The following is a 288,358-nucleotide window of genomic DNA, read 5'->3' on the forward strand; positions in this document are numbered from 1 at the left end:
TTTTTCACTGGCTACTTTGCTTCTCTCTCCAGTGTCCTATTTTTCTGGTAATAGCCCTGAAACGGAGGCAATGGAGGTTATTTACTAAAGGAAAATCCACTTTGCACTGCAAGTGCACTTGGAAGTAAAGTCGCTGTAGATCTGGGGGGGACATGCAAGGAAAGTAAAAAAACAGCACATGATTGGATGATAAAATCAGCAGAGCTTCCACTCATTTCATGTCTACCCCTTAGATTTTAGAGTGACTGCACTTTAAAGTGCACTGGCAGTGCAAAGTGGATTTGCCTTTTGTAAATAACCTCCAATGTCTCCTTTAGCACCTGGCTTGTCTTTGAGATCTTTCTTAGCCTCATTCTTTGAATACGGTTTTTCTGAATGCCGTTGAGGCTCTCCCAAGATCCCAGGAACTGCTGACTTCTCAGTGGGCTTCTTCTTCCACTTAATAAGAGCGCCAGCTTTAGATTTGAATCCTTGTTTTGCAGTCTTCGTTTCAGGCTTCTCCTTTTTTTTTTTGAGGATCTCAGGGGCTACTGACTTATCCTCAGGCTTCTCCGGTAGTGGTTTTCTGTAGTTGTCTGAAACATCCAGATGGCTTACACACCTATTTTTTGGAGTTCTCACTTATTTTGGATTTCAAAGTTTTTTGTTAGCATTTTTATACAAATATTACTGCATTATATCAATTTCAATGAAGAATGTGCACACGGTGAAAAAAACAAACTTTAAAAAGATACAGATACTTTAAAGAGGAAGTAAACCCTGATGGGTTTACTTCCTCTTTCATTCCCTGCAAAGGCAAAGCATAATGGACTACTATGCATCGCATAGTAGACCATTATGTGTCACTTACCTGACACAGGAGCCAGCGATGTCACCGCTGTCCCCTGTAGTCCGGCGCATCCATCTTTTCGATGGGGTCTCGCAGCTCCGCCGCTGTCATTCGGCGGAGCCACGATGACGTCACTCCCGCGCATGCGCACAGGAGCCGACACGCGCAGCAGCTCCGTTGTTAGAAATGCCGCGCTCAGTGCGCCTGCGCGTCGCTGTCTACGGCGCATGCGCCGTAGACAGCGGTGCCTGTCTTCGGGCAAGTATCTCCTAAACCGTATAGGTTTAGGAGATATTTCTTGGACCTACAGGTAAGCCTTAATCTAGGCTTACCTGTAGGTCAAAGTGGTTTGTAAGGGTTTACAACCACTTTAAGCACTTGGGGCATTTTCACACCCACAGAGTTCATACATTATAGCTGAAAGGCCACACTGTATAACAAAATTATAATGGATTTTGGATATCGTCACCATTTTTCAAAATCTCTAAATTAAGAGAACTTTTATGACAGGGTGCCCACAGGAAATTGTGTTTGCAATGCAGGCAGGGAAAACCCAGCCTGACACATTCATCCTTTTTGGCAGACTGCTTTGATTTGCTGATTAAAATGGAATTCCAATCTTCTCAAGAAAGATGTATACATTTGTCTTTTTTCAGGCTGGTTCGGATATGTTATCCATCTTTCCTGTTTCAACCTGCACGGCTGCAGGGGAGAGGAGGGAACGCCTACAATGGATGGGTCATTGAAGCCTATGGGTGACATCACTGCTCCAGGCTTTAGTAGCCATTGTTGGAACGCTCTCTCTCCTCTCCCCTGCAGTCACTGCTGCACAGGAGTGATCACGTGACTGTACTGGAGTGGCCTAAAAATAGGTAGGTATATACATCTTTCTTACTCAGGTTAGTTAGCATGGATGTTAGGAGGGGGCAGTTTTAAGACTAGTTAGGTGTAAGCTGGAATGCAACTTTAAGAGCCCTGTCAAATTTACTAGAAGAGGAGTTATTCCCCTATGATGTCTTTAAAGCCCCATACACACTATCAGTTTTTCGGCTGAGTTTTTCCTTCAGATATACCAAAACCATATAATATAAGGTCAAACCTAATGAGTTTCAATTTTTATGCAATTAGGCAGGCCCTTGCACTACATGGTTTTGGTAAAAAATCAGCAGAAAATCTGCTAGTGTGTATGGGGCACAAGAGAAACATTGCATTGCTGACCTCCTGAGCATACAAGCTGCCCGGGTGTCTCCTTCTTTCTTAGTTACTGAAGTAGACAAGCATGAAGTAGCAATTAAACTGTAGTCTCTGGATTAGGATGACAAGCAGGCAATGAGAAGGAGGGTCAGATATACAATAGATAAGTTGTTTAATTTCACTGCAATGTCGCCTTTTCAGCATTTGACTTTAATCACTCGCTGACCATCCCATAGATTTACTGTTACAGGGTGGCCTTGCTGCGCAGCAGTGTGTGTGTGTGTGTGTGTGTGTGTGTGTGTGTGTGTGTGTGTGTGTGTGTGTGTGTGTGTGTGTGTGTGTGTGTGTGTGTGTGTGTGTGTGTGTGTGTGTGTGTGTGTGTGTGTGTGTGTGTGTGTGTGTGTGTTATACAGTATCTCACAAAAGTGAGTACACCCCTCACATTTTTGTAAGTATTTTATTATATTTTTTCATGTGACAACACTGAAAAAAAAAATGACACTTTGCTATAATGTAAAGTAGTGAGTGCACAGCTTGTATAACAGTTTAAATTTGCTGTCCCCTCAAAATAACTCAACACACAGCCATTGATGTCTAAACCTGTTAGGATTATTCTTCTCCTGTGATTAGTCAAACTCCAGATGTATTGAAAAGCAGACAATTTATTTCATATGTGTCACACAAAAGGATGGTGCTTACAAGCCGAAAGATGCAGTAAGAATCACACAGAGATGTACATCCTCCCGCCTAATATCTACAATAATATAGCTATAACACTTCTACTGGCTGAGGAAACACAAATAGCGTGCCTGGTACAAAATGGTACTTTATTTGGCTAATTAGTGTTTCCTGTACAGTATTATTCTACCATATATGGTTACCGTAAGCCTAATCATCCTACAACCTACTATGGAGTTAGTTAAAGCAAACGATACAGCGAGTTAGTACTGCAACATGCTCAGAAGTCATCTTAAAAATCAGTCTCAGGGTTATTGTTTTTCTAATAGCCACACAATAAACATTTTAAAACTTTTCTAATAAAACCGCTGGCAACAAAAGTGAGTACACCCCTAAGTGAAAATGTCCAAATTGGGCCCAATTAGCCATTTTCTCTCCCCGGTGTCATGTGACTCGTTAGTGTTACAAGGTCTCAGGTGTGAATGGGGAGCAGGTGTGTTAAATTTGGTATTTTCGATCTCACTCTCTCATACGGGTCACTGGAAGTTCAACATGGCACCTCATGGCAAATAACTCTCTGATGATCTGAAAAAAAGAATTGTTGCTCTACATAAATGGCCTAGGCTATAAGAAGGTTGCCAAGACCCTGAAACTGAGCTGCACCATGGTGACCAAGACCATACAGCTGTTTAACAGGACAGATTCCACTCAGAACAGGCCTCGTCATGGTCGACCAAAGAAGTTGAGTGCACATGCTCAGCGTCATATCCAGAGGGTGTCTTTGGGAAATAGACATATGAGTACTGCCAGCATTGCTGCAGAGGTTGAAAGGGTGGGGGGGGGGGGGGGTGTCAGCCTGTCAGTGCTCATACTATACGCTGCACACTGCATCAAATTGGTCTGCATGGCTGTCGTCCCAGAAGGAGGCCTCTTCTAAAGATGATGCACAAGAAAGCCCGCAAACAGTTTGCTGAAGACAAACAGAATAAGAACATGGATTACTGAAACCATGTCCCGTGGTCTGATGAGACCAAGATAAACTTATTTGGTTCAGATGATGAAGCGTGTGTGGTGGTAACCAGGTGAGGAGTACAAAGATAGGTGTGTCTTGTCAACAGTAAAGCATGATGGTGGGAGTGTCATGGTCTGGGGCTGCATTAGTGCTGCCGGCACTGGAGAGCTACAGTTCACTGAGGGAACCACGAATGCGAACCTGTACTGTGACATACTGAAGCAGAGCATGATCCCCCCTCCCTTCAGAGACTGGGCCGCAGGGAAGTATTCCAACATGATAACGACCCCAAGCACACCTCCAAGACAACCACTGCCTTGCTAAAGAAGCTGAGAGTAAAGGTGATGGACTGGCCAAGCATGTCTCCAGACCTAACCCCTATTGAGCATCCTCAAATGGAAGGTGGAGGAGCGCAAGGTCTCTAACATCCATCAGCTCTGTGATGTCATCGAGGAGGAGTGGAAGAGGACTCCAGTGGCAACCTGTGAAGCTCTGGTGAACTCCATGCCCAATATGGTTAAGGCAGTGCTGGAAAATAATGGTGGCCACACAAAATATTGACACTTTGGGCCCAATTTGGTCATTTTCACTTAGGGGTGTACTCACTTTTGTTGTCAGATGTTTAGACATTAATGGCTGTGTGTTGAGTTATTTTGAGGGGACAGCAAATTTACACTGTTATACAAGCTGTACACTCACTACTTTACATTGTAGCAAAGTGTCATTTCTTCAGTGTTGTCACATGAAAAGATAGAATAAAATGTTTACAAAAATGTGAGGGGTGTACTCATTTTTGTGAGATACTGTATGTATGTATGTATGTGTGTGTGTGTGTGTGTTCTTGCACTTCCAGGTATTGGACTTGAGTGCCTGCTGCCAGTGGCTCCCTCCCGCTGTAATTTTACACAGTGGGAGCTGATCAGCGGGTCCCGTGGATCCAATATCCGCTGGCACCTGCTAATTGTTTGGTACAGTGACAGAATGCCAGTCTGCCTATGCAAACAAGGCAGATTGTCATTCACTCAGTACAGAAGACATGGATCCTGTGTTTCTTTAAAAAAAAAAAAAAAAAAAAAAAAATCAATGCCGTCCACTAGTAAAAGCACCTCCCCCACTAAACTGAAACACTGGCTAAGCACACAGTTAACCCTTTGACTGCCCCTGTTAACCCGTTCCCTATCAGTGTCATTTGTAGAGTGACAGTGCAGTGATAGTGCATATATTTAGCACTGATCACTGTATTCCTCAAAAAAGTGTCAAAAGTGTCTGATTTGTCTGCTGCAATTTTGCAGTCCCACTAGAAGTCGCTCATCAGCGCCATTTCAAAGAATAACCCATAGTTTATAGATGCTATAACTTTTGAGCAAAGCAATCAATATACGCATATTGGGATTTTTATTTTTACCAAAAATATGTAGAAGAATACATATTGGCCTAAATTGATAAAGAAATTAGATTTTTTTATTATTTTTATTGGAAGTGTTTTATAGCAGAAAGCTAAAAATATTGTTTTTTTTTTTTTTTTTTTAAATTGTTGGCCTTTCTTTGTTTATAGCGCAACAAAAAGGTGAACAAATATCACCAAAAAAAGCTCTATTTATGGGAAAAAAAAAAGGACATAAATTGTATTTGGGTACAGTGTTGCATGACCATGCAATTGTCAGTTAACCACCCCCATCCTTCGAAGGATTTGCCCTCTTAATGACCAAGCCATTTTTTGCGATACGGCACCACGTTGCTTTAACTGACAATTGTGCAGTCATGTGATGTTGTACACAAACAAGATTTATGTCCTTTTTTTGCCACAAATAGAGCTTTCTTTTGGTGGTACAAGATCACCTCTTTTTGATTTTGATTTTTTGCACTATAAACAAAAAAGAGAGCGTACATTTTTGAAAAAGAAAAAATGTACTTTTTGCTATAATAAACATCCCAAAAAAAAAAAAAAAAACACATTTCTTCATCACTTTAGGCCAACATGTATTCTTCTACATATTTTTGGTAAAAATTGCAATAAGCGTATATTGATTGGTTTGCACAGAAGTTATAGCGTGTACAAAATAGGGGATATACTTATGGCATTTTTATTATTAATTTTCTTTTTTTTTTTACTAGTAATGGTGGTGATCAGCGATTTTTAGCGTGACTGCGACATTGCGGCGGACAGATCGGACACTTTTTTGGGACCAATGACATTTGTACAGTGATCAGTGCTATAAATTGCCACTGGCAGGGAAAGGGTTAACACTAGGGGCAATTAAGGGGTTAAGTGTTCCCTAGGGAGGTGTTTCTAACTGTGGGGGGAGTGTACTGACTGGGAGCAGAGAGATCGCTGTTCCTGATTACAAGGAACAGCAGATCTCTCTCTACTTCACTAACAGAATGGGGATCTGTCTATTTACATTGACAGATCACTGTTCTGTCTCTCTGAGGAGCGATCGCGGGTTGCCGGGGCACATTGCTGCTACGCCCAGCGGCTCCGGCATCACACTGCAATGTCCCCCTATCGCTCTTAAAGCGCCCAATGTAAAACTACGGCAGTTTGCGCAGCCGTGCCAACCTGCCGCAGTATAACTGCAGTGGCTAGTCGGCAAGTGGTTAACGCCATATTGCAAAAACACAAAACCTGGCCAGGAAGGGGTGCACATCTCCCGGAGCTGAAGTGGCCAAGTTGACAAGCAGGCAACGAGAAGGAGGGTCAGATATAGTAATATAGTAATAGTAATTAATATAGTAATAGTAATTAATTTGTAAAAAATTTATAAAGTTTGTTAAATTTCACTGCAATGTCGCCTTTTAAGCATTTGCCTATAATAAATGTATTATTAGAGGACTGGAGTTAGGGACTTTAAATGAAGGTATGACCTGGTAAGTCCCACCCCTTTTTTTCGTTCTCCTCTCCCGCCTATAATAAATGTATATATCTTATATATAGTACTTGCATAGGGCAATCACAGGTCTAAAAATCCTATGATCATATTGTTTTTAATACTGCTGTTTCAGTAAGTCAATACTTCAGACAAATACATATGGCCATTCACACAGATAAACAATTCTGACCAAAATCAGTGAGAGAATGCAACCAAAATGCAGAAAAATACAAAACACAAACATATACAAGTCAATAGTCAGTGGAGGAACACTATAAACAGGTTGGGTGTGAGGAAGAGGACCAGACACCATCCTGTCCCTCCTTTTCCTGGTCAGGGAAGATTTCAGATGAAAGTCTTACGCTGCGTACACACGATCAGAATTTCGGCCAGCAAAAGACCGATTAGAGCTTTTCATCGTAAAAAGCGACCGTGTGTATGCTCCATCTGAATTTAGCTGCCAGCAAAAATTTGAGAGCATGTTCTCAATTTTTCCGATTGTGTGTATGCAATTCCGAGGCACAAAAACTCACGCATGCTCAGATTCAACTATGAGATGGAAGCTATTGGCTACTGCCTATTGAACTCCTTTTGTCTAGTCCCGTCGTACGTGTTGTTGACCGCGTTCTTGACGGTCGGAATTTAGTGTGATCGTGTGTATGCAAGACAGCTTGAGTGAAATCTCGTTGGAATTCCGTCGGGAAAACCATCAGAGCTTTTCCCGACCAAAATTCAGATCGTGTGTACACGGCATTACATGGGGGGGCAAATATCAATCCCAGTGTAGGGCTCACAGCACAGCGTTGCCTAGCAACAAGGAACTTGTTAACCTTGTAAACAACGTGCTGAACTGTTATAAACAAGTCATATAACCGTCATCAAATGTGAGCCATCATCTCCATATAAAGAGTCCCAAAATAAACACATGAAATGCATCCTCTTGTGTTACTCCACCAAATGTGTTTTAATTTGCACTCATCGCAGTTTTGGTATTTTTAACAAGGAACTATGGCTATGGGCATAGCAGAACGGTGAGCAAAACATGGCAGTACAGATGACCTTCTACTAATTTACATCAAAACCAATGTCAGCCAATGACCAGCCCGTCATGCGATTGGAGAATGGCGCTAGTAGGAACATAGGCTACAGCATTGTACAAGAATGGCTCAGAGCCTCGTACAGCGTAAAGGGCCACCATATTGCCTGCAACACTTTCCCGTGAAAGATCTGGGAGAGCTCTATCCAAGTGGGCTTTGTATGCAAGAAACAACCACTGGAAATATATATATATAAAAAATAATCTATCTATATATAAATCCTCCATAGTCTGTAGCAATGGTTTCCATGATTTAATATGTATATATATATATATTATATATATATAAAATTAAGGATATTTGGGTATAATGATCCTACCTGTGTGGAGCTCCTATCACAGTTTTGGGTGGTTGTTGTCTCCCATGTCGGCTCTGTAGGTATCCGGGGCTTTTTCTGCCCTAGAAGATCTTTGACTTCTTCCCAGAAAGTCATTGTTGTAATTTCCTGCTTATCTCCTCCTCTATTCTCCTTCTTTCTTTTCTTCTGTCCTCCTCCTCTCCTCACAGAAGAATGACATTCCAAATATCGGAGGCGGAGCTTGGACCGCCATCACGTTACTTTAAGCCTGTGGAACGCAAGGCGTTCCAGATCTATAGCTGTGGTATTTGTACTGACCCCGATTTAGGCAGCGCCATTTTACCTTCGCTTTCTTTACATCTTTCTTACCAAATCCACTCTGTGGAGCTTTGGGGGTAGGCAGCAGCCACACCTATTTTACCAAAGTGTGGAAAATAACTTATTTCAGCTTAGTGCCAGTTCACACCAGACGCAGTTCCGTTCAGTTCAGTGTGCTTTTTGTCTGCACAAAATGCACGCACAGTGTTTTTCATGTATTCCAATGGCTCTAGTTTACTTTTTTTTTTTATGTCACGCAGTGTTTCTGCAGCAGTTTTCCAAACGCAGGTGTTTTTTTTTAATACACTTTTTAAAATTTTAAAGCAAGAAAATCCAGTACATAACCCAATTTTTTTGTAAATTATAAAATATGTCGCATTGAGTAAATAGATACCAAACATCACACTTTAAAATTGTGTTCGCCCGCACAACGGCAACAAATCATGTAAATTTTACTATCCATAATGCTTTAAAGTGGATGTAAACCTGATTCATGAAATTTGGGCACATATATCTGCAGTGTTCTGTGGCTTTCTCCTGCCCTTCACAAGTTCTGAAACAGGAGATAAAACCAGCCTGAATTTTGTGTCAGGGCAGGTGCTATAAATAGATTAGCAGAAAGCTGCTCTACTCACAGGACAGCTCTGAAAGTCTCTGCTTATCTTGCGGGGGGGGGGGGTTGTGCCTTTCCTCCAATTTAATCCAAGATTTCTCTCAGAATGAGGAAGTGAAAATTCTAACACAATCTGCACTTTGTAAACAGTATATAAAGCTGAAGACAGCAGATATACGAGTAAACCGTATGTAGGGAGATTTGTTTCATCTCTGTATCATCTAAGGCTGTTCACTTCACTGGGTATATGTGAGTGAGGGTTTACATCAATTTTAAAAGCCTTTGCACATAGCACGCAATTTTTGAATTTTGAATTATTAATTTATATTACTTTAACACTGTTGTTTTAGAAAAAATAAAAAAAATTATTTTATATATATATATAGATATATCTATATATATATATCTATATATCTATATATATTCTTGATCATTTTTTATTGCTGTCACAAGGAATGTAAACATCCCTTGTGACAGCAATAGGCATACGACAGGCAGGGGGTACATTATATTTAAAATGGCCAGTGCCACGGCTACTGCCCGCTGACGATTTTTTTTCCTTCTTGTGGACTTGGAGGTTTATGTGGAAGTCAGCTGTGGTTTCCCCCCCCCCTGACTTCCACATAAACGTCGTCAGCACACTCAAGCTCCCGCTATGTGGAGAACTGAGAGCAACGCAGCCAGCCAGGAGACTACAACTTCCAGATCTTGGAGGCAGGCAGAGGACAGGAGCAGGGGGGCATGCAAGGACCTGATGAGCTGAGCTGTGGGCTAAGGTGAGACCCTGACACCCCAGCTGACCCCCACATCCCATCTATCTCCCCCCCCCCCCCCATACACCCTGCCCCAGTGCCCACCAAGTAACCTCACTATATCCTTCAATACTGTGGGTCCTGCTGGGAGTTGGCCATGGCCTATGGGTACTACAGGCCAGCAGAACCAACAGTGGTGGGCACTGGTGCGTTGGTATTGATGTGCACTGGTGAGGCTGCATTGATGGGCACTGGTGTAGAGGCATTGATGGGCACTGGTAAGGCTGCATTGATGGGCACTGATGAGGCTGCATTAGGTATTGTTCAACCTCCTTTGTTGCTATTAACATTAAACTTTCTTACCAAATTATATCATTTTTGTCTTGCTTCATAACATCAATATCCATTATAAAACCAGGAGGGCATGAATGGAGAGCTGATTCGGTGGTTCAATGGGCCACTTGTCTGGACCTGCCCCCCAATCCTAAGTCTGCCAGCCCTCCCCTGGTGACAGGTATTCTTATGGAGGGATCAGGGATCTATAATACCCCAAATCCCTCCTTTGCACTTGAAAGCATTCAGAATGCCAAGCTCAGATTTTTTTTAAAACTGGTGCCTTTAAGACTCCAGTAATCCGGAAGTGATGTCATGACTTTGCTTCCAGGTTACTACATCCAAGACCCGATCTAAACCGATTCCAGCTTTCTTCGAGTCTCCGGCCAGCCAGCGGACGTTCCGGCTGGTCGCTCGGGTCTCCCAGTGAGATGGGTGTGTGGCAGAAGCCAGCGGGAGACGTCGCCTCCCAGTGCTTGTAATAACAATTGAGCCGCTGCTTAGCCGCATCGGTTGTTATTACAAGAGAGCCGACCATAGCCTCCAAAAACGGTACCGGGGTGAAGCATGATGCTGCAGGCATCATCCTGGTACAACCCTTTGAAGTCAAATGACATACCAGGTATCAAATGGTTAAAATGCACATTGGGGTTGATTTACTAAAACGGGAGAGTGCAAAATCTGGTGCAGGTGTGCATAGAAACCAATCAGCTTCTAACTTCAGCATGTTCAATAAGGCTCGGTTCACACATGGGCGACACGACTTCAGGACGACTTTGTGAGGCAACTTGGAGACGACTTGAACACGACTTTTAGACACGACCTGGGGCGACTTTCAAGACGCCCCAGGCCAGGCGACTTTTGCCGTGGCCAATCAGAGAATGAGCTCTGAAGGGGGAACTCCACGCCAAATTTATGAAAAAAAATTGGCGTGGGTTCCCCCTCCGAGAGCATACCAGGCCCTCAGGTCTGGTATGAATTCCAAGGGGAACCCCCTACGCCGAAAAAACGGCGTGGGGGTCCCCCCCAGATCCTTATCCGAGCACGCTACCCGGCCGGCCAGGAAAGGGGGTGGGGACGAGCGGGCGCCCCCCCCCCTCCTGAGCCGTACCAGGCCGCGTGCCCTCAACATAGGGGGGTGCCTTGGAGGAGGGGGGGGCGTGCGGCCCCTCCACCCCAAAGCACCTTGTCCCCATGTTGGTGAGGACAAGGGCCTCTTCCCGACAACCCTGGCCGTTGGTTGTCGGGGTCTGCGGGCGGGGGGCTTATCGGAATCCGGGAGCTCCCTTTAAAAGGGGGGCCCCCGGATACCGCCCCCCCCACCCTATGTGAATGAGTATGGGGTACAATGTACCCCTACCCATTCACCTGTAAAATAAAGTACCAAAAAAAAAACACAACACACAAGAAAAAATAGTTTATTGCACAGCTCCGGGGGTCTTCTCGCCGGACTCCTCCGCTATCTTCTTCTAGCTCTTTTGCTAGCGGAGGAGCCCGGCTTTCTTCCTCGCCGTCGGGCCTCTTCCCCACAACCCTGGCCATTGGTTGTCGGGGGTCTGCGGGGGGCTTATCGGAATCCGGGAGCCCCCGGATAACCAGCCCCCCACCCTATGTGAATGAGTATGGGGTACAATGTACCCCTACCCATTCACCTGTAAAATAAAGTACAAAAAAAAAAAACACAACACACAAGATAAAATAGTTTATTGCACGTCTTCGGGGGTCTTCTCGCCGGACTCCTCCGCTATCTTCTTCTAGCTCTTTTGCTAGAGGAGGAGCCCGGCTTTCTTCCTCGCCGTCGCCCTCTTCTTCCGACTTCGGGGGTCTTGTCCCCCTCTTCGCTTCTTCTGCCGGGCCACCGCGCCTTCTTATAGCTCTTTTACAGGCGGTGGCCCGGTCTTCTGTCGCCGTCCGTTCTTCTTCTTCTTCTCCTGGAGATGTTGACTCGACGTTCTCTCCGGCCGCAATGCCAGGGACGCGCTGCGACTTATATAGGGACAAGGGGCGGGGTCATCGGTTGATGTCACATGAGTTGATGTCACATGGCGACAGTCCCAGCATCCTTCGTGACTGTGACATCGTAAGGGGCGGGGTCACCATGTGACATCAACCCATGTGACCTCAACCGATGACCCCGCCCCTTGTCCCTATACAAGTCGCCGCGCAGCGCGTCCCTGGCATTGCGGCCGGAGAGAACGTCGAGTCAACATAGGGTGGGGGGCCGGTATCCGGGGGGCCCCCCCTTTTAAAGGGGGCTCCCGGATTCCGATAAGCCCCCCGCCCGCAGACCCCGACAACCAACGGCCAGGGTTGTCGGGAAGAGGCCCTTGTCCTCATCAACATGGGGACAAGGTGCTTTGTGGTGGGGGGGGGGGCCGCACGCCCCCCTCCCCCCACGTTGGTACGGCTCAGGAGGGGGGGGGCCGCCTGCTCGTCCCCACCCCCTTTCCTGGCCGGCCGTGTAGCGTGCTTGGATAAGGGTCTGGTGTGGATCTGGGGGGGACCCCCACGATGTTTTTTCGGTGTAGGGGGGTTCCCCTTGGAATCCATACCAGACCTAAGGGCCTGGTATGCTCTCGGAGGGGGAACCCACGCCAATTTATTTTCAGAAATTTGGCGTGGAGTTCCCCCTTCAGAGCTAATAATTCTGTCAAAGTCGCCTCCGTATAGACAGAGATCCGACCTCCATTGAAATCAATGGGTACAAGTCGCCTAAAAGTCGGATTGAAGTAGTACAGGAACTTCTTTTGAAGTCGGAGCGACTTCAGTAGCGTGCATTAAGACGGCTCTCATTCACTTACATTGATTTTTAAATGTTGTCCGACCTGAGGCGACTAGGGGCGACCTGAGGTCGGATCTGAGTCGCCCCTGTGTGAACCGAGCCTTAAGCTAAAACCCTGGAAGCTGATTTCTATGCACAGCTGCACCAGATTTTGCATTCTCCCGTTTTAGTAAATCAACTCCATTGAGTTGCATTTTTTTATGTTGTACAATATTTGCACAACTGTTGATTAAAACTATATTATCAAGAAAAAAAAAAAAAAACACCAACATGAATTTTAGTGCACACCAACACAATATAATACCCATATACACTACTGTATATATATATATATATATATATATATATATAATCATTTTTTTCTACAAAGCAGGATGTAAGCTGTTGCAGAACTACAAGTCCCATGATGCTTTGCAAGGCTGATGGTTACAAGCATGACTCCAAAAGGCATAGGCATGATGGGACTTGTAGTTCTGCAACCGCTGGAGGGCCACAAGTTGAGCACCCATGCTTTAGGGCTTACGCACACAGATGCATTTGTATGTACAGTGTAAAAACGGGGTGTCAGAGCCTGCTGCTAGGCTGGAATATACAGCAGCTATATGCACATCTGAGCAGTACTTACGTATGTATGTATGTTTGCACCGAATGCGCATGCAAATACTGCTCGGATGCGTGTACAGCGATTGCATATTTCAGCCATTAATTGATTTTGATAGGCTGCTATGACTCCTGGGTGCCAAAGTATGTCCATATTTTACACGGTATGGCATATAAAAATAATACGTATGTTCGGTTTAAGATGCTTTATTGTTTTAATAACAGTAAAATCAAATCAGCGACATAGCCCTCTTCTGAAAAAGCAGCATTGAGTTGGTTCTATAATTAATAAAATACATTCAGTTGGAAAGTGTGAAGAAAAGTCACCATTGGCTGATCTGAGGTCATAGAGAGATGAAGCAATGACATGATATAATATGATGATGTAATCACAGTGACATCTAGTGGCTGAATTGCATTACACCAAGACACAGTGTTGCGAATATTTTATAGGACAGAATTCAGCAACCTTTTTAACACGAAATCCCTGTAATAGATCCCTAATAATGTAAAACAATGGGTCTCTGTGGCCCAATGCATAAAAGGTAAAATCTAATTTTACTACCCTCTGAGAAAATGTTTTTAAGTGTGCCGTTATGTGTACATGGCCTGCATTTACATCTATGGAAGTTCAAGAGTAGTGCAAACAAAGGTAGGGAGGTGTAAAGGGCAGTAAAGCCATAGCAATCTCATATTTTTTGTAATACCCACCTAAGAAATCATATCCATTCTACCGCTCTGGTAAAATACTGGGAGAATCCAATCTGCAGAAACCAGTCCCGACTCCCTCTGTTAGTGGGTCATGTGATTAAAGCCTAGGCATTAGTCATGTGGTCTCATCCAAAAGGTCTTTGAGCCTGATGCTCAGGCAGAGTTAGCCAATCCAGCAGCTCCACCTAAACAGCCCTTCCCCCATCTGGCAGAGGCCATAAGACCCACCACCAAAGAGAGCCAATGGGGTTGATAGTGAAATACTTGTCTGCACTATTTCTTAAAGAAAATCTAAACACCTGAACTCTCATTGACATAGATCACAGCTCTTTACCAACACCATTGTTCTTTGTAGTTCTTTATGCAAAAGACCCGTTCAAAAAAAATCTATCATAAGAGAAGAATGGCAGCTACCAATGGAACCACTGATTCAAAACTACTATATAAATAGTAAGTTCTTACTTCACTCTTAATTAGCTTGCTTGTTATGGGGTCAGTCCCTAAGAAAGTACTGAAGCCTGGGGCCAGGATAACAGCCAGGATATTACAATTTCAGGAGTTATTCATTAGTTGCTATTTGTCTAAGAATGATTTCTTGAGTTTAAGAAAAATGGTTAAAGGCATTCTGTGAAAAAACAGCCTGTGTAGTTTAATAACGTGCACATTTTAGCACCTTGGGGGCGTGCCTCATTCCTTAGCCACTCCCTCCTGCCATTACCCTCTGACATTATACTGCCATCTACTGGCTCAGTGAAGCAGCTCATCTAACACAAGCTGGTCAACGTCAATTACAGCAAGACAGTGGACTTCACCGATAGGGGATCAGCCAATCACAGAGCTCAGTCTGCATTCAGTACAGTTCCATTGCACTCAGGACTCTACATGAACAAGGAGTTGTACAGCACACTTCATCTGGACTGTATATAGAAAACCATGCAATACTTTAAAAGGATTATAATTACAAAACAAGCCCAGTAAGAGGAATATAAACCTTTTCTTTTTCCGTGAGTGTTACTTTTTTGTGATTTAATCTATATTATTAGATGTATTTCAAACTGAAATTATTATATTTTAACACATTGAAGATTTAGTAATTAAACACTTTAAAATACTTTAAAAAGATGGAATGTTTACTAACTGTGATAAGCAGTAAGAGTTGATGCAACTTTGACATAATTAACATCCCCTTTTCTTCTGTGTATTGTGCTGATTGCCATTTTGATCACACATCATATTATCAGTGATAGTCGTGGTGAACAGATAGAAATACCAGACTGAAGATCACTACATAGGTTACAATCTGATTGTACAATCTACATCTACCAATTATGTAGTGTAAGCGCCTGTCTGATTGGATACAGATTGATTTGGGTTAATTGTGGTATAGCCTCATATTACATAGCTTTGGTAAATCTAAAGTTGACTGGCATGTATGATGATCTTCACACACACTGGGACAATTATACAGTATTCAAATGCAAGTTAACATAATACCTAAAGCCCATCTCCAGGAAAAATCTTTTTTTTTCCCCATGTGGTGGGGCTGTGCCTGCATTGCATGGGTCAACTACTATTTTTTTTTTCTAGGGGTAAGCACAAAAAGTTTATACTCACCTGAGCTGCCGATCCTCCGGAAAACCAAGCTCCCCCGCAGTCCAGTGGTGGACTGTTCCTGTGTATGGAGCGTGCTGATGTCAGGGACAGTCCATTTTCAAGACCGCCGGAGCATGGGGGTGTTAGACCAGTCTCATTCGGGGAGGACCAGTAGATAAGGTAAGTATATCTCTGCTGTCACCCCCCTTAGAATAAAACAAGTAGTTAACCAATGCAGGGTGGGCACAGCCCCACTGCATGGGGAAAAAAAATGGTCAGGAGTTCAGCTTTAACAGAGCAGGACAAATGGCACTTCAGTGGCTGCGTTTGACCTGCTTTGCGTTGCATTCTTTGGGAATGTCCTAATGAGGTGCATTTGTCTTCTTTTTGTCAAGTGGTGAGTTTCCCATTTGAAAGAAGCTGCATGTCTTCCAGTGGAAAACAAGAATGCCTGTCGACGGATCTCTAAAAATCCTGTTTCACCTGAATAGCTCTCTGAGACTAGTGGAATATTAAGTGATTCCTCAAAAAGGAACTAAATAATATGCACAAAAAAAAAAAAAATAATAATAATTTTATATATATATATATATATATATATATATTTTTTTTTTTTCTTCATTTGTTTGATCAGACTTATTTCAGAGCAGTGAGTTGCAATGCAGTGCACCAAATCACAACCTGCCGCAGTTAAGATAACTGAAATGTAATTTTGTAAAATTACAATAAAGGAGATAAAAAAAAAAAAAAAAAGACAAGAACAAAAAGAACAGTGTATTGCGTCATTTATGATGCCTCAGTACCACTCCTTTCACAGTACACACCAGTAAGCGCATGCAATGGGACCACTGGTGTGAATGAGCCCTTAATCTTCTGTTGCACCTTAGGAAGCTTGTTTATGAGTTTCCACAGGGAATATAAAAACTGCATTTCACAGGGTGCAATCCAGAAAGGTCACGTCCAGAATGACCTAAAAAGCACCCCCCAAAAAATCCTTTAATTTTCTGATATGACCTCTATTTGTACCAAAGATCACATCTAGCATTAACATTTGTTTCATATCTGCTATTCAAGCTTTCATTATAAGGTAATAATTAAAAACAAACAAAGAGGTTGATTTACTAAAACTGGAGAGTGCAAAATCTGGTGCAGCTCTGCATAGAAACCAATCAGCTTCCAGGTTTTATTGTCAAAGCTTAACTGAACAAGCTGAAGTTAGAAGCCGATTGGCTACCATGCACAGCTGCACCAGATTTTGCACTTTCCAGTTTTAGTAAATCAACCCTAAAGCCTATTGTAAAACGGACGACACTGGTTTACGTGAAGACAAATGGCTGAAGTTGATGTATGTGATTTTCCTGATAAATTGCATTGATTCGGCATTGTTTCATACAAAGATGATTGCATTTGGTTTGCATTGTGCTTCCAGTTACAGTCAGAGCTGATGCATTGTAGGATGCAGAGGTGTGTTTAGCAGCACAAAGCACCTAAGTACAGGCATATACTCACATTAAAGGCTACGCTCAGCCCAAACTGATATCTCAGGAGGACAATGAGAAGTTGAATCACACAATGGCTTTTTATATCTTTAAAAGCTCATTGACATTAGCGTTGCTCTTTGAAGAGTGATCCACAACTTTATCTCAGTAGCACACTACCCACAGAGGAAAAGCTTGCATTTTTAAATATGCCAACTTTAAAAGTACCGTTATAGACACCAATTTTGTGTTAAAATCAAAACATATTTATTAGTCCATGTTGGATTCATACACTTTTAATCATTTTAAAAATAAATGTAACCTGCTTTAGCTATATACAAGAACATTATTCTACTTTCTATTCTGTGAAGGTATTGTATTGTAAATGTTGGAATGTGCATTGTTTATTGCACTGTTAAAAGTTGTTGAAACTTTATTCCGATTTAAAAAACAATAAATGTTTTGATTTTGATGCAAAATTGGTGTCTCTTATGGTACCTTTAATCACCTCGATACCAGACACTTTCACCCCCTTCTTGCCCAGGCCAATTTTCAGCGCCGTCACACATTGAATGACAATTACTCAGTCAAGCAACACTGTATCCAAATGACATTTTTATATTTTTTTATAGAGAGATAAAGCTTTCTGGTATTCATAATCACTACTGGGTTTTTCTTTAGGTCTACAAACTATGGCATGTACTGTATTTTTGAAAATTGATCAGTCATTCACTAATGGCCTATATCAATTCTTGAGGCCCAAAAATGTATAATTAGCATTTTTTGGAAAGTTTTCATTTTTTGTCCCAATTTTTGGGAAAATAGAGAAATTAGATAAATTGTGGGTTTTCTTCACAATTTTATTTTATTTTTTTACATGCTGTCATCAAAGCAGTACAGCGTCATATGCCTAGTGTGGTGTTGATCAGGGACACTGACCAGTGACAATTTGGGAAAAAAAAAATTTTTTCCCTACATACTGTTAAACGCATTTATAAAAAAAAAAAAAAAGAAAAATTACTACAGAATATACAAAAATAGATGAAAAATAAGCTCCCGTGTCCTGTGCAATTGGCCTATTACTAAGCCACCATCATATTAGAACTGCACCAAAGAGATAATACTAATCAAATCATTAAATTTAGTAAAAAAAAATATATAATTTTTTTTTTATAAATTCTATGTGGTCATTCCTTACTGGTACTAGTTACTAGTTACTACTAAGTCCAAATTCTTTCAGGTTCTTTATAGTATATTGTCTTAATGGATGTGGTACCACAAAAAAGAGCCATATAATCTTTCTGGTTGATACTGTGACACTGTACTACTTTGGGGAGGTGATTATGATTTTTTAACACTATGATTGTGTACTACAGTGATGATCTGGTCAATGTTATAAGCAACAATTCTTATGAACAGCATCCATTCATGTCGTGTATTATTGTGATAGCTGTGATTTGCCACAGCTATCACATGGTAAAGGTCTGCTGTGATTGGCCCTGTACCATGTGATCACTGTGACCAAACACATCGATCCCAGTAGTATATACAATAGCTATGAATGAAAGCCCATGTTGTCAATTGGAGTGATTGCTGTAACTGCGCACCGTGGCCAGGTCCACGATCTGTGCTCCACGGGACAAAGTGCGTCACACATATTGCGCCACTGTGTGCCCCCTTGGGCGCACACAAAGTATGCGAATGGGAGGACCTCATATAACACCCTCCCGCTACCGGGGTAACCTTGTCCTACTTGGCAGGTTGGCTGGGTGAAAGTTGGTTAAAGTCTGCATATTGATTTTTTTTCTGTTCTGGTTTGGATTTTATTACAGAAGGGCAGCATCTAATGTAAGTATGGACCTCTGCTGCAGAAAACAAAAAAATAGACTTTAAAAGCGGGAGTCCGCCGTTTTTTTTAATTTTTTTTTTTTAAAGCCAGCAGCTACAAATACTGCAGCTGCTGAATTTTAAAATAATGACACTTACCCGCCCAGCGTGCCCGCGATGTCGGCACCCGAAGCAGATCTCTCGATCATCTCTCGGGTGCTGCCGCCGCCATCTTGGGTATGGGAATCAGGAAGTGGAGCCTTTCGGCTTCATTTCCCGGTTCCCTACTGCGCATGCGTGAGTCGCGCTGCGCAATAAGGATGGTCCCTGCTGTCCCTGGGATTCCGTGTGTTTCCCAGCAGGCAGCGGGGGACCTTCAGAAAGGGGAGTAGATTCTGCGGAAAGGGGCGTACCTTCTGCAGAATCTACGCCGGAAGTGGGTGCAGATACCTGTACTGTACAGGTATCTGTACCCCCCCTCCTCCCTGAAAGGTGCCAATTGTGGCACCGGAGGGGGGGGGGGTTCCAATGAGCGGAAGGTCCACTTTAGGGTGGACCTCCGCTTTAATAATTCTATTCTCCCAGTTACAGGCTGACAGACATTGGTTTTAACATGGTGTTTAGACAACAATCCTATGTCAGGTGATCACTGTCAAAAGACAATGATCCTAATGATCCACAGCCCATGCTGCCTTACAAACCTCTGCATGATATTTGTAAGCCACGATAATAAGAACAATAAACCAGACTCTGCCTGTACGCTTGCAGCACCTAGATATACAAGTATTGCTCGCTACGGAAGTGTAAACCTTGTGCCAGTAATGTGCATTGTTAGTAAATAACTGAAGACAACAGTGTGTTCTCGACCACCTCCTCCCAGACTACAACTGGGCATTGACCATCAGCTGGATTATCTCCTGAAAGCTCTGGAACACCGTCCGCAGGAGCTTTTCAGCGTCTGTCTCCGGGCTGGACTTCCAGGCAGTGCAGGCGGCTACAAACCTGAAAGCGACAAAGACATAACTTAAAATACTGGGCTTTATGCCTCAAGGTCCCCAAAAATTCAACAGGTCCAGTATTTCCACCAACCGATAAAATTGTCCCTTTTTAGTTTCTCATAGTGCACTATAAAGATGAAAGAAGACCCTTGCATACAGGGAATATGGACTAAGGCTTTTTTGCACAAGGTGCACAGTATATAAAAATTGTGAAAGTCACAACTCGGCTGATAGGTTAATTTAATATTTTACTTGTACCCAATACCCCCTTTCACACTGAGGCTCTTTTACGCAAAAAAAAAAAAAAGCAACTGAAAATCTCACAAAAACCTATTTCCATTAAAATCAATGAATGCTTTTACACTGGGGCAGTGAGCTGGCAGTGCTTTGAAAAAACTCCTCTCCACTGAAATTAATAAAAAGTTCTTCAAAAGTGCCTGAAAAGCTCTTTAAAAACGCGCTCAGTGTTTTACTGGCAGTTTAGAAGAGCCTCAGTGTGAAAGGGGCCTAAATGAAAGACGTTCGCACGTCAGAAAAAGAAAACAAAAAACTGAGTAACTAAATTAGTCATTGACTGCATGTAAAATGTTTCCCTATTCTGTGCTTTGGTTTCAAATTGTAATTTCACTTTTGTTGAGAAGAAAAAAAATAAAAATAAATAAACAATCTTCTCTCGTGATCTATGAACTATGTTGAGATTTTAAACTTTGTTGCAGCTTTCTACTTTTTACTGCTCTGAAGAAATGACTTTGTCCTTTTCAGACCAATTCTGAATGGGAGACTCTGGTTCATTATTAAAGCAGAGGATCACACAAAAATGGAACCTCCGCTTTTCGGAACCCCCCCCCCACCAGCTCTGGTCACATTTGGCACCTTTCGGTGGGGCCCTGTGCAGATACCTGTATAATACAGGTATCTGCACCCACTTCTGGGCATAGACTCCCATTGGAGTCACGCCACTTCACGTACCCACCTCCGCTGTGTTCTGGGAAACACACAGGTCCCAGAGCACAGTGGGAACCAGTTAGGATGAGCAGCACAACTCGCGCATTCGCAGTAGGAAACCGGGAAGTGAAGCCGCAACGCTTCACTTCCTGATTCCCTCACCGAGGATGGCGACGGCAGCTGCCGAGAGCCCGAGCGATTGATCAGCTTTGGCTGCCGACATCGCGGGCACCCTGGACAGGTGAGTGTCCATTTATTAAAAGTCAGCAGCTGCAGTATTTGTAGCTGCTGGCTTTTCATATCATACTTTCGAGCCTGGACCATCTCTGTGATGTCAGTTGACAGAGGACTTTAGCCCGCTGTAGACTGAATCTGGGTCACAGGGGTGCAGAACGAAATGCACTCCTGTGAACCAATAGGGGAAGTGGGCAAAAAAAAAAAAGCTTTCCCATACTTTAAATTACAAAATAGGTTAAGTAACAATTGTATAAATTATACTATTTTTTTATTTGCTATGTTTTTTTTCCCCACAAATGTGGAGTTATCCATTAACCATGCCAACCATTTACGAAAATAGCAGAGCTGCTAAATATTAGCCAAACTGGGTCAATCAGATGTCATTTGAAGATAATTAGACAATTTCCAATATGACTGAAGATGTCTATTTATGTGACACTTGCATGCCATTTCAGCATGTGCCAAGAGCAGGGATAGCGTGTAATAACCCCTAAAAGCCAATCAGATTTCACTAGTTAGATCAGTAAAAATAAATTCTGATTGGCTGGTATGGTTAACCGCATGTTGGACATTGCTCTAAGTGTTATAAATTAGGTTCAACAATGGAGGAGTAATGTATGTCAAGGCCAAATGTAAACCTACCTGTCATCCCGTATTCTATAGAAAAAGCCGTATCCATCATGTATCATGGGGACTACACCTCCATGGACATTGGTGTAGCCCACAAGGCTGGTGGAAAGGACAAAATTTCCACCTCCACCACTGCAAGAGAGGAAAAAAAAAAAAAAGATGATGTGGTGGATGACAAAACAATGGCATACAAGTACAGATCATTTAAGTTTCCTATGTTGCTATTAAGGACTCTAGCCCCTCTTGCTCTTTGCCCTCAGAAGTGCCTACACATTATATGGCAAGTTTTATGGACATCTGGCCACATCTACCTATATGGCCAAAAGTATGTGGACACCCCTCTAAATGAGTTCAGGTGTTTCCAGTGAATAATATTGTACTGCAGCATACAGAGACATTTTAGACAACTGCACCCTTCCAACCTTGCGGTAGGAAATGTATTTGTAACTTTATTTGTGAAATTCCTTTTTTCTGTTATGCCAGTGGTGTCGACACTGCAGCCCTTTGCTTGCCTTTATCTGGCCCTTGGGGTACTATTCCTCCTACTGATACCAACAATGGGGGCATAATTCTTGCCAATGACACCAATAATGGAGCACTATTCCACTGATACCAATGATGGGTGCCCTTCCACACACCGACATCAATGATGGGGTACTAATCTGTCCACTAACACCAATGTTGAAGCACTATTCCTCCCACTAATGCCAATAATGGGGGCAATATTCCTCCCACTGATACTAACAATGGGGCACTTTCCCTCCTACTGACACCAATAATGGGGCACTTTCCCTCCTACTGACATCAACGATGGGGCACTAATCTTTCCACTAATATCAATGATGGGGCACTATTCCTCCCACTGACACCAATAACGGGGCACTATTCCTCCCACTGACACCAACAATGGGGCACTATTCCTCCCACTGACACCAATGATGGGGCACTATTTTTCCCACTTAAAAGTGTGGCATTGTTTACTCCTACTGACACCAACACATTTTCTACTCCCACGGGCCGCAGTCTGCGCCCCCCCCCCCCTAAAGTCTGAAGGACACTAAACTGGACCTTTGTGTACAATATTTGGAGACCTCTGCTCTATACCCATCAATTTTGCACTTCAGGCTCTCCAGCATGTAAGCCAATACAGTGGCCATACAAAAGAATTAAGGCCCATGTATACAGGACGCTGAGGCAAAGTCCTCTGAATGAATTTTTTGGACACCTTGAAACCGGTGCTTAAACCGCATGTTTAGCGACGTTTGCATGCCATATTTAACCGCGTTTGCTTCTACAAGTGTTTATGAAGATTACCTCATTTAGGACCCTCCTCCAGCTCAAAAAACATTGTTAGTTAACTATTTCGGCCATTTTGACCAGAGTGAGTAGCAGCAGAAGAGAGCAGTTTTCTACTTGTATTTGCCTCTATTTCTGTGTTTTTTTTGCAATGGATCCAATAATGAGCATATGTGAGGAAATGCTCCTGACATTGCTCTTGAGGCTAGAGCGATGTAGAAAATTGCTTCAGAGCTCCAGAGTCCGTCACTATTGGACCCATCCTTTGATTGCACAGCGAATGTCGGCAGGATATTTTGTAAACATGTACGTACGGCTGCGTACCTACCCCAACAAAGTTTTTAAATTTCACACTAATATGCATGGACACCAACATGAGGAAGAGTGTGTCACCAGAGGAACGTCAATGCTAGTGGTGTCAAAAAAGGGGAAGAGCAACGGGGGCGGGACTTTAAGTAAGTAAGGTCCCAAGGGATGCAAATAGGTGACCTTACCAGGTCACATTTCACTTAAAGTCCCTTAATCCTTCGCTTATACAATGCTAGTGGTGTGTTGGATTGGATGAAGGGCTCATTAGGATATATAAATGGTCTATGAATCATTGCAAGCAATTACAATTTAAAAAATAAAATAAAATAGGGCACCTTTAAAAACACTTATAAACTAAAACGTGTCTGAACGCGGGTACCCGCATTTAGCGCCTGAAACGTGGAAATCTTCTGAACCCATTTTTTTTGCTTCCAAAGAAACGCTGTTAAACGCAACTACAAAAAAACGGCAATAAACGAGACATGGTCACATAGGATAACATTGAATGGGTTCAGGGGCAGTTGAAAAAAGTGTCCAACTGCCTCTGAACGCATGTTTAACAGTGGCCCCTGTACATGGGGCCCAACAGTAAATTTTATTAATTTCAGTAGAAATTTTTTTGCTTGCTCTTATTACATGCACAGATTGGGGAACCTCAATGGGAGTGACATTTCCACCCTCACTCATCAAACCTTTATATGGGTTTATGGGAAGGGTTAAGATCCAAAAAATTTGTAGTTGCATTACTCCAATGGAAAGTAAAGGAGAGACTTAGGTTATTATCAATAATCTATAATATGAAATACTTCAGATCTTACTCTGGTCTGCTCCCGATCATGAGAAGGTCATCTATGAAGCAACTGTACTATAATGTGAAACCTGCAAATGGTTGCCATTTGCAGGTTTCACATTATAGTACAGTTAGTACAATGGTTGCCATCTGCAAAGATTATGGTACAGTTGCTTCATAGATGACCTTCTCATGATCCAGAGCAGACCAGAGGAAGATCTGAAGTATTTCAGATCTTCTTTACTCTCCATTGGAGTAATACAACTACTAATTTTTTGGATCTTACATTATCTGGTGATATTAATTCTGGGACTGTTTAACACCTTAACAATTTTCCTAAGGGGTTCAATTAAGTATTCTGATCTCACATTGTCAGAAACCTTCTGGCAACTTTGGGAGTCACCAGTTGCCTTCCAGGCTGTGCTGGATAAAAGCAGCCCTTTGCTTGCTTTTATCCAGCCCCTGTGGCACTATTTTATTCACGGACACCAATGAAGGGCACAATTCCTCCCAATGACACCAACGATGGGGCACAATTCCTCCCAATGACAGCAATGCAGGCTAGGACAAGGAGGTGGGCAGTAGTAGGGAAGAGGCGTCCCCCTTCACTGCATACTCTAGATCAGGGGTCTCCTAACTTCATAAACAAAAGGCCAGTTTAGACTTTAAGGGCGGTCAGACTGAAATTGTGCCCCATGGTTGGTGTCATTGATAGAAATTGTGCCCCATCGTTGGTGTCATTGATAGGAATTGTGCCCCATCGTTGGTGTCATTGATAGGAATTGTGCCCCATCGTTGGTGTCATTGATAGGAATTGTGCCCCATCGTTGGTGTCATTGATAGGAATTGTGCCCCAGGGGTTGGATAAAAGCAAGCAAAGGGCTGCTTCTGGCGCATGGGCCGCAGTTTGGAGACCACTGCTCTAGATCAGTGGCTGGCAACCAACATGCCATGGCTTCGTGCCTGTTCTGACAGATACTGCTGTCACACTGTACTTCAACATATCCACCCTCTCCATCTACCCAGTTGACACAAAAAACACACCACGCATGCATAACTACCTTGTAGCTGCTGGAATGCAAGCGATTGGCCACAAATGTGCAGTACACACTCCAAACCAACCACAGGCAGTCAAAGGGGGCAGAGGATGGGTGCGGAGCAGTACACCCATTCTACATCATGCATAAGCAGTGGTGGAAGGATATGTAGTTCTACATCCTTGCCCTGGGTGCTGGACAAACTTCTCCCAGTACTGCTTCCAAGCCACACTATTACAGCCTTTCCTACAGGGGAGTTTGTTTGTCTCCAGAAGCTACTGGAATTACCGCCTGCCTAAAAGCTAAAGGGAAAGATGAGCTCTGCCAAAGTCCAGAGAAGACATAATTGAATCTAATGGTAGTTCCAATAAAAATCAACAGTTAAATACATTTTTGTTCCAACCTATTCAAAAGAGTATAGTGAAATATTTGGTATCATCAAGAAAAATCTCGCTATACTATAGGCAGACCCACAAATAGATTAAATTACTTAACAAGGATGTAGATTTTTTTTTAGTCCTAAAGCACCCATATTTATTTGGAAATCTATGTAAAAGCGGAACGTGGTTGTCAACTAAAGGTTCCAACAGTTGTGGTTTGTCTACCTATAGGTATTGTAAGTGCCACAGGAAAACTAAAGAGGTTTATGCATTTCAAGAAATGGGTTTATTAATCTATTAAATAATTGTGATCTATGTGAATTTTTTGCTCACAATGCAATGTATAATATGTGGGACATACTATGCGACATTTCACTAGGATAGGCAAGCATTACTGTGGAAGTCAAAATACATCCATGGTATTAATTCCTTATATTTATTTTTACACTTTCTCTTTACATTTTTTTTTTTTGATAATTTTTATTCCTATTACAAGGAATGTAAACATCTTTTGTAATAGGAATAGGTCATGACAGGTCTGCTTTATGGAGAGATGTGGGGTCTATAAGACCTCACATCTCTCCTCTAGGCTGGAAAGACCGAGATAGAGTAAACGATCTTGGCCTTTCCAGCTGAGTCCCTGGCAATGTTTACTTCCGCCGGGTAGACGCGACGTCATAACGTTGCGCCCGGGCCTCCACGGTCATAGAGATGACTGGGGACCATCTGGTCACCGAAAATCTCTATGCTCAACTTCTGGCACCGGCGGATTCCTTCTCCGGCTCGCCAATCGTACGGGTGAGCCAGTAGAAGCACCGGAGGATGGCGGGGACGTCTCCTCCCACCACCTGTAAGAATGATCAAGCAGCTGAACTGCCACTATGATTGTTCTTATGGTGCAGGGAATCTGAAAAAGATGGTATCTGAATAATACCTGCAGCTGCAGGCATCATTCAGATATCTCCACTCAAATTTCCATTACATCATATGACATCCTTGGGGGTGAAGTGGTTAATTGATTAAATCAAAATTTAAAAATGTAAATAAAATGAAGGTAATATTTTTTAAATGTAATTAGTATCCTTTGTGGGGAGAATAAAATTCTGCCAATTTGTACTGGTGCTTTGGCTTTTAAATTGATTATATATTTTTTTATTATTGATTAGTTTTTTTTGTATGAATAATCAAGATTGCTCCTATGCATTATAGGTGGGGTTTTTAAATATGCTTCTGTTTCTCTAAACTTCTTTCATACTATATGGCTCAGTACATTGGTTCACACACAGTTAGTCAGGCTGAAAAAAGACACAAGTCCACCAAGACTAGACCCAGGTTATGTGGGCTTTTCATACTCACATTTAATCATTGTTGAATGTAACATTCCAATTGCTAGCTCTGTCTATTAGACTGAATAATAAAAAAAAAAACCTCCATAAAAGAAAAACAAACAGTGAACTTGATAAAATTCTTAAATTTAACAAAGAAAAAAATGTAATGTGTATGTTTCTCACAACCCAGCTATGGCTAAGGCTCTGTGAGACAGAAACACAGAGTTGCTGTGATTTGATTGATGTTTAATTTAATAATGATGAAAAGTTTTGGGGGATTTGTGCTGGATACTTTTCTGCTACAATGGCAGGCTAGTGCTAAAGGTAATGCTGAAGTCTGTCAGAAAAACACAGGATTCGGGTATAACCAAAATGATTTGGAAGCTGCTGCAGATATAGCAATAATCTCCAAGCGCATTCACTTTATACCTGATGGCAGTTTATTTGTTTGCTACTTTTCTAACAGATAGGCTTTAAATCATACTAAAGGCAGAGTAGTCACCTTTTTGTAAAGGCTGGATCGGTGTAGAGCTCTGGCACTGCAATCCCTTGTTCTTTTGCAATGAGGAGGAGACCCAGCAGGTGGCGATCAAATCCTGTTAAAACAACAAAGGTTTCGTTTCTAACGGTGAAGCTGCAGGACCTCACAGAAGTGGGTGCAAGGGCCTTGATCCAGCAGGGGGCATCAAACATATGGGATCAAAGACCTCCAACCAGCAGGAGGCATCACCCAACTAGGTGCAAGGACCTCCAACCAGCTGGGGGGGCCACAGGTTAGTGCAAGGACTCCCAGTCAGCTGTGGGCATCATACAAGTGGGTGCAAATACCTTCAACCAGCAGAAAGCATCACACAAGTGGGGGCAACTACCCCCAGCCAGAAGAGGGCATTATGCAAGTTGGTGCAAAGAAATCTAACAATCAAAGAGCATCACACAATTGGGGCAAGCACCTCCAACCAGTCCTGGACATCACACACGTGGGTGGAAGTACCCCCCAACCAGTACAGCACATCACAGAAGTAGGTGCAAGGACTCCCAACCAGCAGAGGGCATTATGCCAGGTGGGTGCAAGGATATCTAATCATCAGAGGGCATCACACAAGTGAGTGCAATGACCTTCAACCAGCAGAGGACACCATATGAGTGAGTGCAAGGATCCTAAGCTAGCAAAAGGCATAACATAAGTGGGTGCAAGGACATCTAACTACCAGAGCGCATCACTCAAGTGGGTGCAAGTAACTCCAACCAGTTGAGGACAGCACATAAGTGGGTGCAAGGACACCCATCCAGTCAGAGGACATTACACAAATGGGCACAAGGACCTAAAACCAGCAGAGGGCATCATACAAGTTGGTGCAATTACTTCTAACCCGTAAGGCAACACAAAGCACCAAGGGGTGAAAAGGATCTCCAACCAGCAGAGGGCATTGCATAAGTGGGTGCAAGGGCCTCCAAATAGCAGAGGACATAACACATCTAGGTGTACAGGGGTTAAAAAAAAAAAAAAAAAAAAAAAAGAGACGAGACTGAAGTGTCTCTACACAGTACAGTGTAACAAGCATCATAGGGAAAAGAAGAAAAAAAATAATGTATTTATCAGATTAGTACATACCTGCATATAACACAGACACACGATTTTACCCCCATTTTATGGGGCACAGTGTTTGTTATATGCCAATAAATACGGTGTATGTATGTATGTGTATGTGTAATATATATATATATATATATATATATATATATATATATATATATATATATATATTACACACACATGGTGATGTTACAGGAAATGTAGATGTATAGCCCTCTGGTTGGAGATAAGTGGTGGTACAAGTTTTGAAGGAAATTTAGAAGATAACCATCTGTCTAAGCCTTCAAGTACAAACCTTTCCCCTGCTGGAATTCCTTCATCATTTTGTTATGTTTCGCAAAAGCGCTGAGCATCAACCTTTGCCGCTCGGCGAGCTGTAAAGACATAAATGTAAAGACTACAGCTAAACACAATCACAAATAAAATAAAGTGTAATTGTAAACAGTATTAAATCAGTAGCAAACACTCTCTTGTATAAAAAAAGAAGGGAAAAAAAAAAAAAAAAGAAGTCCCACTGCAGGTTGCTGACATAATGCGCTATACAGGAGCTCTGTATTTACAGTTGTCCCTTTACCCTTCTTGGGACCCTCTGGCTGGGATCGCTCCACCACACCATCAGGCTTATTGTTTTTAACTTTTATCTGTAGGCTTGTAACTGCTGACCGCTCTATGACCATGTGAGTATTCGAAGTACCGTGTAAGTTCACCGTACAGATTTTCTGTAAACGTAAACTTACACTTTAAGCGTATTTTTCTTGGAAAACCTGTTTTTAATAAACGGCCTCAACAATATTGTGAAAAAATCTGCACCAGGCACCATTTTATCCTCCATGGCCTCTGGTTTCAAAAATATATAATGTTTGGGGGGGGGTTCTAAGCAATTTTATAGCAACAAAAATGCTGATTTTAACATGTGTGAAAAAGTAAAACAATTGTGCTGGATAGCAATGGGTTAATCAAAGCTGGTCAGTTGGTTTTCATCAACAGGCACCCTTTACCTGTATAGGCAGTTTATAGGAAAAGGTAAACCAACCATTTAAAGCGGGGTTCCACCCTAAAGTGGAACTTCCACTGATCGGAACCCTCCCCCCCTCCGGTGTCACAATTGGCACCTTTCAGGGGGGGAGGGGGTGCAGATACCTGTCAAAGACAGGTATTTACACCCACTTCCAGGCATAGATTCCCATGGGAGTCTATGCCTCTTCCTGTCCCTGCGCGCTGTCTGCTGGGACACACACAGTCCCAGAGACAGCACGGACAATTCCTATTACGCTGCGCGACTCGCGCATGCGCAGTAGGGAACCAGGAAGTGAAGCCGCAGCGCTTCACTTCCCGATTCCCTCACCTAGAATGATGACGGCAGCAGCTGAGAGCCGAGCGATCGATCGGCCTCGGATGCCGGCATCGCTGGACCCCGGGACAGGCGAGTGTCCATTTATTAAAAGTCAGCAGCTGCAGTATTTGTAGCTGCTGGCTTTTAATATTTTTTTTCCACAGTGCAATCCCGCTTTAACAATACATTGATATTATCAAATATGTTCTGGCTGAGCAAGGCTGACAGTTATCTGTATGCAGCTCGACTTACAGTAGAAGAAGGGTCCAGCATGGAGCGGCACCAGGTCACGGCCTCCACAGTGCAGGGTCTCATAGTCTCAGTGCGCCCATGGTAGAACATTCTAGTAGTGGCAGTTTCATAACAACATCCGGGACTAAGAATAAGAAAGCAGCAGTGTTAATTTTGTCTACTAAATGAATACTATTTTAGTCAACTAAAATACAAACAACTGATATGACTAAAATACGACTAAAACTAAAATGACATTTTAGTCATAAGACTATATGACTAAAACTAAATTAAAACTTGATGTCAAAATGAACACTGCACTACCACATAAGAAAAGGTGGAGGGCATCTACTAAGCTGCTGAAAGAAAAAAATAAAAATAAGAAAAAAGCTCATCTTATTTTTTTCTTAATATTTAATTTTGGTAATATATTCTGCTAATATGTGCAATGGCATTACAGCGAACAGTTTTTTTTGCTTGTCAAAAAAGCAATATTTATGTTTATTTATTGGTTTTATTTATAAAGTGGTTACCGTATTTATCGGGGTAAAACACGCACCGGCGTATAACACGCGCCCCAAGTTTAGGAGGGCATTTTAAGGAAAAAAGTTTTAGGAGGGAAGTTTAAGGGGGGAAAAAAAAAAAAAAACTTACATTTAATTCCCGTCAATGCAGCCTTATCAGTGTGCATCTGCAGCCTTGTCCATCATTGCAGAATGATCAGTGTCATTTGCAGCTTGGCCAGCGCCGTTTGCAGCCTTGCCCATGTTTAACCACTTGCCGCCCGCCCTATAGGCAATTGACGGCGGCAAAGTGGTTTCATAATCCTGACCGGACGTCATATGACGTGATCAGGATTATGAGCCGCTGCGCGCCCCCGGGGGCGCGCATCGCGGCGATCGTTGTTGCGGGGTGTCAGTCTGACACCCAGGCAACTACGATCTCGGTAAAGTCTCCGACGGAGACTCTTTACCATGTGATCAGCCGTGTCCAATCACGGCTGATCACAGTGTAAATGGGAAGAGCCGGTGATCGGCTTTCCCTCACTCGCGTCTGTCAGACGCGAGTAGAGGAGAGCCGATCGGCTGCTCCTCTGACAGGGGGGGGTCTGTGCTGATCAATTATCAGCACAGCCCCCCCCCCCCCCGAGGATGCCCACACTGGACCACCAGGGACGCCACCAGACCACCAGGGAAAAGGTAATAAAGGTCATAATCCTCCCTAGACCACCAGGGATGCCAGTCAGCACAATGGGTGCCAATCAGTGCCCACAATGGGCATCACTGATTGGCATCCATTACTATAGTATAACACCGATGCCGCCTATGAGTGCCCACCTGTGCCGCCTATGAGTGCCCACCTGTGCCGCCTATGAGTGCCCACCTGTGCCGCCTATCCGTGCCCACCTGTGCCGCCTATCCGTGCCCACCTGTGCCGCCTATCCGTGCCCACCTGTGCCGCCTATCCGTGCCCACCTGTGCCGCCTATCCATGCCCATCCGTGCCGCCCATCCGTGCCCATCCGTGCCGCCCATCCGTGCCGCCCATCCGTGCCGCCCATCCGTGCCGCCCATCCGTGCCGCCCATCCATGCCGCCCATCCGTGCCGCCCATCCGTGCCAATTTGTGCCACCTATCAGTGTCCGTCCTTGTCGCCCATCCGTGTCGCCCATCAGTGCCGCCTATCAGTGCCACTTCATTGGTGCCCATCAGTGCCGCCTTATCAGTGCCCATCAGTGTAGCCCCATCAGTGAAGGAGAAAACGTACTTATTTACAAAGTTTTGAAACTGAAACAAAAAAAAAACATTTTTTTTTTCAAAATTTTCGGTATTTTTTTATTTGTAGCGCAAAAAATAAAAACCGTAGAGGTGATCAAATACCACCAAAAGAAAGCTCTATTTGTGGGAAAAAAATGATAAAAATTTCATTTGGGTACAGTGTAGCATGACCGCGCAATTGTCATTCAAAGTGCGACAGCGCTGAAAGCTCAAAATTGGTCTGGGCAGGAAGGTGTTTAAGTGCCCTGTATTGAAGTGGTTACATTTCCCACTGCCGAGACAGACCGAGCGAGTGCCGCCGAACAAGACAGAGCCGATTGCTCGGCTCCGCTCGTAGTCCCGCCTCCCTGCCGTTTCTCTAGCGAGCGCTGTCGAAAAAGACCGAGCTGTCTGTACTGTGTATTCGGCTGGGCTCCGCTCGCAGTCCCGCGGGACTGCAAGCCGAGCCGAGTACACAGTACAGTCGGCTCGGTCTTTTTCGGCAGCGCTTGCTAGAGAAACAGCAGGGAGGCGGGACTACGAGCGGAGCCGAGCAATCGGCTCCGTCTTGTTCGGCGGTGCTCGGTATTTTTCGGCGGCGCTCAGTATTTTAGACTCACAGACAGTGGGGATCGGCGTATAACACGCACCCACGACTTTCCCCCGATTTTAAGGGGGAAAAAGTGCGTGTTATACGCCGATAAATACAGTATATTTCACAACGGCTAAATCTGTGTCTGTAGTACATGTTCAAACCCTTCATACCATAAATAAATAGCATGTTATTAGATTTTTACTCCAGGAGTGTATAATGAGTTTGGCAATTCTAAAGCAATGCTAATAAAATGGCCTTTTAGTCAAAAGACTAAAACTAAATCGAAATTTGATGTCAACACTGGAAAACAGAATAAATGAAAACCAACTGGACTCTGGTTTATCAATATCTTTTATGTTTTTGTATTCTAAGCGGTGGGGGGGTGGCGGGGGAGGTTGGGGGCAAAAATTGTGCTAGTTTCCATGTGCCTGTTTAACCACTTCCTGCCCTTAAAGTGGTGTTGCCACCAAAAAATAAAATCTAGTTTAAAATTCTTAAAAAAAAAAAAAAAATTTTTTATTTTACTCACCTCTAAATACCTGTTGCTAGGGGGTCCCTCGGAGTCTGCCTTCTACCTTGCCCGGGCTGGTGACATCACTTCCCCTCGCGCCGCACAGTCATCTGGGACCTGTCACGGTGCCCTGTGCAGCTCGCGCATGCGCCGCGGGTTCCCAGCTGTGAAGCCACAGCCGGGTGCCCACAGTAACAATGATGGCACTGCGAGCGGAGAACGAGGGGGGGCTTCGTTGCCCCGCATCGCTAGACCCTGGGACAGGTAAGTGTCCGATTATTAAAAGTCAGCAGCTGCAGTATTTGTACCCCACTTTAAGACGTAACCGTATCTCCTTGGGTTTCAGTGGTTATACCAGTGTCATGGCTGCAGGTGGAGCTGTGCATGTTTGTTTGTTTTTGTTTTTTTGCTGGCGATTATCTATGATGTAAAAGTGATCCGAGTGGCTATACAGCTGCTGGATCACTTTTACATATGGTGGAAGGTGTTTACCTACCTATTACCCCCCCCCCCCCACCACCGCCTTGCTGGGCTCTGCTCTTCCACTGGAAGCCTGGGACTAAAACCAACAGCACCAGCTTACTATAGAGATGAGGGAGAAACTTATTTTATTTTATTATGGTCTATGAAACCGGAAGCAACAAGGATTTTTGTTACTTCAGGTTTTGGTTTGCAAGCCGGTACCAGCATGTACAGCATCTGATCAAACTGATCTCAGTTTCATCAGATGCTTTTGAGGGCAGAGGAGATACCTCCTGGGGTCCAATAGACTCCAGATGTCTCAGTAAAAAGAGTACCAGTCACTGCCCATGCTATCACAAGGGATGTTGTTCATCCCTTGCAATAGCAATAAATTTGATTAAAAAAAATAAATAAAATGCAGGAAGACAGATCTGTGTGTTTTCCCAGGCAGCCCATCCCCCATACAGTTAGTAAACACACAGGAGGGAACATTTTGCCCCTAATGTTAACCCCTTCCCTAATGGTGTTACTTATACAATGTCAGTGCATATTTTTAGCACAGATCACTGTAATAATGTCACTGATTTTCCAAAAAAGGTTAAAAAATGTCAGTTAGGTGTCCGATCTGTCCGCCACCATTACTGGTAAAAAAAAAAAAATAACATAAATCTATCCCCTATTTTGTAGAAGTGATAACTTTTGGGCAAACCAATCAATTTACGCTTATTGGGGTTTTTTATTTACCAAAAATAAGTAGTAGAATACAGATTTTTCATGTTTTTTAATTGGATGTGTTTTATAGCAGAAAATAAAATAATTTTTTATTTTATTTTTTTTTAATAGCGCAAAAAACGAAAACCACAGATGTGATCAAATACCACCAAAAGAAAGCTCTGCGTGTGGGGAAAAAAAAGGACATACATTTTATTTGGGTACAACGTACAATTGACACAATTGTCAGTTAAATTGGTGCAGTGGCGTATCGCAAAATGGCCTGGTCAGGAAGTGGGTAAATCCTTCCGAGCTGAAGTGGTTAAACTGTTAAAGTTTTGTTTTGTTTTTCTTTCGGGATAAAGGTTTTACATAAAGAAACTATGACCATTGTAACTCTCTGTCAGTAGTAAATTGTTTGTCTTCCCAGCCCTCTAACTGCTACATCTGCAGGACAGCTTGTTCTGTTGAAAATCAGACTTACTGGCAAGATCACTAGGAGAAAATAAAAGAAAGACAGCCTAAAAAAGAAAACTAACGCAGCCATTACATTTAAGAATTATAAGTTGCAATATAATAAAAAGTTTGCTTTTGGGTTTAATACCGTTTTAACCCCTTCATGCCAACGTAATCCAAATATGCTGCCTTCAGCTTGAAGGGGTTATTCCAGGGTGATGCCTGCAGCTACCTGCAGCATCGGAGACCTGAACAATGCCGTAATCGGCTTTGGTCGGATCTAGTAACCCAGAAGCGATGTCATGACATCACCTCCTGTTTATTGGAGTCTAAAGGCAGCAAATTAAAAAAAAATTACAGTATTCAAAACTGACAAACTTGGCGTTTTGAATGCTCTTAAATGCAGAGGAGGGATTTGGGGTCTTATATACCCCAGATCTCTCCATAAAGAGTACCTGTCACTGTCTATTATTGTCACAAGGAAGGTTCAGAAAATGTTATATTTTTTTTAAAAGGGACAGTGTAAAAATATATATTTTTTTTAAATCTGAAAAAATTAAATAAATTCAAAGCGTCCCATCCCTCCGTGTTTGCGCACAGAAGTGAACGCATATGTAAGTCGCGCCCACAAATGTAAACGGTGTTCAAACCACACGTGAGGTATCGCCGCGATCGTTACAGCAAGAGCAATAATTCTAGATCTCTGTAACTCCAAACAGGTAACCTATAGAAATATTTTAGCCTATGGAGATTTTTAGGTACTGTAGTTTGTCACCATTCCACGAGTGTGAGCAATTTTAACATGATGGGTATCTATTTACTCGGTGTAACATCATCTTTGACATCATACAAAAAATTGTGCTAACTTTGTTTTTTTTTTCAATTTGTAAAAGTGTGTGTGTATTAGGTGGGTGTGTGTGTGTGTGTGTGTGTGTGGGAGCTCTAAGTAACTTTCTAGCAAAAAATATTGATTTTTACTTGTAAGCAACAAGTGTCAAAAAAATGCTTAGGCGTGAAGGGGTTAATTGCCCCCTATGTGTTTAGAAGCAGTTGTTCATACCGGCCGTGAAGTTTATAGAAAGCTAGTTGTAGAGCCAGCTGCACAAAGGTGTCAGGGTGGAGCTTCTTCTTCTTCACTAGTGACTTCCCAAAGGAAGTAAAGGCATAGTTGGCAATCTGGAGATCTGAGACCTGAGGAGAGAAGAGACATTGTTAGGACTGGTGAATGTACTGTGTAATGTACTAATAATGGACGACGTAATAATATACAATCCAGGATGCGGATCAGCACCAATCCACTTCCTTTTAATCAGTAATCTGGGAACACCTTTTGCTCTCTAGTGTATAATACAAGAGAGGAATTCATAAACACGGCCCCCCCCTACAGGAACTCTGATGGCTCTCATATACAGTGGCAAAGTAGTCTTGCAGTTCTCGGTTCGAATCCCAACCAAGACACTACCTGCTGGGAGTTTGTATGTTCTCCCTGTGCCTGCGTGGGTCTCCTCCGGGTACTCCGGTTTCCTCCCACACTCCAAAAAGACATACTACTAGGTTTATTGGCTCTTGGCCCTAGTATGTGTATGCATGCAATTGAGAAAAGGACCTTAGACTGCAAGCTCCTTGAGGGCACGGCATAAATTCTCAGTGCTATATAAATACTAGTAGTAATAATAATAAACAATAATAGTAATTATCTTATTGCATCCACCAATCAGATGCAACCCTGCCTTGAAAAATTCATCTGATTGGCTTCTGGAAGCCAAAATTATAGCAGTTTTGATAGGTTAGGAGATTAGTATTTAGATATTTAGTTTATTCGTGTCTGTGACTCCATTGTGAAGATTTTCTCACACTCTCTGTCCCTGTGACACCAATAAGAGGGCACAGGTGTCACCAGGACAGCAATAGCAAAATTTCTACTAGTTCCTGTTGGATAGACTTTCCTTCATGTGTTATAAAGGTAATGAGGGAAAACCTCCCCAACAGAGGCTCAGACAGCAAAATACATTTGGAGGAGGATACAATCCTTCCCCAGTCTGTCCAAATTTAAAGTGGTTGAAACTTTCAGCCATGAAATATGAACAAAGCACATCCCTCTATAGCAGGGTTTTTCAGCCAGGGTGCACTCTAAGAGTCCTGTGCTAAGAGGGGGGATTTGAGGGAACTGTGCTGGGAGAGGGGATGGAGGATATTCACAATATTCACTTTTTTTGAAGTATCGGTAACAAATGTACTCGATATTACCTATATTGCTTCAAGGGGTTTTACTGGGGTGATAACTGCAACTGTCTTTCTACTACACTTCTGGAGGTGTACACAGAATACAATACAGTGCAGCCGTAGTACAGTTGCTAATAAAGTGCAAGCGGTGTACACAGTATCTAATACATTGTGTACAGTTTTCTAATACACTCCAGGCGGTGTACACAGTACCTAATACAGTGTAGTGTTGCAAAAAAATACATCATCATGTCCAGAAGGCCACAAAGGAAAGGCAGGCCACTAAAAGAGGGCAAGCAGCCTCTGTGTTTACAGTCAACAGTGCTGGTCATGGGCATTGTGCATCCTCTTCAGGTGGCCGTGGGGCACGCTTGTCCTTTTTTTCTGCTGCTGGCCGTGTTATTGAGCCAGAACATGCAGAAGAGTTGGTGGAGTGGATAACAAAGCTGTCTTCATCCTCATCCCGTCACCCAGGCTCATAGTAGTTTGCCTTCCAATGCAGCTGCCAAAGCGGCCTATTCCACCGGCTCCTTGTCCACAGTAACTCCTTCCGTAGCCCCACTATCATGCATGGAGGAGTTCCCAGAATTATTCAACCACAGTGTCGGGTACATGCTGCTGGAGGATGCGCAGCGATTTGAAGGCTCCAATGTTGGTTCCCAGGTTGAAGAAAGGAGTAACACGAGGAGAGAGATAGAGAGAGATAGAGAGAGATAGAGAGAGATAGAGAGAGAGAGAGAGAGAGAGAGATAGAGAGAGATAGAGAGAGAGAGAGATAGAGATAGAGAGAGAGAGATAGAGAGAGAGAGAGATAGAGATAGAGAGAGAGAGAGATAGAGAGAGAGAGAGAGAGAGAGAGAGAGAGAGATATAGAGAGAGAGATATAGAGAGAGAGATATAGAGAGAGAGATAGAGAGAGAGAGAGATAGAGAGAGAGATAGAGAGAGATAGAGATAGAGAGAGAGATAGAGAGAGAGAGATAGAGAGAGAACAAGAAACTGGCAGTCATGGTCCCCCCAGCTGCAGCATACTGCCACGTTTGCTCCAGTGATGAGGAGGGAGGGGATGATGAAGTCACTGACTGTACTTGGGTGCCTGAGAGGAGGAGGAGGAGGTGGCACAACTCCAACGAGGCAGAATGTCCTCTAGGGGCAGCCACCCTATTGCAGCACACCACAGAGCTCCACAGGTGCAGGGTGCTGCTTATTCCACGCTAACTTTTAAAAGTTCCTTGGTGTGGGCATTTTTGACACGTGTGCAGCAGATCGCACCATTGCTGTTTGGAACCTATGTCTGAAGCGAATCAAGTGTGGCCAGAACAGCAGCCGCTTGGGCACCACATGCTTGACCAGACATATAACAACCTGCCATGCAGTCTGTTGGCAACATCAAAGAAAAAGGCAGACTCATCTTGGATTTCCAACCCTACTATATCTCCAGTCCTCTTAAAAACCTGCACTGAGAGGATTGAAGGTATAGCAATAGATGTCCCAAATACTGGGAGCCAATCTGCTAGCAGTACACCACCATCTGATTTTAGCAGACAACTTTCCCTACCCCAGTTGCTAAACCGTAAAAAGAAATTCGGTCCCAGCCATCCACATGCTCAGCGTCTATATGTTAGCTTGGCCAAATTGCTAGCACTGCAACTGCTGCCTTTTCAACTGGTAGACTCTGCCCCCTATCATGAATTTATGGAATGTGCTGTACCAGTGGCAGGTTCCAAAACGCCATTTCTTTTCACGGAAGACCATTCTGGCTCTCTATCGGCATGTGGAAGGCAATGTTTTGGCCTCGTTGGATGGGGCATTCAGCAGTAAAGTCCATGTTACCACTGACTCATGGTCCAGCAGGCATGGGCAGGGGCGTTACCTTTCCTTCACGGCACACTGGGTAACTCTGCTGGCAGCTGGGAATGATGCAGGACAGGGTTCAGTGTTGTTGGAGCTTGTTCCACCACCATGCCTCCAAAATGCTCTTTCCTCCACCCCCTCCTCTACAGATTTGTCCGCTGAACCAGCGGTGCTCTGTAAGCGTTCAAGGGGCTAAGCAAGCAGTCAGGCTAAAAGATGCCATGTGGTGTTTGAATTGGTCTGCCTAGGGGACAGGAGAGATACAGGGGCAGAGATTCTGTCAGCTCTGCAGGGGCAAGCTCAGAGCTGGTTCATGCCATGCAAGCTTTAGCCAGGAATGATTGTATGCGACAATTGCACCAACCTTCTCTCTGCCCTCCGACAGGGACACTTGACCCATGTTCCATGTTTGACACACTGCCTGAACTTGGTGGTGCAGTGGTTCTTGAGCAGGTATCCAGGCTTACAGGATTTCCTGAGGCAGGCCAAAAAAGTCTGTGGTAATTTCCGCCAGTCATGCAATGCCAGTGCTCGGCTGGCAGACATTCAAAGGGAATGCCCACCAGGTGCAACTCAACGTTGGCAATGCTGCACACGCAACAGAGGGCCATCAATGAGTACCTTTGCAAGTATGGCACCAGAACAGGGTCAGGGGAGCTTGGCTTATTTTTGCCATGCCAGTGGCTACTGATCAAGGATGCATGTCCTGTCACCATTTGAGGAGCTCACAAGGATGGTGAGCAATGACAATGCATGCATCAGTGACACTGTCCCTCTAGTCTTCCTATGGAGCACATGCTTTGTGGAATCATGGACAGGGCACTTGAGGCAGAACAGCGGGAGGAAGAGGAGGACTTCCTTACCTCTCAAGACCCCCTTTATGCAGATGGCATTCCTGCGGGCTCGCCAAACACCCAGGAAGAAGAGGAGGATTGTGTCAGCATGGATGTAGAAGATAACACAACACTTCAAGGGATGGTTTTTAGTCCCCAGAAACCCAAGGAGTTGTACGCGGCTGGGAGGAGGTAGTCACGGATCATGTGATCCTTAGTGACCCAGAGGACTCAGAATCAAATGCCTCTGCAAACTTACGCTGCACAGCCTCCCTGATTCTGCAAGACCTGCGAAAGGACCCTAGGATTCATGGTATCATTACTGGATGTATAGTGGCTGTATAGTAAAAGAGCCAACAGTCACCAGAGCTCACCCCAGGCCATCTAAGAAGTTCCTGAAGCCATGCAAGCTGCCATGAAGGGTGGCACAAATTTGTGGAGGTCGCTGCCTGGTGCAGTTGATACAGGGATGAACGGCCCCCTGGTGGTCCAGTGTGGATGCCCATGATTTTCAAGCTATTAATTATTGAAAATCCCCTGGTGGTAAAGGAGAGAATGGAGGCTATTCATTTTACCTGATGTGCTGTTTTGTCAAAGAGTGGAGGTGAGAGTTTTGAGAGCCCATATCTTTCCATACTACATTGTGTATTTCCTTACCTCCAGTTTCTCTGATGAGAAGTTATTTGAACACTTCTGGTGCCACTGAAAACATCTAGAGACTCATTATATGGACTTATTTATGGTGCCTGCTTTTTAATCATTTATTATTTATTCAGTTTTTATAGCACATTGCACTTTTTGGATTTATTATTTATATATAAACATTTATATGTTTCATTATTGATTTTATCATTATTGATTTTATCATTACTGGCTGGCAACCCTTCTTGATCCATGTTACAAGGGTAAGGTTGCACAACTCATCCTGCCTTTGCAGAGGATGAAACATCTTCAGGAGGCCTCGAAGAAAGGTTTGTGCAACGCATTTCAAAGGTGGAAGGTTACAATTTCTGGTGCTGGACAATGTGTTGCTGAGGCTTTGTTCAGTCAGAGGAAGACCGGTGGAGAAGTTGGCCGGCTGACCGATGCCTTAAAACTATTTTTCAGTCCTCAGCGCCAAGGTCCGATCGCTTCAAGCAACCATCACCAGTGTCTGCATTACATGGTGCAGGAATATCTAGGGGCAAGAGCAGACTTGGAGACCTTTCCAACAGAGCATCCACTGGGTTACAGGGTCTTGAGGATGGACCACTGGCCAGAACTTTCTCAATATGCAATTGAGCTACTGGCCTGTCCTGCATCAAGCGTGCTTTCTGAACGCACACACAGTGCTGCTGGAGGGTTTGTAACAGATCAAAGAGTGCGCCTGTCCACAGGCTCGCATTCAGAAAAAATTTATCAGTCTTGGATTAGCAGCCATCAAGCACCTGATGCTGATGTAACTGATTGAATTTGCTATGGATGTGGGATCCCTTGAAGGCTGCCTATCCTATTCCTTCTCAATCTTGATGACGTTAGCTTCTAACAAGATTTCTGGTTTGGGGCACCACTACCACCACTCAAGGCCCAAATTTTCTGCCCCTGTTTAACAGGGCATGTAATTACAATTTTTGATCTAATATTTCACAGAAGGGCCCGTTCCTGCACCCACCACGAGTAACTGAGGGCTTACAGTGTTCTGGTACCACCAACACCTAAGGCCCAATTTTCTGCAGAGTACATAGGGCAGGCCATATAGTATATATACTGCTGTTCATAATATATAGTGCCTGGAGGACCCCCATGCCATGGGGGTGACATATACGGATTTTTTTTTTTTTTTTTTTTGATCAGGGTCATTTGAGTAGTTTCTGTTGCCATTATGATTTTAAAAGAGTAAACACAGTTGATTCATAATAAATGGCTTCAGCCAAACACTAACCATGAGTGAAAGAAAAGTTTTTGTGTTATTATTCATTCTCTGAAAAATGGCCAAAAAAAATAAAAAATAAAAAAAAAGTTCTGCCAGGATATGTAAACTTATGAGCACAACTGTACATGGTACTAACTAATGTGATATACAAGGTACTAAATAAAACCTACCTGAGTGTGATACTGTGCTTTGGCAAGAGCGATGTCATTTAGGATTTTCTGATCCACGGTGAAAACCAGCTCTGCGGGGTGCGCCAATTCCCGGACTGACATAGGACCCTGCCAGGAGGAAGTATGTGATAATACATATATTAAAGTGGAACTTCACTCTCTCACTCAACTAAAACTATTTGTAATCCTTATGTTGCTAGCATTAGTAAAAAGATAGGAAGGTCTATTATAGTTACTTGTGTTAAACTTTTTTTTAAATTTCAACGTTACTTTCTGGTTTCTGGCCTAGGCCAAAATTACATCATACATCCCAGGAATCTTCATAGGCATTTTTTTTTCCTTTCATCTGGAGGAGGGGATGAGCGGCTTTCTCAGCTAAGCACACCCTCCTGCCTGCATGTCAGAGGCCTAAGGGCAGACAGAGTCCAGGAAGTAAATGCTATATGAATTATCTACCCTTACTGAAGGTGGCCGTAGCTAGAAATACAAGGGGGATGTTTTTCAAAGTGATTTCTCAGCAAAAAGCAAGATGATATGGATGGACGGGTGAGTTTGCTTTGACTATAAAAAATTAATTACATTGCATTTCAATCTGTGGTGCCCAGATACAGTTACGTTTTGCTTCGATATACCCAGATCAAATAGCCACACTTTTTATGATTTGTCCTGACTCATGTGATGTGACCTACATGCTCAGTGCATTTAAAGTGGAACTCGAGAAAAAACCTTTACAACGCAAAGGAGACTCACTGCAAGGGTAAACGTGTATTTTCTCTGGAGTTCTGCTTTAATCTCCATCCTGGTATTAACCTTGTGCAGCCGACTGCTCACCTAGCCAAATTCCCAGAGCTGCTAATTGCAGCCTCATGCAGGAGTAGGAAAAATAAGCTGAGGAGCACATTATCTATATTATTGTTTGGAAACAGTATAAAAAGTCCATTGTAAAATTCTAAATAAAACTGGATACTAGGCAAAGACAAACACAGACAGTTAATACTTACACATAAACTGTTTTACCAGCCAATTCTGATGTGGCGAGCCTGTAGAACATAGGTTGTCATGTGCTGAGAAGAGCTGCTCTTTGCAGAACATTTTTTGTGTGTGTGTGTGGGTGTGTGTGGGTAAAGCTCCACTCAAAGTGTTACTAAACCCAGGACCCTGCATTCACTATATCTGCTCTCCCACAGTACACAGAAAATGGAAATGCAATTATTTAGTAACTATAAAACTGGTAAATACCTTTTCTCATCAGCAGTATATAGCAGTCTTGTGATTCAATATACAGTATATAGCAGTGATGGCGAACCTTGGCACCCCAGATGTTTTGGAACTACATTTCCCATGATGCTCCACTACACTGCAGAGTGCCAGAGCATCATGGCAAATGTAGTTCCAAAACATCTGGGGTGCCAAGGTTCGCCATCACTGGTATATAGCAATCTTGTGATCGTTAAAGCTTGTAGGAGTTTTCATTCTCCCCTGGCTGTCCTATGAGGCTGCAAGATCCCCGATTGGCCCTGTGCTGATCACATGCACTCTCCCAAGAAAACAAAAATGCTCTAGCAATACATAACAAACTGGGCATGTGCAGTTTGCCCCCCAAGGCTTTGTTCTATCAGGAGATGGATTGGGGTCAGTGGAAGAAGGGGGGGGGTGAGAGAAGACAGGATCAAACAGCCTTTTTACACAATACAAAGGATTAATCCTTTAGGTTCCACAGTGAGTATAACGAGCATGCTTTATTGCATTTACAAACTGATTTTACCGGGTTTAGCAACACTTTAAGGCCTCGTGTACACAAGCGTCCGTTTAGCCCTTTTGAACAACTTTTCTCCTGGCAGCACTAAAAAAGCACATTTAGGTGCGTCAAGCATTTGATCGTAAATGGGTTCCATTAGGCAGAATATTAACTGAAATATATTAATGTTCAAATGCTAGACTCTTCAGCTCTTCTCCAGAAAGTGCCTTTGGCGAGAGTTTTTTTTTCTCAGCCTTTTAAAATCACCTATAAAACAGTTATGTGTGCATGGACACTGGCTTACATAGAGGTGCTTTTATAGGCAGGAAAAAATGGCAAATGTCTGTAAGAAAGGTGTCTAAGTGCAGTGTATATGAGTACTTAAAGTGGCAGAGAGATCATTTTACTAGTCTGCTGATCCTTCTTTCACTGTCCAGTCGCAGGTTGGGGAGAGACAAGACCTGTAAATGGCAAAGTGGTTCTAAATGCAAAGGGTTTTTTTTTTACCTTTACCATTTTATGCAAGAAGGTAAAGAACCTTCAGTATGCAGCTTCCCCCTCATACTCACCTGAGCCTGATCCATCGATGTCCAAGGGGGCAAAATCTCTCCCTCCTCACTGGCTGAAACAGCAGCAGAAACCATTGGCTCCCGCTGCTGCCAATCGCAGCTAGTGAGGAGGAAGCAGGGACAGGACCAAGCCACGCTGTGTATGCCTCATAGGCACACACAGGCAGCTCAGGTGTGGGCACACACCAGTGCTACTAAAGCAAGCCGCTTGCTTTGAGGGCACTCAGCAGGAGGGAAGGGCTAGAAGCGCTGGCGAAGGGACCCGAGAGAAGGAGGATCAGGGCTGCTCTGTGCAAAACCACTACACAGGGCAGGTTCTGACATGTCTGCTTTTTTTTTTGTTTAAAGCTGAATCTTTATCAACCCTTAAAAGCGATATAAAATGTACATAAAAAAAAAAAATACATACATGTTATCCTTACTTGGTTTTACACAGAGCAGCCCCGGTCCTCCACCTGCGCTCCTAGCTTATCCCTTCTTCTGAGTGCCCCCATAGCCGCTTGTTATGGGAGGCACTTGGTCCCAAGCCCCGCTTTTTGTGTCTATAAGACACCACCCCCCCCAACTGGTTGTGATTGATGGCAGCAGGAGCCAGTGGCCTCTGCTGCTGTCTCTGAGCCAATGAGGAGGCAGACAGCTGAGAGAACAGCTGCTTTCATACACATTGCTGGTTTGAGATTGGGTTGGGGTACGTATTAGGGGGCTGCGAGGGGAGCTGTGTAGCGAGTTTTTTTTTTTAACTTCATGCATAAAGATAAAAAAGAAAGACTTTCAGCCTCTAGAAACACTTTAACTGCCCTTTCAGGGCTTTGCTATGTGTCAGAGCTGGGTAAATCTCAGAACTGAATAGGCAGAAATACAAATACAAATAGTGCCCATATATGTATTTAGCTTATAGCTTGGATTTCAGCTTTTCATATACCTTCCAACGACCCTCAGTGGCCTTTAAGTTTTGATCGATGTAGTCACACATAGCCACCAGCACCATAGCATCGTAGGGAGCATGCTAGAATACAGAGAGAGACAAACCATAAGATCGCAACACAGCCACAATCACATCTCATTCTGAATAAACCTGATTTTCCATTGCTGAAGACTGTTATACAAGGCCGCAAAAATCTCAAACAGTCAATGCTGCCAAAATCGTCATTCATTCAGCAACATTTTTACAGCTTATACAAATCTGGTTATCCTGGGTCTGGATTCTCTAACGCTGGCCAAACCACTGAAGGCTGAACGAAAAAAATCGTGATTAATGATCAAATTTGTGTTTGATTTATATTAGTCACATAAGCACCATTTACACAGATTACAGCAACCTTTTTCTGCCCTTAGGGGAGAAGAGGTCCCTGTCCCCAAGGGTGATGGGGTCCCTGTCCCCAGGGGTGAAGGGGAGTCCATTCCCCAGGGGGAGATGGGGGTCCCAGTCCCCAGAGGAGAAGAGGTCCCTGGGGTCCTCTGTCCCCTACACCCCCCTCCACTGTAGCATCCTCTGTCCCCTGCACCACCCCCCACCCCAGGGTCCATCTTCTGTCCCCTGCACACCCCACTGTAGGGTCTTCCGTCACCTGCACCACCCCCGCAAACACAAGTAGAACTCTCCTACCTTAAACAGGTGTACAGCAAGCAGAGCAGCAGAGATCAATATCACAGGGCTGGGTGGAGGCGGGAACTGCTGAAGTTCACTTTTCACATCAACAGGCTGGTGATTGGTTGCTAGGATCGCCAGCAGTTCCTGTCCTCATCCAGCCCTGTAATAATGGATGCTTGCCGCTGTCAAATGAAGAGGACAGAGGCGAAAATGTCTGCGAGTCAGGTGTGGCCCGCCAACCCCTGGATTACATGATATTTATTATAGATGATAATTTACCACCACCTTCTGTTTAAAGTTAAGTACTGCAAAGCGCCATTAAGGGCACTTTAAAGGCGGCTTTCACACCGAACCACCCCGGGTGTCAGCGGTAAAGCGGCGCTATTTTTAGCGCCGTTTTACCGTCGTTTAACTGCGCTATTTGGCTGTTATCGGGCAGTTTTAACCCCCCGCCAGTGGCCGAAAAGGGGTTAAATCCGCCTGCAAAATGCCGATGACATCATTGGCGCAGTACAAAGTAAATATCTCCTGAACGGTGCACGTTTAGGAGATATTTACTGTACCTATAGGTAAGGCTCATTATAGGCTTACATATAGGTACAACTTGAAAATGGAGGTTTACAACCTCTTTAAGGGGACAACTGGGTTATTTATGATTAGAAAATATGTTTGCGGAGAGTGAATTTTTATTATTGAGTATTTTTTCCATTTTTAAGGTTCATATTGGTAAGATACATTTTAGTAATCCAAGTTATTGAGTAGCACATTTTAAACTGCACTATTTTTATTTTGGGTCCCAATAGCACAGGACATAATAATAATTTGAACAAAAAAACAGTTTCCTCGATCCATGCTAACAGCAGTTGGTTCAGAGCTTAGTAAATGAGCACAACTTCTGCTGACTTTCATCATCCAATCATGTGCAAGCAATAATGCTTTCCCCCCCAACGAGTGATTGGGTATTTTTTTGCAAAGTGAAGCTTTACCTCATTTACTAAGCTCTACAACAACTGCACTTGCAGAGGGCACAGTTTATTTGCCTTTAGTGCCAATACCTCTCACCTCAATGTAATAGCAAGGAGTGAGCCTGACTTGCAATTGCCAATGGTGTTACACTGGAGGAAGAGGATGAGTTATCCCATAACCAGAAGTACTGGACATCATTGACCACTCCCGATTGCTGATCAGACAGGTGGGGGAGAAGAGGGAAGAGGTATATAAAAAAGAGAACCTATTGCTTTATAGACTATACTTACATCACAGTTGGAGCCGAACACTCCATTGCGCCACATGATGAAGTTGTAAGATTTGTCCCCCCAGCGCACAGTTGGGTCTCCAGCCAGAGCTTTATATGTGATCTATATTATAGGGAATAAAGCACACTGTCAGCAGGGACAATGCTTACACCTCTCTTCTAAACATTATAAAACACTGAACAGAAGCTGCTCCTAATTAAAGCAGAACGTCACCCAAAAGGGGAAGTACTGCTCGTTTGCATCCTCCATCCCCCCCACCCCCCGAAACAATCTGTGCTTTTTTGGGGGAGTAGGGAGAAGCGGGTACCCGATTTTGACAGGTACCCGATTCCCACTTTCGGTCAGATCCACTACGATGATCTGAGCTGGAAGTTCGGCTCCCCACCCTTCCTCCGCAGCCTTCTAGGACACATCACAAGTCCCAGAACAATGCAGGACCATTCACAAAGCTCAGCACCACTCACACATGGGCAGTATAACCAGCTGTGAAGCCGCAAGGCTTACTTAAAATGCAGACGCCTGCACCCGATGCTGCTTGAGGATGCGGCTCAGGAGAGGACATTGCTGGATCCCTGGACAGGCAAGTGTCCTTATATAGTATTTGTAGTTACTGACTTAATTTTTTAGGGGGAGCCTGGAGCTCCTCTTTAAAGAGGTTGTCCAGTCAGAAACAAACTCTAGCAGTTGACTTAATAATAGGACACTCATCTGCCCCAGGATCCAGCGATGTCCTCACCGAGCTTTGGTGCCTAGTGCCGACATTCTAACTGGGCTCACTGTGCATGCATGACCGGCGCTGCGCTATTTAATAGGTTTGGCAGCTTTCAGGGACCTGTAACATGTCCCAGATCGCCGCGGGGGGGGGGGGGGGAAGCAAACGTCCGCCCAGATCGTCACGGGGATCTGAACAGAAGTGGGGGAGCGGGTACCTGTCAAAACCAGGTACTGGCTCCTCCCCTCCAAAAAATGATGTCACAAATGTTAACGTGGATATAAACCTTATGTTCAACAACTACAGATACATGCACCATGTTTTAGCTCTTTCTTTAACCACTTCCCGACCAGCGCACGACGATGTACGTCGACAGAATGGCACGGGCAGGCATATTGGCGTACAGGTACGTCCAATATTCGATGCTGCCCTGCCATCGGGAGCGCGCCGCCGGCGGCGCGCTCCCACGCTGGTCGGGACCCCCGTGAGTCCGGTCGCGGGACCCGCGGACTCGATCGCCGCGGGCATCCCCGCGATCGTCTCACGGAGCGGCCGAATGGAGGAAATGCTGTATAAACAACATTTCTCCATTCTGCCTAGCAACTAGTGACGCTGATCTCTGCTCCAGGTGATTGGAGCAGAGATCAGTGTACACTAAATGAAAGCCCAACCCCCCCACAGTTAGTAACACACCCCTAGGAACACTTAACCCCTACACTGCCACCCTCTGGTTAACCCTTTCACTGCCAGTGTCATTTACACAGGAATCACTGCATTTATATAGCAGTGATTACTGTATAAATGACAATGGTCCCAAAAATGTGTCAAAAATGTCCGATGGGTCCCCCACAATGTCGCAGTCACAATAAAAATCGCAGATCGCCGCCATTACTAGTAAAAAAAAAAAAATAAGAAGAAAATTATTAATAAAAATGCTATAAAACTATCCCTATTTTGTAAACTCTATAACTTTTGCGCAAACCAATCAATAATCGCTTATTGCGATTTTTTTTACCAAAAATATGTAGAAGAATACGTATCGGCCTAAACTGAGGGAAAAAAAAGGTTTTTTTATATATTTTTGGGGATATTTATTATAACAAAAAGTAAAAAATAATGCGTTTTTTTCAAAAAATTGTCGCTCTATTTTTGTTTATAGCGCAAAAAATAAAAATCGCAGAGGTGATCAAATACCACCAAAAGAAAGCTCTATTTGTGGGAAAAAAAGGACGTCAATTTTGTTTGGGAGCCACGTCGCACGACCGCGCAATTGTCAGTTAAAGCGACGCAGTGCCGAATCGCAAAAAGTAGTCTGGTCTTTGACCAGCAAAATGGTCCGGTCTGCAAGTGGTTAAACATCAAAAGCACATTAGTTTTACCTGCATTTTTTCATCCCTGTGGCTGTCACAGCCCTCTGAAAAACGCCAGTCCATGCATGTGTGTACAGGACGGAGCTCAGGGGGCGGAGTCCTCACATTACAGGACTCCCCTCCCATTTGTACACTCCCCCTTTTCCTCTGGCAATCACACTAGCTCAGCTTGAATGCCGAGCTGAAAACTGGATATATAGAAGCGTTTTGCATTTACATGCACTTTAAGCGTTTAGGGTTAAGTTCCGCTTTAACAAAAGTGATCAGTTTCCTGTTCTGCTGTGACAGACACAGCACAGAGAACAGGAGAGCAGGAGCTGCATGATCCAATCTCTCTGCATGCCCCCACCCCCACCCCCCCAATCCCTTTCAGCTAAGAGCAGGGGGGAGGAAGGTTGTGAACCCTTCAGGATCTGCTTGAGCAATTTAATCACTGCTCACATCCATACGCCATCTCCGAGCTGCTGGGGATCTGTGGCAGTGGTCTATATGGAAAACGGCCAGATTCCCACTGGCAATCGGGTGCAGATCTGCTCTAGTTTGTTTATCACTCTGACACGGAAACTGGCGTGGGTGGTGCAGATAGAGCTGAAACAGTTTAGTTAATGTGACAGTTTTCTGTGCTACTAGAATGGTGCAGGAAGCTTAGTTAATGCTCCGGCTGGCATTCACAATCAAGCCCTCAGCACAAAATTGATCTGCAATGACAACTGAAAGGCTGAACACCTGATCTTAGAAAAAATGCTGAATGATCCTTATGCCGCGTACACACGACCGGACTTTCCAGCAGAAAAGGTCTGATGGTCTTCCGACTGACTTTCGGCAGAATTCCGACGGACTTCCGAATGAAAAGACAAAAGGCAGTTCATTTTGAACGTGATGACGTAAGACGGGACTAAAAAAGGAGGTTCAATAGTCAGTAGCCAATAGCTTCCCTTGCATCGTATTTGGTCCGTCGGACCAGCATACAGACAAACGGTTTTCCCAATAGGAATCGAGTCCGTCGGACAGATTTTAAACACGTTCTATTTCTAGGTCCATCTGAGGTTTCTTTATGAAAAACGATCGGATTAGCCCACACACGATTGGATTATCTGATGGACTGATTCCATCAGAACTAGTCTGCCGGAAAGTCCGGTCGTATCTACGCGGCATAAGGCTGATCGAAGAACACATCAATCTAAGCCATTTCCTGGCTGGATGACATTCACTGGATTTCAGTTCTTTTAATCGTGATGGCTTAGCATCATATGCAAATGCAGTCTGCCTATGAATGCCCACACCTCCAGACTGAAATCCATCCATCATTTGCATAACTCCTCCCATGAGCCAGCCTACTGCTTGTATCAGGGCTGAGGGCTCTTGAGTGAGACAGGGTGCTGTGATGGTTTGCTGAAACTTATTGCTCCTCCCACCAGCCACAATCTGCCTGAATTATATGTAAAAGGAAAATATGCAGTCTAAACTCCAGCTTTAAAGACTCTACAGCTGCTTAGAGACAGACCTGAAGTCCCCAAGTCCAAACACCCCTGCCACCAGGGCAGAAAAATAGACAGTAAGATTTGTACTAAAAGCAAAAAATAAAATAAAAAAAATATTGACAGGGTACACAACATACTATGTTATAACGTTATATCCCTTGTGTGGATTTGTCTGTTTTTAGTTTTAGCTAAACTTAGGCTAATGGAGCTTTATGAAATAAATTTATCATTGAGGAGTAAGATAACAGGGTTGTAACACTTACTTTATCAAAAGGTAACAAGAATGCAGGTGTGTACCATAACTGAACAAAGTCCACGGGATATCTTACATGGCTTTAATCAACCAAATATAGCTTAAATAAGACATTTAAGGTGAACCTTAATCTTAAAAAATGAATACTTGCCGAGAACACCTAAAGATGGTAAAAGGAGAAGTGTGGGGTATTCAGAAAAATAAACATTCCTACTCACCTCTATGGCTGCAGCATTGGTCCAATGCTGCAGCTGTTCCCCGCCGCCTCTATGCCCCAGAACTGAGCGATCACATGGCTACTGATTGTTCAGTTCTTGAGTCCCCTCTGAACATGACTGTCAGTTACTGTTTTATGCTCTGCCCCTCCAGTGCTCACTGGAAGCCGAGCAGGAGAAGGGGGTGGGAGACGCTGGGCTCAGGCTCTCTGCAGCAGGTCGACAGGCTGAGCCAGCTGGTGGTCAGGAATCTGTGTAGAGCCTGACATTAGGATCCCTCCGGAGTCTGAAGTGGCTTTGCGGTGACGGCAGACAGCAGACTTCAGTCCCCTGTCAGCTTATTCTGAGTCGCATGAGTGCAAAATTAAAGTCCACATGAAAAGTATGAACAAACAAGCTTTGGCCATATTTCTTTTAATTGTACTCAAGCGGTACCCCAAAAATTGTACCCGTTGTCTTGAATTCCTCCTGAAAAATAGCAGTGCATTTTCTGTGTCTAGGTACCCATGTGTCTTTGTACCTCATAACAGAGTGAAATCATCTAAGGCACTAAGGGATTTATTTACTAAAGGCAAATGCACTGCGCACTACGAGTGCACTTGGAAGTTCAGTAGCTGTAGATCTGAGGGGGACATGCAAGGGAAATAAAAAACAGCGTGTTTGCTTACACATGATTGGATGATAGAAATCAGCAGAGCTTTCTCGCTTATCAGATCTTCCTCTCAGATCTAGAACAACTGCACTTGTAGTGTTCAGTGGATTTGCCTTTCTTAAATAAACCCCTATGCCTCTGTCTGGAAGTCTTATTAGATCTAGACTGTCTTTTCTGTACTGCTGCTCACTGTTCTCCTTGCTGGAGTGGAAGCTGCACCTGAGGGCCTGCAATGCAAGAGTCTCCCTGCTACAGCATCATTTATTCTGAAGATCCGCGCTTCCTCCACCTCTTCTGCTGCTTCTTCACCAGTCATTGGGTGCAAAAGAGTGCAGAACAAGGCAAGATAAGTTAGTAATGGGGTGAAGATCATCTGTTAGTGGCAGGAGGTAGACACAGCCAACAGAGACCCCAGAAGTGAACAGCAGCAGTTACAGGGGGTTCTTAAACCGTATAAAAACTGTATTAACTTGAGTTGAGGAAAAGGAGACCATACTTTCTTACCTGGCTGTAATCTTCAGGTGTTCCATGTGGGCTGTCTTCATCAAGAGACACAACAAACAGGCTGCTCTGGATTCGCTCAAGATGAGAAAGATTCTTTGGGTCTAGACTAATGAGATGCTCACGAGACTAGAAGGAAATCACAGCAATGGAGACATAGTGAAACGCCAATGCGTAGTAAAGAAACATGTGAGAAATGCTTTATATATTTACCAACCAGAGCCCAGCGGGTCCTCTCTTCTGTAGTCAAAGCGGAAAGCCCAATCCCGTCACGCTGACTTTGACATATGTTCTGAACATAAGAGAGCTGCCTAAAAAAAGAACATGTGTGGGGCACAATGAAAGAAATTAGAGTCGATTTTGTTCATATCAACCAATTAATACAGATTTAAACATGTTTCACTGAAAATAGACATGTGTTATTACTCTGAATGGGTAATCTCTATGGCTGTGCGTTACACTCTCTAACAAGTAAGTTCCAATTCAACTTAAGTTGACCTCAATGCATGGTTTAACTGGGCAACTCTATGGCAAATGCGGTTTAAAGGGGTTGTAAACCCTTGAGGTTTTTCATATTAATGCATTCTATTAGTGCGGCGGATAAAGTGGCTCCTACTTTAGTGTCAATATCAATTTGGGTGCTGTGAGATCCTGCAATTTTTATATCACTTAACTGAATAAATGTAAGTGTATTTCTTTAAAAAGACAAGTACAGCCACAGCTCGTTTGGCTGTACTTCTCCATTGGATCACAGCAGTGCTCACAGGGGGTGGAGCAGAGAGCTGTTGGCTGACAGTCAGCAGATCTCTGTTTACGGAATTGTAAGAACCAAGCGATCTGCGGTGTTCGATCGATCAGTTCTCAGTGTTAGAGGCGGAGGGGACAGATGCAGCATCCACCTAGGCAAGTATAAATATATAATAACCCCAAACCCCATACTTCTAAGCTTGGCTGGTACTTTTTGTATGCAAACTAACAACCAACGATACTGCACTATTGGACATTGTTTCCTATATTCTGCATCATCCTAGCTGGGGAGGTTCTACCATCAGAGTAAGTGAGCAGAGGACCTACCATCTGGTGTACAGAATTGGTTTCCTTTATGCTGTGTTGGCCCATCTAAGGGCCTTATCCTAAGGCGAGTGTGCCTTTCACCTGGTGATATCACACGACTGGCCAGTCACAGAGCCAGAGTCCATGGCCCCGGTAGGAAGAGGGGTGAAGATGGACGTTGCCACCAGTGGGGGACATCGCGGGCTTCATTTGCAGGTAAGTGCAATGTAATGGTCTAGTATGCAATGCATACTAACCCATTATGCTTTTACTTTTCAGTGGGATAAAGAGGAAGTAAAATACATCAGAGGAAGGAACAGGAAGTAAAACCCATGCAGTGCTCTTTAAGAAAGGACTGCATTCTTTCCTAAATGCACATCATATAACTGGTTACTAATATTTATAGGTAAAGTTGATCCAGGGAATATCCGATTGCCTCTTGGGGGTTCGATCAAAAGGGGTTGTATGGCTCAGAACAGTGGAAAACAAAGTCTTACTTTGGAAGTTGCAGTCAGGGTGTCCAAGGTGAGGCGTCCTCCCATACACCAATAGACAAAAGAAGCAGCAGGTAACTCCATAAACGTCAAGCGTATTTATTGTAAAGCCTTCACGGTGAGTACAGTCAACAGCAGACGTGTTTCGCCGATAAGCCTTGTTCACAGCAACCTCGGGAAGGAATTTTTTCCCCCACTGGAGCAAACTAGATCATGCTTTATTTGGGGTTTGTGCCTTCTTCTGGATCAACTGTGGGTATTGGATGGTGTAGATGGAGGTTTTCTATGAGAGTGTGTTGGTTTTCTTTTTTTTTCTGTGTTGGTTGAACTGAATGGACTTTTTTGTCAACCAGATTAACTATGTAACTAAACTAATTCTGCAGCACTGGGAATATGTAGAAAACTATCATAATGGGACTGATAACATTCAGCAGCTAATGCTTATACTTAAAAATCAAGTTCCACGTCCATTATGAATTTAAATAGTTAAATTAGGCCAAGCTGGCCAAAGCAAACAATTTCTATTAGATATTGATGCCCCAGCTGTGAGCACTGCAATAGCTACATACCTGTATAGTAAGCGGTGCCGTGTTCCGCAGCAGCATGAGCACCTTCCTGTCTGCTGCTAGGACTAAATTGAGTCAGACTGAAGGCTTCTCAGACATTCAGGAGAAGCTTTGTAATATTATCAATGTACATAAGGCTTCCCTTATTAGCCCAGGTGGAGAGGCAGGTTGGTGATGTCATGATTCTCACAGTCAGTGTCGATTGGGGGGGGGGGGCCCTCCTGCAGCGCTATTGTGTTTAGCGGGCAGGAAGTTTGGGGAGCCTTCCCCACAAGCAGAATACAATGATCACTGCTGACATCTATAGCTGCCAGCAGTAGTGGGGTGGAAAAAAAAACATGACAAGCTGGTTGTACTGAAGCTGATCAATGGATTGACTTCAGGACAACCAACCTGCCCATAGATGGATCAAAAGTTCCGATTCCTGTTGAACCAGCTGAATTTGGATCCATCTATGGCTTTACTTTTTGCCTTGTGAGACACCATCGGACTTTTGTCCATATAATGCATATCCTCCAACTAAACTGTCCACCAGACTGCAGTTGGGAATTGGACAACGTTGGGAGCATGTCTGGAAAAAGCAGGCAAACAACAATAAAAATACCGTAAAATCTCTGGTGGGGAGAGGATCTGGCCATCAATAACAGCTTCGAAGGTGAAGATTCGCCCCCGACACATGACCACCAGGTGGGTGGGGCAACTGCCTTCTCTCTCTGGAATAAAGCACACATTCCAACATTTATATATATTAGTAATGGAAGGACAACAGTCAGGTGTATCAAAAGACTGGCTTCTCATAGCTAGCTGGCTTCTCAGGGACTTTAGAGCAGGGGTTGACAAATTTGCTTGGAATCTAGGAGCCAGCTAAAAAAGTTAGGAGCCAGGTCCGTGACGGCGATCCGGACCTGTCCCTGGCCTGACATGGAGACGAGTGAGGGGAAGGTAGCCCCCAGCCCCCCACTTGTCTCCAAGTCATTGCCCATAGCTCTTAGAGGGACATTTTATTTGTTTTATTTTTTTCAAATGACGATTTTTTTTTTTAAATTGCATTTTAGTGTAAATATGAGATGTGAGGTCTCTCTGGCCCCAGATCTCATATATAAGAGGACCTGTCATGCTTTTTTCTTTTACAAGGAATTTTTACATTCCTTGTAATAGGAATAAAAGTGACACACATTTTTTTTTTAAAAGAACAGTGAAAAAAATAAAAATAAAAGTTAAAATAAGAAAAAAAAATTTTTTTTTAAATGTGCCCTGTCCCGCCAAGCTTGCGTGCAGAATCGAACGCATATATGAAAGCGATGTTCAAACCACACATGTGAGGTATCGCTGCGATCGGTAGAGTAAGAGCAATAATTCTAGCTCTAGACCTTCTCTGTAACTCAAAAAGTGCAACCTGTAGAATTTTTTAAACGTCGCCTATGGAGATTTTAAAGGGTAAAAGTTTGTCGCCATTCTATGAGCGGGCGCAATTTTGAAGCATGACATGTTGGGTATCGATTTACTCGGCGTAACATTATCTTTCACAATATAAAAAGAAATTGGGCTAACTTTACGGTTGTCTTATTTTTTTTAAATTAAATAAATTATTTTCCCCCCCCCAAAAAAGTGCACTTGTAAGTCCGCTGTGCAAATATGGTGTGACAGACAGTATTGCAACAACCACCATTTTACTCTCTAGGGTGTTAGAATAAAAAATAATAATAATAATAATAATATATATATATATATATATATATATATATATATATATATATATATATAGTTATGGGGTTCTAAGTAAATGGAAGGAGATAGCTCCATTAGCATTGCTGGTTGTAATTCCAACGGCCACCACAAGAGGGTGCCAGATTCCAGCAGGAACCATAGGATCACAGAAGGCCTCAAAGGCGGGGGCTCAATTACCGGCCGCCGGCGGCGAGGCCCGACGCAATCACGCCGGGGGGGTCCACGGAGACAGGATACCCCCAGCTGTGCTGCCCCAGGCGCCAGGTCGCTAATTCAAGTCGCTAATTCAAGCTCCTGGCCGTTTACCTTAATGCATAGAATGCACAAAAGGTAAACACTTTTAGGCTTTAGAACTACTTTAGGGCCCATTCACAGCGCAGTGACTGGAGTTTTTACACACTGGAAGAATGCTAGTCTTACAGCAGGGAAACAGCAATTGTTTTCCATGTGCCCCATTCTCACTGCAATGCAGCCAGGAGGTGCGGTGCAGTGAGCTGCGATAAAATGCGATGCAGACATGCTGCAATATAATGGATTTGTAGTTGCTGACATTACTTTTTACAGTGGACCTCCTCTTTAACTTGGCATTGACACCCACAGAAGACAGCAAGCACATTACGATTTACAATGCAGTTCAGGAAACATGCAGGGATTCGTGCGCTTCCCACAACCACGTGTGTGTGAATCTAGGCTTAGGGTAAACCAAGGTTGTAGCTGCAGCAGTACATAGGCCATCTAGTTTCTTATCAGGGTCTTAGGAATGTGAGTACATGGCAAATGAGTTAGGCTGGCCATACAGTATACCATTTTCCTTTAGATTTACCAAAACCATATAGAAACATAAAAAAAAAATGACGGCAGAATAAAGAAAGAGTGGTCCATCAGAGTATATATCTGTGTTTGTCCCAGGCATGTCTGAGGTCTTGATTTTGGTTTCTTATTGAAATAACTGCCCTCCTGAACCTTATTCACCCCCTAGATGTATTTAAAGGTTTCAATCATGTTTCCCCTTTCCTCCATACTGTACATATTAAGTTCCTGAAGTCTCTCCTGATATCTTGCATCCCTTTAGATCCCTGGACTCGTTCTATCTTATCAATATCTTTCTCCAAGTAAGGTCTCCAGAACTGGACACAGTATTCTAAATTAGGTCTCGCTAAATATCTATATAGAGGGATCAGAACCTCTTTCCTCCTGATGGTGATCCCTTTAGTGATTAATCCTAGAATTCTATTTGCTTTTTCCATTGCCTGGTCACTTTGCTGATTTTGCAATCATTCAAATTAAGTACCCCCAAATATTTTCCTTCTGTAATGCTGGCTAACACTGTACTAGGGATAGACCGGTATAATTTTTTCAGGGTCGATACCGATTAATCGCCCGCTTTTCAGCCACTAATAGGTGCCGATATTCTATACATTTAAACTTTTGAAAAATCAACACAATTTCTACACAAACCTGGTATGGCTAGCTCCCTGCTGTGGGTGGCTGGTTGGCATGGAGTGGTGCACCCTGCTGTGGGTGGTTGGCCTGGCTGCCTGCTGTAGGTGGCTGGGTGGCACGGACAGTGCACCATGCTGTGGATGGCTGGCCTGGCTCCCTGCTGTGGCTGGCTGATGTGTCCTCTCTGGTCCTTTTCCACACACAGTTTGCAGAGGCAAAGGGGGGACGGAGGCCTTTGTTCTATCCGAGTAGAAGAAGCCAGGACTCTGAAGGTTTGCAGGCCCAGTTCACAGAGGCATGCAGCGCAACATATGTAATGACGTTGTGTGCCGCACGCTGGGCCTGCAAACCTTCTGAGCCCTTGCTTCTTCTCCCTGGGCCAGGCCCCCTTCCTATGAAGAAGATGTTAGTGTGCTCTGGGGTACGGGCCCCAAAAAGATGGTCACCACGGCGCAGCCGCAAGTATTTTGTCCCTTGAGAATTTCAGCAGGCGGCGCCGACGGGCCCCCTTCCTCGGATGGGCCCTTGGACCACGCAATGACAGGGGGAAGTCTGACCAATATTGGTAAAGTTTCTGACCGATACCAATAATTATTAATATCGGCCCTATTAATACCGGTCGACCTTACACCGTACCCTCAATGTTGTACTTTCTCAAGGGATTCTTTTTTGCTAAGTGCATAATTTTACATTTAGAAACATTGATAAAAAAAAAAAAAAAAAAAAAAAAAAAAAAGAAGGAAACATTGAACTGAAGTCTCCACTGCTTTGACCAATCTTCCAACAACGCCAAATCATGTTCCATGTTACAGACACTCCAGGGATATCAATCCTATTACACACCTTTGTATCATATGTGTATAATATACAGGACACAGAGCCGGTTATTATAATAACTTCTTGGGTTATATGCTACCTATAGGTGAATGGACACTGGTAGATCAATTAAATGGGAAGTCCTCCCCTATATAACCCCCCTACACAGGAAGTACTTCAAGTATTACTAAACCCAGTCATATGAAAATAGTTCATCCGCCCCACCACAGTGCCCACAGCTTATAAATCATCTTTTTACATTAAAATATTGCCACGATATACCTTTTTGGATGATCTGTATACCACGGTTACATGATAAACTGCAGAGTTTCTCCAGTGCTGAGAGTTCAGGAAGGAGGAGATTTACACTTCAGCCTGTATACACGCCCACGTTTGATGTCAATATAATGTGACCTGGCTAGCTCTGAGAACAAGGAACTGTTCTCCCCAGCATAAAGGAGACAACTGAGAATGTGCAGGTCGGCTACTCTGCCTGTGTTAGCTGGCCTTCCCCAGATAGACAGTGCAGGAGGGGAGGATCTGTGCATTCGGGATAAAATGCAGAGGATTAACCCTTTAAGTTACACGCTGAGTATAACAACCATGCTATGCTGCATATACAGACAGATTTTACTTTTGTGAATTTAGTAACACTTTCAATTTGGGAGCAAACAATAAATTCCCAAAAGAGGAGAGGGACCTCTGTGTCAAAGAAAAGGATTTTACAGGTAAGCTGTAGAAAAAATATCCAATTTTCTTTATCGTACACCACAAGACACAGAGCCGGTTATTATAATAATAACCACTTGGGACATTCCAAAGCAATAACCTTAAGGGGAGGGAGACACCATCGCAGAAACTGCCACTAGTGAAGGACCTACTCTGCTGTTTGTAATACACTGAGGCCAAAAGGCAGTACCCTCAATGTTTTTGACTTCCACCTGGTAAAATCCCTGTAGATGTATAAACCAAAGACCAAATAGTGGTCTTGCACACCTGGGCCACTGACACCTGATGGCCCAAGATACTCCCACACACCTTTGTAGAGAACCCCACCACAGAAAAAAAAAAAAAGGGTATTTTGCCCTTTAAACTATAGGCAATGATAAACTGGCAGATCCACTGCTAAATATTCTACCTGGATGCCACGTGCCCTTTCTGGGCTCTTCTGACAGCACAAACTAGGATTCCTGACCTATGCCGACAACTCAAGCAGATCCTGATCGCCTGAACTACCTCTACAGTATGTAGCGATCTTTCTCCTGCCGACTGTGGATTAGGAGAAAAATAAAAGGCAAGACACTGTCCAAATTCAAGTGGAAACTAGAAACCACTCTCGGCAATAAAAATGGATGGCGAGGCAACATCACCTTATCATGATGCGAGACCAAGAACGACTCCTAGCATGAAAGAGCCACGAACTCTGACACTCCACTTAATGAAGTGATAGCAACCAAAGAAGCCATCTTTTGAGATAAAAGACTAACAATCTCCCAATTGGTTGAAAAAGTGGCCTCCGCAAGGACAGTCAAGATCAAATTCTAGTCCCAAGGACACAAGAGTGGCATGACAGGTGGGACTGTCTACGTTACACACTGTATGAAGTATAAATCAAGGAGCGAGAAACAACAGCCTCTGGGGAAAAAAAATGGATAGGGATGAACTCTGACCCTTAATGGTACTTAAGGCCAATCTCCTTTCCCCTACTGACTGGAGAAAGAAATAGAAAATCTCCCACTCACATATTTCTGCAGGTGCCGCTTCCTGGAATTGAAGTTCCCGAAGCTGGCCTCCAGGAGCTCAACAGTGCTGAAATACAGGACTCAAGACCATTAGGTCACGCTGGACTGGAAGTGTCCAAGGAGTAACCCCCAACAAGACTCGCTATGTCAGTGTACCAAGCCCTCCTGGGTTAATTCGGCTAACACTATTATCAGTGTTACCACCTCCCGGATTCTTCGAAAAAGATGTGTCAGAAGTCAAAACAGAGGTAAATTGTCAAATAAGGGAAAACAGGTCCCTAGAGGTGTTACCAGTGCATCTACCCCTATTGCCAGTGGAATTCTCGTCCCCGACACAACCTGTCCCAACTTGTTGTAGAACTTGTAATCTAGTAGATTCATCTGCAGAGTTCCTCCTGCCACTATTCAATATCTGGAATATGCACTGATTATAGAGACAGCATTTGTGCTGTCCCAGACAGAATGTGGTTCACCTTCCCGAGCTGCACGACTCCTGGTGCTGCCCTGGTGGTTGCTATATAAGCCCCTGCAGAAGCATTTCTGGATTGAACCTACAACTGGTTTGTCCCATAATCCAGAGCAAGGCGTACTGGCCAAAAGTTCCAAGATATTTATGAGCGGTATTCTCTCCTGTGGAGACCAAATCCACAGAAGTGTAGCCACCTTGAAACCAACTGGACAGACTGGCATCAGTGATTATTATCTTCCAAACCGCAAGAATTTTACCTTTTCCAGATTCCGAACCATCACCCACCAATTTTAGCTCTGCATTACCCCAGAAACAGAGCCCTCTTGCAATCCAATACCTGGATCTTCAAGTTCCAGACAGAGAATGATCCTCTACAAAAGACCTGGAGTAGGACTGTACATAGGGAAAATGCTTTGACCTAGATACAACTTCTTCCTGCAGAAGTGGATTGAAGGAAACCCTGGAATCGACTGCTTCCTGAGCAAAGACTATTGAGGTATAGGTATATTGACTCCCCCTGTGTCTTCAGCAAGTCCAGCACCAAGGCTAGGAGCTTTGTGAACCCTCAGGACCTGTGGCCAGCCCAAAGTGCAGAAAAAAAAGATGACTTTCCACTGCAATTACAGAAATCTTTGATGAGCCTGGAAACAAACTAGCACATGCAGATATGCATTTACTGATTATGGACACTGAAAGCTACCTCTTGCCGAGAGATCATCACTAAACATACCAAGCCTATCTGAAACAGAAGGATGCCCAGAGGATTGAGATCTCAAGATAGACCTCATCTTCCCATTTGGATTTGGAACCGCTACCATTTAATTATTTTACAATAATGAGCCAAAAACTTCTGCTCCAAGAGCCAATGCAAGGCAGTAGGATGGCGAGTCTGTGGCAGACCCAGAGAGTCCCAAGAGCAGGGTTCGGACTTACCATTGGGCTTGACTGGGCTCAAGCCCATGGGGCCCCCGCCAAGATACATAGCCGAGTGTACTCGGCTCGATTCTGCTCACGCCCAGTCCCGCCCTATGATGGACATAACACAGGAACTGGGCGTGTTTGAGCCGAGTACACTCGGCTACTCCCGGCTCCGTTCGGGACTGCGAAAGGACCCGAGAGCCGCCGAGATACACAGGACTCTATCTCTGTGGCGCCATTTTTAAACTTCTAGACTGCAATGACAAGGCTGCAAATGACACTGGGGCAAGGCTGCAAATGACGAGGCTACATTGACAAGGCTGCAAATGAGACTGACAAGGCTGCAATGACACTGGACAAGGCTGCAGATGGACACTGATAAGGCTGCATTGATAGGCATTTAAATGTACGTTTTTTTTCCCTTAAACTTCCCTCCTAAACTTGGGTTGCGTGTTATACGTCGATAAATACGGAAATGTATAGAAGGTAGGGGCCGAAAGTGACTCAAGCTCAGGGGCCCCCACCACCCTAAGTCCTGCCCTGCCCAAGAGGTATACTTAAAGGGGCTGTATAGTCATTTTTATGACTTACCTTTACCTGTGCGGTTTAGGAGATATTCCCCTCGCAATGCACCGCCGACTGCAGCGGAGCATGTGCACAGGGGATTCTCGGCTGAAAGTGCAGCAGACGCCGGACCCTGCCGGAAAGAAATCTCCCGCGCGCATGTACGGGAGTGACGATATCGCAGCTCCGGCCACTCACATCGCGATACTCGGAAGAAACGCAGAGGGAACATGTCAGCTCCCTCGGCGTGGATCGAGCCAGATGTCGGGGCCTTGTTCTAAGGTATTTCATAATGAGCTAGTACGCGGTGCATACTAGCTCATTATGCCTTTTCCTTTGCAAGTCAGGAGAAAAAAAAAAACTTCAGCAGGTATACAACCGCTTTAACCTACCAGGTTTCTCCTGGCCAAAGATGGTGTGACCACCTCAAAGACTGCCATAAAATCTTCTAGGTTGAAGAACTCTCAAAACAGCAGTCTCAGATGTCTCCCTCACTTAGGAGAAAAAAATAAAACTTACAACCCCTGTATTCCTGGGCAGTTTCCTATCCAAGTACTAACTAGGCTTGATCCGAGATCAGGCACCACTGTGGCTCAGATACCCCTGATGCATTGGTCCAACAGAAGACATGAACACTGCCAGATTACTGGACCTGAGGGCAGTGTACCTGCCTCCCCCGGCTGTCAAAAACAAACACGCAGTTCCCCAAGGATGCAGGCCTACAACAACATTGGTCTACTGCTATACAACACCATAGGTATGCAAGTATGCAGGTAGCAAGGTATGCCGTTATGTAGGTACCAGGTATATAAACATTCTTGCTGTTCAGGCATTTATGTACAGTAGTTTAATGCAAATAAGCACACACACTAATATATATATATATATACATATATATACATATACACACACACACACACACACACACACACATATATACACACAGTTTAATACAAAAAAAAAAAAAAAATGGAATTACGTACGGTAATGTCCTTTTCCAGGAGTCTTTCAGGACAGCCACCTTAGAGAGACACTGGCTCCTCCCCTCTTAGGAAACACCGCCTTCATTTTCATGATTTAAGCCTCCTCCTCCCTTCGTTCCTCAGTTCTTCCAGAGTACCTCCGGCCAACTGGGGAGACACAAGAACACGTCAAACAAACAAACTTTTAAGTCTTACCTGACGGCCTCATGTAATGAGTTCCCGATGATCTGCAAAAAACTTGGGTGGGAACCGGTGCTGTCCTGAAAGACTCCTGGAAAAGGACATTACCGTACGTAATTCAATTTTTCCCCAATCGTCTTTCAGGACAGCCACCTTAGAGAGGATAAGCGAGTATATTACCTTAGGGTGGGACCACTGCCTGCAGTACTTTACGGCCAAAGGCTTGGTCTTTGGCTGACAGAAGATCCAGTCTATAATGTTTCATAAACGTAGAAACACTGGACCACGTTGTAGCAGTACAGATCTGTTCAGGAGATGCCCCAGCCCACTCTGCCTGAGAAGTTGCCACTGCCCCGGCTGAGTGTGCTCTAACCCCAACTGGGGGATCTAACCCCCCTGTCACGTAAGCCTGTCCAATGGCTAACCTTAACCATCTAGCTATCGTACGTTTAGAGGCTTTGGAACCCTTCCTAGCCCCAGAAAACAACACAAAAAGTGAATCAGATTTCCTGAACTGACTTTGTGCAATCCAAATAATGAAGAACACATCTTTTAACATCTAATCTGTGAAACATGTGTTCCTGTTCTCTTACTGGATTCGAACAGAAAGTAGGTAGCCCAGTCTCCTGTATTCCTATGGAAACTAGAGGCTACCTTAGGTACAAAAAGGGGCCGGATCTATCTTAAAAACCAAATGATCCGGAAAAACCCTGAAAAAAAGGTGCCCTAATAGAAAGGGCTTCGAGTTCACTTACTCTCCTTGCTGTAGTGATTGCCACCAAAAATACCGTTTTGAGAGTGATCAATTTTAACGAGCAAGGTTCTAACGGCTCAAAAGGTTCCCCTGTGAGAACCTGTAAAACTGAAGCAAGATCCCGACTGGGAAGGGGGCGACCAAAGGCTTGGTCTTCGCCTACTTAAGGTTCTGAAGAACCTTACTATCCCAAGGTCTGACATTAGATGTCTATCCAGAAATACGCTTGAAACGGATACCTGACTCTCCAATGTTTCGGGGCTAACCTTTTATCTGCCCCTGGCTGCAGGGCCTCTAGAACGACCCCCGAACTGTGCTCATTGAAGGAGTTCTCTGAGCACCACCTATTGAACCGCCTCTATACCTTCAGGAAAATGGTCTGAGCTTCCATTTACCTGCAATTCAAAAGAGTGGCTACTAAACAGTCTGAGACCCGTTTGCCGTTCGGTAATTCCTCAGTAGCCAAGCTGCAAGGTTCCACCTGGGGACAGCAGATTGGACTCTGGGAAAGGAGACACTCCTAGACCGGGAAAAAACCCAGGGGAGTTCCACCGACAGGCCCTTCAGAATGGAGAACCACGGCCTCCTGGGCCAATGAGGTGCGATTAGAAAGAGATGGTAATCTCCACCTGAAACTTCCTTAACACTGCAGGAATCAGGACGGGAATCAGGACGGGAATCAGGACGGGAAGGGGGGAAGCATAGCACCTAGAGAGACCCTAAGTCTGTGCTTAGTACGTCTGCCCCCGACATCCCATCTCCCCTGCTCATAGAACAGGAGATGGCTTCTTTCGCGTTTTCCCTTGGGGCAAAAGAAGTCTATCGAAGGAATCCCCCTCCACCGGGTGATCATTTCGAAACCATCCTGTTTGAGAACCTGGTTGCTCTCTCCCCGCGTTCTCCTGCTGAGAAATCTAATACCTGAATTTGCTCTCCTTTCCACCGGATCACTGGAAGGGACAGGAATTTAACATTTGGCCCATCTGAGGGTGGCTTTCGCTAAGGCCCCTAAGGCTCTGCTCCAGAAGCCCCCCGTCTTATTGACGTAAGCCACTGCCAAGGGATTGCCTCCCTGACTCCTACCTAAAGTCCCCAGAGTACTCTCTGAGGGGTCCTGAGAACCGGATCTACTGCCTTGAATATTGGCCAAATCCACTCTAGGCTTTGCGACAGACATGCTCCCCTTTCCACCGAGGGACTTAAAAATACGGGCTGTGTAGTATTATCGCAATGCTCTAGGTCGGCTATTCACTGCTACCCTGCCAGCACAGGACAGTCAGCTGTGACCTTTGCCATTCAGTGATCAGTCGTGAGCCACCGTGCTAAAGCTAGCAACGGACACCCTCGTGATTTGGCACAGGGTGGACTAGAACTCAGACATATGCAATCCAACCGAAGCCTGCGCCTTTGGGAGCCGGCGCGCATTGTCACACGCCACCGCTCCTGGCTTCTTTACCTGAGTTATAACCGAAACCAAGAGTCCTAAGACCCCGTACTGTGGTCACAAACCTTCAAGATGAAATAGTTTGCAGAGGACGGTAACATAACCCCGTCCACTGAACAGCTAGGAGCGTGGATGTCAGTAAGCTCAACCTGACCTTCCTCACTGAGTTCTGACGGTTGCCCTGGAGAAACAGTGCTTTGTCTACCTTCTGGATTTTCTCCAAGGAGGGAAGACCTTTTGTTCTGTTGAGCCCAGCACCTACCCCAGGAAGGTGTCCCCTTGGGAAGGAATTTAAGTTGAGTTTCCCTAGGTTCAGAGGCCAACCCAAGCTCACTAATAGGTCCTTTGTAAGCTGTGGATCCCCGTTCAACTGCGCCAGAGAAGGGACAAACAGGAGAAGATCGTCAAGATACACGATCACAGAGACTACCCTGAGACGCAGGAAGGACAGAACCTCTACCATCGCTTTGGTGAAGATACGAGGGAGAAGGGGATAGCCCAAAGGGGAGTGCTTTGAACTGAAGGTGTAGCACCCCTACAGAGGTTATCACTGCCAGCCTGAGGAAACGCTGGTGGCTCTCTGCGATGGAAATATGCAGGTATGCATCCTTACTATCGATGCCCTGAAACAGTTTTGGTGGAAGAGGTGCCCTCGCCCCGTGACTAAAACCAACCAAAAACTTCTGTAGGTGACCAAGACACCCAGACAATTCAAGTTCAGGATGAGCCTAAACTTTTCCGAAGGCTTGCGAACCACAAATGAGAGAATAGAAGCCTTGCCTGTTTAACCTGCTGGGACCTTTGTTACCACTTCCTATTCCTCAAACTCCTGAAGAGGAAGAAGGGCACATTTTGTCAGCTCAGTGACAAGGAGTCTCAAAAAGGGGAAAAGCTCTGAAAACTCCACACGGTAACCTCTTTTGATGATCACCAACACAAACTGATTGGAGGTGATCATCTCCCACTGGGGGAGGAAGGACCCTTTTTAACTGCTCCCCTTATTTTTTTCTTAAGGGGAAAGGCCTCTTTCTTATAAGCCATGCGATAGCACTGCTTCAAGACCTGGCCCAAACAGCAGGTCTCCTCTAAAGAAGAATTCCACAGAGCTTTGATCTGGACGCCCTGTCCCTCTGCCATGTCTACAGCCTTAAGGCCCTCCAGGCTGAGTTGGTCAGAGCCAAGGACCTTGCGTACAATCGAATGGATTGAGCCGAAGCATCCGCAGAGTATGCCAACTCCTTAAGCAGCGCGGGAAAAGGAGGATAGAAAAGGACTCCTCTGCCGTCATTGCTTCATCTGGATAAGCCAATACTTTGTACTACGAGCCACCACTGTGGCTGCTATGGCAGGCTTAGAGATTTCCTTATGGTAAAACCCAGGCATCTTCAAACCATAGGGTCTGAAAGTACTCCCATGTCCCCAAGGACAGGTCAGTATGCCTGGACGTCTGAGAAAAGGCCGCATCTAACCTGGGGGATTTAATTCCAGATGAGAGCCTCCTCTTCCGCCCAAGGAAACCTTTGCTTTAATGCACCAGAGAAGAAAAGGTTTTCTTTCGGGATCCTGCCATCCTTGATGGCATTGATCAAGACGTCATGGCCCGGGAACACCCGCTCCCCCTAGGCCCTAGTACATCTGATCGTGGGGTGACAGTGCCTCCTAAGTGATTTGAACAGCTCTCAAGAGCCTTTCCACCATATCCAGGGGAAGTTTATACCGTGAGGTTCTTTTGGGTTCCCCATCCAAGTCCTCACCCTCAGTCTCCCCTTGGGAGTCTGAGACGGCCCTGTCAACTTCTTCCTCAACTTCCCTCTGGAACCCTCTGGATTCTCCCTAACCTGTGGGAAGAACAACCATTGGGTTAGGTGGAACACTCTGCTGTGCTAGTGAAAAGAGTGCTCTGGAGCTGAGGGCATTGGAACCTTCACAGAAGCCGCCAGATCTGCACCCTGTTCTGCTGCCTGCTCTCTAATGGCACCCAAACAGAGCTACGGACTGAGCTATCCAGGCCTTTAATACACTCCTAACAAAGTGCCTTAAACCAGGAATTCCCCAAAAGAGGCTCTACATGAAGGACACTTCCTCCAAGAACCAAGGGGGGACCTGCTTAAATCTTTCTGAGATACCGAAGTAAAAGAGAGAGAGCAGCATAAACTTTAAAAAGAAAAGAAAAGAAACACCAGCACTACTTAAGAGGACCACCGGGAGTGCCCCCTCCTAGGATCAATCTCCACCTGGATCCCAGACGCACTGCCCTTCCCCCCGACCACCTAGGGGGAAAACACACCAGTGGAGCTACTGGTTATAAGGTAAGGGAACCCCTCTCCAGGGCTATTACCTTTGGGTGGCTGGTGCCGTTAATTCCAGGAGCACTTGAAGCCACTGCTTCGGACATTCTCCTGTTGAGGAAGAGTGGTACGAACGTGCCTCCGACAGCTACCTGTGCAACTGCAGAAAGAGAGGCTGCACCAGCCGAACGCTAGGTTCCCCTCCACGTGCCGCGTCCGGAACCGGAAGACGCGGATCCAACGAAGAGGTCCGCCCCCACCGGAATTGACGTCGCCCGCCAACCGGTCCGGCCTCTGGCTCCCAGCCGACTGGATACACAGGGGGGCCTTGGACGTCCTCGTTGCAGCGCCCCACTGGGCGAAACGCAGGGATGAACCTCCCCAAAAACTTCCTGCTTTCCCCAAGCGAAGATTGGAGTGCGTATAGAGAAAAAGGTCAGTCAAAAGTTCAGCTTCCCCAGCCGACCGGACTGCCTGTTCCGTTAAAACACCCGCGGGTGAACGAACGGACGACCCTGTAAAACTTCCTGCTTTCCCCAAGCGAAGTTTAGGGTGTATAGACAGTACGAACGCTTCAGCTCCCCGCTGATCCGACTGTCAAGGGCCGACCGATAGACGGTCGGGTAACCGAGTGGGGCCGGGGCTCCGCTCGGATAGCTTCAGTCTCACCAACCGAATTCAGCTAAGGTCCCTTAGCGATGTCTCCCCACCGGAGGAAACACCATAACTGAGGAACGAAGGGAGGAGGAGGCTTAAATCATGAAAATGAAGGCGGTGTTTCCTAAGAGGGGAGGAGCCAGTGTCTCTCTAAGGTGGCTGTCCTGAAAGACGATTGGGAAAAAAAAAAAAAAAAACACAAATGAATGCAATTTAAGTTATGTAAACATGCGTTTATAGAATATGCATGTATGAAAACGTGAGCTTATGCAAACGTGTTTATGCTAGTAAGCAAGCATGCGTTTATTCAACATGTGCTTATGCAAGTAAGCAAACATGCGTTTATGAAAACATGTGTTATGTCCAATCATGTGTAGTCAATGCATCATGCAACCATGTATATATGTAAATATGCATCTATGCAACATGCGTCTACGCGACCACGTATCTATGGAAACATTCAACATGCGACATGTGTCTATGCAAACATGCGACATGTGCTTTATACAAAAACGTGAAAACATGTCTTATGCAAACAAGCAACGTGTCTATGAAAAAAATGCATCTATGCGACATATCAATGCACACATGTACACAAACATGCGTTTCATGCAACACGCGCTTGACGCAAACATGCCTGTCCTGCAACATGCGCTTGGCGCAAACTTGCCTCCCCTGCAACATGTGTTTGACGCAAACATCGTTTTAAGTCAGTTTGCAAGCATGCGCCTGCTGAACTGCACCAGGCCCCATACTAGTTTGCAGGATTAGCCAAGCACATATGCATCCAATGCAGCCTCTATGCTTCTTCAGAACAGTGCACACTAAGCTGGAGTCAATCCTTAAAGTGTATCGACAGATAGTTGTACAAGCCCCCAGGATTAAGCAGTAAGTATACAAGAATACCTTTTTGCAGAATATAATGACTTATCTGGTCACATAGCTCTTATGTGGCCACAGCCAAAGTTATGCTTCAGAGGCCTTGCTGATCCTTCAGCCCACATGGTTCACCAGAAAATGGCTGCCCAATGCACCTGAGAATTACACACGGCATGGCCAACAGCACATGGCCCCCAGTGGCCACCAGGAGAAAAAACAGACAGTCAGATCTTTTTTTTTTTTTTGCAACATGCAGACTTACCATTCCTGCCGCAGGAAGCCTAGGAGTCTAACAGGAGTCCAGCCTTCACCCTTCACCCATCACGGCGGGCTGTGTCATAAAAAGAACTGGGTCCCCCCTAATCTTCTGTCACCCTAATCTGGGGTCCACTCCCCTGGACCTGTTAAGCACCCTGCAGGAAAACCCCTTGGTCAGAACAAACACTGCACAGGGTTCTATTACGCAGGGTCCAGCACCATAAGGCGGCATTACAGGCAAACCTTGAGGAACCCCCTCTCCTTCCAATGAGGCTCGGGTACTATCCATTTTGGCTGACAGCTCTTTCAAATGGATCCAAATAAAGTCCACAATTCTAAATAGAACCGTCCAAGTATGCTCCCAGAGCACATGCATCACATCAGTGACCACCACCTTACAGACACTGGCAAAAAACTGAAGTACTTCCTGTGTAGGAGGGTTATATAGGGAAGGACTTCCTGTTTGATGGAGCTGATTGATCTACCAGTGTCCATTTACCTATAGGTGGCGTATAAATTGTGAAAAAAACAATCAGCGCTAAAATAAATGACAGGGTAAATGTGTGAAATCGCCAATATATGTGACTGCACAGCTACTGAACACTTACAGTGATACACCACACCAAATACACTATTGTTTTCTAAATAGTACAGCTGTGCGTCTCATTAAACAACGTGCATACAAAATTTATCGTAAACATTTCATGATCAAAAAAATAAATAAAAAATCTACTGATGAAGGCCAATGAGATGCCGAGACGCGTTTAGAGGGGAGGAGCCGAATGTGCGAAGCTTCGTCAGTGTAGATTTGCGGTAAATGAAGTGATGATTTGAGACATGCCGTTTTAAAGTTTTTATCTTGTAAGTGGATTTGTTATGGGGGCTTTTAATAAACATGCAAAACAGAGTAAACTATGGCACCTAGTGATTGAGCGTGATTGAGCACTTATGAGAAAGTGAAGGAAGGTTCATCTGACGGCAATACAAGCGCTGATTACCCACACAGAGGAGCAGTCTAGAGACTGTAGGGTTACCATTGGAGAATGAAAGTTGATCCATTGTGGTGGACACGAGGAGTGATTGGTCTATACTTTTACATTCATCTTTGAGGTGAGAAGGCACTTTAGCTGGTGGAGGTGTGCACTGGATATTGGTCCTTTTGAGGTCGAACACACACACAGCGGTGATTGTTTTGGAAGCATTGACACAAATGAACTGTTTTTTTAAATTTTTTTGACATTTTCATTTTTTTATTTAAAATTTATTTATTTTTGATCATAAAATGTTTAATATAAATTTTGTATGCACAATGTTTAATGAGACACAGCGCTGCACTATTTAGAAAACAATATTGTATAACCCAAGTATTATTATAATAACCAGCTCTGTGTCCTGTGATGTACAATAAAGAAATGTATATTTATTTGTATCATGTATATAATATGAGGTTAAACCTTAACACGTTTAATATGCATGCACTCAGGCCCTTGCACTACATATTTGAAAGGAAATTTAATAAGAAAAAAATTGTTCAATGTACGGCCAGCTTTTTTTTAATATAATGCAAAGGTAATTGGCTACGGCAAAAAAAATCAAATACGTGTGTGTGTGTGTGTGTGTGTGTGTGTGTGTGTGTGTGTGTGTGTGTGTGTGTGTGTGTAAATAGCGCTTAAAATTTCTCTAACACGTTAAATTGTTTTAAGGTGAAAATTTTGCGCCAAAAAATAAAAAATGATTTATACAAACAGTGTGCAAAAAGTCTTTCAAATTCAACTTCAATTGTATTTTGTTCTTCACTATAACATATGCGTCAAATGAAGATCCATAAAACCTTAATCACCCATTAAAGTGAAAACTCACCAGAATGAATGGCAGCTTAAAACTACAGGCAGCAAAAACGGGTCAGTAATAAGCAGGGTTTCCCTTTAAATATGCTGCAGCCTCTGTCCAGCTTCTCCAAAACTTGGGCTCCACCAAAGGTGCATCAGATTGCTGTATAGACAAAGCTCACATACCAGAGCAACAAAAGGGGGTCTATAGTGTAGTATGTAAATCAATAGTGAATACACTAATTACACACACTGCTCACCAAAGATAAACAAGGAAAAAGATAAACGAGGGTATTACCACAACAAACACATATATCCATGAGATCTTCCACCGTGATGAAGATATCCACCCGAAAATATGTTCCACCGAACAGACAGAATACAAACTCACCAGAGATAGTGCCGCCCAGTAATAAGCAGCATATCCCACCAGTTGAAAATATGTGATTGATGCCCCATTTAAGGCAACTCCGGCTTCTTCACCTTCCCCACCAGGGCCAATTGGTGTCAGATAGCTGTGAAAAATAAAGCTCACACAACACAGCAATACACAGGGACTAAAGTGTAGTATAGTTAAAGTTATTAGCTAAATAATTGCTAAACAGGCAGTGCAAGCAAAAGTAAACCCCTCAGCACTTACATCAGCAACCACCACTCATGTACCAATATGGCAGCGTGACCTCATGCACAAAGCTCCAGCCAACGCGTTTCACCCAAGCATGCACCCTCAGGGTTCTAAACAGGGGTTAAAATAGTACTTACCAGTCTTAAAGTAGTTGGCAATCGAGTCTCTTGTGACACCTGGGATCTTACAAGTGTTGAAGAGATTTTTAAATTGGTGCATATCCAGTGGTCTATTACCAGCCTTGTGCACCCCCAGCCTCTCCCTAGAAGAGACACAGACCTGTACATTAGTGTAAAATAACCCACTGTAAAAAAAACTGCATTCTGTAGAGTTTAGTGATGGTGACTGTAATGCACCTTAAAGAGGCGTTTCAGCCATTTCTGTGTTTATTAAAAAAAGTCAGCAGCTATAAAAAGTGTAGCTGCTGACTTTTTAAAAACACACACTCACTGAAGGGATATTTAGCTTAACCACTGACTCACCTGTCTCACGATCCAGCGATGCGGTCGCATGAAGCCTCGGCTCTCTCTGACACCGGCTGGGCACCCGGCTGTGACAGCGAGTGGCTTCACAGTCGGGTTAGCAACGGAACGTGCCCAAGTCGCGATGTGCCCCATCAATGGGCGGGCAATCTTCTGGGACCTGTGACGTGTCCCAGAAGATTGCAGGAAGGGGGAGGGGGAGAGGGGGGGGGGGGAGAGAGAGAGAGAGAGAGAGAGAGAGAGAGAGAGAGAGAGAGAGAGAGAGAGAGAGAGAGAGAGAGAGAGAGAGAGAGAGAGAGAGAGAGAGAGAGAGAGAGAGAGAGAGAGAGAGAGAGAGAGAGAGAGAGAGAGAGAGAGAGAGAGAGAGAGAGAGAGAGAGAGAGAGAGAGAGAGAGAGAGAGAGAGAGAGAGAGAGAGAGAGAGAGAGAGAGAGAGAGAGAGAGAGAGAGAGAGAGAGAGAGAGAGAGAGAGAGAGAGAGAGAGAGAGAGAGAAATTCCGCTCAAGCCGCCTAGGCACCTGTCAAAACTAGGTATCAAAAGAATGACATGCTAAATGTGGCATGTCCGGGGGTAAGGTGTACTTAAAACTTAACTTCCACTTTGGGTGGATGTAAATCCGATTCATGAAATTTGAGCTGGGCACATATATCTGCAGCGTTTTCTTATCTCTCTTCAAAGCCCCAAGTCCCATTGCTTTCTCCTACTCTGTTCTTCTGTTATCAGCATGATAACTTCTGACAAGTTCTCAGACAACTGTGATAAAACCAGCCTGAATTTTGTGTCAGGGTGGGTGCTATAAATAGATTAGTAGAGAGCTGGTCTATTCACAGCACAGCAAGTCTCTGCCTATGTGGAGGGGGAGGGGGGGTGCCTTTCCTCCAATCGGCAGTCTCACAGTGTATGGCAAGAATCTACACCCACAGTTGAATCAGGAAAAGTAAATTCTAACAGGACGAACACCTTCTAAAACAGCCTTTCTCAACCTTTTCAACACAGAGGAACCCTTGAAATAGTTCTCCAGTTTCAAGGAACCCCTGAAAAAAATGACAAATCTACAAACTCATGATACATTAGTGTGATGGTCAGCGAGAAGAATGGTCCTTACACTTGGTCATTGGGAAGAATTATCTCCTTACAGATAACTAAAAATATCAATGGTGTCAGTGGGAACTTATCTGAGAGGCAGAAATTGCCCAATGCTGAAGGAATCCCTAGCAACCTCTGGAGGAACCCTAGGGTTCCACGAAACCCTGGTTGAGAATCACCATTCTAAACAGTATATAAAACTGAAGACAGCAGATTTACAAGTAAAACTTATGTAGGAAGATTTGTTTCATCTCTGTTTATCATCGGAGGCTTTTTACTTCACTGAGTATAGGAGAGGGTTTACATCCAATTTAAAGTAGAACTATAGGAAAAACTTTTTTTTTCATTTTGGATAGAGCACGGGAGGGTTATAACCCGTCAGACTTTTTTTTCCCCCCCATCACCTGTGTCCCATTGCGGATATTTACCTTTTCTTCCTGTCCCATAGCCAAACAGGAAGTGAGAAAATTCCTGCAAAATAAGGGAATACCTTGGGGGGCCCCCCATGGTCACCGCAACTGGTGTACCCATTGAAAGATTTCCCCTCTATTACTTTTCTGGGGACAACCCAAAATCTCCTTAACAGGGTCACAGACAGGGGTTCTAATCCATCTTCATTTTATTCAAAGCTAAAAAAAAAGTTTTGCCTTTAAATTATATTTTAAGGAGCCAGTACTTGTAATTTTATCCAACAAATTTCAAAGACCAAATTGTTTATTAAAGGACAGAGCTACACAACCTGCAGCCCCCTTCATTTAAAAAAAAAAAAAAAAAAAAAAAAAAAAAAAAAGAAGACTATAAGACCCAGAAGCCCCTAACTTAGGTATTTCTAAATAAAGGGCCAGTTTATGGTCCTTCGGAGTTTAGGGGGCCGGACTGTTGCCAATGGGAGTAAACAATCCCCCATCATTGGTATTAGGTGACGGAATAGTGCTGCATTGTCGGGGGTCAGTGGCAGGAATTCTTCCCAATTGTCGGGGGTCAGTGGCAGGAATTCTTCCCCATTGTCGGGGGTCAGTGGCAGGAATTCTTCCCCATTGTCGGGGGTCAGTGGAAGGAATTCTTCCCCATTGTCGGGGGTCAGTGGCAGGAATTCTTCCCCATTGTCGGGGGTCAGTGGCAGGAATTCTTCCCCATTGTCGGGGGTCAGTGGCAGGAATTCTTCCCCATTGTCGGGGGTCAGTGGCAGAAATTATTACCCATTTTCGGTGTTAGTGAAAAGAACAGTGCCCCATTATTGGTGTCAGTTGGAGGACAAGTGCCTCTTATTAGTGGGAGGAATAGTGCCCCAAGGATTGGATACAGGCAAGCAAATGACACAGTGAGAAACACTGCCCTAGGTCACCCAAGATGTAGCCCTGCACTCTCGGGCCAAAGGTTTGTGGACACCTGAGTATAATGTCTCTCATTAAAACAATGTGGGATAGATAATGCACTAGGCTGTTGCATCCCCTTGTATGCTTTTTTTTTTTTTTTTTTTTTTAAGTTTGCTTCAAAACAAGTTTTGCATCCCCATACATGTCTAAGAGAATGCGAAACCTGCTTAAAGCAGGTTAACTGCAGGTCAGAAGGAGGTCAACTGCAGGTGGTAAAATAAACAAGTGAATTCTGTATCATCACAGAAGCGTCTTAATTGGAATTCAAACTAACGAAATTCAATAAAAGGCCACAGTTTGTGGAAACAGGCCCTTAGGCTGATCTGAATTGGTTCTACAGTGCATCCGGAAAGTATCCACAGCGCTTTACTTTTTACACATTTTGTAATGTTACAGCCTTGTCCCAAAATGGATTAAATTCATTATTTTTCTCAAAATTCTACAAACAATACCCCATAATGACAACAAGAAATAAGTTTGTTTGAAATCTTTGCAAATTTATTAAAAATAAAAAACGAAAAAAATAAAAAATCCCATGTACATAAGTATTCACAGCCTTTGCCATGACACTCAAAATTGAGCGGAGATGCCTCCTGTTTCTACTGATCATCCTTGAGATGTTTCTACAACTGCATTGGAGATCACTTGTGATAAATTCAGTTGATTGGACATGATTTGGAAAGGCACACACTTGTCTATATAAAGGTCCCACAGTTAGTTCATGTCAGAGCACAAACCATGCCATAAAGTCCAAGATATTGTCTGTAGACCTCCGTGACAGGATTGAATGGAGGCACAGATCTGGGGAAGGGCACAAAAACATTTCTGCAGCATTGAAGGTCCCAATGAGCACAGTGGCCTCCATCATCCGTAAATGGAAGAAGTTTGGAACCACCAGGACTCTTCCTAGAAAGAGCTGCCCGGCCAAACTGAGCGATCGGGGGAGAAGGGTCTTAGTCAGGGAGGTGACCAAGAACCCGATGGTCACTCTGACAGAGCTCCAGCATTTCTCTGTAGAGAGAGGAGAACCTTCCAGAAGAAAAACCATCTCTGCAGCACTCCATCAATCAGGCCTGTATGGTAGAGTGACCAGACGGAAGCACCTTAAGAACTCTCAGACCATGAGAAACAAAAAATTCTCTGGTCCGAAACAAAGATTGAACTCTTTGGCCTGAATGGCAAGTGTCATGTCTGGAGGAAACCAGGCACCGCTCATCACCTTGCTAATACCATCCTTACAGTGAAGCATGGTGGTGGCAGCATCATGCTGTGGGGATGTTTTTCAGTGTTGGGACCTGGGAGACTCATCAGGATTGAGGGAAAAATGAATGCAGCAATGTACAGAGACATCCTTGATAAAAACCTGCTCGAGAGTGCTCTGGATTGCCTACTGAGGCAAAGGTTCATCTTCCAACAGGACAAGGACCCTAAGTACACAGCCAAGATAACACAGGAGTGGTTATGTGACAACTCAGTGAATGTCCTTGAGTGGCCCAGCCAGAGTCCAGACTTGAACCCGATTGAACATCTCTGGAGAGATATGAAAATGGCTGTGCACCAATACTCCCCATCCAACCTGATGGAGCTTCACAGGTCCAGAAAAGGAGAATGGGAGAAAATTCCCAACAATAGGTGTGCCAAGCTTGCAGCATCATACTCAAAAAGACTTGAGGCTGTAATTGGTGCCAAAGATGCTTCAACAAAGTATTGAGCAAAGGCTGTAAATACTTCTGTACATGGGATTTTTTTTGTCTTTAATTTTTTATAAATTTGCAAAGATTTCAAACAAATTTCTTTCACATTGTCATTATGGGGTATTGTTTGAGGAAAATAATGAATTGAATCCATTTTGGAATAAGGCTGTAACATAACAAAATGTGGAAAAAGTGAAGTGTTGTGAAAACTTTCCGGATACACTGTATGCGATATATAAAAATAAATAAATCTTGGCACGATTAGAATGCCCACCTTCTAATGAGTTCCCAGTATTTAAGAGTGTACCACGTAGCTAAGCAGCCTCTCTCCAGTTGGGTGCCAGGCTTGGCAGGCCAGTAATGTTCTAGGTAAGGACCAGGACCCCCAAAGTTGACATTGAGTTGGGAAGGCATTCGAACATCGAGGTATGCAGCATTCAACCACCATTCTTCCAACTGTAAGAGAAGGCAAAGATGTCTGCTAATTTACATGTCAATTCTCATAAAAAATATGGATTAAAACACAAAAAAAACACAACCCAATCAGGTAACATGTAAGCACTGTCCCAACATAGGCAGCCCAGAGCAGGATGACATGATAAAAGTGGCTAACAGTTTGTGGACGCCTGACAATCATGCCTATATGAATTTGTTGGGCACCCCATTCCAAAACCATGGGCATTAATATGCATTTGTTCCAAGTGGTAAACATGGCCCTGTCCTCACTTTGTTGGACTTGAGGATGTGCTTTACCAGCTTTTTGCTGCCCTGTCACCATTTTTTTTTGAGATGTGTTGCTGCCATCAATTTCAAAATTACTTTTTTTCTTAAAATGGTACCTTTTCTCACTTTAACCACTTGCCGACCAGCGCACGACGATGTATGTCGACAGAATGGCACGGGCAGGCAAATGGGCGTACATGTACGTCCCTTTAAATTTGCCGCCCTGCCATCGGGAGCGCGCCGCCGGCGGCGCGCTCCCGCGCTGGTCGGGGCCCCGGTGAGTCCGGACGCGGGACCCGCGGACTCGATCGCCGCGGGCATCCCCGCGATCGTCTCACGGAGCGGCCGAATGGAGAAGTGCCGTTGTAAACAACATTTCTCCATTCTGCCTAGCAACTAGTGACGCTGATCTCTGCTCCATGTGATTGGAGCAGAGATCAGTGTTCTCTAAATGAAAGCCCAACCCCCCCACAGTAACACGCCCCTAGGAACACTTAACCCCTACACTGCCACCCACTGGTTAACCCCTTCACTGCCAGTGTCATTTACACAGGAATCACTGCATTTATATAGCAGCGATTACTGTATAAATGACAATGATCCCAAAAATGTGTCAAAAATGTCCTATGGGTCCCCCACAATGTCGCAGAAAAAAAATAAAATAAATAAAAATAAATAAATCGCTGATCGCCGCCATTACTAGTAAAAAAAAAAAAAAAAAAAAAAAATTATTAATAAAAATGCTATAAAAAACTATCCCTATTTTGTAAATGCTGTAACTTTTGCGCAAACCAATCAATAATCGCTTATTGCGATTTTTTTTACAAAAAATATGTAGAAGAATACGTATCGGCCTAAACTGAGGGAAAAAAAAAAGTTTTTTTTATATATTTTTGGGGGATATTTATTTTAACAAAAAGTAAAAAATAATGTGTTTTTTTCAAAATTGTCGCTCTATTTTTGTTTATAGCACAAAAAATAAAAACCGCAGGGGTGATCAAATACCACCAAAAGAAAGCTCTATTTGTGGGGAAAAAAAAGGACGTCAATTTTGTTTGGGAGCCACGTTGCACGACCGCGCAATTGTCAGTTAAAGCGACGCAGTGCCGAATTGCAAAAAGTGGTCTGGTCTTTGACCAGCAAATTGGTCCGGTCTGAAAGTGGTTAAACAGGTGATATGTTTTCCATTTTCTTTTTTGAATAAAATATGAGCTTATGAGTTTTAACAATCATTGCATTCTGCTGATTTTACACAGCGTCCCAACTTTTTGGGAATGAGGTTGTAGATTGATGTTTTTTGACGTTTTTACAGCAGCTGTTTGTGGCTGTAGATGTTTTTTTCTACAGTCATTAAACTCTCCATCATGTTATCCTATGTGTTCATGCACACATTCAGCAGTTTTGGGCAGTGGCGTTTGGTTTTAGTTTTTTTTTAGTTCAATTTTGGCCTCATCTGACCAGAGCACCTTCTTCCACATGTTTGCCGAGTCCCCCACATGGCTTTTCACAAACGGGACTTCTTATGGCTTTCTTCTTTCCATTATTCCATAAAGACCAGATTTGTGGAATGCACAACTAATAGTTGTCCTGTGGACAGATTCTCCCACCTGAGCTGTAGATCTCTGCAGCTCCTCCAGAGTTACCATGGGCCTCTTGGCTGCTTCTCTGATTAATGCTCTCCTTGCCCGGCCTCTCAGTTAAGATGAATGGCCATGTCTTCTTGGTAGGTTTGCAGTTGTGTCATATGCTTTCCATTTTCAGATGATGGATTGAACGCTTGAGATTTTTTTTTTTATAACCCAACCCTGCTTTAACTAGTTGCTGACCGCCGGCCGTCAAATGACGGCCAGGTGGCGCAGCTATTGTGGCGGGAGGTCGTCATATGACGGCCTCCCGTTTAAACAGGGATGCGCGCGATCGTGCGCGCGCATCCCTGTTTCTTCGGTGGCGGCGTGTCACGGAGACACCGCTCGCCACCGAAGGGGGTGAACAGCCATTCGTTATGGCTGTTTACCATGTGATCGGCCGTGATGAAGTCACGGCCGATCACAGATGGTCACACCCCGTACGTGCACGGCGCATGCGCGCGATCGCGAGCTGCGCGTGCACGTCGGTGGCGGCGTGTTCCCCGGGAACACTGCTCGTCACCGACACTGGTAAACAGCCATTGGCTGGCTGTTTACCCACGTGATCGGCTGTGATCCTTTCACAGCCGATCACTAAAATGTAAACAAACCGCGGTAACGGGATGTTACCGGGTTCTCCTCCTCACACACCGATCGTGTGTGAGGAGGAGATTGCGGTAACATCTCGTTACCGCATACAGTGTACACCAAACATACTGATTGCCCCCCCCCCCAATAAAGAGGACCTGTCACCACCCCTCATAGTACCTGTCAATCACAGTCCATCAGAGTACCTGTCACAGTCCATCAGAATATTTGAGTACCTGTCCCGGCCCATCAGAGTACCCGAGTACCTGTCCCGGCCCATCAGAGTACCCGAGTACCTGTCCCGGCCCATCAGAGTACCCGAGTACCTGTCCCGGCCCATCAGAGTACCCGAGTACCTGTCCCGGCCCATCAGAGTACCCGAGTACCTGTCCCGGCCCATCAGAGTACCCGAGTACCTGTCCCGGCCCATCAGAGTACCCGAGTACCTGTCCCGGCCCATCAGAGTACCCGAGTACCTGTCCCGGCCCATCAGAGTACCCGAGTACCTGTCCCGGCCCATCAGAGTACCCGAGTACCTGTCCCGGCCCATCAGAGTACCCGAGTACCTGTCCCGGCCCATCAGAGTACCCGAGTACCTGTCCCGGCCCATCAGAGTACCCGAGTACCTGTCCCGGCCCATCAGAGTACCCGAGTACCTGTCCCGGCCCATCAGAGTACCCGAGTACCTGTCCCGGCCCATCAGAGTACCCGAGTACCTGTCCCGGCCCATCAGAGTACCCGAGTACCTGTCCCGGCCCATCAGAGTACCCGAGTACCTGTCCCGGCCCATCAGAGTACCCGAGTACCTGTCCCGGCCCATCAGAGTACCCGAGTACCTGTCCCGGCCCATCAGAGTACCCGAGTACCTGTCCCGGCCCATCAGAGTACCCGAGTACCTGTCCCGGCCCATCAGAGTACCCGAGTACCTGTCCCGGCCCATCAGAGTACCCGAGTACCTGTCCCGGCCCATCAGAGTACCCGAGTACCTGTCCCGGCCCATCAGAGTACCCGAGTACCTGTCACAGTCCATTAGAGTACCGAGTACCTGTCACGGTCCATTAGAGTACCGAGTACCTGTCACAGTCCATTAGAGTACCGAGTACCTGTCACAGCCCATCTGAGTACCCGAGTACCTGTTCCAGTCCATCTGTGTACCAGAGTACCTGTCACCGCCCTTCAGAGTACCCAAATACCAGTCACCAAACCATCAGAGTACCTGCCACCAGGCCATCAGAGTACCTGAGTACCTGTCACCAGGCCATCAGAGTACCTGAGTACCTGTCACCAGGCCATCAGAGTACCCGAGTACCTGTCACCAGGCCATCAGAGTACTCGAGTACCTGTCACCAGGCCATCAGAGTACCCGAGTACCTGTCACCAGGCCATCAGAGTACCCGAGTACCTGTTCCAGTCCATCTGAGTACCCGAGTACCTGTCACAGTCCATCTGAGTACCCGAGTACCTATTTGCAGCCCATGTCTCATAGAATATACGTTGGGGTGTTTACTTTCCAAAATGGGGTCATTTTGTGGGTAATTTCACTGTCCTGGTGGTCCAGGACCTTCAAAAGTGTGATGGGTAGGAATGAAATGAGATGTGTCATTTATGCTCCTAGAACGCCTGAACGTACTACTTCAATGTTCGGCCTCTCTATGTGGTCAGGCTGTGTAAAAGTCCTACACATGTGGTATCGCCATACTCGGGAGGAGTAGCAGAATGTATTTTGGGGTGTAATTTTTGCTATATACATGCTATGTGTTAGAAATATCTTATAAATTGACAATTTTGTGTAAAAAAAAAAAATGCGTTTTAATTTTTTTCCACATATTCCAAAAACTTCTGGAAAAAAATGAACCGTTCAAAAGACTCATTATGCCTCACAGATTATACGTTGGGGTGTTTGCTTTCCAAAATGGGGTAATTTTATGGGAAATTCCATTGTGCTGGTACTCCAGGGCCTTCAAAAGTGTAATAGGTGGTTGAGAAATGAGATGCGTCATTTTTGCTCATAGAACGTCTGAAGGTACTACATCAATGTTAGTGCTCTGTATGTGGCCAGGCTGTGTAAAAGTCTCACACACGTGGTATCGCTGTACTCGGGAAGAGTAGCAGAATGTATTTTGGGGTGTAATTTTGGCTATATACATGCTATGTGTTAGAAATATCTTATAAATTGACAATTTTGTGTAAAAAAAAATGCGTTTTAATTTTTTTCCACATATTCCAAAAACTTCTGGAAAAAAATTAACCATTCAAAAGACTCATTATGCCTCACAGATTATACGTTGGGGTGTTAGCTTTCCAAAATGGGGTAATTTTATGGGAAATTCCATTGTCCTGGTACTCCAGGGCCTTCAAAAGTGTAATAGGTGGTTGAGAAATGAGATGCGTCATTTTTGCTCGTAGAACGTCTGAAGGTACTACATCAATGTTGGTGCTCTGTATGTGGCCAGGCTGTGTAAAAGTCTCACACATGTGGTATCGCCGTACTCGGGAAGAGTAGCAGAATGTATTTTGGGGTGTAATTTGTTGTATACATATGCTGTGTGTGAGAAATAACCTGATAATATGACAATTTAGTAAAAAAAAAAAAAAAAAAAAAAAAATCTTCATTTTGCAAAGAATTGTGGGAAAAAATGACAACTTAAAAAAACTCACCATGCTACTTACTTAATACCTTGGGATGTCTACTTTGTAAAAAGGGGTCATTTGGGGGGTATTTGTACTTTCCTGACTAGTTAGAGTCTCAAGAAATTAGGTACACCTGATGTACTGAAGGCCTGATCAGAAGTGATGAATTTTCAGTGATTGGCACCATAGATTGTAGACTCTATAACTTTCACAAAGACCAAATAATATATACTAATGTGGGTTATTTTTACCAAAGATATGTAGCAGTATAAATTTTGGCCAAAATTTATGAAGAAAAATTACTAATTAGCAAAAATTTATGACAGAAACGAAGAAAAAGGCATTTTTTTCACAAAATTTACGTTTTATTTTATTTATAGCACAAAAAATAAAAAACCCACTAGTGATTAAATACCACTAAAAGAAAGCTCTATTTGTGTGGAAAAAAGGACGCAAGTTTCATATGGATACTGTGTTGGATGACTGAGTAATTGTCATTCAAAGTGTGAGAGCGCTGAAAGCTGAAAATTGGTCTGGTCAGGAAGGGGGTGTAACTGCACTGTACTGAGGTGGTTAAACTTCTCCACAACTTTATCCCTGACCTGTCTGGTGTGTTCCTTTGCCTTCATGATGCGTTTTGCTCACCAAGTTTCTCCAACGAACCTCTGAGGGCTTCACAGAACAGCTGTATTTATACTGAGATTAAATTACACACAGGTAGACTCTATTTACTAATTGGGTGACTTCTAAGGGGCAATTGGTTCCACTAGATTTTAGTTAGGGGTATAAAAAAAAAACATGTATTAAGTGGATATCATTTGTATTAAAGAGAGCCTTTTAAATCATCAGTATATGTAAACAGGTAATTATATCATATAATCAGAATGAGGAAAGGAATGCCGATAACTGGCTTGTGTTTACTTTGTGATCAGCTGTCACTGGACACAGCTGATCATGTGGTAAAGGGCCATTGTGATTGGCCTTATCGGTGATCAGTTGTGTTCTAAAGACGCAGCGTTCAAAGAGCGTGCCCCAGGAGGAGCACGGGCAGCGCAATCACCGGGGGACATCCATGGACGCCCTCCCGACAATGTAAGCCCATGCTGTAGCTGTCTTTCGGCTATAGCACGGACAGGAAGGGGTTAAATAGCCTTTTTTGGTTTGTGGTGTTCAGATGCAGTGTAGTTCCGCTTTAATCCTCGTTCTTCAGGCTATCTTTTCTTTATTTTCACCTGGTGATCCTGCTAGTACCATACTTTCTGTCCCTTAGTATCTACGCTTTTTTCTCTTGTATCTAGGAGGGCAGCCATGGTTGTTACACAGGCTGGACTTCACACGTCTGCCTTTGTTCATCTCCATTACATGGTGAATTGATAGGACTAGTAGCCGACGCAATAAATTTCGCTTTTTCTTTCGTTTTTTAATTAGGTGATGAGGGCACTGCATTTTGGCAAGACCGACAAGTATTTTCTGTACTGGCTGAGAATGCTCTTAGCATGAAAAGTAAAAATGAATGCAGCCACCACATCTAGGGACTGGCAATATATTACAATTTTGTTTTGGTGTTTAGCTGTTTTGTAATTCAGGGACAGGAGTCACTTTAAGAACAAGCTTACCTTGAGCAAATAAGAGCTCAGTGGTTATAAACTCTTGAACCGATGCCTAAATAAATCTGATTAGAATTTATATAAATAGGCAGCACAGCCAGTCTTATGTTTTGTACATTAGATCTCAGGTTCCTGCCTTTCCATTTTAAGTAAATCTGTCTGTAAACCGGTTTATTACTTATAACCCCGTGTAAGCTGACACTGATCCTGGGACAGGAGCTCTTATGTTACTCATCTACATCTACACTGTATACCTCCATTTACTAAAGCCGAGACTTACAACTAACCTGCCTATAGAACATGAGACAATTCTTAGCCCGTTTCAAATCCTAAAGCTAAAAAAATATATACTGCAACTCTGTAATCATTACTACATCATAACATGAATTTTTAAATACAAGCAATGTGTGTACCTAAATTTGACGTGCTGTGCCTCTTGCAGTCCCTATACAGCAGGGCTGTAAAGTGAGAGAAAGAAGCAGTACAAGCAGTCAATTGATCAATGCGCTGACAAAGAAGCATGCTGACAGGAGGGGAAAGAAATGTGACATAAAAATGAGCTCATCACCATTCTGCTTCTCCTTTCACTGTCCATTCACAGGCTGGGGGCAGGTCAAGGACAATCTGTGCTCAGACGAAGTCGTTTCAAAGCTAAAAACTCCCTATGTGATAGAATAATAGAAATGGCATTTCCTTTTTAAAAAGGAGACATTTGTGATTAATTAGACCCCTCGTTTTACCTATGGACCCCACTGAAGCTGATCAAGCACAGAACATGCTTGGTTAGTTTATTTGCCCGTCACAGCGGCCAACAAATGACAGCTCTGAACCCAGAAGTGACCATACACATTGCTTCCAGGTTCATTCACCATAAGAGAGATACAGGTGTCCACTCTACCTGCTGACCCCTGCCATACTGGTCCTGAGCCCGCAGGAGGGACACCAGAGCCCAGGATATACGGTGAGGTCAGACGATGGAAGGGATTGTGCGACTTCACAGCTGTTCAAATCACTTTCACCTAAAAGCCGACATTCAGCTTGACTGTTTAACCACTTAAGGACTGGGCCTCGTTTTGGAATTTAGGTGTTTATATGTTTAAAACATTTTTGTTTGCTGGAAAATTACTTAGAACCCCTAAACATTATATATTGTTTTTTTCGAACACCATAGAGAATAAAATGGCGGTTATTGCAATACTTTTTTTCACACCGTATTTGCGCAGCAGTCTTACAAGCACTCTTTATTTGAAAAAAAAAAAAAAAAAAAAAGATCACTTTTTGGAATAATAAAAAAAAAAAAAAAAAAAAAAAACACAACAGTAAAGTTAGTCCAATATTTTTTTTTATATTGTGAATGATAATGTTACGCCGAGTAAATTGATACCCAACAAGTCAAGCTTCAAAATTGCACCTGCTCGTGGAATGGCGTCAAACTTTTACCCTCAAAAATCTCCATAGGCGACATTTTAAAAGTTCTACAGGTTGCATGTTTTACGCTACAGAGGAGGTCTATGGATAGAATTATTGCTCTCACTCTACGGATCGCGGCGATACCTCACATATGTGGTTTGAGCACCGTTTTCATATGCGGGCGCTACTCACGTATGCGTTTGCTCCTGCACGCGAGCTCATCGGGACAGATCGCTTTAAAAAAAAAAAAAGTTTTTTTTCTTATTTATTTTACTTAATTTTATTAATTTTTTCACCGTTTAAAAAAAAAAAAAAAAAAATTCTGCATCACTTTTTTATTCCTATTACAAGGAATGTAAACATTCCTTAAAAAAGCATGACAGGTCCTCTTAAATATGAGATCTGGGGTCAAAAAGTCCACAGAACTCATATTTGGACTAAAAGTGCAATAAAAAATAAATAGACATTTGAAAAAATTACTTTGAAAAAATGTGCCTTTAAGAGCTATGGGCGGAAGTGACTTTTTGACGTTGCTTCCGTCTGCTATGGTATGGAGACGGGTGGGGGGCCATCTTAGCCTTACTTGTCTCCATACCCAGGCACCGAGAGGACCCGATCGCCTCCGCTGCAGAGATCACCATTATTGTAAACAGGACCGGCTCCTGAAAAGATGGAGGACTCGGTTGTGGCAGAAGCTGCTGCTGTTACCGAGATATCCCTCTTCAAAATGCCAACGTATAGCCAGTCGGCAAGTGATTAAAACAAATGGCTTTCAGGCCGCTGCTACTAGCCACTGTTTCTAAACGGCATTGCTAGATAAGTGCTTAATGTAAAACCCATTCAGTTTAACTGCTTAAAGACCGCCTACCGCAGATATACTGCGGCAGTGCAGCTCTACTGCTCCGGGTCCGGCGAACCCACAATCGCTCCCCAGAGAGGCAGAACAGTGATCTGCCTATGGACAGGGAAGAAGATAGAGATCGGTGTTCCTGCAAAGCCAGTCAGTCCATTTCCCACACAGGTAGCAAGCACCCCCTAGGGACACACTTAATCCTTTGATCACCCCTAATGTTAACCCCTTCCCTGCCAGTGTCATTAGTATAGTGACAGTGCATGTTTTTAGCACTGATCACTCTAATAATGTCACCGATTCCCAATAAAGTGTCAGTTTGGTGTCCGATTTGTCCGCCGCAATCCCGCTAAAAATCACTGATCGCCAACATTACTAGTAAAAAGATAAATAAATAAAAATGCCATAAATCTATCCCATAGTTTGTAGACACTATAACTTTTGTGCAAACCAATTTAGCCTTATTGGTAATTTTTTTTTTTTTTACCAAAAATATGAAGCAGAATACATATTGGCCTAAACTGATGAATAAACTTGATTTTTGACATTTTTTTAATGGATAGGTTTTATAGCAGAAAGTAAAAAAAATAAAAAATAAAAAGTAAATTTTTTTCCCCAAAATTTACGTTTCTTTTGTGTATAGCGCAAAAAATAAAAAAACCGCAGAGGTGATCAAATACCATCAAGAAAGCTCTACTTGTGGGGGAACAAGAATATAAATTATTATTTGGGTACAGCGTCACAACACGACCGTGCAATTGTCATTTAAAGTAAAGCAGTGCAGTATCACAAAAAAAACGACCTGGTCATTAAGGGGGTAAAACCCTCCGGGGCTGAAGTGGTTAAAATAGAAATGAAAGGAAAAACATTTTTGTATAGAGATAAAATATATATATATATATATATATATATATATATATATATATATATATATATATATATATATATATATATATATATATATATATATATATATATATATTTTTTTTTTTTTTTTTTTTTTTTTTTTTTTTTTCCGCTGAATAAGATCTGGGGGAGGAGAAGCAGAACACTGGTCTTCACAGTGAATGGCTGTGCAAGGGGAACGTGTCAGCAGAAGTCGAATCATTGGAGGAGCACAGACTGAGTTTTAGCACAGCTAGAGAATTGACCTTACTGTGCTCTCATGCCCAGTGTGGTCAGCGTTTAAAAGGAAAGCAGAGGGACTTTCAGGAACAACAGGGATTTAACACAAAGGAAGCAATACAGAGAGATGAGGATATTTATTCATTCATTCATTCAAGTACATGGTACAGAAGGCACATAATAATAAAAATAATAATATTTACAGGATTTATATAAAGCCAACAGTTTACACAGCGCTTTAAAACTTGAGGGTAGACAGTACAACTACAATACACTTTAAAGAGGAAGTAAACCCTGATGAGTTTACTTCCTCTTTTTTTCCCTGCAAAGGTAAAGCATAATGGACTACTATGCATCGCATAGTAGCCCATTATGTGTCACTTACCTGACACAGGAGCCAGCGAAGTCGCCGCTGTCCCCTGTAGTCCGCCGCATCCATCTTGCTTGTGGCGTCTCGCAGCTCCGCCGAATGACAGCGGCGAAGCCGCGATGACGTCACTCCCGCGCATGCGCACGGGAGTGGCGTCTCGCAGCTCCGCCGCTGTCATTCGGCAAAGCCGCGATGACGTCACTCCCGCGCATGCGCACAGGAGTCGACAAATGCGGCAGCTCCATTCTTGGAACTGCCGCGTTTAGTGCTCCTGCGCGCCGCTGTCTACGGCGCATGCGCCGTAGACAGCGGTGCCCGTTTTCGGGCAAATATCTCCTAAACCATATAGGTTTAGGAGATATTTCTTGGACCTACAGGTAAGCCTTAATCTAGGCTTACCTGTAGGTCAAAGTGGTTTGTAAGGGTTTACTTCCTCTTTAACACAGTAGGAATCCGAGAGCTTACAATCTAAGACACCAGGAATATGAAATGTTGGGGTATCATACAAAGTAACATGTACTCATTGATATTACAACAAAAGTACTCACCCAGTTCTTTCTTGTTTTAGCCCTTTCTAATAGTTTCTGGTGGAGTTCTTGGCCAATTCCTTTTTCAAAATTTTTTACAATTTGACAAGTTTTCTCATATTCTTGTTCATTTAAAAAAGGTTTAACTGCATGGAGAAAGAAGGGACAATATTAATGATACAAGAGCCAACCACCTTAAGCAGATTTTATAAAAATACTGTAGCTTAACCACTTGCAGACCTCCCGCCATATACTGCGGACAGACGGCCTGCACAGGCAAAGCAACATACTGGTAGATCAATGCCCCGTTTCTGTGTTTAGGCCCCCCCAACACCAGCTGTGATTGTACACAGCAGGAGCCTGTCAGCAAGTCCCAGCCATTGATTCACAGATGGGACCTGCTGATCGCTGTGTCCAGCCCAAAGCTCTGTGTTGACAATCAACACAGGGATCAATCTCTTTGCGTCTTATCCCTGCAAGAAAGGGATAAGAAACAAAAGAGATTGGTTAGTAAAATCAGCACCTAGTACACACATTACACATAGTTAGGCACAGATTTAACCCCTTGATCGCCCTGGATATTAACCCCTTCCCAGCCAGTGTCATTAGTACAGTGACAGTGTATAGTATTAGCACCAATCACTGTATCAGTGCCATTGGTGATGTCAGTGGCAGTTAGTCGGTTCCCACTCAGTGTCAAGTTGCCCGCTGCACTACTGCAGTTCCATTTTTAAACTCAGTTGTCACTGCTATTAGTAGTATACATTTTTTTTTTTAAATTCCAGTATATATTCCATAACTTGTAGATTGCTATAAACTTTCACGTAAACCAATCAATATACACTTATTGGGATTTTCCTTACCAAAAGACATGTACCAGAACACATTTTGACCAAAATATATGAAGAATTTTGTGGATAATTAAGGCCAGCATGGTTTTCTCTGCAACTATTAGGCTGCTTTCACACTAAAAACAGTTTTTAGCTGCACTAAGCGGTGCTTTTTGGCCGCTAGTGGGGCGCTTCTAACTCCCAAGAAGGGGTTAAAAGTGCCAGTGTTGCGGTGCTTTGGTAACGCTTTTCAGCCGCTGCCCATTCATTCTAATGGGCAGGGGGGGGCACTGTATATACCGCTCTAAAGATGCTGCTTGAAGGACTTCCCCGTCCCGCAAGTGCGCGGCCCCAGTGGGAATGCACTAGGACTTTCACACTGAGGAGGCATGAGAGGCAGTTTTTAGGCTCTATTTTTAGCACTAAAATGCCTGAAAACTGCCTCAGTGTGAAAGTAGCCTTAGGGATAATGTACACGTTTCTGAGATCAGAACACTGTTGCCAAACACAGTGTATTCTGGTAACTGTCTGCTCTTAAAGTACTGTATATTAAGTTTTCATTTTATTTAATAATACTTTATATTATTCTCTGAATTTACATGCAGATCAAGCTCCTGCAGCATATACGGGAGGAAGGAGCCTAAAAAAGTTACAGGTTTGACCATTCTTCCAGAAGCGCATTTGTGAGGTCAGGCACTGATGTGGACAGGAAGGCCTGGCTCACAGTCTCCACTCTAAGTCATCCCAAAGAGGTTCTATGGGGTTGAGGTCAGGACTCTGTGCAGGCCAGTCAAGTTCCTCCTCCCCAAACTCGCTCCTCCATGTCTTTATGGACCTTGCTTTGTGCACTGGTGCGCAGTCATGTTGGAGCAGGAAGGGGCTATCCCCAAACTGTTCCTACAAAGTTTGGGAGCATGAAATTGTCCAAAATGTCTTGGTATGCTGACGCCTTACAAGTGCCCTTCACTGGAACCAAGATGCCAAGCCCAACTCCTGAAAAACAACCCAACATCATAAACCCCCCTCCACCAAATAATTTGGACTAGTGCGCAAAGCACGGCCCATAAAGTGTGGAGACTGTGAGCCAGGGCTTCTCGTCCAACATCAGTGCCTGACTTCACACATGTACTTCTGGAAGAATGGTCAAACATTCCCATAGACCCTCCTAAACCTTGTGGACAGCCTTCCCAGAAGAGTTGAAGCTGTTATATATGCAAAGGGTGGGCCAACTCAATATTGAACTCTACGGACTAAGACTGGAATATCATTAAAGTTCACTTGTGTAAAGGCAGACGTCCCAAAACTTTTGGTAATATCACGTACACACCGTATCTATATTGTTCCAAACTGGAACCAATATAACTATGCAAAAATTTGCCAATCTGGAATTGATCCCTAAATTATTTCTACTATTGTCCATTGAAGCTGGTGCTTTTGACTCCTACAAAAAAACACCTGACTGGATTTATTAGCTCCTGATTTATAAAATGGTCTATTGCTGCTATATAGTATATTAAGATATAGTATATTCTCTGGGACATACCCAGAAACAAAGAGTGCTTACCTGATTCACAGTACTTGGACAAGGACTCTTCGAGTGAAGGGACAGGGAGGGGAGGTAGAGACTCCTGGTATTGGAAGGTCCTCTCCTCCACGGACTCAAACACATGATTCTCCATCATTAGGCAGAGCCAAACATCTATAGACATAATGAGAAACAGACAATTGTAAATCCCGTCCAGTACTGAACATTTATTATGGGATGGGACTCCAGGGCTGAGATCAGTTGAATGGCGCTCCCTTGCTCCTCCACCATTATTATTAGTGAGCTCACATGTTATTATAAAGGTTTATCACAAAGAATAACCAAAAGAAAAATGAACAACCGAGTTCAACGACTCAGTGCCACAATCCTGCTCTTGTACTGTGTGGTCTGCATGGGGTACTATCCACCTCCATCAGTGTTGATCCTAGAACTGGCTATGCCCGCAAGCTGCGTTGGACCCCAGCCCAACCACGATTCTTTATTGCAGCATTCACATGTTGTCTGACAGATAGTACCTTCCGAGTGGTGGCATTCACTGCAATGTCCTTTGGGAAATAGTAACAATCACTGTACTTGGTGGAGGAGGAACTTCCATTAAAGTCCATTGTGATGCCATCACTCAACTTCGGCCAGAAGAGTCATAGCTGTATTTACCACTTGTGGGGCCAATCACAAGGAATATAAAAACATGGAAGCTCATATTTGCCACGTTTCCAACCCTACATGAATGAAGCATGTGAGCCAGCCCTCAGTGTGTCCACAACTTCTACATGTCCTGGACTTCATTTTGGAAGAGCCATTAAGTGGATGTAGACGTTATGAGCAGGCTCAGGTCACACTAGCCGACTCCAAAGTTGCACGGTTTTCCGTAAGACTTTGATAAGACTTTTATACTCCAAGGCATTGGAGCCATGTCCATGTCAGATCAAAGTAGTGCAGGAACCTTTTCTCAAGTTGCAGAAGCGTCAGTTGGAACGGCTCTGATGGAGATACTTGGCATTTCACATGTCCTGCAACGCTGGATCTCACAAGTCAGATCCCAAGTCACAGGCATTTCAACCGAGCCTTAGACCCCTTTCACACCACACCGCCCATAGCGTAAAAAACGCCGCTATTTTCAGCAGTGTTTTACCGCCGGATTTGGGGTGCATTTCGGCCACTAGCGGGGCACTTTTACCCCCCGCTAGCGGCCGAGAAAGGGTTAAAACCACTGGCAATAGGCCGCAATGGCGGCATTTTGCCAGCGGTATTACAGCGCTGCCCCATTGATTTCAATGGGGAGTAGCGGTGGAGGAGCGGTAAACACACCAGTCCTTCACCGCTCCAAAGAAGCTGCTGGCAGGACTTTTTCCTGACGTCCTGCCAGCGCACCGCTGTAGTGTGAAAGCTCTCGGGCTTTCACACTACACACAATGGTGCAGCTTCTTTAGGGCGGATTGCAGGCGCTATTTCTAACGCTATAGCGCCTGCAAAACGCCCTGGTGTGAAAGGGGTCTTAAAGTGAAACTACCATTGTAAAAAACTGCTCTTAATTTCATAAGACATGCTGTATCTCTTCTGCAATAGGGCATACTTAAAGCAGAGTTCCACCCAAAAGTGGTGGGGTGTCGGAGGAGCAGGTACCCAATTTTGACAGGTTCTTGCTCCCACTTCCGTTCCGGTCACCTTAGGCGATCGGAAGTGGAAGTTCTCCCCCCTCCTGAAGTCTTCTGGAACACATGACAGGTCCTAGAAGACTTCAGGAACCGTCATAGAGCACAGTGCAGCTTGTGCATGTGCAGTGGGCACTAGCCTGTGAAAGCTTGTGGCTTTGGTAGAGATGCCGAGGGAGGACACAGGGAGAATGTGGCTGGGGTGAGTGGGCCGCTGGAAGGTGGGCTTCTCAACCATGTGATCACTGTGATTTGCAGCCACAGTATTTAAAAAGAGGTTGAGAACCCGATTTAAAAAAACAAAACAAAAAAAAAAAAAAACTGTAAGACAAAGGCATAATGAGCTAGTGTGCATCACATAATAGCTCATTATGAAATACTTACCTTAGAACGAAGCCCTGCAGCGGCACCCGCACACCACCGACACCTTCTGGGTTTGTGATAATGTCATCGGTCACGACACAGGGCCCTTAAGAAACGTCACGGGCAGCTGTTCCATTAGAGCGCATGCGCCGAGGACGATGTCAGCGTATATAGTAAATATCCCCTAAACGGTGCAAGTTTATGAGACATTTACAGTACCTACAGGTAAGTCATCTTATAGGCTTACCTATAGGTACAATTAAAAAGGAAGAATTTACTTCCTCATTAAATGATTGGGAGGTCACCCCACCAGGGACTGGGAGCAGTCAGTGCCAGCTAGGTCATTGTGCTGGAAGCGCACCAGTGAGCATGCTCTCAGGCAAGAAAAGCGTAACCAACTGATCCTTAAAAGGCGACCTATCAGCCGAAACGCGTGTTGGGGCGGAGACTTTAGTGCTGACATGAAATCACTGCATTATATCGGTCAGCTTCAGCTTTCAAATGAGAGTTACATTGGTTTTGCATTGATCTATTGGTCGGTTTGTTTGGCGTGCTATGCGATTTTCATTAAGCAATAAATACTACACTATTACCATCTTTGCTAGTTCCAGCTGGTTCTTCTTTATACTGGGATGGGCACTGATAGGCGGCACTGACAGGTGGCATTGATGGGAACTGACAGGTGGCATTGTTGACACTAATGGATGGCACTGAAGGGCAGCACTGATTGGGGAGGTACTGACAGGTATTAATGGTGGGCACTGATTGGCACTGTGATGGGCTTTGATTGGCACTGGCAGACTTTATTATTGGGGCACTGTTTGGCAGTTGATTGGCACATCTGGTGGGGCTGTGCTGATAATTATCAGCAAACCCCCCCCCCCCCCCCTGACAGGGAGAGCCGTCGATCGAAGTCAAAGCAAATTCATACCGCATCTAAATCGCAAACCTGTTCATGTGAACTGATTGCGGAGTTAAGTTAATGACACCCCACAATCAGTTTGCAAAACGCAGTGCAATTTTAAGAATCAGACCACATGCAATCCGATTCTGGTGTGGGGGGAAGAGAAGGGGAGGGTCCTGCTTTAGTTTGGTACGAATGCGATGCAAATTCAGCCATACACTTTGCATGGCTGAATGTGCATCACACAGACAGCAATGCGGTGCGAATCACATGGAATGTCTGGCATCAAACCAGTGTGAACCGGCCCTAAGGCTGGCCATACATTATACAATTTCCTTTACATTTACCAAAAACCATATAATATGAGGTCAAAACGAAACACTTTCAATTTGTATGCAATCAGACAGGCCCTTGTACCACAAAGTTGAAGGGAAATCTAAAATAAATTGAATAAGAAAATGATATAATGTATGACCAGCTTTACAAATTGAAGTCAAACTCCAGATCACACTTTATCATCAGTTACAGCAATCAATTTTTTCCTTTTGGGATAAAGGTTTGGCATGAATAAATAAAAGCTGATCATTGCAAGCACCCCCGGTCAGCGTCATGTGGTTTATCTCATCCATGTAAACTGATACATTCTGCTGCAGAGCTTGTGTGTTTGAAAAACACCAGACTCGCTGACTGGATTACCATATAAAAATAGAAGAAAGCCTAAAAAAGAAAACAAATGCAGCCATCGCATCTAAGAATTGGGAAGCTACAATATAATAAATGTTTACTTGTTGGTTTAATAAAGGGCTTTTATGAAGAATGTGGGTTGTTTGGAGAGAGCGGAGACAGACCCAGGCTGCTGCACTGTGGACATTGCCTTGTGACCTAGATAGAACTCCTAATGAAACATTTACAGATTTCCCAGTTCTCTGGATCTAAGATTACCGTCAGCTGAACCCTGACACAGATAGTGGGAGCAATGTTTATACTAGAATTAGCACATCATAGAGGCTACAAAACAAAGTGAATGAAGACAGTTCTAGAAGTGATGAGAAGGTGTCCATCACATACGCATCCAACAATTGTCTGCAATAACTGGCCATGGACGGGTGAAGGTTGGGGATGCACAGATACCGAGTATTTTCACGGGTACTTGGACTCGTGAAAATGCTCCTGATACCCAAAAACGATACCTTGCGGTGCAATTTGTGTCCATACAAAATATATGGGTGCAAATCGCACTGCAAACAATTGCATGCAATTTGATAAAATCGCATGCAATTTTTTGCAGTGCGATTTGCACCCATATATTTTGTATGGACACAAATTTGTGACTCCTGTCGCAATCGCGTGCAGTTTACCGCACTGCTCCTGTGTTGGACCCAGGCTTGTCATAGTGATTTTGGACACAAAGGAGCGGTGCGGAAAACGTCCAGCAGCATGACGGGTTTCACCACTTCGGATCCGACTGTGGACATCTGCAGCTTGGGCTCCTCCTGCCTCTCCCAAGGCTTTGTTCGCCCCAGCCGGCTCTCTCTCCCCAGCCTCCAGACTCAAACCTTTAACTGCTACATCTGCAGGACAGCTTTTTCTGTTGAAAAATAACAGACTAACTGGCCAGATCACCAGATGATAATAAAGGGAAAAAGGCACAAAAGAAAATGAATGCAGCCATCACAGCTAAGGATTGGACAGCTGCAATAAAATACATGTTTATTTTTGGGTTTAATATCACTCTAAGCTGGAAAATGCCCAGACCCGCTGATCCCTGCCCGGACTCTGCCTGTGCCCGCACCCGCTGATCCCTGCCCGGACTCTGCCCGGACCCGCTGATCCCTGCCCGGACCCGCTGATCCCTGCCCCGGACATTGACCGCACCCGCTGATCAGGGTTGCCAACCTCCCACAGCATTTTTTTACTGACAAAACATGGAAGATTTACTAACAGAGCACATTTTTTACTGGCAACCTGAGAAATGACAGAACTCCTATTGAAAACTAACACAGGAAATATTTGAAGAGTATAAACATGACATGGAAACACTGACAATCCCTACAAAGTCATTTGCTTGATTTACACTTAAAAAAGACAACACAACATGAAATGATCGGCCCCTCATATTTACTGGCAGTTGCAAAATAAAATCACATATTTTTACAAACTGTCAGTAAATTTACTAGCGGTTGGCATCCATGTCCCCCCCTTCTGGGATGCACTGTACAGAGCACACTGCCGGACTCACCTGCAGCCGCCTCTGTGGGATGTCGGTGAGTACAGCACAGAGTATACAGCGGTCACCTTTGCCCTACATTCTCTTCTCACACAACTACAGCGGGCCGGAAGGACAAACTTCCTGCAAAACAAAGCCGCGTGTGGGTAAGACAACCCGTACCGCTGCGCCCCGCCTTGTGGACGGATCCCGGGACGGCCGTAGACCAGCTGTTCCGCCCACCTGACTTCGTCAAACCAGGAAGTGTCCGTGGGCGGCCATTTTTGATGTGGGCAAGCTGCCATTAGAGAATCAGTGCGGGAGGCTGGCCTGTCAGAAGAAATGAGACGGGTCTGAGGACGGGAAGAGGTGGGTGCTGTCATTGTCCCTCTGCCATTTGTCTGGTGAGATCCCACTTCCCCCTCTGCAGACATCACGTGATCACACTGTCCTGTCCATGTGTCCTCCTGTACTCTGTCTGATGGGCTCTGCGCTATGCCTGTCACCTTTCCTGCCAAGGTGTCATCTTTGTACATGTATAGTGATTATTAGTGATCACTTATTGGGCAGAATTCTGCATACTCTGAATGGTAAGAAGCTGTAAATTTTTTTGCACAGGAGTTCCAAGAATGCAACGTTTTAAGGCGTCAAAAACAAACATTTTAATATATTGCAGCTTACCAATTCTTAGATGTTGTGGCTGCATTGGTTTTATTTTTCTGTTTTCTTTCTTCTATTTTCTTCTGGGGATCCAGGAATGAAGTCTGTTGTTTTTCAAAGATATGTGGCTGCTATACCATGTACTTGTGTGAGAAAGTATCCTGTTCTCTTTGTATTGCTTCCTTTGTGTGGGAAATCCCTGGTATTCCTGCCAGTCCCTCTACTTTCCTATTAAAAACTGACCACACTAAGCAGCAGAGCACATCATGGTCAGCTCTCTAGCTGTGCTGGGAACTCAGCCTGCTCTCCTCCAATGATCAGACTTGTCCTGCTACGCCCCCCACTGCATAGCCATTCACTGGGAATCTCAGTGTACTGCTTCCCCCCCCCTGCTCTTATGTAGCTGAGAACTGAGGGAATGTGATATAAAAAAGTTTATTTTTTTATATTCATTTAATAGATTTTATTCCCAAAAAAATGAGTTTGAAAGAAAGCACAAATACAGTAGGACATAAAATATTGCAATGGCCACCATTTTATTCTCTAGGGTCTCTGCTAAAAATATATATATATATAATATGATGTTTGGGGGTCGTCACAAATTTTTCTTGTGTCGGCTTTAACCCAGCAAGAAAGCGGTGAGGATTTATCAGTGCTGGATTCACTGTTCATGGCAAGACTGGACACAAATGACTTGTGATCCTTTACTGTACCAGGTAGAAGGCTTAATTGATTTATTTTTTCAGGTTACAACCACTTGACTTCTGGAAGATTTATCATTTATCACATTCCCCCACCCCTTCGCGATCAGGCAGTTTTTTTGCGATACGGAACTGCTTATTTTAACTGACAGTTGTGCGGTCATGCAACGCTGTACACAAATACAATTGATGTCCTTTTTCCCCCACAAACAGAGCTTTCTTTTGGTGGTATTTGATCACCTCTGCAATTTCTATTTTTTGTGCTATAAACAAAAAAAAAAAGACCCACAATTTTGGAAAAAAAAACAAAAAACAATATTTCTTACTTTCTGCTATAAAACACATCCAAAAAAAAATGTGAAAAAATAATTTCTTCATCAGATTAGGCCAATATGTATTCTGCTACATTGTAAAAAAAAAAAAATAAGCATATATATTGATTGGTTTGCACAAAAGTTACAGTGTCTACAAACATTGGGATAGATTTATGAATTTTAATTTTTTTTTTTTTACTAGTAATGGCGGCGATCAGCAACTTATAGCGGGACTGGGATGGACAAACATTGGGTTAGATTTATTAATTTTTAATTTTTTTTTTTTACTAGTAATGGCGGCGATCAGCGAATTATAGCGGGACTGGGATGGACAAATTGGACACTAAGTGACACTTTTTGGGGACCAGTGACACTAATACAGTGATCAGTGCTACAAATATGCACTGTCACTGTACTAATGACACTGGATGGGAAGGGGCCAGGGGCGATCAAAGGGTTAACCGTGTGAATAACCAGTTTTACTACAGTATGCAAGGTGCTTTTACTAGTCCACAAAAAGTGTCAGAATGTCCACCATAATATCGCAATCCCGCTATAAGTCGCTGATCGCTGCCATTACTAGTAAAATAAGTAAATAAAAATGTCCCATCGTTTTTAGACACTACAACTTTTGCACAAACCGATCAATATACGGTTATTGGGATTTCTTTTTTTTTTTTGGCCTAACATATGTAGCAGAATACATATTGGCCTAAATATAGCAATTACATTTTTTTATTGGGTATGTTTTATACCAGAAAGTGAACAATGTTGTTTTTTTTTTGTTTTCAAAATTGTCTGTTTTTTTTGTTTATAGCAAAAACAATAAAAACCGCAGAGGTGATCAAATACCACCAAAAGAAAGCTCTATTTGTGTTCAAGTCGCATGCGATTCTTTGCAGTGTGATTTAAGGCCAATAATTTTGTTTGGGTTCAGATCGCACCACAAAGCATCGGTGTTCGCCAATTAGAATCTAGTATCGGTCTATCCTTGGTTATAAACTTCCCTTACTCTATCCAAAATGAAAAAAAAAAAAAACGTTTGCCTTTAGTTCTACTTTAAGACCAACTCTGAGCTGGCATACAAAGGCACTGCAGAGCCGGCTGTACCTGTGCTGGGACGCGGTTATGTATGTGACACTTCCCACCCTGAGCTGTATCCCTGGTCCCATTCAACTGCTAGCCCTTGTACACACGGTCGGACATTCCGACAACAAAATCCATTGGATTTTTTCAGACTGATTTTGTCCACAACTGGTGTTGCATACACACGGTCGGACAAAGTTGTCGGAAAATCCGATAGTTCGGAACGTGATGACGTTTGTTCGTTATGACGGGACTACGTTCAGGCTAGTAGCCAATAACTTTGGTCTCGTAATTTGATCTGAGCATGCGTGGCACTTTGTCCGATCGGAATTCTCTACAAACGATCGGACAAAGTCCGATCAGATCATGTTGTCGGGAAATTTTATATCCAGCTCTCAAACTTTGTTGGTCGGACATTCCGACGGAAAAAGTCTGATGGAGCCAACACACGGTCGGATTATCTGACAACATGGTCCAATCGGAAATTTTCCGTTGGAATTTCCGACCGTGTGTACAAGGGCTAAGAGATTCTCCAGCTAAAAACTACATGTAAATGGGGTTACAGGTGCTTTCCTGAACACAAAGCATTCTCTGATTGGATGAGGTGGAGATCATGATCTCATTGCCCTTTCTTTCCACATCATCCAATCAGAGAACCCTTTGTGTTCTTTACGAAAAACATTCTCTGAATGGTGCATGTGCCGAGGGGTTAACTTCCTGGAATTTATTAAATTTATCTTTATAGCGGAGTTCCACCCAAAAATGGAACTTCCACAGGTACCCAACTCCTACTTTCTCTCCTGCCACTGATCTACACCCCCCCCCCCCCCCCTGCAATCTTCTGGGACATGTCACAGGTGGCAGAAGATTGCCCGGCCATTCAGAACGTGGCTAGCGCATGCGCGGTAGGCGCCCGGCTGCCGGGCACCCGCACTTGCAATGCCGGTGTTCTGGCAAAAACTGTCCCCCCATCGGATAGTGTCCGCCCCGTACTGCGCAGGCACAGCGCTTACGCAGTACAGAGGACAAGGAGACACCGAAAGTCTCTGAAGATGAACGGCGCATGCACACTGAGTCCAGGTTCAAGCCCCACCATACAAGTGGACATACGGTAGCACTTAGTGACAGGGCCCCTCGCGGGCTCGCTTCGCTGGCTGCGCTTCAGGCACGGCCACGCTTCGCTCACCAATTTTTTATTCTAACTCTATGTCCACTTGGATGGTGGGGCTTGAACCTGGACTCAGTGCGCAGGTGCCATTCATCTTCGGAGACTTTCATCTTCTCCTTGTCTTCCGTACTGCGCAAGCACAGTACAGGGCGGACACTATCCGACGGGGGACAGTATTCGACACAACACCAGCGCTCCGCAGAGTGGAGGGGGAGAGAAGCGAGGCTTCGGACGAGTTGAGTGTCTGTTTATTAAAAGTCAGCAGCTACACTTTTTGTAGCTGCTGATTTTTAAATGCGTGGAACTCCGCTTTAAAGTATAACTAAAAGCAAAAATGTATTTTCAGTTTTGGACAGAACTTAGATGGATTAGAACCCCTGTCAATTTTTATTGCTGCCTGTGTCCCCATTAGGGAGATTCACCCTCTCTATTTGTCCTGTTTTCTATTATCATTGAAAGTAAAAGTAAAAGAAAATCTCATATTTTCCCCATAATAGAGGGGAAATCTTCCAATGGGGACACAGTTCTGGTGACCTGGGGGTCCCCAAGGAATTCTCTTAATTTGCAGGGATTTCCTCTCCCTTCCTGTTTGGATATGGGACAGGAAGTGAAGGTAAATCGCCACAATGGGACACAGAGAAAAAAAACATGACCGGGGTTATAACCCTCCCTTACTCTATCCAAACTGAAAAAAAAAAAGTTTTGCCTATAGTTCTGTTTTAAAGGCAGACCTTCATACTAGGGATGTAAACCCTCAATGCATTCTATGCATTAAGGTGAAAAACCTTATGTCATTCAGCAGCCCCCCCAGCCCTAATTATATTTACCTGAGCCCTGTGTTTCCCAAAAGTGGAAGGAGCACACCAGCTCCAGACGGTGTCTCTTCGCCTCATTGGATAGATTGATAACGGTGCAGCCATTGGCCCCACTGCTGTCAATGATATCCAATGACGTGGGCGCCGGGGGGTGGTGCCAAGTCCTGCTGTCTGTGTCTACGGACGCAGCAGCACGACACGGGAGCGCACCCGCATGGGTGTCCCAAAGGAGAGTGCTTCTCCGAAGGGACACTCGAGAAGAGGAGGAGCCTGGAGCGCTGCAGAGGGTCCCCAGAAGAGGAGGATCGGGGCCAGTCTGTGCATAACTAACTGCACAGTACAGGTAGGACATGTTTGTTTTGTTTGTTTTTTAAAAAACCCTGAAACTTTTAATCATGGTCACATTCCACAATCCCACCCCTCAAACCCCCAGATAGCAAGGATAACTTGCCTCAAATTTGTGGCAGTGTTGAATTGTAAGTCTGTTAACTTGCTGCACATGTTCCCTGGCCAGTTGTACACTTGCAGAGCACTTGAAGCGCAAGTTCTAGTTGACACTTTTCCAATTTGTAGCAAATTTGCATGGCAAGTGCAAGAGCAAAGTTGCAGTGGTGAGTCTACAGCAAGAGTTCTGCAAGTCTACAGCATGAAAATTCAGCCACAGTGACCCCTGTGGTGGGAGGACTATTGCACAACATAAGTGAACCAGAACTTGCAGCAGACTTGCAGAATGTTTGCAATGAAAGTTGATCTGGGCTTGCTGCAATTGTGCAACAAACTTGTGAAGCCTGGCAAGTCTAGAAATAGCTTAGCAAGTCATTTTCAAACTTGCAGCACAATTGCTTGCTATCTGGGCCAACATGCCCCACACTTACCTGTCTTGTGGGGTCCGTCTTCCTACAGCGTCCTTTTTTTCTTTTTTTTGCAGCGCAGCGTGCGTGGCTCAGGGCAAGGCTGTGCTGGGACACATCATGTATGTTTGCCACACAGAGCGCTGAGGTAATACTGATCATTAAATGTCAACAGATACAATGTTTACTCATCCGTCCAACTAAATCAACGTTCAGCTTCCGTCTGCTGCTTGTCCTCCGGCAGTCTGAGTATGCACGCGCCGCGTGACACCAGGACTGAGGACTTTACAGGCTGCTGGAAGGTAGGGGTGCCGCAATAATGGTCTGAAAAGTAGAACTTAAAGTATAACCAAAGATTAAATCTTTTTTTTTTTTTTTGTTTTGGATAGAGAGGAGAGGGATTGGAGCCCCTGTCAGGTTGTTATTGCTGTCAGTGCCCCCGTTAGGGACATTCACCTTTATTTACCTCTATTTGTCCTGTTTACTGTTATCTCCAAGAGTAAAAGTGAAAAAAAAAGGTTCTGGGGTTACTTTCTATCACTTCCTGTTTTGGCTATGGGACAGGGAGTAAGGGGAAATCTCCCCAGCAGGACACAGACGGGGTTTATTATTATTATTATTCACGATTTATATAGCGCCAACAGTTTACGCAGCGCTTTACAATGTATAGGGGGGACAACACAATTACAGTACAATACAAAAGTTACAGGAGGGCCCTGCTCGTAGAGCTTACATTATAAAGGGAGGGGGTGGTGGTACAAAAGGTAATAGCTGCAGAGAATGATTTGATGGGGGTTTATAAACCTCCCTTGAGGCTTGGTCACACCTGAATCGCACAGGAACATAGAACTCATGGATTCTTGTGCGATTTAGGCTCCGTTTCCACTAGTGCGACTTGTCATGCAACTTTGGACATATAAAGTCGCATGACAAGTTACAGCCCATTCTTGCAGCAACTTTGAAAAGGTTCCTGCACTACTTTGATGCAACTTTTGATGCAACTGATCTAGAGAGTGTAAAGTTGGATCAAAGCTGCATTTAAAATCGCACTCTAAATTGCGCGACTTTGGGGAAATAGTGAAACGTGGCCTTAGCAAAGTGCGATTTTTCAGCCCATTCATTTGAATGGGCGGAAATCACGCAGAATTGCACCAAAAGTAGTGCATGCATTACTTTTAAATGCACGCTGCAACCTGATTGCATCATACCCCAGTACCCTGCGATCTGGCAAACTGGCAAACATTCTGCGTTTGGGGTGTCATTAGGAATACCTTGACACCCGCAGCAGATCGCATCCCCCAATGCATTTTGAACATGGTTTGGGAAATGCGCATGGAATGAGGGTTTCCTACACCGCATTTTGGTCTGAAGGGCCTTACTCTATTCAAATTGGAAAAAAGTGTTGCCTTCCACCCAAAAGGGGAAGCTTCGCTTGTTTGCTTCCTCCCCCTCTGCTGCCTCATTTTGCCACCTATGGGGGGGGGGGGAACGGGTACCTGTTTTTGGCCTCGCCGCAGTGAGGTCCCCCAGAAGTTCCGCCCCGCTTCCTTGTCTCGTGGCCGGGCCATTTTACAAAGCACAGCGTGCTTTGCACATGTGCAGTAGGGAACCGGCTGTGAAGCCTCTAGGCTTCACTGCTGGTTTCCCCTACAAGGAATGGCGGCAGCAGTATCAGATAGCTGACATGGTCATGTGACTCCCGGCCGGTCTCCTACTCAGATCCCTGGGCTGCTGCAGGGGGGGGGGGGGCTGAGGTCTCCCTCTGACAGCCTGGGGAGGTCACATGGCTGCTCAGCCCCTTCCGCTGTAGTCCGGGGACCAGAGTAGGAGACCGGCCGGGAGTCATGTGACCGGCCTGAATATAGCTGTAAAAAGGTATTTACAAGCTTTGTTTTAGAAAAACATTTGCCCTGTGTGTTATGCCTTGTTATAATAGAGGGGCTGGCAGTGACAATTGGTAAACTTTTATTTTTTAATAATAGCGGCAGAAGGGGGGACAGAGACACAAACATGGGAGCTGACAGTCAGGGAGGGAGGTGGTGAGAGGGGGACAGAGCAGGGCTGCGATGAAGGAGGCACGCAAGCTGACCACAGTAGTCAGGGCTCAGCAGCCATGATTATCGTGGTCAGCTCACGGAGAGGGACACAGGAAATGGCAGGATCAGTCAGTTTAGAGAGGGGCAGATTATACGACACAAGCAAGGGAACAGCTCTTTTTTTTTTTTTTTTTTTTTTTTAGGGTTACAAACACTTTAATCCATGGGTCTTCAAACTATGGCCCTCCAGTTGTTCAGGAACTACAATTCCCATCATGCCTAGTCATGTCTGTGAATGTCAGAGTTTTACAATGCCTCATGGGATGGGTAGTTTTACAACAGCTGGAGGGCCGTAGTTTGAGGATCCCTGCTAATCTCATAAAAAACATTTCCACTGCATTTGTGAAGAAGGCTTCAGGGCGCTCAAAAAAGTCCAGCAAGTGCCAGGACCGTCTCCTACAGTTGATTCAGCTGTGGTATCGGGGCACCACCAGTGCAGAACTTGCTCAGGAATGGCAGCAGGCAGGTGGGAGGGCATCTGATTGCACAGTGAGGGAAAGACTTTTGGAGGATGGCCTGGTGTCAAGAGAAGTGGCAAAGAAGCCACTTCTCTCCAGGATAACATCAGGGACAAACTGATATTCTGCAAAGGTCCAGGGATTGGACTGCTGGGGACTGGGGTAAAGTCATTTTCTCTGATGAATCCCCTTTCCGATTGTTTTCTGAACATCCAGAAAAAACCTTGTTCGGAGAAGAAAAGGTGAGCGCTACAATCAGTCCTGTGTCATGCCAACAATAAAGCATCCTGAGACCATTCATGTGTGGGGTTGCTTCTCAGCCAATGGAGTGGGCTCACTCACAATTTTGCCTAAGAACACAGCCATGGTTGGGAGCAACTTCTCCCAACCATCCAAGAACAGTTTGGTGAGGATCAATGCCCTTTCCAGCATGATGGAGCACCTTGCCATAAGGCAAAAGTGATCACTAGGTGGCTTGGGGAGCAAAACATCAACATTTTAGGTCCATGGCCATGAAACTCCTCAGACCTTAATCCCATTGAGAACTTGTGGTCAATCTTCAAGAGGCGGGTGAACAAAAAAAACCCCACAAATCCTGATAAACTCAAAGCATTGATTATGGAAGAATAGGCTGCCATCAGTCAGGATGCCAGCATGCCAGGGCGAATTGCAGAGGTCTTGAAACAGAAGGGTCAACACAGCAGATATTGACTCCCATTAGACCTGCTCAGCACAGAGGAACAAACAGGGATTTTCTTCAGAATAACAAAAGGTAGGAATCTGCAACAAAGTTTGTTATAATCCTTGCAATGTACATAAATCACCCAGAGGGGAATGTTTTTTTTCTCAACAAAAGTGGAGTTACGCTTTAACCACTTGAGACCCGCGCTATAGCCGAATGACGGCTACAGCGCGGACCTCCTTTGCCGGGACGACGTCTATTGACGTCGTCCCGTGCACGAGCGGCCTGCGCGCCCCCTGAGGGGCGCGCGCGGCGCGCTCTGTGATCGGCGAGTCTATGAGACTCGCCTGATCACCGATCCGAGCAAGGGTCGATCCCGACCCCTTATCACGTGATCAGCTGTCAGCCAATGACAGCTGATCATGTGATCCAACGGAGCCGGTAATCGGCTATTATTCCTCCTCGTGCTGACAGCGCGAGGAGAAAAAAAAAGAGCCGATCACCAGCGGTCGTGATCGGGACATCTTTTTCGATCACGGCCAGCCTTGCCAGTGCCCACCTGCCCCCTGCCAGTGCCACTTAATTAAAAAATAAGTGCCCCCCATCAGTGCCACCCAGCAGTGCCCACAGTGCCACCCAGCAGTGCCCACAATCTGCCTCAACAAAGGTGCTGCACCCCAGTGCCACATATCCGTGCCCATCAGTGTCATCTACCAGTGCCGCCCATCAGTGCCCAGCAGTGCCACCTATCAGAGCCACCTATCAGTCCCATCTATCAGTGGTACCTATCAGTGCCCCTTAGTGCCACCCATCCGTGCCATCTTATCTGTGCCCATCGGTGCCGCCTTATCTGTGCCCATCGGTGCCGCCTTATCTGTGCCTATTAGTGCCGCCTTAACTATGCCTATCAGTGCCCACCAGTGCAGCCTATCAGTGCCCACCAGTGCAGCCTATCAGTGCCGCCTCATCAGCGCACTTCAATGAAGGAGATAAATGACCTGTTTGCAAAATTTTATAACAAACTATTAAACATGATTTTTTTTTTTTTTGCATCTTTTTTTGTTTGTTTAGCAAAAAATAAAACTCCTAGCTGTAATTAAATACCACCAAAAGAAAGCTCTATATGTGGGAAAAAAATTATAAAAATGTCATTTGGATACAGTGTTGTATGACCGCGCAATTGTCATTCAAAGTGCATCAGCGCTGAAAGCTGAAAATTGGTCTGGGCAGGAGGGGGGTTTAAGTGCCCAGTAAGCAAGTGGTTAAATAAGGACAAAAAATATAGTTATGCTTTTATATTGCCATGTCATATGTGTAATATTTTCTTCTCTTTATTTTTTAAAGAATGGACAAGCTTGTAAACTGCTTCCACAGACGGCCAGACGCCATCACCAGATTAATATGTTTCCCCTGGGCTGGAGGAGGCTCGTTGTTTAATGCTCAGTGGGGTCGGCTGTTTGATGACTCTGTGGAAGGTTTGTATAGTTCTCAATTTATTAAATGAAATATTTTGCTGTGCTTAAAGTGGTTGTAAACTCATTTTTTTAACTTTTACCTACAGGAAAGCCTATAATAAGGCTTACCTGTAGGTAAAAAAAATATCTCCTAAACCTGTACGGTTTAGGAGATATTCCCCTCGGTACGCGCCGCTGTCTGCAGCGGCGCATGCGCACAAGGGGATTCTCGGCCTGAAAATCCGGCAGTGGCCGACCGGCCGGAATGAAATCTCCCGCGCGCATGCGCGGGAGTGACGATATCGCGGCTCCGGCCACTCACAGCTCCGGAGCCGCAATACCCGGAAGAAACGCAGAGGGAGCATGCCAGCTCCCTCGGCGTGGATCGGGCCAGATGTCAGGGCCTCGTTCTAAGGTAAGTATACTAGCTCATTATGCCTTTTGCTTTGCAGGTGTTAAAAAAAAAAAATAGCGGGTTTACTACCGCTTTAAACATGGATCTCAATGGGCTATCTATCAGGAAAGATTTCATGATAAATTGAAGCCTTGGAGCCGTTTGTCGTTTCTGTAAAAGGTAATGTGGGGTGACTTTATATATACAGTATCTCACAAAAGTAAGTACACCCGTCAAATTTTTGTAAATATTTTATTTTATCTTTTCATATGACAACACTGAAGAAATGACACTTTGCTACAATGTAAAGTAGTGAGTCTACAGCTTGTATAACAGTGTAAATTTGCTGTCCCCTCAAAATAACTCAACACACAGCCATTAATGTCTAAACCGCTGGCAAAAAAAGTGAGTACACCCCTAAGTGAAAATGCCCAAATTGGGACAACTTAGCCATTTTCCCTACCCGGTGTCATGTACCTCGTTAGTGTTACAAGGTCTCAGGTGTGAATGGGGAGCAGGTGTGTTAAATTTGGTATTATCACTCTCACTCTCTCATACTGGTCACTGGAAGTTCAACATGGCCCCTCATGGCAAAGAACTCTCTGAGGATCTGAAAAAAAGAAATGTTGCTCTACATAAAGATGGCCTAGGCTATAAGAAGATTGCCAAGACCCTGAAACGGAGCTGCAGCATGGTGGCCAAGACCATACAGCGGTTTAACAGGACAGGTTCCACTCAGAACAGGCCTCACCATGGTCGACCAAAGAAGTTGAGTGCACGTGCTCAGTGTCATATCCAGAGGTTGACTTTGGGAAATAGACGTATAAGTGCTGCCAGCATTGCTGCAGAGGTTGAAGGGGTGGGGGGGTCAGTCTGTCAGTGCTCAGACCATACGCCGCACACTGCATCAAATTGGTCTACATGACCGTTGTCCCTGAAGGAAGCCTCTTCTAAAGATTATGAACAAGAAAGCATCCAAACAGTTTGCTGAAGACAAGCAGACTAAGGACATGGATTACTAGAACCATGTCCTGTGGTCTGATGAGACCAAGATAAACTTATTTGGTTCAGATGATGTCAAGCATGTGTGGTGGCAACCAGGGTAGACAAAGACAAGTATGTCTTGCCTACAGTCAAGCATGGTGGTGGGAGTGTCATGGTCTGGGGCTGCATGAGTGCTGCCAGCACTGGGGAGCTACAGTTCATTGACGGAACCATCAATGCCAACATGTACTGTGACATACTGAAGCACAGCATGATCCCCTCCCTTCGGATACTGGGCTGCAGGGCAGTATTCCAACATGATAACGACCCCAAACACACCTCCAGGACGACCACTACCTTGCTAAAGAAGCTGAGGGTAAAGGTGATGGACTGGCCAAGCATGTCTCCAGACCTAAACCCTATTGAGCATCTGTGGGGCATCCTCAAACAGAAGGTGGAGGAGTGCAAGGTCTCCAACATCCACCAGCTCTGTGATGTCGTCATGGAGGCATGGAAGAGAACTCCAGTGGCAACCTGTGAAGCTCTGGTGAACTCCATGCCCAAGAGGGTTAAGGTAGTGCTGGAAAATAATGGTGGCCACACAAAATATTGACACTTTAGGGTGTAATCACTTTTGTTGCCAGCGGTTTAGACATTAATGGCTGTGTGTTGAGTTATTTTGAGGGAACAGATAATTTACACTGTTATACAAGCTGCACACTCACTACTTTACATTGTAGCAAAGTGTCATTTCTTCAGTGTTGTCACATGAAAAGATATAATTAAATATTTACAAAAATGTGAGGGGTGTACTCACTTTTGTGAGATACTGTATATATTTTTAATTTATTATGATCCAGAATAAAAGTTCGAAAATGGAAAATGTTTTCATATTTTAGGGAAATTCCTGCCCTCCCTGGCTTTTGTTTAACTGACTTTACCTTAACCACTTCAGCCCCGGACCATTTTGCTGGCCAAAGACCAGACCACTTTTTGCGATTCGGCACTGCGTCGCTTTAACTGACAATTGCGCGGTCATGCAACGTGGCTCCAGAACAAAATTGACGTCCTTTATTTCCCAGAAATAGAGATTTCTTTTGGTGGTATTTGATCACCTCTGCGGTTTTTATTTTTTGCGCTATAAACAAAAATAGAGCGACAATTTTGAAAAAAACGCATTATTTTTAAATTTTTGTTATAATAAATATCCCCCAAAAATATATAAAAAAACATTTTTTTCCCCCAGTTTAGGCCGATACGTATTCTTCTACATATTTTTGGTAAAAAAAATCGCAATAAGAGATTATTGATTGGTTTGCGCAAAAGTTATAGCGTTTACAAAATAGGGGATAGTTTTATGACATTTTTATTAATAATTTTTTTTTACTAGTAATGGTGGCGATCAGCGATTTTTATTGTGACTGCGACATTTTGGCGGACACATCGGACATTTTTGACACATTTTTGGGACCATTGTCATTTATACAGCAATCACTGCTATACAAATGCAGTGATTCCTGTGTAAATGACACTGGTAGTGAAGGGGTTAACCAGTGGGTGGCAGTGTAGGAGTTAAGTGTTCCTAGGGGTGTGTTACACTAACTGTGGGGGGCTGGGCTTTCTTTTAGTGAACACTGATCTCTGCTCCAATCGCATAGAGCAGAGAACAGCGTCACTTGTTGCTAGGCAGAACTGGGAGATGCTGTTTACAACAGCATCTCCCAGTTCAGCCGCCCCATGAGGCGATCGCAGGTATGCCCATGGCAATCGAGTCCGCGGGACCCGGGACCGGACTCACCGGGGTCCCGACCGGCATGCGAGCGCACCGGTGGTGTCGCGCTCGTGATGGCAGGGCGGCATTTAAAATTGGACGTACCTGTACGCCAATATCCCTGCCCAGGGCCGCTGATAGGGCAGTACAATCAGCCCTGATGTACTGGGCCCGCCCAGATCAGCTACACAGTGGGGCCCGGGCATCATAAACAATTTGTTACTTCGTTTAAAAAAAATCATTTTCTAAACTCTTCCCTGCTTCCACTTGCTTACAGAGTGGGTAAATTGTTTTCCTGGGCCTCATCTGGTCAATGCAGGGGCTCAGGAGGGGAGCACAACAGTGGGACTATTTCTTTATTTTCGGGGCGCATATACATCATGCCGCCCCACTATTTTATTAGTCCCGGCTGGCGGAGTGATATTGTCATTCTCCGTTCGGCTCCCGGCTGCAATCCTCCCCAGATGTGAAGAAGCTGAATGGCTGACAGGGAAGAGCAGGAGGAGATCGTGGCTGCACTGGACACAGTGAGTGGGAAATAGAGGAAAGAATACTCACTGTGTCCTATTATATATCTCACAGCAGGGTACAATCATCACACAGGCAGCACAGCAGGGTCTCTGTCATGGCTCTGTGTTACATTGCTTTTGGGTGCTGACTTTGTTATGGTTGTACTGTTACAGTCTGTTATATGCAATACAGCCATAAGTTAACTAAGTCAGCACTCAACAGCCATGTGACATAAAGTCATGATACATTCATGATAACTTCATGATAGAGCCCCTGCTTACTGTGATGCCTGTGTGATAATTGTAACCTGATGATAATAAGAAACATGCTACTTTAAAAACTAATTTGGAGGAGCAGTAAACATGCAGCGGAGCTGCATGTTTACTGCCCCCCAAACCAATCCCCTTTAATTGCTTCCCATCGTCGCTGGACTGGAAGGTTGATGATATCTCGATATCATCAATGATATGCTCAATCCTCACGATATGCTCTTGAACAAGCATATGATCAAACTGATCTTAGCTTGAGCAGATGCTTTGGAGGGCAGAGGACAGATATGGGGTCTAAAAGACCTCATATCTCCCTATAAAGAGGACCTGTTATGGCCCTTGCTATCGCAAGGAATGTTGTCCACCCCCTGTGAAAGCAAAAATGACAATAAAAAATGTAAAGATACAGTGTAAGATTTTTTTTATTTGTAATTAATAAAATAAAATTGAAAAGAAATGTAAACTGCCCCCTGCTCCTTCATGCTTACTAATTGCAAACATGTTTTGGCTTCACACGCATATGTAAACGGCAACAAACCTGCATTTCACTTCAAGTCGGGGTCAGGGGTGGGGGCAAGGGCGTGGTTGAAGGGGGCCCTGTCAGGTAGGCTGTACGGGGCCCCATGATTTCTAACAGCGGCCCTGTCCCTGCCCATGCCTTTCTGCCGACGTACATCAGCGCGCGCCGGTCGGGAAGTGGTTAAACAAACTGCCTAGTCATGTTACAGGTTTTGCATGTCAAGATACTCACAGAGCAGTTTTGGCATTACCACTATGCAAAGTGATATGCAACATGAGAAAAGACTAATGGCATGCAAAACAGATGTATATGGCCCCCTAGCAACCAGATTTCATTCTTTCTCAGTAAAAAGATGATAGAACATTGAAATTAATTATGGTTGCTAGGTGTTGTGGTTTTCATATTGATTGTTGCCAATAAACACAATATTTTAAACTGCAGTCAAAGCGGAACTGCACTGCATCTGAGCAACACTAATCAAAAACGCTATTTAGATCATTTTTAACCACTTCAATACAGGGCACTTTCGCCCCCTTCCTTCCCAGCCCAATTTTCAGCTTTCAGCGCTCTAGCGCTTTCAGTGACAATTGCGCGGTCATGCTACACTTTACCCAAATGAAATTTTTATAATTTTGTTCGCACAAATAGAGCTTTATTTTGGTGGTATTTATTCACGACTCCGTTTTTTATTTTTTGCGATATAAGCGCAAAAAAGAGGAAATTTGGGAAAAAAAACTATATTTTCTTTTTTTCTATTTTAAAAGAAATCCAATAAAATCTAATTTTGCCATAAATTTAAGCCAAAATGTATTCTGCTACATGTTTTTGGTAAAAAAAATTCTGTTAAGTGTATAATAATTGGTTTGTGTGATCACGGACATATGTACGCAAATGATCATGTACAGATGTGTGCAGGTGATCACGTACATATGTGTGCAGATAATCATTGGGACATGTGATTTTAGTGAGACATATGTGGGGGACATGTTTTTATTATTAGGGACATGTGTTTTTATTATTTGGGGACATGTATGTTTTGGGGACATGTGTGGGGACATTGTGTTTATACTGTGTGGTGTGTTTACTGTGTGGTGATTTGTGTGTACACTAGACTGGTGATCAGTGAGTAAAAAGCTGTAAAAAACAGCTCATACTCACTGATCATCAGCCGGCTGCAGCGATCTGCTCTCCTCTCCTCAGCGATGACTTCTGTGTGATTGGACACGGCCGTCATGTGATCAGGAGGGCCAATCACAGAGCCCCCCTGCCGATCTGAGATGCGCCGTGTCCGGGTGACACGGGCGTATCGGGATCGCGCCGCTGCGCGGGCACGCGCGCGCGCGATCCCGCTCCTTCTGATGGACGTTCCTGAACGTCCTATCAGGAGTAGACGGCTCCCACCTGGCCGTATATGTGCATTGGCCGGGTGGGAAGTGGTTAATATTCAAAGCAAACTCCCCCATCTATCCAGGTCTCCATGCTTTATTTTGCTGAGATTTCTCTTTGAAAACCACTCCTAGCATTTCTGCCAGCAGCCATCTTGAGTAGGGACATATGATTCATGTAGCATTTACTTCCTGGAATCCATCTGCCTTTAGCTCAGGCAGGCGGGTGTGCTTAGCTGAGAAAACCCCTCCTACCCTCCAGAAGACTTCTGGGATGTATGACATAATTTGCCTAGGCATGAAAATCAGGAAGTAACTGGAGAAATGTTTTAAAAAAAAAGTTTAATACAAGTAAATATAATATACTTTCCTATCTATTTACTAATGCTAGCAGCGAAAGGATTAAAATATTCAATGTTAACTGAGAGAGTGAAGTTCCATTTTAATAGGTTTTGTTGGGTCAGTCCTCCAGAAAGTTATTTATTGGTGGAGCCATGGTGCTTGGAGTCTGAAGCTGGCTTTTTGTATGTCTTGGATGCTCCAACAATGAGATCTTCCTGCTCTGATTTTCTGTTCCTGTCCACCTGGGAGTTTGGTGTCTTCCAGTTCACCTCTGTGCGTTCCTGCTCCTCCTCTTATGTTCACCATAACATCAAATAAATAAAAGATCCAACAGGGTGAGCGGGAGCCCCTCATGATGGCCACAGCCGGTGTGCAGAAGATCTCAGCATAGACATCTCACCAACACGGTCCTTTAGATATATATATATATATATATATATATATAAAAAAAAGTCTGATGTTTTAAATAGGCACTGTCTCCCTGAAAAGGTAAAGCATAATGGGCTACTATGCAGCGCATAGTAGCCCATTATGTGTCACTTACCTGACACAGGAGCCAGCGATGTCACCACTGTCCCCTGTAGCATGAAGCGTCCATCTTCCGGGTATCACTGCTCCGGCGCTGTGAGTGGCCGGCGATGTGAGTGGCCGGAGCAGCGATGACGTCAATCCCGCACATGTACACAGGAGCCGCCACTAACGGCATATCGCCGGTATCTCTACGGCACATGAGCCATACACAGCGGTGCCTGTCTTTTTGCAAATATCTCCTAAACCATGTAGGTTCAGGAGCTATTTCATGGACCTACAGGTAAGCCTTAATCTAGGCTTACCTGTAGGTCAAAGTGGTCTGTAAGGGTTTAGAACCAATTTAAGAGATCTTGCTTTCAACAGCAATCTTCCTATAACATTATATGTGCATTCAAAATATTTTAGGAGTAGTATGTACCTGTAAAACCCTCCCTTAGGTAGACATCCAAAGCCCTGCTGCTGGTTGCCACCATTTTGTATGTGATGTCGCAAACTCAGAGCTGTCACTGAAATGACGCTCTAGTATTCCCCTTCACTTGTCCTTGGCAGGTAGGGAGGTGAGGGGTAGGGGAGCTGGTCCAGGACAGGCAGTAGATACTCCAGGAGGAGAAGAGGACTTGTATGGTATGTAGCAGGAGGACAGATGCTATGCTGGGGAATTGACTCTTCCTGAATACTTGTTTTTTTTGTTGTACTTTTACCTACAATGTTGACAGGGTTTCTTTAACTCTCCATGCTCCAGCTAAAGCAGCGGTCTTCAAACTTTGTAAACAAAGGGCCACCTTATTGTCCTTGAGACTTTAGGGGGGCCGGACTGTGGCCAGCGGGAGTAAATAATGTCCTGGTGTCACTGGAAGTAAACAATGTCCCCTCTTTGGTATTGGGGGGAGAAATAGTGCCCCATTGTTGGTGTCATTGGGAGGTTTGATGGAACCGTCCAGCATCCAGCTTGGGTACTTCCATCAAGATATAGCTTCCTCCAGTCTGGAACCAGGAATTCGGTATTACAGGGGCATATTGTACCCAAGATACTAGGTGGCACTAGCTCAGGTACAAATTGGAAATCTATTGAAAACTCACACAGAATTTAAATAACCCACAACTTTAGGTAGGGCTGATCACATTACCCTAACAATACAAACTGTAAACAAGAATATAATTAACATAGTTGAGGACCAGCCAACATACACATATTGCTAATCCACCTCTAGCAACTAATAGCTGACAGTGATTTAATTAGCATGAGCTATATAACTAGTCACTCAAACAAACCTAGGTGCCCAGACCATTCTTTGATTATTCAAGAATCCCTCCTCCTCTCAGACTTTCTTTCACCAGTCTATAACAGTCTATGAGACAAACTCATACAACGTTCCAACAGTCTGCAAAGGTGGAATTAATTTATCTTCAACGATTCCTTGAGGGATATTGTTGATAAATATTTCTGTCCCAAGTGAAGAAGACTCTCCAACACAGTCTGCAGGAGGGCAACCATATTCCCTCTGCCCATTAGCCAGTACAAAATTAATATTGGCCCATACCCTTCAGAAGGGAAGTGTTATTGTCCTTATTCAGCGAAGTAATCCAAGCCTTGCTCTCAGAGTCTATTAAGTGGTTGTCCATCATTAGAGAATTATCTGCTCTCTCCATGGGCCATAATCAGTAGGTAGGAGATTTGCCCCTAGTCCTCTCCAAAAGCCCCTGTCCTGGTTGGGTCTATCACAGGAGGAATAGTGCCCCATCATTGGTGTCAGTGGGTGGAATAGTTCCCCACCACTGGTGTCAGTGGGAGGAATCGTGGTCCAATGTTGTGTCATTGGGAGTTAAAGTTGCCCATCAGTGGTGTCAGTGGGAGAAATAGTGCTTCAATATTGGTGTTAGTGGGAGGAATAGTGCCCCATCCTTTATGCCAGAGGGAGAAATAGTGTCCCATCCTTGGTGTCAGTGGGAGGAATAGTGCCCCATCATTGGTGCCAGTGGGAGGAACAGTGCCCCATCCTTGGTGCCAGTGGGAGGAACAGTGCCCCATCATTGGTGTCAGTGGGAGGAATAGTGCCCTGTTGTCGGTATCAATGACGGGAACTATGCCCCACTGTTTCTGACAGTGGGGGAATAATGCCCCAAGGCAGTGGGGTCTCTATGGGGTGGCTATTAGGACTATACCCCTGAGCCTGGGGCCCCTAGGCCCCACGAGTCCCTCTCTGTCCCGGTCTGGAATGCAGGGGACAGGGGCAGACTGATCCATGGTAGCCGCCTCCATTTGAGTTTACTCTTGGGCACTGGTTGCTAGAGCCGCCAAATGTGTAGCAACCAGTGACATCACGGCCACAACTTCCTTCCTGCCCAGCATTCAAAGCGGAGGAGGCCTAAAGTGTTATGGTCCTGGGACTCCTGGATTGAAGCATCCCGCCACTGGTCCAGTGGTGGCGTGGGGTGCAGAGCAGCGGCATCGAACAAGGAGGGGAGGGCCTGGGCATCTGAGAAGAGCCCAAGAGGGAGTGACAGAGAAGAAGGCAAGGCCTCACCACCATCCACGAGCAGCATCCCCGGCGCCTCCCAGAGCCTGCCCTCCTTCTCCAACTTCCTCGCCCAGCTTGTTGTGACTGGAACACACAAAGAAAACGGGCTGACCGAGGATCGGCGGGAGGTAGGTGGATGACACACTCCTACCCACACAGACAGGGGTTGGGACAGTAGGGACTGCAGGCAGGGCTAGGGGGTCTCTCTTCCACCCCCCCTTTCTCTCACCCTCCCTCAACCCCCTCTCAGCCACCCCCTCTCTATCTCACACTAATGTAAGGGGGAGGCTCTCTGTGGACCCTGATTTAAGAGAGGCTTCTTGGGGACTTTAATGTAAGGGGGAGGCTCTCTGGGGACCCTGATGTATGGGGAGGCTCTCTGGGGACCCTGATGTAAGGAAGGGGCTCTCTGGAGACCCTGATGTAAGGAAGGGGCTCTCTGGAGACCCTGATGTAAGGAAGGGGCTCTCTGGGGACCCTGATGTAAGGAAGGGGCTTTCTGAGGACCCTGATGTAAGGGGGAGGCTCTCTAGGGACCCTGATGTAAAGGGGAGGCTCTCTGGGGACCCTGATGTATGGGGAGGCTCTCTGGGGTCCCTGATGTATGGGGAGGCTGTCTGGGGACCCTGATGTATGGGGAGGCTTTCTGGGGACCCTGATGTAAGGGAGAGGCTCTCTGGGGATCCTGTTGTAAGGGGGATCCACACTCAGATATGTAATAATATATGTATATATATATATTCACACACATGTATATTATATACATGAATGAATGAATGAATGAAATACTTGTATAGCGCACAATGCGAACTGAATCGCCTCTAGGCGCTGTGTATGTGTATGCCCGCCCAAGCGTATGACTCTACTTCGCTGCTATGGACTCTAGCCCCAGATCTTTTGTAGACCTAGCAACGCCCCTGCCCCAAGGGCCAGATAAAACTCCTCCACTGATCTAGAAGAACCCACACATACCTTTTAAATAACTTCCAGATCAGCAACAGATCCCTAAAACCTGGGTGCTATAAATTGAAAATATCAACTTCAGCTTGTGACTTTGAGGTTGGGCATGTCCTTGTCTGCCTCCTGCGTCTCACTATTGACCAGTAGTGCTTACCATTGCAGAGATGGACTGTCCTATAATGTGGGACCAAGGAGCTGATCTCAACTTCACCAACTGAAGATGTAATTCTAATAGCGGAGTTGTCAGAGATTTGGGTTTTTCTTGGAGCTGTGGAAACCACCAAAAAGCATTTATATCCTTCTGAATATTGCATTATTATCAATACAAGTATACTTTATAGAAGGTTGTGAATGTAATAGTTAAAAAACAGTCCACATTAAATATTTGGATAGGGGACAAAGGATTTTATCTCCTTGGTGAGGTCATTGTCCTACTGACTTTATATTAAGATCCAAACCTGACAAGTGTCCACAGAAACTATTTGTGGGGGCTGAAAGGCTGGCAACACATTTCACAGTGCCTGCTGGTAGAAGAACAGGACGGCTCGAGCTCCAAGTCCCAACATTAGCATAGGGAACAATGGCAGAGCGTGGATCCAGCATTCTCAGATCCGCATTGAAGTTCTGGTCACATCGCATATTTCTCCAGTAGAGAAGAAGGCCTCTGTTTCCCAATGAAAGGCATCCACAATATATCCTGCTGCTTGTCACAATGCCTGCCTCTGTTGTGTTGCCATTTGCAGCTAATGGCAACAGGTTAAGGTATCCTGTGTATTCACAACGGGGCCTAGTATGGGTCAGAAGACTTGAGGCCAGCACTGACTCTATTCAGTGCTGGTAAGTAAGAGCTTTCCACATCTCTAGAGGCTGTTCACTCCTCCGATTGATCAAATCAGACAGTTCTACATACGAGAATTTAAAGCTGAACTCCACACAAGCAACTACATCTGCATATACAGTATCTCACAAAGTGAGTACACCCCTTACATTTTTGTAAATATTTTATTATATCTTTTCATGTGACAACACTGAAGAAATGCCACTTTGCTACAATGTAAATTAGTGAGTGTACAGCTTGTATAACAGTGTAAATTTTCTGTCCCCTCAAAATAACTCAACACACAGCCATTAATGTCTAAACCGCTGGCAACAAAAGCGTGTACACCCCTAAGTGACAATCTCCAAAGTGTAAATATTTTGTGTGGCCACCATTATTTTCCAGCACTGCCTTAACCCTCTTGGGCATGGAGTTCACCAGAGCTTCACAGGTTGCCACTGGAGTCCTCTTCGCCTCCTCCGTGATGACATCACAGAGCTGGTGGATGTTGGAGATCTTGCGCTCCTCCACCTTCTGTTTGAGGATCCCCCACAGATGCTCAATAGGGTTTAGGTCTGGAGACATGCTAGGCCAGTCCATCACCTTTACCCTTAACTTCTTTAGCAAGGTGGTGGTCGTCCTGGAGGTGTGTTTGGGGTCGTTATCATGTTGGAATACTGCCCTGCAGCCCAGTCTCCGAAGGGGGGGGGGGGGGATCATGCTCTGCATCAGTATGTCACAGTACATGTTGGAATTGATTGTTCCGTCAATGAACTGTAGCTCCCCAGTGCTGGCAGCACTCATGCAGCCCCAGACCATGATACCCCCACCACCATGCTTGACTGTAGGCAAGACACACTTGTCTTTGTCTACCCTGGTTGCCACCACACATGCTTGACATCATCTGAACCAAATAAGTTTATCTTGGTCTCATCAGACAACAGGACATGGTTCCAGTAATCCACGTCCTTAGTCTGCTTGTCTTCAGCAAACTGTTTGCATGCTTTCTTGTTCATAATCTTTAGAAGAGGCTTCCTTCTGGGACAACGGTCATGTAGACCAATTTGATGCTGTGTGCGGCGTATGGTCTGAGCACTGACAGACTGACCCCCCACCCCTTCAACCTCTGCAGCAATGCTGGCAGCACTTATACGTCTATTTCCCAAAGTCAACCTCTGGATATGACACTGAGCACGTGCACTCAACTTCTTTGGTCGACCATGGTGAGGCCTGTTCTGAGTGGAACCTGTCCTGTTAAACCGCTGTATGGTCTTGCCCACTGTGCTGAAGCTCAGTTTCAGGGTCATGACAATCTTCTTATAGCCTAGGCCATCTTTATGTAGAGCAACAATTCTTTTTTTCAGCTTCTCAGAGTTCTTTGCCATGAGGTGCCATGTTGAACTTCCAGTGACCAGTATGAGAAAGTGAGAGCGATAACGCCAAATTTAACAGGCCTGCTCCCCATTCATACCTGAGACCTTGTAACACTAACAAGTCAAATGACACCGGGGAGGGAAAATTATTAATTGGCACCAATTCGCACACTTTCACTTACAATGCGAATGGGGCAGTCTCTCTGTGCCTATTACCATTCTTATTTCAGTCAAAAAAATGGGGGTGCCAAAGCTGCTCGCTTGCCTAGGGCCCCATTCTTCAGATGTCATCTCTGCACCTGGCCCCTGGTGCTTGAACATTGTTGGTCTTCTAAACTGGTCTAAGCAAATTGGTTGAATATCCTTACATATACCCACTAAGGTAACTGGCCTTAGGTGATAGACAGAGATGAAACAAATCCTTCTACATAAGTTTTACCCGTTTACCTATGGTCATTTTTGCCCTACATCCATTCAAAGTGCAGAATTTACACAGGATCTCTCAGCTCTGAAAAGCAGGGGGGGGGGGCTGCTGCTGACGTTGCATAAATGAGGAGAGCTCTGAGAACTGATTGGAGGGAAGAGACACACCCTCCAATCACACAGCACATGGGAACAGAGCTGAGGCTGTCAATCAGTTGGAGCTCCCTCCCCTGTCAACATTTTTCTCTTGGAGTCAGGAAAACTTGCCAGAAGTAACTCATGCTTATAGCAAAGGAACGGGACAGTGGAAATAAATGACACTTAGTGATCTGGATTGAGAAAGTACACGCTTTAGAAAGATATGTATTGTTCATATTTCATGTCTGAGATTTACAACTACATTAACCGCTTGCCGACCAACCGCTGCAGTTGTACTGTGGCAGAATGGCACCGGCAGGTGAATCACTGTTACGTTACGTCAGTTCCTAAGGCAGCCACTAGGGGCGGGCGTGCTGCTTGCTCCCGGAGCCGGTGCGAGTGCCCGGCGGTCTCGATGACAGCTGGGCTCACGTGATCGCTCATAACACGGCGAGAACCAGGATCTCTGTGTGTAAACACAAAGATCCCGATTCTCAGAAGGGAGAAGTGACAGATCGTCTGTTCATACAAAGTATGAACAGCGATCTGTCATCTCCCCTAGTCTGTCCCACCCCCCTTCAGTTAGAACACACATTAGGGAACACAATTAACCCTTGATCGCCCCCTAGTGTTAACCCCTTCACTTCCATTAACATTTTTACAGTAATCAATGCATTTTTGTAGCAATGATCGCTGTATTAATGCCAGTGGTCCCAAAAAATGTGTCAGAATTGTCCAATGTGTCTGCCATAATGTCGCAGTCATGCTAAAAATCTCAGATCGCTGCCATTACTGGGAAAAAATAATAATAATAAAAATGCTATAAATCTATCCCTTATTTTGTAGATGCTATAACTTTTGCGCAAACCAATCAATATACGCTTATTGCGATTTTTTGTTTACCAAAAATATGTAGAAGAATACATATCGGCCCAAACTGATAAAAAATTCGCTTTTAAAAAAAACAAAAAATGGGGATATTTATTATAGTAAAAAGTACAAAATTTTGTGTTTTTTTTTTTTTTTTTTTCAAAATTGTCACTCTTTTTTTTGGTTTATAGCACAAAAAATAAAAACCGCAGAGATGATCAAATACCACCAAAAGAAAGCTCTATTTGTGGGGAAAAAAGGACGCCAATTTTGTTTGGGTACAAGGTAGTACGACCGCCCAATTGTCAGTTAAAGCGAGTGCCGAATCGCAAAAAGTGCTCTGGTCAGGAATGGGGTAAAATCTTCCGGGGCTAAAGCCGTTACTTAAGGTGGATGTAAACCCTCACATATACCCAGTGAATTGAACAGCCTCAGATTATACATGAGACAAGTCTCCCTACATAAGTTTTAATTGTATATCTGCTGTCTTCAGCTTTATATATTTTTTAGAAAGTTCAGATCATGTTAAGAGATTTTCTCTTCCTGGTTAGCAGTAGGAGTGGATTATTGACATGCAGCCAAGACAGCTGATTGGAGGAAAGGCACACACCCCCCACTCCTCATTGGCGAAGGAAGGAAGTAATGTGCAGAGAGCTCTGCTCTGAATAGACCAGCGCTGTGCTAATCTATTTATAGTAACCTCCCATGACACAAATTTCAGGCTGCTTTTGTCTCCTGTGTCGGAGAACTTGTCAGAAGTTATCAGGCTGATCACAGAGCTACGGAACAGAAGAAACACATGGGACTCTTTCCGCTTTGTAGAGAGATAAGAAAACACAAAAGATATATGTGCCCAGCTCAAATTTCATGAATTGGGTTTACATTCACTTTAAGCAGCAGAAAATTTTGAAATTTGTCAAGTTTGGTATGGGCTGTATGTGATGGACATTTATCATGTAAAAGCATTAATGTGTTTTGTTTAGATGTTCTATCTAAGCTAGGACCCCCCTGGCCTTATTTCCTGCTTCTTGATGTATGTAGCAAAAAAACTATGGAAATGTGAAAGGGGAACCTGAGAGCCATCTAAGGTATGCCTTCTAATATTAAATATTAAAATCTTCACTTTTTCTTCTCCAGTGTACTCCCTCAGACTTCCTGGAAGAGAGTCTCGTTCCCGAGAACCATTTCCTCACAGCTTAGACCAGTTAGTGGATGAGATTACAGATGTGTTGCTGCCATTGCTGCGTGAGAAGCGGTTTGCATTTTTCGGCCACAGGTAAACTTGTGTTTGAGACAGTTTAGCAATCTTAGGCATTCATTCTCAACCAGGAATCCATGGAACCCTAGAGTTCCTCCAGAGTTGTGTTGTGTAATTGACCTTCCTTTTGGTGGTGCCTGCATACTGTAGTTCTGGGTACAGCACCACTTGGCAGAGCCAACGGCATAATACCAATGATCTTCCTGGCTGTCTGTAAGGATGACATTCTGATCACCAGTGCAAGGGGAGCATTCTACCCACCGACCACTAATGAATTGATTTTAGCAAGGGTTCTTTAACCACTTAACAACCGCCCATAGCCGATTAACGGCTTCAGGGCGGTTGTTTAACTCTGGGGCACGCACACGAGAGCATCCGTGACCGCCGGTGTTCTGCCATATAGTGTCCGGCCATCATATAGCGTCCGCCCCGTACTGCGAATGCGCTCATCGCGGCCGTTTACCACGCGATCACTCCGTCAAATGACGGAGTGATCACTTGTAAACAAACCAGCGTCATGTTATGACGCCGGTTCCTCCCTCCCCCTCTCTGTACCGATTGGTACAGCGGAGGGGGAGAGATCGTGTCAGCAGCGCTGTGGGCTGCATCTGCAGTGTCCACATTGCTGCTCACCGAATTTAACCCCTCCATACCCTGGCAATACTCTGCAATACCAGCTAATACTCTGCAATGCCAGCTAATACTCTGCAATGCCAGCCAATACTCTGCAATACCCCCAATACTAATATTCTCCAATACCCCCCAATACTCTGCAATACCCCCAATACTCTGCAATACCCCTAATACTCTCCAATACTCTCCAATACCCCCAATACTCTGCAATACCCGCCAATACTCTGCAATACCCGCCAATACCCACCAATAATCTGCAATACCCCGCCAATACTCTGCAATATCCCGCCAATACTCTGCAATACCCTGCCATAAATTGCCATACCCAGCCATACTTGGAGATACCCTGCAATACCCAGCCATACACGGAGATACCCAGCCATACTCGGAGATACCCAGCCATACTCGGAGATACCCAGCCATACTCGGAGATACCCTGCAATACCCAGCCATAGACGCCCCCCCCCCCCCCTCGCCGCCCTCCGGTGCTTCTACCAAATCGCCAATACGATCAAAGCCAGAATCTTTTTATTTATTTTTTTATTTTATTTCAGGCTTCCCAGCCTAGAGGTGAGATGTGGGGTCTTATTGACCTCATATATCACTGTAAAGAGGACCTGTCATCCCATATTCCTCTTACAAGGGATGTGTACATTCCTTGTAATAGGAATAAAAGTGATCAAAAATTTATTTTTGGGGAAAAAAATGTCAAACCAAAATAAATAAAGTAAAATGAACAATAAAAAAATAAAATAAATTTAAAGCGCCCCTGTCCCCATGTGCTCGCATGCAGAAGCGAATGCATACGTAAGCCCCGCTTACATATGAAAACGGTGTTCAAACCACACATGTGAGGTATCGCCGTGAACGTTAGAGCGAGAGCTATAGTTCTAGCCCTAGACCTCCTCTGTAACTCAAAACATGTAACCAGTAAAAAAAATTTAAAGTGTCGCCTATGGGGATTTTTAAGTAGCGACATTTGGCGCCATTCCACGGGCATGTGCAATTTTGAAGAGTGACATGTTAGGTATCTATTTACTCAGCATAACTTCATCTTTCACTTTATGCAAAAATTGGGCTAACTTTACTGTTTTTTTTTTTTTTAAGCACAAAACTGTTTTTTCCCCCCAAAAAAACGCGTTCGAAAAATTGCTGCGCAAATACCGTGTGAGATAAAAATTTGCAACGACCACCATTGTATTCTCTAGGGTCTTTGCTAAAAAAAATATATAATGTTTTGGGGTTCTATGTAATTTTCTAGCAAATAAATTATGATTTTTACATGTAGGAGAGAAATGTCAGAATTGTCCTGGGTGCTCCAGAACGCCTGATGGCGCTCCCTGCATTTTGGGCCTCTGTATGTGGCCACGCTGTTTAAAAATCTCACACATGTGGTATCGCTGTACTCGGGAGTAATAGCAAATGTGTTTTTAGTAATTTGTGGTATGCATATGCTGTGTGTGAGAAATAAACTGATAATATGACAATTTTGTGGAAAAAAAAAGGAAAAAAAATCTTGATTTTGCAAAGAATTGTGGGAAAAATGACAACTTCAAAAAACTCATCATGCCTCTTACTAAATACCTTGGAATGTCTTCTTTCCAAAAAGGGGTCATTTGGGGGGTATTTGTAATTTTATAAATAAATGGGGGGTGGGTTGCGCTATGGAACCTTAAGAGTGAATAAAAGTGTAAAGGTAAGAGCAGCCTCTATTGATTTCCACCCGGGGGTGGAAAGGTGCAGAAACAAAGGGAAATAATAGATGTGGCGCTATACCTATATGTGGGGGTTACCATTAGGTTGGTATATAAAATATGTGAACAAAAGTGTGCTAAATGTGTTAGTCAATTTTCACATGTGTGAGAGTAATTCCTAACGTGCTGGTTAGTTTTGGGCAGAGATAATATATATTTACCAGCGTGCTGGTTCAAAAACCAAAATTATGAAAAAACAAAAAACAAAAATACAAAAAATATATAAAAAATATCCAAAAAATAATAAACACACAATGCACAACAGTTGCAATAGATCACGGTATGGCAAATCCTGTGACTTTCTTATGCTATACTTATCTCTATAGCAATATGCAATGCTAAAGTGCAGGTGCGAATAAATTCATATGAAACAGAAAGTTGGGACTAGGTGTGGTACCTGGTAAAATGACCGTGAGAAAAATATAATAAAGTGCCACGAAATAATAAAATATCACAGTGATAGTATAAACTGGTATTAAGTCTGCTAGTGATGCTATATAAAAATTAATAAAATTAATATGAAACCTAAATACCATACACATAAAGCATAAATGTAATAAAATAATAAAATAATATAATATAATGCAAAGGATTAGAAAAATAGAGATAGAAATATGCAAAAAACGTGCAAAAAATAGTGCAAAAGATGTGCAAAAAATGCAGGCAAATTGTAAACATTAGACGTGATGAAGCAAGTCTCTATTAGGTGGCGGAAAAATCCGCAGGTGCAAAAAGGAGGGGAGTGATGTTTTCCAATCGTGTTCTTCACATTCGGTGGCTTAAAAGGGTATTAAATTATTATGCTCTCACCGGAAGGAGGACCCCATCCGGGGTGGATCAACTTTCACAATATTAGCTATTGTGCGGCTCTCTGGCTTCCTTCAGCTGTAAAGGTTAGGGATCCCTCGTTCCTCCGTGAGTGCAATATGCCACGTTTGTATAGAGTAGAGAAGAGGCACATCCATAGTGTGATACCGTTTTAAAAAATTTGTTTATTGCAGCAAATAGGTAAAAAATACTCACAAACAAGTAGTTTAAAAGTGCGGTAGTGTGTACAGCTTTAAAATTCCCGCCAGCATAAGCATAGCATAGCATAAGAAAGTCACAGGATTTGCCATACCGTGATCTATTGCAACTGTTGTGCATTGTGTGTTTATTATTTTTTGGATATTTTTTATATATTTTTTGTATTTTTGTTTTTTGTTTTTTCATAATTTTGGTTTTTGAACCAGCACGCTGGTAAATATATATTATCTCTGCCCAAAACTAACCAGCACGTTAGGAATTACTCTCACACATGTGAAAATTGACTAGCACACTTTTGTTCACATATTTTATATACCAACCTAATGGTAACCCCCACATATAGGTATAGCGCCACATTTGTAATTTTATGGCATGTTAGGGTCTCAAGAATTGAAATAGGCCGTCAGTCCTTCAGGTGTGATCAATTTTCAGATATTGGCACCATAGCTTGTGGACTCTATAACTTTCACAAAGACCAAATAATATCCACCAATTTGTACTTATTTTTACCAAAGATATGTAGTGGTATAAATTTTGGCCAAAATTTATAAAGAAAAATTACTAATCTGCAAAATTTTATAACAGAATCAAAGAAAAATTCATTTTTTTACAGAATTTTCGGTCTTTTTTCTTTTATAGCACAAAAAAAAAAAACCGAGAGGTGATTAAATACCACCAAAAGAAAGCTCTATTTGTGTGAAAAAAAGGACAAAAATTTCATATAGGTCCAGTGTTGCATGACTGAGTAATTGTCATTCAAAATGTGAGAGCACATTTTGGAAAATTGGTCTGGTTATTAAGGGTGTTTAAGTGCCCAGTGGTCAAGTGGTTAAAGAGGAAGTAAACCCTGGTGGGTTTTACTTCCTCTTTATTTCCCTGCAAAGTTAAAGAATAATGGGCTACTATGCATCGCAAAGTAGCCAATTATGTGTCACCTGAAACTGAAGCCTGTGATGTTACCGTTGTACCCACTAGCAGGGAGTGTCCATCTTCACCCCTCTTCCCTCTGGGGGCCACTAAATCCGGTGTCTTGTCAAATAACGTCCTCCATCCGATAGTGTCCGCTGCGTACTGCGCATGCGCAGTACACAGCAACACAGATTTCGAAAATTGCCGAGGATGAATGGCGCCTGCGCCGTGAGTCCAGGTTCTATCCCCACTATCCAAGTGGACATAGAGTAGGAATAAAAAAGAGCCGAGTGCAGCGAGGCCGAAGCGTGTCCGCTTGGATGGTGGGGCTACCACCTCCACTCACGGCGCAGGCGCAGTTCAGCTTCGGAGATTTTCCGAAGCTTCGTCTGCTCCGTACTGCGCATGCGCAGTACGGTCCGGACACTATTTGATGGCCGGACACTATACGGCAGAACACCGGCTCTGTGACTGGCTGTAGTCGTGTGACGTCACTCCCGTACGGGAGCTGCCAGTCACAGCATGACCCCTATTAGAAACAGCACAATGTTCCCTTTATAAAGTGCACATGCTCTGTAGTCATTGGCGCTTGGGTCTTTGGTAAATATCTCCTAAACCGTGGAGGTTTAGGAGATATTTTGAGCACCTACAGGTAAGTCTTGTTATAGGCTTACCTGTAGGTAAAAGTAGTTGTACAGGGTGTACAACCACTTTAAGACCTGAAAAAATATATTTTTTTTTTTTTCACGTGTCCATCTGGGATAAATAGGTTGAGAAAAGCTCATCTAGGGACTCCCTGCCTCCATGAACAAAACACAAATTCCCTGTAAATAGGTGTGGCTCTCAGTATGTGCATTAAATGTATTCCATGCGTGTTAATACACTATAGAAGCCTATCTTGTGTGGACTTTGAAAGGCAATGAGCTGCTATCTTAGATGTGATGTCAATAGCACCAGCAGACTCAGAGCTGTCACTCAAGTGATACAGTATAGTATTCCTCTTTGCTTTTACATTGGTAGCTACATAAAAGGTATATAGGTAAAGGTGGTGAACCTGGGCTAGCACAGAGCGTAATGAGACACCCCTACAAGAGGAGTGCAAGAAGCACACTGCAAGTGAATAATTTTATTAAATTATGGAAATGAAAACACTGCAGGTAGGCATTTGAAGGGAATTCCAGGCTAAATCTTACTATACTTAAAACAGCTCCCACCCCCTCCTAACTCCTATTCTAACTACCCTATAGAAGGAAGATGTGTATGCTTACCTACTCTCAGGGCAGTCCAGTCCAGTCACATGATCGGCTCCCAGCGCCAGCTTCAGGGGAGAGGAGGGACAGCCAACAACGGATTCCCCATGGTAGTGACCACACCACCCAGGCATTCCAGCCATTGTTGGCGCTATCTGCTCCCCTGAAGATGGCCGCTGAAGTGATCACGTGACCGGACCAGAGCACCCTGAAAATAGGTAAGTAGAAGCATCTTCCTTCTACAGGACAGTTAAAATATAAGTTAGCCATTTTAAGCTTAGTTAGATCTAGCCTTGAATTACATTTTAAAATACTTAATTTTTCTGTGCTTTTACCTGGAGTTTTTCAAGTTGGTGACAGGGTCTCTCGTCACAAAATGTAATTTGTTTGTACTCTGCAAAATATTAGCTTTGCTAGACTGCAGGCACCTGAACCAGCATGTTATTACTTTTCTCAGGCTTCCTTACACCCCAGTATGCCTTCTAATAATCCAGAATTCCCTGTAAAGATTGACTTTCTGTGGGCACCTGTACAGGACTTGCCAAGCTACCTCTTGCACCCATGTAATAGCCCTCTGTCCTGGTGTTTAGCTACTCAAACAATAAACACTATGGGCATGGCAGAATGAGCATCCCTTATTTTCATATACTTGGACGTATTCACTATTTTCCAGGGTGGTGGTTTAATATTGGAAAGGTAAGTGGTGCTTCTTAAGGCGGTTGTTCAGTCTGGGAAAAAGAAAAGTCAGCAGCTACAAAACTGTAGCTGCTGACTTTTAATAAAAGGACACTTACCTGTCCAGGAATCCAGCGCTGTCCTCACCCGGGCTAGTTCTTCACTAGCGCCAGCATCCTAACCGTTTGGAAGCTGACTATGCTGCTTTTGGCTTCACAGCCAGCTGCCCACTGTGAAAGATCACACAGACTTCTGGGACACATCGCAGGTCCTGCAAGGAGGAAGGGGTGGAGGAGAACTTCCGCTCAGATCCCCTAGGTTATCCGAGCGGAAGTGTCAAAACCAGGTACCCGCTGCCCACCCCCACCTCCCCCCTCCAAAAAAATGTGCCATATGTCAGAGGAGCGAGGGAGGATACCTTAAAGTGGAAATTCCCCTTTTGGGTGGAGTTATGCTATAAAAAGTGAGCCTGTTACTTTCTCACGTATCGTTCCAACGCTGCATCTGTCCCCCGCCAGCTCAAACACTGCCGATCGCTCGGTTCTCAGAGCTCTGCTCTGCCCACCCTCTCACTGGAGCACCTGGCTGTGAAGGGGGCGGGAGCAACTGGCACAGGCTCTCAGGGCCTCGCTGAGATGCTAAGCCAGGTGCCAGTCCAGGGTTGTGGGCGGATCCTGACCATATTTTCATGATCCTTCCTCAGCCTGGCCCAGCTCTGTGACATCAGCTGACAGTGGGCTGTCTGCTGAAAACGGGTCACAGGAGTGCAGAACGAACTTCACTCCTGTAATCCACAGGAGAAGTACAGCCAAAGGAACTTTACCAGTACTTCTCCTTCTAAAGCTGCCATACGTGGTTAGTTTTTTTTTTTCTTTTTTCATTCAGCCAGTGGGTTGAATGAAAAAAAAAAGTAGGAGAGTCCTTCATCCACAGAAATAGATGGAGGAATTCCCCCTACCAGGACACTGTATTATTATTATTCTTTTTTTTTATTGCTTTTAAGTACGCTGTATTCTGACAGTGGTGTCGTAATACGCTGATCATTGGCTGCAGCTGCTGATCGATAACAGTCTTCCAGCATATGCCTGGACAGAAGTCGATCAAACAATTGAGTCCATTTAAGACTCTTCTAGGATCATTCAGAAATCATTGACAGATGCATTTGAGCAACAGTTGACCTTTTTCTGATCTACATTTGACCTGCTTTAATCCGGTTTTGCCATACCATAGACTTAATCTGATCAATAAACTCTGCACGCTGGAGGAAAAATTACCACTTAGCGACACCAAATCAATTCACTGCCTCACCACTGCCACCTTAAGGAATTCCTTTGAGAAAGTAGCAAGGACGAAACGTGTTAGGGCATGGCTGCACAGCAACTGGAAATTACATCAGACTTTGATCCGGAAGTGATGCAGCCAGGGGACCGGTTGGGACGCTGGTTACTCGACTTGCATGTTCGGTGTACAGTAGTAGGTCTGGTGGGAGAGCTTCCTTTATTGTGTTTGGAAACTTTGAGCCTGATTTTTTATTGATGCTTGTGAGCGGCATTTTGTAACTCATTATTTCATTATTTAATATCTGAGAGCCCCTTTAAAGGGGAAGAAGTGGTGGAAGTAGGAGACCTGAGGAAAATAAGAGAGCACTTCCCTATGAAAAGCCTTCTATGCCAATCATTATTATAGAAGGCATAGGAATTTGGTGATGTTAACTAAATGGGAGCAGTATATCACAGATCACGACTAATGTCACTAATTTGGTGCCTTGATAATTGGTGGTGAAAATTGTAGACACTGGGATCACTTTTTCTTTTATGAACACTGGAATAACTTTTACTTTTGAGGACTTTATATTATGATTATTATTTATATGTGTGAACACATATGGTTTATGTAAATCGTTTTTGAATGAATGCAAATCATAGCACTGCCTCAAATTTAGAATTTAATTTGAATTTGGCATATCATAGACTTGTATAGGAAAATCTGATTAATGCAAACAAATTCCCAACAACATAGGCCCTTAGACGGATAAGCAAGAGGAATGCCATGGATCACTTTAATCTAACTCTGTAAAGTTTTTTATGTTCCAGTAAACATGTTTTCTTTTATCCTCAGTTTTGGGTCATTGAGCAGTTTTGCTACAGCAATAAGACTGAAGGAGAATTATGGACTGGAGCCCATTCATCTATTTGTGTCCGGAGCCTCTGCCCCTCACGTGAGTCAGCTATATAATATCCTGGAGGCGTCTATGAAAAAATATAGGAGGTGCCCATCACAACCAATCAGATCAAAGTTGTCATTTCTCATGTGCAGCTTAGAAAATGAACGCAGCTATCTAACTGCAATGATATTGTACAATGTATTTTCTTGGTCTACCCCCAAAATATTTGTGTTCTAATTGCCTCAATGGGGTCCAGATTTGGAAAATGGTGATTAATGTGTGGATTTTTAATAGAACATTTAGGTCTTGTAGTTTAAGAGGCATTTTTATATAGTGGGAAATGATCAGCTGGCTGATAAATTACAGATTATGTACAATTGGGGCTTTGTCGAAGCTGTCACCATATTTATTAAACACAGTGAGCCAGACAAACTGTTGTCAGTACACTAAATATTTGGCACATGGAAACTTCTCTTTGGATGCTCCAAATCATAGTCTAGCTTCAAGGGTTTTAAATGAAAGATGCAACTAATGCGGTAACTGTAAAAAAAAAAAAATCTCAGCTCCAGGAGGATTTACCCTGCAATGGAATGACCATGCCATTTTTTTGCGATACGGCACTGCGTTGTTTTAACTGACAATTGCACGGTCATGCGACGCTGTACTCAAACAAAATGGACATACCTTTTTTTTACCACATATAGAGCTTTCTTTTGGTGGTATTTGATCATCTCTACAGTTTTTATTTTTTTGCGCTATAAACAAAAAAGACTGACAATTATGAAAAAAACAAACAAACAATATTTTTAACTTTTTTATTATAATAATCACTCCCCCAGAAAATGTAAAAAAAAAAACACATTTCATCAGTTTAGGCCAATATGTATTCTTCTACATATTTTTGGTAAAAAAAAATTGCAGTAAGTGTATATTGATTTGTTTGCGCAAAAGTTATAGCGTCTACAAAATAGGGGATAGATCTATGGCATTTTATTTATTATTTATATATATATATATATATTATATATATTATATATATTTTTTTACTAGTAATGGCAGTGATCTGTGATTTTTAGTGGGACTGTGACATTGCGGAGGACAGATTGGACACTTTTGACACTTTTTTTGGGACCAGTGACATTCATACAGCGATCAGTGCTATAAAAATGCACTGATTACTGTATAAATGTTTCTGGCACAGAAGGGGTTAACACCAGGGAGCGCTCAAGGGGTTAAATGTGTCCTAGGTAGGTGTTTCTAACTGGGAGGGAAGTGAACTGACTGGGAGTACAGAGAGATTGCTGTTCATAATCACTAGGAACAGACGATCACACTGTACTCCCCTGACAGAATGGAAATCTGCTTTGTTTCCATTGGCAGATCCCCGTTCTGCCTCTCTGTGGAACGATCATGGGTGGCTGGCGGACATCGCAGCCGCTGGCCACGCACATTGGCCTGGTGCTGCGGGTGTACCCATGCGCTTTCTGTATCTATTATACGAAGCACCTTACCAGTACAACGATTCACGCAATACAGCCGCCCTGCTGCAGCATAACTAGATGAAAGATGCAACAAATGCGGTAACTGTAAAAAAATCCCAAGTGTAACCTTTCCCAAAAAAAGTCTCATAATCTGTACAAAATAAATAATGGTACAAAAAATAACTGTCATCATTTTGCACAACAGGGCTGTGTAGTAGCATGCTTATGGGATGATGAAATTAGACCATTACACGTTCTATTATGTGGCAATAGGATGATGAAACAAGACCGTTACACATTCTATTATGTGCTAAATATGTGTTACAATATAACAGTTTATTAGACATGCAATGTGCCTGTGACTGAACCGTCCAGCACCCAGCTTTCCTCCCAGTCTGAAACCAGGAACCAGGTATTCTAGCTGAATATTGCATCCAAGATACTAGCTTAGGTGCAAATTGGAACTCAAACTCTTTATTGTAAAATATATACCATGCAAAATCAGATAAGAGTGTGATCACTTTACCCTAACAATACAAACTGTAAACAGGAATACAATTAACATACAGTGTCTTCAAAAAGTATTCATACCCCTTGAAATTTTTAACATTTTGTCACGTTATAACCAAAAACTTAAATGTATTCTATTGGGATTTTATGTGATAAATCAACACAAAGTGGCACATAATTGTGAAGTAAGAAGTCCTGTTTGCAGTTTGCGGGAAGCCATGTGAAAGAAGGTGGTCTGGTCAGATGAGACCAAAATGTAACTTTTTGACCTAAAAGCAAAACGCTTTGTGTGGCTAAAAACTAACACTGCACATCACCCTGAACACACCATCCCCCACTGTGAAACATGGTGGTGGCAGCATTATGTTTTTGGGATGCTTTTCTTCAGCAGGGACAGGAAAGCTGGTCAGGGTTGATGGGAAGATGGATGGAGCCAAATACAGGGCACTCTAAGCCCTTGTACACACGGTCGGAGATTCCGACAACCAAATCCGTCAGAGTAATTCCGACGGATTAATTCCGGAAGAGGTCCGAAAGTGATGTTGCATACACACGGTCGGACTAAGTTGTCGGAAAATCCGATTGTACATAACGTGATGACGTTATTTTGTTACGACGGGACTACGTTCAGGCTAGTAGGCAATAGCTTTGGTCTAGGAATTTGATCTGAGCATGCGTGGCACTTTGTCCGTCGGAGTAGGCTACACATGATCGGAGTATGTCCGATCGGAGCATTTTGTCTGAAAATTTTACTGGCAAGTTGGAAAAGTTGGTCCGTCGAAAATTCCGACGGAAACAGTCTGATGCAGACCACACACAGTCGGAATATCCGACAAAACGGTCCGATAGGACACATTCTGTCGGAATCTCCGACCGTGTGTACAAGGGCTTAGAAGAGACTGAGGTTCACCTTCCAGCAAGACAACGACCCTAAACATACAGCCAGAGCTACAATGGAATGGTTTAGATCAAAGCATATTCATGTGTTAGAATGGCCCAGGCAAGTCCAAACCTAAATCCATTCAAGAATCTGTGGCAAGACTTGACAGAGCTTGAGCTATTTTGCAAAGAAGAATGGACAAAAACGTCACTCTCTAGATGTTCAAAGCTGGTAGAGACATCCCCAAAAAGACTTGCAACTGTAATTGCAGCGAAAGGTGGTTGTGTTGACTGAATACAAATACACTACACACTTTTCAATTATTTATTTGTAAAAAAAATTGAAAAACATTTATAATTTTCCTTCTATTTCACAATTATTTGCCACTATGTGTTGGTCTATCACATAAAATCCCAATAAAATACATTTACCTTTTTGGTTGTAACATGACAAAATGTGGATAATTTTAGAGGGTATGAATACTTTTTCAAGGCACTGTAGCTAAACAACAGCAAACATAAACAGTAAGCTAATCCACATCTAGCAACTAATAGCCGACAGTGATCTAATAAACATGAACTAATTAACAACTAGCCACTTAAACAAGCCAAGGTGCCCAGACCATTCTGCATCCAGCCCATAACCCTGGATACACAAAGTACATTACACATTATGATAAGGATAAACACATAACATTCCACAAGGTTTCGATAACAAAGTAAAGTGGACACAATATTATTCACATCTCCAAGAGATGAGAAGACATACCGTATATACTCGAGTATAGGCCGACCCGAGTATAAGCCGAGGCCCCCAATTTACCCCCAAAAAACTGGAAAACTTATTGACTCGTGTATAAGCCGAGGGTGAGACATGGCTGTCCATCCCTGTGTGTCCGTCCATCCCTGTGTGTGTGTCCGTCCATCCATCCCTGTGTGTGTGTCCATCCATCCATCCATCCCTGTGTGTGTATCCATCCATCCATCCATCCCTGTGTGTGTGTGTGTGTGTGTGTGTGTGTGTGTGTGTGTGTGTGTGTGTGTGTATCCATCCATCCATCCATCCATCCCTGTGTGTGTGTGTGTGTGTGTGTGTATCCATCCATCCATCCATCCATCCCTGTGTGTGTGTGTGTGTGTGTGTGTGTGTGTGTGTATCCATCCATCCATCCATCCATCCCTGTGTGTGTGTGTGTGTGTGTGTGTATCCATCCATCCATCCGTGTGTGTGTGTGTGTGTGTGTGTGTGTGTGTGTGTGTGTGTGTGTGTGTGTGTGTGTGTGTGTGTGTCCGTGCAGCCTTGTGTGTGTGTCCAGCCTACCTGTGTCCCAAGCCTCCGTCCCGAGCCGCCGTCGTCCCGAGCCTCCTCCGTCCCGTGCCGTGCCTCCTCCGTCCCGTGCCGTGCCTCCCCCGTGCCGTGCCTCCTCCGTCCCGTGTCTCCTCCGTCCCGTGCCGTGCCGTGCCTCCTCCGTCCCGTGCCGATGGATCGCCGCTCTTCTCGGCGGCCATTCTACAATTCAAAATTCCGCCTCCGCCTGTGATAGGCGGAACACTCAATTTCCCAGCAGCCTGTGTTCCGCCTATCACAGACATCCTCTCATACTCGTCCGTAGTATGAGAATGAGCGGATGTCCGTGATAGGCGGAACACTGACTGCTGGGAAATTCAGTGTTCCGCCTATCACAGGCGGAGGCGGAGAAGGAGGCGCGGCTTTTGAAAATTAATGTCCGCCGTCTGTCTGCTCGATACGCTGATCGAGCAGTCAGACAGCGGCGACTCGAGTATAAGCCGAGGGGGCACTTTCAGCCTCAAAAAAGAGGCTGAAAATCTCGGCTTATACTCGAGTATATACGGTACATAAACAATAAGTTACTCAATTAACAATGGGAATGCACACCTGATACCGTGTACACACGGTTGGACTTTCCGGCAGAAAAAGTCAGACGGAATCCTTTCATCGGATATTCCGATCGTGTGTGGGCTTCAGCAGACTTTTCTTTTTCAAAATTTCTGACAGACCCAGAAATAGAACATGTTTTAAATCAATTTCTATCGGGAAAACCGTTCCTCTGTGTGCTGTTCCCACGGACCAAAAATTACGCAAGGGCAGCTATTGGCTACTGGCTATTGAACGTCCTTTTTCTAGTCCTGTTGTACGTGTTGTACATCACCGCGTTCTAAGCGATTGGACTTTGGTGTGATCGTGTGTAGGCAAGTCTGTTTAAGGGGAACTCCGTTGAAAAAAACAGTTGTGTGTACGCGGCATAAGAGGCACAATATGGGAGAAGCATACTTAACAATAAATACCTTAATAAACAGACTATAGCAGGATACCCCAGTGTCATGTTGGTTTGAGCTGATTAGTTGAACATCTACTCTCACAGTCTAAAGCAGTCATTGCTGATTTGGGCACAAAATGTATCCCAGGCCTAGATTCCCAGAGTCTCTGTGTTTTGGGGAGACATGGACCCGAATCTGAAGCAAGATCATGCCAAGAATCTACCAGGCACACACCTTCCAAGAATAGAGCCCCCCTCAAAAGCCAGGGCCCATAGTCAGTAGGCAAGAATCTATCCACAGTCCCCTCCAAAAGCCCCTGTCCTGGTTGGGTCTGTCACAGTGCCAAAATAGGGTAAATGAAAAAAGAAAAACTGTAGCGCTACTTAAAATATTTCCATATATCAACCAACACCAAATAAAATTGCCACAACACAGTCTCCATACAAATACTGCACTTTCTGGATCGGTATACTGCGCAATGATGTGATTCAAAGCCCCGACTGCCGCGTTTCATCACAGGGACACGTGAGTTTTTTAAGTGGATTCCTGAAGACCTCGATCTAGGTAGTGCGGTATTTGTTTTGTCAGTGGAGTTACCAATACATCTAGAGCTTTTATATGTGGGTGCGCTTTGAGTGCCCTGTTGAATGTAAGTGTATTTTTAATGAAAGTGTTATGTGGCAAAGCGCTATTGGGGATTTTTCTTCTCTTTGATCCACATTGGTGAGGAGTGGAGGATAACAAGATGCCAGGAGAGCTGAAAGATCCTTCTTAAAAGGTCCACGTGTCACTTTTTGGAGCAGTGGAGGAGAAAGAGGCGCAGGGACATACCCTATTCATGACCTTACATTATATTGGGGTCATAAACGCAAGGTGAGAGTACAACTGGAGTTGGTAGATGTGCGAAGTGAACACATTTGACTGGAAAAGGGAAAATAACAAAGGAAGACATGTATGTTGTGTAGAAGAATCTTGACAATTTTATTTGATGTTGGTTGATAAAGGAAAAGATGTGATTTACATTGACACTTTGTATGCACATAAGAAGTATTGTAGGATGTGAGCTTCTGCGATTATTTATGTAGAATTTATTCCTAATAGGGTAGCAGTGCAACAGGTTTATATTTGTTTTATTTTTTTTGGTGCCAAAATAAGGTTTTGTGTAACAGTTCTCTTTCCTCAACAAACGCCATTAATGTATCTGATCTGGCGTATTTACTGGTCCCAGTCATGTCTGTCAATTTCCTATCCTTTAGTGTAGGGATATGCAATTAGCGGACCTTCAGATGTTGCAAAACCACAAGTCCCATCATGCCTCTGCCTCTGGATGTCATGGTTGAGGCTTTCAGTCTTGCTATGCCTCATGGGACTTGTAGTTCTGCAACACCTGGAGGTCCACTAATTGCATATCCCTACTTTAGTGAAAAAAAAGGCCTTGTTAGGTTGCTGTATTTGTAATACTGTGTGTGCAAGAGTTGCAGATTAGTCATTTTATTATGACCCATCATTGATTTATACTGAGGACCAGCCACTCATGTGTCCATTCACCTGACACAGCATATATTTGCTGCACATTCAATATCCTACAGATCAGGGCTGTCTTTAAGGCAGGGCAAAAGGGGCAGCTGCCCTGGGCTATGTCATTGTTGTGGGGCCCAAAGCAGCTGCCTCATGCCAACTATCCCAGTTTAAATTCCCTTGCCCCTTGAACTTTTAGTGCTGTGCTGTCCTGATATCTCAGTGTGAAGTGCTGCTACTAATGCTGCCCAGCTCTGCCCTATTGTTTTGTACAAATGACTCACCTGCAGACCCTTTGTTTACATGTAAATAACTGGCAATCATATGTAAATAGTTGCAACATTCATATGTAAATAAAGGCGGCATTCATATGTATATCATGCCCCCTGCAGTGAGGAGATGATGTGCTGTAACCTCTAGCAACCAGTCAGGGAGCAGTATTACTGTATAGTAATCTAGCAACTAATCAGTGAGCCGGAATGTGTGCTGTAATCTCTAGAAACCAGTCAGTGAGCGGTAATGATACACTGTAACCTCTGGCAACCAATCACAATCACTGCCTGATCTAATTCAGTAAACTGATTTTAAGTCTAGATGCTATTTATTGTATGTCTCATAGCAGGGGGAGAGCAAAAATTGTATGCACAGGGTCCAATCAATATTAAAGACAGCCCTGCTACAGATGAAAGTCTTGCAAAAAAAAATAAAAAATCCAGTAGAGCAAATAAGTCTAGATTTGTTTGTTTGCCTGTGAGTGGACAGTGAAGGAGAAGCACGCTGATCAGCATATCTTTCTATCACTCTGCTCTTTTCTGTTTTCAGCATGTCCCTTGTTAACACATGAACACACCCAATTGGCTGCTTGTGTTGCTACTCCCAGTCTAAGTCCTAAAGCACACCCGATTGGCTGCTTGATCTAGATCAGTCTGCTACATAGAGGTTTGGAAGAGGTTGAATCCAAGTCAAATTCAGCCGACTTGCTTACTCTTAAAAATACACTTGATGAACCGTGACTTCCTGTTCTGCTATACCCATACACAACCCTATCCACTGATTACAGAGGCAACAGGCCCCATCCTATATTAGATCTATCCCCTCAATACCAGACATCCTTGCTAAACTAACCGTCTTTGTATCCCTGACTCTACGGAAAGATCCCTCAATCCACATGGTCTCTCAGCTTTACTTCATTCTCCTGGCTGCCACCCACCCAGCTCTCCCCTCGTACATGCAGATGTGGGTCAAGGAATTGCAGCAGTTTTTTTTTGTTTTTGCCCTTCGGACTGGCTAAAGTGCTTTTTTTTACTCACAAATTGTCTCTAGCTACAAAAACTCAGGAAAAAGGCTTCAGACTTGTAACTAGATGGTATAGATGTCGCTCGATTCTCCATCACTTTAACCACACAGTACTTGATACCTGCTTGGCGATGCCACACCTTAAAGGGCACCATGCTCCACATCTGGTGGGACTGCCCCTCCCCAATGCAGCTGTTCTGGAAACTAATTTTTAACCTATATTTCAAACTTATGGCAATAGGGTAATCCTTTCTATGATCCCTGTACCCTAACACTCAACCTTCCTTCACTGAAATATGGGCATGTTGGCTGGCATTCAAAACCACCTCTGGCTACATAGAGATCATGGTCTCTGAATAGGGCTATTTCTGTCTTTTGTAATGTAATACGATTGTGGTCTTTGTTGCATCCCATTATCCTACATAGTCGTCTACCTACCCTTTTATTGCTTATGGATATAATATACACCTGATTGGGATCTTATGAAACAATTTGGCATCTTACGCCTTTTCCTTCTCTATTTACCTCTGATCTGTTTCTCCTTTTCAATTCCCGGCCCTTACCTACTCTTTGTCCTTCACTTACTACTCCACAACCTATTGTGGAGAGAAAATACTTGAGACGTGTGTAATAACTTGTCTTAACTAAGTACACTCTTGTTGATGCTATACTGCTGCAACGGATGTTTATGTACTATCAATACATTGTACTCCATCTCAATAAACCTTTATGAAAAAAAAAAATCTGTGAAAAGAAAGTCCTCAGACACTTCCTTGTAGCAACACATATTTGATACCCATGTTTCCCAATGCATTTAATGAATACATTATTGTTCAAAAATGTACTATCTCCCCTTACACCTCTTGTTATTGGTATACTTATTATTAACATATATGCCCGAGGCTGTGTATATCAGGGCTCAAAATTTCAAGTCTTGAGCTACTCGCCAGGCCTTAAGAGTTACTTGCCACCAGTTGCCCTGCCCCTAAACGCCCTTGTAAATTATCATATTTTATCCAGCTCATACACAGGTATGCCATGATTGCAAATGCAAAGGTCTCTTACCTCTCACAAATGCCCCCCCAGCTCTCACCAATGCCCCCCAGTTCTCACCAATGCCACCCTCCCAACTCTCTTACTAACCCCCAGCTCTCTCACCAATGTTACCCTTCAGCTCTCTCACCAACCCCCCCCCCAGCTCTCTCACTAATGTTACCCCCCAACTCTCTCACTAATACCCCCAGCTCTCTCACCAATCCCCCCAGCTCTCTCACCAATCCCCCTAGCTCTCTCACTAATGTTACCCCCAGCTCTATCACTAATGTTATCCCCATCTCTATCACCAATGTTACCCCCCAGCTCTCTCACAAATCCCCCCCAGCTCTCTCACTAATGTTACCCCGCAACTCTCTAACTAATACCCCCAGCTCTCTCACCAATCCCCCCCAGCTCTCTCACCAATCCTCCCCAGCTCTCTCACCAATCCTCCCCAGCTCTCTCACCAATCCCCCTAGCTCTCTCACTAATGTTACCCCCAGCTCTCTCACTAATGTTATCCCCATCTCTATCACCAATGTTACCCCCCAGCTCTCTCATAAACACCCCCCAGCTCTCTCATAAATCCACCCCAGCTCTCTCACTAATGTTACCCCCAGCTCTCTCACTAATGTTACCCCCAGCTCTCTCACCAATACCCCCAGCTCTCTCACCACTGTTACCTCCCCCCAGCTCTCTCACTAATACCCCAGCTCTCTCACCAATGTTACCCCCCAGCTCTCTCACAAATCCCCCTAGCTCTCTTATAACTCCCCCCCAGCTCTCTCACGAATTGCCCCCCCAGCTCTCTCACGAATTGCCCCCCAGCTTTATCACAAATCCCCCCCAGCTCTCTCACAAATCCCCCCACCCCAGCTCTCTCACAAATCCCACTCCAGCTTTTTCACAAATTTTCTACCCCCCACTGTCACCGCTTGGATCTATAGAATGCAGTCAGCTCTGTTCTGTTTGTTTTCTTCAGCACAGTGCCCCAGTGCCACTCGGCGCTGGGACACCCACCAGCAAATGTAGGGCTTATGCCCTGGGTGCCTGGCACTCACACAAAAAAACTGTCTCTCCAAGCAAAAACATGATGGGGCTGCAGGATTCCTTACCAGGGGAGCCACTGGGACCGAGGCAAAAAGCAGGAGCAGGAGCGGAAGGCGGAGGGTGGAGCTGGCCTGAAAATTGTGCGATCTGCGTCTGCATTGAGGAGGGGGGAGAGGAGAGATTGCCAACAAGCCAGGAAGGACGGTTGGGGGTTATCCCCTCAGTATCCGCCAGGTGCCTCTTCTCCTCCCTCAGCAGCATCCTGGCTGCTTCTGTCTCCTCTGCTCTCCTACCCAAATATCCACTCGCCAAATGCGAGCAGGCGAGTGGAATTTTTGAGGGCTGGTGTATATTGAATACTGTACCTCAGCTTTACACAAATGTTTGTACACAGAGTTTCTGTGTTAATTGTACTTCCAGTTCTTGCTATTTGTACCTTTTACAACTTTATTTAAAAATAAAATTGTACAAAAAATACAGTTAATGATATTTTTCTGAAACACGTGATATATATTTTTTTTTTATGTGCTGAAAGTAAATTTAATAAAGTATTTTTTTCACACTTCATTGTAGTCACCTCTTCGTTACTCGCCTCAGAAGAGATCAGAGCTGAGCGATGAGGAGTTCTTGAAATGGATGGCTTCAACGCAGGGAACGCCACCCGAGCTTCTGCAGAACAAGGAGGCCATGCAGCTCTTCTTGCCACAGCTGAAAGCGGATCTGAAACTCGCAGAGAACTTTGTGTAAGTCTAAAGTGTTCTACGGCCCCACACAAACTACAGCATGCAATGGAAGATCTTCCAAAATGCTCGTTATCATTGTGGGATAGCATGAAAGTTTTAGCAAAGGTTACAATGAACCTGGAGAGGGGCTTACTTCTCTAAACCAGCGCTGTCACAGAAGGCACCTCTAGGTGCCAGGTGTCTTTCCCCAGTGTAAGCACCATGCTTTTTGGAATGCACAAAGGCTTTGAAGTACATTTAATAGGTTGGGCACCTGTCCCTGCTCCTTTCCATCGCCTAACAATTGCTACTGGCCATCGAGTCTGTCTGTCATAGTAATAGGCCAGTCATGAGGCTGGCAAGGTGTGGGCCTTGCTTCTGAGCCATCAACCTAGGAATTAATTGTATTTTGGAGCATTTGGGCCTCCCGAACTCTGGGGGTGCTTTTATTGAGGAAGCCCCTCAGAAAGGATTTTCTGTTATGGTTAATACCGTGTAACATCAATAAAAAGATCATTTGCAACAAAAACCTTTGAAAAATAAATCTTTCAGCTTCAAAGCTTGATCGAACAAGCTGAAGTTAGAAGCTGATTGGCTACCATGCACAGCTGCACCAGATTTTGCACTCTCCGGTTTTAGTAAATCAACCCCTTATTGTCATTGTAAAATTTTTTGTATATAATCCAGTTAAAATATGCATTTTTTTTTTTCTCCTTAGCTATGATAAGCCACCTGCTCCAGTCCTTTCTTGTGGCCTGACATGTTTTGATGGAACTGAAGATGTTCCTCATGACTTAGCTGGTAAGCTATGGGCTATTCCTATTAAAATATCACAATCAAAGCAGTTCAAAACTACAAATTTATACTTGTTAAAGTGACCTTATCACGATAGAGGTACAGGGACTGCCATTTCTGGTCTCCTTAAAAAATATGACTGTTGCCTGGTTGTGTTTGGCACAAATATCTTTGAGTCACTGAATTGAAGATGAAATGGGCACCGTAAATGAAAGTGAGAAAAGTGTCTGAATTCTTGATCTCTATACTTGTTTCAAGTCATTGACTCAAAGCATTCGAGGTAATGCATCAGTGTAACAGCCAGGCAACAAGCATTTTCAGAAGGAATAGTCAGTAGTGTCAGAATCCTGCATCACCTGCTGAAAAAAATCTGTATTTTTCTTGCTAGAACATTACTCAGAACCCCAAAACATTTATATATGTTTTTTTTTTTAGCAGGGACCCTAGAGAATAAAATGGTGATATACTTTAATGCAAAGAAAACACGATATTTAACTATTAGTTAAAGGGTTAAAATATGATGCAATGCCGAGTAGATACCAAACATGTCACGCTTTGAAATTGCGCATGCTCACAAAATGGCGGCAAACTACGAGTCTTAAAAATCTCCATAGGTGACACTTTAAAAATGTTTACAGGTTACCAGTTTAGAGATACAGAGGATGTCTAGTGTAAGGCCGCGTACACACGCGCGGACTGTTCGCCCAACTTTGTCCGTCAAACAGTTTCGGCAAACAGTCCGCTCAAACTTAGCATGGACGGACATGGCCACACACGACGGACGAACAGTTTGCTGAAACCGTGCGCGATGACGTGAACGGCACGTACGACGGGACGAAAAATACGACGTCCTATACACTGCATTATAGCTTTCGGCGTGAAAATCCTTTCTGAGCATGCGCGCAACTTTGTTTGACGAACAAGCCTACACACGAGCGGACTGTTCGCTGAAACAAGGTTTCAGCGGACAGTTTTTCGGAAATTCCGAAAAACCTTGTCCGTCAAACTGTCCGCTGAAACTGTCCGCTGAAAGCCCACACACGAGCGGACTGTCCGCCCAAACACTGTTCAGCGGACAAAGTTGGGCGAACAGTCCGCCCGTGTGTACGCGGCCTTAGAATTATTGCTCTCACTCTGATGTTCGCTACGATACCTCACATGTGTGGTGAAAAAACTGTTTACATATGCGGGCGTGACCTATGTATGCATTTGATCAAACAAACTGCGCTTTTACGGATTTTGCAGCTGTGGTGACAGAAGAGTGCACATGCTCAGTTTTCTGTGAGTTTCTATGCTGAGCATTTCCTCCCTATCATATCTGAGCAGCCTATGTGACTACAGAGTCACACATGTGGGTGTATACACAGTGATAAATGACAGATCACTCCCTCCCTCCTGTTCCATGCCCACTCCCTCCCTCCCTCCCTCCTCCATGCCCACTAACCAGCTAAACATAATGGGGCATTAATGTAGATTAATGGAGGCTTCACCTCCCTCTTATTCTAAGACATAGGCTGGAGGGGTGTGACACAGCCTGTGACTGGTGGAAATCCGACCACACCATGTTATTGTCAAAAAATAATAAAGATTTTATTTTAAATATATATTTGTATGACGATTTAAAACAGTTTATTGATATTAATTATTTATTTTGCTCTGTATTCCAAAAGCTATTTTTATTTTTAACATGACCAGCAGCAGAGGACTAGAAGCTCCTCCTGCTTATTTTTCCCTGTAGACAGGCTGGGTTATGTGACAGCTGTCTATCAATTAGGAAAAAGGTACTTCGATGTTTTTTTGTTTTTTTTATTATTATTAAAGTAATCACAGAGCCATCATCCATATACAGAAATAGAAGGGTTAATGTAAAATAAATAGTGTGTTTAGTATAACTTTAAGACTGCTCCCTTCCCCCACTTAAAGTGGTTGTAAACCTAGTTACATCACTATTACCTACAGGTACACCTATAATAAGGCTTACCTGTAGATACTGGAAATATCTCCTAAACCTGCACGGTTTAGGTGATATTGACCATAAAAACTTGCGCCGATGTCATCGGTGCATTCATACTGAAGAAAGGGCACGTTCGTGCCCTTTCTAAAGGACCCAATGCTGCGACTGGCAGCTCCCGCACGCTATGCGCGAGAGTGACTTCACACAACTCTGGCCAGTCACAAAGCCGGAGTCCACGGCCCTGGAAAGAAGAGGGGTGAAGATGGATGCGGCCAACAGCGGGAACATCGCAGGCTTCATTTGCAGGTAATTGCAACATAATGGGCTAGTATGCGATGCATACTAGCCCATTATGCTTTTACTTTGCAGGGGGGGAAAAAGGACATAAAACCCATCAGGGTTTACTTCCTCTTTAACACCTTTACTAACTACCCTGTGGAAGAAAGATGTGTCAGCCAGCAGCAGCTTCAGGGGAGAGGAGGGAGCACCAACAACGGCCCATAGTAAGCCTATGGGTGACGTCACCACCCGGGCATTCAAGCCATTGTCGAGTACTCTCTCCTTTCCCCTGTAGATGGCGCTGGCTGACGCAGGGGAGATCATGTGACAGGACTGGAGCATACTGAAAATAGGTAAGTACTGTACACACATCTTTCTTTCACAGGGTAGTCAGTACAGGTGTTAGGGGGGAGCAGTTTTAAGCTTCTGACGTATTGATATCAGGGGCAACCAATTGCCAGAGCATAAGGGAGAAGGGACTGCAAAAGACTTGGTCTTGCAGCATCGAGCAGCCTGCAGGAGTGGGGAATCCAACAGCAAGTCAGTACTTTAGGAACACAGTGCAGTACATAACACAAGTTTTGTAATCTGGCATAGCTTGATCTTCTTCATGCTTCCTTCTACCTGAATGGGAGCAGCACAGTGGCAAGTGGTTAGCACCTCTGCCTAGCAGCAATATAGTCATGAGTTTAAATCCAAACCATGGTTCTACCCGTCCCTTTGTGGGTTTCTCCAATGCTCTGAAGACATGCTGGTAGGTTAAAGTGGTTGTAAACCTCAAACATGAAATATGAACAAAGATTATCCCTCTATATTGTGTACTTGTCTCAATTAAGAGCGCCAAGTGTCCTTTCTGTCTGCTAATTTGTGATGTGAATGTACAATATATATGTAAAGTGCTGCATAAATTGACAGCTCTATAAAAAGTACCTATAATAATAAACATCCAATCGTATATATGTAAGTGAGGCCGATGTTGGGAGAGTCTAGTGCTGTTCCTGGGGATGTAGAGATGAATGCATGAATGACTTTACTGATTCTGGAGCAATAGAGGCAGATTCTCCTAATGTTGGCCTTGTCTGTGTATGGCCCGGGATTTATAGCGCCCTCCTTGGGGGCAGAGAGGGACATGCCCTACCACAGTACTTAATGTGCCATGTACTTTACAGGTTAGTAAGAACGTGACTGGTTGTCTTTAATTGTAATTTGCACCTTTCTTACCCTTTTCACTGCATTTCTTCCACAGCTTGGAAGGATCTGACGAGTGGAGATTTCAGTATTCACATGCTGCCCGGTGGCCATTTCTACCTGAAGGACTCTACAAATGAGAAGTCCCTTGTACAATACATTTCCAGATATATAGACGCTGCTGAGATTGACTATTTCTAAAGTATTTTTCTCTGGTGGTATAATGCTCTAACACTAATCGGGGTAAAGCCATGTATATAAGTTAGCTGGCTGCTGTCTATATCCTGTATGACTCTACAAGCTGTGACATTTTTCCTTCAGTCTCTAAGGCCAGGTTCACATCAATGCAGGTTGCGGTGGATGCATCATTCCACTGCCTTTTGTGTTTTTTGATGCATTTTGCGTTATTTTTCTTTTGCCTAAGCAGAAAGTATGACAGTTCTGTTCATGGAGTGCGACTGTGAAGCGACTTTACACTCTGGCCCTCAGGTAGCATCAAAGTCGTACAGGAAGCTTTATGTGTCCCAAGTCGCATGCTAGAGTTAGAGTTAAATGTAGGGCTAGCGATAATTGTTAGGGTTAGCATTCTAGCAAATGCCTTTAACCCCAACATGCGACTTTGGACACATAGAGGTTCCTGCACTACTTTGTTGCACCTTTAATGCCACTTGAGTGCCAGAGAGCGTAAAGTTGCATCAAAGTCACACTCCTTGAACAGAACTGTCATACTTAAAGCAGAACTTCACCCAAAAGGGAAATTTCCGCTTGTTTGCATCCTCCCAACCCCCTCCCCCACTGCTACATTTGGCAATTTTTTGGGGGGGGTGGGTACCTGCTTTTGACAGGTACCCACCCCCACTTCTGGGTCAGAACACCGTGGCGATCTACAAGAATGTTTGGCCCCTTCCCTCTGCAGCCTTCTGGGACACACACAGGTCCCAGAAGACTGCAGGACCATTCACAAATGGCAGCATGACTCGTGCATGCGCAGTAGGAAACTGCTGGTGCTTGCACCAAAGCCCATTGAAGAATTGGCTCAGGTGCGGACATGACTGGAGCTCCTCTTTAAATATCAGCTCAAAAAAAAAAATGCGTCCCTTGTGTTTTTGGTGCAGGTCCAATGAAGTCTAATACACACAAAATTCAATCTGCTGCAGTAATAAATAAATTCCTGACCCTTTCCAAAAAACTCACCGGGTCAAAACGCACAGATGTGAACTAGATCCATAAGAAACCATGTTAAACGAACTGTAGTGCGTTTCTGCTCACAGGCGTGAAACAAGGGTGAATAAAAATCAGGTGGGTGAACCAGACTGGATACTAGGGAAAAACTGTCTGTCCCTCTTTTAGATTATTTTGTGCTATTCAGTGTAACCACCAAAGGGTTTGGCATACACCTTCTTCACCTTATACAATCACCGTGTATAACAAGCTTGGAACAGTTTCCTTAAAGCTCCTTGACTGTGGTGTGAACCGGCCCCTAGTAAATCAACCAGTATGTGTATGTATGAATGTGAGCCAGAGACCTCAGATTGTAAGCTCCTTGAGGGCAGGGACTGATGTGAATGTATAATATATGTGTAAAGCGCTGCAGAAACTGTTGGCGCTATAATAAAGATTGTTCCAAACTGGAACTGAAGGGTGCTAAGATTACAGGGTTCCAAGAAAGCCGATTGAAGCTTGCCAATATATTCCAAATCCTTGTAGATTGTTTGCTGTGAGCACTATTCCTATACAAGCTGAAGCCGTGAATACAAGGCCTTGGAGATGGGAATGTCTTCTTTCAAAATTCACTTAAGGCTCATACACACGATCTGACTTTTTGACAACAAACATGCAAATTAGCTGTTTTAAGGCAACAACCAACTGTGTGTACGCTCCATCGGACAAACTTTTTCGGGTTTCATCTGACAAAATTTCGTTCTGCAAACAGACAAACTTTTCAGCAACAAAAGTCCGATGGAGCAAAGTCCGATCGGAAATCCATCGGACTTGAGTCCAAAGTACAAACACGCATGCTCAGAACCAATGCAAAAGATCAGACAACAATACAGAAGTTGACCAAAGTGTGGCGGTAAAGAGCAGAAAAACCACATGATTTGGTGAAAGTCGGATCAAAAAGTCCTGCCGTGTGTATGCAATACAAGTTCACGGCCAACGCCCTTTAGACAGAAATTCACAGAAACGTGCATAAAATAAATAGGTTGTTGCTGGTGTGTAAGGCCTGGTTCACACCTATGCGTTTGCACACTGACCCCCGAAGGAGCTGCTGATATTATTGGGCTTACCGTTGCCTTCTTGCACCTCGTGTATGTCTAGGGGTTTCCCGAGTTTGATGGTCCAAGAACTGCATAGACTGACACCAGATCCACTTGAGGGATTTTTATTTGCAAAAAACAAAATAAACAACACAGTCTCTCAATGAGGGTTAGAGGGTTTCAGGTAGAAAATTGAGGTACTCTTGGAACTTGGTCAAACAGGTAGTCTCTAGCTATTAACAATCCAGAGAATAGCCATTCGCAACTGGATCCTTACTCTTATTGAATAGACCTCCTCTCACTAGGCCTAGCAGCCGATAGAGTGCTCAGGTAAAGCAAAGTCTCTGCGACAGACTTGTTGTAGAACACTTGTAGTAACCGGAGGATGTAGAACAATTTAGAGAGCTCTCATACGGTACCAATATCTTGCAGCCGGCCCGGCGATACCGTACGAGTGTAGATTCACTTGGGGTCTTTCAACTAAGCCTCCAGGCTCTTTCTGAGAAACCAGCCTTCAGCGTGGCCCTCTCCCGAAGAGTCCTCCCCTGGTCCCTTCTCCAGTTGCTGGGCCTCTCCACAGATGAGACTGCACCTGACCACCTCGGAATCCTCCCTCCAGTTACTTGGCCTCGGGCTAGCCAGCCCCGAGACTCAGAATTGGATGGATCCGCACCCCAGGCCATGAGAGCCCTGGGGGCTGGTCAGGAGGACCAGGGCCAAACAGACAGAAAGCACTTCTGGACCCGAACCCCCGAAGCACGTGATGTCCGTACCTTAAGTACCCTCTCCCAGAATGCACAGCAGGATGACACTCCGACTGGGCTGGTTCCGAGAAAAATAGCATTGAATGCACCCAGCTGAACTGTGTTCTCACACCTGCCAGAGATGACAGCGCCACCTATAGCCAAGCAGAACACAGTGCAATCCAGCTAGACTGGTACTGAGACCATAATTTGGTATAATTGAACCCAAAACCAAACTGCGGTTCCAGGAATGTTAAATGAAAAAAAAAAAAAAACAGTGCGTGCTCTTCAGGAGCCGGCGCTACACGTTTTTCACTGCGTTTTCAGTTTTACAGAACTTTAGTAACCTACTGGTTTTCAGTATAAGACTAGCAAAAAAAAAAGCGACTATGATCCATCCTCATCATGTGTACTAGGCTTGAGTGTTTTCATTTGGTCCATTCATTCAAAAATCAAACAAAATCATTTTGCACGACAAATTAATGTTATGAGAATTTTCGTATGATTTTCTTTTCCCAAAGACTTTTCCTAATTTCCACCATCTATGGCCAGCTTTAGCCACAAAAGGAGCAGGGTGTGCTTTATCTTCATAGATTCAAATATCAAAATGGAAAAATGTGTGCACTCAATGTTCCAAGGTACTACATTACTAAAAGCTCAAGCGTGAGACCATTTTTAAAACTGATAGTATTATCATTGACTCCTGGAGGTGTATTATGGCATACCATTGTGTTCAGAATCAAATTGTGCTTGGAACACATTGAATTATCTGGCAGGTCAACAGGGAATTTAAGTACTTGCTGTTTAAAGTGGACTTCAAGTTTAACTATATTAAACGTGTTCTTCCAAATCGTTTAGTCTATTCTCTGGTTATTCCATAATTTTTCCCAAAAAATCTAAAGCACTTTATGTAGCAAACTGTCATAACCCTCCTTGGATCAATATTTGGACCTTTATTTGGAGCAAGTAAAATATATTCCTTACCTTGGAGTACCCGACACCCCCCCCCATCATAATCTAAGGCCAACATTCCCCCACTTCTGTGCCCCAAAAAAAAACATCTCTCCCAACTTTGAAACATTTTAATATCTCTAGGCAGAATAAGCCTAATAAAAGTGGTAGCCTTTCCTAAACTTTTTTTCTTACACCATGCAGCTTCTGCCTCTCTTCCTTAACCACTACAAAAAAAAAAATTTGGCCCAATTCTGGCATTTCCCACATACAATGTTAAAATCGGCTAGAAATTACCTACTTTGACCCACCAGACATTATATATGCTTTGAAAGCAGAGACCCTGGAAAATAAAATGGTGGTTGTGGCAATTTTTTTTTCCATGCTCACAATATTTGCACAACCATTTTTAAAATGCAAATTTTAAAAGGAGAAAAATACACTTTAATTTTCCTGCACACAAACAGTAGAATACCAAGTATTTTGGCAAAATATAAAAATAATGATGTTATGTTGAGTAAACAGATACCCAACATGCCATGCCTTAAAGTTACGCACACCTATGGAATGGTGACAAACTACGGTACCTAAAAATCTCCATAGCAATGCTTTAAAAGCCTTTACAGGTTACTAGTTTAGAGTTAACAGGGAGTTTGGTGCTAGAATTATTGTTCTCACTCAGACATTCAGCATGATACCTCGCATGTGTGGTGCAATAATTTTTTACATATACGTGCAAGATCCGTGTATGCATTAGCTTTTTTTTTTTTTTTTATCAAACTTTATTGTCATCACAAGGGATGAACAACATACCCTGTGACAGTAAAGTGTACCTGGCACTGCCCATGCTGAGAGATCCGAGTTCTATTAGACCTCATATCTCTCCCCTGCTCTCAAAAGCATCTGATCACACAGAGATCCCTTTGATCAGATGCTTTACAGACTGGTAATGGCTTGTAAATATCAAACCGTAAACAAAGGTAAAAAATCCATGTTGCTTCCATTTTCTTCTGTCACAGAAGGGAGGTGGGTACAGATGTACTTTCCTCCCCGCTGTGTTCTCTGTGCCTCACAACAGTGGCGGACTCCCTTCTATACCCTGTAGAAGTGATCAGCAGCTGTAGCTCCACTTGAATCACTTCTACATTAAAGCCTATTGCCTGCTGAAATATTTGGTACCAGGACCGTAGCTGCAGTCATGATCCCCGTACAACCACTTCAAACTGAGGATATACAGGTACATCCTAATGCTGCGTACACACGATTGACTTGTCCGGCGGAACTGGTCAGGCAAACAATCCGCCGGACTTTATAACGAATGGACTTGGCCACACACGGACACTCCGGTGATTTCTAACACGATGACATACAGCATGTACGATGGGACTAGAAAAAAGGAAGTTCAATAGCCAGTAACCAATAGCTTCCTTCTCGTACCTGCTTCAGAGCATACGTCATTCTTAGTCCACCGGACTAGCACACTGACGAACGGATTGTCCGCTAAAAGCCAAGTTCGGTGGACAAATTTTGAGTCAAAACTACTTTAAGTCCGCCGGACTTTATGATGAAAAAGTCCGCTGGAGCCCACACACGATCGAATTGTCCAGCGTACTGTGGTTCTGGCAGACAGAGTCCGCCGGACAATTCGATCGTGTGTAGGCGGCATAAGGGTATGAAATGGTTGAACACTCTGACCTTAAGTATGTCTACAAACTGTTCTGAGAAATCATCTGAGACAGCAGGAGAGCAGCCATAGGCCCCCGTACTTAACAAATTAATCCAACAGAAATGGAGGCCTTAAAGCGTTACTAAAGGCTAAAAAATTTGGTGAGGCCTTTTTATTGGTAGATATTTTATCAAAGAAGGATTGTGCAACTTTTTTTTGTCTACGGGGGTCAGTGGCATACAGTGATGAATAGTATTGTAGCATGACTTTATTGATCTCCTGCGAGGTTTTAATGGTGCCTGAGGCGTCTTGTAAAGAGGTGGTATGGGTAGGGGGGAAAGGACCTTTGCAAAGCCTTGCATTTACCTGCTTTGTTGCCAAATTTGTGGAGAGTGGCGTCCATATGGGCCCTTTTTGTCAGTTTGAGCATGTCTGCCCAGGTGTCAAAAGCTCTTTTTGCTGCCCGCCATTCAGTTTTGTTTTCAGGGGAGTCTAGAGCATATAGAGAGAGAACGTTGTCGAGTCTGAAACTAGCCATCTTATAATTTGCTAGGGTGTGTTTTTTGTAAGAAGTTGCATATGAAATGATCCGGTCTCAAAGGAAGGCCTTGCCAGTTTCCCAAAAAAGGTTTGGGTTTTCAGCGTTAGATGAGTTGGCAGAAGAAAAGTCCATGCTTCCTCCATGTATGATTGGAAATCAGAGCTGTTGTGGAGATAGGATGGAAAACGCCATATTCTGGGGTTAGGATGTAGGTCAGGGTTGTCAAGAGTTGCCGAAATTGGCGCATGGTCTGATATGGCTATGTTATGAATATCTGAGATCATTGGGACACGGGTGTCAGTACAGAAAAGGTAATTGATTCTGGTGAAGATGTTATGTGGATTAGAGTAGAAAGTAAATTCCCTGTCCGCTGGGTGTAAGTTGCCAGATGTCATGAAAATGGAGAGAGTCCATTGTGGATGCGAAGTGCGTAAAGTCTGAAGTTTTGGGCAGTTTGAGAGGGTGTTTGGGTGTGGATCTGAAGTCACCCCCAACTATATGAGAGATGTGCGGGGTGTTTAGTATCACAACATCTGTTCCCTAAGCGAATATGGTCAGTGAGGAAACGACCCTTGCTGTCAGGTTCTGCAGACACGACTTCACTTTTTGTGAATCAAGATGAGAACCCCGGCTTTGCATCCAGCTGCATCGGATCCCAGGACAGTACCTGACCAGAGCTATTTCATGCGATGAAAGTCAGGGGATGATAGGTGGGTCTCCTGAAGTAGGGCAATGACGGTTTTAAGGCTCTTAAGATGGAAAAGGATTTTAAGTCTCGTAACGGGGGACCCAAGCCCTTTTATGTTCCAAGAGATGATTTTCAGGGGGGGGGGGGGGGAATTTTTAGGGGGACCTGAAGGGAGAAACTTATTTTAGTGCATAATGATACAGATTTCATATGAAAGTGAAGCGGGAGTGGATTTGGAGGGGTAAAAGCACGAAATAAACATAGTACAAAACATTGAAAGAACTTTGCTTTTTTCCGCATGGATTCACTTTATAGGCCAGCTCTCAGTACTGACCTGAATGATGCAGCGGAGGCTTGCCTAAAACATCAATGATATCTTTTGCAGCAAGCTCGGGTTGTGTATAAGGGAGGGAGGTGGCTATATGCAGTAAGGCCATAGAGGACATTTCAGAGAAAAGGAGATAGCGTAAGATTAAAGATAACAAATAATACCAAGGCCTGCCAGTTTGTTGGAGGCTCTAACAGAGGAGAACGTTAACGTAGGTGGAAACCAACAAGGGAGCTTACATGCCCCCGTTAGTTGTCGGAGCGGGTTTTGCGTCTACCGAATCAACGAGGACTAGATTGATGGTCAGATACAGAGTATCTGAAACAATTGAGAGTCTTCCCATGGGCTTCTTTGGTCCAGAGGATGAGTATTTGGGGCAAACCTGGATGAGGAGTTGTAGTGTGAATCTGCGTGTAGTGTACGCAGGAAGACTTCAGCCCAATATACTCTATCAGATTTTCTGCCAATTTTTTTCCTTTAGATTTACCAAAACCATAATATGAGGTCAAACCTTAGGACAGTGATGGCGAACCTTGGCACCCCAGATGTTTTGGAACTACATTTCTCATGATGCTCATGCACTCTGCAGTGTAGTTGAGAATCATGGGAAATTTAGTTCAAACATCTGGGGTGCCAAGGTTCGCCATCACTGCCTTAGGAGTTTCAATTTATATGCAATCAGGCAGGCCCTCGCATTACATGGTTTTGGTGAATCTGAAGACAAAAATCAGCAGAAAATCTGTGCTTATGGGGTTTTCTGCTTCAGAGGGATCCTGGAAGGAGAGCTGGTCTCCATTGGGGGCTTTAAAGGACAGAGAATTGCACTTGTCGCTGGTGGAGTTCCGTACAAATGTTTTGGAAGGCTTTCCTTTTTTGGAGACTTCAATGGAGTAGTCCGCAAAAATCAGAACCTTGATTCCAGCTATTTGAAGGGAACTGGACTGCCTGAATTTTTTGCAGGATGGTGGCTTTGCCCGAGTAATTAAAATATTTAGCAATGATCAGGTGAGGAGTCTTGCATGCGGTGGCGAATGCTCCAATTTGGTGGGCACATTCTAGTGTGCCAAGAAGGCCTAAAGCTTCTGGCACATAATTCAGTGAGGGCTGATGCTTTGAGAGATTTTGGGATGCTCAAAAAGCAGATTACTCCTTCTGGATCTATTTTCCAAATACTCCAGCTTTTGAAGTACATATCGGTTTGTTTTGTCCTGTGCCTGCTCCGTAGCTTCTGCCTCGTATAGTTCTTCAATCCTGGAGAGGCTGCGTTCTGCCTCGTTTAGCTTAGTTGTGTCTTCCCCCTATTGTTTTTTTTTTTTTTAACCACTTGCCGACCGGCTCACACCAATATACCTTGGCAGAAGGGCACGTACAGGCATAAGAAGTGGTTTGCGGGTACATGCTCGCCGCAAGCTCCCTGTGAGTGTGATCGCTGGACTCGATACCCGCGATCGTCTCATAGAGAGAAAGAGGTAAACAAGCATTTCCCCGTTCTGCTTAGTGACACCGATCACAGCTCCTTGTAATCGGGTTCCGCATCTTCAGGGGCGTGGTCATGTCCACGCCCCTGAAGATTCACGTTTGTGACAAAACATCGGGTTGAGTACGGGACGAGTGACATAGCGTGGTGGACGGAGGAGTGGCCACCACCATCTTGTTGGTAGGAAGCGCTGAACCCGTGCTATACCTTTGGAAGCATACTGTTGAGTCAAGTTTTTCCAAGACTGGGTTGATTGCATCTGGTGGGTCAGTGGAAGGACCTCTTGCTGTAACTAAGTGGGTCGTATGATGAGTAGGAAGAAACATGGATTTTATCAACTATAAATCTATTCACTGTGTATATCCAATGTACTGGCGGTAAGAGTCAGTTATATCGGGTGTTGGTGATGGCTTTTTCTCTTCATTCATTTGAGCATTCCTGACGGACTATGTTTTGACCAATATATACACAAGGGGATATGTGAAAATGGCTTTCACTGGTATTGAACCTTTTTGGGAGAGACACAGAGACATATATTCTAAAATGGAAGATGCAAATTTGATATGAAAAAGGATTTGCTATGTTCTTAAAGACAGACAGTTGTCTGTTTTATGGAATTCGCATACCATTTGCAAAGAGGACTCGCCCATCATATGCATCACATTTAGGCCTCTTTTACACCGGTGCCAAACAAGTGGTTGAGCCGTGGTTCCACCACTCCCTTCCCCGACCACCCACCTAAAAAGATAAGTCAGAGGAGGTTGGACATATGCCACGGCAGCAATGCTTTGTGTTGCGGCATGTTTAACATGGCCTGTCAAACCTTGCTCACTGAAGTCAATAGGGTCACACTGTCAATTTTGAATTTTTTTAATATAAGCACACTTACCTGTCCAGGGTGCCCGCAATATCGGCCGCCCGAGACTGACCCATCCCTCGGGTCCCGGCGCCGCCATTTGTACTAAGGAAAATAGGCAGTGGAGCCTTACGACTTCACTGTGCGTTTCCTGCTGTGCAGCGAATAGGAATGGCTGGCTGTGTTCTGGGACACACACAGTTCCCAGAACACAACGCGTCCCATTCCCCAGAAGACAACGTGAGGAGGAGAAAACTGAAGATCACTGCGGTGTAGGAAGTGGCAAATTAGGACAATCTGCCTAGCAACAGCCATTTCTGGTAAGTAAAAAAAATAAAATGTCTTCAATACGCAGCGCTTTATCGTATATGCTTCTAAAAATACAAGAACACACCTGTCATTTTGTAAAAGAGTTTTAATAAGTCAGTGCAGAAAGAGTACAGACCAAAGAAAGGTTCATCTGTGACTGGAGGATCCTAGGTTGTTAATTATACCTGAAACATCACGTGAGCCAAGGGCTGGTATAGGAGTGTTATTGTAGGTTTTTTTCTCCATTTGTCCTGGCAGTTAGGTTACCGCTGTGTGAAGGCGCTAGGAGATCATGTGACCTTGTTACAGGCCATATTTTTCTATCAGCTCATGGGCTTTAGAAACATAGGCGCTCATCGCATCTTCCTTAGACAGGCCTGAAAAACAAAAGGCAGAGAGTGGTCTACACAGGTAGCAGCTTTTATTTTTTTATTTTATTTTTTATGAAATAATGGCAATTTTGTATTAATGTCTGCACCCAATGGAGTTCCAACCTTTCCCCATTGGAAAATCCCATGTGGGGGACACACATGGCAATAAAAGCCAAGTAAGTCTTCAAACTTTTTCCATCACCACTTAAAAGTGTTACTAAACCCACAACAGTAAAATCAGTCTGTATATGTAGTAAAGCATGCTTGTAAAAAAAAAAAAAAAAAAAAAAAAAAAAAAAAAGTAGAGTACTAATGCGCTACCAAACAAGTGTAAATGACAAGTAAAGGTGCTGAAAATGTAAAAGTGCTTAGTGGAAAAATATAAAAATCAGTCAAACTTCTGTTGCCAACACCAATAAGTGTATATATGTATAATGAAGCAGCGCTAATTACTTAAAGACATAGCCAGAAATAACGTGCTAGTGAACAAAGATACCAGTAATTCTTCCCAAAGTGTATCTTATCAAGAAACATTCATATGAATATATTCAATAAAAATAATCCAATGAATAAAGTGCATCACATGATGATAACAGTCAATTAAACTGATTCAGTGAAATACAAGAATAAAGTGCATCCCAAGTGTATCTTTGTTCACTAGCACTATTTCTGGTTATGGCTTCAAGTAATTAGTGCTGCTTCATTACACATATATATGCTTGTTATATCACTGTGGAACCTAAGGGGTTAATCTGCATTGTGACCCTCCCTTTTTTCCCAGTTTCCAAACCATCTGCCTAATACAGAGCCTTGGGGGCACTTTGCACATGCTCAGTTTGGTGTGCATTGCTAGAGTTTTTTTTGCATATGATCAGCACAGGGCCAATCAGCATTGTCCAAACAGAGGGTCAGGGGTCATGCAGCCTCATAGAACAGTCGGAGTAGAAGGAAAACTCCTCCTACACGCTTTAGCCAGTGCTCTGCTGGACACTGATATAAGTTACAAGACTGCAGAAAAGAAAAAAGAAAAGAAGTATTTAGCAGTTTAGGTTTACACAAACTATTGAAATTCCATGTTCTGTGTACTGTGGGAGACCAAATATAGTGAATGCAGGATCCTGGGTTTTGCATCACTTTAAAGCAGGAGCTTTGGTCAGAGTTCTACTATAAAATTAGGCAAGTACTCCAAGTTTTTGCACAGCGACTTCCTCTGGTCATCAAAGAAACCAGGATTGAAGGATTACAATAATACTTTTCTCTGTAAAAAATAATGCATTTTGAATTTTTATCTGATAATCCAGAGTATTATACCCGCAATCAATGGATCGTGGGTGCAATGTCAGGCTTCTGCAGACACTGCCTCCATATGGGCAGACAGTTACAAAGCTGGAGGAAGTGTCCATGAACTAAGGGGGCGCCCGGTGCCCTCGCAGTTTTTTCAAAAAACTGCCACAGTGGAAGATGGGATTTGTAGTTCACTCACAGACTTCTGTGAATGGATGTGTGGGTGGAGCCATGCAAAGCTGCACTGTTAAAAAAATTAAAAAGTTGACAATGCGTGCGGGGATAAGATTCTGGGGGAGGGGTTTAGACCTGGAGCATGTTACACCCTAAATATGGGTGTAACACGCTACAAAGAGTAAACCTTTGCTTTAATAGAAAATACAAAAGCCACCACACACTAATGTATTCACTTAAATTACATTATTGTTCTACAAAATATGAGTGTATCATGTTCGAATGCAGAAACATGTACTCTGTCGCCTTAAAATTGTATATATCTCATGTCCATGGTTAATAGTGGGCCCACCCCTGAGGGGCAAAAAAAAAAAAAAAAATGTATATAACCCCACAGAAACTGCTTCACTAGCACCAATTTCTACACTTCATTCTTGACAATCTTTTGTTCCATGGAAAAAAAAAAAAAAACAGATGTTGAAAGAGAACGTTATTAAAGCAAAAAAGCAAGAGCCACTAAGTTATTGCATTTTTAACCGCTTCCCAACCAGCACGCAACGATGTACGTTGGCAAAAGGGCGTACCCGTACGTCCCGCCGTCATAGTGGGCATGCCCATGGGCTCGATGTCTGCAACAAGGAGAGGTAGAACAGGGAACTGCCCATGTAAACAAGGCATTTCCCTGTTCTGCCTAGTGACATGACAGGGATCCACTGCTACCTGTCATCAGAAGCAGTGATCTGTCATGTCCCAGGTAACCCATCCCCCACTACAGTTAGAAAACAGTTAACCCCTTCCCTGCCAGTGACATTTATACAGTAATCAGTGGCATGTCAATGGTCCCGAGGAAAGTGCCAGTTCTATCCGCCGCAATGTCGCAGTCCCAATAAAAAATAAAAAAATTATTAAAATAAATCACAGTCAGTAGTAAAAAATAAAAATGCCATAAATCTATCCCCTATTAACCAATCAATATACGCTTATTGCGTTTTTTTAGCAAAAATTTGTCTCAAATGGGAGCTTATGCGTTAACATATTCATACTATGAACTGGAAAGATTTCTCCACAACCAGCATTCATACTTGGATTGGTGGCCGAGAAGCAAGTCTAGTTCTTAAAACATGATTAGGCCAAAATACACAATGCATAGATACTCTTTATGGATGGGAGAGGAACTCTGGTTAGCAGTTATTGCCCACATGCAACCACCAAAAATGTTTTCAGGTGGCCAAGGAGCATCAGCACTGGACAGATGGAAATATCTACTGAAAGCAGAATTAGGACAAAAAAAAAAAAAAACCCACCACATGCCAACTCTACGTTCTGTCTCTTGTGCCGATTCCTCAGTTTTAGCTAAAGTAGGCTTTTAATAAACTTGTTATCGTTACATACCAAATTTTAAACCCAATGAGACAATAGATTCTACAATATAGGCAGATCATTGCTAAAGGGAAAGGCTGACAGTGGATCATTTCATGCCAGTATTAAAATGTCTTGAAGGGTAGTTGAAAGTCTGGAGGAGAGGGCATGCCTAGGCAGACTTGCATGATTAAAAGAATTTAAATCCAGTGAATGGAGGCCAGGGAAAGTGCCAAATGATGCTGGACATCCTCCAGCCAGGAATAAAGTATTGGCCCATTCTCTGGGGTATCATGTAAGCTGCAATAAGGTTGTTGGTATGCAGTTCTGGCTGAGCATGTGTTCATAGAATGGTAAGGATTGGGAGATGAAAGCGAAAAAAGTCTTACCTTTCTTTAGGTTCCATGCTTCCCACTTGGCCTTGCCCTTCAGATCTAGCATGCCAGGACACTCTGTAAAAACAGGCAGATGTTTTCACCTACAGTACATTAGTACAATATGTTTGCAAAATATTTCAGGTAAGGCCCCTTTCACACTGGGGCACTTTGCAGGCGCTACAAATAGCGCCCTAAAGCTGCCGCTGTTGTGTCTCCAGTGTGAAAGCCCGAGGGCTTTCACACTGGAACGTTGCGCTTGCAGGACGGTCAAAAAAGTCCTGCAAGCCACATCTTTAGATCACTGTAGGAGCAATGTATACACCTTTCCTAAAGGACCCTTCCAATTGAAAGCGATGGGGCAGAAAGTGCTGCCCCATTGTGCCCATTTTGAAGGCTTATATGCACGAGTTTGGGCTGCGGTGGCGCCTTGCAGGCAGTTTTAGCCCTTTTTTGGCTGCGAGCAGGGGTTAAAACCCCGATATAAGCCAAATAGCGCCGCTAAAACGATGGTAGAGTGGCGCTAAATATAGTGCCGATTTACCGCCAGCAACTCAGTGTGAAAGTAGCCTTACAGTGAAACTGTCACAGGTACAAAGTACAGCTGGCCTTTTTTGCAAATGATTTAAAGTAGCGGCTTAATTTCCTAGTGAGAGATATACTAGGAAATTTAGTTTTAGTCTCCTTCTGTAGTCAAGGGAGCAGTAATTGTTGTTTAGGTCTATTCAGGGTTTCACAGGTTGAGGGTTTGACCGCTTACCCCCCCCCCCCCCCCCTCTCGATTCTGGAACAAGTGTCCAGAATATGAGGCTGAGAGAGTCAATGACAAGTCTGAATATTTATCATGATCCAGCCAATCAGTGGAGGGCAGTGTCCAGAAGGTGGCTGTGGAGGGGGATAAATAGTCTAGAGCGATTGTTCTTCCTCGGCAGGGAGAGTTCTGAAGCCTCTGGGGCTGCCGCCGCCTGTGGACTGTGTAGCCGTTTCAAGTCTCAGCTGTGGCAGAGCTAGGAGCCTGGAACAATCTGAGGAGCTGGCTGTGGGACTTCACCACAAGCGATCCAGTCTGGAGGAAGCTGGAAGGTGTCCTGGAGACTTATAAGTCTTGACCATAAATCGGGTTACTTGGCGGCTCTGCTTTTTCGATAGAAGTACCAGCAGTAGCTATGGACTGAGAAGACACTCAGGGTCTCAGGGTACTGGCCTTTCCCCAGAAGAACCTATGCATGTGTGCCTAAAGAGTATCCTCCCGACTACTGTGCAAGCAATTTGGGGAGCATCCCATGCCCCAATCGCTCTCCTGTATAAAGTTCTTCAAGCAATGAATGTCAAAAGACATCCAAGACTGAGTTATTGGTGCTTATGGTTGTGGGCAGCCTCTGTACTATTAAGCAGTGCCAGAACTACCAAAGGTCCCACTTGCAACTGGGGCTTGCTGGCTGCAGGGCTCTGAGCTGAAAGTGTCTCTCATACAGTCCAAAGACTGCACTGACAGTTCCCCCACTCTCACACAGATGAGAGGAGAGCCAATCTGCCCCTGTCTCTATCCTGTGTGCAATGTGAAGCTTACGCCTTACCCAACTGCCAGCGAAGATAAAGAGAAAAGCAGTAAAATAGATCCCTTCCAGCCTGCAACAATAGCACCTCATAGCAAACCCCCCCTCCCCCTGCAACAGTAGATCTCCCAGCATCAATGGGCACTCCAGCACCCCCTGCCATTACATTCGGGCCTGGGAGGTGCCAGAAATGCATTTATCCCACATTTGCGCAGCAAAAGAACACAAGCCCTTATATTTATATATTTGAGCTTGCATTGATGAACTAGTTCAGGGAGTGAGAACCTACAGATATTTTTCAGGGGATTTTTTTGGTGCAAAGTGTTGATTTTTCACCTAAGAAATCCCATCCAATATATCAGTTGGCTCTTTTGTATTTAAGGGATGATGGTGCAAGTTGTAGTACTATAGGTGTAACAGAAGTGCGGGCAATCTACTGTACCCATACAGATGTTAAGCATTACCTATATTTATGTCCCCAACAGTGGACTGCTTGTAAAGGCCGTACAGTTCCTTCAGTTCATCGTCAGTTGGTTTTGTTTTCAATTTCTTTACATCCTCTGCTGCTTTGTCAAAATTTGCCTGTAGGAAATCAGAGACAGAAAAAGCAAGTGGAAAAAATATATTAATGATCTGGGTCTTCATAGCCCATCCGTGTTGCAGATTCCAAAGGGATTCTGTGTGTTTTTTGGGTCTGGTTCTGGTGCGAATTCAGTCAAAAATTCGGACCTGAACCGGGGGAACAGAAACGCACTGGTCCCCAGGCCCGAAACTCGGCCTGAAGACAAATTCCACTATAATGGATCCAAACTGATAAATTCTGACAAGTGTTAAATGTTAATGTAGGTTCAATTTCAATTTTTTTTTTTTTAATACAACATTTTTGTTTTTAAATACCCCCATCCACAGCAGAAAAGCTCATCCATGGAGATTGGCAAGGCTGGCCATACGCACATGGATGCCCGATAGAAATTATATATCACAGATTCCATCAACGCTATACAACATGGATGGCAAAAAAATATCCACTGCTACAGTTGTTGGAATACATTCCGATTGAAAATTGTTAGCTGAACAGCGACTGCATTCAAGCAAAAGATGTTGGGTGGGAGAGTCGGGGTCCCAACAGGGTCACCACTAAAGTGACTTTTGCCATTGTTCATGAACTTAAAATCAGTGTATGGGCAGGTTAATGGGTGCTGTGTGAGAGCAGTAGTCTCTGCATGTTACACCCTGTTACAGCTAGAGTGCTGCAATTTCCACATGCCCTCTAGATTGCAGTGCTGTAAGGCAGGGGGGTGTTGGACTGCTGTAGAGATTGCAGCAGCTTTTAGCTGCTTTTGGATGGGCATTGAAGATTATCAGATTAGATAAATCGTTGATAAAATACGTGGAACTGCAAGTTACAGGTGTGGCTAGCGCAACCTAATCCATGGAGCTCTGCTGTCACTTTGGCATTGGTGTGCTGTACTCCATATCAGAGTGGGATCAGCACTCCTGACAGATGACAGTCACAGGTTTTACATTGGAGAGCCACCTTCTCCCATTGTGCTCTACAGCAGCATTTCTAAACTCCAGTCCTCAAGGCGCCCCAACAGGTAATATTTACAGGATTTCCATTATTTTGCACAGGTGATTTGATCAGTTTCACTGCCTTTGGTAATTACCAAAGACATTTTATTTGAGAGAAATCCTGAAAAACATGACCTGTTGGGGCGCCTTGAGGCCTGGAGTCTCTGCTTAGCACCAGAGATGGCTGCAGTGGCTCCTACACACCACTAGAGATGGGCCGATCGACCCCCAATTTAGTTTGAACACTGCAAAAGTTCAGAACCGAACAAAGAACCCCATTGAAATCTATGGGACCCGAACTGGGGGAGGGAGTGTGCCCATTTTGAAGGCTTATATGCTAGTTATTTATAAACAGCTTGGGAAGCCAGTCTGTATGAGGAGGCCACAATTTAGTGCCCTCAGAACATGAGATTTTTTGGAAACCTGCCCCGACACATTAAACTGACACCAAAGTAAAAAAAAGTAAGGTTGCACTACACCATCACTATATTTCACACTACACTGACAATAGCACACTGATACCCCCCATTGAAATTGTCACCTATGACGAAACGTGTCTGAGAGGGCACGTACTGACATCACCACGTTGTTTTAAAGGAGGACGGGCTCCTGTGTTTGCCAGAATTTGTTTTTATATGCAAACGCTATCTACCACGTAAAGACTGTATCACGCTATGGTCAGTTTCTTCTGAGCCCATCCTGAGTATACCATTGAAGTACGACTACGAACTCTGAGATGCCCAGGGTGGTTTTCAGCTACAAGGTCCGGTTCCTGTGTGTTTCCAGTAGTCAACATTGCAAGCTAAAGGCCGTAGCTAGGCTACAGCCAAACTCCTTTTGCTTGCCATCTGGTAAGCAGGCTCACGATACGGTTTTCGGGCACTTTCTGTGTGTGGAGTCACTGTGGTGTTATTGGCGGACTGATTTACATGAATTATTGGTCTACTAGTATTAATACACATTGTATATTGGCGCAGCTCTCCCCTCCATTTTTTCCTGTTCATTTATGTGTTTATCCCACATTTGAGCTGCTGCCTGTGTCGCTTTTCAATATTTAACATTTAGTCTAGCGCAGTTTTTTCTTTTTCAATAGCACACTAACTCGCTGTTCTATCTCCACGTCAATATCACACTGCAAATGGCTGCTCTAGGAAGGATCCTTTTATAGTGGGTGGTGGGTCTATGGAGCAATGAGCCATGAGTCTCCAATCATGGCTCTGACAGTGTTCTGTGCCCTAATTGGGCAAATCTTTAATTTCTTCAGCCAATCAGAGCTTTCAATGCACGGTGCGGCACGCAGTGAATTGTGGGGCGCTCAGCGGGCCAAACAAATGGTAAAATGCCCTGACAATTCAAGTGTTCGCCAAACGGGCAAGCAACCAACGTTTGACCAACACTACACAGTGCCTAAAGCAGGGGCCTCTCCAGCTTCAGCCCAGTCCTGCTACCTTCTACAACCACTATCAGCAATGTACCACATGTAATGCTTTTTTGTCTCCAATTAGCCTGTGGCCTCACCAATTTATCCCCTTTGTCTCTTGCAACCGAAAGTGATGGGAAATCCATACATTTTAGCTCTCAATGGAATAAGATTAGGGGAATCTTCCAATGTAGACACCATTTGGTGACAACTGGTTAAGAAGGGGCTTTCCCCTGCTTTGTAGCGAGTTCCTCTCACTTTCTGTTGTAGGAACACAAACACACACACACACACACACACACAACTGGTCTCATGGTCTTCAAAACTGCTAGTTGCCAAGCTATCATGTTTTACCACCGATTTCAGTTGAGTTAATGACTCATAACAAGTATGCAGATCTGAATTTCTGATCTAGTGCTACGCCAATATGAGCCGCTGGTAATTTGGTCCCATGTCCCCTTTCAGAACACACAACCAGGCACAAAGCATCCTTCCTCTGGCTTTAAAAAAATAAATGTTATAATATAATTCAGTCTACGGGATTTTTAGGGTTTTTATTGGAGCAGTGACTTGGATAGGGATGGGGAGCATGGGATACCCGGGAACTGCAAAAACAGAACAACTTGGACAGCTTTACTTGACCCACTGGATCTTTAGGCTGACTGACCTATACCCCCTTCCAGTCTCAAAGGGCCACACTTGCACACTCGGCAGCACTAGGGTCTTGTACTTGCTTAGCAACAGGACAGTTGGATTTCTTCCCACCAACTCCCTCCTGGCACTCTCTAGTAAGCCTTCTATTGACCCAACTCACAAGACAAAAAAGGTTCTTCAGTAGGTACCCCAGTGAAGCCTGGCTGGGACCACAATGTATTCACTTTGGCTCCTCTAGATTTTCTGCCTTCTAAATGACTGGATCCAGGAACACTGCACTGCCCTTTGCTACCAGGCCTCAGGCTACTTGGAGTCTCCCTTCCATCTTCTGGGCACATCTCTCCAGGGATTGGATGGAGTTCATACATATTCAGGCTGTTTTTTTTTTATGGTTGCAGTGATCTTTTAAAAACACCATGAAATATTCTATTTTTTTGCCTGTCCTGTTCCTAGAATCATTACGCATCAAGTATGGGTGCCCAAGAGTGTTAGAAGTGTGCACCTCTGCTGCTCGCCAACCCCTATTTAAGCCAGCTCAATCCCCTGGACACAGTAGTGATGTAGGAACCAATGCACAAAACCACAAGGCAAAACAGGAAATAGTGCATCCAACATGCAAAGTGTTGATGTAAAAGCCTCTACAGGCTACCATAGCTCTCCTTATGAGGGTGAAGATAACAGAATGAGGAGCGTAAACAATGTTTTATTGTGGGGAACATTTATTTTTATTTTTGTAAAAACAGACCACTGCCTCCCAGGAAAGTCTGCACTTTGGCCCACTGCAGGACTTTCCTGGGTGATAGTGTTAATTAGGTAGTTCAGGTTGGAGGAGATTTCCACTATAGCCTGTATACATGCCCACATGTTTGATGTCAATATTATGTGACCTGGCTAGCTCTGAGAACAAGTAAATGTTCTCTCCAGCATAAAAAGACATAACTGAGCATGTGCAGGTTGGCTATGCTGCCTGTGTTAGCTGGCCTTCCCCAGATAGACAGTGCAGGAGGGGAGGATATGTGCATACAGGATAAAACAGCCTTTCATACAATGTAGAGGATTAAAGAGGAAGTAAAGCCAAAACGAATAAAAAAAATAAAAAAAAATAAAGACCCTACAAGGCAAAGGCATAAATGAGCTAGTATACATAGCATACTAGCTCCTTATGAATAACTTACCCAAGATGGAAGCCCCTGAAGTGACCCTCGTTGTCCGACGCCGCCATCTATCCCGGAGTGACTTCCGGGTATCAAGGCTCTGGCGCTGTGACTGGCCAGAGCCGCGATGACATCACTCCCGCACAAGAGCACGGGTGCCGCCACTAATGGCATGATCACCGTTAGCAGAGGCATGATCAGTGCACCGCTGTCTACAGCGAATGTGCCGTAGACACCGGTGCCTCTCTTTTACAAATATCTCCTAAACCGTGCAGGTTTAGGAGATATCTCTTGTACCTACAGATAAGCTTTAATCTAAGCTTACCTGTAGGTAAAAGTGGTCTGTAAGCGTTTACAACCACTTTAGCCCCCTCAAGTTCTACAGTGAGTACAACATGCATATACAGACCAATTTTACTGCTGTGAGTTTAGGAACACTTTAACTTTGGTGAGTTGGGGGGGGGGGGGGGGTGGTCAAAGCCGTTACCTTGTCTAGGCCCATTTATTCTGTGTATGAGAAGCTTTGGATCAAGGCAACGTATGTGCATCAATTTGCCCAGCAATGCATTGCTTGCTCTTTAACTGTACGCACTTCTTTTGCGCTGCATCACAGCACAATGCAACTGACCTGCTTTTTCAGCACACATGGTGTGAATTCGACCACTAGGACAGAATGTAACTTACCTTATTCTTGCATTGAGACCAAGTTGGGCAACACTACCTCATGCAACCATTGTGAATGAACCCCCCTAAGACACTACTATGCTAAAAAGTTGGGAGATTTCACCAACTTGAACATCTATAGGAGAACCATCTTTTTTGGTCATGTAACACCACACTTTTAGGGAAAGTTATAGTGGGGTAAAAAAGTATTTAGTCAGCCACCAATTGTGCAAGTTCTCCCACTTAAAGAAGAGAGAGGCCTGTAATTGTCATAGGTAGACCTCAATTATGAGAGACAAAATGTGGAAACAAATCTAGACAGACAATCATTGACAGTCTGATTTGGAAAGAATTTGCAAATTATGGTGGAAAATAAGTATTTTGTCAATATCAAAAGTTAATCAATACTTTTAATATATCCTTTGTTGGCAATGACAGAGGTCAAACGGTTTATGTAAGTCTTCACAAGGTTGTCACACACTGTTACTGGTATGTTGGCCCATTCCTCCATGCAGATCTCCTCTAGAGCAGTGATGTTTTGGGGCTGTCGCTGGGCAACACGGACTTTCAACTCCCTCCAAATGTTTTCTATGGGGTTGAGATCTGGAGACTGGCTAGGCCACTCCAGGACCTTGAAACGCTTCTTACAAAGCCACTCCTTCATTGCCCGGGCGATGTGTTTGGGATCATTGTCATGATGGGAGAAGGTTTGCACTCAAAATCTCATGATACATGGCCCCATTCATTCTTTCGTGTACACGGATCCGTCACCCTGTTCCCTTTTCAGAGAAACAGCCCCAAAGCATGATGTTGCCACCCCCATGCTTCACAGTAGGTATGGTGTTCTTTGATTGCAACTCAGCATTCTCTCTCCTCCAAACACGACGAGTTGTGTTTCTACCAAAACAGTTCTACTTTGGTTTCATCTGACCATGTGACATTCTCCCAATCCTCTTCTGGTCATCCAAATGCTCTCTAGCAAACCTCAAATGGGCCCAGACATGTACTGGCTTAAGCAGGGGGGACACGTCTGGCACTGCAGGATCTGAGTCCCTGGTGGCATAGTGTGTTACTGATGGTAGCCTTTGTTACATTGTCCCTGCAAGTCATTCACTAGGTCCCCCCCGTGTGGTTCTGGGTTTTTTGCTCACCATTATTGTGATAATTTTGACCCCACAGGGTGAGATCTTGCGTGGAGCCCCAGATCAAGGGAGATGATCAGTGGTCTTGTATGTCTTCCATTTTCTAATTATTGCAGATTCAGTCTTCCCAGCCTGGTGCAGGACTACAATTTTGTTTCTGGTGTCCTTCGACAGCTCTTTGGTCTTCACCATAGTGGAGTTTGGAGTGTGACTGTTTGAGGTTGAGGACAGGTGTCTTTTATACTGATGACAAGTTCAAACAGGTGCCATTAATACAGGTAATGAGTGGAGGACAGAGGAGCCTCTTAAGATAGAAGATACAGGTCTGTGAGAGCCAGAAATCTTGCTTGTTTGTAGGTGACCAAATACTTATTTTCCACCATAATTTGCAAATAAATTCTTTCAAAAATCATACAATGTGATTGTCTGCATTTGTTTCCACATTTTGTCTCTCATAGTTGAGGTATACCTATGATGACAATTACAGGCCTCTCATCTTTTTAAGTGGGAGAACTTGCACAATTGGTGGCCGACTAAATACTTTTTTGCCCCACTGTATATATCTTTTAAAAAGCAAAGATTTGGCAGGAAAGGGATAGAATGGTTAAGGCTCGGTTCACACTACTGCGACCTAAAAAGTTGCACGACTTTGCCAGGCGACTCGAGTACTACTTTGATAGTGACTTTTGGGAATGCCCTGGGTAATTTTACTGTAATGTTGGATCCAAATCCGTGGCTTTTAGCACAAGGGCCCAGAACGTGAACTTGTCCTTTAATTGGGGAACAATGGCATGATTGTACACTGCCCTACTGCCAATTCTCACCCAGCCTTCCTGAACCTCACACAATACTGTTACAGATTGGTCCCTTAATGGAGCTGGAGGAAATAGAATACATTAATGAACCCATTCATTACAGCACAAAATGGAAGCCGAGGGACTCTACTATTCATTTTAACTGTTAGTGTTCCATCACAGCCCTCATTTGAGGGGGGAATAGGGAGGCCCACATTCCTTGAAGATAAAATTAGTTATTCTTTCCCCCCCTGGAATATCAGTTCAGAAATAATGCTCATTACCAAAGAAGTGTATCTTGTATCCTGTTGATTGCTCCTTCGTGTAGCAGTGTCCCATGCAGCAATGACTGGTCTTCATAGTGCTGAACTTCTGGGCTGTAGGAGGTTAACCTCCCCTGCTCCAGTGGCTTGTTCACACTTGCAGTTTCCTCTGAAGAGCAATCTGATAGAATGCTTTTCAAGGAGGGCGTCTGATAGGCAGTGAGAATGCGACAAATAGGTCACCTCCTCACCACCTGTAGTAACTCATAAAATGCTTTTTTTTATCTTTCAAAAAGTGTTTCCCAGTGCTAAACCTTTCATCAGATTTCTAAATTGCTGTATTTGTACATTTTAAAAGCATATTTATATATATTTAAAAAAAATATATATATATATATAAAACACACCCCATAGGTTTGCTCATAGGTGTCCCTCATTCCCATCTCAAAATGTTGGGCGGTATGCCTTAAAGCGGGAGTCCGCCTTTTTTTTTTTTAAAGCCAGAAGCTACAAATACTGCAGCTGCTGACTTTTAAAATAATGACACTTACCCGCCCAGCGCGCCCGCGATGTCTGCACACGAAGCCGATCTCTCGATCGTCTCGGGTGCTGCCGCCGCCATCTTGCGTATGGGAATCAGGAAGTGGAGCCTTTCGGCTTCATTTCCCGGTTCCCTACTGCGCAATAAGGAGGGTCCCCGCTGTCTCTGGGATCCGTGTGTGTTTCCCAGCAGGCAGCGGGGGACCTTCGGAAAGGGGCGTTGATTCTGCGGAAAGGGGCGTACCTTCTGCAGTATCTACGCCGTTAGTGGGTGCAGATACCTGTACTGTACAGGTACCTGCACCCCCCTCCCCCTTGAAAGGTGCCAATTGTTGCGCCGGGGGGGGGGGGGGGTAGGGTTCCAATGAGCGGAAGGTCCACTTTAGGGTGGACCTCCGCTTTAAGAGTTCTCTTCACTGGAACCAAGGGGACAAGCCCAACCCCACACCATAATCCCCCCCCCCCCCCCCTCCACCAAATGATTTTGAACAGTGCACAAAGAAAGGTCCAGAAAGACTTGCCTTTGTTGAGTTGGTGATATACATTACATACACTATAACAAAAACCCATAGGTAGCCACACTCATTAAATAAGATTTTTTTTTTTTTAACTCCCTCAAACAATTGGTGACAGATTTATTTAAATCTAGGCAGACATTCAAAGGTATAAGGACATTGGGGTTGAGCTACTGAAACTGGAGAGTGCAAAATCTGGTGCAGCTGTGCATGGTAGCCAATTAGCTTCCAACTTCAGCTTGTTCAGTTGGGGCCCCGTCACACAGGCTGTCCAATCAGGTCTTCCTGTCATTTTTTCAGGCGGACCTGAGAGGACACTCCATTCAACCCTATGGAGCAGCGGAGACATGTCTGCTGTTATCTGCAGCTATCCAATCCGTAAAATCCAGACAGATGGAGGTTTTATTTGCCCTTGTTAAAGACCCCTCCACAACCACAGCCCAGGATTGTGAGGAAGAGGCCCTTGTCCCAGAGCCCAGCATCTTTACCTTACCTTTTCTGACTTGCCGGGCTGCATACTTGGATGAGGGTCTGGTATGGGTTTGGGAGGGGGACCCCCCGGCAGGTTCCCCCAGCCCCCCCCCCATTTTGTCAGAAATGTCACACACACACCTCATCGGTTGTTAAGGACGTGGCGGCCGGCTCCTTAGCAACCAGCTATGTACAGCGCATTTAAAGAGAAAAAATAAATACGCAAAATGCATGAAACTGCATGCATAAACGCAGGTTTAAAAACACAAACACAAAATGCGCCCAAAAACCACATCAACTGTAACCGCATAGATGTGAACCTAGACTAAGGCTGGCCATACATGCACAGAATTTCGGACGATGGTCGTTTTCGCAAAGATCATACGACAATCGTGCCGTTAGTGGGCCCGGCTAATGTCAACTTTTACTAAAGTGTATATTGTAAGCAAAACAATAAGAAAATGCTGTCTTGTATAATTTATATATTTTTTGTTATCCAACGTTAATGATGATGTAAAAAGTTTATTTTGTCAGTCAGTGGGCAATTCACTTTCGACCGACGAATAATCGTTCAATCTGTAAACGGCCGAAATTCTGTGTGTGTATGGCCAGCATAAGTCTATGGGTGACGTCACTTCCCAGCCACTGTCGTCTGTCTCCTGCACACAGAGGGTGCTGTTGGAGACTGGGCTGGAGCGGCTGCAGAACAGCGTTTTTTCCCCCCCCTTTACAGGGTTAGAGAGATTAGGCTTGGAATGTGGCTGAGAGTAGGTTTAGAGAGAGTTTGTTTTTTTCTTTCTTTCCTTCCACTTTTAAGTTTAGGGCTGGGTTCACACTAGTGCAAATTGGTTGTGGGTTTAGCCGCATCCAATTCGCACAGCAGGAGATTGTGACCGGCTCTCTATGGAGAGGTTCCTCTCCATCAGCGGATCTGGTGAGATTTGCACAGGGGTCCTGTGCGTCTTTTGGTCAGTTTCAGGTCAGAATTCAGCCAAAAATTCAGGCTGAAATGGTGAAAGAGGGTGCACCGGTTGTGAGCTGCTGCATGATCATATGTGAACCCAGCCTAAAGGGCATTTGAAATTCCCATCTGTGTCCTATTGGGGAGATTTCCCTTTACTTCCTGTCCACAATGTAGAGAAGAAATCTCTGCAAAGTGACTGAATGCCCTGTGGGCAGCCGGCACCAGAACAAGTGTCCCCATTATAAGATTGCCACTTTATTCCTGTTCTGTCGATATCTCAAAATTTTACATTTGCTTCCACTTTTGAATGGCCACCAAAAAAAAAAAAAAAAAAAAAAAAATTGGGGATCTCCCTACAGTGAGATCTTGGCCCAGTTTATTTAAAAAAATGATAGCAAAGCAGCTTTAAGGCGTGCATCCCAACTGTCCCTGTTTCAGAGCCAAATCCCTCTGTGCCCCCCCCCCCCCCCCAGTTGTCCCCCTTTTTTGTTGGATGTACATATATCCATGAAGACGTACCATTCAACTACTTATTCTGCGCTAAACCTTCATCCGATCTCGGAATTATCTTGTTCACCATTTTGAGCAGATGTCTACATCCAGGGTCGATCATTCATGGGTAATTGCTGCTTGAGCGATTACATGTGAACAGCCATGAATAGCTGAGGGAGGTGTCAGCCTCCTATTGTTTTAAATGGGATTTCTGCCCACATCTAATCACTAATGGCCCCAAAAGTGAATGGGCCATAAAGAAAAGCAATGGTGGAAAAAAAAAATAAAAAAAAAAAAATCTGGGTATAACAAACGATTCTGTATTGTCCGCATAACTGCGGGCCTAACTGGGGTGTGCCCATTGCCTAAAACCATTGTGCTAAAAGGTATTCCTCGGTCATCTCAGAAAGTTGGGTGGTATCCATTGGGGTGAGATCCTAGTCGATGGGGTGTGGGCAGGGTTTGCTGGAAAAAAAAAAAATTATATAAAATAAATAAAAAAAGTACTTTTTTCAGGGCAGGGCAAACTGCAGCCTCGCACCTTGCGACCAGCAATTGAACTTTATGAGATGCCTGTGTGACATCTCAAAAGGAAAAAGCGATGATGCACCAAGCTCTGCATCGCATTGCCCCAACGCACTGCAACTGCTGTGTTGCAATGCAGCAGCTGGTGTGAACAATGTCCTAAATGGATGGGAGCGCACATTATCTTGTGCATTAGCCCCTATTCAAACTAGTCTGTTATCTCCTGAGTTTGCTGTGGAGCCACACCACAACGGAAATTACATTATTCTCTATGGTGGCCACACAGCAATGCAGCATGGCTGCAGTGTGTTTGTTGAAAAGGTGCAGGAGCTTTGTTTGGTGCAGTGCATGGAATCTGCATGTATATACATTTTTTTTCTGCTTTATTCAGAGTTGTGTATAAAATCCATCCGCCGCCTCCGAAACAATGCATGTAAAAACATGCAAAGTCACACTACAAAAAACACACTGCAAAAGCATCACTAGTGTGAACCTGGGCTTGAAGGAGAAGTACAGCCAACTTTATGGATCACAGAGCTGGTCCAGGTGCATGCAAAAATCATGGTAAAGAAGTCAGGAGCCACTGAGAGCTGCTCCCGCCCCCTGCACAGTCCAGTGAGAGAGCGAGATGTGGGGGCAGAGCACTGAGCGATCGGCGGAGTTTGATCACTCGGTTCTCAGCCGGCGGGGGACCGATGCAGCATCCACCTAGGCAACTATAATTCAAACACCCATCCACAACACACACACACACACACACCTCAGCAGCTACAGTATTTGTAGGTGCGGACTTTTAATTTTTTTGGTGGGTGGACTCTGCTTTAATAGGTTACTACAACTCATTCCTCCATCCAGTGCCAGGAAGAAAAAAAAAAGGTTCACCCAGAGCAAAAATGCAAACTACGCCGCTTCCCTTAGAGTTAGGGTCAGGGCACTCCAATCTCTGCAATACATCCTTGTGCCCAGGGCAGTTGTCCCTTCTGCCCACCCCTTGCCCCAGCCCTGCCTCCACCTGTAAAATATATTTAGTTTTTGTTCTCCCATCTTCCAACAACCCCTCATTTTCTTCAAATATAACATTTTATTTTTGGGTACCAAACTGGCCCCTGGACACAAAAACAAGAAAATAAAAAAAATGGGACATACGTTAACGGGCCTGTTAAATGTATGCAATTTGAAGGTGAGGCGAGTTGTATTCAGAAAACTGGAGCTACTATAAACAAAAATAACACACACACACACCAACCAACGCTGTACTCTCCATAAATGAGTGTCTTGCGTGCAACAAAGGATTTTCCACTCCCATAGGAGCTCATTAAATTTTTTTTTTTTTTTTTTTTTTTTTTTTTTAACACAGATCCAGATGGTAAAAGGTGCTAAATAAAGGATTGACAATTGGATATTAGGGCACAAAAGAATTCTACTTAATAAGGAGGTAAGAATTACATTTACTATTTATTTGTATTAAAAAAAAGGTACAAATACACAAGTGTACAGTTTGGGCTCATTCACATCACAACCGTTAATGCAAGTGTGTTGCATTTTTTTGTAATGTGCTTGCACGCATTTTACACGCTTTTTTTTTTTTTTTTGCCTTGCATTTATGAATGTTTGTATACGTTACGTTAAATACGAAAATAATAATAAAGTTTTTATTTTTATTAATGCCATACTTTTTTCCAGCGCTAGGCAAACGCAACACATTGGTGTGAACTTCCTTCATAAAAGGAACCATTATTTTTAGTTGCCAAGGATTGTGAATAAACTCACAAAAGCACCCCGGCAGATATGGTGCAAAGATAGACCCTAAATCATGAAGCAAAGGAAGGAACAGGAAATTAGATACGGTGCACATGCATCAGAATATGCATTAGGGTGACGTTAGATATACAGAAAATTAAATGAAGTTCCTAATTAAAGGGATAGTCCACCCATAGGGATGTATCAGGTATGCATACTTTGAATAAATGCCCACCAGAGCCGCATCCTCCTCCCCCCAAATCATCCATCATCACCTTCTGCCTTCTCCATAGAGTAAAATACAAAGCAGAGACAGACAGACAGCTGTAGAATGGTTGCAGCTGATGTGTCGGACATAGAAAGCCCAAAGCTGCACTGAGAGATGCAGGAAATCACACATGCACTCATAGCTAAGCCATTGGTCTTTGCAGGATACATCCCCATGACAGTTAGTAACATGTATTTGCCTTTACCTGGGGTGACATGATTGGTTCAGCTCTCACAGATCAGCAAAGGCAGCAGCAGCTCTTACTATAATCTGCAGCTCAGCATGCTGTTATTTATATGGGTCAGCCTCCAAGGCCTGCGATTGGTCGCTTTTGTCTTGTGCAATGACATCATTCATTGTAGCTGAATGCAAAAACGAGATGGTGAGATCTTGCAGGTGTAACCCTTCCCTGCCCGCCGGGTTCCCCTGCACTGTTCATCAATATCCCGCACAGGTGCAATTCTATAATACAAGGGGAAAAAAAAAGAAAAATTGCATTTCATTTGTGGAAGTTGAGAAATGCGCAGAGATAGAGAATCTACACAGTTGAACATGAATATAACTCATTATTGCTAGCAACTAAGGCTGGGCCAGGGTTGCCAACTGCCAGTAAATTACTGACAGTTTGTAAAAATCAGTGATTTTTTTTTTACAACTGCCAGTAAATATGAGGGGCTGATCATTTTCATGCTGTGTAGATTTTTTAAATGTCAAGCAAATTACTTTGTTCTAGGTATTGTCAGTGTTTCCAAATCATTTTTATACTGTTCAAATATTCACTGTGTTAGTTTTCAATAGGAGTTCTGTCATTTCTCAGGTTGTCAGTAAAAGATGTGCTCCGCCAGTAAATTGTCCATGTTTTGTCAGTAAAAAAAATGCTACGGGAGGTTGGCAACCCTGGGCTGGGTTCACACTAGTGCGAATTGGATTTGAGTTTCCCCACATCCGATTCGCACAGCAGGAGAAGCTCAGCGAAGCTGGCCGCCCAGCAATTTTTTTTACTAGTAATGGCGGCGATTTTTGTTGTGACTGCAACATTATGGCGGACACATCGGACATTTTTGACACATTTTTGGGACCATTGACACTGGCAGTGAAGGGGTTAACCAGTGGGTGGCAGTGTAGGGGTTAAGTGTTCCTAGGGGTGTGTTACTAACTGTTGGGGGCTGGGCTTTCTTTTAGTGAACACTGATCTCTGCTCCAATCACATGGAGCAGAGATCAGCGTCACTTGTTGCTAGGCAGAAGAGGGAGATGCTGTTTACAACGGCATCTCCCAGTTCAGCCGCCCCGTGAGACGATTGCGGGTATGCCCGTGGCGATCGAGTCCGCCGGAACGGCGACCGGATTCACGGGGGTCCCGACCAGCACACGAGCGCGCCGCCGCCAGTTTTTAAGTTATAACAGTTTTTTTTCAAACCACACTCACTTTGCCCACCCTACAATCAGCACAAATAAAAACTCAAGTGTATTTCTTTAGTGCTACGTTTGTGCTGTTTTGTGCTGTTTAAATTTCTTTTCTGACTTTTATCGTTTTTGCGTTATTAATGATTTATTTATTAAAGGTCACCAAAGATTACTCAGCCCCCCTACAACACCCAAATGACACAAAACTAGTCGCGTTGCGTAGTGCTACGTTTGAGCTGTGTGAAGTTGGCACCCCATGTTTGTAAAACCTGAATAAAAACATACCATTCATTTGTGCCGCATTTGTGCTGATTTGTGCCGCAAAAATGAGCGTTTGTGCTGGTTTGGTTTCTGAGATATTAAACATTCAATTCAATGTAAGCCAATTTGCACGTTGCTGAATTTTAAAATCAAACACGCCATTCATTTGTGCAGCATTTCTGCTGGTTTGTGCCACAAAAAGACACTTTTGTGCCGCTTTGGTTATATTATAATATATAGATATTGTGTGTTATAGTTGCTGAAACCCCACGTCCAGAGGATCTCACAGCACAGGTAGCAACTTGGATCCCCCGCGGTTGCTGGATGAGATGGCAGACAGGCTGCTTCCCCATCTCAGGTTGGAGGCGGCATCCAGAGGAGCGGAGTGGTTGCAGGAGCAGCTCTCCTCTGTCCTGCGAGATCGAGCCTCCGGGTCAGGGACAGGGGGGCAGGAGTCCGTATGAGCTCGGCCCCTGGATCGCTTGTCTTCGGTCTCCTTCCCCAGAGCTCGGTGCCACATTGGGAGTCCCATGTGGGCCCCTTCAGGACTACCTGCAAAGCGATCGGCTGCGCTCACGGGTGGTGCTCCTGGAAGGGATCCCCTTCATCGTGGGGGGGGGGCAGGGCTTCCGGGGGTGTCTGTGTCTCTCCCAGGCCTGCCCAGCATCAGGAACAGGCAGGCTTTTCCCCCGGCGATGAGTCAGCAGGGGCAGAGCCTCGGCGGGGAAATCGTGCTGCTATGGCCCCCAGGCCCTTTACCTCTGTGGCCGGTGGCTCTCCCAGGATCAGCCAGCACCAGCTGATGTCAGAGGTGCGGAGCAGCGGTGGCGTGAGACCAGCGGTAAAGTGACCCAGAAATCCGTGGGTGGAGCCGCTGCAAGCAGGCGGGACCAGCAGCCGTACGGATCCTCTGCATCCAGGGCCACTATTCCTGGGGTGCTGCCAGAGAGAGGAGACATGGAGATAGATGAGAGATCGGAGGGCAAGTTGTCTGCTTCAGAGGGGGAGGAGTCACCTGGATGCCCTGCATCGATGGAGTCGGGTCCTGCAGCTGGTGGGATCCTTCCTAGGCAGCCTGGTAAAGACTACTACTTCTTCTAACATGTCTGTGTTTTCTGCTGTTGATGATAATGTGTGTCTAGGGGGGAGGGCCCTGTCCCGCACGGAGTTGGCGGCTCTGATTTGCCTATGCTTTCTACCCCTCCTAGTGCGGGCCGTGGTCACGCCACATCTAGGTCAGATGAGGGGTTGCAGGAGTTCCTTTTGGGTTTGAGGGAGCTGATCCAGCCATTTGAACCAGAAACGTGTGCCCAAGCCATGCCGTCATCGGTGTGGATCCCGCTCAGGGCCGGACTGGCCTACCGGGATACCGGGAGATTTCTGGGGCCGCTTTTAGTTGCGGCTGCATTAGTGCTGTCTTCTATGGATCACACAGCGCTGACTGGCTCTGTGTTTCGGCGGCCGCTCTGCAACTGGGCCCCGCCCCCCAGACCAGCTTGTGTGATAGTGGAGAGACAAGGCTGAGTCGTCGGGGGAGGCTGTTAACAAACAGGATTAAGTCAAATTGGCCGTCTCTGTGAAATGTGAGGTTTACGTTTGTTTTAATGGGCCTCTGGGTGCACACCTGAGGCCCGGAATTCAGCAAAAAAATTTGGAAGGGTGAGTATATGGGGATATTCTCTCTGCTACCCCTGGAGAAATCTGGATAGGATCAAGCCAGAGGAGAGCAAAAAGGAGGATGAAGAAAAACGTCTGTACAGGCTGATCTCATGGACTTTATCTAATTGGCTGCAGGCTTTTGCCATTATGGCAAGTGTAGTTGTGGAGAAGAATCTGGAACACTGTTCAGCGCTCTTCTGTTATCTTGACGCCATCAGGGAGGCCTACAGGGTAGCCACGTGGTTGAGGTAAGACTAGCAGTTCCGGCAGCAGAGATATATCCGTCCATCTTTGCGGTGGGACCACAAGGAAATTAGTTTGTGGATGCAACTTATGACCTCAGCACAGGCCCCTAATCAGTTTTTTGTGTGGTGGCACATCTCAAAGAAAATAGGTGTCTGCTGGCAGTATAATGAGGGCTTCTGCAAGCTTTGGGGGGCTTGCCGTTGCCAGCACAAGTGCTCCGGCTGCAAAGGTTTGTATCTCTTGTCCCGCTGCTTCAAGCAGGGGAAGGGCCGTGCCGGCAAGTCTGTTAACATAAGGGATGATGTTAGTGAGGGTGGAAAGGATGCGGATATCCAGAATGGGAGGCTGCTCGGTTTTTAGGGGTGGGTTTCTCCGAAGGCTTTTGCATACCTTGTTCCCTGGCCTCTGTTCCACCAGTGTCCCAGAACTCGCATTCGGCCTTGCAACATCCCGCAATGGTTTCTGAGAAATTGTGGAAGGAACTTGGGTGGCCCTTTCCCCTCGCAGGCTTTAGCGGATTTGGTGCTGTCGCCCCTGGGGGTCGTGCCCAAGAAGGACCTTAAAGTGCATTTTCACGGTGACAGTCTTGGGGTGGTACAGGTCATCAACCATGTCACAGCCTTGTCGCTACCCGTGGTCCGACTTCTTCAGCACCTAGTGTTACGTTGTCTACAGTTAAATGTTTTTCTTTATGCTGTTTACCTCCCAGGAGTTGAGATCGGCTTAGCTGATGCATTGTCTCGCTTTCAGTGGGGCAGGTTCCAAGAGTTTGCACTGGCAGTGGAACAACGCAGGGTCCCTTGTCCCAAATGATTGTGGAGGATTGACTTGGGGTCGTCTCCGGATGGATCAAACGGTCAGTGCGTGACATGACGTGGGCAGCCTATAATAAATTATGGCAAGAGAGGTTGCCTTTGCTGCAGCAGGGTGAGGTGGAGCAAGAGGGCCCAGAGGTGAGGTTGCTGGTCCTTTACTTTGTTTTGTGGAACCTTGAGGAGGGGGTGTTGGTGTCAGTCGTGAGGCGGAAATTGGCAGGATTAGCACTTTTCTTGAAATTGCAGGGCTGTCGTGATTTCACAAAAGAGTTTTGGGTCCGACAGACTCTAAAGGGGTATTGTAGGTCTCAGAAGCATAGGGATTCCAGGCGCCCTGTTTCATTTGATATTCTGCAAAATGTTTTAGCCCAGTTGGTTTCCCTGTGTTCCTCAGCCTACAAGGTCTCTTTGTTTAAATTGGCCTTCTCTCTGGCTCTTTTTGTAGCTTTTCGGATTAGCGAGCTAGTCAGCCCTTCCAAGAAGGTCCATGGGGGTATGTTGGATTGGGAGGTCACCTGTGGGTAGGACAGGGTATCCCTGCTTTTGCGATGGTCCAAAACATATCAGGCTGGTAGGGGCAGAAAGGTTCAGATTTTTGCTGTGCCGGCTTTGCCCTTGTGTCCGGTGGGTGCTGTCAGAGAGTTTCTCACAGTGAGCCCGGATTTGGCTGGGTCCTTTTTGTTACATGCAGATGGGTCTCCCTTGTCCAGAATTCAATTCATAACCATTTTCTGTAAATGTTTAAGGGCATTGGGTCTGGAGGAGAAAGAATTCATCTCGCACTCATTCCAAATTGGGAGCGGCCAAGCATATTGGTAGGTGGGAATCAAAGAGGTTCCAGCTATATGTTCATCCTCATCTGTTGTCTGATTAGGGGGGGGCTAGTTCATTTTGTGAGTGTTCTGTGTTGGTAAGCCTGTGTTTGCGTGCTGGTTTGGTGTTATTTGTGGTGTTATTTCTTCTCTTTCAGGTGGCGTGATGGGCCTTGTCTGGATTCTGGGCCACGCCTATATGTTTTGGGGGCCAGGCGAGCAGACGTTAGGCCCAATGGTAGGCAACCCAGGCATTTCTAGGCAGGAAGTTTGCGTCCGCTCATTGGGGGTACCGGGCATGCTGTGGAGCAGAATGGTACCGGAAGTGCATCGCTTTGCAGGACTGGATAGACCGCTGAATGTTCTGGTGCTACATGTCGGCGGCAATTAATTAGGACTGAGGTCCATGTTGGACATCATTTGTTTTTTTGTTTTTCTGTGGTGCCTCATGGCCTTAACGGATCGTCGTGTGGTCCGACATCATTGCTCAGACGACTTGGCATTTGGCTAAGTCGGTGGAGCGGCTCAATAAGGCCTGCAGGAAGGTCAACAGGGAGGTAGACAGATTTGTAGTTAGGAATGGGGGCCTGGTTATCTGGCAGTTGGAACTAGAAACGGATGCTTAGGTATACCTTTGGGGTGATGGGGTACACCTCAATGTGGTGGGAATCGATTTGTGAACCCTGGGGTTGCAGGATGGTATTCAGATAGCTTTGAGGGTGTGGAGGGGCACTCAAAGGTAAGGTCTTCCCCTTGTGCGCTGTGGTGAAGGTTGTGCTTTGCTGGCGAATGAAGAAACCTTGGATAAGGAAGAATTCGGGACCCATCGGTGGTATAGGTCCCTCTGGTGTATTCCAGGTAATGTGGTTTAGCTGGAATTGGTTAATGGGTGCACTGTGGTTAGTGGTTTATCTCCAAGTCAGTATGTTGGCTGGAGGCCTAGTATAGTAAAAGGTACCGCAGTGCATTCTTAAACATACGATAGTTTGGTGTTCCTGCAAAGACCAACGATTAGTGACTGATGGGTTTTTGGTTTAATAATTTTTTTTACGGTTTATGTTCATTTACGTTTATTTGTTAATAAAGTGGCTCCTACAGCCAATTTTTTACTCCATTTATGGTGTGGTCTCCATTAATGGGATTTAATGGTACAGATAGGATGGAGTATGGGGTTGGTCTGGCAGTTAGTGGCTAAGGATGGAACATCTGTTCTACAATGGTCATGCCTTTTCCAGGGTACAGTATGAAGTGCAGTCCGTTACAGTGGGAGGAGCATTACATTAAGGAAACCCAAGCTGAGTATAGGTTATGTAAGTTCTGTATGCAAGATTTAATAATGAGGTGTAAAATCAGTGTGGTTTGGCAACATATAATGCACAATATCTCCAAAACCAAAGCAGCACAGAAGTTTATTTTTGTGGCACAAACCAACACAAACATGGCACAAACGAATGGCGTGTTTGTTTTTAAAATTCAGCAACATGGGGTGCAAAGTGGGTGGGGTTTCAGCAACTATAACACACAATGGGGGTTATTTACGAAAGGCAAATCTACTTTGCACTACAAGTGCACTTGGAAGTGCAGTTGCTCTAAATCTAAGATCTGAAATGAGTGGAAGTTCTGCTGATTTTATCATCCAATCATGTGCAAGCTAAAATTATGTTTTAATTTCCTTGCATGTCCCCCTCGGATCTACAGCGACTTAAAAGTAGATTTGCCTTTAGTAAATAAACCCCAATATCTCTGAAACTAAAACGGCACAAACTTTTATTTTTGCGGCACAGACCAGCACAAATGTGGCACAAACGAATGACATGGTTGTTTCTAAAATTCAGCAACATGTGGTGCAAAGTGGGCGGGGCTTACATTAAATTGAATATCTAATATTTCAGAAACTGAACCAGCGCAAACGCTCATTTTTGCAGAAACAAATCAGCACAAACGAATAGTATTCAGGTTTTACAAACATGGGATGCCAACTTCACACAGCTAGTGCTCTACTGCCACATCCACCTCCTGACTGCTCCCCACAGGCACTCATACCTTGCTGTGCTCCCATGGCTGCTGTCTAACCAGGAGCTCACTAACCAGGTATGTGACAGGAGGAAGTGGTGATGTCATCGTCTGGAAAAAAAAAAAATCGCTATTATCTTAAAAATAAAAGCAGCACGATTTTTTTTTATGACGCAAAAAAGCACAAGCGTAGCACTAACAAATAGTATGTTTATTTTTAATATTTAATAATATGGGGTGCAAAGTAGGTGGGGTGTTATCAAATATTAACAAGCTGTTAACTAAAAAACCATAACAGCACAAATAAAAATTTGGCTGTTGTAGGGGGGGCTAGGTGATGTCATAGTCTGGAAAAAACAATTGCTAATATCTTAAAAATAAAAGCAGCACAAATGTAAATGTTTACGGCACAAAACAGCACAATGGTAGCACTAAAGAAACACACTTGATTGTAGGGTGGGCAAAGTGAGTGGGGTTTGAGAAAAAAAAAAACTGTTATACCTTAAAAACCATAACAGCACAAATAAAAAATTTTGCAGCACAAACCAGCACAAATGTAGCACTAACCAACGAGACCAGTTTTGTGTCATTTGGATGTTGTAGGGGGGCTGAGTGACATTCAGTGACCTTTAAATCATTAATAACACAAAAACGATAATAGATACAGTAGAACAGAAATTTTAGCAGCACAAAACAGCACAAACGTAGCGCTAACCAATGAGACCAGCTCCATGTCATTTGGGCATTGTAGGGGGACTGAGTGACCTTTGGCGACCTTTAATAAATCATTAATAACGCGAAAACGATAAAATCTGGAATGGAAATTTTAGCAGCACAAAACAGCACAAACGTAGCGCTAACCAACGAGACCAGTTTCGTGGCATTTGGCTGTTGTAGGGGGGCTAGGTGATGTCATAGTCTGGTAAAAACAATTGCTAATATCTTAAAAATAAAAGCAGCACAAAAGTAAATTTTTACAGCACAAAACAGCACAAACATAGCACTAAAGAAACACACTTAAGTTTTTATTTGTGATGATTGTAGGGGGGCCCGCTTCGCTGAGCTAAAAAATCTCCTTACTCAGAGCTCTTCAATGATTAAAGAAAGAGCTAACACCCATCCCCTAACTCTTCCTTCTATGGCGCACTTGTCTGTTTTTTGATTTACAGGAGAAGAATAAAACTTTTGTGACATGTACACTTTTATATTATGTTCTTCTAGAAATACATAAAACTTTTTTTTAACTACTTGTGGTCCTTCTGCTCACAATGTATTGTGGACAGACGGGGCATGGTGATTGCGGCCGCACCGTGTTGCTAGGACACAGAGCGACACCAATCTCTGTAAAGAGCCGCGTCCGTGGTTCTTTAACCATGTGATCGGATGTGTCCAATCACAGCTGGTCACATGTAAACACGGAGATGCTGGTAATCGGCTCTCCTCACCTCACATTGACAGAGTATGTGGCGAGGAGAGATGATCAGTGGCATCTCCACACAGAGGGACATCTAGGAATGTAATCAGGGCACTGATCATCAGGGCACTGATCATCAGTGCCCTGATTCCAATATAGAAATATAGTGTCACCAATCATCAGTGCCCACCATTGCCAGCAATCAGTGCCCACCGGTGGCAGCAGTCAGTGCCCACCACTGCCCACAAGTGCCACCAATCAGTGCTCATTAGCAATGCCACTCAGTGCTAGCAATCAGTTCCACCTATCAGTGCTGCCCATCAATGCCCATCACTGCTGTCGATCAATGCCCATCAGTACCCATCAATACCCATCACTGCTGTCGATCAATGGCCATCAGTGCCACCCATCAATGCCCATCAGTGCCCATCAGTACTACCTATCCATGCTGCCTAGCCTATCAGTGCCCAACAGTGTCGCCTATTAGTGCCCATCAGTGCCACCTATCAGTGGTCATCAGTGCCACCTATCAGTGCCCATAAGTGCGGCATATTAGTTCCTCCTCATCAGTGCCCATAAGTGTCGCCTCATCAATGCCCATCAGTTCAGTCTATCAGTGCCGCCTCATCAGCGCACATCGGTGAAGTTTAAAAAAATTACTTAGTTATAAAATTTGCTGACAGAAAAAAGTAAAAAACATTTTTTTTTAAATGTTTGGTATTTTTTTAGTAAAAAATAGAAAACCCAGCAGTGATTAAATACCACCAAAAGAAAGCTCTACTTGTGTGAAGAAAATGATAAAAAATTTGTTTGGGTGGGTACAGTGTAGCAAAAACCATGCAACTGTCATTCAAAGTGCGATAGCACTGAAAGCTGAAAAATGGCCTGGGCAGGAAGGGGGTGTAAGTGCCCTGTAAGCAAGTGGTTAAACCAGGTATTGGTACTTTTGGCAGTGTGGGAGGTGCCAAGTCCTGCTGAAAAATTAAATCAGCATCACCATAAAGCTGTTCAGCAGAGGGAAGCATGAAGTGCTCTAGAATTTTCCTGGTAGAGGGCTACACTGACTTTGGACTTGATAAAACACAGTGGACCAACACCAGCAGATGGCATGGCTCCCCAAATCATCACTGACTGTGGAAGCTTCACATTGGACCCCATGCAATGTGGATTCTGTGCATCGCCACTCTTCCTCCAGACTCTGGGATCTTGATCTCCAAATGAAATGCAATGTTTTACACTGAAGATATCAAAGCAACCTGGGCTTCCATAACACCTCAGCAGTGCCACAGGCTGATCCCCTCCATGCCACGCTGCATTGATGCCGTAATTCATGCAAAAGGAGCCCCGACCAAGTGTTGATTGCATACTATACTCTACATGGACAGACTTTTCACTGAGCCAACATTTCTGTATTCAAAATTCTTTTTTATATTAGTCTTCTGTAATATTCTGATTTTCTGAGATACTGAATTTTGGGTTGTCACTCGCTGTAAGCCATAATCATCAAAAGAAAAGAAATGCTTGAAATATATCACTCTGTAACGCTTCTATATAAAATATATGAGTTGACTTTTTAAATTGAATTACTGAAATAAATAAACTTTTTGATGATATTCTAATTTTATGAGACGCACCTATATATATCCCATCATTTATAGACGCTATAACTTTTATGCAAACCAATCAATATACACTTATTGGGATTTTTTTTATCAAAGACATGTAGCAGAATACATTTTGACCAAAATTTATGAAGAAAATTTTTTTTTTGAGTATGTTATATAGCAGAAAGTAAAAACATATTTTTTCCCCCAAAGTTTAGGTCTTCTTTCATTTATATGTATACATCCATGCCACCTATCAGTGCCCAACCATGGCGCCTATCAGTGCCCATCCATGGCGCCTATCAGTGCCCATCCATGCCGCCTATCAGTGCCCATCCATGGCGCCTATCAATGCCCATCCATGGCGCCTATCAATGCCCATCCATGCCACCTATCAGTGCCCATCAGCGCCGCCTTTCTGTACCCATCATTGCCGCCTATCAGTGCCCCATCAGTGCCACATATTAGTGCCCATCAGTGCCACCTCATCGGTGCCCATCGGTGCCCCTTTATCAGTGCCCGTCAGTGCAGCGAAACAAAAAAACTATTTTTTTTTCAAAAATGTTGGTCTTTTTTTATTTGTTTAGCAAAAAATAAAAACCCCAGTGGTGATCAAATACCACCAAAAGAAAGCTCGATTTGTGTGAAAAAAATGATATACATTTTGTTTGTTTACGGCGTGGTCAGTTAAAATAGCTCAGTGCTGAATAGCAAAAGAATGGCCCGGTCATGAACGGGGTAAAAACTTCCAGGGCTGAGGTGGTCAAGATCCCCTGTCACCAACTTAATACAGCAAGGATTTTATGAGATAGACCAACACAAAGTGGCACATTATTGTGAAGTGGAAGGAAAATGATAAATGGTTTTCATTTTTTTTTATAAATAAATATGTGAAAAGTGTGGGGTGCATTTGTATTCAGCCCTCTTTACTCTGATACCCGATACTAAAATCTAGTGGAATCAATTGGCTTCAGAGGTCACCTAATTAGAAAATAGAGTCCATATGTGTGTAATTTAATCTCAGTATAAATACAGCACCATGAAGGCCATGGAACACACCAGACAGGTCAGGGATAAAGTTGTGGAGAAGTTTAAAGCAGGGTTAGGTTTTAACCAAATACCCCAAGCTTTGAACATCTCACGAAGCACTGTTCAATCCATCATCTGAAAATAGTAAGGCCCCGTACACATGCGGGGACTGTTCGCTGAAACTTTGTTCGTCAAACAGTTGCCGCAACAGTCCGCTCAAAATTTGCATGAGCGGACTTGCCCACACACGAGCGGACTGTTTCAGCGAACTGTTTGCCAAACAGTTCGCTCAACTTTTGAAATGAACGGACTCGCCCACGTAAGGCGGAGGCAAGTCCGCCCATTTCGAGCGCGTGTACAGGTAGGCGGGGCCCGCGAAGGAGACGTCGCGGGCACCGCCGCCTGGAATGGACTTAAAGGGGAACCCCAACGCCGAAAAAAATCGGCGTGGGGGTTCCCCCAAAGTCCACAACAGACCCTTGTCCGAGCACGCTACCCGGCCGGCCAGGAAAGGGGGGGCGAGCGAGCGCGCCCCCCCTCCTGAGCCGTACCAGGCCGCGTGCCCTCAACATGGGGGGTGCCTTGGGGAAGGGGGGGCCGCGCGGCCCCCCCACCCCAAAGCACCTTGTCCCCATGTTGATGAGGACAAGGGCCTCTTCCCGACAACCCTGGCCGTTGGTTGTCGGGGTCTGCGGGCGGGGGGCTTATCGGAATCCGGGAGCCCCCTTTAAGAAGGGGGCCCCCGGATACCGGCCCCCCACCCTATGTGAATGAGTATGGGGTACAATGTACCCCTACCCATTCACCTGTAAAATAAAAGTACCCAAAAAAAAACACAACACACGAGAAAAAATATTTTATTGCACAGCTCCGGGGGTCTTCCGTCTTCGGGGGTCTTCTCGCCGGACTCCTCCGCTATCTTTGTGTAGCTCTTTTGCTAGCGGAGGAGTCCGGCTTTCTTCCTCCCCGCCGCCGGCCTCTTCTCCCGACTTCGGGGGTCTTGTCCCCCTCTTCGGTTCTTCTGCCGGGCCACCGCGCCTTCTTGTAGCTCTTTTGCAGGCGGTGGCCCGGTCTTCTGTCGCCGCCGCCTTCCGTTCTTCTGCCGGGCCACCGCGCCTTCTTGTAGCTCTTTTGCAGGCGGTGGCCCGGTCTTCTGTCGCCGCTGTCGCCGTCGCCGCCTTCCGTTCTTCTTCTTCTTGTTCTTCTTCTTCTTCTCCAGGAGATGTTGACACGACGCTCTCTCCGGCCGGAATGCCAGAGCCGCCCTGCGCTGCCACTTATATAGTGACAATGGGGCGGTGTCACATGGTATATGTCACATGGGTTGGTCACATGGGTTGATGTCACATGGGGACTATGACATCGTAAGGGGGCGGGGTCACCATGTGACATCAACCCATGTGACCAACCCATGTGACATATACCATGTGACACCGCCCCATTGTCACTATATAAGTGGCAGCGCAGGGCGGCTCTGGCATTCCGGCCGGAGAGAGCGTCGTGTCAACATCTCCTGGAGAAGAAGAAGAAGAACAAGAAGAAGAAGAACGGAAGGCGGCGACGGCGACAGCGGCGACAGAAGACCGGGCCACCGCCTGCAAAAGAGCTACAAGAAGGCGCGGTGGCCCGGCAGAAGAACGGAAGGCGGCGGCGACAGAAGACCGGGCCACCGCCTGCAAAAGAGCTACAAGAAGGCGCGGTGGCCCGGCAGAAGAACCGAAGAGGGGGACAAGACCCCCGAAGTCGGGAGAAGAGGCCGGCGGCGGGGAGGAAGAAAGCCGGACTCCTCCGCTAGCAAAAGAGCTACACGAAGATAGCGGAGGAGTCCGGCGAGAAGACCCCCGAAGACGGAAGACCCCCGGAGCTGTGCAATAAAATATTTTTTCTCGTGTGTTGTGTTTTTTTTTTGGGTACTTTTATTTTACAGGTGAATGGGTAGGGGTACATTGTACCCCATACTCATTCACATAGGGTGGGGGGCCGGTATCCGGGGGCCCCCTTCTTAAAGGGGGCTCCCGGATTCCGATAAGCCCCCCGCCCGCAGACCCCGACAACCAACGGCCAGGGTTGTCGGGAAGAGGCCCTTGTCCTCATCAACATGGGGACAAGGTGCTTTGGGGTGGGGGGGCCGCGCGGCCCCCCCTTCCCCAAGGCACCCCCCATGTTGAGGGCACGCGGCCTGGTACGGCTCAGGAGGGGGGGCGCGCTCGCTCGCCCCCCTTTCCTGGCCGGCTGGGTAGCGTGCTCGGACAAGGGTCTGTTGTGGACTTTGGGGGGACCCCCACGCCGATTTTTTTCGGCGTTGGGGTTCCCCTTTAAGTCCATTCCAGGCGGCGGAGCCCGCGACGTCTCCGTCGCGGGCCCCGCCTACCTTCACACGCGCTCGAAATGAGCAGACTTTCCTCCGAGCGGGAACAGTTTGCTCATTTCGAAAGTAGCCTACACACGGGCGGACTGTTCGCTCAAACAAAGTTTCAGCGGACAGTTTTTCGGAATTTCCGAAAGACTTTGTCCATCAAACTGTCCGCTGAAACTGTCCGCTGAAAGCCCACACATGGGCGGACTGTCCGCTGAAACACTGTTCAGCGGACAAAGTTGGGCGAACAGTCCGCCCGTGTGTACGCGGCCTAAGAGTATGGCACAACTGAAAACCTACTAAGACATGGCTGTCCACCTAAACTGACAGGCCAGGCAAGGAGAACATTAATCAGAGATGCAGCCAAGAGGCCCATGGTAACTCTGGAGGAGCTGCAGAGATCCACAGCTCAGGTGGGAGAATCTGTCCACAGGAGAACTATTAGTTGTGCACAAATCTGGCCTTTATGGAAGAGTGGCAAGAAGAAAGCCATTGTTGAACGAAAGCCATAAGAAGTCCCGTTTGTAGTTTGCAAGAAGCCATGTGGGGGACACAGCCAACATGTGGAAGAATGTGCTCTGGTCAGATGAGACCAAAATTTTACTTTTTGGCCTAAAAGCAAAAGGCTATGAGTGGTGGAAAACGGACACTGCACATCACCCTGAACACACCGTCCCCACTGTGAAACATGGTGGTGGCAGCATCATGTTTTCTTCAGCAGGGAAGCTTGTCAGAGTTGATGGGAAGATGGATGGAGCCAAATACAAGGCAAACTTGGAAGAAAACTTGAGTTGCAAAAGACTTGAGAGTGGGGAGGAGGTTCACCTTCCAGCAGGACAACGACCCTAAACATACAGCCAGAGCTACAATGGAAAGGTTTAGATTAAAGCATATTCATGTGTTAGAATAGTCCAGTCAAAATCCAGACCTAAATCCAATTGAGAATCAGTGGCAAGACTTTAAAACTGCTGTTCACAGACGCTCTCCATCCAATCTGACAGAGCTTGAGCTATTTTGCAAAGACGAATGGGCAAAAATTTCACTCTCTAGATGTGCAAAGCTGGTAGAGACATCCCCAAAAAGACTTGCATCTGTAATTGCAGTGAGAGGCGGTTCTACAAAGTATTAACTATTGGGAGGGCTGAATACAAATATACCCCACACTTTTCACATATTGATTTGTAAAACTTTTCGAAAACCATTTATCATTTTCCTTCAACTTCACATATATGTGCCACTTTGTGTTGCATAAAATACCCCAAAAATACATTTACATCTTTAGTTGTAACACGACAAATTATGGAAAATTTCAGAGGTATGAATACTTTTTCCAGGCACTGTATATGTGCTGCCAAACATCTTCAACCCTCCCCTCCCCTACATACAGTAATGTTTTATGTAGCTGCCAGGGATGAGTGAAGGAGAATACCATAGAGCAGGGGAGGTCACTTCAGCACTTGAGCTGTTGTGGAACAAGTCCCATGAGGCATCTCAAGACTATGATAGCCACAGGCATGAGAGTGGCATGATAGGATTTGTAGTCTCACCACAGCTGGAATGTCGAGGTTACCTACTGCTGCCATAGAGTGCCAATTGAGTGATAACTCTGAGCCTTCTGGAGCTGCTGACATCACATCCAAGAAGGCGGCATCCAGCAGCAGTCTTTGGGCATTTGGATGTCTACACAAAGAAAAAAAGACACTTGCAGAAATTATGGTAACTGCACATATATTTTTATGGGAAATTTTTTGTTGAGATGAATGGTCTAGTGATAGGGTCACCTCAATACTGGGCACTTTCACCCCCTTCCTGCCCAGGCCAATTTTCAGCTTTCAGCACTCTCGCACTTTGAATGACAATTCTTCACACAAATAAAGCTTTCTTTTGGTGGTATATATTCATTGCAGGTTTTTTTTATTATTTTCTGAAAAAAACTAAAAAAGATCAAAAATTTAAAAAAAAAAACACGTTTTTCTTAGTTCCTGTCAGAAAATTTTGTAAATAAGTAATTTTTCTCCTTCACTGGTGGGCACTGATGGGCACTAATAGGCAGCACTTATGGGTAATGATAGGTGGTACTGATGGGCGGCACTGATGGGCACTGAAAGGCAGCACTGATTGACATCACTGATGGGCACAGACTGGTGTCACTGATGGGCACAGAGTAGCATCACTGATGGGCACTGCTGGGGCTGAAATGTAATCAGGGCACTGATGATCAGTGCCCTGATTACCTCTACACGTTTCCCTTGTGAGGAGATGCCGCTGATTGGCACTCCTATCCTCACACTCTGCCAGTGTGGGGCGAGGAGAGCTGATAAACAGTTTACATGTGACCAGCTGTGATTGGACACAGCTGATCACATGGCTAAAGAGCCGCTGCTGTGGCTCTTTGCCTAGACCATGGTTGTGCCATGTTTCAGGGACATAGCACCCCCACGATCGACGCGTGCACACCCTTGCAAACAAGGCTAAACTGGGCACCGTTATATGAAGTCATCCCAGAACAAGAGCCGCCCACTCCGCCGTCATTTGTCTATACAGTGGGAGTTAAACAGTCTACCTTATCTACACAAATCAGTCCTGATGAAGACACACTTTTCTTTGTTTCTTCAGCTCTTACAGTACAGAACCCTTTATCACAGGTGGATAATAAACTGCTTGTAGGTAGGTTGCCCACTACAAATTAGTTTAGATGCTACTCCAGCCGGGAGGGATGGAGTTAAAGTGCTATTAAAGTAAAAAATTTTAAATTGAAAACAATAAACATGTTATACTCACCTGCTCTGTGCAGTCACTTTGCACAGAGCGACCCCCGATCCTCCTCTTCTCAGGTCCCCTGGCGGCGATCAAGCCGCTTGCTATGGAGGCACACATGGATTGATTTACTAAAGACAAATAGACTGTGCACTTTGCAAAGTGCGGTTGCTCTAGAGTTTAGTAAATTAAATAAGGCTTCACTTTGCAAAAGAATACCCAATCATGTGCAGGTAAAATAATAAAAAAAATTAAAAACTGCATTTTTGCTTGCACATGATTGGATGATGGAAGTCAGAAGAGTTTCCGCTCATTTACTAAGCTCTGAAGAAACTGCACTTTCAGAGTGAACAGTTTTTTTGCCTTTAGCAAATCAACTCCATAGTCTCTGCAAGCTCCCGAGCTGTGGGGTTGATTTACTAAAACTGGAGAGTGCAAAATCTGGTGTAACTGTGCATTGTAGCCAATCAGCTTCTAACTTCAGCTTGTTCAGTTAAGCTTTGACAAAAAACTGGGAAGCTGATTGGTTTCCATGCACAGCTGCAGCAGATATTGCACTCTCCAGTACTGGTAAATCCACCCCTGTGTGTATATGGAGCCACGCGCCATAGATTTCCACAACGGTACATAACGGTTATGGTTACAAAACACGCACGGAGTCAGCACTAGGTGCACTAGGTGCTTGGCGGGGCTCCATACCATTACTGGGAGTAAAGTATCAGGGATAGGCTGGACGGGTGGAGTAGGCCTAGGCTCAGTGTGTCCCTCCTAAGTGCAAGAAGTTAAAGTGAAGGTGTACATTGACATGGGGATGAGAAAGTTAACTGGAAGACAGTTTTTTTGTTTAAATGTACATGGTGTACAGCCATCTTGAAGTTGTATGTCCGCCTTAAGGTTGAGTTATCCCTGAAAGCAGCCTCCACCTTGTCCCAGGGCATTGATGGAAATGGCACAAATAAAGATACCCCATATGCAGGAGAGTGATCCTGTTGAGGGTGCCTAGCACTTATGTGACCAACACTTGACACCCAATGAGGAGGGAAACATGGAGAGAGTGCCATCCACCTGCCCTACATGCTTATCTTCCAGTGAATGGTAGTGTAGTTTTTGAAATACACTTATTTACATGTCCTTGATTCTCTAATGTACAATCTGAAAGCCGTGGGGTAATTCTGGGAGCCAGGATATAGATATCTATGTGGAAATATCAGACACTATTGGGGACTGAGGGGAACCTGAGAGATCCCACACAATCTGCTTCATTCATAAATTTGGAAATGCCATTGTACTCCTTATGGCCATAGGCCTAGGAGAATAAAGTCCAGGCAATGGGATATCACCAGCACATCACTGAGAATTGAAGACAGCCTGGGAGTTCCCACATTAACTGGTCCGTCCATATATTTGGGAAATCCAGTGCACTCTTTACAGCAGTAGATTTAGATGCCCTCAAGTATAAAGTCCAAGCAATGATATATAACCAGCACACCATTGGGGATTGGGGAGAACCCAGGAGATCCCATACAATCTACCTGGGGACTGAGGAGAACCTAAGAGGTCCCACACAATCTACTTTATCCATATAATAAGGACATCAAGTGCACTCATTACAGCCATAGACCTACAGTAGGTGCTAAAGTGATATGACGTTGGCCCCATCAAGCACAAAGTCCAAGCAATGAGATATACCCACCACACCATTGTAGAAAAGTATAAAAGTGACGCATATTTGCTGCCTTCCCCAGGTAATATTGTCATCACTACTGCCCGAGGAAAAGGTTCCCAGAGGTCCTGAAACATTGGTTTCCTGTAGTGCCAAACAAATGTACCCTTTATTCTTTTCTACAATGGTATGCTGGTGAAGGTGATAGCTCAATGCTTGGACTTTATGCTTTATAGCACCAATGTCTTATCTCTTTGATTCCCTCAAGATCTCTGGCTGTTTGGAGTGTGCTGAGTTTCACAAATATATGGACAGACCACATTGTGTGGGAGCTCCCAGGTCCTCCTCAGTCCCCAATGGTGTGCTAGCGACATCTCATTACTTTGACACAATATGGTCCTTCACACCTGGTGGTTCCTCTTTAGGATTATATATATATATTTATATATAATTTGGCCAAAATAGATCAACCACATTGCTCGGGTGATCAAGGCCACCAACAATGTATTCATGGATCCACCATCACCCCCCTTATCACTGGAAACTCAGAATTTTTGACAATGCTTGTATATTTAATAAATCCAAAATGGGACCTGCACACCAGGATTTTTTTAATTCTAATGCTGCGTACACACGGTCGGACTTTCTGACGGCAAATGTGCGATCGGAGCTTGTTGTCGGAAATTCCGACCGTGTGTAGGCGCCATCGGACAGTTTCAATTGGAATTTCCGTTGCACAAAATTTGAGATCTGGTTCTCAAATATTCCGTTCATGTAAATTCCGATGGTGTGTACACAATTCCAATGTACAAAATTCCACACATGTTCTAAATCAAGCAGAAGAGCAGCACTGGCTATTGAACGGAATTTTTCTTGGTTCGTCGTACATACGTCACCGCATTCTTGACCTACGGAAATTCTGAAATAATTCTGTAATAACAATTACATAAATTCATTCACTCATAATTATTTTCCCTCCCCGGTGTCATGTGACTCGTTAGTGTTACAAGGTCTCAGGTGTGAATGGGGAGCAGGTGTGTTAAATTTTGTGTTATCGCTCTCACTCTCTCATACTGGTCACTGGAAGTTCAACATGGCACCTCATGACAAAAGAACTCTCTGAGGATCTGAAAAAAAAAGAAAATTGTTGATCCACATAAAGATGGCCTAGGCCAGTGATGGCGAACCTTGGCACCCCAGATGTTTTGGAAGTACATTTCCCATGATGCTCGACTGCACTGCAGAGTGCATGAGCATCATGGGAAATGTAGTTCCAAAACACCTGGGGTGCCAAGGTTCGCCATCACTGGCCTAGGCTATAAGAAGATTGCCAAGACCCAGAAACTGAGCTGCAGCACGGTGGCCAAGACCATACAGCGGTTTAACAGGACAGGTTCCACCCAGAACAGGCCTTGCCATGGTCAACCAAAGAAAGAAGTTGAGGTCCCATGCTCAGCGTCATATACAGAGGTTGTCTTTGGGAAATAGACATATGAGTGCTGCCAGCATTGCTGCACGTGCACTCAACTTCTTTGGTCGACCATTAGTTCCAAAACATCTGGGGTGCCGAGGTTCGCCATCACCGACCTGGGCCATCTTTATGTAGAGCAACAATTCTTTTTTTCAGATCCTCAGAGAGCTCTTTGCCATGAGGTGCCATGTTGAACTCCCAGTGACCAGTATGAGAGAGTGAGAGCGATAACACAAATTTAACACACCTGCTCCCCATTCACACCTGAGACCTTGTAACACTAATGAGTCACATGACACTAGGGAGGGAAAATGTCAAATTGATAAGTGAATGAATTTATGTAATTGTTATTACATAAATTCAGTCTTATAGATGCGTGAACTGAGTCGCCCCCCCCCCCCCCCCTGCATTACTGCTGAACAAAAAGGCCTGGCATTGTTGGGAATTTCTGTCACTTTGTAGGGATTTCCTTTCACTTCCTGTTGCATGGCCAGGACAGGAAGAGAAGTAAAATTTCCTCACACAGATGGCAAAGATAACCTAATAGGCTTTTTAACTCTTTTCTACCCTAGTTTTGGCTATACACTTACATACAACATACATGTGCAAAAATGTATACATTTATTTATACATTAATACATGAATGGAAAGTAATCTTTTTTTTTTTTCTCCAGAAATCAATGTGATTCCTCCTGAGACTACAAATGGCGAAGACATTGTACCCACCTCAGAAAAAGAAATGAAGGCTACCAGGGGCATCAAACATGTGCACGCTTCAAAAAATCAACATTGGAGCCACCAGTGGCACAGACAGTGCCCATCAGCAAACAGCAGGGGAGCTGGATTTCACCACGTCTGACTCCGATTACATAACGCAATCCACTGACACCACAGACATTGAGGAGATTGAGCCCAACTCAATATGTGGGACTCTAGTCACAATCAGCAAGATTGTGACTGAGCTAAACGATGAGCTAGACATCAGCAGCTCTACAAAGTTTGTATCTGTAGGAGGGTGCTGCAAATTTTCTTGGTCTATATGCTTAAGACATACTGAGACCACAGACAGCTCAGATGGTATTGTGGCGACAGCCATTCCTGAGGGTGGCAGTGCCTCAGCAGAGGGCACCGATTTCACCACTATTGTAGGGACTGTATAAACAAAGAAAATGCGGCGCATAAAGCAAAAAATATAAACGCATTTAAAGTAACGCATTCATGTGTAAAAGTCCAAAACAGGTACTGAAAGTTCAGTGAATCCACAACAGATCTCCCTCCACCTCATTCAGCAGAGATACGGATAGTAGGGGTCCCATCACCCAACACGACAGACCCTTACCATCAGTGCAACGATAATGCACAAATAGAAAAGCCACTTTGCTCCACTACTCCTCACAAGCAGGGTTCAAGTAATAAATTTGAGTTAAGGATGATTTTAGTGTTGCTTCCGTAATTATAATACAATACTTGAAATGCGATAGTAAGTAGGCCTTATGCCTGCCTAGTGTCAGTTGCTATACTCCTCCGTGGGGCTATGGATCCCAGCGAGGCCTGTATATAAGTCTGACTAGGTGCAAAGTTTAGTAAACTGTGGGCCGCAACCCACTCACCAACTGGATCAAAAGCTCGGTATGGTAACTTTGGTCCGGTGTTTGCAGCTTGCTTCTGTGTCAGCTGGCTCCATCACGTTCCGTTCCGATAGGGGGAACTGGACCATGCTCAAACAAGTGTCTCTGGATCTTCCCAATCCAATCCCTGTGTCTCTGGCACTTCAGGTCACTCACCCAACCGAACAGGGTTGCGCTCCGCATGGGCAATAGGCCACTTCCTCCGGGAGGCCTCCTCACAAGTTCTCAAAGGCAGGCAATGCGTTCCCCAGAGATCTAAGATGGCCGCTCGGGCTCCTTTTATGTCCTACCCAGCATGCACTGTCAGAGCGGGTGTCCATGGGTAGGTCACCCGGCATCCTGGGTAAAAAGGTCAACTCTCCAGTGTAAATAACAGTCACTTCCTGTACCAAGTTCAATGCTTTGATAAAGCAAAAATCATTTAAGTCCACTATCAGTGTTTGGCTGCTAGATGGCGCCAAACACTAAGCCATAGAAACGTCCATAGACTTTCCTTGTAAATGCAAACATAATTTAGTAGGCAAGAATACCAGCGCTACACACTCCCCCTACTTTGTCTCTTTGGTCCACAAAGATGTTCAAAATCTTAACTCTATCCTGTATTCTTGTCTCTATACCGTTACACAATACAGACAGAGGAGCTTCCCACCAATTCTCATTTGGTGGGGAGCTGTCCTGTGCACTCACAGCTGACACTATAGTGTCTGATACAGATGTGTGAAGGGGTGAGTTGGGGTTGTCCCTCACTTAATCAGAAGTAGAGGGACCAGGCATTTGAGAGTTTCTTTTGCTGGCAATTTGAGTTTCTTCAGTGCATTCACCCAATGTATCATAAGTCAGTCTCTTTGGTGGACGAATGTCTCTCTTTGCTCTTTCCCTTTTTGGTGTATCCACCATTCTTGAACAAGTATCCTTATTCCTCATTTCAGATGCTGGTAATGGGGAGTAGACAGGAGTATTCTGTTCTCCTGTTTGTTGTGTTATTGGCACAAATTCTGGGACCTCTGCCCTAAGAGTCCCATTATTATCGTCTCCTGCCTTTGGGGAAACATCAACTTCAGTCTCTGATGTCTCAGGTGGCCACAGCCAACTCATCTCCATTTCCTAATCCTCATCTCCAGAGGGGGCAGGCTGAGACCTAGTTGCTGGTCTGCGCACAGCAGTGGACGTGGAGGGGAGATCCTCTTCTGGATTTACCCTAACTGCTTCTGTGAGGGGTAAGAGATGATTTTGATGCCAGGTTTTCACTGGTCCAGTGTTTCCTTCTGGCTTGATTTTGTACACTGGGAGTCCTGGGAGCTTCCTGCACACAATATATGGGTGTGTATCTCCAGCGATCAGCCAACTTATGTTTGTCTGGGATGCCCAGATTCCTTAGTAGGACACGGTCACCTGGTTGGAGATCCTGAATTCTTACTTTTAAATAAAAGTTCCTCTTATCCCTATTTTCTCTGGTGTTCAAGGTAGCTTGAGCCTGCTCATAAGCTATCTTCAAGTTCCTCCGTAATCTGTCCACATACCCCCGATGAGAGGTCTCTGATGTGTGGTCCAGAGAGGTCCCAACAGCTAGATCTACTGGCAGCCTGGCTTCACACCCAAATATTAGCCTATAAGGTGAATATCCAGTGGTGTCACTCTTGGTACTGTTGTAGGCATGAACCAATGCAGTGATGCGCCTACTCCATTGGGGTTTCTGCTCTGCAGTCAAAGTCCCCAACATGTTCAGGAGAGTTCTGTTGAGGGTCCCCTTGTTCCCCTTGTGGGTGGTAGGGAGTAGTCCTGGACTTCTGTATGCCTATTAGATCCAACAGTCTTTTTATCAGTGTGCTCTCAAAGTCTCTTCCTTGGTCCGAATGTATCCATTGAGGTAGATCATAATGGACAAAGAAATTTTCCACGAGAGTCTTTGCTACTGTGGCTGCTTGCTGGTCTCTAGTAGGGAACGCCTGGGCATAGTGGCTGAAGTGATCTGTAACTACTAAGATGTCCCCTTGCCCACTCAGGTCGGGTTCCAAACATAGAAAGTCTATGCAGACCAGATCCATTGGCTCAGTGCTCTCTTGGGGAAGCCCTCTGGGCCAAGGTCTTCCATTGTATGCACCTGAGGCAGGAATGACAATAACTCTCCACTTCAGTCCTCATGTGAGGCCAGTAGAATCTGTCCCTTACGAGTTGAAGAGTCCTCTCAGCTCCCAAATGGCCATGGTAGTCGTCCAGAGCAATCAGCACCCTTTCTCTGTGTTTTTCCGACAGGAGCAGTTGTCACTTCTCTTCGGGATCTTCAGAGGGGCCCCTTTGGTAGACCACCCCTTGTTGTAACTTGCAACCGATCCCACTCTTTCTGTAGTACCCGGGCTTATTTCCGAGTACTCTTCTGCAGCAGATCAGGCTGTGTGTTCTCCAACACTTTCAGTACTAGCCCACAGAGTGAATCTTCCTCCTAGTCTCTGCTGAGATCCTTTTTAGATAGCTTGGGAAGACCCTCTTGCATAATCTGGGAGATGTTACACCTGGGCACCCCCACTGAGGACACTCCCACTTCTTCAGCTCGGGCCCCACCTTTTCCTTGCTGGCCTGTCCCTTCACAGTAAGCTCTTACTCCTTCAGGGTAAGGTGAGTCCAATCTTCCAAGGGGTTTTGGGAGTCATGGGGCCTTCTTGACAAGGCGTCCGCATCTCGGTTACCAACCCATGGTCTGTACTTCAGGCTGAAGGTAAACACAGAGAGAACAGCCAGCCACCTGTGGCCAGTGGCATCCAGCGTCACGGTGGTGAGCAAGTATGTGAGGGAGTTGTTGTCCGTCTTTACAACAAACTCCGCTCCATAAAGATAATCCTTCAACTTGTCTACCACTGCCCACTTCAGAGCCAGAAATTCAAGTTTATGAGTGGGATAGTTTCTTTCAGCAGGAATTAGACTTCTGCTCACTTAGGCAATGGGCTGCAGATTTCCATCACATTCTTGGTGGAGCACTCCTCCTAGCCCGTCTTGGCTGGCATCCACATGCAACTCGTAGGGTTTGGCGGGATCTGCATAGGCCAAAACCGCAGCAGTGGTAAGGCTCCACTTCAATTGCCTGAAGGCTTCCTCACATTGTGGAGTCCGCTTCTTCCTGGGCCCTTCCTTTGGTTTCCCAGACTGATGTGGGTCTACACCAGCTTTTTCCTTGTTCTTCAGGAGCTCAGTAAGTGGGTGGGCCATTTTGGTAAACCCTTCCACGAACCTCCTGTAGTACGAGCAGAAACCTAGGAATGATCTGAGTTCAGTCACATTTGTGGGCCTGGGCCAAGAAGTGACGGCCTCCAATTTCTCAGGATCTGTTGCCACTGCCTCCTCAGACACAATGTGTCCTAGATAGTTTACTGAGGGTTGATAGAATTGTAATTTTTCCATGGAGAGCTTTAGGCCTTCGTCATGAAGCCTCTTCAGGACTACCTCCAGGCGTTCTTTGTGCTCCTCCAATGTTCTCCCAAACACTATGACATCATCCAGGTATACCAGCACTTCAATCAGGTTCATGTCACCCACTGTCTTCTCCACCAATCTCTGGAACGTTGCTGGGGCTCCAGGCAGACCTTGCGGCATTCGACTGAACTCGAAGAAACCCACAGGGGTGATAAAAGCGTTTTTTTCCCTATCTTCAGAACACATGGGGATCTGTTAGTACCCGCTTTGTAGGTCCAGCACACTGAACCACTTCGCCCCCAACAGGCTCTGTAAGGCATCCTCTATCCGAGATGTGGTGTACTGGTCAGGAATGGTCCTCCGGTTCAGGGTTCTGGAATCAATGCACAGCCTTAGGGACCCGTTCTTCTTCAGTCAGCTGTTCCCTCAAGTCTTCAAGATCCCCCAGTGGGATTTGTCTGACTCTCTTTCCAAAAGGGCTTGTCTTCTTCCAGCCGAATTCGGTGGGTCGCACTCTTCGCCAGCCCCACAACAAACTCACTTTTAGAGAAAGCTGACTTCCATCTCAGGAGTTGGGCTTTAGCCCTCTCCATCCAGGCAGGGGTAAGAGGTGTGTTCTTCAGGAAGAATTCTTCCTGGGGAGTCTCTCCGGCTTGTTCTCCCATTGAGCCACACAACGAAACTGGGGTTGCTGGGCTGTCACTTCCTGTACCAAGTTCAATGCTTTGATAAAGCAAAAATCATTTAAAGCAGGAGTCCACCGGGACTCAGCGTTTTTTTTTTTTTTTAAAAGCCAGCAGCTACAAATACTGCAGCTGCTGACTTTTAAAATAGTGACACTTACCTGTCCAGCGCGCCCGCGATGTCGGCACCCGAAGCCGATCTCTAGATCGACACTCGAGTGCTGCCGCTGCCATCTTGGGTATGGGAATCAGGAAATGGAGCCTTTCGGCTTCATTTCCCGGTTCCCTACTGCGCATGCGCGAGCCGCGCTGCGCAATGAGGACAGTCCTCGCTGCCTCTGGGATCTGTGTGTTTCCCAGCAGGCAGCGGGGCACTTGCGGGAAGGGGCGGGCACTTGCGGAAAGGGGCGTAAGTTACGCCCCTTTCCACAGAGAGCTATCCCAGAAGTGGGTGCAGTTACCTGGATTATCCAGGTAACTGCACCCCCCTCCCCCCTGAAAGGTGCCGATTGTGGCACCGGAGGGGGGGAGGGTTCCGATGAGCGGAAGGTCCACTTTAGGGTGGACCTCCGCTTTAAGTCCACTATCGGTGTTTGGCACCAAATTTGGTCCCTTTAGCACCTGATGGATTATATTATATTATATATATATACATATATATATATATATAAAAGCTAATTAGATTTGAGCCTGGCTATATCTGATTTCTATTGCATAGCCCAGGTCAGTGACCAGATCTGAACCTGTAGCTTTCCTACAACTTTTGCCTATCTGCACCATACTGGCACTATATCCACTGGAGCATTTGCATTTTGCAGAGTAGAGTAGGGACTGGCCAGAGAGGGGTTACTTTGACGCAACTGGCCAGCTTAAACATGCATTGCAATGTGTGTGAACAAAAAATCCCTGTTTTTTTATGCAGTTTGCGTAGTAGTGTGTACAAGAGGGTTCATTCTGTTCTTTTTATTTAATCCCGGACAGGGTTTCTGACAGGTGGTTCCAAACCTTGTGGAGAACTAAGCACAGAACTGTTGCGAACATTGGCTGCCTCAAATTCTTCTGTCTCTTTATGTCAGCCCAAACAGACTCCATGATGGTGAGAGCAGGGCTCTGTGGGGGCTAAACCATCACTTCCAGGAACACTTGTTCTTCTTTATACTGAAGATAGTTCTTAATGTTATGGGCTGTATGTTTAGGGTCATGGGCAGAAACAATTTGGGGCCAATATTTGGCTGTAGCTGGAGACAGTCTGTTGGGGAAAGTTTGGAGAGCGGTACAATAAAAAGTGTCTGCAGACAACTGTGAAGCATGGTGGAGGTTCCTTGCAAGTTTGGGGCTACATTTTTGCAACTGGAGTTGGAAATTTGGTCAGGATCAATGGTGTCCTCAATGCTGAGAAATACAGGCAAATACTTATCCATCATGCCACATCATAACAGAGTCGTGTGATTGGCCCCAAACTTATTCTGCAGCAGGACAACCCCCCCCCCCCCCCCAAACATACAGCCAATGTCATTAAGAACTATCTTCAGTGTGAAGAAGAACAAGGAGTCTTGGAAGTGATGGTTTGGCCCCCGCAGAGCCCTGATCTCAACATCATGGAGTCTGCCTGGGTTGACATGAGAAGAAAGAAGGATTTGAGGCGGCCGACATCCACAGAAGGTCTGTGCGTACTGTAATTTTTTTTTTCAATATTTTATTTCTTTTTTTACACATGCAGTGACCAGAGCAATACAGTGTTACCACAGTAATATTGTACTACTCTTGGGTGTTGATTATGCTTTTGTTGCTTATAACTGTGAATTTTACAGTTATAAGCAACCATTTTGTTCTGAATGAGAACTACTCAGTGTTTACTATTGTGATTAGCTGTAACTGACCACAGGTAATCACGTGGGCGGTGATTGGCCTGTTTATACTATGTGATGACTGTGGCCAATCACAGAGCTCATCACAACAGTACACAATGATAGGCATGAATCAAAGCTTTTCATTGTGTACTACTGTAATTGGCCACAGTGGTCACATGGTAATGGCAGAGGGTTTGTACAGTGATCTGTCATCGGCGGGTGACAAAACGTGCCAGAGCGCAGCCAGCCACATGACGTCCTCCCAGAGCAACAGTGCTCCCATCCGGCTGTCATTTTACAATAGGCAAGGTGGGAAGGTGGTGCTATAATGCATACAAAGAAAAAGAGAGCGCACAGCTAGCCTAGTGTATTATCGTTTTAATGGTTAAAAATGAACATATAAAAGTAGAGGTGTTGCACTCACAGACGTAGGACATGAATCGCATTTACAGCTGAATAGATGCCTCCTTTCCTGGTCTGTGTCACTGGGTGGAATTCCAGGAGCGAATGATGGTGGTGAGGGGATAAATTCTTCCTTCCTCTCTCGTCAGGCTGTGTATATTACTAGACACGCTCGGTCCAGCCGGCGCTGCATGACGTCACTCATTAACCGGAAAGGAAAGTCAAAGTGAGTGCTGTCTCTCCCTCTAACACACAAACTGTTACCACAACTACATGTTTCGGAGGCTCGGCCTCCTTCATCAGGTCACGCCCTCACTTCCTCTAACATGTCTATATACCTAATTACCCATGCTCCTCCCCCGGGACAACCAATCCCATTGAACAAACCAGGAGCACGGAGTTCACAGTAGAAAATGTATACAGAGAGGGAGGGGGCTGGATGGCAAAGGACACCTAAAATTTACACAATGCTGTATTGTGATAAATGACGGTAAATAAAAATAAACATAAATATAGTGTTTAAAATCAATGAATTACAGATATAAAATATGTTATATTCAGGGCTTTTTTTTTCAGCGGGAATGCGGGGGAACAAAGTTCCGGCACCTCCAGCACTGAATGCATTCTATGGCAAAGTGTGCTGGAGGGTCAATTGATGCTGACTGCTGGGGGATCTATTGTCACTGGGGATCTATTTTTTCGTGGGGGTCTGTTGTTGCTTGGGTGGTATTTTATTGTGGCGAGGTCCATTGTTGCTGGGGGAGGTCTGTCGTTGTGTGTTGGGGGGATCTATTGTGTTGCTGCTTGGGTGGGGTCTGTTGCTGCTTGGGTGGGGTCTATCAAATTCCATACAATTTAGTAGCACAAAATTATACTTGGTTCTGTACTCACTAAAAGAAGCGGTACTGGGAGGTGAGTAGGGGGTGGAGCCAAGAGACAGTGCACGGAGGTGGGTAGGGGGGCAGAGACGAAGGGTGACTCATAAGGGGGGAGTTCCTGCACCTATTCTCTGAGAAAAAAAGCTCGGGATATTTTATGTGTTATTATCATTAGACAGTAAAACATGCTATGAGAACTTTAAAAATGATCACATATTCACTTAAGATCATCCATAATCTCTTATAGTCATACTTGGATCTGTATATTTTGGGTTTCCAAATAAAAGTGCAGTTAATTTGTTATATTAAAATATATATGTCAGGTATAATTAAAATATATATATTTTTGATACTATGCAATAAATTAAATATGGACAAAAAAAAAAAAAAAAGGAGGAGAAAGGGAAAAAAGATGAACAAAAATATTATTAACGCGCGATTCACAATCAATGAATGTATATAAAAAATGTATATAATATTATAATTAGGGGGTATCCGGACAGTGGAAGTTGCATTTTTGGGGGGAACGCCACTTTAATATTACCCCAAAGTAGTGTGATTTTGCTGCGAACGTCGAGCGACAAGACAGATCAGGCGACAAATCAGGGAAAAAAACGCAATGCAAAAAAAGCGCCTGGCTAGCTCTGTGGCAAAATTTGGTACATGAGCTTCTTTGGTGTGTTATTGGAGTGGAGGGAGGTCCATTCAAATAAATGGTGCGGCTCCAAAAACACTCCAAAGAAGCTCATGTACCAAATTTTGTCACAGGGCCAGGCGCATTTGGCATCATTTTTTTTGCTGCGATTTTAGCGTGTTTTGACGGTCACTGGGGTGGCAGAAGGTCCATTCAAATGAATGGTGCCACTCCAAAAATGCGCCACAAAAACACACAAAAAAAAGGTTTCTTTGGATTAGGGACAGCCTGCTTGGAAACCATTTTTCACTTGCAATGAAAGAAAAAATGAAGAGTTACTATAGTGGAAGTGTTACTCTACCAACAACCTATGTAGGTAAAGTGAATGTAAAGGTAATTTTTTTTTTTGTTTTGCAAACAAGTTATACGTGCTCTGTGCAATGGTATAGCATAGAGCAGCCCTGGTCCTCCTCTTCTGGGGTCCCCTGCCGACGCTCCTGACTCCTCCCCTTTTTGAGTTCCCCTATAGCAAGCCACTTCCTATGGGGCACTCGTGTGGGCTCGATCCCAAGCCAGGCTGTGTGCATCTATTTACACACCCAGCGTGGCTTGGCCTCAACCCCTTCTTATAGGATCTGACGGACAGGTAGCAGGATCCAATGACTTTCGCTGCTGCCTCCATGTTCAGTGAGGAGAGAGAGAGTGGAGGGAGCCACTGCTCTCGGGCACAGCGCTGGGTTGAGACCAGGCTCAGATAAGTATGGGGTGGGGGGGGGGCTGAACAAAAAAGGTTTTTTACTTTAGGGCACTTTCACACTGGGGCGGTGAGAGCGTCAGCGGTAAAGTGCAGCTAGTTTTAGCGTTGCTTTACCATCGTTTTAGCTGCCGAAGAAGGGGTTAATAGCGCCGCAGAGCTCCGGTGCTGAAGCGCTTTGCAGGTGCTTCGGTAGCGATGCCCATTCAGTTCAATGGGCAGGGGCGTTTTAGGAGCGGCTCCTAAACTGCCCCAAAGATGTTCACTGCAGGCCTTTTTTAAAGTCCTGCAAGCGCACCACCCCAGCGTGAAAGCGCAGCTTCATCCTTTATATGTTACCAATGTGTGTGTTTTCCCTAAAATTCACGTTAGCGTGTTTTTTACTGAAATTTTGTGTTTCCTAGACCTTTGCGGTAATAAAGTGTGACATCAAAAATCGGAACTACCACTATTTTATTCTCTAGGGTGTCTGCTTTCAGAAAATATATAATGTTTGGGGGATTTTGAGTAATCTTCAGGCTGAAAATTATTTTAAAACGTGTGAAAAAAAAACCCCACAAAAACAGCTTTGGCAGTGAAAAGGCTAATAAAAAATAATGCCCATTTTTGCATTACTTTCAGTACAGCCCTCATATACAAAATACACAGTAGTATATCAATAAATCGATGGGCTGTCTTATGCACGTGGCGCAAAAATGCGGCCCCCCCAAACGCCAAATGTGAATGCAGCCTTAGGGCCGGTTCCCACTGCTGCGGTGTCAGACATTGCATGTCATCCGCATCGCACTGCTGTGCAAACCACATGCAAAGTCTGTGCGGTGCAAATTCAGTCATAAAGCTTGTATGCATCGCATTCGAACCAAGCTCGCACAGAACCCCTTTTCCGGTCTGCACCAGAATCGGATCGCATGGGTGTTCACATCTATGGGATCCCTTTTCTGCCTGCATTGACAGTTTGCAGTGCGATATGCAAACCAATCTGGGGGGTGTCATTAACATTGTATTGATGCTCCCAGCTGTTCGCATAGGGTAGTGTGAACTTCTTGCGAATTGAATGCGATGCGGAAACACTGGATCTGCACAGGTTCTCGCATCGCAGCTGTGTGAACTGAGCCTGAGTTCAGACCATTGGGAATTGGATGAGGGTTCCCCCGCATCCAATTCGCAATAGCAGGAGATATTGACCGGTGTTCTGGCAGATAGTGTCCTGCCATCATATAGTGTCCGCCCCGTACTGTGCATGCGCAGGTGTTCTGGCAGATAGTGTCCTGCCATCATATAGTGTCCGCCCCGTACTGTGCATGCGCAGTACGGAGCAGAAGAAGCTTCGGAAAATCTCTGAAGATGAACGACGCCTGCGCCGTGAGTGGTGGTGGTAGCCCCACCATCCAAGCGGACATAGGGTTGCATGCGCAGTACACAGCAGACACTATCTGATGGGGGACAGTATATGATAGGACACCGGCTCTCTATGGAGCCGGTTCACGTGTTCCTGCTGCGCCTCCGGTGCGAATTTGCGCAGCGGTGATAGTGTGAACCCAGCCTGAGACTAATGTATGCATCCCGGTACCACAATAGTTTTAAAAAAAAATATATATATATATATAAATAGTGTGTCTAAATATACAGACACTCTTGTTATACTGTATATATAATATATGGTGCACGTGGAATCTGGTGCGTCTCTGCATAGTAACCAATCAGCTTCCATGTTTTGTTGTCAAAGCCTAATAAAGCAAGCTGAAGTTAGAAGCTGATTGGTTACTATGCATGGCTGCACCAGATGCTGTGTGCATCAGTTTTAGTACAGCTAAGCGTGTACATAATATCTATCTATCTATTCTATCTATCTATCTATCTATCTATCTATCTATCTATCTATCTATCTATCTATCTATCTATCTATCTATCTATCTATCTATCTATCTATCTATCTATCTATCTATCTATCTATCTATCTATCTATCTATCTATCTATCTATCTATCTATCTATCTATCTATCTATCTATCTATCTATCTATCTATCTATCTATCTATCTATCTATCTATCTATCTATCTATCTATCTATCTATCTATCTATCTATCTATCTATCTATCTATCTATCTATCTATCTATCTATCTATCTATCTATCTATCTATCTATCTATCTATCTATCTATCTATCTATCTATCTATCTATCTATCTATCTATCTATCTATCTATCTATCTATCTATCTATCTATCTATCTATCTATCTATCTATCTATCTATCTATCTATCTATCTATCTATCTATCTATCTATCTATTCTATCATCTTATTATTGTGATATGTGAATGCATACACCAGAATACATCTGAATTGTGACCATAGTCACCGATGAGATTTTTTTTGTTTATATAAGATCTAACACTTTGCTGGCTCGGCTCTGTATGGCGCGGTGTTTCCTGGGACTTGTAGTCTCAGAAGTCACCAAAACACTGCATCTCCCATAATCCCCTCGCAGCAACACCGTCCTAGCTCTAAAAAAGTGGGTGGGGCCGAGATCTGCGATATTGCCCAATCCGATGTAGTTGTAGGCCGTGTGTTCCACGTGAGTTTCCAGGTCCAATTGATCGAAAGAGCCGCTCTCTGATTGGCTGAGAGTGTAGCGCGGGGTTTCGGCGTGTATTTAGCTGAGAAAGGTGAGTTGTTGGGGGGGTGTCTGTGAGGAATAGAGGGGTGCGATGACATCACAGATGGTGGGAGAGCGCAGTATGGACCAGGAATGGGGGTTTCTTAAGAGATGTAAAGCGAGGTTGTGTATAGCTAGAGGTATCTCTCTCTCCCCCTCCCTCCCCCCCCCCCGCACCAGCAGACCACCTCATGCTTCCTGAGCGGTGAGTCTTGCCTGGGGCAGGAAGTGAGGTGGGGGAGGGGACATTCACCCCTAAAATCCTATAATCTTCATGTATCGCCCACTGACCTCCCACAGCAACATCAAGTGAGGACACAACATATAAGGAAATGATGATCACATACACATGAGATGTGTGAGGATCCATCGTCTCTTTTATGGGGGGGGGGGGGGGGGTCGCTCTCAATAGCTTGGTTGGAATGTGGGGCACATTTAACTACCTCAGCTCCGGAAGGTTTTTTTTTTTTTTTGGGCGTTATAAACAAAAAAAGTCTGACGATCAAACAAAACCATATTTCTTTCTGCTATAAAAAATATCCAATAAAAATATGTTAAAAAAAATAAAAATTTCTTCACAATCTAATTACTACATATTTATGGTAAGAAAAAAAATCTCAATTAGCCTATGTTGATTGGTTTGCGCAAAAGTTCTAGCATCTACAAATTATGGGATATATTTATGGCTTTTATTATTATTATTATTATTATTAACCACTTGCCCGCTGGGCACTTAAACCCCCTTCCTAACCAGACCAATTTTCAGCTTTCGGTGCTCTCACACTTTGAATGACAATTACTCAGTCATTCAACACTGTACCCATGAGAAATGTTTGTCCTTTTTTTCAAACAAATGGAGCTTTCTTTTGGTGGTATTTAATCACCACTGGGTTTTTTATTTTTTTTGCGCTATAAATCAAAAAGACTGAAAATTTGAGAGGGGAATCCAAGAGGGGAGGGAGCAACTGGCGTTGTGACGTGACGCCGGTTTGTTTACAAGTGATCGCTCTGTCATTTGACAGAGCGATGACGTAGTAAACGGCCGCTATCAGGTTCTCTGGACCCGGCGGTCACGGATGTTCCCGGGTGCACACCCCAAGGGGCACACGGGAGCAAGATTCTGGGTGGATGTCCATGGACTCCCTCCCAGAATAAGCCGACCATGCTGTAGCCATCTTTCGGCTGTGGCCTGGTTGGCATGTGGTTAATGGTGATCAGCGCGTGTGTTTTTGAATAAAATAAAAATGTTGCGGGACTGTGACATTGCAGTGGACAAATCAGACACTTGGTGACACTTTTTGGGGACCATCGACGACAATACTGTGATCAGTGCTAAAAAAATAACTAAAAAAAATGCACTGTCACTATATTAATGACGCTGGCAGGGAAGGAGTTAACATCAGGGGCAATCAAAGGGTTAGGTGTTCTCATAGTGAGACATCTGTGTTCCTGATTAGCAGGAACACAAGATCTCAACCCCCCCCCCCCCCGTGACAGAACGACGGTCTGCCTTGTTTACTGCTGTTCTGCCTCTCCTACAAACTATCGCGGGTGGCCACCGGACTCGCTGTGTCCAATCACAGCGGGAGCGGGTCTCTGGCAGCGCACATGCCCCAGGAACAGGAAACGACATACAGGTATGTTTTGCACAGCCGAGCCGCCCTGAACACAGTATATGGGCGGTCCGGAAGCGGTTAAAGCCCAATCCAGGCAGAAAAAAAGTTTTCCCATGAAGTGGGGCTGTGATAAAATGCTCATTCTGTTCGCCTCTGGACAAAACGAACCGTTAACCTATGCAGTTTTTGCCTGGAGTTGGGCTGTAAAGTGATTTGTAAGGGTTCATTTAATAAAAAATAAAAAAAATAAATAAAATGTCATACTTTGCCTCCACTGTGCAGCTTGTTTTGCACAGAGTGGCCCTGAACTCTTTTGGGGTCCCCCGGCGGCTCTCACGGCTCCTCCCCACATCTGATAAGCCCCTAGGAGAAGGGCTTCCCTGAGGGGGTTACCTTGCGGGCGCGCTCCTGAATCCAGCATTCGGCGTCCATAGAGGCCGAATGCAGTGCTCGGCTCCATGCCTGTGTCGTTGGATTTGATTGACAGCAGCAAGAGCCAATGGCTGCACTGCTATCAATCTATCCAAGCAAGAGCCGAGAACACCAGGCAGAGACAGCGTGTCCCGTGGGACAAGTTCTAGGGCTCAGGTAAGTAAAACGAGGGGCCGGTCACTGGCAGGTGTTTTTTCACCTTAATGCATAGAATGCATTAAGGTGAGAAAACCGCAAACCTTTACAACCCCTTTAAGCAGATAGTGACTCCCACTGTGCAATGTATTTTAAGGATTAGGGTTATATTCTTACATGCTCACATTGGTGGATAGTGTACTACAGAGAAAACACTTTTATATATTTTTTTATGTGTATATATATATAATATATTCTCACACAAACATACAAGGGTTCTTCAGAAAGTTTCTGCACTTTTTTTTTTTTTTTTTTTTTTTTTGATAAATTGCACAGCCATCTTCACCACAACTCGGGCCCCTTTCCCATGGGGTCCTCCACTTAACAGATTCCTCTTACTTAGCGGGTGGATCTCTGCTGAACAGGCGGATGACAGGTCCATGTCTGCTATGCAGAGTGGACACAGACACAGCCCACTCTCTTCTATAGGGCTATCGGATGGGAATAAACAATCTGTTTGCATCCGATCTGCCAGATGGATGGGGAATAGGACCACCACTCCTTAGAAGAGACTGGAGGGTCAGATTAGGTCCGCCTGAAAAACTGACAGGCAGACCTGGTCAGACAGCCCATGTGAAAGGGGCCTTTAGGCACCTTTGACACATGCAGACCATTCATTTTTTACAATTTTTTTTTTTTTTTTTTTTTTTTTTTTTACATCCACTACCAATGCGAAAAGGTATCATTTGTCTGTTTTTCCTTCCCCAAAAATAGGGTTTTGATCCATTTAAAAAAAACGGATGTTGACAGATGTGGATGTAAACTGATGTAAATGGCTGATCATCAGTTTTTCCATAGAGATGCATTGATGTCTGTTTTTCATCTGTCAACGGATGGATGAAAAACAGACAAATGGTTCGCATGTGTGAAAGGGGCCTTCTGCTAAACTGCAAGGTCAGCCAGCTTGCCAGACAGACTAGTCACATGACACTCTCAGACACGACCAATTACTACCCCTCCCGCCCTCACTATTTCCAACGAAAATATAAAAGTGTGGAAACTCTTTTGAAGACCCCTCGTATATATGGTTCGGTATCCAAAATACACCCTGGTCTAATGCTATCAGTCCTGCTTCCTGCTTGTGATGTAACTCTGCTCCACCCTACGTGTATCATCATAGGTCACCTAACCTCCCCTGATGAAGTCATGTGACCTATGATGATGCGCATAGGGTGATGTCAAGTGGCATCACAAGCAGGACTGTTGGCGCTGGAGCGGTGCGATTTGTGATAGAGATGTCCCTTGGACCATAGCTCCTCACAGATTGAGGTAAATGTACAATCACAGACAGCATCCTTTACCATGTGATTGCTGTGTCCAATTACAGCTAATCAGAAAATGTAAACCGTGACTGGTAAATGCTGTTACCGGTTCTCCTTCCTCATTCACAGACTGCGTGTGAGAGGGAGAGAGACCTGTACCAGGATCTGTGAGTTAAGCAATTTCACTGTTATGTACTGTGATCTTTACTGTGACAACACATTGTTACACGCATAGAGCCACCTGTCATTACTTTGATTTCAGCCAGTGTACGTGTCATACCAGGGCAGTCGTTATCAGTGCCGTGATCAGCCAGTCTACCTGTCACACCAGTGCCGTGATCAGCCAGTCTACCTGTCACACCAGTGCCGTGATCAGCCAGTCTACCTGTCACACCAGTGCCGTGATCAGCCAGTCTACCTGTCACACCAGTGCCGTGATCAGCCAGTCTACCTGTCACACCAGTGCCGTGATCGTCCAGTCTACCTGTCACACCAGTGCCCGTGCTCGGCCAGTCTACCTGTCACACCAGTGCCCGTGCTCGGCCAGTCTACCTGTCACACCAGTGCCCGTGCTCGGCCAGTCTACCTGTCACACCAGTGCCCGTGCTCGGCCAGTCTACCTGTCACACCAGTGCCCGTGCTCGGCCAGTCTACCTGTCACACCAGTGCCCGTGCTCGGCCAGTCTACCTGTCACACCAGTGCCCGTGCTCGGCCAGTCTACCTGTCACACCAGTGCCCGTGATCGGCCAGTCTACCTGTCACACCAGTGCCCGTGATCGGCCAGTCTACCTGTCACACCAGTGCCCGTGATCGGCCAGTCTACCTGTCACACCAGTGCCGTGATCGGCCAGTCTACCTGTCACACCAGTGCCGTGGTCATCAGTACCGTGATCAACCACAACAGTGCAGCCATCCACTGTGTCCCTGATTGCAGCCACACTTTTCCCAGTGTCACCAAAGCCTGCGTACACCATGTCCAAACGAACGTACACCAGCGAGGAGGCCTTCCAGGTTCTGACAGGTGAGAGCAGCGAGGAGCTTTCAACGTCAGATTCAGATTCTGAGTACGAACCCGTGGAGGGCAGTGAGTCATTAACCGAATCGGAGGAGGAATGGATTTCTATAAAAAGAGCGAGGGTTTCTGTAGAGGAAGCAACCGCCAGCACCGTTCATCATCCTACTGAAGAAGCGAGCAGCACAGTTCCCCTGGATGAAAAGGGCCATACAAGTCTCCCAGAGGCACTTGTGAATCCGCTATGGCTTCCCTGCGATTCGGGATCAGCTAGTATCCCCCCTTTTACCGCACAGCCAGGCATTCAGGCCAACACTGAAAACTTTAAACCAATTGATTTTTTTCATTTATTTTTCACAGACCATTTATTCCATTTAATTGTGGACCAGAGCAATCTTTTTGCTCAGCAATACATCACACATAACCCAAATTCCACCCCTCCATTTGAATGGACTCCTGTCACAGTTAAAGAATTCAAAAAATTTTTGGGCCTCACTCTTAACATGGGACTTACACATGCAAGTGAAGTACAAGATTACTGGTCCACAGATCCTATTCGTCACATGCCGCTGTATTCATCTGTGATGTCATGTACACGCTATGAAATGATCATGCGGTTCCTCCATTTTAGCGACAATACGCTGTGCCCTCCCAGAAATCGCCCTGAATATGATGAACTTTTTGAAATTCGCCCGCTTATTCATTTTTTTTCCCAGAAATTTGCTCAGTTGTATATCCCTGAGAAGCATATGTGCATTGATGAGTCCCTCATCCATTTTTCCGACAGGCTGGAACTCGAACAGTACGCTCCCAATAAAAAGGACAGATATGCTGTGAAGCTATGCAAACTCTGTGAGAGTGCCACAGGGTATACGTATGCCTTCCGTATTTATGAAGGGAAAGATGGCCAGCTAGAGCCCCCCGACTGCCCATCTTATATGGGGAACAGTGGAAAAATAGTTTTGGACCTTGCAATGCCACTTTTCCAAAAGGGTTACCACCTCTACATGAATGAATGTTGCACAAGCCTGCCCCTTTTCCACCATCTTTACCACCAGAAAACTTTAGCCTGCGGTATAGTGCAAAGAAGTCCTAAGGGCTTTCCACAAAGGCTGGTGACCACAAAGCTACAAAGGTGGGAGTCAATGAGTTTGAGGAATGATGAAGTTTTGGCCCTGAAATGGAGGAATAAGCAAGATGTGTATGTCCTGTCCTCCATCCATAACAACACCTCAGTGGAAGTCCAGGGAAGGCACGGTCCAGTCCAAGCACCTGAGTGCATACATGATTACGATCAGTTCATGCAAGGTGTGGCTTTTAATGACCAAAAAATACAGTCCGTTTTAGCAACCAAATTGTTCCACCGCTGGTACAAAAATGTTTCCATTTACCTCTTCCAATTGGCAATTTATAATTCCTATGTTCTCTATCGCAAGTCCGTGGAAAGGCCCGCCTACTTTTTCGCATTTCAAAAGGATATAGTCACAGCTCTTATCTACCAGGAAGGCCCACCACCTGATATCATTCGCACTGATGCAGTGAGCAGGCTGTATGAGAGACATTACCCAGCGAATATCCCGCCCACAGAAACGGGCCGAAAAAGACAAAAAAAATGTAAAGTATGCAGCGAGCATGGAGTAAGTTGCGACACCCCTATTCATTGTCCTCAGTGTCCCTCCCAACCGGGCCTATGCATAGGAAGCTGCTTCGAACGTTACCACACTTTACTAAAATATTAGTGAAGTTATGGTGAACATATTTCTGACTGCCATTTTCCCCATATCCAATGTCCTCTGTGCTAACAATTTCTTGCTGCCTGGACTGACCGTTTGCCTTCATATTGACCATGCCTCCGCCTGCTGCCTGAACTGACCTTGGCCTGTTTATGAAGCACTTTTCTGCCTTCCACATGAACTAACCTCAGCTTGTATATCGACTGTTATTATTTAGTTATTATTATTTTTAGTTATTGTTTATTCCAGGTGCCCAGACTGCTCTTTTCCCTGCTTTTACAGTGTGAGAACATGAAACTGTATTATGGGGGGGTGTGTGTGTGTGTGTGTGTGTGTGTGTGTGTGTGTGTATGTGTGTATATATATATATATATATATATATATATATATATATATATATATATATATATATATATATATATATATATATATATATATATATATAATTACACACAATGAGGGGCTTCAGAGTAGTAAGCTTTTGGTTTTCTCTGGGTAATTCCCAGATCTGGAGGCTTTGGGTGGAAAGAAGCCTTTACACCTGTATCCAGATGTTACTTGACTGAACCTCTAAGCCGGATATTGCTGTCTGGATCCTTTGGCTATTAGTTGACCATGTTGGTGCCTGTTTATTGATTTATGTTCCTTCCTGCTACCTGGACCAATCCATTGGTTGTGCAGAACATGTTCCTGCTGGGATGAATCCTTTGGCTGATATGTTTCTGCGAGACACCAGTCCCACCCATCCTCTGTGAACAACTACACAACTAGAAGAGGTACACTCTTTTTTGTTTTGTTTTGTTCAGTCTCCAGTACTTTCTGGCCAGTGAACATTCGTATAAGGCAGTCCCCGGCTTACCAACAAGGTAGGGTTTGTTCTTAAGTTGAATCTGTTTGTAAGTCCAAATAGGTACATTTAAGTGTAGCTCCAGCCAAAAAAAACATTTTTTTAGCTTGTTGGATAGCATAGGGAAGGGTTAACACCCCTCTAATGTTTGTTTTGCTATCTGTGCCCCTGTTCAGAAGATTTCACCTCATTTTATGTCCCAATGACATTTGGATTTTGAAAATTTTGAGTTGTGATAAAGCTTCAGTGGAGACACCCTTTTCCCATGAGAACTCTTACATGGATGAATTTCCCTTCCTTGGGGTAGATTTTCACCCACTTCCTGTTGTCTCCCTCCGTTTTATAAGTAGGCGTCGGATGTTTGGAACTAGGGGACCGTCTGTATCAGTCAGTTAGGCCTGCTGAGCTTTTAGGAACAGGGACTGCTGTAGGTGAAGCTATACTATATTCACAGACCACACATAGAGGTGGCCATTACAGTACATTGTTTTCTATACAGCAGGTGATCCAAACTGTGGCCCAAGGGCCAGATGTGGCCCTTTGCTAGCCTTTATGCGGCCCTTAGGAAACAACTCCTTGCACTAATATGAGGCACTCTTCCTCTCACTGACACCAACAATGGGGAACTATATCTTCCACCGATACCAATGATGGAATACTATTCCTCCTACTAATAGGGGGAATACTCCTCCTATTGACCACCAACCCTGGTGCCATATTTATTCTCACTGATGCTGGGCCGTGACATTTTCTGCCCCTGCTGGCCACAATCCGGCCCTCCTAAAGTCTAAAGGACAATAAAGTGGCCCTTTGAAAAGTTTGGAGACCCCTGCTACACAGTGTTGGCTGATTTTGTGATACACATGTTGCAATGTTGGGTACGTAATCAGTCCAGACATTGAAAGGGTCTCGCTCATGTGGTATCCCTACAAGAATTAGTAGATGTATTTTTGTATGTAATTCTAAATTCCATGCTGTGTGTTAGAAATATATTTTAAATTGACAACTTTGTTTAAAAAAAAAAAAAAAAAAAAAAGTGTGGCAAAATAAAAATAACACGTTTCAAAAGACTCATTATGTCTCTTAGAATATATATTGTTTGTGTTTTCTTTCCAAATGTGGTAATTTTGTGGTTGTTTCCATTGTTCTGGTGGTCCAGGGTCTTCAAAAATGTGATGGGTAGTCAGGAATTTAACATTTATTACAGGTACTTGTATATCGCTGTCAATTTACACATTTACATATTGTGCATTCACATCAGTCCCTGCGCTTAAAGCGGAGCTTCAAACAAAAATGTAACCTCCGCTTTTCGCTGTCACATTTGGCAACTTTCAGGGGGGAGGGGGGTGTAGATACCTGTCTATGACAGATATTTGCACCCACTTCCGGTCCCCCCGCGTTGTCTGCTGGGACATACACGGGTCACAGGAGATGGCGGGGACCAGTTAGGACTCTTGCATGTGCAGTAGGGAATCGAGAAGTGAAGCCGCAAGGGGGTAAAAGTGTCTGGTATTGAGGTGGTTAATGTGCAAGTTCACTTTTTCGCAAACAATGAAGAGGTAAACTAACACCCTGCCCTCCCTCCTGTTTTCTGGTGCACATACCTCCATGGCCCTGCAGCCAATGCAGCTGGGTCTAGAATTGAACGCTGTGGTCTTCTTTCAGAATGGAATTTGAATCGCTGCATAGCGATTAGTGAATAAGTCCTATTGATACCCCTCTCTGCACAGCCAGTGTGCTGCTGTTTCTCTTCCACCATCTCTATGCAGCTGAGAACAGGGGAAATGTGATCGCTTGTAAAAAAAATAAAAAAAAAATCTGTATACAAATGTTTTACCTTTCGATTGTATTTTAAACTGTATGGGTTGTTTTACATATACTTTATCCACTTCAATATCAGGCACTTTCGCCCCTTCCTGCCCAGGACAATTTTCATCTTTCAGCACTGTCGCGGTTTGAATGGCAATTGCGCGGTCGTGCAACACTGCACCCAACTAAATTTTTATCCTTTTTTTCCCCGCAAATAGAGCTTTCTTTTTGTGGTATTTGATCACCTCCTGGGGTTTTTATTTTTTGCTAAACAAATTAAAAACGACCAAAATTTTTGTTTTTGGTTATAAAAGTTTTCTCCTGCACTGATGGGCACTGACAGGTAGTACAGATGATGAGGTTTTGACAGGTGTTACTGTAGGGCACTGACTGGCACTGTGGTGGGCACTATATGGCACTGACACTTTATTTGGCACTGATAGGCGATTCTGAAGGGGCACTGACTGGGTACCTTTTTGGCACATCTGATGGAGCTGTGCTGATTATCAGAACAGACCCCCTCTGACAGGGAGAGCTGCCGATCGGCTCTCCCTGTCAGTGTGGACCGAGAACTGGCGTTTACCGGCTCTTCCTGGTTCCCGCGATGATCAGTTGTGATTTGGTCACAGCTGATCATGTGGTAAGAAGCCTCTGACAGAGGGAGTGTAATTTGCTGAGGAGGAGCAGGTGGTCAACTGTGTCGAAGGCAGCGGAGAGGTCTAAAAGTATGAGTATGGAGTAGTGCCCATTGCTTTTAGCAGTTAGTAGGTCATTGGTGAGTTTTAGTAGGGCAGTTTCAGTAGAATGTTGTGGGCGGAAGCCAAGACTGTAGGGGGTCAAGAAGGTTGTTGTCCATGAGGTAGGTTCATCCATTTCATCACTTTTCATTCACACCTGGGGATGAGGAATGATTATAGTACTAAATAGGCGTTACCCATGATGGGTAATAATGGATTTTATCCACATTTGCATTAATCAAGCAATCAATCTATTAATTATCTGTCGGTCTTGTAAACTAGCTCTCGGAGAATTAACGTTCATAAAGTGGCAAATTATGAAATCTCCAAATGCAGCGCACAATTCTCTTCTTTAGAGGGATAATAATGAAGCTGTTTGCTGGTGACACTGATGGAGTTATTGCAAAAGAAGTTTCAAAGGCTTTTTTTTCCCTAGCGTTATCAAGAATAATAGTATGCTTTATTTTTTTATTTATTTTTGGGCAAGTTACCACAACACCATTATCCCATAGTTTTTAAGATCAAAGATATGACTATGTTGGTGTCCCTTTTTAATTTTACAAAATGTAACTGCCTACTCCCAAACTGTCATTTGAAGTAAAACACATAGTCCAGTATTATTCGAAACGATTTTTTTTTATTGTGCGTTTAAAAAAAAAAATAAAAAAAAAATTAGACATGCATCCAAAAATCTAGAAAATATACCTATAGGCCCCTTTGACACGGACGATCCGTTCAAGTCCGCCTGTCAGTTTTTCAGGCGGACCTGAACGGATGCTCCATAGAGGTCTATGGAGCGTCGGATGTCAGCGGTGACATGTCCGCTGACATCCGACCCGCTCCGATCCAAAAAAGTGTGACGGAGGAAAAAGCTATTTTTCCATCCGTCATCGGATCGGGCGACGACAGACACTGCGGTCCGTTGTCACTCGATCTCCCATAGGGGAGAGCGGCGCTGTGACAGGTCCGTCCCTGCGCAGTGTGCAGAGACAGACCTGTCATCTTCCTGCTCAGCGGGGATCGCTCCAGCGAGCAAGCGGATATCCACGGGGCGGATCAGCACTGATCTGAAAGGACTCTAATGCATTAAGGTAAAAAAACCTGGATGCAGCTTAAGGGCCAGTTCCCACTGCTGCTATGTCCGAGATCGGACACTGCAGTGCAAATCACATCCGATCTCTGTGCAAAGCGATTTCAGCCATACGGATAGTATGGCTGAATTCGCATCGCATTTGGATCAAACTCGCACAGGACCTTTTTATTGGTCCACTGCAGAATCGGATCACATGGGTGTTCAAACCATGTGTTCCGATTTCTGTCCGAGTTTACAGATCGCACTGCGATATGCGAGCTGATTTGAGGGTGTCATTAACTTTTAACTGACACTCCCAGCAGTTTGCATAGGGCAGTGTAAACTGCCACTGGGAGACATGCGATGCGGGAAACCGCAGTAGATTCGCAGTGTTTGCGCATCGCAGAAGTGGGAACTGTGTATGGGCAGGTAAGTAAACTGTGCATTGGTTTTTTTTTCCTTTAGAATCCCTTCACTGAGAAGTGCCTAGACCTAACTAGAAATAAATGGCGGGTGTTACCACAAAACAATGTAAACCAAATGGAACAAGAATAGCAATATGGCACCAGCTTGTGGTAAAATGCTTACTGACCATATTTCTCCCTCTTTTTTTTTTTTTTTTTTTTTTTTTTCCCCAGTGTCTCTGTTAAGTTTTTTTTTTTTTTGAGCATCTGATGGTATTGCCATGGCTGCTAAAGTCGCCAAGGGTTCCATACGCAAATCCAAACCAATTGTTGTCAAGACATCTCTGAACAACCCATATGACAAGATGTGGACACCTGTTGTTGGGGAGGACATGCAATTCATATTGAAGACCTTAACAGAAAAGTTCACCCAGGTTGGGCTGAAGAAAGTTGAAATCCATAAGAAATTTATTAAAAAGGATAAAAGATCAAAAAAAGAAAACCCTGATGGAACAGACAAAAATCCTGATTTAGAAGGAGAGAGATCTGACAGAGAGAATGCTGAAGAGGAGTCTGTAAAGTCAGGATGGACATTAAGCGATGTCCGCAAACATCTTGCAATCGGCATCAATGAGGTAACCCGTGCTCTAGAGAAAAACGAAGTGCACCTGGTGATAGTCTGTAAATCTGCTAAGCCGCAAATGATCACCCAACATATAACTGAACTGAGTGCCAGTCGCGGAGTTACAGCTTGCCAGCTACCGCGACTTAGCGAGAATGTGGCGCCGGTGCTTGGCTTGAAGTCTGTACTGGCGTTGGGCTTCAAGAAAACCTCAGATATGTTTTTAGAAGAAGTGGGAGCGATCGTCCCACGGGTGCCACCACTTAAAGTATCCTGGTTGACCGGAAAGCCAAGGAGAACCGAAGAGAATGCAGTGGATGACAAAGGGACTGGGAACAAAAATGAGAACAGTCCAACCTCCAGAAAGCGCAAAAGCCCAAATGCTGAGGAGGGTAGAAATGTTCAGCTACAGAGCCTGAAGGTTAAAAAGATTGTTCCCAACCCAAACAAAAAACGAAAAATTAAAGTGAAAAAGAATGCTAATAAAAAGTGACCGTCAGTGCTTTCCTGTAACTTTTTTTTTTTTTTTAAAGAACTTTATTCACAGTTGTCTAAACTACATTTCCTGGGCAGGCACAGGCACGATATTAAAGTGGAATCTACCTGAAACTATTCTGTATGGAGCACAGAAAAGTGAACTTGTTTATTCTAACCAAAGAAGGTCGGAGAATGAGAACAGACATGGCAGGCTGGCCAGGAAACAGCCATATTTTTATTTTCTAACTTTCACAATTCACCCATTAAAGCTATATTTCAGTCCAAAAACAAAAAAGGTAACCCGTTTTATTTTGATGAGCATATACAGTAGGACTTAATCTACTATAAGGCCCCTTTCACACTGAGGCGGTTTTCAGGCGATACACTGCTAAAAATAGTGCCTGGAGAAAACCGGCCCCTTTCACTCCAGTGTGAAAGCCGGAGGGCTTTCATACTGGAGCGGTGCGCTGGCAGGATGGTGCAAAAGTCCTGCTAGCCGCATTTTAGGAGCGGTGTATTCATCACTCCTAAACCGCTCCTACCCATTGAAATCAATGGGGCAGCGTGGCTATACCGCCGGCAAAGCGCCGCTACAGCATCACTACCCTTTTTCAGCCACTAGCGGAGGTTAAAACTGCCCCGCTAGCGGCCGCATACCGCTGCTAAAACAACGGTAAAGCACCACTAAAAATAGCGGCGCTTTACCGCTTACGCCCACACCACCCCAGTGTGAAAGGGGCCTAAAGCTGAACTCCATTAAGTTTAAACCTTTACCTTTTGCAGCATATCCCTCTTCCCCACTGCAAGGATTAAAAGTTTTTTGTTTTGCCCAGGGGTTGATGAATCGGGTGAAATACTTGCCTTAAACCTTGCTCTCCCAGGCTTCCTTATCTTTGTATGTATGGTCCCTTGCAACCTCTTCCCTTTCACATAGGATCCGTTCAGGTCCACCTGTCAGTTTTTCAGGTGGACCTGATAGGAGAGTGCATTCCACCCCTATGGTGTGGCGGGTGTAAACAGACTTGGTCTGATCCAGTCTGCTATGAAAAAAAAACAAATGAAGGGGATCTGTCTCCCTTCTTCGTTTAGGGGTGTTGGATTGGAAGGCACTCAGGTGCAAATACAGCATTTAGGCTAGGTTCACATTGCAGCGATGCGGGAACGCCGCGAATGCGCGGCGGGTTCCCGCATCCCATGCCTCCCGCCGGCAGTTCACACTTCCCTATGCGAACTGCTGGGAGTGTCAGTGAAATGTTAATGACACCCCCAGATTAGTTTGCAAATCGCTGTGCGATCTGTGATTGACAACAGTGGGAGCCAACAAGCACATTGCTGGATCGAGATGGGGCTCAGATAAGTATTGAAGGGGGTAGGAGAACTGTTTGCAAAATGTTTTTTTTTACCTCAATGCAGAGTATACATGAAGGTAAAAAACGTTCTGCCTTTAGAACAACTTTTCATCCAGCCGCTGCAGTTTTACTGCAGCAGAATGGCACGGCTGGGCGAAGCGACATTACCTTAGGTCGCTTCACCCTGTGGCCACTGCTCACCCACGAGTGCCCTGTGGGGGCGATGACCGCTGAGCTCCTGCGATCACGCGTGACACAGCCAGAACCGGTTCTCTGAGGGGAGAAGAGACAGATCATCTGTTCATACAAAGTATGAACAGCGATCTGTCATCTCCCCTAGACAGTCCCATCCCCCTTCAGTGGGAACACAGTTAACCCCTTGATCGCCCCCTAGTGTTAACCCCTTCCCTGCCAGTGACATTTTTACAGTAATCAGTGCATTTTAATAGCACTGATCACTGTATAAATGCCAAAGGTGTCCAATGTGTCCACCATAATGTCACAGATAAAAATCGCAGAACGCCACCATTACTAGTAAAAAATAATAAAAATGCTCTGAATATATCCCCTATTTTGTAGACGCTATAACTTTTGCGCAAACCAATCAATAATCAATTAATATCGCTTATTGCGATTTTTATTACCATAAATACGTAGAAGAATATATATCTGCCTAAACTGAGAAAAAAAATAGCTTTTTTTTAATTAAAAAAATGGGGATATTTAATATAGCAAAAAGTACAAAATATTCTGTTTTTTTTTTTTTGTTTTTTTTAATTGTCGTCCTCTTTTTGTTTATAGTGCAAAAAATAAAAACCGCAGAGATGATCAAATACCACCAAAAGAAAGCTCTATTTGTGGGAAAAAAAGGACGTCAATTTTGTTTGGGTGCAGCGTCACACAACTGCACAATTGTCAGTTAAATTGACGCAGTGCCGAATCGCAAAAAATGCTCTGGTCATTCAGCAGCCAAACCTTCCGGGGCTGAAGCAGTTAATGTCATACAGCTTTAGGCTTTATTAACACTTGCCAATTTGGAACAGCAACAACAACAAAAAATTCCAAGCCCAACTTACCAGCCAGCCTGCAACAAACCAAATTGTCATAACAGTTCACATTAAAAACGTGTTTAGTTTGCACACATTTGCAAATACTTGCGTAAGCTGCAGAGGCCACGGTACCCCAGTATTATCTGTAGTCCTAACCTATCAATTTTGAGAGTAGGAGCACATATAATAATGGATAGATTGAGGGCAGGCATGCCTCAAGGGAGCCCACTCCTCAACCGCTTGCCGCCCGCCAGACGTCATATGACGACCAGGCAGCGCGGCTCGTCACCAAGGGGGGTGAACAGCCATTGGGCATGGCTGTTTACCACGTGATCGGCTGTGACTTCATCACAGCCGATCACAGGTGGTACTGCCCCACTTTGCTAGGTGCTAGCGCGCTGCTCGTGCACGTTGTGGTGGCGTGTTCCCGGGAACACTGCTCGCCACCGATACTGGTAAACAACCATTGGCCAGCGGCTGCTTACCATGTGATCGGCTGTGATCCTTTCACAGCCGATCACTAAATGTCAACAAACCGCAGTAACAAGATGTTACCGGGTTCTCCTCACAAACTGATTGTGTGTGAGAAGGAGATTGCAGTAACATCTCGTTACCGGTAACAGTGTACACCAATCACTGATTGCCCCCCCCCCCAATAAAGAGGACCTGTCACCACCCATCAAAGTACCTGTCACAGTTCATCTGAGTACCTGTCTGTCCATATGAGTACCCGAGTACCTGTCATAGTCCATCAGAGTACCTGTCACAGTCCATATGAATACCTGTCACCGCCCTTCAGAGTACCTGAATGCCAGTCACCAGCTCATCAGAGTACCCGAGTACCTGTCACAGTCCATATGAGTACCTGTCACAGTTCTTATGAGTACCTGTCACCGCCCATCAGAGTACCCGAATACCAGTCATCAGCCCATCAGAGTACCCGAGTACCTGTCACCAGCCCATCAGAGTACCCGAGTACCTGTCACCAGCCCATCAGAGTATCCGAGGACCTGTCTGCAGCTCATCAAGTTACCCGAGTACCTGTCTACAGCCCATCAGAGTACCCAAGTACCTATCTGCAGCCCATGCCTCATAGAATATACGTTGGGTTGTTTGCTTTCCAAAATGGGGTAATTTTGTGGGTAATTCCACTGGGCTGATGCTCAAGGACCTTCAAAAGTGTGATAGGTAGGAATGAAATGTGTAATTTATGCTCCTAGAACGCCTGAAGGTACTACTTCAATGTTGGGCTTCTGTAAGTGGCCAGGCTGTGTAAAAGTCTCACATGTGGTATCGCCATACTCGGGAAGAGTAGCAGGATGTATTTTGGGGTGTAATTTTTGCTATACACATGCTATGTGTTAGAAATATCTTATAAATTGACAACTTTGTGTAAAGTTTTCATTTTTTTTTCCACATTTTCCAAAAACTTCTGGAAAGAAATTAACCATTCAAAAGACTCATTATGCCTCATAGATTATACGTTGTGGTGTTTGTTTTCCAAAATGGGGGCATGTTGTGGTCAATTCCATTGTCCTGGTGCTCCAGGGTCTTCAAAAGTGTAATAGGTGGTTGAGAAATGAGATGTCATTTATGCTCGTAGAATGCCTGAAGGTGCTACTTCAATGTTGGTCCTTTGTATGTTGGCAGGCTGTTAAATGTCTCACACATGGGGTATTGTCATACTTGGGAAGAGTAGCAGAATGTATTTTGGGGTGTAATTTGTTGTATGGATATGCTGTGTGTGAGAAATAACCTGATAATATGACAATTTTGTAAAAAGAAAAAAAAAATCTTAATTTTGCGAAGAATTGTGGGAAAAAAATACAACTTCAAAAAGCTCACCATACTACTTACTTAATACCTTGGGATGTCTACTTTGTAAAAAGGGGTCATTTGGGGGGTATTTGTACTTTCCTGACTTGTTAGTGTCTCAAGAAATGAGATACACCTGATGTACAGAAGGCCTGATCAGAAGTGATCAATTTTCAGTGATTGGCACCATAGTTTGTAGACTCTATAACTTTCACAAAGACCAAATAATGTACACTCATTTGGGTTATTTTTACCAAAGATATGTAGCGGTATAAATTTTGGCCAAAATGTATGAAGACAAATTACTAATTAGCAAAATTTTATGACAGAAACAAAGAAAAATGATTTTTTTTTCACAAAATGTACGGTCTTTTTTTATTTATAGCACAAAAAAAAACACTAGTGTCTAGTGATTAAATACCACCAAAAGAAAGCTCTATTTGTGTGAAAAAAAGGACACACGTTTCATATGGGTACAGTGTTGCATAACTGAGTAATTGTCATTCAAACTGTAAAAGAGATGAAAGCTGAAAATTGGTCTGGGCAGGAAGGGGGTGTAAGTGCACTGTATTGAGGTGGTTAAAGGCACAGGGGCTCACTGAACACCCAGCAAATAGCACAATGATGGCAAAAGTGTCCAGTGCACCCCCTCACCGAATAACCAACGGTACAGACAAACGTCAGCTTCCCCTACCTATAACTGGCCTTAAAGTGTTACTAAACCCAGAACCTGCATTCACAATATCTGGTCTCCCACAGAACATGGAAATGCAATTATTTTAGTAAATCTAAATGGATACATACCTTTTCTCATATAGCAGCCTTGTGACTTGTATCAGTTGCTAGTAAAGCTTGTAGGAGGAGTTTTCATTCTCCCCTGATCCTCTGTTTGGACAGTGCAGATTGGTCCTGTGCTGATCACATGCACTCTCCCAAGAAAAAAACTAGCAATACACACCAAACTGAGCATGTTCCTTGGCTATGTAAATATTAGGTTATTTTTTGGAGACAGTGAAAGAAAAGGAGGATCAGAGAAGACAGGATCAAACAGCCTTTATACACAATGTAAAGGATTAACCCCTTAGGTTCCACGGTGAGTATAACAAACATTCTTTACTAAATATACAGACTGATTTTACTGTTGTGGGTTTAGTAACACTTTAACAGCAAGGAGCACATGGAAGGGTGAACTGTTAACAATTCGGTTTCTTGCTGGCTGGTAAGTTGAGCTGGGAATTTGTCTTTGTTGTTGTTTGACATGTGGTGTTCTTCCATGTGCTCCTTGCTGTAGGCCAGTTATAGGTTGGAGCAGCTGACGTTTGTAGATTTGGAACAACAGCAGAATCCCAGCAATTCTGTCGGCAATTCCAAATCGTTGCCAAGTTGCATCTCGTTTGGGATGCCATTAAGAATAATTGACAGAATTGTATGCAGTATGCACATTTTAAAAATCACACAAAGCTCATTACCCAAAAAGGTGCATTCGCTTCTTTTGCACAACAAATGTGCATAGGGCTGCCCATTCAAGTGAATGGGCTGCCCTATGCGTGACACACAGAATTGCATGAAAATCATAAGCGGGAACGCTTGTTCCTGCAACGCGATATTTGAATGGGGCCTTAATGTTGAATACCAGATATGGCAAATTTTACATAGTTACATGCTGTAGTAGACACTACAGTGATCTCCACATTCTATGATTGGGCGAGGTGGGTCATTGTCATACGGGAAGACCCTTCCAGCATGACAATGACCCAAAACATACCACCAAGGCACTAAAGGAGTGACTCAGGAAGAAGCACATTAGGGTCATGGAGTGGCCTTGGGAGTCTCCAGACCTTAATCCTATAGAAAATTTATGGAGGGAGCTGAAACTTCGAGTTGCCAAGAGAGCCAAGAAACCTTAAGGATTTAGAGAAGATCTGTAAAGAAGAGTGGACAAAAATCCCTCCTGAGATGTGTGCAAACCTGGTCACTACAATAAACATCTTACCTCTGTGCTTGCCAACAAGGGTTTCTCCACCAAGTCATGTTTTGATTGGGGGATCAAATACTTATGTTACTCACTGTACTGCAACTCAATTTATAGTATTTATTTTATGTGTTTTTTTTCTGGATTTTTGGTTGTTATTCTGTCCCTATTATTTACCCGCTTCCCGTCCGCCCTATAGCCGAATGAGGGCTATAGAGCAGGTGCTTTCGTCCGGGAGGCCGTCCCTGGACATCCTCGTGTTTACTTCCGCAATGCGTGCCGCCGCGGGCACGCATCAGGGAAGTTTTGTGTTTGCCGTGTCCCCCTGAGACAGGCAAACACAGATCGCTGTAAACGGCCAATCACAGCGGCCGTTTACAGCACGATCGGCGTGTCCAATGTGAGATGATCTCATATGTAAACATATGAGATCATCTCTCAGCGCCGCTCTCCCTCCTCACACAGACAGCGTGTGAGAGGGGAGAAATGAACGGCTGCAGCGGCCGTAAGTGGGGAAAAAAGTGCCATCCGCCCCAGTGCCATGCTCCCCCAGTGCCATCCACCCCAGTGCCACCTGTTAGTGCTATCTGTCCCCAGTGCCACCTGTTAGTGATATCTGTCCCCAGTGCCACCTGTTGTCAATGCCATTTGTCCCCAGTGCCATCTGTCATCAGTGCCACATATTAGTGCCATCTGTCATCAGTGCCACCTGTCAGTGTCACGTGCCATCTGTTGTCAGTGTCACGTGTCATCAATGCCACTTATCAGTGCCATCTGTCATCAGTGTCACGCATCATCGGTGCCACGTATTAGTGCCATCTGTCATCGGTGCCACGTATTAGTGCCATCTGTCATCAGTGCCACGTATAAGTGCCATCTGTCATCAGTGCCACATATTAGTGCCATCTGTCATCAGTGCCACATGTCAGTGCCACGTATAAGTGCCATCATTGCCACGTATCGGTGCCATCTGTCATCAGTGTCACGTGTCATTGTCCTGGTGCTCCAGGGCTTTCAAAAGTGTAATAGGTAGTCAACAAGTTAGATGTGTAATTTATGCTCCTAGAACACCCGATGGCACTCCCTGCATGTTGGGCCTCTCTTTGTGGCCTGGCTGTGAAAAAGTCCCACACATGTGGTATTGTAATACTCAGGAGGAGTAGCAGAATTTTTTTGGGGGTGTCATTTGTGGTATACACATGCCATGTGAGAGAAATAACCTATTACAATGACAATTTTGTGGAAAAAAATAAACAAAATTAAAAATCTTAATTTTGCAAAGAATTGTGGGAAAAAAATGACAACATCAAAAAGCTCACCATGCCTCTTACTAAATACCTTGGAATGTCTACTTTCCAAAAAGGGGTCATTTGGGGGGTATTTGTACTTTCCTGACTTGTTCGGGTCACAAGAAGCGAGATAGGCCACCAGTACATCAGATGTGATCAATTTTGTACGATTCGCACCACAGCTTGTAGACTCTCTAACTTTCACAAAGACCAAATAATATCCACTAATTTGGGTTATTTTTACCAAAGATATGTAGCAGTATAAATTATGGCCAAAATTTGGAAAGAAAAATTAATAATTTGCATAATTTTTTCACAGAAACAAAGAAATATGCGTTTTTTTCAAAATTTTTGGTCTTTTTTCATTTATAGCGCAAAAAATAAAAACCCCAGAGGTGATCAAATACCACCAAAAGAAAGCTCTATTTGTGGGAAAAAAAGGGCAAAAAATTTATTTTGGTACAGTGTTGCATGACTGAGTAATTGTCATTCAAAGTGTGAGAGCGCCGAAATCTGAAAATTGGTCTGGGCAGGAAGGGTGTTTAAGTGCCCAGTAAGCAAGTGGTTAAAATACACCTATGCTAAAAATTATAGACCCTTCATTTCTTTGTAAGTGGGCAAACTTACAAAATCTACAGGGGATCAAATAATTATTTTCCCCACTGTAGTTTCATTGGTCCAAGCTGAACCAATGTAGTTATGTGTAGTAATTGCCATACCTGTAATTCAGCTTCAACAATAATAAACAGCTGTAAATTGCAGGGGAAAGGTCCAGTGAAGTGCTGCTTGTGTGGCCTAAACTATGATCTTCTCTGCAATCCTCATGTGGCCTGCAAAAGGGCTGAGTGCAGAAATAAGACTAACATAGTTTCTGGGTAAAAGCAGCAAAGGACCCCCCTTTATACTGGCGAATAGCAGTGTCTGTATTGCTCAAAAAATGTGCAGTGTACAAATATGAAACAAACAAAAAAAAATGCATACAAACGGGCAAATAAGGAGATACATCAAATAGAAGCCTCAGAGAAATTTGCATAACTACAGGGAAATTACTCCACCTTAAGGGCCGGTTCACACTGCGAGCCGCGGCGAGGCGTCTCCGACTTCCTCGCCGCGACTTGCAGGGGGGGTCAGCGGCGACTTGCAGAGGACTTCTGCATAGAAGTCAATGCAAGTCGCCCCGAAGTAGTACAGGAACCTTTTTTCTGAGTCGGAGCGACTCGAGTCGCTCCTCTCAGAACGGTTCCATTGTACTCAATGGGGACGACTTGCGGGAGCGAGGCGAGGCGAGCCGTGTCGCCTCGCCTCGCGCCGCAGTGTGAACCGGCCCTTAAATGAAACTGCATAATAAACTGTAATAAAAACAGGCTGGGTTGATACCTATGTGAATTGGGTCCCCACATTCAATTCGCACGACAGGAGATCTCTATGGAGCTGGTTCACATATCTCCATTGCGGCTGCAGATGGGCTTTCACAGTGCATCTTTGGCTCAGTTTCAGAGCCAAATTCAGACAAAAATTTGGCCCTGATTCGTCCCTGAAACAGAACAGGGACGTAGCGGACCTCTGCTGTGAGCCGTATCGGCATTAGGTGTGATCCCAGCCTGAGGGTCAGTTCACACTGGGATTGCCCAAGATCGTGTGTCACCTTCCCCTGCAGTGCTAATTGGGCTGAAAATTGTACTGTAATGCTGGAAAAGTACTGCATGTGCCCACAAACACACTGCATTTGTAATTGGCATTTGAGGCGCCGTTAACATTACATCGGCACCTTCATGCAGATGGCTAGGGCAGTGTGTTGGAGTGTGCCTTTTCCACACCGCGTTCTGCTGTGAACCGGTGTTCTGACACAAAGTGTCCGCCTATTGAATAGTGTCCCGCCCGTACTGCGGAGGTGTAGTGCTTGCGCAGTACAGAGGACAAGGAGATTCTGAAAGTCGCTGAAGGAGTCCAGGTTCAAGCTCCACCATCCAAGTGAGCATAGAGTTGCTCATAGTAACAGGGCCCTTCGTGGGCTCGCTTTGCTCGCCACGCTTCGGGCACTTTATCAAATAAGCTATTTTTTAAGAGACTGTTTTTAGTGACTTACCTTAGTTCATTTGATTTTCATTTATTTGGATTCTATCACCTCATGTGTTTATTGTATTTTATTTATTTTATTCAATGTAGCACTTTGCACTTTTTGATACTATTCAGTAGACATTTATAGATATATATTTTTATATTACACTATTGATTTATGTAATTAGACATTATACTTATCACCCTCGGAGGGTTATTTAATATAGGGACAGCGCAATACCAACATATCTTTAGTTTCATATTAAGTGGATACGGTGTGATCCATTCCGGTAGTAGCAGCAGCCCCTGGCATTTGATAGATCACCAGTGGTAGCGCAGGAAAAAAACACTATCATTTACGCTTTGGGCATGGCCTTGCTTCGCTCAGCTATTTTATATTCCAACTCTATGTCCACTTGGATGGTGGGGCTTGAACCTGGACTCACTGCGCAGGCGCTGTTTATCTTTCGGAGATGTTCGGCTTCTCCTTGCCCCCCGTACTGTGCAAGCGCAGTACAGGGCGGACACTATGTGATGGGGGACACTATCTGATCGGTCACCGGCCCTAAAATACAGAACACATTATAAAAACAAGTTGAAACCATAACATATACATAAAATGTTTTAAAAGCAATGTAACAGAAACAGATTATCAGAAAAAGCCCAGTAATGCAGTGTTAAAGTGATTGCAAAGCCAGAAGTTTTTTTTTATCTTAATGCATCCTATGCATTAAGATAAAAAGCCTTCTGTGTGCATCAGCCCCCCTAATACTTACCTGAGGTCCATCAAGATCTAGATAGGAGTCTCTCAGCTGCCTAGGACACGCCTCCTCTTTGGCTGAGACAGCAGTGCGGCACCATTGGCTCCCACTGCTGTAAATCAAAGTCAGTCAGCCAATGAGGAAATAAAGACGGTGGCTCGTGTGGGGGGGGGGGGGGGCACCGAAGAGGAACCTGAGAAGAGGAGGAGCCCGGCTACAAAAGCACTGCGCAGAGCAGGTAAGTATAACATGTTTATTATTTTTAACTAAAAAACAAAACTTTAGTATCACTTTAACAAATGGGCACAAAAAATTATTAAAAAATTAATAAGGTGCAAATAAATGGTAAAGCTGAGGAAATTTCTGTAATGTAAAACATATTATATTGTCACTAGACAGAGCTGTACCTCAATGGTAATTTTGACATCAAATTTCAATCTTGTTTTAGTCCTAGTCCTTTGGCTAAAATGCCATTTTAGTTTTAGTTGTATTTTGGTAATCTGAATTGTTTTAGTTATATTTTAGTTGACTAAAATATAATGGGCTTAGTTAATAGTTAAATTGAAATGCATTATTTTGGCATTTCTCTAGAATTTCCAAACTCATTATGTACTCCTGGAGTAAAAATCTAATAACATGGTGTGGGGATGGGGAAGTAACTGGGAGTGAGGGAGTGCACTGGGTAGAGAACTGGTCTGGGGAGGCTATTTTACACAGTGCTAAGCAATATTTTAACACTGTGATTGCCGCACCAATGTACTGCAACCACATGCATTGCACACGGTTGTGGGGCATTTGCAGTGCTTCCCCATTCACTTGAATGCGATGTGCTTGGTGAGCAGTACGACTGCAGCATTTTTGATGCCCCCAACCACAAGTCTAAACAAGCCCTTCAGATGAAGCCTGCTGGGGAAATGCTACACTTTGCCTTACAGCCTCTACAGAACCCCGTGGACCCCTGATATCAGCACTTTCCACTATCCAGTATAGTCTCCATCACCATGGCAGTTGGTTAAGTACAATACAATTCAGCTTACAACTATATGGCTTACTGAAGGTTGCCTATTGTTCTACATACTGTACATTCCCTTGAGACAAGTACTGTATTGTTTGCCTATTTACTTTATCATTTCCAAGATTTCTTTATTGAATGGGTATATGCAAATTCCCACTATCTACATCAGTGGTTGTGACCAGGTTTTATGCTATAATCACTTTTGATTGGATTAGGCAAACTACAGCTGTGGATTCTGGCCATTTTCCCCGCAAAGGGATATTTGGTTCTATTGTTCAAGTTCTTGTTATTGTGAACTGCCATTGTGAACTACCATTTATGCAGTTTATCAGCACAAATACACAAAAAGGATTGAGCAAATAAACTCTAAATTGTATCCTTTTGTGCATGAATCCGCCACAGGACCAGTCTACTTATCCACAGAAGGTCATTCAATGATTATTTGCACTGTATGAGGTGATGGTGGGATATCTATATACTAAAATGAAGTTATGATCATGGACAAACATTCATTGTTAGATACATAATGATCCTTTAGCATCAGATGCCCAAGAAGTACAAGTGAGATTTTAAACAACAGTAGAGGATGCACATATTGGAAGTGTTAGGCCCCTTTCACATGACCGCCTGTCAGTTTTTCAGGCGGACCTGATTGGACGGTCCATTCAGCCTTATGGACCAACGGGTGTAAACAGACTTGTGTCTGCTTACAGCCACCTACCTCTGATTCGATCTGGTCCACTAAAAACAAACAGAGTGGGGGGGGGGGGGGGTCAGTTCTTCTCTGTGTAGGCAAATCAGATCGGAGGGAAGTCAGGTGTAAACAAATAGCAGAGTCCATTTACACCGATCACCCATAGAGCAGAGCAGGAAAACTGAGCGAACACAGACCTGTCACCCCCCAACTCTGCTCTGATTAGCAGGGGATCAGTGGACAAAACCTCTGCTGATCAAAATGGAAGGTGCCCGTGTGAAAAGGGCCTTAGAGTATATGTAAACCCAAGAACAAAAACATTATATATTTTGCAGCTTACTAGCCCTTGGTGTGGTGGCTGCATAGTTTTCTTTCATCAAGCTTCCTTTGCTTTGGTTTCCTTTGGTAATCCTGAAAATTACACACTTCCTGTCCCTGGGTGGCTCTACTCCTCCACTGTATCTATGGCGGGAGCTGTGGTTATCACCCTAGGCTACTCTCCTGATTTGGGGTACAAACATGTCTACATCTCTTCATATCCATTACACATTCGGGGGGGGGGGGATAGTAGTTTATAGAAGATTCATTGGAAGGAATATATTTCTTTATCGTACATCACGGGACACAGAGCCACAGTAATTCGTGTATGGGTTATATGGCACCCCCAGGTGATGGACACTGGCACACCCTAGACAGGAAGTTAAATTCCCCATATAACCCCTCCCCTTACCAGGAGTACCTCAGTTTTTTCACGAGTGTCTTAGGTGTTGGTCACGAGTAAAGATGTGCTGTGCTGAGTTCCACTGGAGAAACCTTGCTGGGGCAAGCCGTGCAACCGGATCCATTCAAAGTGTTTTTTCCAGGCCGAATTGAATGGTACCCGGTAGAGGTCGACCGATATATCGGCCGGCCGATATATCGGCCGATATTTGCCGTTTTTTAAATAATCGGCATCGGCCGATTTGAGCTGATAAAAAGCCGATTTAGAACTACAGCGGGACTTTTCTATTACAGAAGTCATTTCAGTCAGTGTAAGTTGCCTGAGTCTTCATAGAAACCCTTTCCTCCTCTCTGGGCAGGCTGCCAAGAAAAGAACAGAATGATACAATGTTTACACTTGAATGAATGAAGTCATCTCTGTGTAGAAGTTCTCAGTTTAACCATTTAAAGACTAAATCTTTTCTGACACTTGTTGCTTACAAGTAAAAATCCTGTATTTTCTGCCAGAAAATCACTTAGACCCCCCCAAAAATTATATATAGTTTTTTAGCAGAGATCCTAGGGAATAAAATAGCGGTTGTTGCAATATTTTATGTCACACGGCATTTGCACAGAGGTCTTTCAAATGCATTTTTTTTTAGGAAAAAAATACACTATTTAAAAAATAAAAATAAAATAAAAACAGTAAAGTTAGCCCATTTTTTTTTTCGTACAAAAGTTTTGACTACCTGTTTTTATTTAATATATAGGTTTTTTTTTTTTTTTTTTTTATCTAAATCATACATACAAGTAAACTGATTGGAGGTTTGTTTTGTTTAATAAATGTTTAAATGTAAGAAATTTTCTGTATCACTTATGAAGGCTTTCACAGTGGAGCGGGCAGGCGTTGATGGTAAAACGCAAGTTTTAGCGGCTCTTTACCATCATTTTAGCGGTGCTATTTGGCTGATAGTGGGGCACATATAACCCAGCTAGCGGCCAAGGAAGAGGTTAAATGCGCCCATGAAGCACTGCTGCCAAATCGCATTGCATGCGCTTCAGCAGTGGTGCCCATTTATATCAATGGGCAGGAGTGGTGGAGGAGCGGTATAAACCACTCCAAACGTGCTGCTTGCAGGACTTTTTTTTTAAGATCCTGCCAGCGCATCGCCTCAGTGTGAAAGTTTCACACAGACTGCAGGGGAGCCATTTTACAGGCGCTATTTTTAGCCCAAAAGCGCCTGAAAAACGCCCCAGTGGGAAAGGTGTGTTAGATCAAGGGGGATTAAAAAATAAAATAAAAAAGGAAAAAAATAAAATCGGCCTAACATATCGGCCCAAAAAAAATCGGCATCATATATCGGCTATCGGCCGCCATGATTTCTAAATATCGGCATCGGCATCGGCCAGAGAAAAACCCATATCGGTCGACCTCTAGTACCCGGGCCTCGTGTTGTAAGAAACAAGATTTTGCCTGTAATGCTTCTCTTTTTAGAGAGCTAGACCCCTGGATTCAGTGTTAGTTTTTTTCAGCCATATTCCTGGCGGGGTGCTTTACAGGCCCAGTAGTGTGGAACACCGATAAAAAGGGGCCTGGTCCCTGAAGGTTTTTTCACGGAGTCCTCTGTGAGTGGTGAAGATTGGGTCTGGCTTTACCAGAACCCTGCAGCTTGATAAGGTAAGGGAGAGTCCTAAGGAATTTTCGAATTCTTGCAGGTTTTCTCCTGTAAGTAAATGTTGTCATGCCTATAGTCGCCACCATGGGCTGTCAAGAGCACATACCTGATTCCAAGCTTGTCTGTCTTGCTCCGTGTCACAAGCTGCATGCTTCCTCCAGCTCGTGTGGCAAAACACTCTTTTTTGAAAAGGATGAGGGGAGGGGTGCAGTGGGTGGTTAGAGGAAGGGGCGGGGCTTGGCAGCATCGGCGTGATTCAGCATCCACTACGCGGGCTGTGTAAAGCTATAAACTGCATTTTTTTTCAGGTGCATATAGCTGAAGGAAGGACACAGAGCAGACGGGAGGCATTGGTGACAGAGGCATTCCCAGGGCACATTTACTTTGCATTAGGCTGAGCATTAATAGCAGCGACAGTTGCTGGGCTATTTGCTCAGCACTAGGTGCATTTTTTGGTAGTACCTCTGCGTTTGTGCTCAGCACTATGACCAGAGGGGGTGGTACAAGTAGCACAAAAAACAAGGGCACACAGGGGTCGCCCTAAGGACCCTCCCTCTGCAACACCATCCTGCCCTGAAAGATCTAGGGAGGCTGGTCAGAGTGAGCCATCAGGGTCGTCAGGGGCTGCAATTGCTTCCGTCACTTCAGCCCCTGTCTATATAACTGAGGAGGTTTTTTTCCTCAGCTATGACTGGATTGGAGGAAAGGTTAGCGACTTTAATCGCATCTTCACAGAGTGGAATAATACACATTAGGTCCCCTTCTACCACTCAGGATCCTCAAACAGAGGAACAGTGGGAGAGGGAAGATGAATCCCCCTCAGGGGACTGTGAAGAGGCTGATGACTCCTCTTCCAAAGGATCAAGTGGGGAAGTACTTTCTTCAGCTTCACAAGCTGAGAGTTCGCTCTTACTGAAATGATCCGCTCCACATTTAAGCTACCCTTAACTGAGTCGGCTAAAGAGCCCACTTCTTGTTTGGGGTCATTAAAGCCTCCTCTAGCTTTGCGTGCCTTTCCTGTTCATTCATTGCTGGAAAAGCTTATGTATTCTGAGTGGGATCACCCAGATAAACATTTTTTCCCTCCTAAAAAAATGTTCAACACTTTATCCCATGGAGGAAAAATTTACTAAAATGTGGAGTATACCAGCAATTGACGCTGCTATGTCCTCAATGAATAAAAGCTCGACCAGTTGACAATGCGCAACTGACAACTGATAAAAAATTGGAATTCCTGTTAAAAAACATTTTTTTCCTGGCAGGTTCAGTGGCTCAACCTGCAATTGGGGTATGTCAGTCCTTGAGAGACCATTTAAAACAGGTGCTCAAGGTTTTCCCTGAACAGCAGGCCCAGGATTTAGCCGAGCTGCCAGCGGCTTTGTGTTTTGCAATTGACACAATCAGAGATTCTATTCTTCAAACCTCTCGCCTTACGCTTGGGTTGGTAGATATGCATAGAATCTTATGGTTGAAAAGTTGGTCAGCTGAAGTGCCATGCAAAAAGCTCCTGGCTGGTTTTCCTTTCTGTGGTGAAAAGCTGTTTGGGGATGATTTGGACAAATATATCCAAAAGATATCAAGTGGGAAAAGTACCCTTTTGCCAGTTAAGAAAAAGAGTAAACGTCCCTCATTTAAACAGGCTCTTTTTCCAGTGCCCGGGCTCTTTATCCAGTGGGATTTATTTTCTTTTGAAAAACTTTATAAAATACTATTTGGTTGATTAATAATGATGATACACTTTATTATACCACATAAATATTACTTTATATACTGATCCTTTTAATATCCTGTTTAAACAAGATATTAGTCTAATTATTCGATTTTGTTAACATATATGCTGTATGCCTACTTTTGTTTTTTTCTTTATTTCTCTTTAAAAGAGAAGTATGGGTTTGTGTTTTTTTCCTCCATCATACTTACCTAGGACTGATGCTGCATCTGATCCCTGGCGTCTCTGTACTGAGAACCTGAGAATTGGATCCCGACTTCCAGTGTTGTGATAACTCGGTGCCTGGACTGATTTCTGTGACATCAGACTAAACGGGTCACAGGAGTGCAAAACGAATTGCACTCCTGTGACCCATAGGAGAAGCCCAGCCAAATGAGCTTTGGCTGGACTTCTCCTTTAAGGGATACATTTCAATATCAGTTATGATTATATATTCTTCTTTTACTTGTTTAAAGTATGTTATGCATTATGTTATTAACAATGTATTACTTGTGCTATGTCAAGGAAAGATAATACAAATGTTGAACTTGGAAATGCAAAAGAGCACTTTGGACCAATGAGCAAGTCTAATTCTTTTTCTCCTTAGCCCAGGTAAGACGCTTCTGACATTGTCTCTTGTTCAGGAGTGGCTTGATACAAGGAATGTGACAGTTGTAGCCCATGTCCTGGATATGTCTGTGTGTGGTGGCTCTTGAAACACTGACACCAGTTGTAGTCCACTCCTTGTGAATCCCCCCAAATTCATGAATGGCCTTTGCTTCACAATCCTCTCAAGGCTGCGGTTATCTCTGTTGCTTGTGCACCTTTTTCTACCACACTTTTTCCTTCCACTCAGCTTGCCAGGATATGCTTGGATACAGCACTCTGTGAACAGCCAGCTTTTTTTTTAGCAATGACCTTGTCACATACCTTACAGCGGAGTCAGACTGCTGGGGGTGGCTTCTTGCACGGTTCCGGTCTCAACACCCCTGGAAGTGGGGACAGGGAGTGTTGAGGCAGCGAAAGGGTGCAGGTGCCTGCGGATTTGAAGATGAAGGCTTGAAGACACTGGATCCTCACGGAGGAAGAGGTGTAGACTGGTCACCGGAGGTATTCAGCGGAAGCCAAGCAGGTATGAGGAAAACACTGCACGTCTGGAACAAGCAAGGTTGGCAACTGGCTGGCAACGAGGTACAGGAACGGAAGGCAGATACGTAGTCAAGGACGAGCAGGGGTCTGGTAACGTGCTGACAGTGAAGTACAAAATCAGGAAGCAAGCCGAAGTAGGAAGTCCAAGCCGAGGTCAGTAATAATCCAGGAAGTAGTAAGCAGGGATGATCCAATAAGACCTCTGGTCCTTAGGCTGACAATTGGTCCGGGGCTTAAGTGGCTAATGATTATTCTGGCTGTCTCAGTTGCAGATGGAGTTCCTTTCATGGGAATGAAGTGTGCCATTTTAGAAAAACGATCCACCACCACAAAGATAGAAGAGAACCCTTCAGATGGAGGGAGTTCAACAATAAAATCCATTGCAATTTTATCCCATGGTCTTTCAGGAAAAGGGAATTGGTCTCAACAGTCTCCATGCTTTATTTTTGCTATTTTTATTTCTGAGGCAGGTTGGACAAGAGTTTACATTGTCCCTACAGTCCTTTGCAAGATTTGGCCACCAGAAGTGTCTTTGAACTAGATTCATAGTCTTGTGACCCCCAAAGTGACCTGCCAGGGGATAGTCATGACAGACCTGTAGGACAGAAGTGCGGAGATCTTGAGGGATGAAAAGTTTATCTCTGTGCCAGAAGAGTCCATCCTTCTCTTGGAGGTTTGTATCTGGGGATACTGATGTTCCTCGGGAGGACTGACGAACCTGTGATAAGAAACTAGGTTGGGTTAGTAAGAAATTCCCAGCTTGCAGGATAGTGTCCGGAGGAGATGAAACTTCAGTCTCTGTGAACATGCGGGATAACGCATCAGGTTTACCGTTTTTGGATCCTGGTCTGTAAGTTATATTGAAATTAAAATGAGAAAAGAAAAGAGCCCATCTCGCTTGCCAGGGCCTGAGGCGTTTGGCTGTTCTGAGATACTCTAAATTTTTATGATCTGTGAAGATCAATATTGGGTGTGTTGCCCCTTCCAGGCGGTACCACCATTCTTCTAAGGCTGATTTTATTGCCAGAAGTTCCCGATCCCCCACATCATAGTTCCTTTCCGATAGACCTAGTTTTTTAGAAAAGAAAGCTACAGGGTGCACTAAGGACTTAGGCCCTTGGCGTTGGGACAGAATAGTCCCTACAGCATTTTCTGATGCATCCACTTCCAGGGTATAAGGCAAAGCAGGGTCAGGGTGTTTTAGTATTGGGGCGGATGTGAACAGTCCTTTTAGCTTATTAAACGCAGCTTGAGCTGCAGCAGTCCATTGAAACCGACTTTGTTTTCCTGTGAGTTGTATGATAGCCACTATAATACTGGAGAAATTCTTGATAAAGTTTCTATAACGAAACGTTGTACCCCTTTCTTGTCGGTTGGAGGTGGCCAGGACAAAATGGCTGAAACCTTCTGAGGATCCATTGCCACAACCTCAATCGATATCACCAGGCCGAGAAAGTAAATGGGCTGACGTTCTAACTCACATTTCTCGGCTTTAGCATAGAGTCCATTTTGCCTTAGTCTGAGAAGAACCTGTTTTACATGGTCACAATGTGCTTCTAGAGAGTTTGAAAATATCAAAATATCATCCAAGTAGACGAATACAAATAAATCCAAAAAGTCCCTGAAAATATCATTAACGAAAATGCTGGAAGGTGCATTGCAGAGTCCAAATGGCATGACCAGGTACTCAAAGTGGACAAAGCGTGTCCGGAAAGCTGTTTTCCACTCATCCCCCTTACGGATTCTGATCAAATTATAGGCCCCTCGTAAATCCAGCTTTGTAAATATTCTTGCCGACCGAAGTCTCTGGAATAATTCCGGGATTAATGGAAGGGGATAGCGATTTTTAATTGTTACTTTGTTCAAATCCCTGTAGTCCACACATGGGCGGAGAGAATGATTCTTCTTCTCGACGAAGAATATTCCGGCACCAGCTGGAGAAGAGGAGTGTCAGATAAATCCCTTCTTGAGATTCTTGTCGATGTATTCTTTAAGGACCAGAAGTTCAGGTTCCAATAAGGGAAAGATCATTCCGAAAGGAATTTTAGCTCCTGGCAATAATTTAATTGGGCAATCATAAACCCGATGAGGAGGAAGAGTGTCAGCCTTTTGTTTGTCAAAAACGTCTAAGAAACTATGATATGTAGCTGGGACCAGTCTTTGGGTCTCAGATGTAGGCCCTGAGCAGGCAATGACTGGGACCAAATGGTGGGAGATCTTGAGGCAGTTCTGGAGGCAGTAAGCAGACTGAAAAACCACCTCACCAGTCACCCAGTTTATTTGGGGATTATGGGCTTGTAGCCAGGGCATTCCCAGAATGACTGGGAATAGTGGCGAGGAAATAACGTCCAGGCGGAGTAGTTCCTGATGATCGGGTAATATGTTGGCGGATAATGGTTGAGTCTCATGGGTAATGGGGCCAGATATGATGTTTGATCCATCCGCTAACCGTATGGAAAGTTGACGTCGCTTGGGCATCAATGGTATATTGTGTTGAAGAACGAGAGCATGATCGATGAAGCAGCTACAGGCGGCAGAATCAACTATGGCTTGGACCTGGAGTGTTCCTTCTGGAAGCTGTAAGGAAATGGGAGCAGCGATGTGAATAGATTTTGTCAAAGGCAATGCATTGGGTTCATGAGGTGAAGAATTGAACTTACGGGTCTTGAATGGGCATGTATTTGCATAATGACCAGCTTCTCTACAATAGAGACAGAGATTGTTCTGGCGTCAGCGCTACTTTTCTTCCGTAGATAGCGGGGAAGCAAGCCTATTTGCATTGGCTCTGGGACTTCAGAGGTGGTAGCAGGTACATGAGACGTAGGAATGGAAGGATGATTTGGGACCTTAGGCAACATCCATGTGGGACGAATTTGGCCGATTCTCTCAGATTTCCGTTCCCTTAGGCGACGATCTATTTGAATTGATACTTGGATTAGGTCCTCCAAAGAACTGGGAACTCCAACACGGGCCAACTCATCTTTTAGAGCCTCGGAAAGTCCAATGCGGAACTGGTAATGGAGGGCGGCGTCGTTCCACTGAGTATCAGAACTCCACCGCCTCAAGTCCGTTACGTAGTCCTCTACAGGTCTGCAACCCTGCTGAAGGGCATGGAGACTGGCCTCTGCAGTTGTGGCATGCTGAGGGTCATCATACAACTTAGCCATTTCATTAAAAAAAAAGTCCATAGTATCTAACAGAGGGCCGGCCTGTTCCAATAAGCGGTGAGCCCAGGTTCGGGGTTCCCCCTGAAGTGAGGAAACAATGAATCCCACCTTTGTGCTTTCCAGGGAGAAGGCACGAGGCTGTAGCAGAAAATATAACTGGCAAGCATTCCTGAAGGCACGGAATTTACTGCGATCTCCGGAAAACCTCTCTGGAGTAGGAACTCGAGGTTCTGGGGGTGGCACCACCACTGCAGGTGCAGATGCTGAAGTTGCCGGACCGGAGGACTGGGATGCTGTGGCCCCTTGGGAAGCAGCGGTGCTTGGTGTCAATGACTCCCCTCTCTGCTCAAGTTGGTGATAACCACCTTGCAGGCCCTGGATTGCTTGGGTAAGGGCGGAGATCTGTTGGCACAAGGCTTCCAAAGGTGAGGCCCCCTCTGTCGGACTCCTTTATGGCTGGATCGCACTGTCACGTACCTTACAGCGGAGTCAGACTGCTGGGGGTGGCCTCTTGTTCCGGTCTCAACACCCCTGGAAGTGAGGACAGGGAGGATTGAGGCAGAAAAAGGGTGCAGGTGCCTGCGGATTCGAAGATGAAGGCTTGAAGACACTGGATCCTCACAAGGGAAGAGGTGTAGACTGGTCACCGGAGGTATTCAGCGGAACCCAAGCAGGTATGAGGAAAACGCTGCATGTCAGGAACAAGCAAGGTTGGCAACTGGCTGGCAACTAGGTACAGGAACGGAAGGCAGATACGTAGTCAAGGACGAGCAGGGGTCTGGTAACGTGCTGGCAGTGAGGTACAAAATCAGGAAGCAAGCCGAAGTAGGAAGTCCAAGCCGAGGTCAGTAATAATCCAGGAATTAGTAAGCAGGGATGATCCAAAAGAATAGTCGAGCAAGCCGGGTAATCAGGAACAAGGTCACAGGTACAAACAACGATCAAGTATCTCTGGGACAGGCTGAAGACGATCCAGCACTGGTATCAGGTCAGGATCCTGTTTATATATGGTGAGATGTGCCAGGATTGGTGGACCTGGTCGTGCGTGCGTGAGTACGCACATATGTTCGGTTGGCGCGAGCACGTCCACGTGTTCGTATTGGCAAGAGCGTGCGTCCGTTCGTTCCGGAACTCGTTCGCCTCTGACGGGCAACTGTCAATTCAGCAGTTTTCCTCATGATTGTGTAACATATTGAACTAGATCGAGAGAACATTTCAGGCCCCTTTCACACATGCGGACAATATGTCCGTATTTCATCCATCCGTTTGTGGATGAAATACAGGCATACATTCATCCCTATGGGATAGCGGGTGTCTGCGGATGAATATCCGCAGACACCCGATATCGTCCGACTCCGCTACTGTCCGATTCTGCAGACGGAGGAAAATCCTATTTTTCTATCTGTCTGCAGAGCGGATAAACACGGACAGACGGTACGTGCTTATCCGATCCCCATAGAGGAGAGCGGAGAGCTGACAGGGCGGTCCCTGCACAGTGTGCGGAGACCGCCCTGTCCGCCGCCGGCTCAGCGTGTGAAAGGGGCCTAAAGGCTCAGGAAACCTTTACAGGTGTTTTTAGTTAATTCGATGATTAGATTCGATGATTAGAGTGTGACACTATGAGTCTACAATATTTAACTTTTTCACAATATTCTATTTTTTGAGATACCGAATTTTGGGTTTTCGCTAGCTGTAAGCCATAATCCTCAAAATTAAAAGAAAGAAATGTTTGAAATGTATTACTCTGTGTGTAATGAATCTATATGGTATACGAGTTTAATTTTTCAAATTGAATTACTGAAATGAATACATTTTTTGATGGTATTTAAATTTTTTGAGATGCACCTGTATATGGGCATCAAATATTGTGGGGTTGGGGAAGTTGCTACTGCCATAATAATCAGCCGCATTTTAAAGGAGCTCCTGCTACAGCCCTGGGCTATAAAAACACCATGTAGGTGTGCTGGACACTGTACATTGCTGTTGGTCCTTCCTCATGGCTAAGCTATCGGCTGCTGAATGGCTTAACCACTTAAGGACCGCCGTATTGCCATTGTACGTCATCACAATGGCACAGGCAGGCACAAGCACGTACATGTACGTGCCTGCCTTCCAGCGGGTGGGGGGTCCGATCGGACCCCCTCCCGCTGGATACGGCGGTCCGGTTCACTCCAGGAGCGATCCGTGATGAGGGGATGGCCGTTGGTTTCTGGCCACCCAGTCTGGATCGCTCCTGGCCAATGACAAGCTTCCTCCCACTGTGTATTGTTTACACAGGAAGGAGGAAGTGATGTCATTCTCCTCGGGGCGGTCTTTTTGACCGGACTACGAGGAGAAGACTAAAAGTAAGTGCACCAAAACACTACACTGACACATAGGTACACATAGGTACACGAACCCCCCCCCGATCCCCCCCGATCGCCCCCCCCCCCCTCCCCCCCCAGTCACAGTGTCACTGATTGCATTGATCATTTCTTTACTGATCAATGCATTCAGTGTCAGTTGTAACAGTTAAAACTGTCAGGGCAGTTAGTGTTAGGTCCAGGGTAGCCCCCTATCACCCCCCAATAATGGTTTTAACCCCCTGATTGCCCCTAGTTAACCCTTTCACCCCCTTTTGCCAGTGTCACTAAGCGATCATTTTTCTGATCGCTGCATTATTGTCGCTACTGTCGCTAGGTAGCTAGTTTATTTTTTTAGGTTCACCGGCTGGTTTTTATAGCACTAGGTACCCCGATATACTACCCAATAATGGTTTTAACCCCCTGATTGCCCCTAGTTAACCCTTTCACCCCCTTTTGCCAGTGTCACTAAGCGATCATTTTTCTGATCGCTGCATTAGTGTCGCTACTGTCGCTAGGTAGTTAGTTATTTTTTTAGGTTCACCGCCAGGTTTTTATAGCGCTAGGTACCCCAATATACTACCCAATAATGGTTTTAACCCCCTGATTGCCCCTAGTTAACCCTTTCACCACCTTTTGCAAGTGTCACTAAGCGATCATTTTTCTGATCGCTGCATTAGTGTCGCTACTGTCGCTAGGTAGCTAGTTATTTTTTTAGGTTCACCGCCAGGTTTTTATAGCGCTAGGTACCCCGATATACTACCCAATAATGGTTTTAACCCCCTGATTGCCCCTAGTTAACCCTTTCACCCCCTTTTGCCAGTGTCACTAAGCGATCGTTTTTCTGATCGCTGCATTAGTGTCGCTAGTGTCGTTAGGTAGCTAGTTATTTTTTTAGGTTCACCGCCAGGTTTTTATAGCGTTAGGTACCCCCATATACTACCCAATAATGGTTTTAACCCCCTGATTGCACCTAGTTAACCCTTTCACCAGCAATCACAGTATAAGTGTCACTGGTGACGCTGGTTAACCAGTTAGTTATTTAGGTTCCCCATCAGGTTATTATATAGCGCCAGGGACCCCCATATACTACCTAATAAAAATTTGAACCCCCTGATTGCCCCTAGTTAACCCTTTCACCACTGATCACCGTATAAGTGTTACGGGTGACTCTGGTTAGTTTGCTTTTTATAGCATCAGGGCACCCACCATTTATTACCCAATAAAGGTTTAACCCCCTGATCACCCGGCGGGTGATATCAATTAGGTTTTAGGGTCAGGGTCTGCGTCGCCCCAGGCAGCGCTAGGTTTGTGCCAGTACCGCTAACACTCACACGCAAAGCATAAACCTCCTGTAGTGGTATAGAATCTGAACAGATCAATATCTGATCTGATCAGATCTATACTAGCGTCCCCAGCAGTTCAGGGTTCCAAAAAAACGCATTGTTAGCGGGATCAGCCCAGATACCTGCTAGCACCTGCGTTTTGCCCCTCTGCCCAGCCCAACCAAGTGCAGTATCGATCGATCACTGTCACTTACAAAACACTAAACACATAACTGCAGCGATCGCAGAGTCAGGCCTGATCCCTGCGATCGCTAAGGTTTTTTTTAGTAGCATTTTATATTTAAATCCGGAAGGCAGTGCTTGGTTTTCGGGGTCCCGTACGTGGCTAGGCTCCCAAAAAGTCCCCCACATGTGGTATCCCCGTACTCGGGAGAAGCAGCAGAATTTATTTTGGGGTGTAATTTGACTTATGCCCATAGCATGTGTGAGCAATATATCATTTAGTGACAACTTTGTGCAAAAAAAAAAAAAAGTTTGTAATATTCCCGCAACTTGTGGCAAAATATAAAATATTCCATGGCCTCAACATGCCTCTCAGTAAATAGCTTGGGGTGTCTACTTTCCAAAATGGGATCATTTTGGGGGGTTTTGTGCTATTTTGGCATTTTATGGCCTTCGAAACTGTGATAGGTAGTGAGGAGTGAAATCAAAAATTTGCACCCTTAGAAATCCTGAAGGTGGTGATTGGTTTTCGGGGTGCCGTGCGCCACTAGACTCCCAAAAAGTCCCACACATGTGGTATCCCCATACTCGGGAGAAGTAGCGGAATATATTTTGGGGTACAATTCCACATATAACCATGACATGTGTGAGCAATATATCATTTAGTGACAACTTTTTGTAAAAAAATTTTTTTTTTTTTTGTCATTATTCAATCCCTTGGGACAAAAAAAATAAATATTCAATGGGCTCAACATACCCATCAGCAATTTCCTTGGGGTGTCTACTTTCCAAAATGGGGTAATTTGCGGGGGGGGGGGGGGGTTGTACACCTCAAGAAATGAGATAGGCAGTCATAAATTAAAAGCTGTGTAAATTCCAGAAAATGTACTCTAGTTTGTAGACGCTATAACTTTTGCGCAAACCAAAAAATATACGCTTATTGACATTTTTTTTACTAAAGACATGTGGCTGAATACATTTTGCCCTCAATGTATGACTAAAATTTAGTTTATTCGATTTTTCTTATAACAAAAAGAAGAAAATATCATTTTTTTTTTTTTCAAAATTTTCGCTCTTTTTCCATTTATATCGCAAAAAATAAAAATCGCAGAGGCAATCAAATACCATCAAAAGAAAGCTCTATTTGTGGGAAGAAAAGGACGCAAATTTAGTTTGGCTGCAATATTGCATGACCGCGCAATTACCAGTTAAAGCAGCGCAGTGCGAAATTGTAAAAAGACCTCTGGTCCTTAAGGTGTTTATTGGTCCAGGGCTGTAGTGGTTAATATTACTCCAAAGTGGTGCGATTTTGCTGCGAACGTCGAGCGACAAGACAGATCAGGCGACAAATCAGGGAAGAAACGCAATGCAAAAAAGCGCCTGGCTAGCTCTGTGGCAAAATTTGGTACATGAGCTTCTTTGGTGTGTTTTTGGAGTGGAGGGAGGTCCATTCAAATAAATGGTGCGGCTCCAAAAACACTCCAAAGAAGCTCATGTACCAAATTTTGTCACAGGGCCAGGCGCATTTGGCATCATTTTTTTTGCTGCGATTTTAGCGTGTTTTGACGGTCACTGGGGTGGCCGAAGGTCCATTCAAATGAATGGTGCCACTCCAAAAATGCGCCACAAAAACACACAAAAAAAGCTTTCTGTGGATTAGGGACAGCCTGCTTGGAAACCATTTTTTACTTGCAATGAAAGAAAAAAAAAAAAAAAGAATTACTATAGTGGAAGTGTTACTCTACCAACAACCTATGTAGGTAAAGTGAATGTAAAGGTAATTTTTTTGTTTGTTTTGCAAACAAGTTATACTTACCTGCTCTGTGCAATGGTATAGCATAGAGCAGCCCTGGTCCTCCTCTTCTGGGGTCCCCTGCCGACGCTCCTGACTCCTCCCCTTTTTGAGTTCCCCTATAGCAAGCCGCTTCCTATGGGGCACTGGCATGGGCTTGATCACAAGCCAGGCTGTGTGCATCTATTTACACACCCAGTGTGGCTTGGCCTCAACCCCTTCTCACAGGATCTGACAGACAGGTAGCAGGATCCAATGACTTTGGCTGCTGTCTCCATGTTCAGTGAGGAGCGAGAGAGTGGAGGAGGCCACTACTCTCGGGCACAGCACTGGGTTGAGACCAGGCTCAGATAAGTATGGGGTGGGGGGGAGCTGAACACAAAAGGTTTTGTACTTTAGGGCACTTTCACACTGGGGCGGTGAGAGCGTCAGCGGTAAAGTGCCGCTAGTTTTAGCGTTGCTTTACCATCGTTTTAGCTGCCGAAGAAGGGGTTAATAGCGCCGCAGAGCTCCGGTGCCGAATCGCTTTGCAGGTGCTTCGGTAGCGGTGCCCATTCAGTTCAATGGGCAGGGGCGTTTTAGGAGTGGCTCCTAAACTGCCCCAAAGATGTTCACTGCAGGCCTTTTTTAAAGTCCCGCAAGAGCACCACCCCAGCGTGAAAGCACTCGTGCAATAAACACAAGACCTCCTCCGTAACACTAAACTGATACCCATAGGGGGCTTTTGAAGCATCGCCTATAGAAAATATAGGGTACCGAAGTTTGTTGCCATTTGACAGGTGCACACAAATTTAAGGTTGGACTTGTTGGGTATCTATTTAGTCGGCGCAACTTCATCCTTTATATGTTACCAATGTGTGTGTTTTCCCTAAAATTCACGGTAGCGTTTTTTTTACTGAAATTTTGTGTTTCCTAGACCTTTGCGGTAATAAAGTGTGACATCAAAAATTGGAACTACCACTATTTTATTCTCTAGGGTGTCTGCTTTCAGAAAATATATAATATTTGGGGGATTTTGAGTAATCTTCAGGCTGAAAATTATTTTAAAACGTGTGGAAAAAAAACACAAAAACAGCTTTGGCAGTGAAAAGATTAATAAAAAATAATGCCCATTTTTGCATTACTTTCAGTACAGCCCTCATATACAAAATACACAGTAGTATATTAATAAATCAATGGGCTGTCTTATGCACGTGGCGCAAAAATGCGGCATCCAAAATGCCAAATGTGAATGCAGCCTTAGGGCCGGTTCCCACTGCTGCGGTGTCAGACAGTGCATGTCATCCGCATCGCAAAGCTGTGCAAATCACATGCAAAGTCTGTGCGGTGCAAATTCAGTCATACAGCTTGTATGCATCGCATTCGAACCAAGCTCGCACAGGACCCCTTTTCCGGTCTGCACCAGAATCGGATCGCATGGGTGTTCACATCTATGGGATCCCTTTTCTGCCTGCATTGACAGTTCGCACTGCGATATGCAAACCAATCTGGGGGGGTGTCATTAACATTGTATTGATGCTCCCAGCTGTTCGCATAGGGTAGTGTGAACTTCTTGCGAATTGAATGCGAAACACTGGATCTGCACGGGTTCTCGCATCGCAGCTGTGTGAACTGAGCCTGAGTTCACACCATTGGGAATTAGATGAGAGTTCCGCTGCATCCAATAGCAGGAGATATTGACCAGTGTTCTGGCAGATAGTGTCCTGCCATCATATAGTGTCCGCCCCGTACTGTGCATGCGCAGTACGGAGCAGAAGAAGCTTCGGAAAATCTCTGAAGATGAACGGCGTCTGCGCCGTGAGTGGAGGTGGTAGCCCCACCATCCAAGCGGACATAGGGTTGGGAAAATTAGAGGGCCCCTCGCGGGCTCGCTTCGCTCGCCACGCTTCGCTCGCCACGCTTCGGGCTCAGCCTCGCTGCGCTCGGCTCTTTTATATTCTAGCTCTATGTCCACTTGGATGGTGGGGATAGAACCTGGACTCAAGGTGCAGGCGTCGTTCATCTTCGGGTATTTTTGGAATCTGTGTGTGCTGTGTACTGCGCATGCGCAGTACACAGCAGACACTATCCGATGGGGGACAGTATATGATAGGACACCGGCTCTCTATGGAGCCGGTTCACGTGTTCCTGCTGCGCCTCCGTTGCGAATTTGCGCAGCGGTGATAGTGTAAACCCAGCCTGAGACTAATGTATGCATCCTGTTACCACAATAGTTTAAAAAAAAAATATATATATATATATATATATATATATATATATATATATATATATATATATATATATATATATATAAATAAATAGTGTGTCTAAATATACAGACACTCTTGTTATACTGTATATATAATATATGGTGCACGTGGAATCTGGTGCGTCTCTGCATAGTAACCAATCAGCTTCCATGTTTTGTTGACAAAGCCTAATAAAGCCTAATTGAGCAAGCTGAAGTTAGAAGCTGATTGGTTACTATGCATGGCTGCACCAGATGCTGTGTGCATCAGTTTTAGTACAGCTTCCCTAGCGTGTTCATAATATCTATCTAGCTATATATTATGGATATATATATAGATCTAGATATAGATAGATAGTATTTTATTATTGTGATATGTAAATGCATACACCAGAATACATCTGAGCTGTGACCATAGTCACCAATGAGATTTTTTTGTTTATTGGAGTTGTATATAAGTTCTATCACCTTGCTGGCTCGGCTCTGTATGGCGCGGTGTTTCCTGGGACTTGTAGTCTCAGAAGGCACCAAAACACTGCATCTCCCATAATCCCCTCGCAGCAACACCGTCCTAGCTCTAAAAAAGTGGGTGGGGCCGAGATCTGCGATATTGCCCAATCCGATGTCGTTGTGGGCCGTGTGTTCCACGTGATCTGCCAGGTCCGATTAATCGAAAGAGCCGCTCTCTGATTGGCTGAGAGTGTAGCGCGGGGTTTTGGCGTATATTTAGCTGAGAAGGGTGAGTTGTTGGGGAGGTGTCTGTGAGGAATAGAGGGGTGCGATGACATCACAGATGGTGGGAGAGCGCAGTATGGACCAGGAATTGGGGTTTCTTAACCACTTTCAGACCGGACCATTTTGCTGGTAAATGACCAGAGGTCTTTTTACACTTTGGCACTGCGCTGCTTTAACTGGTAATTGCGCGGTCATGCAATGTTGTACCCAAACAAAATTTGCGTCCTTTTCTTCCCACAAATAGAGCTTTCTTTTGATGGTATTTGATTGCCTCTGCGATTTTTATTTTTTGCGATATAAACGTAAAAAGACCGCAAATTTTGAAAAAAAATGATATTTTCTACTTTTTGTTATTAGAAAAATCCAATAAACTCAATTTTAGTCATACATTTAGGACAAAATGTATTCAGCCACATGTCTTTGGTAAAAAAAAAGTCAATAATTGTATATTTATTGGTTTGCGCAAAAGTTGTCACATCTACAAACTAAGGTACGTTTTCTGGAATTTACGCAGCTTTTAGTTTACGACTGCCTATCTCATTTCTTGAGGTGCTAAAATGACAGGGCAGTACAAAACCCCCCCAAATGACCCCATTTTGGAAAGTAGACCCCCTAAGGAAATTGATAAGAGGCATGTTGAGCCCATTGAATATTTTATTTTTTTGCCTCAAGCGATTGAATAATGACAAAAAAAAAATTTTTTTTTTTTTTTTACACAAAGTTGTCACTAAATGATATATTGCTCACACATGCTATGGGCGTATGTGAAATGACACCCCAAAATAAATTCTGCTGCTTCTCCTGAGTACGGGGATACCACATATGTGGGACTTTTTGGGAGCCTAGCCGCGTACAGGGCCCCGAAAACCAAGCACCGCCTTCAGGCTTTCTAAGGGCGTCAATTTTTGATTTCACGCCTCACTACCTATTACAGTTTTGAAGGCCATAAAATGCCAAGATGGCACAAAACCCCCACAAATGACCCCATTTTAGAAAGTAGACACCCCAAGCTATTTGCTGAGAGGCATGTTGAGTCCATGGAATATTTTATATTTTGCCACAAGTTGCGGGAAAATTACAAACTTTTTTTTTTTTTTTTTTTTTTTCACAAAGTTGTCACTAAATGATATATTGCTCATGCATGCCATGGGCATATGTGAAATGACACCCCAAAATAAATTCTGCTGCTTCTCCTGAGTACGGGGATACCACATATGTGGGACTTTTTGGGAGCCTAGCCGCGTACGGGGCCCCAAAAACCAAGCACCGCCTTCAGGCTTTCTAAGGGCGTTACAGTTTTGAAGGCCATAAAATGCCAAGATGGCACAAACCCCCCCCCCCCAAATGACCCCATTTTAGAAAGTAGACACCCCTAAATTTAGGGGTACACTAGTGAGACTAGGTAATAAATGGCGGGTGCCCTGAAACTATAAAAAAATAACTAACCAACCAGCGTCACCTGTAACAGTTATATGGTGATCACTGGTGAAAGGGTTAACTAGGGGGCAATCAGGGGGCTTTATGCGGTAGTATATGGGGGTCCCTGGCGCTATAAAAAGCTGCGGCGAACCTAAATACCTACCTGCCTAACTAGCGTCACCTGTGACACTAATACAGCGATCAGAAAAACGATCGCTTATTAGGCTGGGTTCACACTGGAGCGATGCGGGAACGCCACGAATCCGCGGCGGGTTCCCGCATCGCATGCCTCCCGGCGGCAGTTCACACTGCCCTATGCGAACTGCTGGGAGTGTCAGTGAAATGTTACTGACACCCCCAGATCAGTTCGCATATCGCAGTGCGATCTGCAAACTCGGATCGCATGGTGTGAACACCCATGCGATCCGATTCTGCTGCGGGCCAAAAAAAGGGTCCCGTGCGAATTTGCGGCGGGTGCGGCGGGTGTGGCGGGTGCGGCGGGTGCGGCGAATGGCTGAACTCGAATCGCACAGAGATCGGATGTGATTTGCACTGCAGTGCGGTGCGAATCACATTCGTTCTCATAAACCGCTGCAATGTGAACCCAGCCTTAGTGACACTGGCGACGGGGGGTGATCACGGGGTTAAACCTTTATTGGGGGGGTTAGGGGGGTACATTAGAACTAAAGGGGGCTAACCCTAACTGCCCTAACAGTTATTACAGTCACAAATGACACCAATGCAAAAAAAAAAAAAAAAAAAAAAAAAATGACATTGGTGTCACTGTGACTGGGGGGCAGGGGTAATTGGGGGGGTGATCGGGGGGTAAAGGGGGGGTGTGAGTGTGCCTGGCATGTTCTACTGTGTGTGGGATGTGTTGGTGCAACTCACTGATCCGCTCTCCTCCGTGTCGGAACGAAAAATACCGACACGGAGGAGAGAATACATCACTTCCTCTCCTGTGTTTACATTACAGGAGAGGAAGTGATGTCACCGGGGATTTCCATTCGTCGGGAGCGATCGCGAGGGGGTGGCCATGAATGAATGGCCGTCCCCTCGTCCGGGATCGCTCCCGAACGAAAACCGACCGCCGCAGGCACCGGGCGGGGGCCCGATCGGGCCCCCGACCCGCGGGAGGCAAAGGACGTACATATATGTGCTTATGCCTGCCCGTGCCATTCTGATGACGTACATCGGCGTGAGGCGGTCGGCAAGTGGTTAAGAGATGTAAAGCGAGGTTGTGTATAGCTAGAGGTGTATATATGTACCCACCCCCCCCCCCCCTTCACCAGCAGACCACCTCATGCTTCCTGAGCGGTGAGTCTTGCCTGGGGCAGGAAGTGAGGTGGGGGAGGGGACATTCATCCCTAAAATCCTATAATCTTCATGTATCTCCCAATGACCTCCCACAGCAACATCAAGTGAGGACACAACATATAAGGGAATGATCACATACACATGAGATGTGTGGGGATCCATCGTCTCTTTTATGGGGGGGTCGCTCTCAATAGCTTGGTTGGAATCCACCTCAGCTCCGGAAGGTTTACCCCAATCCCCCCGTGACCAGGCCTTTTATTTTGTGTGTGAAATGGTGCTGTGGAACTGACAATTGCGCGGTCGTGCCACGCTGTACCCAAATAAAATTGATGCCCATCGTATCCCACAAATAGAGCTTTCTTTTGGTGGTATTTGATCACCTCTCTGTGTGTGGGGTTGTGTTTGTTTTTTCTTGGTGCTATAAACAAAAAAAAAAGTCTGACGATCAAACAAAACCATATTTCTTTCTGCTATAAAAAATATCCAATAAAAATATGTAAAAAAAAAAAAAAATTAATTTCTTCACAATCTAATTACTACATATTTATGGTAAGAAAAAAAATCTCAATTAGCCTTTGTTGATTGGTTTGCGCAAGAATTCCAGCACCTACAAATTATGGGATATATTTATGGCTTTTATTATTATTAACCACTTGCCCGCTGGACACTTAAACCCCCTTCCTAACCAGACCAATTTTGAGCTTTCGGTGCTCTCACACTTTGAATGACAATTACTCAGTCATTCAACACTGTACCCATGAGAAATGTTTGTCCTTTTTTTCAAACAAATGGAGCTTTCTTTTGGTGGTATTTAATCACCACTGGGCTTTTTATTTTTTTGCGCTATAAATCAAAAAAGATTGAAATCTTTAGAGGGGAATCAGAGAGGGGAGGGAGCAACTGGTGTCATGACGTGATGCCGGTTTGTTTACAAGTGATCGCTCCATCATTTGACGGAGCGATGACATGGTAAACGGACGCTATCAGGTTCTCTGGACCCGGCGGTCACGGATGTTCCCGGGTGCACACCCCAAGGGGCACGCGGGAGCAAGATTCTGGGTGGATGTCCATGGACGCCCTCCCAGAATAAGCCGACCATGCTGTAGCCATCTTTCGGCTGTGGCCTGGTTGGCATGTGGTTAATGGTGATCAGCGCATGTGTTTTTAAAATAAAAAAAATTGCGGGACTGTGACATTGCGGTGGACAAATCAGACACTTGGTGACACTTTTTGGGACCATCGACGACAATACAGTGATCAGTGCTAAAAAATAAAATAAAAAAAATGCACTGTCACTATATTAATTATGCTGGCAGGGAAGGAGTTAACATCAGGGGCAATCAAAGGGTTAGGTGTTCTCATAGTGAGACATCTGTGTTCCTGATTAGCAGGAACATAAGATCTCAACCCCCCCCCCCCCCCCCCCGTGACAGAATGACGGTCTGCCTTGTTTACTGCTGTTCTGCCTCTCCTACAAACTATCGCGGGTGGCCACCGGACTCGCTGTGTCCAATCACATCGGGACCGGGTCTCCAGCAGCGCACATGCCCCAGGAACAGGAAACGACATACAGGTATGTTTTGCACAGCTGAGCCACAATGATGCAGCATATGGGCAGTCCGAAAGCAGTTAAAGCCCAACTCCAGGCAGAAAAAAAGTTTTCCCATGAAGTGGGGCTGTGCTTGCACTGCAGGGATAAAATGCTCATTCTTGTCTGGAGGATTGGAGAAGATAGAAATACTTGCCCAATCCTGCATCCCTCACCTGCAATCTTGTGCAGTGGACTGTTCCTGGTGTCATTAGGTCTATAGACTTAGGGAAATTAGGACTTCAGGAATAGTCCACCCCTGGATCATGGGGGAGTGTCATTTGCCGCTGGTGCGGAGGATCAGGTGAATGTTAGCTTTCTGTTCGCCCCTGGACAAAACTAACCGTTAACCCGTGCAGTTTTTGCCCGGAGTTGGGTTGTAAAGTGATTGTTATGCCGCGTACACACGACGGACTTTTGGCGGAGTTCCGACTGACTTTCCGAATGAACGGACTTGGCCACACACAATCACACCAAAGTCCGACGCATTTGAACGTGATGACGTACGACTGGACTAGAATAAGGAAGTTCATAGCCAGTAGCCAATAGCTGCCCTAGCGTCGGTTTTTGTCCGTTGGACTAGCATACAGACAAGCGGATTTCTCGGTCCGGTGGAAAAATTTTAAACCTGTTCTATTTCTAAAGTCCGCCGGATTTTTGGCAAGCAAAGGTCCGATGGAGCCCACACAAGATCGAATTGTCTGACGGACTCATTCCGTCGGACCTTTGCTGACAAAAAGTCCGGTCGTGTGTACGCGGCATAAGGGTTCATTTAATAAAAAAAAACATGTCATACTTTGCCACCACTGTGCAGCTTGTTTTGCACAGACTGGCCCTGAACTCTTTTGGGGTCCCCCAGCGGCTCTTGCGGCTCCTCCCCACATCTGATAAGCCCCTACGAGAAGTGCTTCCCTGAGGGGGTTACCTTGTGGGAGCGCTCCTGAGTCCAGCATTCGGCGTCCATAGAGGCCGAATGCAGTGCTCGGCCCCATGCCTGCGTCATTGGATTTGATTGGCAGCAGCAGGAGCCAATGACTGCACTGCTATCAATCCAGTCAAGTAAAACGGGGAGGGCGAGTCACTGCCAGGTGTTTTTGCATTAAGGTGAGAAAACACAAACCTTTAAAACCCCTTTAAGCAGATAATGACTCCCACTGTGCAATGTATCTTAAAGGGGTTGTAAAGGTAAATGTTTTTTCACCTTAATGCATTCTATGCATTAAGGTGAAAAAACATCTGACAGTGCCTGCGCCCTCAGCCCCCCCCCCCCCCGTTTTACTTACCTCACCCCTCGAAAGTCCCGCGCTCGTCCCCCGACGTCCTTTCCACCGTTCAGCCTGGCCGCTGATTGGCGGGAGTGGATGGATGGAAAGCAGCGCAGCCATTGGCTCGCGCTGCTGTCAATCACATCCACTGACGCGGAGCGCCGGGGGGCGGGGCCGTGTGATACAGCGAGCGGCTATAGCCGCCGGCTGTATCACGGGAGCGCGTCCGCAGATGCTTCTCACCATGCGAAGGGAGGAGGAAGCCGAGACAGCCGCCAAGGGATCCCAGAAGAGCAGGTTCGGGGCTACTCTGTGCAAAACGAGCTGCACAGTGGAGGTAAGTATAACATGTTTATTATTTTAAATAAAAATAAAAAAATCACTTTACAATCCCTTTAAGGATTAGGGTTATGTACTTACATACTCAAATTGGATAGTGTACTACAGAGAAAACACTTTTATATATATATTTCTCACACAAACATACAGGGGTTCTTCAGAAGCTTTCTTGCACAGCCATCTTCACCACAACTCGGGCCCCTTTCCCATGGGGTCCTCCACTTAACAGATTCCTCTTACTCAGCGGGTGGATCTCTGCTGAGCAGGCGGATGACAGGTCCATGTCTGCTATGCAGAGCGGACACAGACACAGCCCACTCTCTTCTATAGGGCTATTGGATGGGAATAAACCATCTGTTTGCATCCGATCTGCCAGATGGATGGGGAATAGGACCACCACTCCTTAGAAGAGACTGGAGGGTCAGATTAGGTCCGCCTGAAAAACTGACAGGCAGACCTGGTCAGACAGCCCATGTGAAAGGGGCCTTTAGGCAACTTTGACACATGCAGACCATTAATTTTTTTCCAATTTTTTTTTTTACATCCACTACCAATGCGAAAAGGTATCATTTGTCTGTTTTTCCTTCCCCAAAAATAGGGTTTTGATCCATTTTAAAAGCAAGGAAACTGATGTAAATGGCTGATCATCAGTTTTTCCATAGAGATGTCTGTTTTTCATCTGTCAACGGATGGATGAAAAACAGACAAATGGTTCGCATGTTTGAAAGGGGCCTTCTGCTAAACTGCAAGGTCAGCCAGCTTGCCAGACAGACTAGTCACATGACACTCTCAGACACGACCAATTACTACCCCTCCCGCCCTCACTATTTCCAACGAAAATATAAAAGTGTGGAAACTCTTTTGAAGACCCCTCGTATATATGGTTCAGTATCCAAAATACACCCTGCTCTAATGCTATCAGTCCTGCTTGTGATGTAACTCTGCTCCACCCTACGTGTATCATCATAGGTCACCTAACTTCCCCTGATGAAGTCATGTGACCTATGATGATGCGCATAGGGTGATGTCAGGTGGCATCACAAGCAGGACTGTTGGCGCTGGAGCGGTGCGATTTGTGATAGAGATGTCCCTTGGACCATAGCTCCTCACAGATTGAGATAAATGTACAATCACAGACAGCATCCTTTACCATGTGATTGCTGTGTCCAATTACAGCTAATCAGAAAATGTAAACCGTGACTGGTAATTGCTGTTACCGGTTCTCCTTCCTCATTCACAGACTGCGTGTGAGAGGGAGAGAGACCTGTACCAGGATCTGTGAGTTAAGCAATTTCACTGTTATGTACTGTGATCTTTACTGTGACAACACATTGTTACACGCATAGAGCCACCTGTCATTACTTTGATTTCAGCCAGTGTACGTGTCATACCAGGGCAGTCGTTATCAGTGCCGCGATCAGCCAGTCTACCCGTCACACCAGTGCCGCGATCAGCCAGTCTACCCGTCACACCAGTGCCGCGATCAGCCAGTCTACCCGTCACACCAGTGCCGTTGTCATCAGTACCGTGATCAACCACAACAGTGCAGCCATCCACTGTGTCCCTGATTGCAGCCACACCTGTCTTAGTGTCACCAGAGCCGGCATACACCATGTCCAAACGAACGTACACCAGCGAGGAGGCCTTCCAGGTTCTGACAGGTGAGAGCAGCGAGGAGCTTTCACCATCCGATTCAGATTCTGAGTACGAACCCGTGGAGGGCAGTGAGTCATTAACCGAATCGGAGGAGGAATGGATTTCTATAAAAAGGGCGAGGGTTTCTGTAGAGGAAGCAACCGCCAGCACCGTTCATCATCCTACTGAAGAAGCGAGCAGCACAGTTCCCCTGGATGAAAAGGGCCATACAAGTCTCCCAGAGGCACTTGTGAATCCGCTATGGCTTCCCTGCGATTCGGGATCAGCTAGTATCCCCCCTTTTACCGCACAGCCAGGCATTCAGGCCAACACTGAAAACTTTAAACCAATTGATTTTTTTCATTTATTTTTCACAGACCATTTATTCCATTTAATTGTGGACCAGAGCAATCTTTTTGCTCAGCAATACATCACAAATAACCCAAATTCCACCCCTCCAGTTGAATGGACTCCTGTCACAGTTAAAGAATTCAAAAAATTTTTGGGCCTCACTCTTAACATGGGACTTACACAAACAAGTGAAGTACAAGATTACTGGTCCACAGATCCCATTCGTCACATGCCGCTGTATTCATCTGTGATGTCATGTACACGCTATGAAATGATCATGCGGTTCCTCCGTTTTAGCGACAATACGCTGTGCCCTCCCAGAAATCACCCTGAATATGATGAACTTTTTGAAATTCGCCCGCTTATTCATTTTTTTTCCCAGAAATTTGCTCAGTTGTATATCCCTGAGAAGCATATTTGCATTGATGAGTCCCTCATCCATTTTTCCGACAGGCTGGAACTCGAACAGTACGCTCCCAATAAAAAGGACAGATATGCTGTGAAGCTATGCAAACTCTGTGAGAGTGCCACAGGGTATACGTATGCCTTCCGTATTTATGAAGGGAAAGATGGCCAGCTAGAGCCCCCTGACTGCCCATCTTATATGGGGAACAATGGAAAAATAGTTTTGGACCTTGCAATGCCACTTTTCCAAAAGGGTTACCACCTCTACATGAATGAATGTTGCACAAGCCTGCCCCTTTTCCACCACCTTTACCACCAGAAAACTTTAGCCTGCGGTATAGTGCAAAGTAGTCCTAAGGGCTTTCCACAAAGGCTGGTGACCACAAAGCTACAAAGGTGGGAGTCAATGAGTTTGAGGAATGATGAAGTTTTGGCCCTGAAATGGAGGAATAAGCAAGATGTGTATGTCCTGTCCTCCATCCATAACAACACCTCAGTGGAAGTCCAGGGAAGGCACGGTCCAGTCCAAGCACCTGAGTGCATACATGATTACGATCAGTTCATGCAAGGTGTGGCTTTTAATGACCAAAAAATACAGTCCGTTTTAGCAACCAAAATGTCCCACCACTGGTACAAAAATGTTTCCATTTACCTCTTCCAATTGGCAAGTTATAATTCCTATGTTCTCTATCGCAAGTCCGTGGAAAGACCCGCCTCCTTTCTCGCATTTCAAGAGGATATAGTCACAGCTCTTATCTACCAGGGAGGCCCACCACCTGATATCATTCGCACTGATGCAGTGAGCAGGCTGCATGAGAGACATTACCCAGCGAATATCCCGCCCACAGAAACGGGCCGAAAAAGACAAAAAAAATGTAAAGTATGCAGCGAGCATGGAGTAAGTTGCGACACCCCTATTCATTGTCCTCAGTGTCCCTCCCAACCGGGCCTATGCATAGGAAGCTGCTTCGAACGTTACCACACTTTACTAAAATATTAGTGAAGTTATGGTGAACATATTTCTGACTGCCATTTTCCACATATCCAATGTCCTCTGTGCTAACAATTTCTTGCTGCCTGGACTGACCGTTTGCCTTCATATTGACCATGCCTCCGCCTGCTGCCTGAACTGACCTTGGCCTGTTTATGAAGCACTTTTCTGCCTTCCGTATGAACTAACCTCAGCTTGTATATCGACTGTTATTATTTAGTTATTATTATTTTTAGTTATTGTTTATTCCAGGTGCCCAGACTGCTCTTTTCCCTGCTTTTACAGTGTGAGAACATGCCACTGTATTATGGGGTGTGTGTGTGTATGCATGTATGTGTGTATGTATATATGTGTATATATATATATATATATATAATGAGGGGCTTCAGAGTAGTAAGCTTTTGGTTTTCTCTGGGTAATTCCCAGATCTGGAGGCTTTGGGTGGAAAGAAGCCTTTACACCTGTATCCAGATGTTACTTGACTGAACCTCTAAGCCGGATATTGCTGCCTGGATCCTTTGGCTATTAGTTGACCATGTTAGTGCCTGTTTATTGATTCATGTTCCTTCCTGCTACCTGGACCAATCCATTGGTTGTGCAGAACGTGTTCCTGCTGGGATGAATCCTTTGGCTGATAAGTTTCTGCGAGACACCAGTCCCACCCATCCTCTGTGCACAACTACACAACTAGAACGGGTACACTCTTTTTTTTTTTTTTGTTTTGTTCAGCTTCCAGTACTTTCTGGCCAGTGAACATTCGTATAAGGCAGTCCCCGGCTTACCAACAAGGTAGGGTTTGTTCTTAAGTTGAATCTGTTTGTAAGTTGAAATGGGTACATTTAAGTGTAGCTCCAGCCAAAAAAAAACATTTTTTTTAGCTTGGTGGATAGCATAGGGAAGGGTTAACACCCCTGTAATGTTTGTTTTGCTATCTGTGCCCCTGTTCAGAAGATTTCACCTCATTTTATGTCCCAATGACATTTGGATTTTGAAAAAGTTGAGTTGTTGTGATAAAGCTTCAGTGGAGACACCCTTTTCCCATGAGAACTCTTACATGGATGAATTTCCCTTCCTTGGGGTAGATTTTCACCCACTTCCTGTTGTCTCCCTCCGTTTTATAAGTAGGCGTCGGATGTTTGGAACTAGGGGACCGTCTGTACCAGTCAGTTAGGCCTGCTGAGCTATTAGGAACAGGGACTGCTGTAGGTGAAGCTATACTATATTCACTGACCACACATAGAGGTGGCCATTACAGTGCATTGTTTTCTATACAGCAGGGGTCTCCAAACTGTGGCCCAAGGGCCAGATGTGGCCCTTTGCTAGCCTTTATGCGGCCCTTAGGAAACAACTCCTTGCACTAATATGAGGCACTCTTCCTCTCACTGACACCAACAATGGGGCATTATATCTTCCACCGATACCAATGATGGAATCTACTAATAGGGGGAATACTCCTCCTATTGACCACCAACCCTGGCACCATATTTATTCTCTCTGATGCTGGGCCGTGACATTTTCTGCCCCTGCTGGCCGCAATCCGGCCCTCCTAAAGTCTGAAGGACAATAAAGTGGCCCTTTGAAAAGTTTGGAGACCCCTGCTACACAGTGTTGGCTGATTTTGTGATACACATGTTGCAATGTCGGGTCCAGACATTGAAAGGGTCTCGCTCATGTGGTATCCCTACAAGAATTAGTAGATGTATTTTTGTATGTAATTCTAAATTCCATGCTGTGTGTTAGAAATATATTTTAAATTGACAACTTTGTTTAAAAAAAAAAAAAAAAAAAAAAATGTGTGGCAAAATAAAAATAACACATTTCAAAAGACTCATTATGTCTCTTAGAATATATATTGTTTGTGTTTTCTTTCCAAATGTGGTAATTTTGTGGTTGTTTCCATTGTTCTGGTGGTCCAGGGTCTTCAAAAATGTGATAGGTAGTCAGGAATTTAACATTTATTACAGGTACTTGTATATCGCTGTCAATTTACACAGCATTTACATATTGTGCATTCACATCAGTCCCTGCGCTTAAAGCGGAGGTTCAAACAAAAATGTAACCTCCGCTTTTCGGTGTCACATTTGGCAACTTTCAGGGGGGAGGGGGGTGCAGATACCTGTCTATGACAGATATTTGCACCCACTTCCAGTACCCCCGCGTTGTCTGCTGGGACATACACGGGTCACAGGAGATGGCGGGGACCAGTTAGGACTCTTGCATGTGCAGTAGGGAATTGGGAAGTGAAGCCGCAAGGCTTCCTTTCCTGATTCCCTTATCGAAGATGGCGGCGGCAGCAGCAGCATCCAAGGGACTGCTCGGCCTCGGTGCCGACATCGCTGGACCCTGGGACAGGTAACTATCTTTATTTTAAAAGTCAGCAGCTGCAATATTTGTAGCTGCTGACTTAAAAAAAAAAAATATATATATATATATATATATTAGGGCCACTTTAGTAGCAAATTAACCTACTAGCATATCTTTGGTGTGTAGGAGGAAATCCAGAGTATCTGGAGGAAACCCACGCAGGCACAGGGAGAACATGCAAACTGTGTGCAGGTAGTGCCGTGGTTGGGAATCAAACTGATGCAGTGCTGCAAGGCGGATGTGCTAATCACTGTACTGCCCCAATTAGATCCGTCATTTATGCTCCTGGAAAGCCCAAAGCTGCTTCTTGGATTTTGGGCCCCTCTCTGTGGATAGAGTGAAAGTCACACATATGGTATCCCAATACTCGGGAGGAGTAGAATGTACTTGGGGTGCAATTGTAAGTATGCCTATACTGTGTTAAACAGAGAGCTTTTAGTGATTATTCACCACTAGGTTTTTATTTTTGCTATACAAAATAGGAAAAAAAAATTAATAAAAAATACCCCAAAAAACACACTTCTTAGTTTCTGTTTAAATATTTGCAGAAGTAACCTTTCTGCTACAATTCTTTGATACAAATAACCTAAATCAGTGTAACAGTAAGGCTGCTTTCACACTGGGGCGGTGCGGGCGTTGGCGGTAAAGCGCCGCTATTTTTAGCGGCGTTTTAGCGGCGGTCTGCGGGTGCTAGCGGGGTGGTTTTAACCCCCGCTAGCGGCCGAAAAAGGGTTAAAACCGCCCACAAAGCGTCGCTGCAGCGGCGCTTTGCCGGCGGTATTGCCGCGCTGTCCCATTGATTTCAATGGGTAGGAGCGGTTTAGGAGCGGTGAATACACCGCTCCTTCACCGCTCCAAAGATTCGGCTAGCAGGACTTTTTTCACTGTCCTGCCAGCGCACCGCTTCAGTGTGAAAGCCCTCCGGCTTTCACACTGAAGTGAAAGGGGCCGGTTTTTTTCAGGCGCTACACAGGCGCTATTTTTAGCGCTGTAACGCCTGAAAACCGGTCCAGTGTGAAAGGGGCCTTAGTCTACAAACTATGGTACATATTACTTTGAAAATGACATGTACCATAGTTTGTAGACTAACTTTTACACTGATTTAGGTTATTTGTATCAAAGAATTGTAGCAGAAAGGTTACTTCTGCAAATATTTAAACAGAAACTGAGAAGTGTGTTTTTGGGGGTGTGTTTTTTTTTTTCCATCTTGTTTAGCAAAAATAAATACCTAGTGGTAAATAATCACTAAAAGCTCACTGTTAGTTTTTTTTTTTTTTTTTTTTTTTTTATCTTTAAAAAACAAAACAAAAAACATTTTGTTTGGGTTGTATGACTGAATAATTGTCATTAAAGTGTGACAACGCTCAAGTATGAAAATAGACCTGGGCAGGAAGGGGGTACAAGTGTCTGGTATTGAGGTGGTTAATGTGCAAGTTCACGTTTTCACAAACAATGAAGAGGTAAACTAACACCCTGCCCACCCTCCTGTTTTCTGGTGCACATACCTCCATGGCCATGCAGCCAATGCAGCGGGGTCTGGAATTGAACGCTGTGGTCTTCTTTCAGAATGGAATTTGAATCGCTGCATAGCGATTAGTGAATAAGTCCTATTGATACCCCCCTCTGCACAGCCAGTGTGCTGCTGTTTCTCTTCCACCATCTCTATGCAGCTGAGAACAGGGGAAATGTGATCGCTTGTAAAACAAAAAAAAAAAAATCTATACACAAATGTTTTACCTTTCAATTGTATTTTAAACTGTATTGGTTGTTTTACATATACTTTATCCACTTCAATATCAGGCACTTTCGCCCCTTCCTGCCCAGGACAATTTTCATCTTTCAGCACTGTCACAGTTTGAATGGCAATTGCGCGGTCACGCAACACTGTACCCAAACTAAATTTTTATCTTTTTTTTTTCCCCACGAATAGAGCTTTCTTTTAGTGGTATTTGATCACCTCTGCGGTTTTTATTTTTTGCTAAACAAATTAAAAACGACCAAAATGTTTGTTTTTGGTTATAAGTTTTCTCCTGCACTGATGGGCACTGACAGGTAGTACAGATGATGAGGTACTGATGAGGTTTTGACAGGTGTTACTGTAGGGCACTGACTGGCACTGTGGTGGGCACTATATGGCACTGACACTTTATTTGGCACTGATAGGCGATCCTGAAGGGGCACTGACTGGGTACCTTTTTGGCACATCTGATGGAGCTGTGCTGATAATCAGTGTGCTGATTATCAGAACAGACCCCCTCTGACAGGGAGAGCTGCCGATCGGCTCTCCCTGTCAGTGTGGACCGAGAACTGGCGTTTACCGGCTCTTCCTGGTTCCCGCGATGATCAGTTGTGATTTGGTCACAGCTGATCATGTGGTAAGAAGCCTCTGACAGAGGGAGTGTAATTTGCTGAGGAGGAGCAGGTGGTCAACTGTGTCGAAGGCAGCGGAGAGGTCTAAAAGTATGAGTATGGAGTAGTGCCCATTGGTTTTAGCAGTTAGTAGGTCATTGGTGAGTTTTAGTAGGGCAGTTTCAGTAGAATGTTGTGGGCGGAAGCCAAGACTGTAGGGGGTCAAGAAGGTTGTTGTCCATGAGGTAGGTTCATCCATTTCATCACTTTTCATTCACACCTGGGGATGAGGAATGATTATAGTACTAAATAGGCGTTACCTGTGATGGGTAATTATAATGGATTTTATCCACATTTGCATTAATCAAGCAATCAATCTATTAATTATCTGTCGGTCTTGTAAACTAGCTCTTGGAGAATTAACGTTCATAAAGTGGCAAATTATGAAATCTCCAAATGCAGCGCACAATTCTCTTCTTTAGAGGGATAATAATGAAGCTGCTTTGCTGGCGATACTGATGGAGTTATTGCAAACGAAGTTTCAAAGGTTTTTTTTTCCCCTAGCATTATCAAGAATAATAGTATGCTTTATTTTTTTATTTATTTTTGGGCAAGTTACCACAACACCATTAAGCCCATAGTTTTTAAGATCAAAGATATGACTATGTTGGTGTCCCTTTTTAATTTTACAAAATGTAACTGCCTACTCCCAAACTGTCATTTGAAGTAAAACACATAGTCCAGTATTATTCTAAACGATTTTTTTCATTGTGCATTTAAAAAAAAAAAAATAATTAGACATGCATCCAAAAATCTAGAAAATATACCTATAGGCCCCTTTCACACGGACGATCTGTTCAGGTCTGCCTGTCAGTTTTTCAGGCGGACCTGAACGGATGCTCCATAGAGGTCTATGGAGCGTCGGATGTCAGCGGCGACAAGTCCGTTGACATCCAACCCGCTCCGATTCGAAAAAGTGTGACGGAGGAAAAAGCTATTTTTCCATCCGTCATCGGATCGGGTGACGACAGACACTGCGGTCCGTTGTCACTCGATCTCCCATAGGGGAGAGCGGCGCTGTGACAGGTCCGTCCCTGCGCAGTGTGCAGAGACAGACCTGTCATCTCCCTGCTCAGCGGGGATCGCTCCAGCGAGCAAGCGGGTATCCACGGGGCGGATCAGCACTGATCTGAAAGGACTCTAATGCATTAAGGTAAAAAAAAACTTCTGGATGCAGCTTAAGGGCCAGGTCCCACTGCTGCTATGTCCGAGATCGGACACTGCAGTGCAAATCACATCCGATCTCTGTGCAAAGCGATTTCAGCCATACAGATAGTATGGCTGAATTCGCATCGCATTTGGATCAAACCCGCACAGGACCCTTTTTTTGGTCCACTGCAGAATCGGATCACATGGGTGTTCACACCGTGTGTTCTGATTTCTGTCCGAGTTTACAGATCGCACTGCGATATGCAGGCTGATTTGAGGGTGTCATTAACTTTTAACTGACACTCCCAGCAGTTTGCATAGGGCAGTGTGAACTGCCACTGGGAGACATGCGATGCGGGAAACCGCAGTAGATTCGCAGTGTTTGCGCATCACAGAAGTGGGAACCGGCCCTTCCTCCCAAGGGCAGGTAAGTAAACTGCGTATGGGTTTTTTTTTTTTTCCCTCTAGAATCCCTTCACTGAGAAGTGCCTAGACCTAACTAGAAATAAATGGCGGGTGTCACCACAAAACAATGTAAACCAAATGGAACAAGAATAGGAATATGGCACCAGCTTGTGGTAAAATGCTTACTGACCATATTTCTCCCTCCTTTTTTTTTTTTTTTTTTCAGTGTCTCTGTTTATTTTATTTTTTTGAGCATCTGATGGTATTGCCATGGCTGCTAAAGTTGCCAAGGGTTCCATACGCAAATCCAAACCCATTGTTGTCAAGACATCTCTGAACAACCCATATGACAAGATGTGGACACCTGTTGTTGGGGAGGACATGCAATTCATATTGAAGACCTTAACAGAAAAGTTCACCCAGGTTGGGCTGAAGAAAGTTGAAATCCATAAGAAATTTATTAAAAAGGATAAAAGATCAAAAAAAGAAAACCCTGATGAAAAAGACAAAAATCCTGATTTAGAAGGAGAGAGATCTGACAGAGAGAATGCTGAAGAGGAGTCTGTAAAGTCAGGATGGACATTAAGCGATGTCCGCAAACATCTTGCAATCGGCATCAATGAGGTAACCCGTGCTCTAGAGAAAAACGAAGTGCACCTGGTGATAGTCTGTAAATCTGCTAAGCCGCAAATGATCACCCAACATATAACTGAACTGAGTGCCAGTCGCGGAGTTACAGCTTGCCAGCTACCGCGACTTAGCGAGAATGTGGCGCCCGTGCTTGGCTTGAAGTCTGTACTGGCGTTGGGCTTTAACAGATATGTTTTTAGAAGAAGTGGGAGCGATCGTCCCACGGGTGCCACCACTTAAAGTATCCTGGTTGACCGGAAAGCCAAGGAGAACCGAAGAGAATGCAGTGGATGACAAAGGGACTGGGAACAAAAATGAGAACAGTCCAACCTCCAGAAAGCGCAAAAGCCCAAATGCTGAGGAGGGTAGAAATGTTCAGCTACAGAGCCTGAAGGTTAAAAAGATTGTTCCCAACCCAAACAAAAAAAGAAAAATTAAAGTAAAAAAGAATGCTAATAAAAAGTGACCGTCGGTGCTTTCCTGTAACTTTTTTTTTTTTTTTTAAAGAACTTTATTCACAGTTGTCTAAACTACATTTCCTGTGCAGGAGCAGGCAAGATATTAAAGTGGAATCTACCTGAAACTATTCTGTATGGAGCACAGAAAAGTGAACTTGTTTATTCTAACCAAAGAAGGTCGGAGAGTGAGAACAGACATGGCAGGCTGGCCAGGAAACAGCCATATTTTTATTTTCTAACTTTCACAATTCACCCATTAAAGCTATATTTCAGTCCAAAAACAAAAAGGTAACCTGTTTTATTTTGATGAGCACATACAGTAGGACTTAATCTACTATAAGGCCCCTTTCACACTGAGGCGGCTTTGAGGCACTACAGTGCTAAAAATAGTGCCCGGAGAAAACCGGCCCCTTTCACTCCAGTGTGAAAGCCGGAGGGCTTTCATACTGGAGCGGTGCGCTGGCAGGATGGTGCAAAAGTCCTGCTAGCCGCATCTTAGGAGCGGTGTATCTATCACTCCTAAACCTCCTAAACTTGAAATCAATGGGGCAGCGCGGCTATACCGCCGGCATAGCGTCGCTACAGCATCGCTACCCTTTTTCAGCCACTAGCGGAGGTTAAAACTGCCCCACTAGCGGCCGCATACCGCTGCTAAAACAACGGTAAAGCACCGCTAAAAATAGCGGCGCTTTACCGCTGATGCCCACACCACCCCAGTGTGAAAGGGGCCTAAAGCTGAACTCCATTAAGTTTAAACCTTTACCTTTTGCAGCATATCCCTCTCCCCACTGCAAGAAATAAAAGTTTTTTGTTTTGCCCAGGGGTTGATGCATCGGGTGAAATACTTTTGAAATCCTTGCTCTCCCAGGCTTCCTTATCTTTGTATGTATGGTCCCTTGCAACCTCTTCCCTTTCACATCAGGATCCGATCAGGTCCACCTGTCAGTTTTTCAGGTGGACCTGATAGGAGAGTCCATTCCACCCCTATGGTGTGGTGGGTGTAAACAGACTTGGTCTGATCCAGTCTGCTATAAAAAAAAACAAATGAAGGGGATCTGTCTCCCTTCTTCGTTTAGGGGTGTTGGATTGGAAGGCACTCAGGTGCAAATACAGCATTTAGGCTGGGTTCACATTGCAGCGATGCGGGAACGCTGCGAATCCGCGGCGGGTTCCCGCATCGCATACCTCCTGGCGGCAGTTCACACTGCCCTATGCGAACTGCTGGGAGTGTCAGTGAAATGTTAATGACACCCCCAGATCAGTTCGCATATCGCTGTGCGATCTGCAAACTTGGACACTAATCGGATCGCGTGGTCTGAACACCCATGCAATCCGATTCTGCTGCGGACCAAAAAAGGGGTCCTGTGCGAGTTTGGGCTGTGTGCGATGCGAATTCAGCCATACTATCTGTATGGCTGGACTCGTATCGCACAGAGATCGGATGTAATTTGCAGTGCAGTGCGAATCACATCCGTTCTCATAAACTGCTGCAGTGTGAACCCAGCCTTACTCTCAGCCGCCAACAAAGCAGAACGAGCTCTGTCCGTGTCAGCTCCACATAAACTGTGCAGACACTGATGGCTCATCTGCTCTGATCAGCAGATCTGTCCAGGGACCTTTTATCAAGAGCAGAAAGTGGCAAGGCAACAAGATTATATTGATTTGAATAATATGAAATATGCAAAACGGAACACTCTGGGAGCTAGAAGATGTTACTCATGTATATGGATACGCATCTTTACACACAGTTTTTTTTCACCATCTTTCTGTCAACAAGATCCTGAGTATAAACATTAGTAAATTAGGATATCCATGTGCTGGGAGCCTAAATTTAGTTAAAAAAAAATATGTACTGGGGATACGTTTTAATATCTGGCTTTCATGGAACAAGAAGAGGAACACTTGGAGAAAATAAGGGATAGAGCAGGAACTCTCCTAAAAAATAAATACCGTAAATACAGATTTAGTTTATTCCTTCTTTGGAATCTGATAAGGAAATAACACATCTTCCTCTCATTCTATGCAAACTAGTCCCAGCTCATTTACTTGACTGAAATTGAGATTTAAGAATATGTATAATTTAAAGTCACTTTTTTATATATACAAAAGCATACAATAAGGCCTCATGCAAACTGCAGCTCGTAAAACAAGTTTTTTTGGAGCTTTAAACCAAGCCCCTGAATACAACTAAATAAAAGTCTATATGATAATGCACACGTAGGTTTTTACCAGGGTTTAGGAGCAGCTGCATTTAGAGGCAGTAAATGCTCCTCTTCAAAACGCAGAAGAATCGCATTCAGGAGATGAGACTTTTGGGAAGGAAAACACACGTTAAAGACGAAGTCCAACCTGAGCTCATTTGGCTGGGTTTGGCCTATGGGTCACAGGAGTGCAAAACCGTTTTGCACTCATGTGACCTGTTTTTAGCAGAGCACGGTCTGTAGTCCGCTCTCTGCTGACGTCACTGGAATCAGTCCAGGCACCGCGTCATCCCGACAATGAAGATTGGATCTGCCAGGTGACTGATGCCTGTCTCAGTCTCTCAGCGAGCCTCTGAGAGACTGAGACATCTGCTCCCTGCCCCTTCACAGTTCAGGGCTCCAGTATGCATGGAGGAGCAGAGAGGAAAGCTACTGACAGTCTGTGAGAACTGAGCCATCAGCGATGTTTGATAGCTCGGTTCTCAGTGTAGAGATGCCGGGAGACAGATGCAGCATCCGTCCCATGCTGCATCCACCTAGAGAAGTATAAAAGGGGGGAAACCCCCATACTTCTCTTTTAATGCTAGGCGTGTTTATTGGTTGAGCATTATTTAATTTGCATGGCCAGATCAAATGATTTATTCTGGCCAATGAAATGAATTAACACCCAGGTGTGTAAAGATTCTAAACAGCGCACACACGTTTACCAGCATCCAGTGTTTTTCTGCTGCTAGGAGAAAGATGTCTGGGGAGCATCCAGCGCACATAAACCAGGTAAGAGTATACATGTGGGGACAGAAGATAAACCAAGGCTCTGAAAGTGCTAGACCAGGATTGACGCCTCCAACGAACTAGAGAAGGAACAGTTTCATATACATCAGACTCTGAGGTTTCCAAGAAGCAAGCACAGAAAAACATAAGATATTACCACTGAAGATCCCAAATAGGAAGTTCATATAAGAAAATGTAAATACATCACCACCTTCATACCGATACGCAATCACTTCCAGTCACAAATAAAACTAATGCTGTGTACACACGGTCGGAATTCCAGCCAGAACAAGACAGATAAGAGCTTTTCATCTGAAAATGCGACCGTGTGTATGCTCCATCAGAATGTAGCTGTCCGAATTTCGGCCAGCCAAAAATTTATAGCATGTTCTCAATTTTCCCGACGGAAAACCGTTCTATCGGTAATTCCGATCGTGTGTATGCAATTCCAACACGCCAAAAATCACGCATGCTCTGATTCAACTACGAGACAGAAGCTATTGGCTACTGGCTGTTGAACTACCTTTTTCTAGTTCCGTTGTACGTGTTGTACGTCACCTCGTTCTAAACTATCGGAATTTGGTGTGACCGTGTGTAGGCAAGACAGCTTGAGCCGAATTCCGTCGGGAAAACCATCAGAGCTTTTTCCGATGAGAATTCCGATTGTGTGTACGCGGCATAATAGTTATCCCAATTATTGGTCACCCCTACTATATTGTTATATATCAATGTGGTTTTTAAAGTGGTTGTAAAGGCAGAAGGTTTTTTATCTTAATGCATTCTACATGTAGCAGCCACCCCAGTACCCCCTAATCACTTACCGAGCCCAATCTCTCCAGTGATGTCCACAATCGGGGGAAAGAGGGGCGGAGCTCTGTGTCTGTGACTCGACTCCAGTGCGTCCATAGGAAGCTGCTCACTGGGGGAACTTGATAGGAGGAGGGGCCTGAAGAATCAAAGAGGGAACAGAGAAGAGGAGGATTCGCGTTGCTCTGCACAGAGGAGCGAAGTATAACATGTTATTTAAAAAAAAATACTTTACAATTACTTTAAAGACTTTGTTACCCTTTGCATGTTCTACTTCTTCCTTTTCACTGCCTTCCACCTACACAAGGCACCAATACGCCAATTCCATATACAGATACGTCTCCAGCTCTTGAGGGATAGGTTCTGGGGTAGTTTCAAAACAGGCTTTGAGAGGACAATATTGGTTAAGTAAAAAAGTATCTTCCGGTCCTAGGGCCCCTGCCGAGTGCCCTCATAGCAACCCGCTTGCTATGGAGGCACTCATGCGTGCCAGCTCTGCCCACAAGACGCACAGAACGTGGCTTGGCCCTGCCGCCAGCTCCCTCCTCACTGGCTGTGATTGACAACAGTGGGAGCCAATGATCACATTGCTGGATCGAGATGGGGCTCAGATAAGTATTGAAGGGGGTAGGAGAACTGTTTGCAAAATGTTTATTTTTTTACCTCAATGCAGAGTATACGTGAAGGTAAAAAACGTTCTGCCTTTAGAACAACTTTTCAACCAGCCGCATAGTTCTACTGCAGCAGAATGGCACGGCTGGGCGAAACAACATTACCTCAAGTTGCTTCACCCTGTGGCCACTGCTCACCCATGGAGCAGATGCGAGTGCCCTGTGGGGGCGATGACCGCTGAGCTCCTGTGATCACGCGTGACACAGCGGGAACCGGTTCTCTGAGGGGAGAAGAGACAGATCCTCTGTTCATACAAAGTATGAACAGCGATCTGTCATCTCCCCTAGATAGTCACATCCCCCTTCAGTGGGAACACAGTTAACCCCTTGATCGCCCCCTAGTGTTAACCCCTTCCCTGCCAGTGACATTTTTACAGTAATCAGTGCATTTTAATAGCACTGATCACTGTATAAATGCCAATGGTGTCAAATGTGTCCACCATAATGTCACAGATAAAAATCGCAGAACGCCACCATTACTAGTAAAAAATAATAAAAATGCTCTGAATATATCCCCTATTTTGTAGACGCTATAACTTTTGCCCAAACCAATCAATAATCAATTAATATCGCTTATTGCGATTTTTATTACCAAAAATACATAGAAGAATATATATCCGCCTAAACTGAGAAAAAAAATAGCTTTTTTTTTTAATTTAAAAAATGGGGATATTTAATATAGCAAAAAGTACAAAATACCTCTTTTTGTTTATAGTGCAAAAAATAAAAACTGCAGAGATGATCAAATACCACCAAAAGAAAGCTCTATTGGTGGGAAAAAAAGGACGTCAATTTTGTTTGGGTGCAGCGTCGCACAACCGCACAATTGTCAGTTAAAGTGACGTAGTGCCGAATCGCAAAAAATGCTCTGGTCATTCAGCAGCTAAACCTTCCAGGGCTGAAGCAGTTAAAGCGGGAGTCCACCGGGACTCCGCGTTTTTTTTTTTTTTTAAAGCCAGCAGCTACAAATACTGCAGCTGCTGACTTTTAAATAGTGACACTTACCTGTCCAGCGCGCCAGCGATGTCGGCACCCGAAGCCGATCGCTCGCTCGTCTGCCGGGTCCTGCCGCCGCCATCTTGGGTATGGGAATCAGGAAATGGAGCCTTTCGGCTTCATTTCCCGGTTCCCTACTGCGCATGCGCGAGCCGCGCGGCGCAATCCGGACGGTCCCCGCTGCCTCTGGGAGCTGTGTGTTTCCCAGCAGGCAGCGGGGCACTTGCTGAAGGGGGCGGGCGCTTGCGGAAAGGGGCGTAACGTACGCCCCTTTCCGCAGGAAGCTAGCCCGGAAGTGGGTGCAGTTACCTGGATTATCCAGGTAACTGCACCCCCCTCCCCCCTGAAAGGTGCCGATTGTGGCGCCGGAGGGGGGGGGGATTCCGATGAGCGGAGGTCCATTTTAGGGTGGACCTCCGCTTTAATGTCATACAGCTTTAGGCTTTATTAACACTTGCCAATTTGGAACAGCAACAACAACAAAAAATTCCCAGCCCAACTTACCAGCTGTCAGGACCTGGACTTGAACCTGGGACCTCAGCTGTGTCTGGCAATGAATCTTCTCTCTGAGCTATCTGAGATGCTGGACAGCTCCTTTTGACAACCCTGCTTTGTACCTTGATTTCAGATGAACCTTGAACTCTTTGCTCCTCCCATGAACTTCCTGATATAAGCCAGGTCTCTGCACTTCCTCCTTGCCAGAATATTGTGCCATCTCCAGCCTGTATCTCGCTCCCGTCTTCTCTGCTGCCGCTTATATTTAATACTGCTCGTTATCGACCCTTGGCTTGTTCCACAACTACGCTTCTGCCTGATCCCAATCCGCAACAACTCGTTACCGACCTTTTGGCTTGCTTACTGACCACGCTTCTGTTTGATCCTTACCTGTTCATCCGCTACTGAACCCCGGCTTGCTCACCTCCTGGTGGGGCGATCCTGAGGACCGCGACCTGGTACTAACACGCAGCTAAATCCATCTCTACCATCTGGAGCTCTGGTGAAAACCGGTTAGTACTTAGACTCCGCACATCAGGTGAGCCTGTGTCATCTGCCAGGGTGACTGCCTGTGTTCCTATCCTGCTGGTTAGTGGTAATCCTGCAACTGCTATAGCAATTGGTCTTCGAGCCTGACCCCTGATCGTGACAGAATATTCTGGCCCAAAACATGGAGGCCGCTATAGCAAATGCCGTGGCTCCGTTCAGGCAGCAAATTGCAGAGCTGCAGGAGTTCGGTGTCACTTACCAAGAAAAATTCTCCGTACTGGAAAGTGTGGTGAAGGAACAGCATGAAGAGATCCGTGCTCTAACAAAACAATTGCTGGATTTACGTTCCCGAGATGATACTAACGCACATATGCCTCACCCACCCAAGTTTAATGGTGACCGCCACCATTACAGAGGTTTTCTTAACCAGTGTTGCATCTATTTCCAAATGCGACCCACTGCATTCATTTCTGAAAGACAGAAGGTAATGTTTGTTATCAACCTCCTGACTGGGGAAGCTCTAGCCTGGGCCTCCCCCTATATCGAACAAGACAGTGCCATGCTGAATAATTTCCAGACTTTCGAAGATGCAATGAATCAAGTTTTTGATGATCCCAACCGCTGCGCTACGGCTGAAGCAAAGTTGCATAGTTTACGGGAAGGGTAAATGCTCTGTTGCTGAATACACAGCTGAATTCAGACGCTGGATGGCAGATACCACTTGGAACCCAGCAGCGCAAAAAAGTCAGTTCCGCCAAGGCCTTTCTGAACAGGTAAAAGATGAGCTTGCCAGAGTAGAGACTCCTAATGATCTTGAAGCCTTCATCCAACTATGTATCCAAGTTGATCAGAGGCTTACAGAAAGGAGGAAGGAGAGGCTGGGAATGTTTGGAATTAATGGTGGCATGCGTTTCCCTGCTAGTCAGTTTGTTCAGAAGGATCCAAGAGTTTCTCCAAATTCTGACACAGCTGAACCTATGCAGGTTGATGCAATTAAGAGATCCATTTCTTTTCAGGAGAAAGAAAGAAGACGTTCGGAAAATCTCTGTCTATATTGTGGAGACTCTGGGCATTACGCAGTTAACTGTCCTAACAAGGTTAGAAGAACAATTGTGGCGACTGATGTGATCCTGCCTGAACAAATCAACTCTATTACCCAGTCTATCTCCCCATTGATTCTTGAAGAAAATAAAGTAAATTCTCCACTGTCTCATTTTGTCATCCCTATTAAACTTATTTCTGAGGACCGTGAAATCCCCTGCTCTGCTATGCTGGACTCTGGGGCTGGAGGAAACTTTATGGACATAGAGTTTGCCCACCGCAATAACATTCCAGCCAGAAATACATCTGCTCCTATTGAGATGGAGACGGTTGATGGTTCACCCTTATCCTCAGGACCTGTTACCCATAAAACAGTTCCTCTGGTAACCCAGTTTGAGGCTGATCATCGTGAGACCATCAGCTTTCAGTTGATTACATCACCCAAATTTCCCGTCATTTTGGGCATTCCTTGGTTCTTCACTCACAATCCCTCTATCAACTGGGGAACACGGACCATAGATTTCACATCTTCTCACTGCAAGGAACACTGTAGGGAATCTTACCAAACAAGTTCTCCGCTGGTCAAGGAATTGCAAGTCGGTGTGGTAACTACCCAGTCATATCACAACTTGCCTCCACAATACCATGCGTTCCGGGATGTCTGTGATAAGAAAAATGCAGATAAATTACCTCCTCACCGCCCATACGATTGCCCCATTGAGCTGCTCCCAGGGGCTGAAATACCTTTCAGCCGCCTTTTTAATTTGTCAGAACCTGAATTAAAAGTGCTCAGGGAGTGGCTTGATGAAAATTTAGAGAAGGGTTTTATTAGACACTCAACATCTCCTGCAGGAGCAGCCCTATTCTTTGTTGAAAAGAGACTCCACCTTGCGTCCATGCATTGATTACAGGCACATAAATAAGGTCACTATTAAAAACCGTTATCCACTCCCCTTGATCTCGGAAATGTTGGAAAGACTTCGTTCTGCCAAAGTTTTTACAAAACTTGACCTACGGGGGGCATATAACCTGGTCCGTATTCGTCCAGGAGACGAATGGAAAACCGCCTTTAGAACCAGATATGGACATTTCGGGTCCTTGGTCATGCCCTTTGGTCTCTGCAATGCCCCTGCAACCTTTCAACACTTTATAAATGATGTTTTTCGAGATCTGTTGGACCAATTTGTCATTGCTTATCTGGATGACATCCTTATCTTTTCCGATAACCTGGAAGAGCACCGCAGGCATGTTTGCACTGTCTTTGAAAGATTAAGGCAGAATCGACTTTATATCAAACTGGAGAAGTGTGAGTTTGAACAAGCCCAGATCCAGTTATTAAGGTATATTATTTCTCCAGATGGAGTGAACATGGACCCCGAGAAGATTAAAGCAGTGGTAGATTGGCCTGCCCCTGGAAACATTAAGGAAATCCAACGATTTGTCGGGTTTGCCAACTTTTACAGAAAATTCATAAGGAACTTCTCTAAGGTGATAGCTCCAATTACCCAACTAACAAAGAAAGGGGTGCCCTTTGTGTGGTCATCTGAGGCACAGGCTGCTTTTGTAAAGTTAAAAACTCTTTTTACTTCTTCACCAGTATTGGTACATCCCAATCCTGAATTACCGTTTATAGTGGAAGTGGATGCTTCGGACTCTGCCGTGGGAGCTATCCTCTCTCAACGACGTGGTGAAAAGATGCAGCTTCATCCTTGCGCTTACTTCTCTCGTTTAATGTCTTTAGCCGAAAGAAATTATGATATTGGGAATAAGGAGTTACTGGCAATTAACCCCCCTAGCGGTAATCCCGAGTCTGGCTCGGGTTGGGATTTTAATTACAGGAGCGGTAACCCCGAGCCAGACTCGGGATGGCTTTGCTCGATGCAGGGGAGGACGCAGGAAGAGTTACTCACCTTGTCCCCTGGATCCAGCGATGTCCGCCGCGCTGTGTGATCGAGCCGTCCTCTGCTCGATTCACAGTGCCGAATGCCGCCGAGCTCCGTTCCCTGCGACGTTACGGCGCACGGGAGCGGAGAACGGCGGCAAATTCAAAAAAATAAAAGTACACAAAACACACACAGCACTGTAATCTTACAGATTACAGTACTGTATTAAAAAATACACACCCCCTTTGTCCCTAGTGGTCTGTGCAGTGCCCTGCATGCACTTTTATATTATACAGTGGTGTGAAAAAGTGTTTGCCCCCTTCCTCATTTCCTGTTCCTTTGCATGTTTGTCACACTTAAGTGTTTCGGAACATCAAACCAATTTAAACAATAGTCAAGGACAACACAAGTAAACACAAAATGCAATTTGTAAATGAAGGTGTTTATTATTAAAGGTGAAAAAAAATCCAAACCATCATGGCCCTGTGTGAAAAAGTGATTGCCCCCTAAACCTAATAACTGGTTGGGCCACCCTTAGCAGCAACAACTGCAACGAAGCATTTGCGATAACGTGCAATGAGGCTTTTACAGCGTCCTGGAGGAATTTTGGCTCACTCATCTTTGCAGAATTGTCCTAATTCAGTTACATTAGAGGGTTTTCGAGCATGAACGGCCTTTTTAAGGTCATACCACAACATCTCAATAGGATTCAGGTCAGGACTTTGGCTAGGCCACTCCAAAGTCTTCATTTTGTTTTTCTTCAGCCATTCGGTGGTGGACTTGCTGGTGTGTTTAGGATCATTGTCCTGCTGCAGAACCCAAGTTCGTTTCAGCTTGAGTACACGAACAGATGGTCGGACATTCTCCTTCAGGATCTCTTGGTAGACAGCAGAATTCATAGTTCCTTTTATCACGGCAAGTCTTCCAGGTCCTGAAGCAGCAAAACAGCCCCAGACCATCACACTACCACCACCATATTTTACTGTTGGTATAATGTTCTTTTTATGAAATGCAGTGTTCCTTCTACGCCAGATATACTTGGACACACACCTTCCAAAGAGTTCCACTTTTGTCTCATCGGTCCACAGAATGTTGTCCCAAAAGTCTTGGGGATCATCAAGATGTGTTGTGGAGAAATTGAGACGAGCTTTGATGTTCTTTTTGCTCAGCAGTGGTTTTCTCCTTGGAACTCTGCCATGCAGGCCATTTTTGCCCAGTCTTTTCCTGATGGTGGAGGCATGAACGCTGACCTTAACTGAGGCAAGTGAGGCCTGCAGTTCCTTGGACGTTGTTGTGGGGTCTTTTGTGGCCTCTTGGATGAGTCGTCGCTGCGCTCTTGGGGTAATTTTGGGCGGCCGGCCACTCCTGGGAAGGTTCACCACTGTTCCACGTCTTCGCCATTTGTGGATAATGGCTCTCACTGTGGTTCTCTGGATTCCCAAAGCTTTGGAAATGGCTTTATAACCCTTTCCAGACTGATAGATCTCAATTACTTTCTTTCTCAATTGTTCCTGAATTTCTTTGGGTCTCGGCATGATGTGTAGCTTTTAAGGATCTTCTGGTGGACCTTACTGTGTCAAGCAGCTCCTATTTAAGTGATGCCTTGATTGTCAACAGGTGTGGCAATAATCAGGCCTGGGTGTGGCTAGAGAAATTGAACTCAGGTGTGGACAACCACAGTTATAGTATGTTTTAACAAGGGGGCAATCACTTTTTCACACAGGGCCATGATGGTTTGGATTTTTTTTCACCTTTAATAATAAACACCTTCATTTACAAATTGCATTTTGTGTTTACTTGTGTTGTCCTTGACTATTGTTTAAATTGGTTTGATGTTCCGAAACACTTAAGTGTGACAAACATGCAAAGGAACAGGAAATGAGGAAGGGGCAAACACTTTTTCACACCACTGTAAATGCTGTTTTTTTCTGCCTGGAATTTGGAGATTGTCCATAGCAACCAAAAAGTGTCCCCTTTTCAGTGTTTTAGGATTTGATTACATTATTGAATATTTTTTATTATTCTTTATTATATTATAAACTTTATCATACCCGGGATGTCTACTAGACTCTGGTTTGAACAGATTTAAGAGCGTTAATCCTAAGAATTACAGGACTACAAAATAAAACGCCAGATTTCCATGCAAAATAATTGTACCACTTTCAGCACCTTATTCCAGACTGAATCATACCGCCAGGGAGGTTAAGGAAGCATTTTCTGAATGGAGGCATTTGTTGGAAGGTGCTAAGCATCCTGTGACCGTTCTCACAGATCATAAGAATCTGGAATTCATTCGTTCTGCCAAGAGATTGTCTTCTAGACAAGCACGTTGGTCATTGTTCTTTTCCAGGTTCAATTTTATTATCTCATATCGACCTGGGTCAAGGAATGGTAAGGCTGATGCCTTATCACGAATGTTGTCTGGACCTCTCCAGGAAAACAACTCTGAATACACAGTCCTGCCTCAAAAGAACTTTCTAGGTGCCACAAGTTCTAAAGCACTCTTGAGTCTCCTCCAGGAAGGGTATGAGAATGACCCACTCCTCAAAAATCCTTCTATGGACATCATCCTTGAGTACAAAAATGGCTTCTGGACTCAAGCACATTGCCTCTATGTACCTGAAGTTGCTCGGGTTGAAGTTCTCAAGTTGGTTCATGACTCCAAACTTGCTGGACATTTTGGAGTTTCTAAGACAGAGGAACTTTTATCCCGTTCCTTTTGGTGGCCTGGGTACAAAAGAGATGTCAAAGGTTATGTAGACTCGTGCCTGGTCTGTGCTCGCAAGTCACCCCGAGCTTCTCCTTTGGGGTTGCTCCAGCCACTCCCTGTCCCATCAAGACCATGGGGATCAATTTCTATGGACTTTGTTGTCGATTTACCCCCCCTCTAAAGAAATGACCACCATCTTGGTTGTTATTGATCGCTTCACGAAGATGGCTCACTTTATACCGGTCAAAGGGGTACCCTCTGCAGAACAAACTTCGGAGTTGATGGTTCGAGAAATCTTTAGACTACATGGAATTCCAGAAGATGTAGTTTCTGACAGAGGAGTACAATTCACTTCAAAATTTTGGAAAAGCTTTTGCTCAGCTCTAGGAGTAACAATTAATCTATCTTCTGCTTTTCATCCTCAGTCTAATGGTCAGACTGAGCGGACCAATCAAACGTTAGAGCAGTACCTACGATGTTTTGTTAATTATCTTCAGGATGACTGGGTGGACTATCTTCCTACAGCGGAGTTTGCTTATAACAATTCTAAACATAGCTCCACCTCTCAGACCCCTTTTTTCCTAAATACCGGGCATCATCCAGCTTTTATCCCTGATCTCCCTATCTCAACTCCACTTCCTGCTGTTACCAACAGATTAACTGCTTTACAGGAGATCCAGGATAAATTGATCGAGACTTTGAGGGAAGCTCAGGAAAGTTACAAAAAGGCTGCAGATAGACATCACAGAGCACTTCCTACCTTTCATGTGGGTGATCAAGTTTGGTTATCTACTAAAAATCTGAAGGTTCATGTTCCATCTGCAAAGTTGGGACAAAAGTTTGTGGGACCTTTCCAGATCTTGGCCCAGATCAACCCAGTCGCCTTTCGCCTAAAACTTCCAGCCAGTATGAAGATTCACCCTTTGTGTCACATATCGCTACTCAAACCTTTTCACAAAAATACTTTTTCGGGAAGAATTCTTCCACCCCCTCCACCTGTTAAGGTACAGGGTGAAGAAGAATATGTGGCGGAGAAAATTCTTGATTCCAGGATCTATAGGAACAAATTGCAATATCTGGTTCAATGGGAAGGATATGGGCCAGAAGAAAATTCTTGGGAGCCTGAGCAGAATGTTCATGCTCCTAGATTAACAAGAGAATTCCACCAGAGGTTCCCTCACAAACCGGGCCCTAAAACATCCAGTGGACGTCCTGGGAGGAGGGGAGTACTGTCAGGACCTGGACTTGAACCTGGGACCTCAGCTGTGTCTGGCAATGAATCTTCTCTCTGAGCTATCTGAGATGCTGGACAGCTCCTTGTCAGATCCTTTTGACAACCCTGCCTTGTACCTTGATTTCAGATGAACCTTGAACTCTTTGCTCCTCCCATGAACTTCCTGATATAAGCCATGTCTCTGCACTTCCTCCTTGCCAGAATATTGTGCCATCTCCAGCCTGTATCTCACTCCCGTCTTCTCTGCTGCCGCTTATATTTAATACTGCTCGTTATCGACCCTTGGCTTGTTCCACGACTACGCTTCTGCCTGATCCCAATCTGCAACAACTCGTTACCAACCTTTTGGCTTGCTTACTGACCACGCTTCTGTTTGATCCTTACCTGTTCATCCGCTACTGAACCCCGACTTGCTCACCTCCTGGTGGGGCGATCCTGAGGACCGCGACCTGGTACTAACATGCAGCTAAATCCATCTCTACCATCTGGAGCTCTGGTGAAAACCGGTTAGTACTTAGACTCCGCACCTCAGGTGAGCCTGTGTCATCTGCCAGGGTGACTGCCTGTGTTCCTATCCTGCTGGTTAGTGGTAATCCTGCAACTGCTATAGCAATTGGTCTTCAAGCCTGACCCCTGATCGTGACACCAGCCAGCCTGCAACAAACCAAATTGTCCTAACAGTTCACATTAAAAACGTGTTTAGTTTGCACACATTTGCAAATACTTGCGTAAGGCCACGGTACCCCAGTATTATCTGTAGTCCTAACCTATCAATTTTGAGAGTAGGAGCACATATATAATAATCGATAGATTGAGGGCAGGCATGCCTCAAGGGAGCCCACTCCTCAACCGCTTGCCGTCTGCCAGACGTCATATGACGACCAGGCGGCGTGGCTCGTCACCAAGGGGGGTGAACAGCCATTGGGCATGGCTGTTTACCATGTGATCGGCTGTGACTTCATCACGGCCGATCACAGATGGTACCGCCCCACTTTGCTAGGCGCTAGCGCGATGCTCGTGCACGTTGTGGCGGCGTGTTCCCGGGAACACTGCTCTCCACCGATACTGGTAAACAACCATTGGCCAGCGGCTGCTTACCATGTGATCGACTGTGATCCTTTCACAGCCGATCACTAAATGTCAACAAACCGCAGTAACAAGATGTTACCAGGTTCTCGTCACAAACCGATTGTGTGTGAGAAGGAGATTGCAGTAACATCTCGTTACCGGTAACAGTGTACACCAATCACACTGATTTGCCCCCCCCCCAATAAAGAGGACCTGTCACCACTCATCAAAGTACCTGTCACAGTTCATCTGAGTACCTGTCTGTCCATATGAGTACCCGAGTACCAGTCACCAGATCATCAGAGTACCTGAGTACCTATCTGTAGCCCACCCGAGTACCTGTCACAGTTCTTATGAGTACCTGTCACCACCCTTCAGAGTACCCGAGTACCTGTCACCAGGCCATCAGAGTACCTGTCACCAGCGCATCAGAGTATCCGAGTACCTGTCTGCAGCTCATCAAGTTACCCGAGTACCTGTCTACAGCCCATCAGAGTACCCAAGTACCTATCTGCAGCCCATGCCTCAGAATATACGTTGGGGTGTTTGCTTTCCAAAATGGGGTAATTTTGTGGGTAATTCCACTGGGCTGATGCTCAAGGACCTTCAAAAGTGTGATAGGTAGGAATGAAATGAGATGTGTAATTTATGCTCCTAGAACGCTTGAAGGTACTACTTCAATGTTCGGCTTCTGTAAGTGGCCAGGCTGTGTAAAAGTCTCACATGTGGTATCGCCATACTCGGGAAGAGTAGCAGGATGTATTTTGGGGTGTAATTTTTGCTATATACATGCTATGTGTTAGAAATATCTTATAAATTGACAACTTTGTGTAAAGTTTTCATTTTTTTTCCCACATTTTCCAAAAACTTCTGGAAAAAAAATTAACCATTCAAAAGACTCATTATGCCTCATAGATTATACGTTGTGGTGTTTGCTTTCCAAAATGGGGTCATTTTGTGGTCAATTCCATTGTCCTGGTGCTCCAGGGCCTTCAAAAGTGTAATAGGTGGTTGAGAAATTAGATGTGTCATTTATGCTAGTAGAATGCCTGAAGGTGCTACTTCAATGTTGGTCCTTTGTATGTTGGCAGGCTGTTAAAAGTCTCACACATGTGGTATTGTCATACTTGGGAAGAGTAGCAGAATGTATTTTGGAGTGTAATTTGTTGTATGGATATGCTGTGTGTGAGAAATAATCTGATAATATGACAATTTTGTAAAAAGGAAAAAAAAATCTTAATTTTGCAAAGAATTGTGGGAAAAAATTACAACTTCAAAAAGCTCACCATGTTACTTAATTAACACCTTGGAATGTCTACTTTCTAAAAAGGGGTCATTCGGGGGATATTTGTACTTTCCTGACTTGTTAGTGTCTCAAGAAATGAGATACACCTGATGTACTGAAGGCCTGATCAGGTGTGATCAGTTTTCAGTGATTGGCACCATAGTTTGTAGACTCTATAACTTTCGCAAAGACCAAATAATTTACACTAATTTGGGTTATTTTTACTAAAGATATGTAGCAGTATAAATTTTGGCCAAAATGTATGAAGAAAAATTACTAATAAGCATAATTTTATGACAGAAACAAAGAAAAAGGCATTTTTTTCATAAAATGTACGGCCTTTTTTTATTTATAGCAAAAAAAAATAAAAAACCCACTAGTGCCTAGTGATTAAATACCACCAAAAGAAAGCTCTATTTGTGTGAAAAAAGGATGCAAGTTTCATATGGGTACAGTGTTGCATAACTGAGTAATTGTCATTCAAACAAGTGTTACTAAACCCAGAACCTGCATTCACAATATCTGGTCTCCCACAGAACATGGAAATGCAATTATTTTAGTAAATCTAAATGGATACATACCTTTTCTCATATAGCAGCCTTGTGACTTGTATCAGTTGCTAGTAAAGCTTGTAGGAGGAGTTTTCATTCTCCCCTGATCCTCTGTTTGGACAGTGCAGATTGGCCCTATGCTGATCACATGCACTCTCCCAAGAAAAAAAAAACTAGCAATACACACCAAAGTAAGCATGTGCAGCCCGTTCCTTGGCTCTGTAAATATTAGGTTATTTTTTGGAGACAGTGAAAGAAAAGGAGGATCAGAGAAGACAGGATCAAACAGCCTTCATGCACAATGTAAAGGATTAACCCCTTAGGTCGCATAGTGAGTATAACAAACATTCTTTACTGAATATACAGAATATACATACACAAACAGATTTTACTGTTGTGGGTTTAGTAACACTTTAACAGCAAGGAGCACATAGAAGGGTAAACTGTTAACAATTCTGTTTCTTGCTGGCTGGTAAGTTGAGCTGGGAATTTGTCTTTGTTGTTGTTTGACATGTGTTGCTCTTCCATGTGCTCCTTGCTCTAGGCCAGTTATAGGTTGGAGCAGCTGACGTTTGTAGATTCGGAACAACAGCAGAATCATAGCAATTCTGCCGGCAATTCCAAATCGTTGCCCAGTTGCATCTCATTTGGGATGCCATTAAGAATAATTGACAGAATTGTGTGCAGTATGCACATTTTAAAAATCACACAAAACTCATTACCCAAAAAGGTGCATTAGCTTCTTTTGCACAGCAAACGTGCATAGGGTTGCCCATTCAAGTGAATGGGCTTGCACTATGTGTGACACACAGAATTGCATGAAAATCATAAACGGGAACCTTTGTTCCTGCAACGCGATATTTGAATGGGGCCTTAATGTTGAATTCCAGGTATCGCAATTTTTACATAGTTACATGCTGTAGTAGATACTACAGTGATCTCCACTAGATTTTGGTTCCCGTACTGCATTGGGAACACAAGAGGTTGCTTCTTTGGTGTTCAGGGAACACTTCTCAATGAATGCAGAACATTCCTTGATTGGACGAGGTGGGTCATTGTCATACTGGAAGACCCATCCATGACCCATCTTCAGTGCTCTGGCTAAGGGAAGAAGGTTCTCATCCAAGATTTTACAATACACGGCCCCATCCATTGGCTCCTAAATTTGGCAAAGTCCACCTGTACCTTTAGCAGAGAAACAGCCCCAAATTATCATGTTTCCACTGTGCTTGACTGTAGGGATGGTGTTCTTAGAGTCATAGTCAGCATTTTTCTTCTTCCAAACACGGTGAGTCCCTGTCCTCAAGGAGGCACATGTACGGTCATGCCAGTAAACATCTTAATGATTCAGAGAAGGATTGGGAGAAAGTACTGCGGTCAGATGAGACCAAAATGTAGCTCTTTGGCATTCATTTGACTCGCTGTGTTTGGAGGAAATAAAATGCTGACTATGACCCTAAGAACACCATCCCTACAGTCAAGCACTTAGGTGGAAACATTATGCTTTGGGGCTGTTTCTCTGCTAAAGGTACAGTCCAACTTTACTGCATTGAGGGACCAATGGCCGGGGGCCATGTATTGTAATGTCTTGGATAAGAACCTTTCTTTCCTCAGTCAGAACACTGAAGATCATGGATGAGTCATGGATGGGTCTTCCAGCATGACAATGACCCAAAACATACCGCCAAGGCACTAAAGGAGTGACTCAGGAAGAAGCACATTAGAGTCATGGAGTGGCCTTGTGAGTCTCCAGACCTTAATCCTATAGAAAATTTATGGAGGGAGCTGAAACTTCGAGTTGCCAAGAGAGCCAAGAAACCTTCAGGATTTAGGGAAGATCTGTAAAGAAGAGTGGACAAAAATCCCTCCTGAGATGTGTGCAAACCTGGTCACTACAAGAAACATCTTACCAGTGGCGGAACTACCGCCATAGCAACACATGCGGGCGCTATGGGGCCCGCAGTCAAGTGGGGCCCGGTGAGGACAGGCGCCGCGGCTCCGCGGGAGATAGTCGGCGGCTCCGTGGGAGGTCCGCGGGTAGTCCGCGGCTCCGCGGGTAGTCCGCGGCTCCGCGGGCGAGAGTGGGCGGTCCGCGGCTCCGCGGGCGGTCCGCGGCTCCGCGGGTGGTCCACAGGCGGCTCAGTGAGTGAGAGCGGGCAGTCAGAGGATCCGCGGGTGATAGTAGGAGGCGGATGAGAATGGCCAGTTCGCTGGTGAGAGAGTGGGCTGGCCAATCAGGGAGCTGACAGGCGGGGAGCATAGAGATGACATCATCTCTGGCCGCCCTGCATCGGCAGTTCCCCCCTCACTGTGCAGGCAGCCAGGAAGCAGAGAGATGACATTATCTCTCTGCTGTCTGACTGATAATCTGCTGCCTGACTCTGTGACACAGCAGGAAAGTGGCAGAGCAAGTGACAATCCATAATGTGTGGCAGGCGACGTGGCAAGTGACAATCCGTAACGTGTGGCAGGTGACGTGGCAAGTGAAAATCCATGACGTGGCAAATGACAATCCATAATGTGTGGCAGGCGACGTGGCAAGTGACAACCCGGGACGTGGCAAGTGACAATCCATAACGTGTGGCAGGTGACATGGCAAGTGACAACCTGGATGTGGCAAGTGACAATCCGTAATGTGTGGCAGGTGACGTGGCAAGTGACAACCCGGGACGTGGCAAGTGACAATCCATAACGTGTGGCAGGTGACATGGCAAGTGACAACCTGGATGTGGCAAGTGACAATCCATAACATGTGGCAGGTGACGTGGCAAGTGAAAATCCGTGACGTGACAAGTGTCAATCCGTAATGTGTGGCAGGTGACGTGGCAAGTGACAACCCGGGACGTGCAAGTGACAATCCATAATGTATGGCAAGTGACAATCTAGGATGTGGCAAGTGACAATCTGTAATGACGTGGCAAGTGACAATCCGTAATGTGTGGCAGGTGACGTGGCAAGTGACAACCTGGATGTGGCAAGTGACAATCCGTAACATGTGGCAGGGGACGTAGCAAGTGAAAATCCGTGACGTGGCAAGTGACGTTCCGTAATGTGTGGCAGGTGATGTGGCAAGTGACAATCCGTAATGTGTGGCAGGTGACGTGGCAAGTAACAACCCGGGACGTGGCAAGTGACAATCTAGGACGTGGCAAGTGACAATCCGTAATGTGTGGCAGGTAACGTGGCAAGTGACAATCCGGGATGTGGCAAGTGGACAATCCACAACATGTGGCAGGTGACATTCTGCAACGTGTGACAAGTGACAATCTGCATCTGGTGGCAGGCGATGTGGCAAGTGGACAATCCGCAACATGTAGCAGGTGATGTGACAAGTGACAATCCTTAATGTGTGGCAAGTGACAATCCAGGACGTGGCAAGTGATAATCCATAATGTGTGGCAAGTGACGTGGCAAGTGAAAATCCAGGACGTGGCAAGTGACAATCCATAATGTGTGGCAGGTGACTTGGCAAGTGACAATCTGGGATGTGGCAAGTGGACAATGTGTGGCAAGTGATGTGGCAAGTGACAATCCAGGACGTGGCAAGTGACAATCCATAATGTGTGGCAAGTGACGTGGCAAGTGACAATCCAGGACGTGGCAAGTGATAATCCATAATGTGTGGCAAGTGATGTGGCAAGTGACAATCCAGGACGTGGCAAATGACAATCCATAATGTTTAGCAAGTGACGTGGCAAGTGAAAATCCAGGACGTGGCAAGTAACAATCCATAATGTGTGGCAGGTGACTTGGCAAGTGACAATCTGGGATGTGGCAAGTGGACAATCTGCAACATGTGGTAGGTGACATTCCGCAACCTGTGACAAGTTACAATCTGCATCTGGTGGCAGGCGATGATGGCAAGTGACACGCTCAGGGATCCCACTGATTTTGCATTATGGTGAGTTGAACTATTTCATTTTATATAACAGAACAGAAATTGGTTAGAAGGCCTGGAGGTCTGCAATGTGTTCCCTTCAGGGGCTGCATACAGTATAGTGCATACTTTGTTGTTCAAAATTAATATAAGCTGTTGCCTGGGTACTGTGCCACATGGGTGTGGTAGTCTGTTGTTCAATGGCATTAGTTCATTTTTTATTTTTTTTGGTGGGGGGGGGGCCCATACAACATTTTGCTATGGGGCCCTGTGATTTCTAGTTACGCCCCTGCATCTTACCTCTGTGCTTGCCAACAAGGGTTTCTCCACCAAGTCATGTTTTGATTGGGGGATCGAATACTTATGTTACTCACTGTACTGCAACTCAATTTATAGTATTTGTTTTATGTGGTTTTTTTTCTGGATTTTTGGTTGTTATTCTGTCTCTATTATTTAAAATACACCTATGCTAAAAATTATAGACCCTTCATTTCTTTGTAAGTGGGCAAACTTACAAAATCTACAGGGGATCAAATAATTATTTTCCCCACTGTAGTTTCATTGGTCCAAGCTGAACCAATGTAGTTATGTGTAGTAATTGCCATACCTGTAATTCAGCTTCAACAATAATAAACAGCTGTAAATTGTGGGGCAAAAAAGGTCCAGTGAAGTGCTGCTTGTGTGGCCTAAACTATAATCTTCTCTGCAATCCTCATGTAGCCTGCAAAAGGGCTGAGTGCAGAAATAAGACTAACATAGTTTCTGGGTAAAAGCAGCAAAGGACCCCCCTTTATACTGGCGAATAGCAGTGTCTGTATTGCTCAGAAATTGTACAGTGTACAAATATGAAACAAACAAAAAAAATGCATACAAACGGGCAAATAAGGAGATACATCAAATAGAAGCCTCAGAGAAATTTGCATAACTACAGGGAAATGACTCCACCTTAAAATGAAACTGCATAATAAACTGCAATAAAAACAGGCTGGGTTGACACCTATGTGAATTGGATGCGGCTGTTCCCACATTCAATTCGCATGACAGGAGATTGTGACCAGCTCTCTATGGAGCTGGTTCACATATCTCCATTGTGGCTGCAGATGGGCTTTCACAGTGCATCTTTGGCTCAGTTTCAGAGCCAAATTCAGACAAAAATTTGGCCCTGATTCGTCCCTGAAACAGAACAGGGACATAGCAGACCTCTGCTGTGAGCCGTATCGGCATTAGGTGTGATCCCAGCCTGAGGGTCAGTTCACACTGGGATTGCCCAAGATCGTGTGTCACCTTCCCCTGCAGTGCTGATTGGGTTGAAAAATGTACTGTAATGCTGGAAAAGTACTGCATGTGCCAACAAACACACTGCGTTTGTAATTGACATTTGAGGCGCCTTTAACATTACATTGGCACCTTCATGCAGATGGCTAGGGCAGTGTGTTTGAGTGTGCCTTTTCCACACCGCGTTCTGCTGTGAACCGGTGTTCTGACACAAAGTGTCCGCCTATTGAATAGTGTCCCGCCCGTACTGCGGAGGTGTAACGCTTGCGCAGTACAGAGGACAAGGAGATTCCGAAAGTCGCTGAAGAAGTCCAGGTTGAAGCTCCAACATCCAAGTGAGCATAGAGTTGCTCATAGTAACAGGGCCCTTCGTGGGCTCGCTTTGCTCGCCACGCTTCGGGCACTTTATCAAATAAGCTATTTTTTAAGAGACTGTTTTTAGTGACTTACCTTAGTTCATTTGATTTTCATTTATTTGGATTCTATCACCTCTGTGGTGTGTTTATTGCATTTTATTTATTTTATTCAATGTAGCACTCTGCACTTTTTTGATATTATTTATTAGACATTTATATATATATTTATATATCACACCATTGATTTGTGTAACTAGGCATTATATTTATCACCCTTGGAGGGTTATTTAATATAGGGGTAGCGCAACACCAACATATCTTTAATTTCATATTAAAGCGGATGTCCACCCTAAAGTGGACCTTCCGCTCATTGGAATCCTCCCCCCCTCCGGCGCCACAATTGGCACCTTTCAGGGGGGAGGGGGGTGCAGGTACCTGTATAGTACAGGTATCTGCACCCACTTCCGGGATAGCTCTCTGCGGAAAGGGGCGTAGATTACGCCCCTTTCCGAAAGTCCCCCGCTGCCTGCTGGGAAACACACAGATCCCAGAGGCAGCGGGTCCATCCTTATTGCGCAGCGCGACTCGCGCATGCGCAGTAGGGAACCGGGAAATGAAGCCGAAAGGCTCCACTTCCTGATTCCCATACCCAAGATGGCGGCGGCAGCACCCAAGAGACGATCGAGAGATCGGCTTCGGATGCCGACATCGCGGGCGCGCTGGACAGGTAAGTGTCACTATTTTAAAAGTCAGCAGCTGCTGTATTTGTAGCTGCTGGCTTTTAAAAAAAAAAAAAACGCGGACTCCCGCTTTAAGTGGATACGGTATGATCCATTCCGGTAGTAGCAGAAGCCCCTGGCATTTGATAGATCACCAGTGGTAGCACAGGAATAAAACACTATCATTTACGCTTCGGGCATGGCCTTGCTTCGCTTGGCTATTTTATATTCCAACTCTATGTCCACTTGGATGGTGGGGCTTGAACCTGGACTCACTGCGCAGGCGCTGTTTATCTTTCGGAGATGTTCGGCTTCTCCTTGCCCCCCGTACTGTGCAAACGCAGTACAAGGCGGACACTATGTGATGGGGGACACTATCTGAACGGTCACCGGCCATAAAATACAGAGCACATTATAAAAACGAGTTGAAACCGTAACATATACATAAAATGTTTTAAAAGCAATGTAACAGAAACAGATTATCAGAAAAAGCCCAGTAATGCAGTATTAAAGTGATTGCAAAGCCAGAAGTTTTTTTTTTATCTTAATGCATCCTATTCATTAAGATAAAAAGCCTTCTGTGTGCGTCAGCCCCCCCTAATACTTACTTGAGGTCCATCAAGATCTAGATAGGAGTCTCTCAGCTGCCTAGGACACACCTCCTCTTTGGCTGAGACAGCAGTGCGGCACCATTGGCTCCCACTGCTGTAAATCAAAGTCAGTCAGCCAATGAGGAAATAAAGGGGGTGGCTTGTGTGCCCCATAGCAAGCTGCTTGCTGGGGGGGGGGGGCGGGGGGGCACTCAACAGGAGGGAGCGGCTAGGAGCACTGAAGAGGAACCTGAGAAGAGGAGGAGCCAGGCTGCAAAAGCACTGCACAGAGCAGGTAAGTATAACATGTTTATTATTTTTAACTAAAAAACAAAACTTTTGTATCACTCTAACAAATGGGCACAAAAAATTATTAAAAAATGAATAAGGTGCAAATAAATGGTAAAGCTGAGGATATTTCTGTAATGTAAAACATATTATATTGTCACTAGACAGAGCTGTACCTCAATGGTAATCTTGACATCAAATTTCAATCTTGTTTTAGTCCTAGTCTTTTGGCTAAAATGCCATTTTAGTTTTAGTTGTATTTTGGTAATCTTAATTGTTTTAGTTATATTTTAGTTGACTAAAATCTAATGGGCTTAGTTAAATTGTAATGCATTATTTAGGCATTTCTCTAGAATTTCCAAACTCATTATGTAGTCCTGAAGTAAAAATCTAATAACATGGTGTGGGGATGGGGAAGTAACTGGGAGTGAGGGAGTGCACTGGGTAGAGAACTGGTCTGGGGAGGCTATTTTACACAGTGCTAAGCGATATTTTAACACTGTGATTGTCGCACCAATGTACTGCAACCACATGCATTGCACGCGGTTGTGGGGCATTTGCAGTGCTTCCCCATTCACTTGAATGCAATGTGCTTGGTGAGCAGTACGACTGCAGCATTTTTGATGCCCCCCAACCACAAGTCTAAACAAGCCCTTCAGATGAAGCCTGCTGGGGAAATGCTACACTTTGCCTTACAGCCTCTACAGAACCCCGTGGACCCCTGATATCAGCACTTTACACTATCCAGTATAGTCTCCATCACCATGGCAGTTGGTTAAGTACAATACAATTCAGTTTACAACTATATGGCTTACTGAAGGTTGCCTATTGTTCTACATACTGTACATTCTCCTGGGACAAGTACTGTATTGTTTGCCTAATTACTTTATCATTTCCAAGATTTCTTTATTGAATGGGTATATGCAAATTCCCACTATCTACATCAGTGGTTGTGACCAGGTTTTATGCTATAATCACTTTTGATTGGATTAGGCAAACTACAGCTGTGGATTCTGGCCATTTTCCCCGCAAAGGGATATTTGGTTCTATTGTTCAGCTTCTTGCTATTGTGAACTGCCATTTATGCAGTTTATCAGTACAAATACACATAAAGGATTGAGCACATAAACTCAAAATTGTATCCTTTTGTGCATGAATCCGCCACAGGACCAGTCTACTTATCCACAGAAGGTCATTCAATGATTATTTGCACTGTATGAGGTGATGGTGGGATATCTATATACTAAAATGAAGTTATGATCATGGACAAACATTCATTGTTAGATACATAATGATCCTTTAGCATCAGATGCCCAAGAAGTACAAGTGAGATTTTAAACAACAGTAGAGGATGCACATATTGGAAGTGTTAGGCCCCTTTCACATGACCGTTCCGATCAGGTCCGCCTGTCAGTTTTTCAGGCGGACCTGATTGGACGGTCCATTCAGCCTTATGGACCAACGGGTGTAAACAGACTTGTGTCTGCTTACAGCCGCCTACATCTGATTCGATCTGGTCCACTAAAAACAAAAAGAGTGGGGGGAGAGTCAGTTCTTCTCTGTGTAAGCAAATCAGATCGGAGGGAAGTCAGGTGTAAACAAATAGCAGAGTCCATTTACACCGATCACCCATAGAGCAGAGCAGGAAAACTGAGCGAACACAGACCTGTCATCCCCCGACTCTGCTCTGATTAGCAGGGGATCAGTGGACAAAACCTCTGCTGATCAAAATGGAAGGTGCCCGTGTGAAAAGGGCCTTAGAGTATATGTAAACCCAAGAACCAAAAACATTATATATTTTGCAGCTTACTAGCCCTTGGTGTGGTGGCTGCATAGTTTTCTTTCATCAAGCTTCCTTTGTTTTGGTTTCCTTTGGTAATCCTGAAACTTACACACTCCCTGTCCCTGGGTGGCTCTACTCCTCCACTGTATCTATGGCAGGAGCCGTGGTTTTCACCCTAGGCTACTCTCCTGATTTGGGGTACAAACATGTCTACATCTCTTCATATCCATTACACATTCGGGGGGGGATAGTAGTTTACAGAAGATTCATTGGAAGGAATATATTTCTTTATCGTACATCACGGGACACAGAGCCACAGTAATTAGTGTATGGGTTATATGGCACCCCCAGGTGATGGACACTGGCACACCCTAGACAGGAAGTTAAATTCCCCATATAACCCCTCCCCTTACTGGGAGTACCTCAGTTTTTTCGCCAGTGTCTTAGGTGTTGGTCACAAGTAAAGATGTGCTGTGAGTTCCACTGGAGAAACCTTGCTGGGGCAAGCCATGAAACCGGATACATTCAAAGTGTTTTTTCCAGGCCGAATTGAATGGTACCCGGGCCTCATGTTGTAAGAAACAAGATTTTGCCTGTAATGCTTCTCTTTTTAGAGAGCTAGACCCCTGGATTCAGTGTTTGTTTTTTCAGCCATATTCCTAGCGGGGTGCTTTACAGGCCCAGGAGTGTGGAACACCGATAAAAAGGGGCCTGGTCCCTGAAGGTTTTTCCACAGAGTCCTCCGTGAGTGGTGAAGATTGGGTCTGACTTTACCAGAACCTTGCAGCTTGATAAGGTAAGGGAGAGTCCTAAGGAATTTTCGAATTCTTGCAGGTTTTCTCCTGTAAGTCAATGTTGTCATGCCT

General features: G+C 44.6%; 4 protein-coding genes across 9 annotated transcripts; 2 read left to right on the plus strand and 2 right to left on the minus strand.

Annotated features, from left to right (window-relative positions):
• Positions 1-13,567: 13,567 nt before the first annotated feature.
• On the minus strand, positions 13,568-100,943 carry CROT (carnitine O-octanoyltransferase). 2 transcript variants are annotated; one of them, XM_077490863.1, is made up of 17 exons: positions 100,818-100,943; positions 90,092-90,226; positions 87,719-87,843; positions 76,516-76,697; positions 71,741-71,865; positions 54,631-54,739; positions 52,131-52,224; positions 51,917-52,042; positions 46,730-46,831; positions 44,805-44,888; positions 41,576-41,683; positions 35,645-35,775; positions 30,115-30,238; positions 28,825-28,903; positions 27,438-27,531; positions 21,808-21,927; positions 13,568-19,987 (listed from the first exon to the last, which is right to left on the minus strand). In XM_077490863.1, the coding sequence occupies exons 2-17, from the start codon at positions 90,207-90,209 to the stop codon at positions 19,867-19,869; spliced, it is 1,842 nt and encodes a 613-aa protein (XP_077346989.1). In that variant the 5' UTR covers positions 90,210-90,226; positions 100,818-100,943; the 3' UTR covers positions 13,568-19,866. The 2 variants fall into 2 exon arrangements, with proteins under 2 accessions (XP_077346989.1, XP_077346988.1); XM_077490862.1 differs by lacking the exon at positions 100,818-100,943 and adding an exon at positions 95,232-95,397.
• OLAH (oleoyl-ACP hydrolase) lies at positions 42,090-147,796 on the plus strand. Of its 5 annotated transcripts, none has more exons than XM_077490864.1 (7): positions 42,090-42,121; positions 105,374-105,504; positions 120,427-120,565; positions 128,913-129,012; positions 139,581-139,750; positions 140,448-140,530; positions 144,004-147,796. In XM_077490864.1, the coding sequence occupies exons 1-7, from the start codon at positions 42,105-42,107 to the stop codon at positions 144,144-144,146; spliced, it is 783 nt and encodes a 260-aa protein (XP_077346990.1). In that variant the 5' UTR covers positions 42,090-42,104; the 3' UTR covers positions 144,147-147,796. The 5 variants fall into 5 exon arrangements, with proteins under 5 accessions (XP_077346990.1, XP_077346991.1, XP_077346993.1 ...); XM_077490865.1 differs by lacking the exon at positions 42,090-42,121 and adding an exon at positions 95,421-95,567; XM_077490867.1 differs by lacking the exon at positions 42,090-42,121 and adding an exon at positions 95,486-95,602.
• Positions 147,797-153,850: 6,054 nt separating this feature from the next.
• On the minus strand, positions 153,851-172,407 carry ACBD7 (acyl-CoA binding domain containing 7). The gene is made up of 4 exons (XM_077490869.1): positions 172,263-172,407; positions 159,345-159,462; positions 157,340-157,402; positions 153,851-154,139 (listed from the first exon to the last, which is right to left on the minus strand). Exons 1-4 carry the CDS (start codon positions 172,272-172,274, stop codon positions 154,066-154,068), a joined length of 267 nt encoding a protein of 88 aa, XP_077346995.1. The 5' UTR covers positions 172,275-172,407; the 3' UTR covers positions 153,851-154,065.
• A 73,128-nt stretch (positions 172,408-245,535) lies between these two features.
• Positions 245,536-262,689, plus strand: LOC143996057 (ribonuclease P protein subunit p38-like). The gene is given in 3 exon segments (XM_077490870.1): positions 245,536-245,681; positions 261,541-262,126; positions 262,128-262,689. Coding segments are annotated over 2 exon segments (825 nt in total). The 5' UTR covers positions 245,536-245,681; positions 261,541-261,584; the 3' UTR covers positions 262,411-262,689.
• The last annotated feature ends 25,669 nt before the right edge of the window (positions 262,690-288,358 follow it).

The sequence above is a fragment of the Lithobates pipiens genome, unplaced genomic scaffold, assembly GCF_037356315.1.
Source record: "Lithobates pipiens isolate NorthernLeopardFrog02 unplaced genomic scaffold, aLitPip1_a1.2 Scaffold_19, whole genome shotgun sequence".
NCBI lineage: Eukaryota > Metazoa > Chordata > Amphibia > Anura > Ranidae > Lithobates > Lithobates pipiens.

Coding starts and splice junctions, on each gene's coding strand:
- OLAH (XM_077490864.1), top strand. Junction 105,505..120,426: donor GTTTGATGACTCTGTGGAAG/GTTTGTATAGTT, acceptor TTTCTTCTCCAG/TGTACTCCCTCAGACTTCCT. Junction 129,013..139,580: donor CCGGAGCCTCTGCCCCTCAC/GTGAGTCAGCTA, acceptor ACTTCATTGTAG/TCACCTCTTCGTTACTCGCC.
- CROT (XM_077490863.1), bottom strand. CDS start 90,209: ATGATGGAGAATCATGTGTTTGAGTCCGTGGAGGAGAGGACCTTCCAA. Junction 87,844..90,091: donor GTCCAAGTACTGTGAATCAG/GTAAGCACTCTT, acceptor TTCTCCATGCAG/TTAAACCTTTTTTAAATGAA. Junction 30,239..35,644: donor TTCTATAAACTTCACGGCCG/GTATGAACAACT, acceptor TCTTATTCTTAG/TCCCGGATGTTGTTATGAAA.
- ACBD7 (XM_077490869.1), bottom strand. Junction 157,403..159,344: donor TGTTGGGGACATAAATATAG/GTAATGCTTAAC, acceptor CTGTTTTTACAG/AGTGTCCTGGCATGCTAGAT. Junction 154,140..157,339: donor AGCATGGAACCTAAAGAAAG/GTAAGACTTTTT, acceptor TTTGTTTTTCAG/GCCTGTCTAAGGAAGATGCG.